Source organism: Sinohyriopsis cumingii, chromosome 4 (assembly GCF_028554795.1).
Source record: "Sinohyriopsis cumingii isolate HCF-2022 chromosome 4, ASM2855479v2, whole genome shotgun sequence".
NCBI lineage: Eukaryota > Metazoa > Mollusca > Bivalvia > Unionida > Unionidae > Sinohyriopsis > Sinohyriopsis cumingii.
The window spans coordinates 32,681,888-32,970,245 of NC_142964.1; the positions used below are offsets into that span (position 1 = coordinate 32,681,888).

General features: G+C 35.1%; 2 protein-coding genes and 2 pseudogenes across 5 annotated transcripts in view; 2 read left to right on the forward strand and 2 right to left on the reverse strand.

The window, feature by feature from the left end:
- Positions 1 to 33,045: 33,045 nt before the first annotated feature.
- On the forward strand, positions 33,046 to 196,826 carry LOC149800900 (uncharacterized). The gene is made up of 50 exons (XM_089956750.1): positions 33,046 to 33,276; positions 34,155 to 34,292; positions 37,424 to 37,527; positions 38,698 to 38,801; positions 42,328 to 42,476; positions 46,847 to 47,003; positions 48,783 to 48,930; positions 49,237 to 49,312; positions 54,305 to 54,498; positions 62,070 to 62,217; positions 65,371 to 65,514; positions 67,843 to 67,957; positions 72,079 to 72,156; positions 76,439 to 76,549; positions 78,990 to 79,177; positions 84,953 to 85,147; positions 85,467 to 85,712; positions 86,243 to 86,299; positions 91,180 to 91,248; positions 92,316 to 92,441; positions 94,274 to 94,993; positions 97,797 to 97,929; positions 101,620 to 101,817; positions 105,013 to 105,178; positions 111,262 to 111,329; positions 112,462 to 112,562; positions 115,107 to 115,253; positions 123,806 to 123,895; positions 127,989 to 128,095; positions 129,052 to 129,133; positions 131,280 to 131,426; positions 133,602 to 133,766; positions 134,311 to 134,409; positions 135,499 to 135,593; positions 142,976 to 143,123; positions 145,825 to 145,942; positions 147,146 to 147,238; positions 154,020 to 154,122; positions 155,517 to 155,745; positions 156,803 to 156,975; positions 158,155 to 158,257; positions 161,811 to 161,993; positions 163,652 to 163,828; positions 167,825 to 167,942; positions 173,160 to 173,323; positions 174,224 to 174,400; positions 175,329 to 175,429; positions 181,893 to 182,107; positions 185,563 to 185,801; positions 186,681 to 196,826. The coding sequence occupies exons 1-50, from the start codon at positions 33,046 to 33,048 to the stop codon at positions 187,050 to 187,052; spliced, it is 7,809 nt and encodes a 2,602-aa protein (XP_089812876.1). The 3' UTR covers positions 187,053 to 196,826.
- A 45,498-nt stretch (positions 196,827 to 242,324) lies between these two features.
- The window catches only part of LOC149800901 (uncharacterized), a 150,302-nt gene continuing 104,268 nt past the window's right edge, over positions 242,325 to 288,358 (reverse strand). Inside the window, exons 25-32 of one of the 3 annotated variants that reach the window (XM_089954963.1) lie at positions 287,321 to 287,503; positions 285,430 to 285,612; positions 284,355 to 284,528; positions 282,294 to 282,479; positions 280,363 to 280,545; positions 278,708 to 278,890; positions 268,446 to 268,493; positions 242,325 to 250,657 (exon numbers count right to left, since the gene is read on the reverse strand). In XM_089954963.1, coding sequence (XP_089811089.1) covers positions 250,227 to 250,657; positions 268,446 to 268,493; positions 278,708 to 278,890; positions 280,363 to 280,545; positions 282,294 to 282,479; positions 284,355 to 284,528; positions 285,430 to 285,612; positions 287,321 to 287,503 — 1,571 coding nt within the window. In that variant the 3' untranslated portion in view covers positions 242,325 to 250,226. The remainder of the gene's footprint in view (positions 250,658 to 268,445; positions 268,494 to 278,707; positions 278,891 to 280,362; positions 280,546 to 282,293; positions 282,480 to 284,354; positions 284,529 to 285,429; positions 285,613 to 287,320; positions 287,504 to 288,358) is intronic. The other 2 variants (XM_089954964.1, XM_089954965.1) reach the window with 2 other exon arrangements.
- Positions 261,295 to 263,657, forward strand: LOC149800902 (uncharacterized; annotated as a pseudogene). The gene is made up of 3 exons (XR_016420430.1): positions 261,295 to 261,559; positions 261,850 to 261,961; positions 262,373 to 263,657. The product of XR_016420430.1 is annotated as an uncharacterized LOC149800902 (transcript).
- LOC149800903 (uncharacterized) lies at positions 263,825 to 266,037 on the reverse strand (annotated as a pseudogene).

The window sequence follows — 288,358 nt, forward strand, 5'->3', positions numbered from 1 at the left end:
TAAGAATTGGAACATCACCCACCCCCTCCAAATCAGTAATCAGTCTTTATTATAAATTATTACATCTTTATTCAGGTTTTTTTATGAATCAGCATGATGACCATTCTTCTCATCAATCCTTTACCCCAAAAGGAAATAATGAAACCATCCACAATAAAAAGAGAAGAAAGTATGCCCAAGGCATAGCTTGTTTGTTAAGCTATAGAATTTGTTTTATTGACATCATTATAGGTGGAAGTATGAAGCTGCATGGATGTCCACTTCTGTCTCCAACAAAGAGGAACTACTTGGCACCAGGAAAATGTGAGTTTATTTGATTTTGTTTCATAAGCAAAGTATATCAAGGACAAAAATATTAATTTTGTATATAGTTTTTTTTTATTTCCTATGACTTTTCTGTATTTGGTTTGATTTCTCTGAAACTATAAAATTTAGTGTAACAAATCTTGATGGGTATGTTCATGTTGAGGGTATTATTCACTTCTAGCAAAATTATGTCACAATGAGTAACTTTCTGTTCTCCAATTATAGAATAAGCGTCTGAATTTAAATCAGTTTGTCTGTCAAAATGTTTTGTGTTCAGATATTAAACTTCATTACAAGGATGATTTTCTTTTTATTTAAAACTAGGTAATAGTGACTTTAACAATTTCCTGATTTTGGATCATGCATTATCAGGGACAGGCCCAACATTGGTAATTTAAAGTCATGTGACTGACATTTAAAGTCTGGAGATTTTATTAGACAGTGATTATTAGTTTTCAAGGTTAATTGATAATAATTTTAGTTTCAGAATTATAATTTCTATACTTTTTATATTTCATTTATTTTGATGTGTGGACTATGTGGTCTGGAATAAAGAAATCTTATCTAATAGTATACTGTGTATAGTCACTTATAAGTTTAATCTAACTGTAAACTGCACAGATGCAGATTGGCCATCCCAATATGCACCAACAGATCTGGTCTATGCAGTTTATTAGGAATAATCAGTAGAAAGAAGAAGCAATATAGACTCTGAGTCATTAGTGCATTGTGCATTGTGCAACAACAGATCAGGATCTGTGTTGTTTGCAATGGGACTTATAAGTGATCATGTTTGGTACATATATTTTAGTTGACAATGACCTTTAATGTGCTTTGGAATGATTTAGGTATCTTTTTTTATGATTTGTGAAAAATTGATGATAACATGGTATTGGTATGTTTTTATAAATGTGATTAGAATTTGTATGAATTCAGGTCTATTCTAGCAAATAATAAGGGGGATTTTCTAAAATAAAGGGGTATTCATAGACAGGTATGAAATCAAAATGTAAAGTTGTTTAATGCTTCACATGCTATGGAAGATCTAATTTGAATGTTTTGATGATTTGTCTTCTGTTTATAGATGTGAACTTATATTAGAGTTGTCATTAGATCCATCTTTGGATACACATAACAATTTGACAAAACATTTTGTGTCATTATATTGTGCAACTTTCTTTATCATATGTGCAGCAGTGACAACTTGTTTCCATTGGTTGTCTAACATGAATTTAGTTATTTATTCAATTAGCCAGTCAGGTATGGAACACTGCATATTTATCAGAAGGTGTGGCTGGAGGCAAGGGTGCAGTTTACTGAATTTTTGTTTTTTTGGGGGGGTTTCTAAAGTTGATCTTTTATTGTTTTGTTAGTTGGGAGGGTTTGAAATCAATTACATGCTTTAGTTTCAAGGATGTTTCATCTGCAGATGATTCGCCAACATGATTGATTTTGAATTTTTTGGGTACAGCCATTTTCATGTCACAGTGGTACTGGTGAAGTTGAGGACACTTTTTGAAAAAAATAAATACCTCCCAACAGTTTGGCTGGCAATAATGGCAAAATGAAATAGAACATGGTTTGGATAAAACAATATCAGGAATAGGTAGGTCTCAGTAAATAAAGTTCTATTTGAATTAGACAATAAGAATTGTGATGGAAATTGCTAAATATTGTTTTGATTGAATATCTTTCAGTGAGTGATAAACTTGGTGTTAGCATGAATACTCGGTTGTCCTTCAAAGTTGTGATTCTCCAAGAGGACTCCTTCCCCTGGGATACTCTGGCCATCTTGACTGATGGAAAAGATATTCAAAACAAGCACTGTCCACTTGCTGTCAGAAATGAATGGATGGCTTACAAGGGGCACCGATGGAATATGTATGGAGTCAATACCAATTATGTAAGTTGAATTTGAGTGTTTGATGTTGTTGTTGTTGTGGGGTTTAACGGCAGTTTTCAGCACACAATAGGCTATGCATAGCGGCCAGTATTAATGGTGGAGGAAGAATCCGGGAAAACCCAGGGAAGAACCACCGACCCAAGAGAAGCTACTGGCAAGCTTTCTCACATACCCACATTAGCCGAATCCTAGACTCGAACCCACAAAGACAGAGGTGAGATGGCAGTGATCTGTAATGGAGAGCACTTTAGACCACTCTGCCACTCAGGGCCCCTTGAGTGTTTGAATGATCTGTAGTCTTTATTACAGTGCAGAATCAAATGATATATTTACCTTTGGCCATGCAGGTCTATTAAAACCATGAAAGGTTGTTGTATTTGTTGTAGTTCTTGGAACTCTGTGCTTTTTTATAGGGCTTAATTAAAATATTCCCCTCCCTAAATCCATTACAGTTACTGTCAAAATCAGAGATACCTGTGTTAGTCCAAAACTCTGAAGACAGGTTAGTTTAAATTGTTGGTGAGTATATGCATCATGAAGACTCTGACTACCATCAATACAAATCGGTTATAGCCATATGTATTTTATATTCCAGTGACTGTGTTAAGCTTTACATTTAGGTCAGTTTCTTTGACACTGTACTCTGCAGAGTAAGGTATAATGATACATAGATGCATTATATTAGGAATACTGCTAACATAAGTAAAGATTAGGCCATTGTAACCCATATTTAATACTCAGTTACCCATCATAAGGTTTGTGTTTAGGTTGGTTTCTTGGACACCATCCCCTGAAGGATATTGTAACATGTTATATACTTAGGTGTCAACCCTTTGAGATGAAAACCTGTATGCCATACCAATAAAAACCTTACAAAGACCAAAGAAACCTTACACTAAAAAATGTATTCATATATTATATAAGATCAACAGTTTTAAAACAACAAATGCTATACACAAATTATTATGACACATATTTACATAATTATTTACATTTCTGAAACTTTATTTCATTTTTTTTACTAATAACTCTATCATCTTCCTGGTTTGGCTAAGCAAAGAAGCTTTTGATGGATGCTCCCTTCTTCATTTCAAAATGTATTTCATTTAGTTTTGTCCAGAAGTGTTCCTCCAGATCATGTATGCTCGACACCAACACTTTTTAATGTCTTTACTGCATATTTTAAAAAAAGCATGTGAAGATCATAACTTGGATACATCTACAATGCCAGGGAAGACTTTAATCCAGTCAGCCTGATACTTGCCATGACCTCAGTCAGTATCTTCAAGGTTGCGTTTCTTTGAGTTTGGCTCAGCCATTTGATGGATGGAATATTTCAACTAGATGAGAGAAATAAAAAAAATAATTAAAAATTTTAGATTTGACATGTGATAGAAGAAGATCTCCTGATTACTAATATGTTACAAATTTATATTTGTCCCCATAAACCCCAAGATGTTACGCCAGGAGCTATCCAAAAATTGATATCTAGAAATACATTTTTTTACAAAGTAGCAGTCTGGAAGTTTACACTTCGTAAGCTGTTGATCATTTCTATTAAAATTGTGTATCTGGTGTTTGAAAAGTTATGAATTTGCTATATGGTGTGCCGATTTTGGTCACAAACTTGACACAAATTGGCAGTGTTACATATTTTCGAGTCACTCGGTATCTATACATCCATCATTATGACAATGCATCTTCCTGTTTGCATTACCTATCTGACAAACTGAACTCAAAACTATAACAGCACTATAAAATGCCGATGCTAAAATCAGTAGAGTATTTATTTGTAGTTAGTATATTGTTAAAAATGTTAATAAATTGACTTTATCTTCACACAGAAAAGTTGGATGAATTATGGTTACACCAACATGATTGCCACACTATGTAAAGTATGAAAATTGATGCAAACTTCATGCATTTGGTAGCAGTAAGTAAAAATAATAATGTATAAAATAAGAAAACATACTTACTACACAGGTAGTTAGTCAATATTAGAAATCTGAGTGAGCGTCTAATCTCCGTGTGATAAATGACAAGATCTTCACACACTGGAGTTGGATCATGAATGAAACTCGTTTCATTATTAAAGGAAAAGTGGTTTTGAGTATGATTTGATTGGTTGTTTCATGCCACCATAGTCTCACTGAATTCTTGTGCTAAAAAAATTTTGCCAGGAGTCCTGAATTCACACAAAACAAAAAAAATAAATAAATTTAATTTAACATTTTTTACAAAAAAAACGTACAAAATGGTTGTATGGCCTTACACTAACGAAATGGAAAAAATCGTACAAATAATGGGTAAACCATACAAATTGACACCTATGTATATAGATGCACCTTGAAGAGTAGCTCCCCATTTAGACAAAACAAATCCTTGCAGTCTGGTCACATGATCATTAGTGATTTTTCTTGTATGATGTTCAGTTGGATATGAACTTTGGAGATCAGTGATAAAAATTATGGAACAGAATTAACAAACTTTGGGTTCAAATAATATTTATTTGCAGAATTGTTCACTGCATTATAAATTGAAACTCTATTCAGGTTGGAAAACAAATCTGTTTCACATTGTTTAATTTGCTCTTCTTTAAAAAGTATGACCAAATTAAGGAAAGAAATAAAAACTGTAAATTTTGTTTATAAAAAAATAAGATGTAACATGATATTAGATGTTTTAAAGAATGTCACAAGATTTCTTCCATTGTTTTGATGTGATATTTTACCTTCATGCTGGTTATAAGCAAAATTTTGATATAATAACAGTATGTCCTTTGGAGTCATTAAGACTTTGTTACATCTGTAATTTAAAAGTAAATGATGTCATGGATCAACATTAAATACTGAGTCGCTTATGCAAAATGTTTCTAACAAGGTATGTTAGCTTCTTTCTTTGCCTGGCATAATATTACATTTTTACAGCCCTTGGTGTGCGGTTCATCATCAGAGAACTAACATATTTTAGGGTACTGGTTCATTATGCCCTTGTTGAGACATTCATTGTCAGGGAACTGAGATATTTTAGGGTACTGGTTCTTTATGTCGAAGTATTTAAATATCTAAATATTAATTATTTTTATTATCGTTATTACAGTCATGAAGTTTTATTTAAACTTTTTCTGATTTTTATCCATTTGCTCCATTTTTATAATTCTCCAGAGTTTTTTATCGTATAAATATGAAACCAAAAATCCTATTACTTTTTTTCAGAATATTTCAGAGATGTTTCTTTCTTATGGATCAATTGTTGTTCTCCCATACCATTTGAAAGCCCAAGAGGAGCCACATCAAGAGATGTGTGATAAACTGGCAAACAGAATCCTTGCAGTTTTTACAAAGGCAAGTAGTAATATTGTCTTTATTAAATGTACAGAAAAATTAAAAACAGATCTGCTGTTATATATTGTGCCAGCAGATTTAGTTTGTTTTGTCTTGCATCACAACACATGGGAGCCTAATAGTAATCACCTTTTCTGTCCACTCTTTGTGTCTGCATGTCTATCAGTTTATTCACACTTCTTATAAACAGCATAGTTCTGTCCACTCTTTCTGTCTGCATGTCTATCAGTCTATTCACACTTCTTATAAACAGCATAGTTCTGTCCACTCTTTGTGTCTGTATGTCTATCAGCCTATTCACACTTCTTATAAACAGCATAGTTCTGTCCACTCTTTGTGTCTGTATGTCTATCAGTCTATTCACACTTCTTATAAACAGCATAGTTCTGTCCACTCTTTCTGTCTGCATGTCTATCAATCTATTCACACTTCTTATAAACAGCATAGTTCTGTCCACTCTTTGTGTCTGTATGTCTATCAGTCTATTCACACTTCTTATAAACAGCATAGTTCTGTCCACTCTTTGTGTCTGTATGTCTATCAGTCTATTCACACTTCTTATAAACAGCATAGTTCTGTCCACTCTTTCTGTCTGCATGTCTATCAGTCTATTCACACTTCTTATAAACAGCATAGTTCTGTCCACTCTTTCTGTCTGCATGTCTATCTGTCTATTCACACTTCTCATAAACAGCATAGTTCTGTCCACTCTTTGTGTCTGTATGTCTATCAGTCTATTCACACTTCTTATAACCAGCATAGTTCTGTCCACTCTTTGTGTCTGCATGTCTATCAGTCTATTCACACTTCTCATAAACAGCATAGTTCTGTCCACTCTTTCTGTCTGTATGTCTATCAGTCTATTTACACTTCTTATAAACAGCATAGTTCTGTCCACTCTTTGTGTCTGTATGTCTATCAGTCTATTCACACTTCTCATAAACAGCATAGTTCTGTCCACTCTTTCTGTCTGTATGTCTATCAGTCTATTCAGTCTATTCACACTTCTTATAAACAGCATAGTTCTGTCCACTCTTTCTGTCTGCATGTCTATCAGTCTATTCACACTTCTTATAAACAGCATAGTTCTGTCCACTCTTTGTGTCTGTATGTCTATCAGTCTATTCACACTTCTCATAAACAGCATAGTTCTGTCCACTCTTTCTGTCTGTATGTCTATCAGTCTATTCACACTTCTTATAAACAGCATAGTTCTGTCCACTCTTTGTGTCTGTATGTCTATCAGTCTATTCACACTTCTTATAAACAGCATAGTTCTGTCCACTCTTTGTATCTGTATGTCTATCAGTCTATTCACACTTCTTATAAACAGCATAGTTCTGTCCACTCTTTCTGTCTGCATGTCTATCAGTCTATTCACACTTCTTATAAACAGCATAGTTCTGTCCACTCTTTCTGTCTGCATGTATATCAGTCTATTCACACTTCTTATAAACAGCATAGTTCTGTCCACTCTTTGTGTCTGTATGTCTATCAGTCTATTCACACTTCTCATAAACAGCATAGTTCTGTCCACTCTTTGTGTCTGTATGTCTATCAGTCTATTCACACTTCTTATAACCAGCATAGTTCTGTCCACTCTTTGTGTCTGTATGTCTATCAGTCTATTCACACTTCTTATAAACAGCATAGTTCTGTCCACTCTTTGTGTCTGTATGTCTATCAGTCTATTCACACTTCTTATAAACAGCATAGTTCTGTCCACTCTTTGTGTCTGCATGTCTATCAGTCTATTCACACTTCTCATAAACAGCATAGTTCTGTCCACTCTTTCTGTCTGCATGTCTATCAGTCTATTCACACTTCTTATAAACAGCATAGTTCTGTCCACTCTTTGTATCTGTATGTCTATCAGTCTATTCACACTTCTTATAAACAGCATAGTTCTGTCCACTCTTTCTGTCTGCATGTCTATCAGTCTATTCACACTTCTTATAAACAGCATAGTTCTGTCCACTCTTTCAATCTGCATGTATATCAGTCTATTCACACTTCTTATAAACAGCATAGTTCTGTCCACTCTTTGTGTCTGTATGTCTATCAGTCTATTCACACTTCTCATAAACAGCATAGTTCTGTCCACTCTTTGTGTCTGTATGTCTATCAGTCTATTCACACTTCTTATAACCAGCATAGTTCTGTCCACTCTTTGTGTCTGTATGTCTATCAGTCTATTCACACTTCTTATAAACAGCATAGTTCTGTCCACTCTTTGTGTCTGTATGTCTATCAGTCTATTCACACTTCTTATAAACAGCATAGTTCTGTCCACTCTTTCTGTCTGCATGTCTATCAGTCTATTCACACTACTCATAAACAGCATAGTTCTGTCCACTCTTTCTGTCTGCATGTCTATCAGTCTATTCACACTTCTTATAACCAGCATAGTTCTGTCCACTCTTTGTGTCTGCATGTCTATCAATCTATTCACACTTCTCATAAACAGCATAGTTCTGTCCACTCTTTGTGTCTGTATGTCTATCAGTTTATTCACACTTCTTATAAACAGCATAGTTCTGTCCACTCTTTGTGTCTGCATGTCTATCACTCTATTCACACTTCTCATAAACAGCATAGTTCTGTCCACTCTTTGTGTCTGTATGTCTATCAGTCTATTCACACTTCTTATAAACAGCATAGTTCTGTCCACTCTTTGTGTCTGCATGTCTATCAGTCTATTCACACTTCTCATAAACAACATAGTTCTGCGACCCTTACTTGTAATTGCATGCCATTGGATAGACTGTTTGCTAATTTCATGTTGATGTGTTGTTTTGAAGGTTGTATCTTTTTTGATCTAATTTTAATGGAATTATTGCCAGTTTTCCATCAATATTAATTCTCCTTGCAGCATAACCTGGTGACTAGTGTTGTTCAGAAAGTATACAACTTAAACTCTCCCTTAAAAACTTTACCCTGGATAAATTGTGAACCTGCTTATAATGACAAGTCAGGCATGGATCCCATTAATTTATTTTAGAAAATATGAAAAGAATTTGCCCCATTGATTGCAAATGCAGTAAATCGCAATCAAAACTAGTAAAATAAAACATTGGTATATTGCTTGTTTTATAATCTTAGTTTCAGTTGTCTAAGATAAAGTGATGAATCATTTGCATCAGCAATGAGGCTTTCAGAAATGGAGGTCCTCGTCAGATTCCCTGATTGTGTATGAGATGAATATTATGCATGGAAAATTTACAATGTTCACAATAAAGCCATAGTCATGTTGAGACCCGACTCTGTGGCCAGAGTAAGTGTGCTTCCCAATGAGTGTTTGCTGGGCTTATATTAAATCCAGTGCTCTTTGACATTTTTGCTTGAGATATGTTAGTTTGTAGTCTAATAAGCTAGTTTCCTCCACAGCAGGGATAAGGAACCATCAAGATTTTATTCTCAATTCTGTGTAATAAATGAAAGTGCCTACAAACAGTTTTAGATTTAGAAAGTTATTTTTGCCTGTTTCAGAACTCCTTTTAAGCCTGTCTGTAGCAGACACTCAATATTTGGCATATTCATTTATCTGTGCCATCTTTCTATAATGAACAGCATGTCCATGGCTGAAGGCATTTAACTGAGTGAAGTGTATTATCAGAGTCAGCATCACATTCACACTTCACATATAGTTGGCATAAACTAAGTTTTGAAAAAAAACGTCTTGACTCTCCAGCTAAGCCCTGAAATGCTTTAGCTATCACAAAAGTTAGGAGCTTGGTTAAGTTTTAATTTTTAACATTGGATTCAGGGGTGAGAAACTGTCGCCATTTTCCCTAACTCTGAACAATTTCCTGTTCCTAGTTAATTTTTGAATTATTCCTGGACCTTATGAGACCAGGTCTCAGACTGTTGGTTGAAGTTTTGGTATTTTCCCATAACATAATACTGTTATTATAACATCTATGCTCCTAACCCATTTCAGATTCAAACAATGGGACAGAGATTTATGCTCATTTATTAGGCTTTTGATGTCAAAGCTGCACAGGTGGTACATTTGAACAAAGTAAAAATAAATGACTGCATTGCCACTACCTTTAGAGGCCATGTCCTTTGTAAGGCGACATGAACAAAAGAATGTTTCTTTAATTACATTGGTGAATTTTTAAAAGTAATTGAGATAACTGGAATTGACTGTTTTTCACTTACTTCTTGAAACCTGGCATCACCAGCCAATTGATGAGACTGAGCCCTTTGGACCACCCATCTGATGTTGATACCAATCATGTTTGCTGCATCTGAGTTGCAATAACTTGCCTCTCCTCTACTAAACGTACCAGAATCTTCTCCTCCAACAACAAGGAACTCAGCCTGTAACAGAAAGGTTGCCTTCACTCAGTCACCTCTTATGATATATAGGAGGACATATTAGGCCTTTAACCTAAGTTGTTTCATCAACTCCATGTTACTTAGAGTCATGACCATTGACAGTTAACTTCATATCTTCCTATGGGATTTGCTTGTAACTGGAATAGATAGAGAACCATTCAATATATTTTGATGCAATTTTGTATGAACATTGTCTCATAGATTTGCTTGTGCCTTATATGGGATTAATCATGTTTAGAAAAGTTATGTTTCCCCGATTGACCATGGTTTCCACAGCTTAGCCTTGTTGGATGCAGATTTCGTACACGACTTCAAACTGAAGAGTTCTTGAATCTATTTTATTTTCAACATTCCACAATGTTAATTACACAAATTATGGCTGTAGTTGCCCATCCTCCTGATTTTGGTTTCTGTGGCACAACTTTATTGACCTTTTGTTGCATTTCAGCCAAATTTGGCATGCATGTTTATATTGATGAGACTTTGAATGAGTTTAATTTCCAGTGTTCCACATTATAATTTAAGAGAGTTATGGGTCTTGATTGCCCACACCCCAAACTTTGATTTTTGAAGCAAAACATTATACAAAGAAAGGCATAATGACTTAGGCATCCAGATGTATTTCAAAGTCATTTCAGTACAATTATCTGTTGTGTGGTCAAAAAAATGAGTATTTTTCATCATGTGATAATTAAAATCTCACAGTTATGCTCTTTTAAAATGAACTTCATGAAACTCTTTGGACAATTTCAATCTTTTGCTCACCAGGGCTTGTAAAAGGTCAAAAGTGGTTGACTCACTTCATTAATTTGAAACGAGTATTCATGTAAGATCCTCTATTTAACCTACTAATTTTACATCCCAAAGACTAAGGCTTAATAGATTTATCTACACTTTTGTTGGTAGTGACCTAAATTGTTAAGCCAATACCATGAGCACTGGAGATATGATGCAGTTGTCAGCAAATATTTACACTTGGCTATTTGTTAAACAGGGTAGAATTGTGTTAGTCTTGAATGGATTCTGAACCCTTTTAAAGTAATCATTCAAGCAATGTGAAGTCCTCAGTCTGATGAAAATTAAGATATCCAACATAATGGAGATCAGATGGACATCAGTATGATGTTTTAAATTACAGCCTTCACATTTATGAAAGTGAAAAGTTTCAATCAGAACAGTGATTCTAATGATAACTAATATCCCTAACATGAAATGCAATGCTTATTCTGATAGGCTATTAAAAAGAACTGGAAATGCAATGCTTATTCTGATAGGCTATTAAAAAGAACTGGAAATGCAATGCTTATTCTGATAGGCTATTAAAAATAACTGGAAATGCAATGCTTGGTGTGATAGGCTACTAAAAATAATTGGAATGGGAATTCCAAAGGTTGGTAGAACATGAACCTTTATCAATGTCTGTCAGCCTAAATGAATCTTGATTTTAATCAGATTGCATGGTCATTAAACGTTTGTAATAGTTATGATATGTAGATCTCAGTTTTAATATAGTTATGGTATACCAGGTAGGAAATCTGTAAATTAAACTTTAGTACACTACATTCAGGCTGGAATAAAAATTAATAATAAAAAGGAATGCAGTTATCAAATTTATTCAAAATATTGAAACTAGCATACCGTATGTATTCGCTTATAAGCTGAGTCAAACTGCAAACATTGAAGATTCTGATCTTCCAAAGTATTGCTCAGGGTCTATGTTGTTTGTTCTTCTGATTTCTCTGAACAAACTGCACAGACCCTGATCTGCCGATGCATTATGTGATGGCAGACCTGGGTCTGTGCAGCTTGCAGTTTTGATATCTTATAAGCAAGTTCAGACAGTAGTTAGCAATGCAAGTTTATATTGAGCATGTACATGTATGTTATTCATGTCATGATGTTTTCATTAAAAAATTTTAATATGAATAAAAGTTTAGCAAAGATTCGTTTTCTTTCTGTCTTTTCAGAAATGTTATGCTGGCATATATTTTGATTTACAAGTAGCCATTGACACTGTACAGATTGCATGACATTTGAGTGTGAATGTTAAAGTTTAAAGAAAAATTAGCAGTTCAGGTATACATGGCCAATTACTGACTGGGGAAGTTGGTTCGTGTCCTTTTAGTTTTGTGGTATGTGTACATGATTCTTTTCTTGGGGTTGCAGATGACTGTGCATTCTACATTGTGTGCATTATAGTGCAAAACATGAAATCCTGTTAAGTTTTTCATTCTTACGAAAGAAATTTTCTGAGTAAGAAATAAGTCTAGTTGTCTCCCCCAGATGCATCTTATTCATTATGGGCAACATAATTAATGATGCACATAAAGAAGTTTTTCATGTCACTGCTCCAAGGTAATTTCTAAATATGGTCCAGAATCTGTAATTTCATGTATTTACCTGTAAAATACTTTTCACTGGTAGTTACTTTATTTCTCAGAAATGATAATAACTACACTGAAGGATTTGGAAAAGTGGTTATTTCTCATTAGAGTTTTGAAGTTGGCTGTCTTGAGAGATGTGCATATACATAGACTGTTTTACATCAGCTGTTCAGCAGCGTATGCCACCTTTGAAAAGGATTAAGTAAAGCAAACATACTAGATTGGTGACTTCACTTAGGAAACTTTAAATTGTACCTGAAAATTTCACAGGCTTTTAAACAAAAATTATGTAAGATCAGCGATCATTTGTGTTTATCTTGTATTAACATTCACTGAATTGCTTGGGTGTGTTGAAGCACTCACCCTTCAGACTTGGACTTTAAACCTTCCCCCTCAGGATTTTGCAAATGTTGAAATCGAAATAAAACATGTGTGATCTCAATATTGTGAAGAAGAAGTGTAGGGTTGGATTATTGACACTAACACCTATATTTTATTATGACTCTATGGTCAGAAAATAAGTAATAGAAAAGAGTGAGAAGCAACAAGCTTTGTAAAATTCAACAATTAATTTATTTCACTAGAATACAAAGCAAAGATATAAAAAGGAATTTACTGTATTGCAGATTAAATCCCAAATAATCATAGAATTACAGGAACAAGTCATAATAATTAGTCCTGAATAATATTTTGTCCAAATCCAAATGAAATCCAATGCTGAATGTGTTGATGTGCCTGTGGTGGCCTGTATCATGGTGTTGTACCAACAGTCTTTTGTTGAATCACAGTGATATAATTCCAGGTTGGAATTCACTATAAATTCCAGTGAATGTCTCTGTCCAAGAATACTATTTTTATGAGCACTCTGTATTTTCAGAGTAATAATAACATGAATTAAATAATTTCAAGAAATAAATTCCAGCACAAATGAATTACTGGTCACAACATAATACATTTGATTCTGCTAGATCTTAAAGCACAAATGAACAATCATTTCAGTAACAAAATTATTTTGTTTTCTACTTGACCTTAGGTCACAATTAGCATTTTCTAAAACAAACCATTACCTAATGGAAAATAACCTTCTAGAAAGTTCATAAGATAAAATCTTAGTTTTAATTAGAAATTTATTACTAAAATTATAACACAAAATGTGTAGTAAACAACAGTAGACCCAGCAGTTCATAGGGGATTTCCAATTCATAGGGGATTTCCAAAGTTCAAGACTTTTATTGAGATAAACATATTTACTTCAAAACCAAAATCAATGATTCAGGTGGAGAAGAAAATGAACTTGATTTTGGACAAGGTCAAGTACAACATACACTGTTACATTATTAATAGCTTATAAATATAATGAAATAAAAAAATAAAAATAAAATAACTAACAAATAATACAAATTAAATATACATAACAACTCGGTATCCCCAACTATTACATTTTAATACCTTATACTGTGCTGTGAGAATGTAATACTTTATACTTTTCTGCTATACCTTAATACTTCATACTTTTCTTTATTAGTTGAATACTTAATACTTTCTGTTTCAGTTTAATTTTTAATGTCTTCCAGTTACAGTTCATTACTTGATACTTTCCTGTTGCAGTTTATTATTTAATACTTTCCTGTTGCAGTTTATTATCTAATACTTTCCTGTTACAGTCTACCACCTGATACTTTCCTGTTGCAGTTTATTATTTAATACTTTCCTGTTGCAGTTTATTATTTAATACTTTCCTGTTACAGTCTAACACCTGATACTTTCCTGTTGCAGCTTATTATTTAATACTTTCCTGTTGCAGTTTATTATTTAATACTTTCCTGTTGCAGTTTGTTATTTAATACTTTCCTGTTACAGTCTAATACCTGATACTTTCCTGTTGCAGTTTATTATTTAATACTTTCCTGTTACAGTCTAATACTACTTTCTTGTTAGTTTAATGCTTAATACTTTTCAGGAATAACTTAATACTTATTACTATTTTAATACAGTTTATTCCTTAATATTTTCCTGTTACAGTATGATATTTAATTTAATTCTTAATACTTCCCTGTTTTAGTTTATTACATGATACTTTCCTGCAACAGTTTATAATTTTATACTTCCTTATTGCAATGTGATACCAGCTACTTTCTTGTTATTATTGTTTAATACTTAATCCATTCTTGTTATAGTTTAGTACTTAATACTTTTCTTTTATAGTTTAATACCTTTACTTAATGATCAAATACTTAAATATTTGCTGGTAATAGAAAACAATGAAATTAGAGGCATTCACACTTATTCCTATTATTTTTTAGCATCCAGAAACAATATTTATTCTTCTTGGAATAACTGATGAGGAGGCAACTGATTGGAGTGAAAAAATAACCAAGGTCAAAACACAGGTTGTCACTGCACTTCTCTTAAAAGGATTCACACGATTGAAGATGTATCTTAAAGCATCTCTCAGGTATGTGTTCTCTTCTGTTAGGTATGTGTCCACTTCAATCATGTATGCATCCTTTTCTATCAGGTATGAGTTCTTTTCTATCATGTATGTGTTCTCCTCTGTCAAGTATGTGTCCACTTCTATCATGTATGCCTCCTTTATTATCAGGTATGTGTTCTCTTCTGTCAGGTATGTGTCCACTTCTATCAGGTATGTGTTCTCTTCATTGAGGTATGTGTCTTCTTCTGTTAGGTACATGTCCTCTTCATCAGGTATATGTAATCTTCAATCAGGTATGTATCCTCTTCTATCATGTATGCATCCTTTTCTATCAGGTATGTGTCCACTTAATATCATGTATGTGTCCACACCTATCATGTATGTATCCTCTTCTATGAGGTATGTATCCTCTTTTATCAGGTATGTGTCCTCTTTTATCAGGTATGCGTCCTCTTCTGTTAGGTACATGTCATCTTCATCAGGTATATGTAATCTTAAATCAGGTATGTATCCTCTTCTATCATGTATGTGTCCACTTAATATCATGTATGTGTTCTCTTCTGTCAGGTATGTGTCCACTTCTATCAGGTATGCATCTTCTTCTATCTCATATATGTCCACTTCTATCAGGTATTTTTCCTCTAATATAAGGTATGTGTCCACTTAATATCATGTATGTATTCTCTTATGTCAGGTATGTGTCCACTTCTAACAGGTATGTATCTTCTATCAGGTATGTGTCCACTTCTATCAGGTATGTGTCCTCTTCTATAAAGTACATGTCCTCTTCTTCAGGTATATGTAATCTTCAGTCAGGTATGTGTCATTTTCTATCTGGTATATGTTATCTTCTATCAAGTATGTATCCTCTTCCTCATCTTGAAAATGTCTTGAAAATGTACTTAAAATACCTTAAATACATACTGGTTACTAAGTAAAGCTTCTTCTTCTAAAATAAAATATTTTTCACTCTTCATGATGTTAATGACATATCAAAAGACAATTATAAAATTATGATAATTATGATAATTATTAAGAAGTTTAGGTGGAATCTATGCCTAATTGGAATCTGTAATTGCAGTACATAGTTTTAAGATTTTTAGAATGAATTTCTGCATCTTTCCCATTGACTTGGAAATTATTTATCTAACCACACAAAATTCAGATTGTTGTCTGTTTACTTCAAAAGTAGTTCTCCAAACATACAGAATTCAGTTAGGCAGTCTAGTAGTCCTTGAAGAGGAAGAAAGCATCAGTCATGTTTGGGAAGGAGATTTTTGCCACTCTGCAAGCCACATATTACATGTGATACTGCTTGAACAGTCTTCAGAACGATCTTTCATTTCTGGGAGATCTCACCAACATAGACATAGCTCAGTTTTTATGTTGCATTATGTTTGACAGATCAGGCTCTGTGTTATTTGCATGCAACAATTTTATATGATATTGTTAACAACATAAACCCATTTCTGTAGGTGCATGATATAGATAATGGTCCACATGATATAGATAATAGTCCACATGATATAGATAATGGTCCACATGATATAGATAATGCACCACATGATATAGATAATGGTCCACACAATCCAAAATTACTTAAACTTATATTGGTTGTTGTGCATTTTCTCATATCTGTCACCAGGTAAGGGTCTTTCTCATATCTGTCACCAGGTAAGGGTCTTTCTCATATCTGTCACCAGGTAAGGGTCTTTCTCATATCTGTTACCAGGTAAGGGTCTTTAGAAATATTTACATAGAAATATATGTCACTAATAGACTATAAAACAAAATTCATTAAATTTGTATTGGTTCAAGATCACTGAGTTCCCCTATCAAAAGCACAAAGGAAAGGGTATGTAGATGAGTGTATTTTTTTCAATATGACAAAATTATTGAGATCACATCTGTTTTCTGTAACATGATAGATTTACAACATGTGTTTGATTTCCCAGTCTCTTTACTTCCTGTTGACTTTACTACCTTTCATCACAAGACTGTTCATGTGATTAATAAAATTGTACAAGAATTTCTGTTTTCATTCATTAATAAGAGATAGAAGTTAACAACTGTGTAATTTGATGCCCCACTTTCTCACAGAATTCATCTTGCTATAATAACATTATTATATATACTTTACTCACAAACAAGTCAATTAACTGCAAGTCCACTGCGCTAGCTAGGATTTAGCAGCACAAGGCATGACAAGAGAGCACTTTACCACTGTGTCAGCTAGCATGTACCAACACAAGACATGACATGAGAGCACTTTACCACTGTGGCATTTACCAACACAAGACATGAAAAAGAAGTGCTTGGTACTGTGTCGGCTAGCATTTACCAACACAAGACATGAAAAAGAAGTGCTTGGCACTGTGTCAGCTAGCATTTACCAACACAAGACATGAAAAAGAAGTGCTTGGCACTGTGTCAGCTAGCATTTAGCAGCATAAGACATGAAGGGAAGCATGTTACTACTCTACCATCTATCATTTAAATAACACAATAGCGGAGCACTTTACCATTGTATAAGGAAATATCTACACAAGACATTAAAGGGAGCACTTTGTCAATGTGCCATCTAGCATATATCATTACCTGACATGAACAAGGAGCACTATACCACTGTTCCAGCTAGCATTTTCCCCACACAAGACATGAAAAGGGAGTGCTTTACCACTGTGCCAGCTGGCATTTACCCACACAAAACATGAAAAGGGAGTGCTTTACCACTGTACCAGCTGGCATTCACCCACACAAGACATGAAAATGGAGTGCTTTATCACTGTGCCAGCTGGCATTTACCCACACAAAACATGAAAATGGAGTGCTTTACCACTGTGTCAGCTGGCATTTACCCAACAAAACATGAAAAGGGAGTGCTTCACCACTGTGCCAGCTAGCACTTAACAGCACAAGAAATGAAGATCGAACTTTCCACTTTAAACTTTACCACTGTGCCATAATAGCTCCTTAATCATAATTAGTCATGTTAAAAGTGTTTAAGTATTTCACTTTTGAAAAAAATGAGTTCTCAGTACGACAAAAAAATATTAGATTAGTTGGCTTTTTATTGTGTTAGATTCATTCAAATATCTGTTAAAAGATTAGGGCCATTACATAGAAATACAGAGGAAAATGTAGTTTGTCATCAATTGTTCATGAACAATAGGCAAAATGTAGTATGTCATCAATTATTCATAAACAATAGATAGGTAAAATGTATTGTCATCAAATGTTATTTAACAATAGGCAAAGGAGTTATTTGAAAGTTCAGAAAGTGGGCTGGTTAAAAATAATAGATTTGTTTTACTAGATATAGTGAGAAAAATATGTTTTGTCTGGTGAAATTTTCAAATACATGAAATTATTTATTTTTGTGGGTACATGTTTGTGCAAAATGACATTGGTGTTGGTACTTAACTTCATACAGTTTGGCATTCACAGTACTGCATCATACAGGTCAGCCAGTATAATTTTGGCATTCACAGTACAGCATCATACAGGCCAACCATCACAATTCTGGCATTCACAATACAGCATCATACAGGTCAACCAGTATAATTTTGGCATTCACAGTACTGCATCATACAGGCCAACCATCACAATTCTGGCATTCACAGTACAGCATCATACAGGTCAACCATCACAATTCTGGCATTCACAGTACAGCATCATACAGGCCAACCATCACAATTCTGGCATTCACAATAAAGCATCATACAGGTCAACCAGTATAATTTTGGCATTCACAGTACTGCATCATACAGGCCAACCATCACAGTTCTGGCATTCACAGTACAGCATCATACAGGCCAACCATCACAATTCTGGCATTCACAATACAGCATCATACAGGCCAACCATCACAATTCTGGCATTCACAGTACTGCATCATACAGGCCAACCATCACAATTCTGGCATTCACAGTACAGCATCATACAGGCCAACCATCACAATTCTGGCATTCACAATACAGCATCATACAGGCCAACCATCACAATTCTGGCATTCACAGTACTGCATCATACAGGCCAACCATCACAGTTCTGGCATTCACAGTACAGCATTATACAGGCCAACCATCACAATTCTGGCATTTACAGTACAGCATCATACAGGCCAACCATCACAATTCTGGCATTCACAGTACAGCATCATACAGGTCAGCCAGTATAATTTTGGCATTCACAGTACAGCATCATACAGGCCAACCATCACAATTCTGGCATTCACAATACAGCATCATACAGGTCAACCAGTATAATTTTGGCATTCACAGTACTGCATCATACAGGCCAACCATCACAATTCTGGCATTCACAGTACAGCATCATACAGGTCAACCATCACAATTCTGGCATTCACAGTACAGCATCATACAGGCCAACCATCACAATTCTGGCATTCACAATAAAGCATCATACAGGTCAACCAGTATAATTTTGGCATTCACAGTACTGCATCATACAGGCCAACCATCACAGTTCTGGCATTCACAGTACAGCATCATACAGGCCAACCATCACAATTCTGGCATTCACAATACAGCATCATACAGGCCAACCATCACAATTCTGGCATTCACAGTACTGCATCATACAGGCCAACCATCACAATTCTGGCATTCACAGTACAGCATCATACAGGCCAACCATCACAATTCTGGCATTCACAATACAGCATCATACAGGCCAACCATCACAATTCTGGCATTCACAGTACTGCATCATACAGGCCAACCATCACAGTTCTGGCATTCACAGTACAGCATTATACAGGTCAACCAGTATAATTTTGGCATTCACAGTACAGCATTATACAGGCCAACCATCACAATTCTGGCATTTACAGTACAGCATCATACAGGCCAACCATCACAATTCTGGCATTCACAGTACAGCATCATACAGGTCAACCAGTATAATTTTGGCATTCACAGTACAGCATCATACAGGCCAACCATCACAATTCTGGCATTCACAATACAGCATCATACAGGTCAACCAGCATAATTTTGGCATTCACAGTACTGCATCATACAGGCCAACCATCACAATTCTGGCATTCACAGTACTGCATCATACAGGCCAACCATCACAATTCTGGCATTCACAATACAGCATCATTCAGGTCAACCAGTATAATTTTGGCATTCACAGTACTGCATCATACAGGCCAACCATCACAATTCTGGCATTCACAATACAGCATCATACAGGCCAACCATCATAATTCTGGCATTCACAGTACTGCATCATACAGGCCAACCATCACAATTCTGGCATTCACAGTACAGCATCATACAGGCCAACCATCACAATTCTGGCATTTACAGTACAGCATCATACAGGCCAACCATCACAATTCTGGCATTCACAATACAGCATCATACAGGTCAACCAGTATAATTTTGGCATTCACAGTACAGCATCATACAGGCCAACCATCACAGTTCTTTCATTCACAATACAGCATCATACAGGTCAACCAGTATAATTCTGGCATTCACAGTACTGCATCATACAGGCCAACCATCACAATTCTGGCATTCACAGTACAGCATCATACAGGCCAACCATCACAATTCTGGCATTCACAATACAGCATCATTCAGGTCAACCAGCATAATTTTGGCATTCACAGTACTGCATCATACAGGCCAACCATCACAATTCTGGCATTCACAGTACTGCATCATACAGGCCAACCACCACAATTCTGGCATTCACAGTACAGCATCATACAGGCCAACCATCACAATTCTGGCATTCACAGTACAGCATCATACAGGCCAACCATCACAATTCTGGCATTCACAATACAGCATCATACAGGTCAACCAGTATAATTTTGGCATTCACAGTACTGCATCATACAGGCCAACCATCACAATTCTGGCATTCACAATACAGCATCATACAGGCCAACCATCACAATTCTGGCATTCACAGTACAGCATCATACAGGCCGACCATCACAATTCTGGCATTCACAGTACAGCATCATACAGGTCAACCAGTATAATTTTGGCATTCACAGTACAGCATCATACAGGCCAACCATCACAGTTCTTTCATTCACAATACAGCATCATACAGGTCAACCAGTATAATTCTGGCATTCACAGTACTGCATCATACAGGCCAACCATCACAGTTCTGGCATTCACAGTACAGCATCATACAGGTCAACCAGTATAATTTTGGCATTCACAGTACTGCATCATACAGGCCAACCATCACAATTCTGGCATTCACAGTACTGCATCATACAGGCCATCCATTACAGTTAGGCATAATTGTTATGATTTTATCCACTGAATTATATCTACATGTATGCTTTGTCTCAGTATGGATTAAACTTTTAGGTATATTGATCAGAATCAAATGAAATAAAGCAATAAACCTATTATTTTTTCTGGTTAAACCCATGGTATCCCACAAACATTATTTATGTGTCTTGAGTATTGCAAGCTCCTGTGTAGTGCTTCATATTCAGTAGAGTACACAAATTGTACATGTACTATCCTAGTGTTCTATTAAAGCTGCTGAATAGGATAATAATAATAATAATAATAATAATAATAATAATAATAATAATAATAATAATAATATAATATATTAATTAAGGAAATTGGCTAGTGAATGAGCTTATACTGTCAAAATTGATGTCAAGTGTTGAGCAAAGTGATCTTTTTTGATGATACTGTAAATCATGAATGTAAAATGACTGTGATAAAAGTTAGAATGATTCTCCTTTGTATTATATACTTTTTTCTTAACTTAATCATTTTTGTTTACCTAAGTATTATTTATTTAATTTGAATGATTTTTCATATCCTTTTATTATATAACAACAAAATGATGTTGCAGTTATATCACCATATGTCCAGTCCCACAAAGAGTTAATTCCTTAGTGCTTCATTGAGGTAAAATATAGTAATGTCATTATAATTTCTTCAAAGCTTTGCAGTAAATGCAGTTTGACTCCAGTAAACATTCTTACAGCTAAGAAGTTAAAAATCCTTGAACTTAGGTAATGTAATACTCTGTCACTATAATGTTCTTTTAATTTTTCTTTATGAGCATATCTTTATCTTGTAGACATAACTGGGCACTGGCAATGATGAATTTTCATGATCAGGAAGTTGTTGCAGCTGGCGAAAGGTTTTATCACATAGGAAAGAGAATGTTTGAGCCTCTACAAGACAGTCCAGATACCATGGTGACCCTCCTCTGTCCACAGGTATCATACGGTGGTCATTCATTATCATTGCCTCAATATAACATGTCCTTTTTTATAAGGTATTTATGTTCATGGCTTCCATAGCATTTTGGAATACAGTGGACCCTTCTTATCCAGTAGGGAAGGGGACATATAAGAAAGGTGGCCATCCTAGTATATTACAGGGATGATTAACTTGTTCAGCAGGGCACAGACCTCTGCTCAAGTGAGGTTATTTTTTTAGAGCATCTACATAGCAAGCTCTTTTCACAATAGAGAAACTTTGATAGTAGTTTGTTTTAGATAAAAAATGTAAACTAATATTAATGCTTAACTATTCAAAGTACATTGTAAGATGATTTTGAAAAGTGAACTATTGTTTGTATTACTGACAGGAGCTGGCAGGAATATATTTTCAATGTATCTACAACATAATTATCAAATCTACTGCTCCACAGTACTATCCTGTAACTTGACATTATGTTGTGTGTATGATCATCAAAGTGAAGCAACCCATCGTGATTAGCTTCCTGTTATCTCCCTTTGATAGGTAACAGTTTCTATACCCCCGTCCTGTCTGTAAAAGTCACCCTGCTCAAACTTTGTTATTACTTGGCTAAAGTAAATAATGGCATTGATAACCGTTGTCATTTTATTGCCTTTTTAACATAATAATTCAAATATATGGGACTACTTTGTGATAATGTGGTCCATTGGATTCATTGATTATACTGCCTTATAATAAAATACATGATACATGTAAGTCTACTACTGTATGGGATCTATGACCATAAAATTTTATGACAGGAATGACAGTGTAATGAAGGGGATTATAGTGAGTGAGTGTTGTATGTTAGTTTACTTTGTATTCATGTCTAATTTTCTGAAATGGTTCACTCAAAGATATTGGTTAAGAGAAGCTGACATATGGGTTTATTTGTATTGATAATATTAATTTCCTTACCAGACCTTCCATTGTAAAGCAGTTGTTATGGATTGGTTGTTTTTTCTTTCATTCCAGTGTATCCAAACAGGGAAGGATCAGGCAGTATCATCAGATGTGGTAACAGATATTCTGAAACAGAGTATTGAGTCATATTACAAACATTTCCATTCACTGTGCTTGCATTACCAGGAGGAACTCCAAATCAGTGGAAAAATGATGGATACAGTCAAATTTCCCCTGCTCCCTCTTGAGACACTCATAGGTGGAAAACACATTCCAGATGAAATTGTGTCGGCTTTCTCAGATACAGATGCCTACCAGACTGTTGACAAGTTCATGGAAATTATGAACTTATGGGTATGCTATTGAAGTTTATACTACAGTTTAATAATAGTGTTTAAACATTTGAACGTTTTCTACTTAAAATTTCATGCTTTTCACAAAAATATTCAGAAAATATTTGAATATTTTTTATCAAGCTCTTGGGAAATAACTAAAGTATTATTTGCACAACATTTTTGTAAAAAAAAATTCTTTCTTTAGTCTGCTGAGCAGTGCATTTTGTTTTACCATGTAATACATCACACTATCATTTAGCTAAAGGAATCAGAGGTTGATTTCAAGATTCTACAAATAACTGTCAGTCATATAATTTTAATTTTAAAAATTGTATAGAATCTTAGTCTGAAAGGACAGAATTTCGTTGAATCCTTTTTTCCAATAATCTGGATTAGCATGTATAGCTAAATTACATTTTGTGTAGAATTCTCTCACATTTTTCTTTGAAATTTACCATGCAATTTCTTTTCAAGAAAGACCTTGGAAGCTCCACATATATTGTTCCCAGTTTTTTGTAGAAAATGGGGCAATTAAAAAATTGCTCCTGTCCAGCTTTCCATTTGTCCATTATTTTGTTCACCCACCCCACTTGTGTTTCTGAATGATGACTACCTTAATTATCAGTGGATTTAAACCAACTTTGGTAATCAGCTTGTTATTTGTGAGACCTAGCCTGAATTTGATTGTCACCATTTTATGTTGTTATTGAATGGACTTATAAACCCTGATTGTCAGATCCACCCACTTTCATGATGAGACATTTGCAGGGTTTGATTATCAGCATTCTACACAGTTATTAATTGGAGTCTTAAGCCCATCTACTTTCATTTCCAATCAGTGACTCCTTTCTTAATTTTGCAGTTTAGCTATCTTTGGTGTGCAGGTTATATAGAAAAGACTGTGGCTGCGATTGATTGTCAGCCTTCAAATGTTTTTGTAGACCTTCCTTTTTAGATACCTCCACCTTTTTTCTTTATAAAAAGTTTAATTACTTGTGCATTTCAACCAAATTTGATATGTAACTTGATCTTGATGAGGTCTTGGTTGTATTAGATTTTACCATTATTTAGCAGAGTTTTTGCCCCTGATTCTCAGAATCACTTACCTCTGTTTCAGAACGATAACTCCCTTAATTTGGCATGCAGTTTGGTATTGATGGGACCTTGTCTGATTTATATTTATATTTATAGCACCTTATTTTTAGACCTATGAAAATCAATTTTTACATAATTCACTTAATTACATATGCACATTTACTGATATATTCAGTATGCAGGTCATATTTATTTGTCCATGTGTTCATGCATCTCTGCATCCATCGTTACTATTATCCTTGTTACCTGACCTCCATAAACACCAACTGAGGAGAGGGATAATATTTTTGGTATGATGTTAAAGAGGATAAATAAATGGCAACTAATGTTTTGAATACTGTATATATCCCCAAGGGAGAAGGGAGCGTGGGTCATAGGTTATATTTTTATAGCTACTGTAATATGAATTCTTTCCCGTAATGTGAACTCCACCTACTGTGATTAAAGGAGGGTAATTATGTTTGTCATGAAGATTCAGGAGGGTAATTACATTTGGCATGATGAATCTGATAGGTAATTACATTTGGCATGATGAATCTGGAGGGTAATTACATTTGGCATGTTGATTCAAGAGGATGCATAGATGACAACAGATGTTTCAAATCCTGAATGAAATCCCATAAAATCATGGTGGGTGTGGTAGGTTAAGTCAAGGAGGTATTTAGTATGGCTTCCATTTCCAGTCATCATGTGAACTCCACCTAACCTGATTAAAGGAGTGTAATTACATTTGGCATAATGATTCAGGGGGCTGCGTAGATGACAACAGATGTTTCAAAATCCTGAATGGAGTCCTATAAAATTGGGTGGTGGGTGAAGTCAGTCAGTTAGTTTTTTTTTTTTGCTTCCATTTCTAGTCATCATTATATTTTAACCAGATTTATTATGCAACTTGATAATTATAAAAGCTGTTAGGAGTTTGATTGTCAGCGTCCTGCATCATTGTTTAGTGGAATGCCCTGACTTTCAGACCACCCACTTTAATATCTTCACAAAAACATTTTTGTTTATTGTAATGGATTAGGCCCAGATTACACAGCTTGATTTTGATGTGGCCTTGGCTGACCTTGATTCTTAGCACTTTACATCATTATTTAGTGAAGTTATAGCCTCCAGTTATTGACATATTCTTTCACTTTTCATTGGTGCTAAACTTTTCAGAAAAGCATGATTGTCCACTGGGAAACCAAACTGAAAAAATCTGGTTGCCCAATAAAAGCATCTGGTTCACCATCCTCAGGAATTCCACAATTAAATTAAACTAATTTCTCAGTTTATTTGCAAAATGTGTATAAAATATGGGTTCAACACCCACCCAGGCCAGCCTGGGTTAGATGCTTAGGTGTGTCCTATTCAAAGGCACTTTGCTGTTATTTCTCTTTAGCCAGTAATGTGTTTACAGTACTGTCGAACTCAAACCAACTTCAGTTTTTCTATAATGCTTTTGGACCATAAAGAAATTGTAGCACTGATAAGAATAGATTTCAAAAGTTCTTAAGTAGACATCATTCTAGATGGGCATATTTTTTAAATGAAGTCTTTCTCTTTTTATCATATGGGTTAATATTATTTATTGTTTATAATTGCTTTTGATTCCAAATGTGTTTAGCTCTTTTTTCCTTTCATATGAACAATAAGCACAGACATGTGTGCTTCAAATGCTTAGTTTTCTTTTGTTAATTATTTACACTGTATTTTTTTGATGTGTGATATTGCTTCATGTCTTGGATTTTGCTGCATCAAAATGTGTTACCAGATCGATTCTTATATTTGTATTTACCTTTACTTTATTTCTGTTTTGCAAAAAAAAAGAAGAGTTAAAGTCTGAATTACCAGAGAATAGATATTTATTATTATAGTAAATTTGGATAGAATAATGAAAGAGTGATTGCCCTTAGAAGATATACAGCTCTCCCTCAATAACTCGTGCACATCGGGGTCCAGAAACATCGACCACACTATAAGTGAGGTGTGAATTATCGAGGGACCAATAAAAAAAAGCCAAAACCAATAAAGGAATCGAAGTAAAGGCAAAAGGGGGTGGGGTGGGTTGGTAGGTTATAGTGATGAATACTCAATTTATAATCATGCTGAGATTTACTGTGAATAAATATCTCTTCATAACAGTGTACTTTGTTTATTTTTTCCTCATAGAGCAACATTAATTTCAGGATAAATTACAGAGATCATCAAAAACATATTCCACATGGTTTCCATTCGCTTTACACGTGTACCACTTCACACATTGTGTACTACATCACTAATTTGTGTGTTGAATTGAATACATTCTAGTTTTATTGCTTGATCCAAATTTGATGTTTTTTTTAATACAAAAGATAGACACACTTTTTGAGAAATATTGTCGAACGAATGAACGAACGAACAATAGGTAGGTAGGTAGGCAGGTAGGTAGGTAGGTAGGTAGGGCAATGTTCATTTTTTAACTTTGAACATTAATAACAACTTGTGGTAGGCTAATTTGCATTTAAATTTCAACCATTTCAATTCCAAAAATATAATTTTGGAAGGTGTTATGAAATGGTAAATCTAGGATAATTCTTGCTGCCCTTTTTTTTGAAGTGTGTGGATTGTTTCAATATTGGTACCATTTGTATCCCCAAATTGTGCAGCAGTAGTCTAAAAGAGGAAGAATGATTGCAGGGCAGAATAATTTTTGATAGCTGACTGGTAGATAACTTTTTTATCCTCTGTGAAAGATAAATTCTGGAGCCTACAACAGAGCAAACATGTTTCACTTACTTGCACCAGTCTAAATTCTTATCAAGGTGAACTCCCAAAATTTTTCTATGTCAACATTTTCAAATCAATTATCTTCACTGTTCAGTATTCAGATTAAGTTTACCGATAATCTTTGCCTAGTTCCAAGCCACATTGCCTTGGTTTTTAGCAGATAAACATGTTATTGAGTGAGTACCAGTTTTCAACTGAATATAAATCTTCACGCTATTGTTTAATACTTTAGTTTTAGAATCAGGCTTGTGCAAATTAGTATCATCAGCATATAGATCAGTTTCTGAATGTTGTACATACAGCTGCAAGTCAACAATATGAATAATACAGGCCATAGAATATATCCCTGTGGGACTCATTTGTTGATGGACACATGAATAATACAGGTTCTAAAATAGCCCCCTGTGGAACTCATTTGTTGATGGACATATGAATAATAAAGGCCTTAAAATAGATCCCCATAGAACTCATTTGTTGATAGACATATCAATAAAACAGGCCCTTGAATATATCCCAGTGGAACTCATTTGTTGATGGATATATGAATAATACAGGCCCTACAATAGATCCCTGTGGAACTCCTTTGTTGATGTACATCAGTTCTGATTTAATGTTACCCATGGCAAGTAGCTGGCTTCTGTAAAATAGGTATGATGAGAGTGTTAAGTGAGAACATTTGTACTTTTCAAGTTTCCATGCAGGTATATTATGGTCAACTAGACCAAAGTAATCTTAAAATCAAGATATATAATTCCAATCAATACTCTATTGTCTATGGCAAGTAACCAGTCATCAATGAATTTTCTTAACACAGACTGACAGGAGTGTTTCTTTTTAAATCCTAATTGGGATAGGTGTATTAAATAGTACTTTAAAATGTAACTTTTGTGATGTTTGGATACATGTCTTTCAAACAGTTTGGATATGATTGGCAGAATATATATTGGTCTATAATTATCTGGATTTGAATTTGAACCCTTTTTGTAAACAGGCATAACCTTGGCAGCCTTCAGTTGAAATGGGAAGATTGCCTTAGCAATGCTTTGATTAATTATATAGGTAAGAGATGGAACATGATCAGCATATTTTTTAAAAGATGAATGCACCTATTTGATCCACTCCAGTTGATTTCTAAGGATTTAACATTTTTATTTCATTTACTATATCTACACATTACATAAATTGAATTGTGAACTGAACATTTTCAGGGATTTTATCATGTATATCATCAATTATTGTCTCATCAGAGTGTTATGGCCCCTCTTTGTTCAACCCACCTAATGATTGTGACTAACAGGGCTATATATTGATTGTTGGCATCAGCAAGTAGAGTCATTGTTCAGTGTCAGTTTAAGGAGATCCTCTCCAGAGAGCACTATTTAAGTCAAAGGTTTTAAAAGAGCATAAGCCAAACAGGAAGACCTTGAGGTATTTGGCATTTTATTTTCTATTTTAGGCAAATTTTCTAACATTCTCAGCTGATTGATTAAGAGAAAAATCTTTGTTGGGAAAGTGTCTAACTCATAACTCAAGGATTGCAGGTTCAGTTTTGGTACTGTATATACCTGCTTATAAGTCAATCCCAACTGCAAACTGTACAGACCCATATCTGCCTTTGCATAATGTGTTGGCAGATTTGGGTCTGTGTATTTTGTTAGGAGTAATCAGGAGAATAAACAACATATACCCTGGTCTGCAGGTGCATAATGCTAAGGCAAATCAGGATCTTTGTTGTTTGCTTTTTGACTTGACTTATATGTGAGTACATACAGTTGGTAGTTGGGAAAGGCACATGGCTGCTATTGCCTTGGCATGATAAAGACATTGATTAGATGAAAGTGCAAATGAAAAACCAATCCACCTAACTTGGAAGATTAAATGATAATGGTAAATTTATTAAAATATGTGAAAGTGTCCCTCTAAATTTTAAAACTGTGTTGCCAAATTTACAAATAAATTATATGAAAGCTTTGTGATTTCCAAGCAAATTGCATTCTGTCATCTAAGTTTCCAGAACTTAACTGTTCTAGGGCAAAGTGCTCTACTACCCACATGTGGAAGGCCGTCCAGGGATAAAAGATTTCCAGCAGCTTGAGACTGTGCTACACAAGCTGATGACTACACCAGCCCCAAAGAAGGCCCCAATTAGATGTCTGGGGACAGACATCTCTTACTGGACCAAAAAGGATCTGGAAGGAATTTTTACATCGGAGTCTGTAAGTCTATGATATTTATAAAGTATGTAATAATGTGTAACCTTCCTCAGGGATGTAAACATTTAGACTGTTGGATTCAAGGGTAAAGAGAAGTAACATACATAGGGGAATTGGCTGGTAATGACTGGTAAACTCTGAAACTGATAATTATACCAAATCAGCATTTTGTTAGCATTTTATTTTCACTTCATGCATTTGGAATCCATTTTGTTTGCATTCCATTAGATTTCATTCATGTTTGCATTTCAGCTATCACCAGTTGTTTTTATATTTGGTGTCAAAATTGCATTCTTAGTTTGCATTTATTGCTTCCATTCATTTTGTTTCATTGTGTTCATTTGGAATGAAATATAAATGCATTTATGGGGCATAAGTGGTTAAAGCATCTGCCTCAGATGTGGGAGGTCATGGTTTGAACCCCAGCTGGGTCATACCAAAGACTTATAAGAATTTTACTTGCAGCTACCTTGCTGGGCACTCAGCATTAAGAGGTTAACATTAGGACTGGTCATTCTGGTGTCAGGATAATGTGACTGGGTGTGGACATGATGCTACATGTCTGTGGCATGATGCCCCAGTGCTAGGCATCACTTTAAACAGCTGCACTGCAGACATCGTAGCAGTATGACTGGAAAATTGTTAAAGCTACGTTATAAATCTAAATCACACACTCTCACATACACAAATATTGTATATTACAAATAATCTAAATAAAATGTTTTGTAGCCATGCTCCAAGTACCTGTTAAACTTTAGTTGCCATGAGGTAGTTGCCCTGCAATTTTGATAATTTTAGTGTCCATTTCAAATTTTAGGTCAGAAAGCCATATTAATTTGATCACCTTTGACATTGTCGTATCATGAACACAGTACTGCAGGTTTTGCATATGTTTTGTCTTGTGTCCCCCAAATATTGACTACTGTGCACCCAATGGCTGCACTTATTTGTAAGGGTTAAAAAATGAGTCCACATACTTTTCTTTAGTGCACATCTGTGTTGGCTTTAGCAATTTTCAAAGTCTCTAAAGCTAATAGAAGCTTTTAGGTGCCAGTTTATTTTCATTTTTAAAACAGCATTTTTGCATTCAAAACATTCAAGGTTTGTAGTAGTTCACAGAGTTGCAGTGTAAAGTTACCAATAGCTGCAGGTGAAACATATTTTGGAGGTTGAATTTTTGAAAAATGGACTATATTTATGTGACAAAAAACTTGTAGAAAAACATAGTATGACATTTATTGAATGAATTTTTAATTTGAAAAAAGAAATATAATTAAGAAAATCTGGGAATTATTATAGTAAATACTGGAAGGTAATGAGTGAATGTTAAAGTTAGATAAGGGCATGGAAGATTCTGCCATTTTCAGGTGAACCAGATTTTCAAACATGTAAATGGGTTGCTAGAACACTTAATAAACTGTTATAAAGGCAATATAGGTGTCTTAGGAATAAGATGATGACAGAGTTTAAATTGGCAAAAGGTAAAAGCTGGAAGTGTCTCTCAGATTGTTACTACCAATTGTGTGTTAACGGATCAACCATTGAATTGAATCCTGGGATTTTCTTTTAAGTTAGAATATATTGTCTTTCCTTTTATCTCAAGATAATATTTTCCCCATAGCTAATGTAATAGATAGAATTTGTTCATTTTTCTTTCTATAAATCAAAGCAAGACTATTTTTCAAGCAAACTCTCATGCTTTTTCCCTGTTCTTCAGAAATTAAATGGTTGGTCACTGAGTAATATCTTCAGTTTTTGTGTGTCCTTTGGAAATTGTACGTGTCCCCCAATTTTATAGAACATGGGGATTCAATGTCCCCAGCCCTTGGGAGCCTAGGTGCAACACTGCTTAGACATTGAGAGCAGACATTAATTGAGTGGGGGGAAGCAATGAAGAGAGAAAGTAATGTTATGGCAAAATAAGGATTAATAATATTATGTTGTTATTTTGTAATAATATATCCAGATCTATCTGCCACAACTGTTAGCTGTCATCATCTTCTTCATCCTCATGCCAGCCAGTCAAGTTAACTACATGGAGTTACTCTAAACCATCTTGCAAAATACTGGCTTTAATTCATTGATACGGGGCTTTAGCTTTCAAAATATTTTCTTCTGTAGGTAGCTCATATATGTAAAGGCCTAGCCATTTCTGTATTTAAGGTACCATATATGCTCATTTATATGTCAAGTCCAACTGCAAGCAGTATATATCCAGGAATGGTTAGACATAATGTTCCAGCAGATCAGGGTCTATGTTAACTGCACAGAGCCAGATCAGTTGGTACAATTTATAACATGGCAGATATGGGTCAGTGCAGTTTGCAGTTGGACTCAACTGATAAGCAAGTATTTACTGTTGTTGAACTCAAAATAATTGTGTAGCAAACTAATTTTCCATATATATCTCCATGCCTAAATATTTCTACATCTGTACTATTAACAGAGGCTGATTTTGCATAGACTGTGTATGAGACTGGGCACTTTAAAGAGACTATACCAGTCTAGTCAGTGTAAAGATGGCAATTTTCCTTATGGTAATATAGGAACTTGTCTACGTTTTCTGTGACCTTTCCCGCTGTGTTTTGGATATTTGGACAGTTATGTAGGTGTGTGTTAAATCTTATGTCTGAAATGATACACACTTATTGATATCAGGCATGATGGTTTCAAGACCATGTTGCTTGTTTGCTAGCCATGCTTTTAATGGACAGCACCCTGTCACTACTCTTTGGTTCCAGTGAATTCCATATTTTCATTATGGAATGTGCTCTGACTTCATGCAGCAACATATCTGTCCAGATTTTGAAAACAGAGTGGGAAGGGTCAGAGGAAACATGCACTGTGCAGGAAACAGCAGCATCAGATAGAAAAGAGATTATGCTATGAAATAAGTTGCATGTGCCATAATGATGATGATGATGTTTGTCCATCGTTGTCAATGAAGACCATTCAATGTCATCGATTCACTGGGGGTAGGTCCGGAAATGGCTGATCAGACCGATCCAGGCTTGGAAGAGTCTGTTGAAGTGGGGACATGGATGTACAGGTTGCTGACTGGGAGTTGTTGAACTACTGTTCCTTCATTTGTGCAGATCACATTTCTCAGCTGCATCCTCCAGTCTTTTCTGCTCAAAGGCTGCTGCACCAGCATTGACTTGACTGCGCCAAGCAGATCTATTAGCAGCGACACTCTCCAGCTGTCGGTATCAATGCCTAAGTTTTTCAGCGAGGCCTTGAGGGCGTCCTTGTACCTCCTTTTTTGCACCACCGTGAGATCTCTTGCCTTGCTGTAGCTATGCATAGAAGACCTTCTTAGGTAGGTATTCTAACAGTTTACAGACAACATGGCCAGCCCATTGGAGTTGTGCCTTGCACAGCATGGTGTGGATGCTTGTCATGCTGGCCTGAGGGTGCACCTCTGTGTTCAGTATCTTGTCCTGCCATCTGATTTTCAGTAGTTTTCTCAGGGAGCTCATTTGGAAGTGGTTCAGTTTTTTAACATGGCAACTATACACAGTCAGTGTCTCGCAAGCATCGAGGAAGGTGGTAAGAACAACCATTGCAGAGACTTTGAGTTTGGTGGCAAGCTTGATGCCTCTCCTATCCCAGGCATTTGAGTGAAGTCTGACAAATGCTATGCTGGCACTGGCAATCCTGGTGTTGACCTCATTGTCTTCATGGACTGCTTGTGAAAGGGTGCTGCCGAGGTATGTGAACCTGTCTACATTTTTGAGCTTTGGTCATTGACAGAGATAGATGGCTCCAGGTAATCTTCTCCAGGAGCAGAACCTTGGTCTTGCTGGTAGAGATGGTGAGTCCGAAGCTGGTGCACACTGTGGAAAAATGGTCCATGCTCTGTTGCATGCCTGCCTCCATGCTGGAGATGAGGGCACAGTCATCTACAAACAGGAGATCATGAATGTTCTCAACTTGAACTTTGGTTTTGGCTTGGCGCCTCCTCAGGTTGAACGACTTCCCATCCAGACAGTATCAGAGACCTACTCCAACATTGCTGTCCTTGAAAGCATCCATCAACATTGCTGAGAACATGAGACTGAAGAGAGTGGGTCTAAATGCATTCTTGTTTCACACCATTCGTAACTGCAAAGGGTTTGGAATAGTTACCCTTGTCCTGGACTTTAGCTAGCATGCCATCATGAAAATGCCTCACCATTTCAATGAAGACTTCTGGGCATACAAATTTAGCCATGATCTTCCAAAGGCCTTCCTGGCTGACAGTGTCGAATGCCTTAGTCCTTTCTGAAGCCACACTGCCTTTCTGGCAGTATGCCATGATCAAGGTGTTACGTGAGTCTGTTCAGCAATAGCCTGGCGAGGACCTTGCCTGTGATGCAGAGTTTAGACATTCCTCTATGGTTGTCGTAGGATTGGCGATTGCCTTTGCATTTGTAAATGTGGATGATGGACGCATCTTTGAATTCCTGGGGTATGCATTTCTGCTTCCACATCCCACAGAACATCTCTGTTAGTCTTTCCACTAGCTTAGACCCACTGGACTTGTAGATCTCAGCTGGAATGGAGTCTGTTCCTAGAGCTTTCCCACTAGAAAGGAGCTCAATGGCCTTATGAGTTTCCAGCATGTGCCATAAGTTTCAGCATAAAACAAAATATATTTAATTGTAATTAGAAAGTGTTGATATTGTTTTCTAATTGCCAAATTATGATTCAGAATGACACAAGAGGGCAATTGGTTGACCATTTTTGTACCCCATTTCTGAATTTTTAGTTGTAAAAGTGACCATTTTGGTTGCAACTTTCAGCACTGCATGGTATTCTCATCAAATTCAGTTATATTTAAATATTATGATATACAGCATATCATGCAATTTTGTTATATAATGCAGGTGGATCATTATCTTCGAATTCTCGAGAAACATGGTGTTCTACTGAGGTTCCCACGTGATCCATGGAATGAACACACTGGAGACACCTGTTTCTACATTTTAACCAACAACCTACCAGACAAACCAACTATTAACCTGGTGAGTTCAGTCAATACAAAAATCCCATTGGTAGAGTCTGACATGTAGCATTTCTGTTCTATATATATAAATTGATATATATTTGGTTCATGATAATGAATGCTAATTATAGTGACATTGTGTACATATCAATATTGTTTCTATTTCAATATTGTTTCCATTTATGGTCCTGAGAAAAAAAGAATAGTGGTTATATCTTTATCCATGGATGTAAACATTGAGAGATTTTATTTATAATGAAAGTTACAAATTTAAACATATAAAACACTAGGTCACTAATAATCTCCATATAAACACACAAAGCACTAGCTCAGTAACAATCTCTACATAAACATATAAATACTATTTCAGTAACCATCTCTCCAGAAACATATAAAACACTAGCTCAGTAACCATCTCTGTTAACTATCTCTACATAGACATATAAATACAATCTCAGTAATCATCTCTACATAGACATAAAATACAATCTCAGTAATCATCTCTACATAGACATATAAATACAATCTCAGTAATCATCTCTACATAGACATATAAATACAATCTCAGTAATCATCTCTACATAGACATATAAATACAATCTCAGTAATCATCTCTACATAGACATATAAATACAATCTCAGTAATCATCTCTACATAGACATATAAATACAATCTCAGTAATCATCTCTACATAGACATAAATACAATCTCAGTAATCATCTCTACATAGACATATAAATACAATCTCAGTAATCATCTCTACATAGACATATAAATACAATCACAGTAATATCTCTACATAGACATATAAATACAATCTCAGTAATCATCTCTACATAGACATATAAATACAATCTCAGTAATCATCTCTACATAGACATATACATACAATCACAGTAATCATCTCTACATAGACATATAAATACAATCGCAGTAATCATCTCTACATAGACATATAAATACTATTTCAGTATCCATCTCTACATAAACAAATAAACAATGGCTCTGTAAGAATCTCCATGAACAGTCAATCGTTAAAGCACTTTAAGTTTTTACATGCATGTCTTATATGTCAGGCATGTTATGTTATGTCATTGTCTGTTCATGGATCCATCTGTCCATTAATATTTGTGTGTCTGGCCTATAATGTTTTGTTAGTTTGAGAGATTTTCTTGAAGCTTTGCCTTGATATATATCATGACTAAACAGTGTTGCATACCATTACCAGGCCACTTGTCTCAAGGCCAAGTTTATAATGAGAAAAAATATAATTTTATTAACCAATGAAAATATTTTAATTAATCTTTAGGCAGTTATATATAATATATAGACATTGTGTCATATATAATAGCCATGTCCTCTGCTTCAACATCAAGGTCATGACAAGGACAAATCTAATTCTGTGACTTGTGTCCTTTTCTGATGTATAAATTTCAAAGCACTCAGGATATTTTAATGGAGCTTTACATCATGTGTACATGGTATGTCACATGCCATATTTACCCCTCCAACATCTAGGTCAAGTTCAGGGCATGGAAGAATGTAATTCAGGTACTTGTATAATTCGTTGGAGTGTGACTTTTGATCCACAGAAGATATTTGAATAAAATTGGTACCAATAATACATCATGTATATACTGTGTGTCATATCTTAGCCACCCCCCACCCCCACAGGAAGACCAAAGTCATGATGGGAAAATTGTAATTATGTGCCGTTTGTTCTTGTCAAGATTATGACTTTTTAACCAGCGAAGATATTTCATAAAAGCTTTTTTAAAAAATCCTTTTATATATCTTGACTTTATATTGCCTTGCATATTCATAGCCATTACCCCCCTGCCTCAAGGTCAAGGTCACAAGAAGGGATAATGTAAGTCAATCATATTTTGATGAAATGTTATCCAGGTCTAGACCTTATCACACAATAGACAAGCCCATAGCTCAAAGGGCAAAGTTATTAGTAGGGAAAAGGTCGCAGGGCAAGCATATTTTTGTCATTCACAGTACTCTTTCACATACTGTCCCGTATGAAATTTTCCACATGGATTGGATATGGAATCCTTATGTACTTTTACAGAAATATCCATATGGACATTTTTATTCTATAGCTGAAGCACTCTTATGGATTTCAGTGTATCCATATGGAAATGTTATGGATTCTGTATGTTCTCCGTATGGAAAATCTCATGGAATATGCAAATTAGTCCATGAGATCTGTAGGTTGTCTGTATGGAATAAAATTAAAATTCCATATGGAATTTGGCAATAATCCATATGGAATTTGTGAATAATCCATATGGAATTTGGCAATATTCCATAGGGAATTTGTGAATAGTCCATATGGAATTGGCAAATATACCATATGGAATTTGTAAATGGTCCATATGGAATTTGTAAATAGTTCATATGGAATTTGGTAATAGTTCATCTCGTATGAAATTTTCTAGGCACAACTGAAGGCATGGGCCAAATGTGTCCCACTGGTAAAGTTTTATGGCCCGCACTTGCACAAAAAGTCAGTTCTGTAATTAAACTATATATATATATATATATATATATATATATATATATATATATATATATATATATATATATATATATATATATATATATATATATATATATATATATATATATATGGCCTGTGAACTTTACATTTGTGGTCCATGTGTCCTACATTGTTTTCGTTGACCACCCTGATGTAATTTTTCCAAGTCTGTGTGTATTGCGATTGCATTAGATGGTCATGTGATGAAAGACAACAGAGTTATGCTGATTGGAATGTGATGACCCTACTACTATATTGCATACGTAGAGTTAACAATCACAAAATCTATAAATAGTGATCTTGTACAGCTACTTCAGTGTTTATTTTCACTCCTTTGAGTTCTGATACAACATTTATTAGATGTTGCCAGTTTGGTTTTCATGCTGAGTGGTGCCTGCTGATTTTACTTTATTGAAATGAAAACGAATTTGGGGTTGGATTGTGGTCTTCCTGTGCAGTAGCTAGATTAATGATAAGGTGTCTAAAGTTATATAATAGATTAAAAAAATTCACAGTATGTTTTTTGCTTTGTTAGTTTACTAGTGTGAATATTCCATGGAAGAAAACTACTTATAACAGTTTGTAAATAATTCTTTTTCAGGAACAGTTTTGGCCAGCTGATGTACCTGAGGATGAAACACAAAAGGAACTGAACTTCACCCTAACTCCAGGAATACCAGAGTCTTTCTTCCCTAATCTCCTTAGGTAGTTTTGACTTAGTAAATTTCAGCAACTATGTTCTCAGTAGAACTTTTGACCATTCTCCTACCTATTATTAAATAGCAGGGTAGGTGGGATTGGAGGCACTTTTTCAAAATCTTTACCATCTATCCAACTTTAAATTGGGCCTGCCCTCATTAAACACTTAGTCAGTCTTTTATTGCATCATAAATGTTTAAAGTAAGTATCTTCTGGACCCCAATAAACATGGAATAACCCTAAATCAATCATCTTATACACTAAAAAGGTTTGCAAAATTTATCAAGAGTAACTCAACTATAATTCTATACATTTTTATATGTTTTATAATGAAGAGTATTTAAGTCTCAGACTTACAAAATTCCAACATCCATCCCACATAAGATTATGCAAAGATTCAAGTGCACCTGGTAAAATGATTTCTTAGCACTGGAATCACTATTTAATAAGCAGTATTTCATTAATTAATGTTAAGATTCTGGAAAGTGTAAATGATTAAGAGTTGTCATGGGGTCAGTTGCCATATATACTCACTTTTAAGTCAAGTCCAACTGCAAACAACATAGACCCTGATCTGCTACTGCATAATGTGCAGGCAGACCAGGGTCATGTTTGTTTATTCTAATGATAAATTCTAGCAAACTGCACAGACCTAGTCTGCCAGACCATTATGTGTTGGCAGATCTGGGTCTGTGCCGTTTGCATTTGGACTATATTTATTTACAGTAGCTCTTTTGTTTTTGTGCTTTCCTATGGAGGATATAAATTTGGTACAGAAACGTTTGAAAGAATGTTCTTATTAATTCCTGTTTATTAGTTTTGGATGTCTGATTTTGTTTTTCAATTTTGACTAAACTTTGACATATACAACAGAGAATGAGCTGGATCCACTATCTTAATGTCATCCATTAGGCATCTACTTTTAATTGGATGTTTTTTGATCTTTCAAGATCAGCCATTTTATGAAGTGATTTTCTTCTGTATCATGAATTTTTTAAAATACTGTTCTGACCTAGTCACAAATTACAATTTTTTCAAGACTATATTTTAATCTTCTACTTGAAATAAATTACTAATTTGCTGACTGTTTGATTACAAATAATTAACCAATGAAAGTTTTTAATGGGCAGGCTATAGGAATTATTTCATAGTTTATTTTTATTTGTTTCTTTTTAGGCACTGCATGAAGCTTGGGGGTATATCTGTGATGTGGAAGAAAGGGGTTATCATCAACAGAGGCCCAGTAATGGTACTTGTGGAACAACTGGCAGATTACAATGGTTTGTGATGATTTCATATCAGTGTCTCCACAAAGAAAATTGTATATACTTGTTTATAAGTTGAGTCCAAATGCAAACTGCACAGACCCAGATCTGCAGTTGGTTAATGTGCTATTAGTTCAGGGTCTGTGTTGATTGATCAACTATATACTTGCATATAAGTTGGATACAACTGCAAACTTAAATTTCAAATACATTCTGTATTTTTGAAGACTAACAAACAGCATAGATTTGACTTGCTGGAGTGTTATGCAATGACTGGTCTAGATCTATCCTGCTTGCAGTTCAGGATGTATTACGTATGAATAAATACAATGATCTTTTTTATTTTATCTAACCTTTTTTTAAATGTGCTAGTGAGTAAATTTATATGTGCTAGCAAGTAAAGTTATATCATAAAATTGTAATGGATATACATTTTTTGCACATGTAGTGAAGACACAGAATTCCTGAAAATTTTACTTATGATAAACACTATAATGCAACATTGAATATATCCATCCATCATATATTCATGACATTTATATCCATCCATCATATATACATGACATTTATATCCATCCATCATACATTCATGACATTTATATCCATCCATCATATATTCATGACATTTATATCCATCCATCATATATTCATGACAGTTTTGTATGGATAATGAGTCAATATCTCCCCCATGATCCTTAAATCCCAAGGTTATTTTTATTTTGGCATGTTCATAAATCTGTACAACTTTACCAAATTCTATAAATTACAATTTTCACTGTAATTAAATCTTGGTGAATCTTTCATTTTATTAAATTAGCAACCTCAAAGTTCAGTAAATTACTGATGCACAGGTAATGTTTTTATTGTGGTAGTTTTATCAATCCTAATGAAAGCAATAGTGTGTGCTTTGTCATTAGAGATGATTTGTTGTTATTTTATTCCAACATAAGGTACAGTAGAACTTGTCTTAAAAGTGGACTACAATGGCAGGTGGTCTCTCACAGCAATGGTCTTTCAAGATAGATTTTACTGTATTATCATTCTGCACATTAAATATATTGTTTCCATCCATCTGGAATGTTAAAATAACATTTTGAACAAAGCACTAAATAAAACATATCTTTAAATGAACATCTACAAGTCTGTTTGTTTACTTCTTTATAAACAAACAGACTTGTAGATGTTCATTTGTTTACTTCTTTATAGGGGCCCCGAGTGGCCGAGTGGTCTAATGTGCTCTACGTTACGGATCACTGCCACCTCACCTCTGTCTGCGTAGGTTCGAGTCTCAGATTCGGCCAATGTGGATATGTGAGAAAGCTTGCCAGTAGCTTCTCGAGGGTCGGTGGTTCTTTCTGGGGTTTTCCCGGGTTCTTCCTCCACCTTTAATACTGGCTGCCATGTATAGCCTATCATGTGCTGAAAAATGGCGTTAAACCCAACAACAACAAACAAACTTCTTTATATTTTATATATATAGTGTAACATGCTGGTTATATAATGGTGGCTACTTGTACCTGCTCCCAGTTGAAAGCTTATAAAACTATCCATGTGTATATAATACTTATTTATCTTCTTAGCATATATTGTTAGCAGATATTTTTATCTAGCATAAAACTATTTTAAAAAATTAGTTCACTTAATTTCCATAAGTTTTGATGCTAGCTACATTTATCTGATTTACAGTCTAGGTATTGGCAGCAGAAAATGATATGATATGCTTTTTTGCTTATATACTGCAGGTAAGTCAAGTCCAGTAGCAAACAACATAGACCCTGATATGCTGTCAATTAGTGCACTGGCAGATCTAGGTCTATGCAGTTTGTTAGGAGTAATCAGAAGAATAAACAACATAGACCCTGATCTCCAGGTTGCTTTATGTGACAGCTGATCAGGGTCCATGTTGTTTGCAATTGAACTTAACTTAGGAGGGAATATACATGGTATTTGTTATTGTTGAAGTGGCTTTATGAAAATACTAAAAACAAAAGGGATTACTTGCTATTTGTGATTTACATTAGTTACTGTGATAGACCTGTCTTGAAACATACACCAACAGGCATTGGTCAGTTAAAAGAGATTCACGAAAATTCAAAGGAATATAAACAGTGTAAACATTTGCAGTTATTGAATTTCAGATGAAAAACGTATTATCAAGGTTTGAGATAATCTATCAGGATTAGGAAATAATTAGAGAGGAAACCATTAATAATGGATGTAAGACTGTGGACTCTGTATGTTACTGTATCCTACACTGTATATTTATATTCATATTATCTGAAATGCAAAAGAAAAACTAATATATAAATTCATTCAGTACTTTCTGTCTTGTCAGAGCAAAACTTGGTCAGCAAAGATTAAAATCATTCAGTGAGTTTTTACATGAATCTCTTATGAAGTGGACACTCAACATGTAAGATCCTGGATTTAGTTTAAAGCATTAGTTCTTAAGCACAATCTGTTGAGGTAATGAAATTTTATCAACTTCAGAGAAAATGTCACCAACAGGAACATGGAGGAAGTACTTTAGTGATAATTAAGCCAATGTTCTGAGGTCAAAGGTGCTTTAGGTAGGTCAAACATTTTGTTGCAGTGACTATTTTGCACAGTTTATATTCTAATTTTAGTGGTCTTTTGCTATAAAATGGGTGTAAATTGTACTGTTTTTTTCCAAATAAGTTACATTTATGTTGGTACTTTAATTCAGGGATAGGGAATAGGCCTTATTAATTTTCAGTTCAGTTCATTTTAATTTGTCTCTAAAGATAATAGGGTTCAGTTGATTGTGTATACTTCTATGTTATTTGGTATTTAAGGAAATAGAGTACTGCTGATTATATATACCTCAACTTATTTGGAATTTAATTATGGAGGTTACAGTTTATTATGTGTACTTCCACTTTGCTAGACATGCTGCTTAAAAGGACAGAGATTTATATTTTGTACAGTTTATATTATTTTTATACTACTAATATATGCTGTGACGAAGAAGTATGTATGAATAGGATTCAGTCATGCATGGAGAATGTCTGATGGGCAAGATCTTTAAATTCATGAGAAGACGAAAAATTGAATTTAGAAGTTCTAACGTTACATTTAGGTTTGTATTTCAATGACAGTGTACAAAAAAGCATTTTTGTTTTCATTTGGTTTAAGATATATGATCAGTAGGATAAATTAATTAACTTCTGCAGAAAAATATTTATATATTTTGGTAGGCTGACTTCCAAGCTCATCATTTAATACCAAAACAGTTAATCTACTTGAATATATTCAGTACAAATTCAGTAACCTGTATGCATATTGTTATAATTTATATTTGTGCTAAAACATTACACTAGAATGTGTCAAGCTAAATTTTGTTGGTGATATTACTACTCAACTCTTTCTAACAATGCAAAAATGGACAAAAATGGACAAGGCAATAGCCAAATAGATTATATAATATACAATGTACATCTCTGAAAATTGTATCCCAAAAAGCTATCATGGCCACCAATAATGTGAATAGAGTTAGAAAAAGTTAATTCTGTCTTTACAGGTACACCAATCATTTATTTGTCTGCTCGTGTCCCTTGTAAAGTGAAGGATCTTGAAAACAATCCTACCTACATGTGTATTTGGTCAACATTGAAGATCTATGCTTCTGTTGTGGAGTACTTGATTCAGAAACACAAGCTCTGTGGATATGTAAGTGTTTCCATCTCTTTTGTCATCTAATGTTACCTTTTCTGTATTTTTATGACACTATGAATTCTTTTACAATATTACCATATTTGTTGGATTTGGTACATGACATGGAGTTCTTGAATATCTCTTATATTTACAGTTCCACAGCATTAATTACACAAATTATGGCTGTAATTTGCCCATCCTCCTGATTTTGGTTTCTGTGGCACAACTTTATCGACCTTTTGTTACATTTCAGCCAAAGTTGGCATCCAGGTTTATATTGATGAGACCTTGAATGAGTTTATTTTCCAGTGTTCCACATTATAAGTTAGAAGAGTTATGGCCCCTAATTGCCCATACATTGATTTTTGAAGCAAAACATTATACAAAAAAAGGCGCAATGACTAAGGCATTCAAAGTCATTTCACTACTTTTCTGCAGTGTGGTCAAATAAAATGAGTAGTTTTCATCATGTGATAATTAGAATTTCACAGTTGTGCTCATTTAAAATGGCTTGCAAAAGGCTGAAAGTGGTTGACTCACTTCTTTAATTTGAAATGAGCATTCATGTCAGATCCTCTATTTAACCTGCTAATTTTACATCCCAAAGACTAAGGCTTAAAAGATTTATTTACACTTTTGTTGGTAGTGACCTAAATTGTTAAGCCAATATCATGAGCACTGGAGATATGATGCACTTGTCAGCAAATATTTACACTTGGCCATTTTTAAAACAGGGTATCATTGTGCTAGTCTTGAATGGATTCCGTACCCTTTTAAACAAGTAATTAAAACATTGAGGTGTTCTCACTCTGATTAAAATCAAAATCTCCAACATAATGGGCATCTAATGGACATCAGTATAATGTTATGTTCTGTTGAACTTTCAATTCACCAATCAAATTACAGGTTTCACAATATGAAAGTGAAAATGTTCATTCAGAACATTTGATTCTAATGAAAGGGAATTCCAAAGGTTGGCAGAAAATGAACCAATGCCTGTCAGATCTAAGTGGATCTTGAATTTAATCAGATTGCATTGTCATTAAATTATTGTATCAGCAATGATAAGTAGATCTCAATTTTAATATAGTTATGGTATACCAGGTAGGAAACTTGTTAAATATAAACTTTAGTACACTACATCCATCATCCACTTTTCCCACCACTTAAGAAACTCAGCTTTGAAACAGTTATTAGTGGAAATGTTGAATGGCTGTAATAACTTTGTCATACCACCTGAGACGATGCCTAACAATGTCTTCTTAGTTTCAACCTTCACCTTAATCTTGGCACTAATGTGGGCACGCATACAATCCATGATGAGGATAGACCTTTTAGTGAGAAACAATCAACTGGCTGTGTGCAAAACATTTATTTAACCACATCCCCATTATATTATTGTTCATCCATCCTGTTGGATTTACTTCAATCTTTTTTCCACTAAGGAATTTCTACTTTTGCATTGTTTTTCTTTTAAAAACCAACACTGGTGGCAACTTTCCACCATCAGCAGAACATGACAAAACTACAGTGAAACTCGACTTCTCATGGCCTGTTGCCCTAAAAGAAACACTATTGGTTCCTTTAAGCTCAGCTGCTCTGTTCATTGGAATGTCAAATGTTAACGACACTTCCTCCAATGTTTATCACATTAGACATTTCCATTTTTTTTGTCTTAATCTTGTCTTGTGTGTAATCTTGGAAATAATTCAGTTTCTTCAGGAAGTCCATGGGTAGTTTCTGTGCCATAGTAGTGCATTGTCTTGAACAAAGCCACTTCTTGGCATGAATCTAAAGCACTGCCACTAAAACTTTCAATTCCTTAGTCAGTTGCGATTTCCTTGGCCTTGAGTCTTAGTTGAACAGAGTTCATTCCGTGACATGTGGCACATTGTGTCAATATATATTCTTCTAATTTAACCTCTGTATTTCTCCATTTTGCTTTTGCTTGCTTTGGCCTAATGCAGCCTTAGCTTTACACCAATCCCAGACGAATTTTTCACTTACACTATATTTCTTGTGAGCAGCCATATTTCCACCATTCTCTTCTGCCAATTTGACAACTTCCAGCATAAAAGCAGCTGTGCAAGACTTGTGTCACTTGACAGGAGGTATTGTGAGATAAATTTTATGATTCTTACATGATATTTATACAAATGACTAGGACTGAAAGGATTGATCAGAATATGCCTAGCTCATTAAAATATACCAATACTGTAGCAATCAAAACATTGCCTTCGGCTAACTTCATTATTTACATCCAGAGAAGAGAGAAGCCATCATTTCTTGTGGTTCTTAATCCACTTAATATTGTAAAACCAATACTGTAATTGATGTGGATTAATGATAAAGAACAAAGTGGTACCTGCATTATGGTACCTACTGGTAGTACCTGTAGCTAAAGCTAGGGTTTAAACAAATGCGTTAACTGGCATTGAGAGTTGTCATAAACCAAAGACCAATTTGTCAACTACCAATATAATGAAAGAGAGACAATGAAACAGTAGCTTGTTAAGAATGAATATGGGTAATGTATTGACATTATCTTTGTTAGGAACAAGAAATTTGATTTGCATCAAGTCAATTTACTATAGAGTATCGACCGTAAGTATGCTGTGTGGCCATTGAATTGTAAACATGTTACTGGTAATTATTTTCTTTTATTTCATGTTTGAGAAATCAGAAAATACAAGAACAGTTCATACAAAAAGTGATAAACTTATAAATTAAAAGCAATCATATTAGCTTATAACAATTTATTGACATGGTAGTTGAACAAGAATTGGTACAGCTATGTGACCTGTGTTTGATTATGCTGATCACAGAGAATTTCAGTGGCATACAGAGTAATCCATATATAAGTCAATGCAGTTTCAAAGCCATAATCCATATATGAGTTGATATGGAGTATGAGGTAAACCCCATAGTTTCAAGTAAATAAGTATCGACTGATAGGCTGGCAAATACAGTATATTGATCGTTTAAAGTCATATAATATGATATTATAATAACTGTACAGTTATTTATTGTGCTCAACGACCCTGTAAGTCATATATATCTTCATGTATATATTATCTTCATGTATATATATCTTCATGTATATATTATCTTCATGTATATATATCTTCATGTATATATTAAAATGTATCTCTTGTTGTGGACCATTAATTTAGACATTTGAAACACTGAAAGAATTTAATGCTGAGGCTTGTCACAATTATTTTAACATGAACCAGACATTATTCATCTTTTATGACAACCAGAATTTATCACACCTTGTAATGGTTGGAGAGATTTTAATGAAACTTTGCACAAATATATATCACATACCATACCCTGGTCCCCTTCTAAAAGGTCTAAAGTGCTCACCATTTACGGATCACTGCCATCTCACCTCTGTCTGCATGAGTTTGAGTCTCAGCCTCAACTAATGTTGGTATGTGAGAAAGCCTGCTAGTAGCTTCTCGTGGGTCGGTGGTTCTTCCCGGGGTTTTCCAGAGTTCTTCCTCCACCATTAATACTGGCTGCCATGTATAGCCTATCTTGTGCTGAAAAATGGTGTTAAACCCTACAACAACAACAACAAGGTCAAGTCAATGGTGGTGGCTTTAATATTAAATTGCCGTGTTAAAGGTTTTGCAGGTTGGGTGCAGAAATTAATTACACGGAACCAGGTGAGACACTGGGTTCTGCAAAATGCTTGTTGGTACTTATAGTCCTGTATAATCCCCTGACAGAAAAGATAATTTATGTTATGTATTTCATTTTTGTGGTTTGTAACAATTACAGAATCCTTGCATGTAAATATCCCACAAAAAATTTACCTTCAAAATATGTGTTACAAATTTCTGGCAATGTTTTTTAAAAAAAATGAAATAATCCACCATCAAATCATGCTTTGTTATATTATACTGCATTCTTCAAGAATTTTTTGCATGTGTATAGAATGTCCATTTGAGGGCTCCGATTATGGCTTGATGTTTTAGTTGTAGAGGAAACGAGAACTTGAAGAAAAACACCAGCCTGGATGGGTGACTACTTTTCCCTTGCACATGATGGAACTAATGTTTCGGATTGAAGATTAAATAATGCAAAATAGAATGCAAATAAGATTAGAAACTGAAGTGAGATACAGTTTGATACAATGTAAAATTTAGTTTGACTATAAATCATTCATGTCTTGTGTCAGAGAAATGTTTTTTCAAAAAATTCAAGGAGATAAATTTTATTCTGGTAGCAGCATTGTTTAACATTGTGTATTTTGGCATTCAACCAAATGTAAAAGGTTTATGTCTTGAAATATACTAAATAAGTGAAATGGTATAATAATTGAATAGGAATCAATTGAGCTGTTCATTAAATATTTTGTTTTTCACTTTATGCAGAAAACAGTGACTTGCTCAACCTGTGCTCCAACAGGAAACAGATATGTTATGTGGGGAACAAAAGGGGTTCATCACTTCATGGAACATGAGATCAAAAAGGGATTCAATTGCCCAGTTGACAAATTCAAATGTCTCCCAAAGTATTTAATTGGACCTGGTAAGTGCAAAAATTGATTTATTGCCCACATTTTTTGTTTTTGCAAACATGCAGGGGGACATATTATTCACATTTATGTCCATATGTCTGTCTGTCTGTCTGTTGGTAAGTTCATTATCTGTCAGACTTTGTTTTCTACTATGTAACTTTAATGCCTTTTGAGATAGCTTAATGAAACTTGATCAGATTGCATTATTACTAGATGGGGTGGTTGCATCCCATATTGAGGCTCCAGGTTTAAAGGTCAGGGTTGAAGCTCGGCATTTTTATGCCTCCAATAGCACAAGGGGCCATATTGTTTTGCTGCTGTCCATCGATCACTCCATGCATCTACAAGTCCATCTGAAATTCATTGGAGCAAGAAAGTCTAAAAGTTATTAAACTTAGAGCTATAAAGGTTTACTTTATTATGATCAAAAGTGGATGATCTGATTAGATTTTTTAGCTCTTTGAAGAAAAAAAAATTTGTAAAAAGTTTTGGTAAACCTTTTTGGGCTAGGACTTGTTGACTAATTGCAGGATTAAGCAAAAGCTATTTAAGGTAAACTAATTAAATTTAGTAGACATATTTGCATTAACTTGTAGATAACCTAATTAGATTTTCAGGCTATGACAGTTTTTTAAAATCTTATATTCATTTTTAAGCATGTTGGACTTGGACTTTTGTGATATAAAACTGAGCAGAAACTTCATTTCTATAGATATGTAGATGACCTGATCAAATTTTCATGCCATTTAAACAACTTTTCACATTTGTCTAAATTTTTGATAATTTTGGGACATGAAATGTGTCTAGTTAACTTTTTCCATTCTGCCCTTCAACTCTAATAGCGGCTTGAGATAAGGGAATGGTTTGGTGAAATTATTTATCTTTACTAGATGGCATGTTGGGCATTGTATTCAGAGAGACATCTTGCAAATTAAGGACAAAGATCAAAGTACTTGGCAGAAAGATGAAATATTGAAAGCATTCAGCAGTCTAAAAATCAAAACTGAAAATTAGTCTGTATCAAGTTTCTTGTTCTACCCTTCTGAGCTTGTTACAAGATGGGTTTGGACAAAATCTAAGATATTGTTCTTTGTTTTCTTTTATGTAAATAGGACTTACGTTATCTACCTAAATTATCACCATGCTTTCCAAGATAATTTTAGGACTGTCTGTCTTTGCATATGTGTATGCTTTGTCATGCAGCATCTCATATGCTTCATATTGAGGTAAAAGTGATGCAGAACATTGCCTTTTATGAGCAGATGTCCTTATTATTGAGGTATCTGCTAAGGTAGGTTTTGCTGTATGTGTATACCTTCCAGATTTTATAGAATTAAATTGTTACATTAAATTATTATTTGGAAACATTGTCTTGATTTTTTTTGGTCATAAACAGTCCATGGTGTCCCTAATTGTCTTTATTTGTTTTTGTCATAAACAGTCCATGGTGTCCCTAATTGTCTTGATTTATTTTTGTCATGAACAGTCCATGGTGTCCCAAATTGTCTTGATTTTTTTTGGTCATAAACAGTCCATGGTGTCCCTAATGCTTTGCTAAAATTAATATACTGTCAAAAGTGGACTAGTCTTATAAATTTGATACAAAGTGTTACTTTTAAAAATATTGGATTAATGGATTTAATTATAAATGATCTGTTGTCATGAAGACTGTATTACATTGATGATTGGAGGAAAACAGGTCACATCAATGAAGTCTAGATGGCTTTATTTTCATTTAAATTATCAATACAAATTATTTTATTTATTTGCCTTCCTTTCTTCCAACCTAGTTCTGTCCTTGCATGATATTGTACCTGCTCACAGAGATACCAAGGTCAAGGACAAGTACAGCTCTTTCAACAGATGTCTGTTGTGTCTGAACTGCTCAGTAGAGGGCGCTGAATGTCCCAAAAATCTTGTAAACAAGGATTCTGTTTGGTACGTTTTCTTGTGTTTCAAAATCTGTGTAAAATTATAAATCATGACTTCATAACTGAATTCTAGAATATAATCACCCTTTTAATATGCGTTACCTCATTCTTCTTGCAATGTGATAATAATGACAATGATTGTGATGATGATTATTGTAATAACAACAATGAAGCTAATCATAATAAAATTATATTGTTTTTGACAATGAAGACATAGAAAGATGAAGAGTAAATAAAATCAACAATGACAACAACAGTGATGATGATGATAATGTATTTAGATTTGATCATAACAATAGTTTTTTCATCACAGGACATGCAGCTGTGACAGACAGGGGTTGGACTGTGACTACTGTAGACTCTGCCATAGATGTATTTCATACCTAAAGGTGACTAATAAAAATGTCTCATTTGAAATAAGAAAGACTGTGTTGATATTTCATGGATCTATGTTTCATGTTATTATCTTTATGATAAATCACATTTTTTTTAATGTAATAACTAATTCCTCCATCAGATCTTTTAGAGTACAGCATGATGAAGTTGCTGGTCCAATCATGTTCAGTTCATGAATACTAATTGAAATTACCCAATCTTTATATTTTATTTTACGATAGTTCTTTTTAGTCTGCCTTGGCAAAAGTCAGATGAAGCAATCACTTTGGTGTCTGAATATATGTCTGTCCATACATTCATTCATAAACTTGATTTAACTCTGTGTTAAAGTTTTTTCCTTTGATTTTTTAAAAATAGTTTTTCTAGCCAAAAAAAAGGTGGGCTTTAATAACATAAAAAGGGTCTCTTGTGATTTTATATTTCTATGCAAATTGTCATAACCTGACTAATGTGAGAAATAAAATATTTGTATTCATTTTGTAGTTATTTTATAACACACATAATACTGTAAAACAATTATTCGTGTTCTGCATGAAACAGATTTTGGGTTTTTGATACTTTAAATCATGAGTAATACAAAAATCTATACATTTTTTCAAATCTGGCAAGAATATTAGGTGTGGGAGAATTCTATAAATATTTCTTGCAGATGGCTTATACAGTTTGAGTATCATGTTTACGTGCTTATTAGTGGAGTCCAAATGAAAACTGCAAAGACAAAGATCTGCCATAGCATTCCAGTGGTCTAGTGGTTAGAGCGTCAACCTCATATGCAAGAGGTCCTGGGTTTGAAAATCCTGGCTGAGCTATTCTAAGATCAAAGAAAATAAGATGGCACCAGGTGCTACCTTGCTTGACACTCAGCATTAAGAACTTGCTTGGACTGGACATCCCATGTAAAAGATAAAACTTGGCAAGGGAAGATTTAAAACACTCCTGTCACCTACAAGTCTTTCTACCTGTGGGAGAAATAGGGTGGTGGTAATATGACATCACAGGGGGAAGTCTTACAAGTTAAAGTCAACAGCCAGGGTGGAAGGGTTCCAAGATGAAATCAACATCCATTTGTTTGAGACCAGGGTGAACCATACAGTAACATGAATATTAGCTGTGGTCTGCAGCCTGGAGAGATGAATTGGCTCTGCCAGGTTGCAACTAGCCATGATATGCCAGGGATGACAGAATGAAAATGGATAGAGTTCTTACACTGGATTGGTTGCAGGCTGGGTTTCCAATAACTGTGCTCTCTGCTGGATGAAGGTGATCAGTATGCTACTGGTGCAACTACAATCAAAGTACGGGCAAGAGATAACATCATCATTAGAATGTCAGGACATTAAGATCAATGGCTCATCCTTAGACTCTGAGAGATGCACTGGAAGAATTTCTGAGAGAGATCTACAGATGAAGGACGCAGGATTTTCTTCAGTTGGCATGAGGACAAATAAAATCATGGAGTCAGAGTTATGTTACATAAGGATAACTATGTGTGAGCGCAGTCATTGTCGACCAGTGTTTAACAGGGAGATTACTATCTGCTTGAGGTCATCTCCTTTCAACATCACCAACATAGAGGTTATTCCCCAACATCTAAACATGATGATGAGGAAGTGGATGAGTTCAATGACCAGCTTCAAACTCTCATTGAGCAGATACCCAAGAAGGATATTCTAGTTATTCAAGGAGACAGGAATGCCAAGGTAGGAGAAGATGCAGAGGCAGACAGGCAAGATGTCTGTGGTCTATTCTTTAATGAACAGACCAATGAGAGAGACTCAAGCACCTGGACTTTGCCACCTACAGTGCTAATGAACACCCTTGGCCCCAACAAGCTATATAGAAAATATACTTGGCACAGTCCAGATGGAAAACATTACAACCAGAGTGACTATATCTTGGTGAGGAAGCACTTGTGTTGCATTAACATTGCAAGAACAGAAGCTGACATAGGAAGCAACAATGACTTGCTGATGACTTGGTGATGAAGCCAAGACATTTTAGGATAAGTTTGAACTTGAAAAACTTATGGATTCAAGCATGGCACAAGCATTTGAAGCATCAAAAGGTGGCAGATTTGCACCACTCACAATTCTGGGTGCTAAAGAAAAGAACCTAGATTCCTTGATCGCCACCTTCAGCACAGCAATAATAGGCACAGCCAACAAGATTCTTGGCAAGAATCATAGGGTAAAGAAGCCATGGGTCACAGCATATATCCTCAACTCTGTGATGTAAGGAGAACACAGGAGGAAACAATGAGACTTTGATGTAACAGAAAAATACACTGAGATTAATAACAGATTAAAAAGAGCTTAAAGCAAAGGAAAGCTGGTTAGGGGACCAATGTAATGAAGGCAAGAAAAACTTGAACCAAAATAACAATAAAAAGCCATACTGTCAACAACAGAGAAACAGGGGAGATCTACCATGATCTAGGACAAGGCTGGTAAGTGTCTCACAGAAGATGAAGAGATTCTTATCAGTTGGACAGAATACTGTTCAGAGCTCTACAACTAGGAGGCTTCTGGAAATCAAACTGTACTAAACTTCTCACTGACCACATAGAGGTTGACCACCTGATCCTTAGGGAAGAAATAGAGTCTGCAGTAAAGGCAATAAAGAAAGGGAAGGCTGCTGAGGTTGTTGTTGTTTTTGTTGTTGTTGTAGGGTTTAATGCCATTTTTCAGCACACGATAGGCTATACATGGCGGCCAGTATTAATGGTGGAGGAAGAACCCAGGGAAAACCCCAGAAAGAACCACTGACCCATGAGAAGCTACTGGCAAGCTTTCTCACATACCCACATTAGCCGAATCCAAGACTCAAACCCACGTAGACAGAGGTGAGATGGCAGTGATCCATAATGGAGAGTGCTTTAGACCACTCAGCCACTCTGGGCCCCTGGCTGCTGATGTAGACAATATACCAGGTTATGCTTCAGATCATCCATAACAGACCAAAACCCCAAGCAGAGCACACCATTAATGAAGAACAGGCAGATTTCATAGCAGGATTTAGCACTATAGAACAGATCTTCTGTCATAGAATCCTCTTTGAAAAATATGTGCAGTATTAACAGGACCTCTGTCATGTCTTCACTGACTTCAAGAAGGTCTTTGACAAGGTATAGCGTGCAGCCTTTTGGGCCAACATGCAGATATACAACATAAATGCCAAACTAATCAGCACCATAGAAAACCTGTATGACAAGGTGACTATCAATGGCAACATAAGAGATTGGTTCAGAACCACAGTTGGAGTCAGACAGGGTCCCTTTTCTCACCCACTCACTTCAACATCTAACTGGAAAAGATAATGTCCAATGCCTTGGAAGACAATGAGGGTATTGTCTGCATCTGAGGCAGAATAATCATCAACCAGCATTTCGCTGATGATATTGTTGGCTTAACAGGAGATGAACAAGAACTGGAAACCTTAGTGAACCATCTTAACCAAGCATGACTAAGTTATGGGATGGTGATCAGCACTGAAATAAACCAAGCCAATGACTAACAACTCAAGTGCCATCCAAAAAGAAATAAGAGTGAATGTACAGAAGCTGGGCACAGTTACAAGCTTCAAGTACCTTGATGCTATCGACTCTGATGAAGGTTCTAAACCACAGGTTCTTTCCAGGATTGCATAGACAACACAGACAACAATTGCTCAGGCTAGACTGCAGCCTATTTGGAGGGACACTAACATCATGTTTGGGTCCAAGGTCAAGCTTATTTGCTCTCTTATCATGTCAGTATTCCTGTTTCATGTAAGACATGGACCCTGACGGCAGAACAAGAGAGAAGAATTCATGCCTTAGAGATGAGATGTTGTCGAAAGATCCTGAAAATCTCATATTTAGACCCCATCTCTAATGAGGAGGTGCGTGTTAGAATCCAAAGTGCAATTGGACCATATGAAGATCTGTTCAGCACCATAAAGAGATGCAAACTAAGATGGTATGGTCATGTCTCATCACAATGAGAGAAAACAAAATGAAGATCTAGATCAATGCAGTTCTTTGGGGTAATCAGTAGAACAAACAGAAGAAACCTTGATTTGCCAGTGCATTGTGTTATGGTAGATCAGAGTCTGTGTTGTTTGCAATTGGACTCAATTTATAAGCAAGTATATCTGGTAACAAAATTGCCAATCAGCAAATGGTAAACTTGTATGGCATAAGTATGTTGTATATATTTGATTTGTGAAAACTTAATTTCCTGAAATATCATTATTTAGATGAACAAAATGATAATGCTATAGCAAACAGGTTAATGTATGGAGACTTTTTTCATCACATTTAATAAAACATATTAATCTTATCTCCACATTAATTAGTATTTTTCTTTACTTTAGTAATATGTTTGTTCTTCTTATTTTTCCATTGTATTGATCCAGGAAGTTTTAAAATTAATTCATTATTCAAGAAATATATTGATTTATTTGTATTACAAGGTGGGTTCATACTTATTCTCTTAGTCATAAAAAAATGTACAAAAATATATATCAGAGAATTTTTATATTAAATTCGCTTTATCTCGTAATAAATTTTGTCAGGTCATGTCATGATTTCATTCGGTCATTTATGAATGTTATTAGGTTACATCATAAATTGTATTAGGTCATGTCAGTTTCATTAGGTCAAGTCATAAATTTTGTTAGGTCATGTCATTAAATTTATTAAGTTACTTAAATTTCACTAGATCATGTCAAATTTCATTACATGATGCAATAAATGTTATATGTTTCTGTGACAAAGCAATTAGGAATGTCACACAGAGGTCTTATTAAATAACAAAGTTTGGCAGTAATGATTAATAATATTTATTAAAAAATTTCATTTAGGCTTGGCATCAATTAATCTTTTAGATGATATGAAATACATTAAAATGCTAGTTACTTACAGTTTAAAGGATGATTTCTGTGGTATATTAAATTTCATATCTAATGGAAACTTAGCTAATATTTTCTGTTTATGTACAAATCAGAAACTGGAGGCTACAGTGTGCCCCGTTTTCAAACAGGGACAAACTGTAAGGGACAATATCCGGACAGAAGGCAGTCTTGTTGGTGCTAGTGGCAGAGATACTCTGACCCTTGAGGAGCCAATGACCCCTGACCTCTTCAATCGACTGGATTTGATCTTCATCAGAGGATGCATCATCCATATTGAGGTCAAATTGTAAGTAGCTGTCTCAGAAGATACATTCATATATATATGAATTAAACTGACAACGGACGGTATGAGACTAGTATCTAATTAGCCTGAGCGCTTTCGACTCTTAATGAGTTTTTTTCAAAGGTAAATACAAAACAAACAAGACACACAAATAAAACACAAAAAATGTTGTGTTTGTTAAACTTTACATGATGTTTCTACAGGAATTAAACCTTTAATTTTTTTTTTGTTTAAACGAGTCTATTTCAACTTGTTGTGGATGCTGGAAAATATTTTTATTGACCTAGAAATAGATGAGCCATATCATCATCTGTTGTTGTATGTAAATTTATGTAAGCGCAAACTATATCCCAGATATTTCATTGTTATAGTAGTAATTATAGGCTATTAAGCAAATTTAGAGAATTATTTTAAAGAATATTTGTCGGCTGCAAAAGATAATTTTATTTGTGCATGGCTGTCTTTTTCTAGTCTTCTTGGTTTAGATTGCTTGGTTTCAATATTCTAAGGTGGCATATCCAGTAAGATTACTTTTCTTTCCTGGTTTCGGAATTCAAGTTGGGGTTGTGAGCAAATGCAATAAGTATTATATCACTGAAAGTGTGGCCAGGGGAAGAGAAGTGTTCTGTGACTGGGCTTCTGTACAGCTTCTTTGTCATCCAATCAGATCTATGAATGTTGGTCCTTTTGTGTAGTTTTTCAGTTTCTCCGACATACTGAAGGCTACAGATCATACATGTGATGAGATAAATTACATTCTCTGTTTTGCACGTTTTGTTTGGACCATGTATGTTTAGTTTTTCTCTAGATGCTGTGCTAGAAAATGTCCTGGTCTCTATTATGTGTTGACATGTTTTCCACCTTTTATCACCACAGGGGCCAGATTGACTAGGGTGGTCTTGATTAGTGATTGGCATTAGCTTCACTCAGACTAGGATGTTCTTGAGGTTTTTTGGTCTCCAATATGCTATTACAGGTTTGTTGGGGAGGATTAACTTTTGTATGTCTAACGATTCCAAGATGGGCCAGTGTTTCCTGATGATTTTACCTACTTTGGGGTTGTCTGGATGGTAGGTCAGGATAAATGGTATCCGGTCAGCCTTTTCTTCTAGTTGATTATTTTGTTTGTGTACCATTGATTTTTGGAGCCCCGAGTGGAGTGAGTGGTCTAAAGCACTCACCATCATGGATCACTGCCATCTCACCTCTGTCTTCATGGGTTAAAGTCTTGGGCTTGGCTAATGTGGGTATGTGAGAAAGCTTTCTGGTAGCTTTTCCTAGGTCGGTGGTTCTTTCTGGGGTTTTCATGGGTTCTTCCTCTACCATTTATACTGGCCGCCATGTATAGACTATCTTGTGCTGAAAAATGGCATTAAACCCTAGAACAACAACAACAACCATTGATTTTCCATTCATATTTTGTTTGTGCACCATTAATATTCCATTCATATTTGACTGCTTCAGTGGCCGTGTAGTTAGAGTATCTGCATCGGATGTGGGATGTTGTATGTTCAAATCCTGGTGCTTAGCATTAAGAGGTTAGTGTTAGGACTGGTTGGCCTGGTGTCAGGATAATATGACTGGGTGTGACATCATGCTGCATGTCTGCAGCATGATGCCCAAGTGTTAGGCATCACCATAAGCTGCCACAATGCAGACATCATAGCAATATGACTGCAAAATTAAAGCTATGTTAAAAATTAAAATCACACAAATACACTCCATTCATATTCTGTTTGTATACCATTCATGTACCTGTCATATTCTCATTGTGTACCACACATTTTCTATTGATTCTTCATTCCATATGCATTTTAGAAGGGGAAAATAAATGTTTCAGAGTCTGTAGTAGCATGAAGTTGTTCTGGGAGTAGGAAACACTGATGAGATTGTTATGGAACTTGAGTTTGAGCCTACAAGTTTTGTCATACATTCACAAGAGAATTTTCTTTTGAAAACCCAATTTTGATAAGTTGAGATTGTAAATTCAATCTCAAACTCAGTCTCAGAGTTTTACAAGTTGCAGATCAGATGAAAACTCACTGACCATAGATTGATGTCTATGAAATTTAACTCTTGCATATGAAAACAGTTTGAACTCTCGATCTTAAAGTTATAATATCTGTCTAGCCATACAAATTGAAAATCATAGTCATTCATCGGGAATTTTGAAAACAATTTGGTTAACATGATATCATGACTGATATTAATTTTAAAAAATTTCCCCTTAAATCTTGTTTTTATTTTGAAACTTTTGAAAATTCAAAATGGCCACCATTGCTTAACAGGCTCATGACAGCTACTCTGGATTTTGTGCCATTTTTTCATAACATATGTGATTGTTGACTATTTATCTACATTAGTCATTTCATCTTTCACTGGCTGTTCTGCTGGAATGTGTTTCTAGATTTATTTGTTTTGGAAAAAAGAACTTTTAGAAATTTTCTCAGTCATTTAGTCCCACTTATCATACAACTATCTTTTTTATGAACATGACTTGAGCACATTATGCTCTCAGGTTGATCTCTTTATGGACCCTCATTAATTGCATTGTACTATACTACACCAACCCACCCATAAACATGGTCGCATTTGTGACTGAATTCTTCATAGACCTGATGATAATATTCTACAGTCTTCATTGGTGTCCCATGAACTAGCATAAGATCACCTCTGAGTCATGTCCTATCTTGATGTATAAATCCCTAACCTACTATCTCAATTTGCTCTAAAGTGAAACCTCTGTATGATAAATAGAACGCAAATAATGGATGACATCCAAGCAACTCAAACATCTTCATTACCTCCTACAGCAATACAGCTTCACAAGTGCTTGCGTTTATTGCTTGATAAACATGCTACATGAACCATGTGCAGAGTATCAACTCAGAAGTATAGTAGTATTAAGTAGCATCTTCGCACTGCTGAATGAGAATGCCGTAAGACTGAGAGGATTTGGCTTTCCACCAGCCTCACTATTCATAAGCAGATCTATGAAGCTGCTAAGAAGAATGTTACAGCCTACTACGGTACGAAGATAACTGAAAGTTCCAGCTGCAAAGAGCTCTTTGAGATTATGGACAAGCTAATGTCAAGGAATAAATGCACACCATATCCTTTGACTTACTCTCGGTTTGACCTTCTGGACCTCTTTGAAAATTTCTTTCACGAAAAAGTTCAGTCCATTGGAGATAAGCTTCACAAAACAATTTAAATTGACTCATTGTCACCATACAGTTGTGATACAGAATATACATGGCAACCTTTAACAGCATTTGAACCTATTTGGTACATACATGAGACCCCAAAGTCATGTGAACTCTATCTGATTCTGACACCATTGCTACTTGACCGCTTCGGTGGCCTAGTGGTTAGAACATCCACCTTGGATGCGGGAGGTCATGGGATCGATCCCTGGCCAAGCCCTACCAAAGACTCACAAAAATGGTACTAACAGCTGCCTCTCTTGGCACTCAGCATTAAGAGGTTAGTGTTAGGACTGGTTGGCCTGGTGTCAGGATAATGTGACTGGGTGGTACGTTTTGCTACATGTCTATGGCATGATGGCCCAGTGCTAGACATCACTATAAACTGTCACACTGCAGACATCGTAGTGATATGACTGAAAAATTGTTAAAGTTAAGTAAAAAATTCAAATCACCCCCCCATTGCTACTTGAGTGCTTAGATTCAATATTGCCTTCACTAACTTATGAGCTCAATACTTCTCTCTCATTCATGAAATTCCCATCATTTTTTGAAGCTGCTATTGTTAAGCTTCAGTTGAAGAAACTGACACTTGACCCAAATTTTTTAAAGAACTACTGCCCTGTTTCTAACCTCTCATTCATTTGAAAAATGTTAGAAAGATGTGTTCAATCCCATCTTGTATCTCATCTGAATTCAAATTGTCTTTTTAGCAATGTATTGTGGAAAGATTACAGTCCTGACCCTCCTTGACTTGTCTGTGGCATTTGACACAATAAACCATTATATATTACTTCATTGTCTTCATCATGTATTTGGCATTCATGAAACAGCCTTGCTATGTTTCAAGTCCTGCTTAGTCAACAGGACACAAATTGTATTTGTAAATAGAAAACATTCCAGCCCAATTAATCAATGTTTTGCTGTTCCACAAAGTTCAGTTCTCAGCCCAGTTTTTTTCATTCTATACACTCAGCCACTCTCAAGTGTCATAGATTGACATCGTGTTTCTCACCAATTGTATGTGATGCTAACATTAAATTTACACTGTTGGTACTCTCATTACACTAACATGTAAAGAACTGATAGAAGCTGCACATCTGGAGCTGAGATGCATCAGCTCCATTCACAGTTTTCTTTTGGTTGATGCCACTAAAACACTGGTGTATTCCTTAGTACTTTCAAGACTTGACAAATGTAATTCACTTCTATTTGGTTTGTCTTAATATCTATTACAGAAACTTCAAAAAGTTAAAAACACTGCTGCTCAGATCATCCTTAGAGTACGAAGAACAGAGCACACCTCCTCTTCGCTCAGTAATCTTCATTGGCTACCTGTTTGATCCAAATTAAACAAAATCTGTTCAGTATGCTACATCTTGTGGACTGGATCCAGTTGCATAAAAATATCCGACCTCACTCATGTGTACACTCCATCATTTAAAATGAAGTCATATGGACTTTTGCTTACCAAGGCCCTGCTGCCTGGAACGACTTACCCATAGACCATAGACAAAAGGACACTATATCCTCATTCAAGATTGCTCTTAAAACTCACCTATGTCAACTACGAGAACACATTTAAAGACTTAATAATGTTTATTTTCTTAATTATTGTCAGCATTTATTTGTTTTGTAATTTCAGGGTATTTGTTTTTGTAATCTTGTCCTCGTATATGTTTTTATGTGTTATCTAATGTTTTAAAGTGCATAAAGCTTCTAAGTCCACATAATTATTATTATTATTATTATTATCATTATTATTATTATTATCATCATCATTATTATTATTATCATTATTATTATCATTATTATTATTATTATCATCATCATTATTATTATCATTATTATTATTATTATTATTATTATCATTATTATTATTATTATTATTATTATTATTATTATCTGACTAGTATGAATGTATGAATCACTTTATATAAAAAGCCCTTAAGCTTATGAAAATTAAGTCCACTTGTCACTGATTTTTACCTTTATTCAGGTAAACTGTCAGAATTAATTTTATTGATCTGAGCATGGCAGCAATTAAAAGGATGCACATAAAAGTTTTTTATTTTTATCTTTTTACAAATTTAAGGACTTAAAGCATTTGTTGTAGTTAAAATTCTTAAATGATTTGTTAAACTTGACAGTTTGATTGAAAATTTAAATTTTGCAAGTTATTTAGGAGAAGAAAAAAAAAACTGAGTTTGATTTTTAAATTCACTATATCTCAATATTGTTTTCTGACTTCTGTTTTACAAACAACAGTTACACCCACTTACAATGATCCTTGGATAATAAAAAATAATTTTCCCAGTACCCTGAAGTTTACATCATCTGGGTTGGATCAATGTGTCGGTCTATTGGCTGTTTTTTGTATTATCAGGAAATCAGTAATATGTCCATACATTTTTGTCTCTAATACTTTCACTTCGTTGTTATGGATGCTATTTTTGTAACAAAGCAATTTAACATCATCATTATGTTCACTACATTATAGTTGATAGGGCATGATATAAACAACATTTATAGATCCATATCCAGTAACTATATAAGAAGCATATTTGCATGACTGCCATAACAATTAGTCATGCACCATAGTCCGAGATCAAATGAAATAAACAAATAAATAACTAGGACAGATCTTATTGGAAATAAATATGCAACTAAATCACTTAAATTAACATTGAACCATGCACAAAGTTTTCAGTGAACAAATTTCAGTATTACTGAGATGATCTAAAAAAATTAAAAATTACTTTTTTGAATTTTTCATTCATCTCGTATCCAGGTCAACAGGTTACAGCACCCATCACTTTGCCTGCATGTATCAACCTCCATATTCTCTTGAATACACATACCTGAGAAAGGATGAAACCTAGTTGTGTAAATAAACATTCAAGTGTAGCAGTCATACATGGCAGCCCAGTAATTAACTCTCATCTAGGTACACGGTTGCTGTGGATTCCTCTGACAGACATCAAGGCACATAGAAATTAATATAAATGGTTATAAATATGCACCAGACACATCAGAAAGAACAATCCCAGGGTCCTAAAAAACAATAGCAGATAATGTTAAATTAATATATGGATTTCTGTCAGAAGGATTTGGACTAACTGTACATTAAGATGAGAGTTGATTCTTAGGTGACCATGTCTATCTGTTACAATTTGGTGCATGCACCAATCCCCATACCCTTTTGACTAAGCACACAGTCAAGGTGATAGGTTGTGTAACTGTGAGACCCAGGTTCAATTCTCAATTGGGGACAAATTAAAAATTCGCTAACCTGTATGATATTCTTTCTCCATTATTAATTTCACTTCATATTAGCATGCATCCTCCTGTAGGATAATAATAATAATAATAATAATAAAATAATAAGAATGAGGACTTTGTGTAGCACCTAATCTTTAGAAGCTCTAAACGCTTTACAACATTAGACAAGGGTCAAGAGATATAATTTTGTCTGGTGTATATATGTAAATTTTATATTAACTTCTGTATGTCTTGATTTTAGTCAGAGGAATCCAGAGTGACTGCATTTAGATGAGAGTTAATTAAGAGATAATTTATGAGCATTTCTGCAATGCCCTAATGCCCTAATGCCTATATCCATGATTGGGTTCTGTCCCTTTTTGGAGATGTATAATTTAGTCAAGTGGATATTGGGGTTGATATATGCTGGCAAGATGAAGGGTGCTGTAATCTGTTGACCTGGGTAAATTCTCACTAGGACATGAATTAAAAATTCTCTAAGGTACATGATGATATTCTTTCTCCATATATAACTTCATTTAATATTATCACACAACCTATTGTATGATCCAGGGATGGCACTTTTCACTGTGATGAGCCATAAATACAGAAGATGTTAGTTAGTGATTACCATTGATTGATGCTGTCAGGGTTTATATTTAAATATGAATGCATTGTGGAGAGCTCAGTTTTTTCAAGAACTTCTGCATATCAGCAAAAAAAAAACCAAAAAGCAAATACAACTAGTTGAATCAAATTTATTTATGCATTAAATCGAATCAGTATGAAATTAATTAAACCAAATTACTGTATACCTACCTCAGTGTGCATGTGTATTTGACTTTGTAGTGTTTGCAGGATAATTAGAACTGCAATATCACTAAGAATCCCAAACATCCTTGTTAATAGTTTTGTATACTAAAAAGATATGCAAAATTGTTTGACATCTAGAAACCATGCAGTGTAGAGTCAGTACATAGAAAAAAAGTGAAAAGTAAATATAAAACAGATTTGCTAAATTACATGTTTATAGCAGCAATGCTCATAAGTTTTCAAATTAGGCAAGACATATGTCAGAATTTGTAAAACCATGTCTTATTTGTACAGTGAGGAGATGGGTGAGCTGGTATGGTACACATCAGAGACGGGTAAAGTTAAAGTTGTGGATAAGGATGGGAAAATACTGCACCAGGAGAAGCATCAAACTAAAGCCATTGAGGGGGACATGATCTCTATTATACTCTGCCATAAGGGTGTAAGCATCTACATGTCAATCTGCTGTACTGCTTTGACTGTCTTTGGTCTTGCTCATCATTTTTTCTTTTCTCCATTTTATTCATCATCAAACCTGGTATATCAAATCCAAAACTTGGCAATGCTTTTAATGTTTATTACATTTTTATATATTCCTCATCTTTCCCTCCAAATGTTTTTCAGCATGTTTGTGTAGTACTCCCTCAATGTAATGCTGCCCATGAAAGTCATAAAGTATTCTTTATTATAGTTCAGACCACTTTATAGTAAAGTGCATTATGAATATTATTTTTATACTACATAACAGAATGGGATCCATGACCATGCCATGTGCTGTGTAGTCTCTTAACATCCTCCCTTTTAAGTGACAGTTAAAATTTGTTACATTGTCGATTACTGAAATAGATTGCAGGCTTGACAGTACACAAAAATTCACATCAGAATCAGAAATAAACAAAAATAGAAAACAAAATTCATACAAGTAAACTCACAATCATACAAATCTGTTGTTTAATAATGATAATTTCTGAAGTCAGTTAGACCATTGAATCATGTTTCAACAGTAGCCCCATCCCAGCAATATTCACTGTATCAATATGCATAAGAAAACTGTCATTAACAAAAATAAAAATCTCTTCGTTTTCGTATAATTTGGCAATATACACAATTGAAGCATTATATGTACAATTTAATATTGTAAAAAGTTGCTGTCCAAAAAATACATGTATTGTAAAATTTTGGAACTTCTTTTTTGGGTGTAGTAATACAGCCCTTTGTCACATTGAAATAGAATGGCAAAATAAATCAATGCAAATCAAAGGTTTTTGCCTTAAAAAATATATGAAAAGAAAATCGGTATTTTGGGGGGTCAATATAAGGAAATATTTTACTCTTGAAGTGGAAACATTTTGTATTGTCACTTGTGGGTTTGCCACTTTTTACAATACAATGTTTCAACTTAAGTCATGAAATATTTCCTTATATTTACAAATAAAAAATGTAGATACTCTATATATATCCAAAATTATATAAAAATCTTCTTTAAAAGAGGTGCTCCACAATGTAAAACTTGTTAGCCAAATTGAAACAGAAAGTAAGAGTGAAAAATATACCAAGCAATCTATTTCCCCATCATTGCTTAAAACAACCATTTGGTAAGCTTCATCTGTCAGTTCTTTTATTAAGTAGGGATGATTTTCATAATAATTTAACATTGCTGACAGAAAAACAGAAGTTGATGAGATCTGGGTGTAATGTACATTACAAAACATTATAGACTGATTTACTGATAATGCCAGAAGTTGATGAGATCTGGGTGTAATGTACATTACAAAACATTATAGACTGATTTACTGATAATGCTAGAAGTTGATGAGATCTGGGTATAATGTACATTACAAAACATTACAGACTGATTTACTGATAATGCCAGAAGTTGATGAGATCTGGGTGTAATGTACATTACAAAACATTATAGACTGACTTGCTGATAATGCCAGAAGTTGATGAGATCTGGGTGTAATGTACATTACAAAACATTATAGACTGACTTGCTGATAATGCCAGAAGTTAATGAGATCTGGGTGTAATGTACATTATAAAACATTATTTGATTGATTTACTGATCTTGCTAGAAGTTGATGAGATCTGGGTGAATGTACATTACAAAACATTATAGACTGATTTACTGATAATGCCAGAAGTTGATGAGATCTGGGTGTAATGTACATTACAAAACATTATAGACTGACCTACTGATAATGCCAGAAGTTGATGAGATCTGGGTGTAATGTACATTACAAAACATTATAGACTGACTTGCTGATAATGCCAGAAGTTAATGAGATCTGGGTGTAATGTACATTACAAAACATTATTTGACTGATTTACTGATAATGCCATTGACATTACTTTGAACTGTATTTTTTAGTTTTGAAAAACATAACTAGATTGATTTACTAATAATGCTAGTGATGTTTCATTGAAGTGTAACTTGGAGCAGACAAAGGCAATGTAATCAATTATGCACTGTTAACAAACAAATGATACAGGATCAAGAATGTTACTCTCATGTTTAAAGAACAAAACACATATTAGGCAGTGACTGTTTATTTTATATAATCATATATTTAAAAGTACAAAAATATGAATATGAAAATAATTTGTTTGACACAGCATTGTTTTATTTGCCCCCATGACAACTTTGATTGACCATAAATCTTGGTGAGGTGCTTTTGTTAAAGTGTTTTTTTTACAAGGAAAGTAGTCAAACAAGCATTTGAAAGCAATCACTTATTACACTTCAATGAAAAACAAGTATCTGAATTATCCTTCCATTAAAGCTGAAATAATTTATTGCCTGAGTTATTCACAGTAAGTTTAATAGGCATTGAGGTAAATAATAATAATAATAATAATAATAATAATAATATCAATGAAAGTAATTATAATCATTTATTTCAAGAGGATAACACTATTAGCTAAGAGCTGTTATCTTATGAGACCTTCTAACAAATGAACAAAAGTAGAAGCAGTCTAAAGGATGTAAGGTGATGAATCAAACAGTAATTATCCATCTATTGCATGTCTGTATTCTTATTTAAATTCTAGCAAAGTATGTGTGGCTTTAAAAGTTAATGGTTAAGACTTGTAGACCTTGGTACCATACTACTACAGTCATATTTAGAATAATCTGTGCACGGTTTTGGAATTTAAGATACTATGTGTTGTGACAGGAAACATTGTTGAAATTGCTAGAAGCACATCACACATATTCAGTTTGCCAGTGGATGATCAAAAATCAAAAATCACAGTCAATAACTAATTTTTATTAAGAACCAAGTTATATATGTAGTCATCTAGTTATATACATGGTCATCTAGTTATATACATAGTCATCTAGTTATATACGTAGTCATCTAGTTATCATTATCATTTTTGCCCATCAAAAGTGGTTCTTGTTGATCTCAGAGAGCTGAAATTTGTGAAGTTGGCATTGTAACCTTGTAGAATTTGTATAGTGGTTATACAAGTGCTTGCAAATTTGAAATAGGCTGAGAAGGACTTTGAATAATTATGGTACTTTAAAGGATCTCAGAATCTTTGAGTGATTAAATACTGGATATAATATAATTTTTTCTGTACTTCATTTCAGAATGATTACCACAAAGCAGAACTTGTACTGAGAGTAAATAATGGAACCATTTATGCTCGACCCACCCCAAGTTCAACCTGCACTTTGAGCCTGACCAATATCAACCCCATGATGTACCAAATCATACGCCATGGATTCCAGCTGGTGAGAACTGAGCTATAGCAACTATATACATGTACATACTTCGACATATGTGTGACTGTACAACAACATCAAGTCAGGAGATTTGAAAATTTTGATCAGTAGATTGGTTTTTAAACCAGTAGGATTTCTTATCAACATAAATTGTCGTTTTAACAGAGTTGAAAACAAAAATGTGTTCTTTATGCAATAATATTTATTCTTTTCATATTATAATAAAACAACAAGTTTTAAACATGAACCAGATTCTGCTGACTATTATAAGAATAATAATTAAAAAAAAAAGAAAGATATTGTCCGTCATAATGAAAAAGGAGTTGCATATCTTATTATTCATTGCAAAGATTTTTTATATAAAATCCACAAGCATTTTTATTATCCTTTACATGTTTACTGTCTTTCTTTGTGATTATTTAGTTTCACACTGTGTAGGCTGTCATTTGTTTTATGGTACACATTCCTGGTATCTGATCATGTCTGCATATGTCTGGTGATATTAGTTGATATCATTTCTTCCCCTTAAAATCCACCTTGTATGAAACACATAATGCAAACTCAGGACATTTGCTACCCACCTATACCAATTTAAACTTGGATTTCAAGGCATTGTTACATTTATTGTAATATTTTTTAGCCGATGGTTTTTGTAACCTTTGGGAGAAAACAGGTTTCAGTATTTTGACATGAATTGACTGAAACGATAGCTTTGGGAGAAAACAGGTTTCAGTATTTTGACATGAATTGATTGAAACGGTAGCTTTGGGAGGAAACAGTTTTCAGTATTTTGACATGAATTGACTGAAATAATAGCTTTGGGAGAAAACAGATTTCAGTATTTTGACATGAATTGACTGAAATAATAGCTTTGGGAGATAACACGTTTCAGTATTTTGATATGAATTGACTGAAATTCACCTAAAAAGCCCTTTTAAAACCTTTTGAAAAGCACAATAACAATTGAACAAGACAAAAATCCAAATGCTTATGTAGGTGGTTTTGCGGGAATCAATTTTTGGTCTCTCTTTGGTTTTGGTCTCGCCTCTGCCAAAGGTTGTTTGATTTTTAATCAGAGATTAACAAACTGTCATATACCACCTTTAATCATTTATTACTTATAACACTTCAAGAAATATACCATCTTTAATCATTTATTACTTATAACACTTCAAGAAATATACCATCTTTAATCATTTATTACTTATAACTATACCACCTTTAATCATTTATTACTTATAACTATACCACCTTTAATCATTTATTACTTATAACACTTCAAGAAATATACTACCTTTGACCTCAAAGTTAAAATTATGACAATAAGATGATCAATTTACAGTTTGTTGTATGTCAGCCAATTTGTAACAATTCTTATTCAGATTATCAGCATGTTGTTAGTTTTCAAAAGTGGTAGATGTCAAATAAAAAAGAGTATGTATGGTAGATGACCTTATAAATGGTATTTTTGTCCCACTACCAGTAGAATCACATGTTTGTTTGGATGTGCATAAATAGTTAATTATCTGAAATCAGGGGAACCTGTCAAGACGACTTTTAAGGGACAGGAAAGATTTGTTCTTCATGGAGTGGTGCCTTCTGGATGTTGATCTTATCTATGTTGTACATTTATATGTGATTTATTTTTACTGTTTAATTGTTCTGGACTTGCAAATCACAATCTAAGGGTATAAAAAGATTTTTTGTATGCTTGTAAACAATGCCCCCAAGTGAGCAGGTGCTAATTGGAAATTTTACTGTGGTTTTTGGTTTTTGAATACTGTAAACCAACCCCTAGGACTTAATATATTTGTCCATGCTTTAAAATTGTCATTTGTGTTAAGGACATTTCTGCATGGACTTTTGTTTGGAATGTTTTTCAAGTGTCCTTTATGGGTATATTTTCTTGACAGGGATATGTTCTTTTATGTAGGCAACCCCAGCATTCAGTATGAACCTTGTCACTGGCAGCATTACTGTAAAACATAAATTCCAACTTGTTTAAATTGCAACATGGCACACACACACACACACACACACACACACATGCATATACACACACACAGAGGTAGTTGTAAAAGAAAAGTAGAATATAACAATAAAGAAGAACAAAGAAAATGAAAACTCAGACTCTGACATATATTTTGAGATGGTTGTTTATGAAAGGATACCATTAGGAGAGGTTGGAACATACTTTCTATAAGTTTATTCAGTTTGTTTTTAAAATAAAATTAAATAGATACAAATTATATATATATATATATATATATATATATATATATATATATATATATATATATATATATATATATATATATATATATATATATATGACAGATTATGAAAAAGAAAGATGGTGTTACAGAGGATGAGAATACACAAATGCAGGAGGAGACTGTCAAAGGTCCAGATGGAGACACCTTCAAAAAATGTGTCCGCACTTCATCTTATGGTAATAAAAATCATTAATAATCCCTTTCTTTGTTGTTTCAATGTATAATGTTGTCTCTGGTGTATGATGAGTATGGTCATGGATTCCATTACACTGGGTAAATTCTGTTTTTTTAAATTGGTATCAAAAGTGAACCTTAATATCTGGTTATATTTTAATTTTCTCAACACCATATTTTCAAGATTTTTGATAATTTTCAATAGTACAAACTTGACCAGACACCAAGAATTATTTTTATTTTTAGAGCTATCAAAAATTTAACATTCAAGCTGGAATGCCAATAAAGAATATTTTACTTGTGTCTAACAGAGGTGTTTGAACTGATGACGATCAGACTGTGAAACCACTTTCATTACTCATATAATTGTATTGAATAAATATAGCTTTTGTCAATGGATGACCATCAGACAGTGAAACCATTTTGATTACTCATTTAATTGCATTGAATAAATAAATCTTTTGTCAACAAACAACAATCAAAACAGCATACACACTACATAACTCATGGTATGACTCAGCTTTGGATCAAACCCATGGCCTCCCACAATTGAGGCAAATGTTTTAACCACTAACAGCTGCCTCACTTGGCACTCAGCATTAAGAGGTTATTGTTAGGACTCGTTGGCCTGGTATTAGGATAATGTGACTGGGTGGGACATCATGCTACATGTCTGCTGCATGATTACCCAGTGCTAGACATCCTAATCACACAAACTGCCACACTGCAGACATCGTAGCAATATGACTGAAAAATTGTTAAAGCTACTTAAAAAATCCTAATCACACACACATACATGCAATTCATGATTATGCATTGAAATATAGCTGAAAACTTGATTTAAACAATTCACATTCTCAGTAAATTGAATTAACATGTGTGATGTAAAATTGTAAATATGTATACAACCTAATTTCTGGGTCTCTGCAGTTTTTAAGGAGTAATAAATGGAACAAACAACGTAGACCCAGATCTGCCAGTGCATTATATAATGACAGACCAGGGTCTGTGTGTTTTGCAGTGGGGCTTGACTTTTATAAGTGAGTATATGTGACAATGTGCCTCGTTAGAAGACTGCATGTTTAACACATTAACCCCTGAGCCAAACAGCTAGGCAGTCCCATGAAGCATACTTGCAGAGATCACCTAGAGCAGTGTTAGCCTTTCCAGTGCCTGTATCCCTGAGACTAGCTGACAGCAATTGGATTGCAGATTTTTATAGAGGGGGCTACTTGCAATAAAATTGTTATTATTTTATTTGTATTCATTTAATTCAGCTGAAATTTGGCATGGCAGTTCTCAATAATGGTATAAATTTCATGCTACACGCAGAAATAAAACTAGTGCATGAAGGTGAAAACAAATGATGTACTTTCCAATTTGCTTATCTTGCCGTGAATAATCCATAAAATCCATTATGGATTCACAAAGAATTATTAATGCCATCAACACATGAAATAATTATATTTTATGTACACAAAAATTCCACTTGTCTCTTGTAAACTCAACATCCTGTGAATACTGTACACAAATGGGCATATTTTACTTGCTCTTTACTTACCTTTCTTCCTAAGAACTCTCACTGAAATTTTTAAAACTAATAAAACACTTAACAAACCTTGAACTATGAACACTCATGTTAACAACGTATATTTCCCAAACATTTATTTAACGATTATTCAAATGAAAAAGAAGCTCCACGAAATCAAATGCATTTGCATCAGGGTCTAAATCCATTGCTGGTCCTTGGTATAGCCTCTTGTCAATGTGTGTTTTATCATTTACGATCATCGATCAGCTCTACTTTCATTTTCTTCTTCTTCTTCAACATTCTCATTTTCGTCACTACCGCTGTTATTTTCAGTAGCTTTTTCGATGTCACTATCTATCTCGTCTGATTAAAATCCAGAAAATTCTCCATCAGAATCCGTCAAGTAAAAGTCTGCTCCTAGAGGCTGATTCTCATCAATTTGCATCAATTTAAAATCGAAATATTTTCACTAAATCAACTGATATCGAAGTGAAAAAAAATTCCCGCTGTTCAGCAATGTGCGCTCTATCTATGTAAGCTAAAATTTGATTGGTTAAACTGCCTGCATTAGTAGGAATTGGCTTTAAATCAACCAATGGTTTGCGCCGAGTTAACTCGTCGTGCAGGAGAAAGGCCTTGCTAAATACTGCCTCGTAAACTTGGCGCTCGGGAGACAAGCTATGCAAACTCAGCCACTTTAGCGAGGCTCGCGGGAGATCAGGGGTGTAAAGTACGACGAGTATACTCGTCATCAGGGGTTAATGTGTTAATAATGCAGTGCAATTTTTTACTCACCAGAACAGTGTTACACTTAAGGACCATTTGATTGCTGCAGAAAGTCACATGTTTCATTAGGGTGCCTGACTTGTAATCCAAAGGTCAGACTTGTAATCCAAAGGTCAGACTTGTAATCCATAGGTCAGACTTGTAATCCATAGGTCAGACTTGTAATCCAAGGGTAATGTGTTCAAAACCTGTGTTGGGAGAACTGTATCAGATTCATTATGATTATGCTGAGATGGTTTATGGGATGTTTAATGCAAAAGAACCGTGTCATAGTTTATGATGTAATCAGTAAAATGCAAGAGCAATCATTAGAGGAAAATGTTTCCTCAAAAGATTTAAATTCACTTTCCAGCAGTTGACTATGGGGCCATGACATCTAAGTTCTCATGAGAGGAAATATGATGAACTAAGTTAAAGATGGCTGGACACGTTTAAATAGCGATGTTGATCTCCACAAGCTGTCAAGTAATTTGTGCCAAGGTGAACACAAATATAACTGGATTACCTTGAATGCCCTACTAAACTTTTGAGAGCAGCAAAGACTGCATCTAATTAAGGCTATATTCACAGTCCAGTGGATTTTTAAGACAGAAGTTTGATGTATTTTGTTACTTAATGTTAGTGTAGTTGCAATTATATGAGTGTCGATATGGGTTTGCATGTGTTTGGTGATGAAATTTTGCAATACTGAACTATTTATTTGTCTGTAACGGTTTTAAATGCTTTAAAGAAAACATGCATGCCATTATCATGCACACTGACTCCCTACCCTTGGGATTTCAAAAGACACTTTTTGATGAAAAAACCTGATCTGATATTTTTCCTTTCAACTATTCTTGCTTTTAACAGAGAACATAACATAATTGTACTCTTTCAGCCAATACATACTGTATATATTTGTTGATAAGTCAAATCAAACTGCAAACAGAGTAGGCCCTAGTCTGCCTTTGCATAATGTACTGGCAGATCAGGGTCTGTGTTGTTTGTCTCTTACTGATTACTTCTAACAAAACTGAAGAGACCAAAATCTACCAGTGCATTATGTGACAGAAAGTCTGGGTTTGTGCAGTTTGCAGTTGGACTCAGCTTATAAGCATATATCAATAGGTACAATCTGTAGGAACCAGTAATTTGTGTTGGGTTCATCCAGGAAAATGTGTTTATGAATACTGGTATCCAGGCATGATTAAAAAGCAAAATTTAATGTTGATACATAGAAATGGCCACATTCATAGACTTCATCAAACAATTCTGTGCATTTATTTATATGCAAGAGTTTTGTTTACAGTTTAGTAAATAAATTATGCGCTTTAAATCTACTCAGAATACTTTGAGAAATTTCTTTAATTATTAATTTAGAAATATAGAAAGCAGTGTATGCATTGCATTAATAATGGGAGGTTGAAGAATGCATGATCGGTTCACTTTCTTATGTCCATTCCTAAAATGCATCAAATTGAACATTTAGAAAGATCACATGTAATTTGAGCACTATTTAAGCTGTGTATTATAAACATTGAAAATATACGTAATGAATACAAAATTCACATGGAAGATAAATAATTACTTAATTGATACAATGTTTGCATTAATTTTTTGAGTCTTATTCCAGGTTGAAAAATCTCTTCTATTGCTGCATGGGAATATCTTGCAGCCCACTTGACACTATGGATACACCATTTCTGATGAAGTACTATGATCAAATATTGATATGTTCCTAAGTCTATCAAACTGTTCAGTATTTATTTTGTTGGGGGATTTTTTTGCTGTATTACTGATTTATTTTTCTGTTTTTTGTAATTTCAGCCCTTGAAGCATGGATGTTGATGTACAAACCTTTATTGGAGGAACTCCTTTTTACAACTGGTGGAGTTGATTACTCAGGTGAATTTATGTGAAACACAAGTTTAAAAATGTTTGATTGGTTTGCTTGTGGTAGCAGATAGGGATACACCTCTCCCTCGATACTCGCGCATAACGTAGTCCACAAATTAGACTGCACTGCAAACGAGTATGTGAGTTACCGAGGGGCCTATAAAAAACCATCCCTGCTGGACACTGAGCAATCCATGGGATGGAAGGGGGTGCGGGTAAATATATTATTTAATGTCTGGTAACTTGTTTTATAACTGTGTCGAGAATACTTATCAATAAAGTGCTTTCTAATGAAGTTGTTTGTTATTCTGTATAAATTACATTTATTTTCATGACGCCCAACATCTGAAAGATTGTTAACATTATTCCAACCGGTTTCAAGCAACATTCACATGTATGCAAGAACATTTCTGTATTATGTCATTGCTTTTTATTATTGTTGATTTGTCTGGTTTCCTACTTCAATCTGAAGTATGCCAGCTTTATAACAGTGCACAATAATCAGAGTATAACAGTGCACAATAATCACAGTATAACTCACTATAATAATGCAGGTAAGAACCTTAGTACACCACATTCCTTGATAAATTGTGCCCTGATAACTTGCAAAACTGCTTATAATGTGGGGTCAGGCATGGACACCATTTTTAATACTAGAAAATACAAAAAATATTAGCCCTATTTGTTGAACTTGAAGAAAATCATGATCAAAATTTCTAAATGAAACATCAATGTATCACTCATTTTATTGTCAAAAATGGTAGATTGGACCTGAAAAGTAAAATCAACATTATGAAATTACTGACTTTTAATAAGTCACATATTTTGTTACATCATCTTTCCAAACAACCTTCTTAGTACACCGTAAATAACGTTATTCAACAAAATTTTGAGCAATGAAAATGTCATGCCTGCTGAAGGCTTTACTTTAATAAATAAAATATCAATTAAATAATTGTTTATCAAGAAAAATTTGTGTTTGAGTTCTATTTGTTTTAGTTTGGTTTAAGTATTCAAACATAAAACGTGTCAATTGACCATAACAGCTGTGTCTGCGAGCATTTTGTTGATAACTTAATTAAGTGCCAAGTGTATTTTTGATATTTGACTTACAAAAGAATGTGTTGTGTGGTTGCACCGAATTAAAAGCTGACTTCCTTTGTATTGTCATTTTAATTGTATCTTTTGTATCATATAAAGGAGGTTGAATAAAAGAAAAGCTTAAAAGTATGCAAATCCTTTATGCATAAAATCTAGCAACCCCAATCGTAAATTGGTTGAACTCATTCAAAATGATCAATTTAACATAGTTATAAGTATTATGGTGTATGTAATATAATTAAACTACCTTAAATTAACCTACTCATTTATAAATATGATCAAAGATAGCACAGTCACCAAGCGAAATGAATACTTTGTTAAATAAACAGGTTCGTTTCACTGATAGGATCATTGTTGAGAAGCAAGTTTCAGAGAATTCCTGAATTGGCACTTTGAGATATCTTCAAGGATGAGGAGAAATATCACTAATATTTGCGATGAAATCATGACATAAATATTTTACAATTGAGGAATACAAAATTTAGTTATGGTTTCACTAAATAAATGTTGCTAGTTTTTGGAAAATGGAATCTTGTTTAGTGGTGTATCAACAGTTGGTATGATCCTTATTTCATAGATTCCTGCTATGAATTTCTTAGTCATTCATGAAGTAGGAAACCAGATTAATCAACATCAACAAAAAGCAATAATGTAATACACAAATGTTCTTACATGCATCTAAGTGTTGTTTGAAATCAGTTGGAATAATTTTAATGATCTTTCAGTGTTGGGCATCTTGTAAATAAATATAATTTATATAGAATAATAAACAACTTCATTAGAAAAAGCGCTTTATTGACAAGTATTCTTGACACGATAATAAAACGAGTTACCAGCCCTTAAACAGTACATTTACTCCTCCCCCTCCATCCCGTAGTATGCTCAATGTCCAGCAGGGATGGATCACTTATTTTTTGGAGGTCCCTTGGTAACTCACACCCTCGTTTATAGTGTGGTCTATGATTTTGGACCCAGTTATGCTCGAGTTATCAAGAGAGAGGTGTAATTGAATTGATATACAGATGATTAGCAGTGGATGTGGTAAACTTCTTGTTTGCTATTCTTTTTGGTCTTTAATTTGTTAACCAAAACAATAGTTTGAGCACAACTTAAAATCTTAGTCATTGCTTATTATGGCACAATGAAATGCTTGTGGTACTGACTGATATTCCCTTTCACTGATATGGCAGTGTGTGTGTGGATGTGAGATAGCAGTGGATGAAACTGTTAACACATTATCCCCTAGTGATGACTTAACGGGGCGGGAGGTAGTAGCCTACTGCTGAGCTCTGTAGCATCATGGTCATGCATGATACACTAAAGTGGGTGGTATTATAGAAAGGTAGACAGATGTAACTCTATAATGATACAAAATAATCTGGAATATCTAGTTGCACTACAAACTACAGATTAAAAAAACTGATTTTTTGGACCCGTCTTTTTTTAACTCAAATTTTGCCCATGGTCATAATCCAATTTTGTGTCTGGATTTTAGACTTTTTGGTCTCAGATCTAAGGCAAACCAGTATCAACTGCAAACAGACAGATGAGCCTTTGCAAAAAGTAGGATAAAATGGGCATTTGGAATAAAGTGTGATCTCCATACAAAAATAATGGTTCTGTTTAGCAAAAACAAAAAAAGAACTCCAACTTTTACCTTTATTGAAGGATGACCGGGGATTTGGTGTTTTTGAGTCTATTCAGAAATAGCTTTAAAAATATGTTTCCTACTCGATTTTCAGGCGAAATGACAAAAGCTCCATGGGTTAATGTGTTAATGTTCTTTTGGTGGTAAAGATTGTGGGTTTTCAGGGCAGTGTTCTTGAGGAGCAGTTATGGTGTGTTATGTTGGCAGCAGAGAGAGAGACAGAGAGAGAGAGTAATCTTTGTTGAGTTAGTTACATTGTAGTTGTGATGTTCCATTGTCAGCAAGCAGGACCAGTTTTGTAACATGCTGTTGGTTGAAAAATATGATGTTCAACATTTGTAATAAATATGAATGGTAACTATATTTAATGTCCATTGCATCTATATAATTAAAAATAAGAAACAACAAAGTCATGTATATGGAAATATTTATATATATATTATGAACACAAATTGTCATTATACAAATTTTCACACACAGCCACCATCTTTATTTTGATTGCTGGAGTCAAAAGAGAGGAGTCAGATTCATTCTTTATCTGTGTCAGCATATCAGTAAACTGAAAGCATCTTGTTCATATGGATAATGAAAAATAGATAGTTTATGATATATAATCTTCAGCTTCATCTACTTTTGTTGGTTATTGGTTTTATTTCATGATTTGTATTAAATCTGCATATAGGCTACAGTATTCATTAATGTTACATGGAAGTCGATTAATTACTTTTAAAGTTTCAGTAAAAAAGATAAATTGCAATACTATAAGCAGTGATTAAATCTTTATTTAAATAAAAACATTAGAATATTTTACCTACATATCAAGCATCACAATTTTTGTCACTGAAAAAGCTAAACTCCCTAAACTTGGCACCTTCAGATGTTTGAAAACCATTAAAATGTGCCTGTCACAGGTGCCCCCAAGACTGATATGGGCTACAAAGGATATATGTATTAGAATACATTATGGTAGGTATAGTGTTATTAAGGTTAACACCTGTGTCTGACCTTTATAAGGATAAGCACATGGATACAGGTGATAATCTAGTGAATAATCCTCATATCTACCCTAATCGTTATGGCTATATACATTGTTAAAAATGATGTAATGTTTTGTTAAAAAGTAACTTTTTGTATATGGGCAAATTTGGTATATTTTACACAGACAGACAGACAGACAGACACCCACACATATCTATTTGACACGTAGCCACATAGCTTATATGGATAAATCTGGTATATTTGACAGAGAATGCATCAGTAAATGCAGCATATTTGACACATATCTCAGTATATGGGTAAATGGCATATTTGACATATCTACATGTGGGGAAACTATGGCATATTTGACATGTATCTGTATGTGGGTGGGTGTATATATATATATATATATATATATATATATATATATATATATATATATATATCATACTTTAATCGGATCTATATTTGGGTAAATATAGTATATTTGGCATGTAGCTATATATGGATAAAGTAGGTTGTATTGTCACCTGTCTATACATTCTTTTTGTAATGTCATTCTAGGTGCTGTCACATTGAATCTTCCCAGAAAGATAGATCTACAGGTGTGTCAGTTCCCATCCTTTCATTACCTGAAAAAGGAGCTTATGGACCATTCTCTATGCTACACTCGGAGTAAGACCTATGACAGTTATTATGTAACAGCTATAAGCAGTATAGACCCAGATTGGCTATTGCACAATGTGCCATGCAATCAAAGTCCATCATAATTGTTTGAAATATTTAGTAAGACAAGCAGCATGGAACTCAGTTTGCTGATGCATGCTCACACATTATGTATTTACAGCATAGAACTCACTATACTGATGCATGTTGACATGTGTGTTTACAGCATAGAACTCAATATACTGATGCATGTTGACACATGTATTTACAGCATAGAACTCAATATACTGATGCATGTTGACGTGTATTTACAGCATAGAACTCAGTATACTGATGCATGTTGACATGTGTATTTACAGCATAGAACTCAATATACTGATGCATGTTGACACATGTATTTACAGCATAGAACTCAATACACTGATGCATGCTCACACATTATGTATTTACAGCATAGAACTCAATATACTGATGCATGTTGACACATGTATTTACAGCATAGAACTCAATACACTGATGCATGCTCACACATTATGTATTTACAGCATAGAACTCAATATACTGATGCATGTTGACATGTGTATTTACAGCATAGAACTCAATACACTGATGCATGTTGACAAATTATGTATTTACAGCATAGAACTCCCTATGCTGATGCATGTTGACACATTATTTATTTACAGCATAGAACTCAATACACTGATGCATGCTGACACATTATGTCTTTACAGCATATACTCTGTATGCTGATGCATGTTGACACATATATTTACAGCATAACATCAGTATTCTGATGCATGTTGACACATATATTTACAGCATAATCTCAATATCCTGATGCATGTTGACATGTATTTACAGCATAGAACTCACTATGCTGTTGCATGTTGACACATATATTTGCATCATATACTCATTATGCTGATGCATGTTGACACATGTATTCATAGCATAGAACTCACTATGCTGATTCATGTTCACACATTACACATTTACAGTAAGATATTGTCATGAGTGATAGTTACACTGTTCCCTCTTAGTACACATTTGCATTTAAAATTTTCCAAATCCAGCAAAATTTATTTTCAAAAGTAATATAAATTTCAGACTGTTTGCCTTAAAACAGTAATAAGCAATCTAAACAATATTCCATAATTAACCTAGATCAAATTACCATATACATCCTCAGTATAGTCCAGCTAATGGGATCAGATGCCAATTTTACTAATTTGTTTTTCAGTATGGGCTTAAAATGTTTGAGTGTTCAAACTTTAGTTGGAATACAATTTCATCAAATTAGGTCTCTATAATCAAGACTTAAGTCCAGACTAATGTTTCTATTGGTGAAACCAAGTCAGGCCATGGCCCAATTTTAGTATTTTATCTTAAAGACTGAAGATACCTGATTAGTCAAACTAAGTCAATATTTCAGTTGAGTCATTCAATTTCTTGATTCTGTACTAAAGTTTGAGTGCAGGACCCTATGTTATTAAGATAGTTTATGAGGATGTAGGCAAAAATAGAGAGTGGGAGTGTAGTTGTTGATTGGGGTTAATGATGTTGGGATCCTGTGGGCTGTGACAAAAGTGGCAGACCCCCTCCAACAGGGCTCTCAAAAAAGGTCTTTCCCAGCTGATTGTAATAAACCCTTTCAATCAGATCTGGATTCAAGACCGGACTAGGTAAGGCCCCAATTTAACCCATTTGTTTTAAAGTTTTAATTCTTAGATTGAGGATGCTTGGTTGGTCAACTGGTCAAAATCATGTCAACACTTACATTATGCAAAGGTCAGTACTACAGTGGTGTGAAAATCTCTCAAATTGTCACTTGTTTACAGACAAGTAAACTGTCCAGATTTACTTGTTTCAGAGTTTTGTGACAACTTGCATTACATTTGGATAATTCTCCATAATAAAGGATTTTTGTTGTGTTTTTATTTTCAGTATGTTGTGATGCCTAACTTGGGACATTTCATCATGAATATATGTGCTTTCATTGTCATGAAATTTTGCATGTGCATTCATTGTCATGAAACTTTGTGCATTCATTGTCTTGACACTTTGTATGTGCATTCATTGTCATGAAACTTTGCATGTGCATGCATCCTTTGGCAAATTTAACTTACAAATCAACAGCAGGTCACTGTAATCTTCATTTTGTGCTTCACCAACAATATATTGTTCTTTTTTATGTCCATGTTCATGATATGGTTGTTTAACCTATCACATGCAGAAAGTGCATTGTTTCACCAAAACGTGGGTCACTGTGACCAAAATTATTTGATCATTTGCAGGCAAAATCTGATATCTTTGATTATTCTGTAAGTTGCTTCAGTTGAGATCAGTGAGCTTCAGACACTGCTAATATATGTGACCTACATTTCATGTTTTCATGCATGCAGACATTGCCATCTTCAAATAACCACTTGGATATTTTGTATTTCAGCAAAAGTTAGTGAGATGCAGACTATACCTGCCACTGCTGCCATTCCTGACACATGGCATATTTATAGGATGATCCATTTTGTGGATGCCAAGGGCAGTCCTCATTCCAGTGCCAAGCTTCCAGATGGCAGCACTCCAGCCTTACGTTTAATGTGGGCATGGCATCTTCTTATGGCCACTAAAGACAGGGTATGTCATGAACTACCTACCATACACATACTGTATTGCTTATTTGCCATTCTTCTCAAAGTATTAGCTCACATGGCCGAATGTGAAGTGAGCTTATGGTATGACCCAGCATCCATCATCTGTCATCCCTCATCTATTAGCTGTCCTCTGTTATCCAACTATTCTTCAGTACTTATATGTGAACACTCTAGAGACCTCTTTTCTAATCAGTTTTTTGAACTGATTTTATTTGTAAACATCAACATGACCTGGGTTGAGTTCCATTATGTGCAACACCCGTACATAATAATGAGACTCTTGAGGTCAAATTTCTGATTATATTTGAATCAGATTTGGTATGTAGACTTGTATTATCAAGATGTCAGATGAGTTTGATTATGAGCAACATCCAAATGTGATAATGAAAAGGTCTTGCGTCTGATTGGTTGAGTTTATAAACATTTCAGAAACCATATTTCTGAGCAGATTTTAATCCCAGCTTGGTTCAGTGATGAGTGAGATCCACATATATTAACAAAGATCCAGGTTGATCAGATTCTGGGAATCAAACAGGCAACTTCTGGTTACAGGCTCAACACTGTATCCAATGAACCATCGACCACAGCTCCCTTGGATTGGGATCTCAATGGTTTCCAAGTTATAACTAATATAAAAATGTATAAGCAGATTTAGCCTCTAGAGAGCATGTTTAAAAACTCTCTAAGGGGATAAATGTATGATGCAAACATACTGTGGTTTTTTCAGTAAATGACCACTGGTAAATTTCTAGAAGCTTAATTTATGGAATCATTGCAATGGTTCCTTTTGTAACTGCTGTCACAATAATTCCAGAGGTCAAACACACAGGTGGGTTAGTTTATGCCATTGTAAATATCATGGTATGAGCAGCTGGTTAACCTACTTAGCTACCTGCCTATCTACCTATCTACCTACACACAAAACCAATATACCAACTTAATTAACAAAACATATGTAAACCTGTAGTTAAGTTGGTTGAAAGGTGCACGTGCACATGTGTTCAAAGTCAGGTTGTGTAAAGGGTAATATTTTCAGGACATGTTGGAAGGTAACCATAGTTGACCGATCGCAACAGACTGCAGTTAAACATTTTTAAGTATTAATATAAACTGAATTATTGTCAGGCTGCACTTAAAAAGTCTGCAGAACTCAACGGTGTTGAGTATTTATGTACAGCTGTATGTTTATCTGTTTATCCGTCCATCAACAAATATGGTTTCAACAAGATAATTTAACAGGGAATCATTAAATTTCAACCAGATTTGGTTTGCAGATTTATATTGATGAGATCTCAAATCAGTTCAATTCTTGATCATATTTGTGAGTCTTTAGAGGAGTTATGTCTCTTGACAGCCCTGCTTGTGGGTTTTGGTTTCCACAAAATTTTATATGCAACTTTGTATTGATAAGACATTGAACATATTTAGTTTACCATATTGTATGACTTATTTACAGTAGTTGTGGCCCCTAATAGCCCATTCTTCTAGCTTTGGTTTAAGAGGATTATTGGATTTCAAAATAAATTTGGTATATAGCTTTACTTTGCTGAGACCTCAGATGAGTTTGGTTTCTAGCATTCCGTAAAATCATGCACAAGTGTTATGGCCCCTGTTAACCCATTCTTTGAACTTTGGCTTTGGCAGCATAACTTAACTGAGCATTGTTTGTTTTGAACCATGGTTTGTAATGCAGCTTTATATTGATGTAACCTATGGGAGTTTGATTTTCAATTTTAAAAAAAATTATTTACAGAAATTATTGCCTGATTGCACATCCACCTGACTTGGGTTTCCACAGCGGTTATTTACCAAGGATTGTTAGACTTCAGCCAAATTTAACATGCAGCTTATCTTGAGAAGACTTGATATAAATTTGATTTCCAATATTCCACAATGTCATTTATAGGATTTACAGCCCAGATTCCTCATATTAGTAACTTCTGTTTTCTGCAGCATACCTTTACTATTGATTGTTTTAAAAAATTTATCATGTAGCTTGATTTAGAGTCCACCTTGAATGAGTTAGGTTTCCAGCATTCCAGTCTATCATTTACAGGAGTTATTGCTCTTGATTGCATACTTGTCTAATTGTGAGCCCTAAAGATAACATTGATACAAATTGTTTAGTTTTGATTAAAATTGACATTATATTGATGAAGAAATTAATTCTCAGCTGTCTGCTTTCAATGATTACAATTGCATACAGCTTCATTTTGATACAGTCTTAGATGTAATTGATTCTCAACTTTTTCCTTTGCATGAGTTTTGTTGTAAGGTTACGATATCATTAATGAGTGGTGTGATTACCCAATTTTGCAGCTTTGGTTTTCATACTTGGATCATTTATTATTTCAAGTCAATTTTGTGTACAGCTTAAGATTGTCAACCTTGTCTAGAGTACAAGCTCTGCCAGTGTCTACTGACAGTGTCCACTGACAATGTCTACTGACAATGGAACACATCCTTGGATCATTTAGTATTTCAAATCAATTTTATGTGCAGCTTATGATGTCAACCTTGTCTAGAGTACAACTTCTGCCAGTGTCCACTGACACTGTCTACTGACAGTGTCTAGTACAAGCTATGCCAGAGTCCACTGACAGTGTCTACTGCCAGTGTCTACTGACAGTGGAACACATACTTGGATCATTTAGGATTTCAGCATAAAATTGTGAACCTTGTCTAGAGTGCATGCATTGCAAGTGTTCAACTGACAGCAACACACATACTTGATGAATGTATTGACTTGCACCCAGTGTGTCAATGTGTTGTTGAACACTAATATATACATACATAGATAAATAATACAATTTTTGACCTCTTGCATGAGTTTGATTGCCATCAATTTGTAGAGTAATGGCCCATTATTGTTAGTTACACCCACTTTTGTCAGTTTAAAGTGCTGATGAAGAAAATGTAGCAAGTGGGCCCCTTTGCAAGGCACCCGTCTCCAATAGCTCATTTTTTCATGGTTTATCTTAACATACAGTGGATGTCATCCCGAACAGATATGAATATGTGTCACCCATTGTACACATTTTCCCACCCACATTGTTCTATCTACCTGTCTGTCTTCTTGTTGATCTTAGTCTCTTCATCAAATTCACTTCTCACATATGTATTACTGTACACAGCTTAAGGCTGTACCTAGTCCCTTGAAAGCGATTAAACCTTGAATCTACTCCAGAATTTAAAATTATTTAAAATGATCTAAAATATTAAATCATTTAAATTGATTTAAAATATAAAATTGAATTGCTGAAATAGACTTATCAACGCATAACTCACTAATCCAGTTACAAATATGGTATGCAGTACTGCATTGCTATAAAAGTGGATTGTTGTATTAGGTAAAGTCTCCTTGTATTGAAGTATTTTATACATAAAATTACTATTAATCAATGAAATTGGATCCTTGACCATTCATGCCTTATAAAGAGACTGTCTTATAATGAGGTGGACTATAGTAAGGGAGTACTTTACTCAGTTAATTGTGTAATGTTAACCCCTACTGTAAACAGCACAGTCATACTCATGTTTGCTTTTGCATGCATAATATTGCAAGTTAGGGTTAACACTGCTCCTTTGAAATCATTGAACAAACATTGATGATTTGGGTCTGCTGGTACCGTATATGCTCATTTCTCCAATAACATTACATTAGGAATATTAGCCTGCTACTTTGCAAATCCAGCCCTACTAAAAGTCGAAAATAGTCTTGTCCTGTCTACGTTTAGATAGACAAAGGGCAATAACTATTGCCCATTTCCTCCCCTTGATATCACATAGTGTCACCAATTGTTAGCTTTGCTGTTGTGCAGTGCTATAGCCTCTGATAATATAGCCTTTCTCTTCTTACCTAGAGGCATGTCCATCAAGCGTTTTGAATTTATTCAATGCATTTATTCACATCCTGCAGGTTAAATACATTATTTTACAATTTCTTCCAAAATTTGACTGATTTTGTTCCTTATTGGGACTTTGTCTGTAAGACCCCATCCCACCACTCTATCGTTGACGTCCACAAGGTCATTCTGTGCTGAGCATGAATTGGACTTTATCGCTCATGCCGTTCATTGCAGAGCTTCTTTAACATCTATAACTTAGTATCACCTGATATTTAAGATCATGTTATTAATTTTCACACTGTTTTGATAGTCTATTGGTTTACTGAAATAAAGACCATTAGGGCCTTAGAATAATTTCACGACACTTTCATGAATTAGAATTGTGGTAATTTCACACATTACTATTCACTTAATATTTATGATCATATTATTTATTCTTCACAATGGTTTTGATAGTCTTTTGGTTAATTAATATTAAGTCCATTAGGGCCTTACTTAATGTTATCTGTCCGATATGACAGTGTCTTCTAGTGTTTTAGTAATTTCAACACATTATTTCTGCATTAATTTGTCCTTTTCCTTTCTCTTGTGTTGTTTCAAGGCCATGTCGTTAGAGTGCGGGAGGACACCCATGACCCTTGCATTGCATGTACAAAAGGCAAGTCTCAATCAGCATGCAAACATTTCAGTGTTTGGTTGGAAAACACATGGACTGCAGTACTTAAGAAAGTGGCAAAGGGGGAAGAGAGATGGTTGAGGTCATAACAGGATGCCCCTGACATCCTTAGTCTCCACCCCAAATCAGCCTCCATGGCAAGCTTTGTGGGGGATACTGGGATACTCCCTCCCCCCACTAAAGTTCATCACATGGAACCAACATATAAAGATACATCAAGGGATGGACACCACCCTTTGCTGGATAAGGTGCATCATTTGGTACAGCAGATGAATATGCAACTCTATTAATCTGAGCAAATAATCTGTCTCTTCCCATCTTTTGCTCCTATGGATACTTTCGGGGAATATTCCCCCAATTTTAGGCGACCCAGATGGGTTAAGCGTTCCCACATGTCAGAGCATGGCCTTCGGGCTGGTAAGTTGGGGTGCATTTGATTAATGATAGATCAACTGAACCAAAATAATAATAATACTGCTGCACCAACATCAGCCATCCAGCCGACGCTGGCAGTCACCCTGACATTACCAGCAGTCCAGCTGTCCCAGCATGGAGACCTCTTGGCTGGAATGGTGCAACCACACAGTGTTTATGGGGATCTTAGTGATAGATCCATCCATCTAGCTGGGCAGCTGGCATCATATCATTATTTCACTGGTGATTTCGATGAGAAATCTGCCTGATCAGCCACAGCTTTGGAGCGACCAGCACATGTGCTGGCCAGACTGACGTGTATACAGCAAGTCCCCAGGTCGACTTCACACTGCTTACACCAGCCTGCAGTACTGGAAAGGCCGACAGTGCTGGAGATGCCGGCAGTACAAACAGTGCCGGCAATGCTGGCTTATCTCTCTATGGAGAGCTTGTATCTTGGATGGATACAACTGAGTGGATTTGTCAGTGCCACCTGGCATGTCTTATGTTGAGCTAGGAGCTCAGCTGGATGAGAATCCAGTGCACAGTGAGTGTCATGAGTCACCAACAAACCTGTCTTATGCTGACCCAACTATGGAGCAGACCAAATTCAGCTTTCAAGTTGCCATTGAGGAAATTTATTAAGTGTTGGCCACTTTGGAGTGCCCCCCCCCCCTTCCACCTCACAAGACTACAAAGTCATGGCATTGGTGGATGTTGGAGAGGAGCGGGAGATGCCATCTTTCTGGCTTCTTCCCCAATTGGCAAATATTAAGGAGATTAACAACCGGCTTTCAGTTAGAATTTGCAACCCCAACAGCTCAGAGGAGTTCTTTTAAGAAAGCCAGGTTCTGGTGAACTTCACTGGTATCAGACACACTCCAACGACTTCAATACGGACCTTCTGGTGTTTGAAAAGAATATGGCAGAGGTTCACATGTTGGGTCCATTGTGTTACAAAGTAGATAAGAATGTGTTCCATGCCATGTTGAAGCTGGTTCAGAACATAGTGGCTGTACCTTCCATGTTAGACTTGGCTTTATTGGCAATCTTTTGACTCGCCAAACAATCAGAGGATAGTCACACATGGGAGGTGACAGCTTGGATTGCTTGTGTCCTTAATTGAGCAGCTCACCATACTATGGCCAATGCCTTGAAGGCTTTGGCCAGTTTTGATCTTATCCACCGTGATGCATATCTGCGGTCGGCACCACTTAAACTGCACCATATGCATGCTTTGTGGACGACCCTGTTTGGGTCTCCATTGATATTTGGAGGATGAATTGAAGATATTCAGAGGCAGGCAGCTCAGGAGCTACCCCTCCAATTTGCAGCTCCCCTTGGCACAGGCATTTGGACCCCTCAGCCCATGTGAAGGGATGCTCAGTGGCCTAGAGAAAGGGGTCTCTTCCAGCATGACGTACCCCAGTACTGGTCTCAACCCAGTTCCAAGAGGAACCAATCTGCTCAATACAGGAGGCATTCATACAAATGCAGGAAGAAAGAGACTTTCTTTGCCTTCAAGCCTCTCAGCCACAGATATTGACATTCTTCCCCTACTGCCTGTAGACAGCCTACTAGTAGGTGGCTATCTCCTGCGCTTTCGAGATCACTAGATCTCCCTCTTTGCTTGAGAAGGGTGGGTGACCCAGTTAATTTCAGAGGGGCTTTGGGTTTTGTTTTGTCAAGCCCCTCCCCTCTCTGCCTCCTGGAAGTTGTGACAGATCAGGAGAGGGATTCCTTACTTAGCAGGCAATGAAGATTGTGCGAAAACCACAATCCCCTGGGTTTTACTCAAGGCTGTTCCTGATTAAAAAAAGTAATAGCAACTCAGGCCTATAATTGATTTGAGTCTTCTCAATCAATTTATCCTTCCTCCAAAGTTCAAGATGGAGACAGCAAGGTCAATCCTCCTCTCTGTCCAATGGGGCACGTATGCTGTCAGTCTTGACCTGACAAACACATACTTTCACATCCCCATTCACTCCATTTCATGCAAGTATCTTTGCTTTGCTTACCAAGACAGTCTACCAAATTACATTTCTTCCCTTTGGCCTCAATATCATCCCCTGGGCTTTCACTCAGATGGATTGTGTTGTCTTTGTTCCAGTTGACATCCTTAACAGCCACTGCAGCATACTTGGATGATACCCTTCAGAAGCACATTGTAAGTTCAACCCTGCTTCAGTTCAGGAATGATCTTTCTGTTGTGGCTTATCTAGGTTTTCTAATGAACTTGGAAAAGTCTGATCTTCATCCATCCCAGAATTGGTCCATCTGGATATGGAGTTTTTCACCATTGAGAATATTGTGCTTCTCCCTCATGTCTGCATCAACAAAATAATAGAACTGGTTGAGTCAGTTTCCAACAAACCTTGGATTTCAGTGTGGGAGTTCCTGCGTCTCCTCAGTTCCTTCAATGCAGTGGTGGACCTGATCCTGCTTGGGCGCCTTTTTATGAACCCCTTACCGATGTCACTGCTGACTCAGTGACGCCCCTTCTCAGATCCCCTTGATCAACCCATCTGGATCATGTGAGAGATTTGATCCTTTTTGCTTCTGTGGTGCACCCTGGGTTGGCTGTCCAGGGGAATCCTGCTGGAGAAGCCCCAAGCAGAAATAACAGTTTGCACTGATGCCAGTTTGTATGGTTGGCGTGCGCACCTGTTGCCAGACTTCACTACCATATGTGGCATGTGGGAGCCAGAAGAACAGCCTCTTCACATCAACATCCTAGAAATGAAGGCTGTCATCAAGGCCTTTCACTTCTGGGAAGATTGACTCTCAGGCAAAGTGGTCCTCATCATGTCCAACAATTTGGAAGTGGTGACTTACCTCCTGAAACAAGTGGGCACCAAATCACCCAACCTGTGTATCCTGGTGTGGCAGTTTCTTCACTGGTGTGACAATCTCCATATCAGTGTGCAAGTCAGACACATCCCCTGCAGGCTTAATGTCCTGGCTGACACCATATCCAGGATAGGCCAGGTCCTTCACATGGAATGGTCTCTCAACCCAGCGATCTTTGTCTGGATCTATACCCTCAGGGGACAACGGATGATCTATCTTTTTGCCTACCTTCGTCTCTCCTGTTCCAGACCCAGAAGCTTGGGCTGTTAATGCACTGTCAATCAGTTGAGTGGGGTTTTGGGCCTTTACCTACCATCCCACAGTCCTCATACCAAAAATAATTCAGATGTTATTGGGTCAGAATTGCAAGATTATTCTGATTGCCCCTCTCAGGTGGGATAAGTCCTGGGTCACCGATCTACTCAGTCTAGTGATAGATCTACCCAGGAAGATCCCTGCCAATCCAAATTTCCTCATGCAACCATGTTTGAGGGTGTTCCATCTCTGCCCTGCCCGTCTTCTTTTACACGCTTGGGTTTTGTCAGGTCAGACTTGCGAATCAAACAATTAAAACCATTGATTGCAGAGAGAATCTCAAGAGCAAGACTGCCCTCCACTCTGAAGGCTTACAAGGGGAAGTGGCATGTGTTTAGGGAGTCGTGCCAAGCCCATCACATCATCCCATTGTGTGCCTCGGTCCCTCAGTTGGCTAACTTTTTTCTCTGGCTCTTTGAGGAGAAACAGTTGGCTCTGATCACTATCAAAGGCTATCAGTCTTTGATCTTGGACACATTCTGTCATCATGGCAGATGTGACATTGGGCATGGTAAAGATCTCTCAGATCTGTGAGCTAATTTTGATCTCCATTGACCAAAATCCATAACATTATTTCAAAAATGGAATTTGTCCTGGGTTCTAACTTGGCTCAACTCAAGCAAGTTTGAATGTCTTGCTTATGCTTCACTAATATTTCTATCATACAAGATCTGTTTCCAGATAGCTTTAGCTGCAGGGTCAGTGAGCTACATGCCCTTTCAGTTGACCTGAACTATCTTCAGTTCAGATCAGATAGTTTGGCAGTCCTCCTTACACAATCAGGTTTTGTTGCCAAGAATTGGTTGCCATCTGTAAGAAACCAATGAGTGTTGAGAGCAGCAGCCATGCAAGATCCTGTCCATGCCCTCAAGCACAACTTGAGATCCATAGAGACAAGTTGTGGCTCGTGCAAATGTATTTTCCTCCTGGTCAAGGCCAGAATGCAACACATCACCCTTTAAGCCCTTGCTTTTTGGCTGAAGTGAGTTATATGCTTAGCTTACTCTGAGATCTCTCAAGATCAGAGTTGCCTCATGATTATTACAGCTCATGAGATAAGAGCCATTTTTGAGAGCCTCACATTAAAATGCAACATTACAATCCAAGACATTATAGAAGATGTTGGCTGGCATGCAGAGTCAACCTTCTTGAGTTTTTGCCTCAGAGATGTAGCATCGCAGAGACAAACATTCAGTCTGGTAGGGCTGGTGGCAACAGCACAGATGGCCATCAGACCCAATTTGATCAATCAACACAGCATGTTAGCTTCGCTGGATTTGCCAGTGAAAATTTTGGTTGGTGCGATCTCAACTCCATCTTCTCCGCCATATATATGCGTCCCAGATGAATGGATCTCAGGCTGTGTTGCTTGGGTCATTAGGAGAACAGGTTGTTTTTCGTATAGGGAATCCAACCACTCTTCTCCAGAAGGATACCCAAGGTAGAGGCTGGATGCTCAACATCCCCTCCTTATGACATAATGTTTGTGTGTGCGTGATCTGGATTTGTAACGTAGCTTTAAAACAATTTCAGTCATATTGCCATATGTATGCAGTGTGGCAGTTTATAGTGATGTCTAACACTTGGGAATCATGCCACAGACATTTAATATAATGCCCCACCCAGTCACATTATCCTGATAACAGGTTGACCAGTCCTAACACTAACCTCTTAATGCTAAGCACCTAGCGAGGCAGCTGTTAGTATCATCTTCATAAGTCCTTGGTATGACTCGGGGTGGGTGGGGTTTCAAACCCATGACATCCTGCATCTTAGGTGGACACTCTAACCACTTGGCCACCAGAGCGGTTCCCTAATGTAATGTGATTGGAGAATGTATTCAAATGAGAAAGAAAATTTTTAAGTAAATTATGTTTCTCTGAGAATACTTACCCATTCACATTACTTATAAACCCTCCGAACCACTCTGCCATGCGAGCATCTGCGTTAACGTCTAGTTCAGCTAAAAAACTGGCAACACCTGATGGTATCAAGTGGATGTAATGGGCAAGAGTTACTGCCCTTTGTTTATCTAAAAATAGACAGGATAAAACAATTTTCATCTTTTAATAGGGCTGGATTTGCGAGGTAGCAGGCTAATATTCCTAACATAATATGTTGGGGTAAGTATTCTCAGAGAAACATAATTTACTTAAAAAATTTGCTTTATAAGATGAGTCCAACTGCAAACTGCGCAGATCCAGATCTGCCAGCACATTATGCACTGGCTGATCTGGGTCTGTGCAGTTTGGTAGGAGTAATCAGTAGAACAAACAACATAGACCCTGACCTGCAGGCACATTATGCAATGGCAGATCATGATCTTTGTAGTTTGCAGTTTGACTTAATTTATAATTGATTACATAAGATACATTATGTGATGACAGATGTGATCTTGGCTGAGACAAGAAAGTACAGTATTTCATGTGGATCAACCAACTTTAATCTAAATGGCTGGATTTGTGCCTGGGAATTCATTATTTTTTATTACCAATTATCATGTGAAAACAGTCAAATCCCATTCTATAATCACAGAAGTAAGTACTGACAAAACCATAACAAAATTAAATCCACAGTAACAATGGGTAATTGAAATAAAATGTCTGTACAATTAAAACCTAATCAATGGGCCAATTATCACAAAATATTCTGCTTGAGTGCACTCAAAACTCAAATATTGCTTCTCCAGTTAAACAGTTTTTGGTGAACTTTCATGAAAACAAACTTCAGTTTTCTCTCTTTATAATATACTACTTAGAGTCCATAACTGATGATCACATTATTTACTGAACCACTATATAATGTGAAAGCTTGTGAAATAACCTATAGATACAGAAAGTGGAAATTTGATAGATATTTTTTGTTACAGTAAAACATGTAATTTTACTTCATGTGAGAATTTTGCAGACTTATGTAAGAACTTGGTTAGATTCTGCCAGATTTAAAAAAAATCAGGTGACCAGTTTCTTTTTAATGATAAATCTTGTACTGTGAACCCATTAAATGCAGGCTAATGGATTCAAAGAAGGCTGCACATTAATCTTTTGCAGGATATCTTTATTTATTTCCTGTAGATAACTATTTGGTAACCATGAGGAGTTCTGTGAGTTTGAGTGTAAACTTAAATTGAGGAGTTTTGTGAATAGATTGCCTGGCAATTTTTGTACCCCCCCCCCCATGTGGAATATGGATGAATTAAATGTTTTGGTTAATGATATTTGAGGAAATCTGTTAGAAATTGTAACATTGTAAGTGTTTTGGTACAACATAGGATCAAAGATGTTAATTGTTGTCATTTTTGGGTTGTACCCAGGTTAAGGAGAATCTGCTTGGCTGATCCCAGCATAAGATTGCATTCTGGGTTGAACACAGGTTAAGTAGAACTGTGTTAGGCTGATGTTTGGATGAAGGATGTAGTCTGATTTTAAATTACATGTATCCTAACAGCCAATTTCTTTATCATAAGACTTACAAATCCACAGTGTGACTTAATTTTATTCCAATATTTGAAACTTGCATAGTCGAGGCTGATCCCAGGAATCTCCAGAAAAAGTGGGGATGGTATCATCCTCCAATTTAAAGCAGTAAAAACATTTTTTATTAAATCAGCATGACATTATTGTTAGAATAGAATGATTATCTTGTTGGGGATGAAGACTAAAATAAATTTGATAGTTTCTTTCGAAACAAAATCTTAAAACGAGGGCCCTTCTACTCCAAACCAGATTCTCATATTCAGTACTAATACTTATGCCATGCCTGTTAAAAAAAACACAACAGACATTATGTACAGTTATTCATATTGCAGTAATATGTTTTCTGAAATATTTAATACAGTGTATTGAATTTGCAATAGGTTTCTCAGTATTCTTTTGTTTACAGATTGTGTTGCCAAAGGTCACCTCTAATCTCCTGCCTGATATTCCACAAACTGAAGAAGCCATATCAAAGGTAGGGTTATTACAGTTGTTTACAACATGATTTGAATATTTTAAATATTGCTGATTTATTTCCAAGTCTAAAAGGATAGCTACATATTTGTTGCATTTTCTTGAATTTTAATATGTAGTTAAAAGTAAATAAATAAGATAAACTTATATTGTATTAATGTCAGATCTGTTTATAGATGGGGGAATTAACTGTTCACATATAAATAAAGAAAGTAGAAATGTTGCATGGCCAGGGTCCTAAACAGTGAATGCATGGCCAGGGTCCTAAACAGTGAATGCATGGCCATATGTATTGATTGGATCCCAGAGTGCATGTGGAGCCAGCTTGGGAATAACCCAAGATCAATGATGAACAAATAGAAAGCAAACCATTATTCAAAGATTTAAAGTTATTTACAGCTGACGCAGCAATTATTATGCTTGATTTCATTGCTACTGACCTTAAAATTCATTTTATATCCTCCAATATATCTCTCATTTTTGGTTGGTTGGTTAGTCTCTCAGTTCTTCTTGCATTCCAAACTATTTTCTATACTGCAGGTTGTAATTAGTCCACATCTTGCAGTCTTTTGCTTTGGAAACTCTGATTGGTCTTTATGATCCCCATGAATGTATCCCATCTTTTCATGTATTGTAGGATGTGATTGGCCTTCAGGATACCTATGAATGTGTCCCAGTTTTTCTTGTACTGCACGATGCAATTGGTTTATAGGATTTCCATGAATGTATCACAAGCTCTTTCTGTATTGTACAGTGATGGGTCCACAAGATACACATGAATGTATCCCACCTTTGTTGTATTGCAGGCTGTGATTGTCTACAGGATTCCCATGAATGTGTCTCAGCTTTTATTATGTTGCAGGCTGTGATTGGTCCACATAATCTTACAAGAATGTGTCCTATACTGTTATTGCATTGCATTCTGTAATTGGTGTGAATATATCTCAAAATCTTCTTGTATTGCAGGCCACTATATGTCTGCAAGATCCACGTGAATGTATCCCATACTTCTTTTGTATTGATTTGTTTAAATGATCCACATAAACCTATTCCATACTTGTGTTGCAGGTTGTGATTGGTCTACAGGATCTAATTAGGCTGCAGATGTGGAAGATGCATATGGAGTTGAATGACAACAAGGATTTTCAGAAGAACACAACCTTTGAACCATCCTTGTTTGAGGAAGAATCATTGGTAAATTTTCTACCTTTTCCTATCAAGAACAACATGAAGAAGTAAAACTTTTGTAAAGGTTATAATAAAAGTTATAATATTCGTTTGAAAATTGCTTAAATGTAGTGTAACTTCCTAATTAAACACAGAGTATATTCATTAGTATCCACCTAAATGGCCCCTAATTAGTGGTAAATTAAAGTGTTCATAAGAGTATTTCTTATGGTTATGCTAAAATCACAGTATGTTCACAACAACATACATACATGTGATGTAATGAAAGACTGAAATGACATCATATTATTCTTGTAATATGTTCACAACAACATACATGTGATGTAATGAAAGACTGAAATGACATCATTTTGTTCGTGCAATATGTTCACAACAACATACATACATGTGATGTAATGAAAGACTGAAATGACATCATTTTGTTCATGCAATATGTTCACAACAAAATACATACACGTGATGTAATGAAAGACTGAAATGACATCATTTTGTTCGTGCATTATGTTCACAACAACATACATACATGTGATGTAATGAAAGACTGAAATGACATTATTTTGTTCTTGCAATATGTTCACAACAAAATACATACATGTGATGTAATGAAAGACTGAAATGACATCATTTTGTTCTTAAATAGGCATGTGTTCATCCAAAACCTCAAATTTGGTAGATTTCTATATCTTTGAAGTCCTCAAAAACTACCACTGTATTTGTGAATGTTTGAGTTTTTTTTGCAGAAGGCACTTCATGTAACCATCTGATACATATGCAGATTTCATGTGTTCTTGCTGGTGCTTATCTCTGACAAACAGAAAAATGAAGAAAAACTGTTCTTAACTCACCTGTTACAAAATCTGTTTCCAAGTGGAAATGAGCTGACTTCACAATATAGCAAAAGTACCATGTCTTCTTTTAATACATTCCCTGATCACATTAACATTAGGCTGATGCTGTGCTACCTCTTGAATTCAACAATTACAGGAAGACTAGAAAATGCATCTTTTCTGTCTGTTTTGTTTTTCTGATCTGGTACAACATGCTATGGTTAGTACATGTTGTTCTATGTTTTGCATGCACACTGCTCACGTTTTTCACTTATTTAGTAACAAGTGTTATTTATTTGTGCAGGTGAAGAAATATTTTCGATTATTTCCCAAAATGTTTTCATGCTTCTTGTCATTCAGCTGTTGTACTATCTCTCTAATAAAATAATTAATTGTTGGCATCAATCATCAGTACATAAATAATTTTATTTGTTAACAACATAAATCTACCTTTCCCCAAACCCATTGAATATATAAAACAACTCTGGTTATCATCTTTCTGGAGAATTTTCATTCTTTAGGATGGCAAATATCTGGCTATTACTACTGTACAAAGTGTTCACATAGCATTTTGTGAAGAAAATGTTAAAAAATACATAAATTATATTTTTCTTGTATAATTCTGGCAAGCTCAATATAATATAAGCCAAATGAAAATAGGTGTCCAAGGTAATCATCCATACTTAATATGATTATGTACATGCTTAATTTAAACATACAGCAGAACAAAAAACAAGTTTTATTGATACTATCATTTGACTAGTATGCATAAAAGTGCCACATTGGAGGAGAAAATTGCCGGCTTTATTGAAAGAAATCCTGGATACATATTTATGATTATTCTTTTATAATTTGTATGTATATCCTTCACACTTAAGCATGCCATTAAAACAGTAATATTTCTTTGAAATGTGCATTTTTGTTCAAATTTATGATGCCCCCAAAATTGTATTTAAAAAATGTCACATCTTTTATTATTCAGTATGTACATATTCTTTTGATTTATTGTAGCACCTGAGGTCGGCCCTTAAAGCCAGATTAGATAGCTCAGCACTACATGAGGTTCAGAGCAAGTTCTTTGAGACCACAATACTGTACTTGTGTGAGGGCCACAGTGCATGTATGAAGGTTGAGGAAGGACTTACTGAGGTACTCCCAGAAATCTATGGACCCTACTCCCACTATCTCACATCAATTGATTTCCCAGCCAACAATATTGTGGAGCTGAAGCCAGAGATATTCCATGTCCTCCCCAATCTGACTTCATTGGATGCAAGCAATAATTACCTTGAGAAATTGCCAAGCACTATAGGTCTGTGCAGAAACCTTCACAACTTGACTCTTGCAGATAACAATTTGTCGGATCTCCCTGATGAATTAGCAGACTGTCAGAAATTGACAAGAATTGAAATCAGTAGCAATGTCATGGATGTCATCCCACCAGTTATTACTAAGCTCCGTAATTTAGAGCGATTATTTTGTTCCCATATGATGCTCACTTCCTTGCCTGAGAACATTGGCAGTCTTGAGAAGCTTGAAAAATTGTACATCAATGGCAACTGCTTTACATCCCTGCCAAAAAGCTTTGCCAAGCTGAAGAATTTACAGGATCTTGGACTTAGCGGTGTACCATGGGTATCAATGTCCTCCAAAAAGGTGTTGTCTTTTGAGAATTTTTCAGGTTTCTTGGACAGTCGTAGAATCAAAAGATGGCTGGAGGCACATTATGAGGTTTGTACTTATCAACTAAGATTTTTTTTATTTTTTAAATTTTGTACCCCTCTTCACCATCAAGATTAAAATGAATAATAACACTTGTGCAACTTGCTTCTTTTAATTTATATTTATTTACTAATTGTTTTATGAAAAATGAATGCAGTAACAAGTTGGAAATGGGATAGTTTTACATATATTTCTTTAAGATATTTTTTAAAACCATAATTTATGGAAATATGTGTAAATTACATTGTACATTTATCTTGAAAATCAACCTGTAGAAAATGCAGTGAACTTGACTGTTGCTGCAGAAATGAAATAATGAAAGAAATCCAGATGTATTTAAATTGTAAATGCAGTAAATGTGTTAATATTTTCTACCTTTTGGTTATAAGGTAGCTCAACAAAACACCACCTGCCATCAAATTTAGTACATTTTAATTGTAATGGGTAACTCCTTCCAATGGCTTGAGATCAAGAAGCAGACTTTTAATGTGGTACTAAATTACATAAGAGCAAATAAGTGATTTGTTTAATCACTACCTATGTCATCACACTAGGGCAAGTTGAATCACAACATATTGTGTATTGAATCACAACATATATACTGTCTTAAGTTAAAAGCCTTTACTAACCCCAATCCCCACCAAACAATACCGACATTTGTATTTTTTATTTTCAGTTTTTGGCTTTGCTATCAGTGTTTGTTGTCATCCACCTTCATTATTCACTGACATTATGGATATATTATTGTCAGTTAGAAGAGAACTTGCAGTAAACTTGAGCTTATTGCTGAATCCTCAATATTTCTTGTTTGATTTTTATGTATGTTACATGATGATTTTAGAAAATAAATCCTGTTTATACCAATTCATAAATGGATAATCATGACAAAACTGAATTTACTGTCCTATGTATTTGTTTCCCTTGACACATCATAGTGAAACATTTGTAACATGTTTATAAACACTGAAGGGACTACAGAAATGTCCTTTATGGACAGTCATCTTTATAGGTAAAAAGACTGAGAGAATTAACAAAAGTCATGCATAAACAGTGCCATTTATGGGAAGGTATCATTAATATTGAGGTTTCTGCTGAGGCAAGTTTATCATATTCAAGTTAAATGTCCATAATTTACTGACATACATGAAATCATTTTTGTCTTATCTGTATTAATTGCTTAAGAGACAGGTGTATCACTTTCCAGCAGAGATAGAGGTGTTATCATCAGCACTTGGATTTCATGTGAAAATGTTTGAAAGTAATTTACTACAAAACACCCACATTTGAGGTCAATTATAAGGAAAATCTTGAAAATATAAATTTGTTTTAGGACATCATGTGTAGATTAGAAATCCATTTGTCTTGTAAAATTTAAAATTTAAATTCCCAAAATTTACCATTGAAATTAATGAGGCGTTAGATTGTTCACAATTACAAATCATTTGAATTCTCTTGGTGGTTAGCTGTGATGTACTACATCATTATAGAACTAGCTGACTGGGTTTGAACATAGAATGTATTAATTGCAAAGTTATTTCAAGTAAAAATGATGGATTTTGTCAGTATATAGTTTTTGAAAAAGAAGAAAAGAAAAAGGGCTACTCTTTTCCTTTTTAAACTTTTGAGTTGAAGAAAGATAGAAATGAGAATCATTGGATTACACTGTGTCATAGTGGGAAGTATTATGAAAAACTTTCAGAGTGGGCTCTGCTGTTTAATCAAATTTTTGTTAAGTGATTACAAGCAATTACAAATAACAAATTCTTCTAAACATTGAAAACAGATTAAGACATTTAGTTAATTATCTGGAAAAATAATTGATAGAGAGAGAGAGAGAAGAAGAATATTAAAAATAAGTCGTTATCAATCATAGTGTACATAAATTTACTCAATAGATTTAATATATGCAAATAAGTGCGTCAGATATCAGAAACTGGTGAAATATGACCTTACATTGAAAGTGGGTAGGATCTGCCATGTGCCATTTCAAAGAACTGCAGTTATTGTCACTAAAAATCAGATTGAATCTATTTATTTTCTCACTGTGGCCTATATAATAGAAAGGCTAGTGAATATATCAAGAGCGTGTGTTCGCATTTGAACGCACATTATTGTGTAATCCCCCCCCCAATAATTGTCGTCATTCCTTTTTCTCTTGATGACCATATTGACCTTTATTGGAATTATTTATTTCAGTTTCTTAAAATTCTTCATGTTTATTTCTTAACCTATTGTAAATTCCCATTATAATCTCTACATTAGCAAGTTTTTTGTTCTTTTGTTTAGTCGCATCCGCATACATATCATGGGCAGGTAATACTAAAGCCAACTTTTGTGAGGATCATACTTTTCAATGCAGTTATTTATAAAGAATGCAGTAGACATTAATGATATTAAATAATATGGGTTTTCAGGTGTGGAGGATATAAAACTAAGTTTAAAAAAATCTGCCATAGTTGACCTGTTTTTAGCATGATGTCATTGGATCATAAAATCCGCTCATGACACTGTGACATATTGAGGAGTAATGTCACATAGCAGTATGATGGAATGAAGCAAAGTCCTTAACATTGTGGAATAAATAGAATCTTAAATTGACATGAAATTGAAAAATACATGATAACACTCACTCCAAGAAACATGTGGCATGTAATAGCAATCAACTCATTAATAAATGCCATCAAAGGAACACTTGTTTAAAGTCAGATCTATACTCGTTCATGGTTTGTAGGAGAGATAAAGTGTTTTGTGGAACTCTTGTTACATATTAGATAATGGTCTTCATTTTGTTTCGATTCTAATTTTTGTACAGGATCAGACGATGCTGTTCCAATATTTTGATGCAGATTCAAATGGCACGCTAGATAATGAGGAAGTTGGCAAGCTCAACGCAGCCATTTTCAATCTTTTCCCCAGATTTGGATACATGGGAGTGGAACCACCAGGTATATATAGTACTTGGAAAAAACAAGTTAAAAGCATTCTTTACTTTCTTCATTTTATATCAGCTGTTAGTATACCATACTATCAAACAGACCAGGCTGCATTAGCTGTCATTGTGTTCTGTTGGCAAAACACTTTACTTAAGTCACCTTACCTGTGTTGATGTGCTGTTAAACACCAGGCAGTCAATCAACCAGTCTGTCAATCGTTTGATGTCAGTTGTACAGGTTGTGTCAAATGCTTTTGATAGCTTAGATATTAGCTTGATATGGGCTTTGAATTGTAGAAATTAAACTCCGTACTTGTGTTTCAGATTGAGTTCTACTATCAGTCAGTTAAAAATGAGCTTTCAAAAGTATTATCAGTTCAGATTGGTTGAAACGGAATCTCAAAGTCAAACTCAGCTGAAGAGTTTTATGATTTCCAGGTCTGGAGGAAATGACTAATGTTTGTTTGGTTAACTCCTACTCTGTCTTCCATTCTTGTATTTTTTAAACATTTTGGAAGATGAAAATTCAAAATCTGGCTCCCAAACTTTTGACATTGAATCAATGCAATAAAGATAGAATCATAGGACATTAAATTTCTTAATTTGAGAACCTGTCCTAAACTGTCAAATTTAATAAACTTTGATGCACTGCAAGCATTTTCTTTGTTACTTTGCACTAAAGAGAGAAAAGTAGTTGTTTGAAGTAAGCTACCCTCTGTGTATAAAGTATTATTATTATTATTGTCTGAAATTTCTGGTATTGAACTTGAGCGTTGGTTTCCTGCTTAGAAAAGTGGAAAGATGCTGAGCAAGAAGATTTCCCAATTCATTGATTTAGTCAAGTCATAATAAATTTTTTTTAAAAAAAAAGAACATATTTCTTACAAGAAATCCTTAATTTCTAAAACTGAATCAGTACTTGGGTAAGTACATGTGGCACTATGGCAGACTTTCCTTGAATCTTGCCACATTAGTAGTGAATTCTCCCATGATAAGACACTTTGATGATAAGCCCATTTTTTATCTTTTATTTAATGAAGGCAAATATCTATATGGGATAGATTTGTCCAATGATAAGCTGTTCCCACTTTTCGTCACATCTGAAAGGCATGCCCCAGCTGGTTTGTCATGGGATAAATATTCTAATAAAGCTGGAATGGGTTATTCCATGCAAAATTATTGTTTTTAAAATAATCACCAGAATAAAGCAACCTCCATACTGGGCAGGATTGATCTTGAATGCAAGATGGATAAAAGGTCTGCTGTACTCATTTTTATATGCTTGCAATAAGGCAGAGTGTGCTATGTTATAATGTCCATCTGTGCAATACCAAGTTGTCCACCATCTGTAGTTACCAAAATCTTTGTGGATGGCTTGTACTTGGGGTAAGGTCACTCAAACTGAAAGAAGAAAAATGGTTTCTGCATAGTAACAGCTACCAATCTATGTGGATGGCTTGTACTTGAGGTAAGGAAGGCCACAGTCAATTTTGGGGTCAAAAGCATAAAGGTCAATGCCACTGTGACTTAAAGATAAAAAATAGTTTCCATGTATTTACTTAGGTTATCCATCATCTACAGTTACCAAACATTGTCCGTGGCTTGAACTCTGCACAATAACATAATTTCTACATTCCTTACCTCAGCCAGTCTTACTGGATATATTGCACTTGGGGCATGGAAGAAACCTGTTGATTTAAGGGTTAAAGGGTCAAAGGTCAAGGTCACTGTGAATGAAGGCAGGAAGAAAGATGGTTTCCACACAATAATGTTAGTTTTACATAACATACCTGGACCAAACTTTGTTTATAGCTTAAACTTATTATATTTATGGTAAGGATGAAACCTATTTATTTTGGGGTCAAGGACACTGTGACCAAAGGCAGAAAAAAAGTTTCTTCACAAGTATTTCAGTAATCTGCATAGAAAACTATTAAAAGATTGGGTGGACATATAATATGAACACTGGTAAGGCAATCACATGAAGAAGTGTGTACAGATCTAGAAATTGGCTAATTATACCAAATCAGCATTTTGTTTTGCATTTCATGTGCATTCTGTTGGCATTTCATTCATGTTTGCATTTTACTTATTATCTATCTCATCATTATGTCTCATAAATGATGATTAATTTAACCACAATACTTGATGTCATAAATATAGCTACAGAGTATTTGTCAGCAAATTTTATTTTATTTTACAAGTCTTATTTGTTTACTGAATCAGAGCTGAAAAGGGTCAGGTGGGTTGCATCATAACACAGAAATAATAGCTGGAACTCTAGTTTATGTGTAATTAGGGAGTGGAAAACTAAAAGATAGGTCATTTCTAAATATAATTGATACTGACTAATATTAAAAAAAAGATTGTATGCCAAAACCACATGGCTATTTTTTAACATTTTCTTCACAAAATGCTATGTGAACATTTTGTACAGTAGTAATAGCCAGATATTTGCCATCCTAAAGAATGAAAATTCTCCAGAAAGATGATAACCAGAGTTGTTTTGTATATTCAGTAGGTTTGGGGAAAGGTAGATTTATGTCGTTAACAAATCAATAAAATTATTTATATACTGATGATTGATCCCTTTTATTTAAGCTGATTTTGTTTTTTCCTATTTAACTCATAAATTAACATATGGATCATTGTTGCTTTATCTTATTTACACCTGATTTCAATCAGTCTAAGTATACATTTTTAATGCATTTTGTTCCATGTACATGAATGTTTTTCAACAAAGGATCTTGTAGAAAATTACAGTGTGTATAATGATGATGCTGTTATTTCTCACCCAGATGAAGCTGCTTTGCTAACCTTTCTTTTCTCGTATCAGTCTTGTTGTCTCAGCCCGTTTGTCTCCATCAAGGAGTCCACATGCTGGACAGAGCATTTGTAGGAAATACTTTTTGAGAGAAAACTCTCTCACACACACACACACACTATTCTTTCTAACACAGTCAGTAAATAAATCTGCCAATAATGACCTTTTCATTTTGCTCAGTGATTGATGTGAGTTGCTTTAACAAATTGTTACATATATCTGACCACGTGACCCCCCTTTCGATTTTGCAATTCCAGTTTTTCCATTACTGCACATTTGTTAGTTTTAATAGAAATGCTTAGAGAGAGATTTCTCAGTTTTGGGCTTTTTACACTGATGTCAAGTTATTTTGTTGTAGCCAGATTTTGAGTTATAATTTTCTTCAGATCAGTTAGATTTCAAAAGGATTAATTTTTTTTTTCTCTGGAAATACTTTGAGGAGTGCTCACACAGAAAGTTTGGAAAGACATTGCTTACAAATTTAATTTGGATTTCCAACACCAGAGTGCCATTATTTGTATTTCTACAAGGAACTGTAGATAAGCACAGTACTGACTACAGCATACGTCATCGTCATCCATCTTGGATTTTCCATCAGGATTTGAACTTGAAATTATTAGAACAGTTATTACTAGGACTTTTGCAATTTAATTCATGGATTATTCTTGGATTATTTTTGGATTTGATTCTTGAAGCCATAAGTTCTTTTCCTTTTTTCATTTTTACAGAATTTTTCCAGGGAAATACATTATTGTTAAATTTTTAAAAGCTTTTTGTTTTCACTCTTTCTGTGTTACTTTTTATTTAAGCCTAAACAAGTAACAAAATGATTTAAGCAATGGCATTACTAATGACCAACCCACAACTTTTGTATTTCAGATGATGACACACCAAGTGGATTCCCTGAGGAGATCTTGTCCTGCACAAATCTGGAATACCTGAACATGTACTACCAGGGTCTGGTGTCAGTACCTGCAGAGACACAAAAATTGACCAAGCTAAAATGCCTGAATATTGGACACAATCCATATCTCTTGAGCATTCCAGCCGAACTGGGCAAGATTCAGACCCTTCAGAGTATGAATTGATGTTACTTTGTCTGTCTCTCTATCTCTCTGTGTGGCTTTTCTGTCAGGTGATATATTTATCTCCACTCTTTGTCTCCCCAATTTCTCTTTCCTCACCTCTCCCATCCTATCCTGAGTTGCTACTAATTACTATAAAATTAAATATTTTTGTGGGTATAAAGTTGTTTGTTTGCAAAAAGCAACATTTTTTTGTCAGGTGCTACATTTGCAGACTGGGAAGTGATTCTACTGCTTGTACGAAAGGATCTTTTTAATTTGATCTTTAAAATGCAACTTCCACCAATCAGTGAAATTTGGTATCCTTTGAAAAAAGGATGAATTCACATTATTAGCTTGCTTGTAGGAAAATTCGGGAGTGTTCATGCAATTGTAGTCATTGTTGGCATAGGCACAAACAGTGTACTTTTTGTGTTTAGATTAGTATCTCAGACACTATCATTTTACAGACTGAAGAGTACTACATCAGCATTCAAAAGTTGATCACTGTGGCCTACATTTCACATTTCGGTGATTATATATATTTATTTTGTGTGTAAATCAGTGTCTATAACACCGTTCTTTAAAATATATACGTGCATGTATCCTAAGGAGTACTACTCTACAATAAACATAAAAGGTCAGTAACCAACTTTTCACTTCCAGTGCTCATTTATATGTTTTAAGTTAGTTTTTGGATCTGTGTTGTTTATACAGTCCATATCAACAATAATACCTGGTTTATAAATAAATTTATGTGTCAGAGAACTTTGCAATTTTTTGACAGTTTAATTTATTCTTTGAAATGGATCAGTTCAGAATTCTGGATTTAAATGTTTAGTTTTTGCTAGGTTTAAATATTTACTTACCGTGCCACTACTTTTTTTTTACTTGAGCCACCTTATGGCAATCCTCATTATTGTTGATCTTAAAACTTAGGATATGATGTAATGTTACAAGATTCAGGTTTCTTCTGGAGTCAGTCTGAATTTTCCTGAGAATGGAAAATGTCCTTTCAATGTCTTCTTTGGAATATAGCATTGTGAACATAACTCTACTGAGTCCACCAAGAAGTTTTACTGTGTCCTACCTGTGGGTTAATTAGAATGCTGACTGCTTGCTAGAAGTTCTCAAGATTAGCGCTATCTGAGTTGAATTTGTTAAGTTCCTTTTAAAATTGACTTTATAGAAACAGCAGAATATACATTCATGACATTTTGAACTTGATTCAATTCACTGATATTCTTGTTTCCATCCATTATTAAAAATTTTGTGTGATATTTTGGTTGTTTATATTTTGGTGTTTTAGCATTGGATCATTCATGCTGAGATCTTGACAAACATTAAATACAGATACAAACTGATCTGTTTAATGTGACCCAAGCCTTATATTAATGCCAAATCTGTCCATAATCCATTAACATCTCTTGTCCTTTCTGGATTAATACTGATCATATATAATCCAATGATTAATTTTGGGTTCTTGTTTGTCAAGTTAGTAATTAAAGTGCCATGCTCAGTCACATTATCACAGTAAGTCTTTAATGTAAATAAACTACAATGGAAGCGTGGTGTGAATCCCCTCCCAGCCCCCAAATGTCTGATCTGGAATTTTTCAATAATAACACTGATTATGTGTGAGATTTCAGAGAGCGATGGAAGCAACAGTATAACACTGTTTGTTGCAGAAGGAAAACCCTCCATGTCAGGAGTTTCATGTGTATGGCTACTTTAGAAGATTGTTGGATATATATATATATATATATATATATATATATATATATATATATATATATATTGTTACACATATCTGATTTAATTCATATTTATCTTAATTGTTTGTCAGTTTAAAAATTTTTATTCTAATATATATGCTATTATAATGTAAATTTATTCACTGGAGATGATATTTTTCCAGAAAATTAGTTGACCTGAATCATTCTTTTGTAAACACCAGGTGTTGATCTAAATCCCGACCTTGTTTCAGAATTTGTAGCAACCTTTGTAAACAAGTTCTATTTTATTTTAAAATGATTGGTTTTCATCAGGGTTATTTTTGGTGTACATGACATAAACACAATCACGTGATGCCCTCTTTCAGTTTTGCAATTCCGGTTTTTCCATTACTGTGCATCTGTTAGGTTTAATAGAGATGCTTAGATAGAGTTTTCTGAGTTTTGGGCTTTTTACACTGATGTCAAGTTATTTTGCTGTAGCCAGATTTTGAGTTATAATTTTCTTCAGATCAGTTGGATTTCAAAAGGATTAATTCTTTTTCTCTGGAAATATTTTGAAATTTAATTTGGATTTCCAACACCGGATTTCCAATATTTGCATTTCTACAAGGATATATATATATATATATATATATATATATATATATATATATATATATATATATATATATATATATATATATATATATATATATATATATATATATATATATATATACATACATACACACACACACACACACATGGGTATCATCAGGAACATGACAGAAAATCAGGATTTTGGAGAAAAAGAAATATAAATATGGAGTTAATTAATTGGGGGGAGGGGACTTTGGACTTGTGCTGACAGACAATTCGTTTATGCCTCATGCATAAAGATACACAGGACATCAGTGTTTCATTCCCTGACTGTTTCATTATCCTTGTAATTCATTAGAGTTAATATTCTTATCGATTCATTGGTTCAACTTAAATTTACAATATATTTTATAAATAAAATTGAGATATCAACAATTTAATGGATCAGTTTTATTGGGTCACAATGGACATCACTTCCCTATACATAACAAATCATGCATTGTTACATCAGTAGCTAGAATTTTGGCTACAGATAAGACAAATATTGTCTCTCATATCAAAGCATATTGTTCTTTTTAAAACTAATATTACACTACAGTAACTTTACCTTCGATTAGACCCATTCTTTAAATATTGGTGGCACTGCCTGGAAACCAAAGCAGCCACATCTCATGCCAATGCCCTTGTGTTATGTGTGTCCTGGAATGGAAACTTTATGAACTCAACACCCCATAACTTTAGAATTCTGTTTTTTAAGGTTAATATACAATATCTTGAATTTCTGCGACATCTGACAGAAAACCATGACATTTACTGTGGAATATTCTAAGGAAAGAATCGCAGTATCGTTTTATAGATTACTCTGCATGTTTCTGTTGTTGTTTAATCCTCAGGACTGGAACTTGATGAATGCCCTCTACTGAAGACTCCTCCAAAGGAGATCAGAGACAAAGGGTTTGCCTCTACATATGCCTACCTCCAACGTTTGCTCAGTGGTTCCACATCATGCAAGAGGACGAAACTGATGCTGGTTGGTTTAGGAGGGGCAGGAAAAACAAGGTAATAACAGGTCTTTGTGTTTAGTTTCTGTCCAAGATGTTATATCCATTAGTCATATATATTGAATTGACAGATACCTACGTTTTGAAACATCCCTTAAAATATCATGTGCCTAATATTGTTATGAGCTATCACTTGAAACATAGTAGTTATTTCCCCCCTCTCTCACTTTAGGACAATATCCAATATTTTGGTAGACACATTTGTATTAATTGGCAGAGGACCTGATTAGATTCTCTGGTCACTGTTGCATTTGTTTTCCTTTTTTTATTTACAGAATTTTAAATTTTGGGGCATAAGACAATTTCAGATATAAAATGTTTGAGCATGATTAAGCGAAACTCACTTGACATGTACAGATAAAATTTGGTGGGCATTTGTGTTGTTGTGTATACAATCAGACTTGATTTTCAGACAATTATAGCAATATTTCCAATTTTGTACACAAGTAAAACATTTGGGAAATAGACTTTTTTAATACAAAAACTTTGTTTGCATGATTATGCAAGTATGACATGAGGTATAGTCTGAATATACCTCCCTGTTTTTTTTGTAGCCCCTACCGATTTAAAAGATGAAAAGCACAAATGAGATAATAGATGCACAGAACTTAGTTAATTTATTGATTTATAATTTCAAACCTGATTATGACCAGGTGGGACCCAAATACCATTGTCATCTTAGCATTACATTCCTAACTGAAGTTGTCAGTATAAAAGACAACCTGTTCACCAGTCATTTCCAGTTCCTGGACAAGTCCATTTTCAGCAAAGGGGGTATGCGCAACTACACACATATGTACATAGAAGGAAAATACTATGATCTGCTTCAGTTATTTACAATGTCGAATCAAGCAAAGGAAAAGAATGTCAGTTACAAATTTGCCTTTCACATGGATTTGACAAGCGGTGTAATTTCTATGTTCATGTGTACAAAGAAAGGATATAACTCTAAACTCTCAACATTACCATAATTTACGGACTTATCGGGCAGTTACCAAATAGGATGAACTATGTCACAATGTTGTCTGAAGAAATCAACTTGCCCATAGTGTATGCAACCTGGTGCCGTGTTAGTATGGAAAGTCTGTTAAGCATGAAAGTTGTGGAGAATGCCAGTGTTAGGGCCACTCTAGTCACATTCAGGTTAGAAATTATAAATCATTGAATGAATTGACCAAGTTCTGTGCACTGGTTATCACATTAAAGATTTCTGTTATTGAAATTGGCACAGGGGTACAAGCAAATGGGGAGGTATAGTTAGACTTTAGACAAATGAATGTGGTAAATATACCTATATTTGTATGCATATATATCCTGATTACTGTATGTACTTGATTATAATTTGGGTCCAACTGCAAACAGAGATCTCGATCTGATGTCACATAATGCACTGGCAGATCAATATCTATGTTCTGTTGGTTACTTCTAACAAACTACACAGATCCAGATATGATGGTGCATTATGTGATATCAGATCAAGGTCTTTATCCATTTTGCAGTTAGATCTAACTTGTATACAAGTGAACACAGGATATTACAACAAATGTTAAACATTTTAAAAAATATTTGTAAGATTAGACACATTTTGAGAAATAATTGTTTTAGCATAATTTTGCAATAACTACTTGAGATAGATCATTTCACTTGGTATTCTTATTTGTTAGCATTTTGTAGATTGCCTAACTAGATTTTTCTGCCATTATTATAGCAATATTTTAATTTTGTTAAAAAGTTAATTTTTAGGGTCACAACTTGAGTGTTTTGATCTTATGAGATGAAGACTAAAATTAGAGACTTTCAGATTCGTGTCAAAAGTCCATTTTGCTCACTTGATTTTTTAAAAATTTCCTTTTGTCATGCACCAGTGTCACAGAATAACAACAATGGTCAGCGTGGGGTGGGGGGAAATGTGTTTGGTTTAAAAAAACAAATCCCTTATAGCAGTAAAATTGCACTTTTTAATAAAAAATGTATGTTGCCTCTAAGACTTACTGTAATTTTACATAATAAGACCATAATTGATAAGTACACATGCACTCAAATTAAGCCACAGTTTGTTTCTTTAAGGCAGCTTCATCAGATGATCCATTACATTGAAAACTCTGAAAATGTGGGTAATCTGAACAATGCATCTTATATCTACATGTTGATACATTCAGACTGTTTTTTTTTTGCCATTACAAGCCATGGTAATAAATTTGTAAAAATTACAGGGAAGGAGGTTGTGTAATGACATTGAAATTATTTCCAGGTTTTATGAGCATTTGTATGCAAAAAAGATAATTACTGGATGAAGTCTGTAAAATAATACTTGAGCATGAATGTTATACTGTATGATATATGCCATAAAGAGATTTACTTATAATATTCAATAAAGTGAATAGTTGACAGTGCTAATGTTATGTTGTTTTTTTGTTTGGTGGGAGGGGTTGGATTGCATGTATTAAACTCATGCCGGAGATTAGATCTGAGGTACAGTTTGAAAATCATACAAAATTGCATGACATTAGCTGGTATAGGGTTAGACCATTGAAAATTTCATACTTGTGACAGGAATAGAACATCCAACTAGTTACAAATTTTAGTCTGGGCCCAGAGTGGCTGAGTGGTCTAAAGCACTCACCATTACAGATCACTCCCATCTCACCTCTTTCTGCATGGGTTCAAGACTTGGATTTGGCCAGTGTGGGTATGTGAGAAAGCTTGCCAGAAGCTTCTGGTTTTTCCTCCACCATTTATAATCGCTGCTATATATAGCCTATCTTGTGCCGGCTGAAAAATGGCATTAAATCCTACAACAACAACAACAAATTTTAGTCAATAGTACATGTATTCTCTTCATTCTGTAATAAAACAGCAACTTTTGAATAGCAGTCACATTGTAATGGAAATTATTACATTTGAATGAATGCCAGTCAGTGTATTGTCAGTTAAATGAAAAAGAAATAGTTGCATATTGTTGTTCATTGCAAAGTTTTAAAAAATAAAATCGACAAGCATTAATAATTTCCATCACAAGATACTGACTGGTGATCTCGATGACACTTACTGTGATTATTAAGTTTAACAGACTCAGTAGTTTTCTGGTCCAGATTTCCCTCGAATCATTTTGTGTTTTTCCAAGAATGGAGAATGTACTCAAAGTGGCAATGATGAAACTGGCACTAAGCCTGCAAAGAAGTTTGTTTTCCTGTGGGTGGGTTATTACAGCTGCTAATTGCTTTCCTCTAACCTAACTTCATTCCAAGGAGGAAGTTCCTGAGTTTCACTTAAAAGTATTCCAGAATCTCATATTTCTTAATGGTTTCTTAGCATTGGGGAAAAAATGCATGTTACAGTATTTTACATGATTTGAACAAAACAGGTATTCCTGAGTCTCATATTTCAGAGCCAGCAAAAGATATATGAGCTTCCACTGAGAACATCTTGAACAATGCAATAATAATTAAAGAATACAAAAACAACAAATACTAACTCAAGTTCTCTGCCAAAGTCATATCTTGGTTGGTCTCTCCCTTTTATCTCACTTCCACCAATGGTTGGTCTTTTTTAACTGAAAGACTCAAAAACATCATGGACCAGCTTGGATTCCTTTATTACTTATAAACACCTCATAAAATACTCTGCATTTGGCCACATTTTTTCCAGATTACAACAGTAGGGTAATCAATTAACAGCTTGTTGTGTACACATGTTAGTCTTCTTAAGCTTAACTCAACCACATATCATTGCACTAGTATAACATTACCAGTCCCAAAGTGGACTGGTTCTCACTGGTTTCTGTAATATGTGGATATAAATCATAGATATTCTGTTTTCTAAATTTAATTTTGAAAAATCATTTATTCCTCAAAAGTGGTAGATGTTAGTTCTGAAATGCTATGCAGATGGCCTTTAAACCAGTATTTTTGTCCTTCCATTGGAAGAATCACATATATGAAACATTGTTGCCTTTAAAAATCCTAAACTCAAGAATCAGCACATTGTTGATATAAATCTCCCTGTGCATGGAATTACATGTAGTTAAGATTACCCATTGCTGGTACTCAGTGACTGCTGCAATTAGTTTTGGATAAAAGATAAATTTAGTCCTGATTCAAAAAATAATAGTCACCTGGTTATCAAGTGAAAACTAGCTTGTTCTAGGGTTTAACACCATTTTTTGTTGTTGTTGTTGTTGTAGGGTTTAACGCCATTTTTCAGCACACAATAGGCTATACATGGCGGCCAGTATAACTGGTGGAGGAAGAACCCTGGAAAATCCAGGGAAGAACCACCGACCCATGAGAAGCTACTGGCAGGCTTTCCCACGTACCCATGCTAGCTGAGCCTTGGACTCAAACCCACACAGACAGAGGTGAGATGGCAGTGATCCAGAACGGTGAGCACTTTAGACCACTCGGCCACTCAGGGCCCCGTGAAAACTAGTACAGTAATCCATATTCATCTGAAGTAGTCATTCAGATGAGCATAGAGAGATGTGACTGATGTCTTTCAAACTTACAGGTTCACCTTTTAAATTGGTTTTTGAGCAAACACCATTTGCTGAATATTATTATTATTATTATTATTATTACTGAGATTGTTTTATTTGAACTATTTCACAGCCATAACATATTTATGTATGCTGTAGATCTTCTGTTTTGCACCATGACAAAATAATAATTTCACTACTGATTGGCAGCTTACATGTGACTATAAAACAGAGGGCTGTCTCATTGGTTTGCCAGCTTGTATAAATTAAGCTCTGAAACAGCTGTTTGTACTTTAAAAACAATACCTGGATTAGCCACCTCTATGAGATTATTAGACTGTTCTGGTGGCCTAGTGGTTAGAGCATTTGCCTTGGATGTGGGAGGTCATGGGTTCAATCCCCAGCCAAGTCATACCAATGACTTACAAACAAATGGTACTAACAGCTGCCTTGCTTGGCGCTCAGCATTAAGAGGTTAGTGTTAGGACTGGTTGGCCTGGTGTCAGGATAATGTGACTGGGTGGGACATCATGCTGCATGATGCCCCAGTACTAGACATCACTAAAAACTGCCATACTGCATACATCATAGCAATATGACTGAAAAATTGTTAAAGCTGTATTAAAAATCCAAATCACACACACAAATCCATGAGATTAAAAGACAGCTTCTGTGAATGCCTGCAGTGAATAGGAAATTTAAAACATGCCATAAATAGCTATTCTTTGTGACCCATGAACCAAATATTCACCTGCCTTTACAGACAACTTTTAAATATTGAATGACACCTGATCTTCATGATAAGGAATGTAACTAATATCTCTTCTCAAAATCAAACTTTTTTCTTCAGAGGTAACTTTAATTCACTGTGAAATATAATAATATATTGAACTGTACCTCTCATGTCGGCAGAAAAAAAGGTGGTCCCATTTCTGCTGTGGTAGCATGATTATGGGTACTTTTCCTACCATCCAGCAAACAGATTGCATCAACTCTCTACCCTAATGACAAACATTGCCTCAATTTTGAATTTGACATCATAGATTCACATGATTTCTTTCTTCTAAACAATGCCTTCCACATGAAGCAAAATTTTTATTTGCATAGACTGAGCAGTCACTGTAGATATGTGCAGGACACTTGTATAAGAAATTTTTGTTGGGGGAATTAGAATGGCCTTGCGAAAAGTTCATCGCTGGTTAAACATAACTATTTTACAGGTTTGACTCAACCAGTATACCTTAACAACATATATATTATCACTTTGACATTTTTCGGTGAGAAAACCACCTTTATTATGGTATACTATGAAAATGTAAGGTCACATTTAAATGTATTTGTTTTGTTTCTTAAAACATGTAATTGTTTAAAAAATGTATGTATTTGGTAAATTTGCATATATATATATATATATATATATATATATATATATATATATATATATATATATATATCTGTATATCTGTTTGTATATATATAATTTATTATAAGTATGTATCTGTGTAGTTTTGTTAAAGTGAATTATTTTATTATTCCAATGAATTAATGTATTTTGTTATGTAAATGCAGACTGACTAGAAATAAAACTTGGTTTGTTGTTTATTCAGCTTGGTGCGGTCACTCCTCAGCAAAGATGGCAAGGCCCAGCTAACACTTGGAGAAGAGATCACAGATGGTAATTTATATTTATTACAGAATTCTTCCTAAAAGTACTATTTTTATCTACTTGGATTTAATCTTATCTTCAGTACATTTTACAAGTTACTCTTGCATAATCCAGCAACTCTTTCCCTGTCAGAAGTTGATGGTTTATCTTTATGTCCAGGTAGCTCTGATGATCATTTCTTTCCTTCACCTTTCAAGAAGTTTTCTTCTGAATAAATTTGCATCAAAGGCTAATCTATTTGTTTATCAAGAGTATCTTAATGTTTTTCAAAACCCACTCTTGTTGACCAAACACAGCATAAAGACTGACATTAGCAAGTCAGTACAGTAGTCCTTCACTTGACCACTACACCTCTTGTAACATAATTCAGGTAAGTATCCATTTAAATTGTTTGAATTTTTTTATGATAGTTTATTCAATTATTTCACTTAATTTTATTTCTTGGCTATATGTGTATCCGATATAAATATTCCACATCATTAAATAACCAGTTTTTTGTGTTTGTATGCTTTATTATGACACATTCTTCTTGTAACATCACTCAGTTTAATGTTCTCTCACTTACAGTGCAGGCCATTTTTCTGGTTTCCAATTAATGACATAAAGGGGTACAGTGTATTCATTATTTCTTGTTACATTAAAAGGCTAGAAGGGAAAATAGTTACTGATTTAGTTGAGTTACCCTCTTCAAATAACGAACGATGATATTAATGGTGATAATTTCCTTGCTAGCACTGTATTCATCATTTCTTGTTGTTAACAAGGGTTTCAGGCATGAATAGTTTTTTTTAATCTAATTTGCCCTTTGACATTTAGAATGATGATGTTGATGAATTCCTGTTCTGCTCTATATTCACTATTTCATGTTATAATAAAAGACTTCAAAGGAGAATAATTGTTGATCTAATTGATTTACCTTGATTCCTATCCTAGCATTGCACATTTTATAAAACATTACTATGATGACATCATTTGCATTATAATTTTATTAGTGTTGTATTAGGTAATTGTTCAGCACTGTTGCAAAAATATTTATAGAACTTTGAGGGCATTTGCATCACCTGTACATTTACATGTGTTAGTGTTTAAATATTTTGAACAAGTCATTCTTCTAAAATGAAGAAAATATTTTACTGTGCAGGTATTGATATCAGTACATGGACTGTGAACAAAGATGGTGACCAGCTCACTTTCAATGTGTGGGACTTTGCTGGACAGACAATATACTACAATACACATCAGGTACATACACTCTGACTCTGTTTTCAAAACTCTGTAATTACTGAGCTTCCAAAGTCTTTTGACTTTCTGAAAGAGTAGTTATCATGCAAAACAATTAAAACATGTGTTAGTTTGAATTTTTTTATAATGAAGCAAGATCAATGTTATCATCTTAGGATTAAACTTTATCATTTTGATGTATTTAAAAAAAAGGCACCATAATTGACCTATCAGTAATACTTTCCTGCAGATTGGTTTATCAATTACTCCTTATAATATGTGTCCTGATTAAAATGATAGAAATGTGTCTTTTCTGACAATTGCATATTATATACAAAGGAAAATAACTCTTGATTATAACTTAGCTATTAGTCAGTCAACACCACATGAAAAACATCCCATAAACCCATGCCAATATCAATATAAATTTTAGCCATCCATCCAGGAAATCTTGATTTATATTGTGTATTAATCACTACTCAACAGGTGGTATACATTATTTTTGAATCTTTTCCCCATTATTTTAATTTTGTAACTTTCTTGGACTTTGTCTCTTTAGATTGTTCGGTACAACATGCTATTGTTTATGTATAGTGTGATATATGTTTTGCATGCACTGCCTGTTGTTAGTGCAGTTAGTAATCATTGTTGTTTTAGTAACTTCTTAACACACTGTATTTCTAAGTTATGCACTTCTTGTACTATTGTGTAGTTTGAGAGAAACATATAAATGAAGCTGAATAAATTCATGAACTTCAAGGCCAGGAAAGACATGCATGAGTCATGTCTTGTGTGTACAAAATGTACTTTGTCTTTACCTTGAAATGTTTGTGCCATGTCAGAGGATGTATGGGCTGTTTTGTAGAAGTCAGCCAAAGGCAAAGGAAAGAGTGGAAAATCTGGCAAGATCAACATGGACATATTAAGTATTCATCTGAACACAGTATTCTTTTGTGAGCTTTGTAGGAGACAATTACAAAATTATAATTCTGTGCAGTTTTCGCTCTTGTATCCTACTCTTACTTTGACAGGTAATTCTGACACATTGGGTAAGTGTGATCACAAAATAATCATCCCAGTGGTCATATGTCCCACCCCCATGGACATGCATGGCCTTCAGGCATGTAATTCTGGGCATATGATGGTTTTGATGGTTCCATTGGATCCATCCAATTCTAGGGTATCACTGTTTGGAATCATCATGGCTGTCCAGCTAATCCTGACATCTCACTTGGAAATCTTACTAATAGATCCATCCATCCATCTAGACATGCCAAAGGCTTCATCTCTTTATAACTACAAGTATCTTAATGATAGATTTGTCAATCTTGCCATACCTACTGTGACGGATTTTAGTGACAGATCCATCTGTCCTGCCTTGTTGGCAGCTTCATCTCTCTACAACTGTGAGGATCTTAGTGTTAGATCTGCCCATCTCACCAGTCCTACAGCTATACCTACTTACTATGAAGGGCATTTTAGTGATAGATTTATACATCCAGCCATGCCTATGGCACAGCTGATACTAATCAGCCATCCATGCCATTATGACAAATTCATCTGGCAGAGCTGGCTTACCTTATATTCACATTTATCTGTGTGGAAATTAACATGACATATAGAGACAACAACATTCCATCCTCTAAGGCATACTGGTACAGTCAAATCTGGATGGTTTGTCTGAATATGGAGGCAGAACCTGAACAGAATACTACACGCAGTGAGTGTGACAATATGCCTGAACATCATTTTCATTCAGATCCAGCCATGGGGTTGACTGAGCTCAGTTTCAAGGCTGCTGTCAGAATGATATACCTACTGTTGTTGGTTTCAGAATGCCTTCCACCCTGTACCATATGCATGTTTTTAAGTTCAGGGCTTCAACAGATATTGATGAGGAGAAAACAAATTCCTCCCTTTGGCTAATTTCCCAGTCATTGAAGATCAGAGAAATTAATGATTGTCTGTCTTTATGAGTATGTGAAAATGGGAATGCCAAGGCTTTCTTTTCTGAAAGCCATGTACCAGCGACATTTTAATCATACCAGGTCAGTGTGGATTGAGTGATAAATTGTGGTGCCTTGAAGATGGAGTTTTGTTATCCTGATTGTATCTTTGCAGTCTTTGCTTGATTAATGTTAAAGCAGAAAGAAAGTGATGCATGTCTAGTTCTCATGAGATTGGAATAATAGGGATGCATGACTTGTTTTGATGATGGTGGAATAAAAGGGTTGCATGACATGTTTTGATGATGGTGGAATAAAAGGGCTGTATGACTTGTTTCCAAGATGGTGGAGTAAAAGGGATGCATGACTTGTTGTCATGATGGTAGATTCAAAAGGATCCATTGGCTAGTTTTCTTGACAGTGGAATAAAATGGATGAATGGCTAGTTTACAGGATGATAGAATGAAAAGGATGCAGGAAGGGATGAATGTTATCATACAGATTATTGCTGTTTCATTATTTTATTCATCATTTTATATGCAATTTCACTACTAAGAGCAGTAAAAAAAATTGGGTTCATAACTTTATAAATCAATAATTTCAAATGCTTTCTTTTCAGTTTTTTCTGTCCAATCGAGCTGTGTACCTTTTGCTGTGGAATGTACGACTTGGATATGAGCATGCAGGACTTGACTTTTGGCTGAACTCCATCTCTGTCCATGCACCACAAGCCCCAATATTTGTTGTGGGCTCACACTCTGATCAGGTTAGTATAAGTGTTTCTTCTTATGTATCTGGGACAAAACTGAATCGATATATTTTTTGGTGCCATTCATTCTGAAAGGATTAGAATTAGAATGAAACTCCAAGACCCATATTCTTGGAACATTTTCAGCAAGAAAATCTTAGTTAAGCTGAAAACCTTAAAATCAGATTTACATTTAGACTTTTCATAGGTTACATAAATTTAGCATGCTAGTAGAAGAGTCAATATAGCTTGCCAGTAGAAGAGTTATTTAGCATGCTAGTAAACTGGGTTAATTTTGCATACTAGTGGAAGAGTCAGTTTAGCATGCTTGTAGAGGGGTAAATTTAGCATCCTGATAGAGGGGTCAGTTTATCATACTATTAGAAGAGTCAATCTAGCATGCCAGTAGAAGAGTTATTTAGCATGCTTGTAGAAGAGTAAATTTAGCATATTGGTAGAAGAGTTAATTAGCATGCTTGTAGAAGAGTAAATTTAGCATGTTGGAAGAAGAGTTAATTAGCATGCTAGTAGAAGACTCAAACTTAAGAAGATCCCAGAAGTTTTGCTTCTAACTTTAATCTAATTTAAAGTAACTTAATGTTAGACTTATGACTTTGATCTCAAGCTGGTATTTCATGCTTAATCTTTTTGGGAGAATGTGGGGTCAACAATCCAGTCCAGCTCCTTCTAATGCAATTAGAAGCTACATTTAATCAAAGTTATGTCTGATTTTTGTTGAGCTAGCAATGATGGGGGCTCAGCATAGTAATTTTATGCATGTATGCATGCCCATCAGTCCATCCATATGTCTGTCCAAACCCAAAATTAACTTCAGTGTTTAGATTGTATTTGGTTAGTTTTTTAAGTATGGTGGGCTTCATAGTCATCTTACTTGCTGTCTGGATACATCATTGTGTGTATGATTTTAATTTTACCAACAGCTGAGGGGAAGGCTAGACATGCAGGCATAGACCAGCTTCTCATCATTACTGTAATGTGTAACTATTTTACCATCTTTTAAGAGCCCCTTAAGAACCACAGCAATAAATTCTTGGCAAAAATTGTTTGCTTCTTAATAATCTTACCAGTCAATTCATTGTTGCTGAATGGTAGGTGTATAATGTACTTTTTATTGTAGTAGTGCACAAGGTATTTACCGTATTTGCCAGCCTATAAGACGATACTTTTTGACCAGAAAATCTTAGCTTTGTCTTATACTTCAAATTGACTTATATATGGGTTTATACTCCAAATTGACTTATATATGGGTTAAGTCCTCCAAATTGCTTTATTATATTTTTCGTATGGAAAATAATTCTCCAAGAGTATGAAAAATAATGTGCAAAAAATATTTCATTTTGGGGAAGAGATCGTGTATGAACAAATATAGGATCCAGCAGTGAGTATTTTAAACAATTACATGATCATCAGTATTAAAAATTAACATAGATCAGATGTAATTGCGCTAAAGCAGCATGCAACAGTAATAATAATAATAATAATAATAATGCTTTATTTATAGAGGGTGACTCATTAGTCAAGGACTATTCTCCCTTGAGGCCCTCTTAAGGAGAGTATAACAATGCACATTATATGAAGATGGCAATAATTACTGTTTATTTTAACATGTTTAGTATTAAAATACTAAATTCCATTATCTGTTAGAAACACATACATGCTCATGATATCTTTTCTTAAATATTCTAATATTTTCAGCAGATTTTACATGTAGTGGAAGCTTATTCCACAGAACTGTACCAGAGTATTGAAAACTCTTTTTAAATTGCTCTGTTCTTGGTTTTGGTATTAGAATGTTTCCATGTGATATTTATCTCAACTGGTATTGTGCTGAAAAAGGCCTGAATAAGTCTTGAAGATACAGTGGAACCCCGCTATAACGCGCCCCGCCATAACGCGAATTCGGATATAACGCGGTCGTAGCATGGCTCCCGAAATTTCGTATATTCATTCACACATGAAAAAAAAAATTTGGAGAAAAGTAAAAAAAACAAAACAAGAAATTAACTTCATTTTGGGCATGAGATTAGTTGTGACTTTTAAAATAATATGATTGTGGCATGGTTCCTGAAATTTAAATTCATTTACGTGTATTTTTATCGGACTGTGAAAATATTTGTTTAACGTACGAGAAATAGTGTGTAAAACGTTTATTATAATTTGGTGGAAGAATTCGCGTATGACTTTTAATAATAAACGATCGGAACTTAACAATTTATCCAGGTTCTTTAAGTGATTTTGGAGAAGTGATCGTGTATGAATTCTAAAATAATACGATATATATAACGTACGAGAAATAGTGTGTACAACGCTTGGCTTCTGAAATTTATCAATTTGAACAGGTTGTGGTGAAGCTCCATATTCTACTCTAGAAGAGAAAACTGGTTTCATTAGGTTTTTGAATTGTTAAGCCGAAGTAAACATTATCGGAAGTGTTACTTATTACGGATCCATGAGTAAAGCCAGTAAATCGTCTTTGTGATTGTCTTCCATGAAATCTGTATACAGTCGTTGCTCAAACAATAGCCGACATGGGCTTCTTATTTAACTGCAATCACAGCCAAGCAGCAGACAAAGCTGTGGTTGATACAAGAGTCGCACAATTTAATAAACATCAAAGGACGAAAGCCGCCAACATGTGTGCTGTGCTTGGCGGTGTGATCAAACAACAAACAGTTGAAAGTAAATAATATCCAATACAGACACCGTATGTAGACCCGGGAATAGCTGCATGCAATGACCGTACGATATCAGACGGCAAGTAAATGGTTTCAATATTTTGTTCATCCTATATTTTACACGACGAATTCAGACTATTACAAAATTATTGAATATTTTAAATCTGTACGATTTTCAATGAAATTACATCCATTATGGATGAACTGCATGCCACGACGGCACGGTAGCATACGGTGTTGATACACTTTTCATGATATAGCGATAGTCTGGTATTATCGGTCAATCTGTATTATCGTTCAAACAAATAAAAATTAGTAAATGTTTTTAATGCACAGTAATAACCTATAAATATATTAGCCATCGATTATTTTGAATATATCTTAATTAATGCATTCCAGTTAATATTCATCTGATGATAAGCCGACTTTTGATCATTGCACATGTATACACGTATATGTTCTCGGAAAAAAAGTTAAATATTGTAAAACCCCGCATTAACGCGACCCCGCTTTTAACGCGATCCGATTTTATGGACCCCGATCATCGCGTTGTAGCGGGGTTCCACTGTACTCTGGTGCAGTTCCATGTAGACATTTATATAAAAGAACTGCCTTGTGAAAATCCATCCTGTCATATATTATGAACCATTTGAGTTCTGTAAATAATGCTTTTGAGGGATGATCAACAGATGCATCTAAAATTACACGTGCTGCTCGTTTCTGAAGTTTATAAATCCTGTCAAGCTCAGATTTGGCACAGTTTCCCCATACATTAGAACAATAATCCATTGTTGGAAGAACATATGACTTGTAGTATAGATTGTGAGTTTCCATAGGTAAATATTTCTTGATTCTGCTGAGAAGGGCATTTTTGGATGACAGTGTTTTACAAAGCTTATCAATATGGTCATTCCATAATAAATTACTATCTACAGACACACCTACAAGCCTTTCATGTTTGACATTTTCTAATGGATGATTATTTATTGCAAGAGACAGTTTTGGGTTCCCTGACTTGTGTAGCTTTTGTGATGTCCCCAAAATCATACATTTTGTTTTACCTTCATTAATTACCATCCTATTTTGTTGTGCCCAGTTTTGGACTCTGATAAGGTCTGAGTTTAATTTCATTTGGATAACTTCAGTATCAGAACTAGATGTATACAAAGTTGCATCATCTGCAAACAAATCTGTATTTGTGGATTCATTATTTAATGGTAGATCATTGATATAGATAAGTAAGAGAAGAGGGCCCAAAACTGAGCCTTGAGGGACTCCTGAATGAATAGTGCGAGTTTGAGAGCTAATATTGCCAATGCTTACTTGTTGAGACCTTTGGTTTAGGTATGATCTAAACCAGTTTAAAGAAGGATTGTCAAATCTGTAACAGTTCAACTTTTGCAGCAGAATTTCATGATCAACAAGATCAAAGGCTTTCTTGAAGTCAAGGAAAACAATCCCAGTCATATGTCCATTATCCATTTCCTTCAGCCAAAGATCAATTAATTTGGTAAGTTCTGTTTGGCACGAGTGGTACTTTCTAAATCCTGATTGAGCTTTATGAAATAGAGAGTATGTTTCGAAAAATTTATAGACCTGAATGGCTACATGCTTTTCAAATAGTTTTGACAATACAGGTAGAATTGATATTGGTCTGTAATTTCCTGGATCCTCCTTTTCTCCTTTCTTAAAGATAGGTGTAACCTTTGCACATTTCAATGTTTCTGGAAAATTACCACTCATTATTCTTAAATTTATGATATGCGTTAGTGACTTTGTTATTACTGGTGCAGCAATTTTAAGAATTCGTGGACCAATACCATCCAATCCAGAGGATTTATTAATATTAACCTTAATTAGCATATCAAAAACATCACTTTCACTAACATTAGCTATTGAAAAATAATTTTCATCAGGAATTTTAGCTTTTATAAATAATAGAAATGCATCAAGTTCAATTGGGATATTAGTCTGGTTCTGAATACTCTTACTGGAGATGCTTATGAAGAAATTGTTGAACATTTCCACAATGTCTTGTACAGATGTTGCTATATCATCATTTTGCTTAAGTCTAGGGGGAAGGCAACTGTTCTTGTGTGGGTTCAGCTCTTTTAGATGCTTCCACAATGTTTTGGTACTCTTACTTTCATTAATAGCCTGTTTATAGTAGTTCTCTTTTGCCTTATCTATCAGGTACTTAGTTTTATTTCTCCACTTTCTATAGCTTTTCATGTCTTTTTTCTTGTGGAAATTATCTCTTAGGTGCCTAGCCTCATTGATCTCAGGGGTAATCCACTTGGGTGTAATTTGGTGTTTAACCCTTTTTGTTTTAATTGGGGCATACTTGTCTAAGGCTGCATTGAACATCTGATACCATTTGTCCAAGGCAGTGTTGACATCAGCTATAGTGCAGACTGATTGGAAAGGTTTGCAAACTAAATCATTTAAGAACATTTCCTCATCAAACTGTTTGAAGTCCCTGTATTGAATTTCAATGTGTTGGCCATTTTTAGATGATTTCGGAACATGTCTAGTTATACAGACTGGGTAGTGGTCACTCAGTGCATACACTGGTACCTTAATTTCACTTACGTTTTCAGGTTTATTAGTATAGACATGATCAATGATAGTAGCACTTTTATCCGTTACTCTAGTTGGGGTGTTAATTAATTGAGTAAAGTTGTAAGTTTCAAAGCTATTTATCCATGTTAATGGTGGAGTTTTCATATAGTCAATGTTAAAATCACCTAATATGACAATTTCTAAATCTTCCTTAAGTAATGCTTTTTGAATTTGAACCTCAAATCTATCAATCCAATCAGCTGTGGAACTAGGTGGCCTGTAAACCGAACATAAGAGTATTGGCTTTGATTGGGCAAGGGTTACTTCGATCCAGATGCTCTCTACCCCAATAGTCTCTAGATCAACACGTCTGTTATAACTTTATGTATGTTGATTAAATTTAATTACATATATGTGTGTTAGAATTTTCAAGTTAGAAGATGAATAACCATGACAAAGAAATATGCCATCACAATTTTTTTCTTGCACCTAATAATCAAATAATCCATATGCCCCATTGAGAGACAGACAGATGTCTTCACAATTGTAAATCTGTATTGTTCACTTACCTGATGACTGATTTTACTTGTGTACAGGTACAGTACCATATTCCATTATCAATTAATACCACTAGATAAGCTATTCTTTCTATAACAAAAATCTGTTTCCATTGTTACAAGAATCACATGGCTTTGTAGTGGTATTTACATGCTAATTAAATATGCTATGGCTGTATTCAGTCATTCCAAGATAACACCTGTTTGAGGTCAAGATTGTGCAGACCAGATCAGATTAGCAAGGCTACTAATAGCGAAATGAGGCTACCCATGGGTATTATGAATACCGCTCCATATAGTTAAAGGAACTGCCAGGTGGTTACTACTGTAAATTTCTGAGCTAGTGACATTTTTGAACTTGCTCACAGAACTGACAGCAATTTAAAGTACGTCTAGCATAAGCAAAGCTCAAAAACAATTGCCACCTAAGTACAGGAAGAGTACATGCACTTTAACAAAATCTTAATTGTTGGGATTGGAGATGCCATTATACTTGCAAAGAACATTAGACAGCATGCAAAATGGTCATTCTTGGGATTTAACCTAATGGAGACTGTATGGATATAACTATTGTGATTATTTAAACCCTGAAAGAGTATGGTATGTATTTTCATTGTTTACATTTATGGTTTCATTTATTCATGTTTTCTCTCTTTGACAAAAGCTTCAGCAACACAAGGGCAACAAGTTAAAAAAAGAACCAGAAAATCCACAAAGAGCTGAACTCTCTCTCTCTGTCTCTCTCTGTCTCTGTCTCTCTCTCTCTCTCTCATATATTGGACCATATTTGATTTTCATCATGAGGTGCAAACAGAAAAATGCAATGGATAACATATGCATCCATCTCTCTGTATCTCTCTTCCCCTCCCCCAACCCCCCAAAAGCCCGAAAATGCATTTTAGTATAATGTTTCAATTTTCCTATTGCTGGTAATCTGAAATAGCATACAGTGACGCTTTTAATATTTATGAAACCAGAAGTTATTATAATTTAATTCCACACAGCATCACAAGTTTTATCATATCTGTAACTCAGTAAATTTCTGGGTCAGCGTCATTATATGTAGCTAAAAGTACATTATACGTTTAAAATACTTCTTGTGAAATAAATTAGGTACTTTTAGTGATCCTGACTGGAAAGTTTACTGACTTACAGGTAGGATAAAGCTCGCAATGCTGTGTTGAACGAAGTGAAAAACTGATTCGACTTTTGCTCTGCATTGACTTATAGGCCAACAAATATGGTATGGGTTAATAATGACCCCATCATCACAAGGGCCTGATGTCACCAACAGAACTTGAGTCTAGACTTGCATTTTTGTTTAGAAACCAGTCTGATTGGCTGAAATTCAAATGCCACTTAGAGCATTTATAGGTGTGCTATAATCAGTGATTTTACTGTTAAAAACTGTTAAAGGTGTCAAATGCACCAAGACTGTCTTTTTATGCTGGTATAAGTTGTAATGCACTTTATGGAAATAGTTACACTGGATTGAAATTACTGGAATTGTTTAGTACAAATGACCTTACTGATACAAACCAAATCACACCTGTTTGGTATGTTATAATAGACTGACACCAACAAGCTGACTCAATAAACATTTCATTTTCAGTTTAGGCTTTAATGCTACTTTCAGTTGAATACAAGTAACAACCTTCACTCCAGGAAATATTGCAGAAAAAATATTAAATATTTTCTTAGGAACTACAGTAGGATAGAATAACAGTTAATTGGTTCAATTAGTATTGTGGTACCTTTAAATGTAATGTTTTCAAGAGCAGAACCAGCAATAGCACTTTGAGATATTTAAATACAAGTCATTTATCTCATTCTATCATAGTTTGTTGCGAAAAAGTTGAAATATAATTCTCTCTGGTACTCTACAGCAGAGCGTTATGACATTACAATGTCATTTTCTTACAAATTATTGTAGATATTAAGGCAGCAAACTCAGATGTTCAGCCAGTCAGATTGCTTATTACAATGGCAGACCTAAGAGTTACAATTAATGTCTGAAGAACATGATTTAGATTATTATATTGCCTCGAATATACAGATGCCTTGCATTATTACTTCATTTCTTTTTGTAAATGCTTTTAGCAGGATCTGAGTTTTGTGCTGTTAGTGATGAGAATAAATAATTTTAGGGACCACTCCGATAGCGTAAGTGGTTAGAGCATCTGTCTCGGATGCGGGAGATTGCAAGTTCAAACAGTGGCCAAGTCATGCCAAAGACTTATATAAATGGTATTTGCAGCTGCCTCACTTGGCACTCAGCATTAACCAGTTAGTGTTAGGACTGGTCGGCCTGGTGTTGGGATAATGTGACTGGGTGGGACATCATGTTCCATGTCTTCAGCATTATGCCCCAGTGCTAGACACCTATATAAACTGTTATATTGCAGACATTGTGGCGATATGAATGAAAAATTGTTAAAGCTATATTAAAAATCCAAATGAGACACACACACGTCTAGATCCATTAGTTTTGCTACACAATGGAAACTGTTAAAACTTATTCTCAGATTGAAAACTTTTTCAAATGTTTAGATTTTAGTGATGAACATAAGCAGTATCCATGTAATTTTATAACCAGGTTTATGTTTACTTTTGTAATTTTATTAATAATTTTGAATGTACTTTTTATAAATAGGTTTGGTGTTGTTTTTATAATTAAGTTTGGGTGTTGTATTTATAAATAAGTTTGCTTGCACATTTTATAAATATGTTTGGGTGTACTTTTGTAATTTTGCAGGTGGCATCACTTGAATTGCCAGTTGAAGAATTGAAAGAGAGGTATCGTCAAATAGCTGGCTTCCATTTTATCAGCTCCTGGACAGGAATGGTAAATATTGTTTGTCCAAAAGAGAAAAGATATGTTGTAGTTCACATTTGCTGTCACAGTTAAAATCTACCAGATGTACAATGGCTTAGTTATATCAGATGTTAAAATCTACCAGATGTACAATTGCTTAGTTATATCAGATGTTAAAATCTACCAGATGTACAATTGCTTTGTTATATCAGATGTTAAAATCTACCAGATGTACAGATACTCACAGCTATATTAGATGTTAAAATCTACCATATTTATGATCTGATTTTGATTAAACTTGGCATATAAGTTTATATGATCAAGATCTCAGAAAAATTTGAAAATGAGTCTGATTCATTCATATTAATAAGTGATCTTATGTCTGATCGAGTGAACTTATTTCCACTCAGGAAGTCATCTGAGTTTGCCCAGATTTGAAATATAGGCACATATTGTCAGGATCTCATAGTTTTAATAACGAGCAAAATCCACATATAAGAATAGGGTGATCTTGTGCTGAGCTTGTTACGACTCTGGAGACATTGTTTTGTTTTCATCAAGCATGAAATATTTATTGGTTACTGCATTTGTATGGGAAAATATGAACAAGTTTTCGGAATGAATACTGCACGACAAAATGAGTTCATATTTTCCCATGCAAATGCAGTAACCTTTTTATTATATGCCCATTTTTTTTAATTCTACCTAAGGTTTAATTATATAAACAAAATACACTAAAAGAAACGACGTAAATGAATGAATGCCGTATTCCAAACTAAATACACAAGCGCAGATTTGACATTAAAAAATGACATCATTATTAATGCACACATAGCTCTGCCCAGATAAATTTGAACTTAGTCGCACGGTCAACATAACTTTCGAAAGAAAATGGCGTGTCTAGTTAAAATTGAAATTTGCAGTCATTGTGAATGAATGTGCATTGCAACAACTTTTCCATTTGATATGGAGTGAATATATTTTGGTATTTTGTTTCGATTCAACGAAAGTTTGTGATTTTGGACTGGATTCATCTGTGCAAATTACACATGAAATACATCGGATTAAAGTGGCGCGGGAGAAGCATATTTACGTCTGCAAATGTGTTTCTGTTTCTGTCACTGAATGTTTGAAATCATAATGTGGGAAAAATATGAAGTCTTTCAATTGCAATTTTCAAAAAGACGCTATGGAATTTAATGTGCATTTCATTTAGATTGCACTAAGGAGGATGCAATTGCACTTATCATCGAAATTACAGCACACTTTCGAAATATGTAATCCAGATTGAAAACCTATGGCTCATGTAATTCGGATTTGCAGAATTAAGAAAAAACATTTTGAGGAAATTCAGGATGTAAAACTAAGTATATTTTATTTTGCCATTCTTATCACCAGCTAAAGAAAACAGTTATATGCCTTGTTATTTGTAAGGACCTAATCCGTCATTTATATAAGGTAGCTAGCCTAAATCCGTAACATTGTATCAATGCAAAATGTCAAGACAGCTGGGGGTTTTTGCAGTCCATGAAACATGTTTTAGTTCATTCAGAAACAAATTTAAATTACCACAACGTAAAGAGCCTCTTACGCGAGTGTACATGATTTGTTTACAAATCAAAAGTACTGGCGTCTGAGTCCATTGTTATTTACAAAAGAAAGTAGTTCCTTTATTCACGTGAATGCTATATATGTATTGTTGCGCGCATTCAGTATCAGGGAATATTGAACGATTCTGTAAATGTAAAGTTAACAGTGAAAAAATGAGCATATAATAAAAGCTTTTATCAGATAAGATCTTGGACAAGTTTAAGAATGAACAAGATCCACATACATGTATATTAATGTGGTAATCTTGCATCTGATTGGATGAGCTTCTCACCGCTCTGGAGGCAATATTTCTGATTGTATTTTTATCAGGCTTGCAATATAAGGTAATATCCTCAAGATGTTAGCCAAGTTCCCTAATTAGGGAAATACATGAATAATAATGATTTGTAGAGAATGCATTTCTGCTCTGATTTTGATTAAACTTGGTAAGTAGACTTATATTATCAAAATGAGATTTGCACATCTTAATGAAGCAGTCTTGTATCAGATTGGTACATCCTGTTGCCACAATGAGGCCATTTACTTATCTGATTTTGATGAAACTTGAAAACTTGTTGTTGTTGTTGTTGTTTTGGGGCTTAACGCCATTTTTCAGCACACGATAGGCTATACATGGCGGCCAGTATTAATGGTGGAGGAAGAACCCGGGAAAACCCCGGAAAGAACCACCGACCCACGAGAAGCTACTGGCAAGCTTTCTCACATACCCACATTGGCTGAATCCTAGACTCGAACCGCCGCAGACAGAGGTGAGATGGCAGTGATCCATAACGGAGAGCGCTTTAGACCACTCGGCCACTCGGGGCCCCAACTTGAAAACTAAGCATTATTTTGATAGCTGAATTTTTCAAAGCAGGATTATATTTTATGTTTTATATATGTTTATATTTTCATTGATAGGTTCCATAATAAATGAGATCTGGGCATATTAATGAGGTGATCTTGCATCTGATTGTCTGAGCTTATTTAATTCTCTTTATTTTATTTTTCTCATCCAATTTTGATGAAACTTTGTAAATGTGTTTACATCTTCAAGACCTTTGATGAGTTGATTGTGAACAATATCTACAATGATTTTTTCTGCCTTTATCTTTGCAAGGCATGTCTATCAGACTTTATAAAAATAGGTAAAATCAACATGATATCAATTTACGGTTGAGTGGTAGTTTACACAGGGTTGTAATTTTACAATACTACAATGCTGCATAACACTGCCAAGTGAAGTGATCAGCTGTTTTGTAAACCAGATGAGCATTATCATACTCACTTGGGCCTCTTGTTAAATCATGCTCTTCATAGATGAGCAAATAAACATTACTTGCCTGTTGAAATGTGTATTTAGTCAATATTGTGTGTAAACAAATAGTCCTAACTTATCACGAGGCAAACATCAGTAAACTAACACATATATTGGTTCTCCTAGCATGTACCTAAAGGTTTTGGTCAATTGGCATCTTGCACTGCTAGTGATGTGATGTGATTGTGATGTGATTTTGATTTTTAACGTAGCTGTAACAATTTTTCAGTCATAACGCTACGATGTCCGCAGTGTGGCAGTTTATAGTGATGTCTAGCACTGGGGCATCATGCCGCAGACATGTAGCATGATGTCCCACCCAGTCACATTATCCTGACACCAGGCCGACCAGTCCTAACACTAACCTCTTAATGCTGAATGCCAAGCGAGGCAGCTGTTAGTACCATTTTTGTAAGTCTTTGGTATGACTCAGCCGGGGATCGAACCCACAACCTCCCGCATCTGAGGCAGACGCTCTAACCACTAGGCCACTGCTAGTGAAACAAAATTTTGCATACATTTTCTCTTGTGTGAACTCACTGTCTTGATTGTAAGATTTTGTGACTTTGTACCACCATCTAACAGATCTTTGTATAGTGCTATATTATGCCATCCATACTGAACACTCTCCATATAAACCCATCTTCACTAGCCAAGGCTCTGATATGTTAACCCTATCTACACTTTGGCAGATCAAGCAGATATTTTAGTGCTTTGTCCTAGTGCCATCTATTAGATTTCACGAGTTGCCTCCCTTAGTACTTAATGCCAACTAACCAATAGCATGTAACAGTGCTGCATTGTACATCAGTCTAAAATGGTGGAGGCAATTGACTTGAAAAGGATACTTTGTAAGTTTAACATCAAAAGTATGGGTATGTAACAGAGACAAGCCATTACAAGTACATGTATATTTGAGTGAAATGTATTTGTACAAACATGATCTGGCAGTGGAGAATTGCTTATTTATTAGTTCATTTTGGTTGTGTGCTTCCCTTGTCTGTATCATGTAGTAACATTGTTAAAATTTGAACAATGTAATTTTGATTGGATGCAGTGGCTTACCACAGCATCCAATGAAATTCACAACACGAAGCAAAGAAATATCTGCTTAGTCCACCAAGGTGTAGATAGGGTTAACATATCGGAACCTTGGCTAGCGAAGATGACATAAACCAGGTTTTGCAGTGACTATAATTAGCTTAATTGTTTCAGGGAATCAAAGAGTTACAGCAGCAACTGGTGGAAGTAGCCCTACTTCAGCAGTACATGGGAGAACAGATCCCTGAAGTTTGGCTCAAGTTTGAGAACTTCATCATCAGGTTTTAACTTTATACACACTGATACAAAATACATATAATTCTGTGGAACTTCAGAAAACCAATCAATATAATTATATTTATCGTAGACCAATATATTATATATAGTAAAAATGAGAATCAAGATTTTGGACCTGTCAAAACATTTTATAGATAGCTAAATGTGGTTTTCTTTGGGGTTGGGGGAAAGGTAGCAAAATCAGTTTTGTCAGGTCCATTCTTCTTTTACAGATCTTGCCATGTATAGAATCAGTCAGATTTGTAGAATATATTAAATGTAGCAAAATAGAGAATAAGGATTTTGACCTGAAAAACATTGTACTGGCAGCAAAACCAGTATTTTCAGGGGTAGTCAAATTTGTCAGTGGCAATCAGGCAATAAAATAGTTTTGTCAGAGGCAGTACTATTGATTGTCAGTACTAATTGACTATTGACTATTGATTGTCAGTACTAATAAGAATCATCCAATGTTTCTTGGGGTGGTAACATTTATAAAATATTCTTCACATATTACAGCAGAAATAAAAAAACCATTAAGATCAAGATAATTGAATTAAGTAATAACTGTCATGCTTGTATTTTATGATGTGGAATTTACCCTTGTAAAGTTACTTCAAATTTAATGTTAGGAAGTGTTGTGTTAATTTATTATTGAGGAGCTGAAACAAGTTTTCATATTATAATACAACTTATGAGTCTAAAAGTTTTTAACTTTGAACTTTCATATCAACTAAAATTGTAAAAATAGTTTCTAAACCTAATGTTTGCATCCACTGTGGGTTTCAATAATATATTTTGATAGATAGTGATGAAGGTGAAAGTAAAGTGAGTTCCATTAATCCAAGGTTGTTATAATTATATGTAGTGGGCAGAGTTAAAAGAATCTGGCATCTTATTGTATTCAGCTTCTAGAAACGTCAGGTTTTAGAATCTTATGAGAGATTTGTTTATATTTTAGTCGAAGAAGCACTGAGAACTTGATAGAATTCAAGGAGATAGAGAAGCTTGCAGGACTTTCTGGAATATTTGACAAGGGGGAGGTAATGAAAAAAGGAGAGAGAGAGAAACAGATAGAATAAAGGAGAGTGAATAAATACAGCAAAAGGAGAGAGACAATAAATACAACATTGACAAAATTTTATGGCCACTGGTGGAAAAAAATAATTATCAGGCGTTTTCTCAAGATTGAAAAAACATTCCTTAAATATGGAGATATTTTAATGAAAAGAGACTGTCATATATTATATCTTTCTCAATTACTAGAACTGTCAAAAGACACTTTTCTTTGTGATTCACAGCTTCCTAAAGCACATGGTACCATGCAACAGAGTCTTATTTTTAACTTGAAATTCTTTTCTGCTGCTAATTATTTACTAAATAACCACCCCTGTTCAAATAAGCACCCCACCCAATTTTTGACATTTGAAAGGGGCATTTAGCATAATGTTTTACTGAAAATTGTTTTTTATGATTCAAATATTCAAATATGCAAAATTGGTTTTATTCTTAGATTTCTTCAGGTTTTCCCCCTTTCAATTTGAGAAAGAAACCTTGGTCAATGATAGAAAGTGTCAATCCAGTGATTCAAAGACTTTTAACACCTTTGAAGTTGTGTGTACTGTTAACACTGTTCCAACCATGTAGATATCAGTGCATGAGTTTTCATCTTCATCTTCATGTTCTCTTTAAAAAAATAGCAATTATCATGTTGGTTCATTATCTCTCATCTTAAAAGAAATAGCAATTATCATGTTGGTTCATTATCTCTTATCTTAAAAGAAATAGCAATTATCATGTTGGTTCATTATCTCTTATCTTAAAAGAAATAGCAATTATCATGTTGGTTCATTATCTCTTATCTTAAAAGAAATAGCAATTATCATGTTGGTTCATTATCTCTTATCTTAAAAGAAATAGCAGTTATCATGTTGGTTCATTATCTCTCTTAAAAGAAATAGCAATTATCATGTTGGTTCATTATCTATCATCTTAAAAGAAATAGCAATTATTGTGTTGGTCCATTATCTCTCATCTGAAAAGAAATAGCAATTATCATGTTGGTTCATTATCTCTTATCTTAAAAGAAATAACAATTATCGTGTTGGTCCATTATCTCTTATCTTAAAAGAAATAGCAATTATCATGATGGTTCATTATCTCTCGTCTTAAAAGAAATAGCAATTATCATGTTGGTTCATTATCTCTCATCTTAAAAGATATAGCAATTATTGTGTTGGTCCATTATCTCTCATCTGAAAAGAAATAGCAATTATCGTGTTGGTTCATTATCTTTTATCTTAAAAGAAATAGCAATTATCATGTTGGTTCATTATCTTTTATCTTAAAAGAAATAGCAATTATCGTGTTGGTTCATTATCTCTTATCTTAAAAGAAATAGCAATTATCATGTTGGTTCATTATCTCTCATCTTAAAAGAAATAGCAATTATCATTTTGGTTCATTATCTCTCATCTTAAAAGATATAGCAATTATTGTGTTGGTCCATTATCTCTCATCTGAAAAGAAATAGCAATTATCATGTAGGTCCATTATATCTTCTTGGATTAAAATTACTAGTTTAAGCATTAAACATTGGTAGACATGTGAATACAGAAAATTGGATAATAATAAAAGTGTGGTCTGCCTCATTATGACTATCCCTTCATTATATGTGTGACTTAAGTTCCCAATCCATATGTGCCTGTAGATTTTTGCAGACCTTTCAAGTTCCCAATCCATATGTGCCTGTAAACTTTTGCAGACCTTTCAATTCTACTAGAGATTTTTTTCTTGCATGTTTTTTTATGTACACTAACTGTCGAACAAAAAAAATAAGCAGTGTTTGAAACCTAATTTTCATTTTTTCATTAGCAACATTATAAAGAAATGGCTTTCCATGATCTTTGATTCTGAAACTAATATCAAACATTGCTTGTTCATAAACATCATTAAATTTAGGACAAAGTTGATGACTTAAATAAATTCAAGGTGGAAGCTTTTCTGATTTTTGTTATCTTTATAATTACTTCTAGTTTATTGTTAAAGTGGAGGGGGTGCATAACATTTTTAAAAAGAACAATTTACCTCAATTATTTGCCCACAAAATGAATGTTCTAAGCACCCAGGGTGCATTTTAGATAAAAATACAGTAAATTTGTCATTGAAGCACCATTTCTTGCTTTCCAGATTTTTCGTGCCGTTCAGTTTCTCCATGACCTTGGAACCATCCAGTACTTCACAAATGAATATCTCAAGTCCAGAGTGGTGATCAACCCACAGTGGATTGTAGACATCATGGCATGTGTTGTATCTGTCAAGGACTCTCCTATCAAGGTATAATTTACATATTGCTAGACATCTGAACTCTGTCCAGATACATTTAAAACCCTTTTTTATTTTGAAATTTCTGTATTTGTGCTTGAATGATTATCATTTATGGCAAAACTAGTTTAAGAATGTATTTTACATAGAATTAAAAAATGTCCCAAGTTATTCAATGTAATTCCTCCACTTAATAATTATTAATTGGATAAATTTCCCAAGGTTGCACTTCATCAAAACGAGTGCACATAGTTGAGATCATAATATTCCGAACACATGTATGTATGAGAGAGTTAGCTCCCTTTGTGTTTGGTACTCTCCAAAGAGTATTTTTCCAGATATAATCATGCTGAATAAATCAAATTTTAAATTTTTAGACTAATTTATTCCATGAAGTTAAATAGTACTGAGACTCTGACATGCATAGTGATGAGTTCCAAGATGTTCTAGGCAGGTGTTAGCGGCTTCTTCTTTCTCATGTAGGATGCCCAGATCAACTCATAGTTACTTAGTAAAGAATGTTTTTCTGAACTTTTATCAAGAAAAAGGGCTCTGTTCTTGTTAAGGCACATGAAGATAGTAACACTGAATAAAGCAATTTAAATAATAACAAAACCAAAGGTATTTTGAAAAAGTTGAATTAGCGTATAGAATTTTGGAAGTTTCAGTTTTTCTAGTTGAGTTTGAACTGGATAATTTATGATCATTTTTGATGAAAATCAGAAAATGGATGATGAAGTTAGTTTTGTGAAATATATAGTTATCAGTATTATATGGCCAAAACAATCTATGGTATTTATTGGAGCAACTACTAGAAGGTTAGAATACTTTCAGCATAGTTGCAGTAATACAATAAATCACCCATACCCTCTCATAGGATAGGAAATTGGCATTTTGAAAATGGAACAGTTAACATACAGACTGATGAGTCATGAAGTTTTTTTGTTGTCAAGATGATTTATGGGAAGAGATGGAAATCTTTCCAGTATTTGTCTGATTTGAATATTGTTGCTCATTTCTTTAACTAACATTACAAAAGTACATAACTAGCTTCAAACTGTGATAAAGTATATATATATGCTGTAATGGCTGCCCATCCAAGGTTCATGGTTTCTGTATTCAAGTTTACTCCTCCTTGAGGTCACCTGGTGCCAACATCCATGTTTTTGAGAGTATGTGATGTTATTCACTGCTTGAAATTATTGAACAGTTGCCAGCAACTTTAAGGAAGTTCATTAGTAACAGATGAACACTTACTGTATAACTCCAGAAGATGTGATCAAGTCATCATTATGTCATGGTTGAATCATATCACTCCTTATATCTCGGCAACACAGAAGAAAAGATTTGTTTTCACAATAAACAGTATATACTCACTTATGAATTGAGTCCAACTTCAAACTGCACAGATCCAGATATTCTGTCACATCATGTGCTATCAGATCCAGATATGCTGTCACATCATGTGCTATCAGATCCAGATATGCTGTCACATCATGTGCTATCAGATCCAGATATGCTGTCACATTGTGTGCTATCAGATCCAGATATGCTGTCACATAATGTGCTATCAGATCTGGGTATATGCAGTTTGTAGGAGTAATCAGTAGAATAAACAAAATAGACCACGAACTGCTAGCACATTATGCAATGGCTGTTCAGAGTCTAGCTTGTTTGCAGTTTGTCTTGACTTATAAGCAGATATGTAGGGTACAGTATAGTTATCTTATGGTAGAAAGGATATTAGGAATAGCATAATTATACAGATAAGATTATTACAAGTACATAAAACATGCCGAAATTATGACCTGCTGTAAATCAGCTCCACCATCTTTCTGTTTTGGATTCAGCTTACAGCCTCTGAAAACATCACTAGCAACTTAGCTACTCTCATCTTAGTGTATTTAAAAGTGAGGAGAATGTATGGTCTTCAACTGGCAGATCTTTTGTACATATGTTGATACTTTTTGTGAGGATATTAGCCAACAGGCACATCTTAAATGTCATCATCGTTGACTTATGGCACACCTTTGGCAAAACCTTGTGAAATAAAACACACAGCAATCTATGAATTTCTTGGCAATTTTATAAAGTTTTGGCTCCAAGTAATGCAAAACTGCAGAATGTGATAAAAGTTAAATACTCTGAAGCGTCACAAGTGGTCATCCATACATTATGTTTTGGTAGGAGGGTCGCTTGAAGCATGAGGACATTAGCAAGATCTGGAAGGATTACCCCAAAGAACTTAATAGCTGGCTTCTCAGGATGACAGAAGAGTATGATCTCACCTTTCCACTGGAGAGTGAAAAGGTCAACCTTGTTCCATGCCTGCTTCCTGAGAAACAGCCAAAGGTACTTTACGTTTATATTCCTTTTGATATGTCTCTCTGTCTCATATCTTTGTCTTTATGTTACTTTGATGCCTGCCCATCTGTTTGCTTCTCTGCACAATGATAGGGGTCAATGTTATCATGTATATCCTGGAAGATGAGAATGTCATCCTAGTTTCCTGCATGCTCCAGAGAATACACAGCGGTACTTGGCATATGTCTGTCAGTATTTATGTATGTATTTCTGAGTCTTTCTTTTGAGAATGACAAGTTTAATCTTACTCCATACATACATGTACAATCAACTAAGATAACACTTGTGGTATTGTGATATTGTGCACTTAGTCAGAAGGCAGTCTCCACATATTATGCTTGGAATCTTAAGTTCTGTAGAAGATATGCATCAGTTTCCTAGATACTCTGCTTGATACTTCTTCTGAGACATACCTGAGATGGAGAATATTGTAAAGTTATGTACACACTTTAATTAATTATTTATTATCCGAAAGGAATAATATGGTTGATTATTACTAGGTAGACTTTCATTCTTTTTCATGATGTTGTAGATTGACTGGCCTGAGCTGGATAAGAACAGTGAGGAGAAAGAGAACAAGATGATCTACAAATTTGACTACCTTCCAGCTGGGCTGTTCAATCGTGGACAGGTAACTTGAAATAGGACTTGGGGTGGTCTCATGAAATGGTCTTGAGATAAAGAGAATGGAAAACTCAGTGGAAACTGGAGGCCTTGGATAGGGGAGTGCTTTCCCCTGCACATAATGACAGATATGCTCAGGAAGTGTATTACCATGTTATCAGGCTCTTATGGTTACTTTGTTTCAGACGAGTAACATTTTTGTGATTTTGGATTTGCTTTTATTTAGGTCAAGTTTTAAGAATTAAAACTATCTTTTATTTATAAATCTTTCAGAAATAATCTTTTAAATGAAAAGCCACAGTAATATAAATAAATGTCAAACTAACCTTTTTGAAAATATGAAGGAAATAATTTTATCATAAAATTTTAAACAATATATTCAGAATTTATCTTGGCCTTCATTATAAGGACAACAGTAAGTTTTCCTTGACATAATAAGTTGACTGAAGCAATGGTAAAGGGAAGTAACTCAGCAGTGGGTACTAATTGGGAGCTTTCTATTGCAGTTCCAAATATGGATTGGAATTAGTCATTTTAAGAACTGTTTGGGGCTAATTTGTATAAAATATAATTTGTTCTAAAATAATGCTTGATATGTTTTGTTAAATTCAAATTCAAACATTAGCCAGAACACTGTGGACTGTCAACTGAGGTTCAGAATCTGATTCATTTTCGGCAAATATAATTATTCAGCAAACCATACAATCTTGAAATCAATAACCATCAGTTGTACTTGTCTTGTCATGGCTTTTGGGATTGAACCTGAAAGTCCAGAAGTACAAAAACAGAGCTTTACAACAAAATTTCAGGCTATTAACTTTCATGTTTTGAATTTTTTAATTATATTCCTGCTTTGATTTCTGTACTTCTATTTATCACATTACCCAGCTGATGGGCCTTCAGTTAGAACCTCAGATCCATTGTATCAAATACCCTTGAGAAATGTACCTTGACTTGGCTGAGCTCCTCAGGTTAATTGTTCTTTCACAGTTATTATTCTTTTATAAAATAAAACATTAGAGCATCAAATTTATTTTTTGCAAAGGTAGAATCAAATACACCTTTCAAATATTAATACAGATCTGTATTGTTGCAGGTTAGACTTCATCAGTTTTCAGACAGTGTCCTGATTTGGAAGAGAGGTTCTTATTTGAAGAAGAATGGTCACATTGCTCTGATTCAGCAGTTCAGGTATGACAGACTATTCAGCAATTTTTTAATTTTGTTGTTGTTGGCAGTTTGGAAAGTTTTGGAGTTAGGCATTGGAGACAAACCATTTATTAGCGTGATTAAGGATGTAGTATCAGTATGGAGCCATTTGGATTTAACTTACTGATAAAAAGTCTTCTACACCCCATGGCATTGCTCTAAATCACATGAGTGCAAATTACACTCATGAATACATGGTGAGCCTGTTGCAGTTTTAACTCATGGTAAACCTCAAGTGAGGTTACTAAAGAGGTTACTAAAGAGATGATACAGTAAGGCCAGTACTGCACTGGCAAACTGATTAATTAATGTACACTGGAAAACATGTAAATAGTTACTTGATTTTCACTGCCTGTAGGTCATGTACCTGTTTATGGTCACTGGTTTCTTGGTTCATTATCTGTGCAAGAAGTTGTTGGTGGTTTTCCATTTCCACTAGCACCATTTTGAACTCACCCATGCTAATTGTTTCATCCTTGCTAGCCATTGAGTAGAATTTAAATGGCTCCAACAATTCCGATTGGTGTGCCTATAATAGTTGCCATGGTTGTGATTCCTACCACATGAAGGCCAGTGGTGATTGCCATGGCCATTCTGCAAATAGCATCTCTAACCATATATGTGTGCTAGTATTGCATAAGTAGCGCATTTCTCTTGGTGATATAATCTCAGCTGTTCTGCTGCATTTATTTTTCTACATTGGCAACATTGCAGATCCATCATAGCTCTTCTATTAATGATATGATCGTGTAGTATAATTGCTCAACAGGCAGACCCTATCTAGAATGAGTATGTCGAGGTGCAACACACACACACACACACACACACACACACACATGCAATTCTAACCAGTTATTCTTTTTTACTGGTACAAATATTGTACTGGTACAAATGTTGTACAATTATAACAAATCTCAGCCTGAGGAATATATAAATCTCCATCAATTGCTTGTTCTGGGGTCATAACATTATATTCATACAGAAACAAACTAATTACATGGTGCCTGAAATAATTGTTCTCATCTTTGTCCACATGCTGTTATCTGAACAACTTGTTCTTTTTTTGGTTGAGTTAATGTTGATGCAACATAATCAATGTGGAATGCAACCAGAATGGATTTGTTGCTTAACTCCACTTTGTGGCTGATTGTTTTCATGCCTGACTTTCCATTCCATGACTGAGCATTATCTCATGCTAATGCAATGATTCCATGCTGGCTTTGAGTTGGTAATGGAGCATTAGATTCGTCCCAACTGCTGGTTTCTATTTATCCCCCAGCAAGATTATATATGTGTACATGAGGGATGGTTAACATTGTTATCTTGCAGATATGCATCAACAAGTGGAACAAAATCACTATGAATGTTTGTATCACTGGTCAGACAATCCAACACTCCATTGCCAAATTCCACAACCACATTACCAAAGTCAGAATATGTCACTTATATGTGATAGTAAATCTAATCTTAAACACTAAAGACAGTTAATAACACTACAGTCACATTTATCCCATTGCCCATATTAATCTTACACATTTATCCCATTGCCCATATTAATCTTACACATTTATCCCATTGCCCATATTATCTTACATATTATCCCATTGCCCATATTAATCTTATGCATTTATCCCATTGCCCATATTAATCTTACACATTTATCCCATTGCCCATATTATCTTACATACTATCCAATTGCCCATATTAATCTTACATGGGCCTGAAACTGGATACATTTTAAATGAGCTGTAATCGGAACATGACTTAAATGTAGAATTTCTTCAGTCTTATATTTTAGATTCAAGAGTATCTCTGTCCAATTCTTGTTCTAATAAATTAACAGTAATAGACCTGCATATGGTAGTCGATGCATACACAATAAAGAAATAATATCTGGATCTGTCAACATCCTTAAAGTCTTAAAGTCTAAAATCACCACTGGAATGAAACAATTCAATATTTACATCTGTTACAGTAAAACCTGTCTTGAAAGATCACTGCTATGTGAGACCACCTGTCTTAAGCGACCACATTCTCAATGCACAAATTTATTGATTGTTTAGCATTGTGACCTGTTATGAGAGACCACCTGTCTTGAGAGACCATAACATTTTGGCAGATGAAGTGGTCTTTCAAGACAGGTTCTACTGTATAATAAATATTTCAGACTGCACATCATCAATAATCCTTATGTGTTCAATTTAGCTTTGTTAGCCACGACCTTGATATCACCGAGTTTGATATTGCTGTATTGTTTTGTTGCAACATCATCGATGGGTTCTTGTGTTTGCTGAATTTGGTTTCTATTCATGATAAAGTCTTCACTTATTACATGGCCATACTTTTTACTTTTGGATTTCATTTTTGTGTTGACATAACCTTTTTGATAAATTCCACCTACACAACTGTCTCCTTTTCCCCTGATTTCATTGTTTTCAGCCAGGTTTTTTGCATCAACAACTTGCAGCTTCACAACAACATCTTGAATGTCCACATTAGATGTTTTAAGTTTTCCAGTTTGATCTTGGAAAATCACAAGCTTGCCTGGGTTGATGTCAACAAGAACCCACTTGCATGCTCAGTCAGATCTGCTTTGGTGGCAAACTTGCTCAGATCCGCATAAGCACTGTGTCTGGATGAGTAGCGTCCATAAATATTAATAGGCACTTTATATGCTATCAAGGGCACTTTCTACTTGAGAAAGTAAAATCAGCACACTCTTGCGGTTACTTGGTGAACCCTCAAGTGCACACAATGCTTCAGTAACAAGACGTCCAACTGAGTTTGTAATGGTAGAGTGAGTCAAATACTATTGCGGTAGATGACTTTGTGTACATCTGTTTAAATAATCAATGACTTCAGATGGTGGTGCAAGCCCATATGAGTCAAAATACAAAAGCTAACTGAGTGTTATCGCAAAATCAACCCAGTGAGTCTCAGGTACTGTTGTCTAATCCAGGTAAACAATGCCAGTTTCCCTTGTGCCTTGGATCATTAATGCAAGTTCATTCCACATAAAGACACCATAGAAATGCTTGACTGACTTTGCGATAGGAAGTAAATCAAGACTCCTTAATGGACACATGACTTTTTGTGAGTTGTACCAGGTATTTGAAGACCTTGGCCTGCAAGAATTCTGTGAGTTGTCCCAGGCAGTTGAAGGCCTTTTCTTCTTTTTATTCATCTAAGAAATGTTATGTGGCCTCCAATTGCCTTTTTCAGAGCCATCCCATATTCTATTCTGACTGACACTAACTTAGCTGGTTTTGCAACTGGAGGAGCCTTAGCCACCAGCAATGCTGTAATGGCTGTTAGGGATGGAAATATTTCACCATTTTTTTTTTACATTTTTTGTCACCTTTGATTTGGATATCTTTAATGTCAACTAGGTGTTCTTTTGTTTTGCCATCTGAACATGGTTAAGTTGTGCTTGGGTCAACCATAAGGAGTCATTGGCAAATAATTATGTTGGAGAAAGCCTAATTGTGACATCACAGGTTCAATTACTGGTTTGAGAAAATGTTATTAGTTTTTATCTGGTGTTGCTAAAATTGCTAAAACCTGCTTTCTTTTAAATATGTAATGAGTGTGTGACAACGGTGATATACCATTAGAACTCGTAAACAAAAACAAACTTTATCTGCAGTTATTGACGGGATTATCATGGCATCCATAATATTAATTTTGACCATAAAAAACTTTGCCATCAGTGAAACAAGCAGACTGTTAAATTGCAACATTGTCTTTAGGTAAAAATGTGTTTGTATGTTTGGCAAATATCTCTACATACCCTGAATATCTGACTGAAAGGAATCACACAGGAAAATGATAATGAGTGTCCTTGAAGTTATCTTTGATACATTATGAATGCAGTGTTGTGATTTAATTTTTTACTGACACAAATGTGCCATTGCCACCAGATCTGTCAACAAAACAAGTGGGCTGTGGGTCCATAAAAGAAGCAGTCTTTTTATTGGGGTATTTGCACTTGTAATTCTATACAGTATTTTTGATTGGGGTATTTGCACTTGTAATTCTATACAGTCATTTTGATTGGGGTATTTAGTCACATACAAATATACTGAAAATCTTTTTGATTTTACCTATTATCCAAGGTGCTTCAATGTCAAATGTGGGATTACATAAAATTTTGTCCATTGTTGATACATTATTGGTTTTGGTTAATAAGCCTTTTGATGGCTTTGTCACTATTGTTCACATCCATAATCCACTTCTCATTTAATGCATCTACAAGCATCAAGCATTGAATCATCTAGACATTGTTGGGTAACTTCATTGATAAATTTACTGACTTGCTCAGGCATTGCTTCTGTTGATGGAAGTCTAATCACCTTTTGTTTGTTGAGTCAATAATCATCATAGTTGATTGTGAATCTATTGAACTGCTTGCAGTTGCAGATTTTTCAACCAGTCTACAGCAATGTTTTTGATGCTATCACTGACTCACATTGCAACTTCTTTAGCAGTTTTATCCAGTGTACAAAGAAAAGGTGGTGTGCATGTGAACAATTCCTGACAATGTCTGGTGCAATATGGTATCTGGACCCTTTTGTTCTTGCATGTAAGATTTGTTTGCCCTCAGGAATTTCATTGATGTTTTCAGGCCAACTGAGAATTGTTCTTATTGAACACTGTTCAGTTTCAACCTCATATGATGTAGATTTAATCAAGATCGCACATCTAATAGTAGGTTCATGTATGTAAAGGAAAATTGACCAGTCTTTGCCAGTCTGTAACAATATTCTTCACTAAATCTGCTCATTGATTGATCAATTCCATGTTGTACATGCCAGCAAGAAGTCAACTTTTTGCCAGGTTATGCCATCATCCATCAAAAATTAAAGTTATTCATGGGAGGACAGCTGAATGGTCATGACTGGATATTAGGCAAACTGTAATACACATGCAGTGATGCTAGTGCCATCTCAAGTGTGCATAATTCCCCAGCAGTTATTTGTGTAGAGAAAGTCACATAGAATTATGTTGCTGTTGATGAGATTGTAATCATCAAGATGAGATGCTTGGGTTGTATTTACAATAACTTGCTGCAATGCAGCATTGATTTCATGGAGAATTGCCTCAGAAATCATCCTTGGTGTACAACATTTGTTTTGTTATATGCATCAAGCAATGTCTTAAGCAAGTTCATGCATCAAAAAAAGAAATGTTCCTGGATCCATGATGTTGTTGGTGAGCAATCACTGACAAATCAATGCGGCCTTGATGACTTCTAGTGCCTTGTTGCCCACATGAACATGCCATGAGTGTTTCCAGCTGATCCATGAGTTCATTTACCTGTTTATCGGTCCACATGTATTCATTCAGACCCAGATGCAGTTGGTGAAGTAACCAAAATCATGGAACCATTGTATGCCCCTTGTTTATGTTGATGTTTTTGTGCATGACCGCTGAGACCTTTTCCATGTTTGGTTGGTTCCTCCCCTGGTTATGAATAATATTCTTGTTGAGGTTGCCCTGTAAAACCAGTCGCATAGATTTTTTGCAAGACCTCTTTGTATGCATGCATAAAATTATTCTAGTTTGGTTTGATCTTTTCCTGGTAAATTCAGTTGGTAAATATCCATTGCTTCATGTCAAGCAGTGACAAACTCAGCATGGTGCAATGATACACATCGATATAATGTTCCTTTGACCGGATCTGATTTACTGTATGTGTGAATATTGTGTCACTCATGCAAGCATTCCACATACATGTTGAGTTCTTTGGCCTTTTTGGTGTTTTCATCACTTTGTGTTCCAACCACAACCAAATACATGTTAGGACACATTCCCATAGATTTTTTGATTGTCTTTCCTGAGCACTCATCCTATAATTTACCAACTATTTTGTTGGTGTTACTAAACAGTGAATGATCTTTTGGATACTTGCTTTTGTCAGACTTGTATACTAACTTAGTTCAGCGATGTCCTTGTATACATTATCATTTGTGATATGCATCTTTATCCATGCACACATGCAGGATCTTGATGCTTTCACCATATTATGGTTTGATCTTGTCATAGGAAATTTCATACCTGATAAATTTAGAGAAGTCCAACTTTTCACTTATTTTCCTCATAAGAGTGGCCTTGTATAAGTTGTTGCACTTCCAAGATATTTCCTAAGTCATTTAATTTATCAAGATGCTTGAGATATATATTTGAAAAATCATTTATTTTTTGGGCCTCTCTGACAAACCTGTATGATGCATTTAAATGAAACAGTGGATTAATCTCTTCTGTAGCATTATTAATGCTCCATTGCACTGGTATTATAATCACGGAATTGGATATACTCATAATTCTTTCAAACTACTATATGAATCAATTTGTTAATTGTTTGCTGTTTATATAATATACTGCACTGATTGTTTAATGAAATATTCTCACACTATGTGTGACACAGTCGCTATAGTTACACAGAGAAAACACAGATACACAAATATTATCAGAGTAATATTTTATACATAATATAGTGGTGATCAGTAATCATATTTCTGCAGTAATATTTTTGCCATGTAGTGTAGTATAATTATAATAAATAAAACAGGCCTGACAGTGGCGTCACGGTATTAACTTTGTTTGTGGCCTACTGCAGGTTTCAATTGCAATAGGCCCCCTGCATTTTCATGATTGTAATTTGCACTTGTGTGATTCAGGGTAATGGGTATAGAAGGCTTTGACAAATATTAATAACTGAAATCCAAAAGCCCCATAATGATACCAAGGACAGAACACATAAGAGAGACAAAAATAATATAATAGGATATTTTTGGATTTATATGTAGGTAATCTGATTGGAATTTTGGTCCATTAGATAAACTTTTCAATCTTTTTAACCATTTCAACAATTTATTTTTGGCTGGATGAGGAAAGTAAAACTTGCTAAACAAATGAAATTTGGTAGGAATGTTTATTTTCAAATGGAGACAAGCTGATCAGATTTTTAAGTCGTTAATTGCAAAGTTTTTGAACTTGTTGGACCTGTTAAACAAATACTTCATTAGGTCAGCAAATGAAGTTTGATATACATTTTTTTAAAGAGTAATTGTTAATGCAGTTGGGGCATATGTGTTTATAAACACAAAACTAATTTTCAAACAAGATTGTGAATAAATTATGAATCCTAGTAAGTTACTGAGTTCTTAACAAAAATGCAAAACTATTAAAAAATCATTTTACCATCAAAATTCAGCAGAAGCAACACAATATGTTATTCTTGCCTTAATTTATAACATAATTCTGTCTAACCATTCACCCTCTGTACTCCCATCTATCTGCTGTATAGTGATATAGGGTTAGACAGGCAGATAAATATTTTTATTCCTACATATTTATTTCAGGGACTCTGAGCTGATCGTTACTGTCAGAGGACCACGGCCGGAGAACATCCTTTTCATGGTTCATGAAGTTTTTGATGGCCTTATTTCTGAATCATTCAGAGGTGTGACCTATGACTTCATGATGCCTTGTTTGGACTGTGCCAAACATGTAAGAATAGCTTGTTAATAAATGATAAGCCCATATTTGTCTGTTTACAGCCTAAAAGGTTTTAATGCAGGATATGAATACAATTAAGTGATAAATACAAATATGTATTAAGCAATGCTTCATTGCCTTACTGTAAAAGATGTTGTAAAGGGCAAGATGTAACTTGTGATTTTATACATGCATGTTTCTCAGATTATAGTTGTTACTACACATCTGGCAAACCTATTTTGAGAAAGTATTTTGTGAACATTTGCTGATGATTGAATAAACATGTTTAATTTTGCTACAGTAGAATATCAGAACATTTTGTTAATAGTCAATTGGATGAAGTGCTTGTAAAATGCATATGAAGCATTCACAATTTTAACAAAGGCCTTTTAAATGCTTAAAGGGGAAATCCATGAAATTTGCACTCATTATTATTTAATAGCTATATTCTTAATAAATACAGAAAATACAAATGAAGTTCAAAGAAAGTTGTGGTTATGGAAATAATTAAGTTCAAATTTTTGATAATCCAGTTCTACTGTGTGTTTGGTGCCATGCAGTTTTAAAATGTATGAATAATGTGAAAGCATCAGGATGGTTTATTATTACATAAATGCTTAATTTTACGTGCTTGATCTGGCATTCAATACATCTGTTTGATACATATTTCCATATCACACACCCATATTCGTACTACTTAGGTGCCTTCATTGATGTCCACCCATAGATATTTTTTGATGCAGTTGATAGAACTTTTGTAAATCCCATTTTGTTTTGAATTTATTCATACAGTAAAGCTTCAAATATTTTAAAGTGTAAAAAAGGGGGTATGTAATAAACACAAAACCACATTCCTCTTTTTTACTGACTCAGGGGCAATAAATTGTTTGGCATCACTTTTGAAAATGTCTCAGTCTGACAGCCTTGAAATATCCCTATTACATATCAAGCTTGTTCTTTGCACTGACTCAGAATGAAACATGTATGCAGTTTTTTTGTTGTTTTATGTCAGGAGTTTAGTTTATATTCACACAGTGTTAAAAATGCCAGTAATGTTATTCAAGAGAAATATCTTCATAAAATCAAAGAAGTACACTAAGCCGCAAGATATGGTTACTTTTAATTCAGGTGGGTTTTTCCCATTGAGGATTTTGAAAGTTTGTGACAATTTACAACCTGAGTGAAAGTTAAAAGACACTGTTTTGATTGCTGAACTATCATATGACAACAGAAAATCATCTGGACCTACAATTTCATAAATGACTGAGTAGTAGTAAATAAATATTTTGTGATGTTCAGCATGGAAGGACTGTAATCATGAGTTTCAACTATGTAGTACATGTAGTTATTGTAAGCAAACAAACCTTGTGACATATCAAACAATCTCCAACAGCTGTCAACACTAACAGCGCTATTATGTGACTTTAAATTATTTATTTCATTTCATAGAAATACCCCAAATTTACATATTGCTTTGGGGGCCCCAGGTGGCAGAGTGGTCCAAGGCACTTGCCTTTACAAATTACTGACAAATGACCTCTGTCCATGTGGGTTGACTCTTAGGCTCATCCAGTGTGGGTAAGTGAGAAAGCTTGCCAGTAGGGTTGGTGTTTTACCTAGGGTTTTCCTGTATTCTTCCATCACCAATTACATACTGACTGCAATGTATAGCCAATCATTATGTTGAAAAATTTCATTAAAGCCATAAAATATTAAAATAATAAAATAAACTAGAGACAAACAGTCATACATATAATTATATTGTTATAAAGGATATACAATATATCAATGTAAATTATACAATTTTATATAGTGCATTAGCATTAAGTCCATTAGGATACAGAGTATCTAACTTATGAATCCAATAAGTTTCTTTTATGAGTCTATTCATGTCACCATGCACAATATCTATTGGCATGAAAGAAAAATCAAGTAGAGAGTGATTAAAAAAGACGTCATCCGTTACTTTCAAAACATTTTGTGCCTGAAGAAGCATACATTAAATGCGAAACTAGTTGCACAGAATTTTTGGCGTTTGTGTTGTTTTTTTATCACAATTATTAAAGCCATAAAAGAATTCTGGGATGGAGGTTATATAAAATATGTCTCATGTTTGTCATATTTAGTAAGTAAAATGCAACTTGTGCACTCAAAAATTTGAGAACAAAAATTCTCTAGCTTTATGTTTGTATTTTCCCTCAAATTAAGGCTTGTGTTAATGTAAAATCATAAATGTGTCATTGTAGATTCAGTTGTAAAAACTGATTTGTCCACTGATTTGCATTTGAACTTAAGTAGTGTCAAGATCGTGATCACGGTATCAATTACATGCAAGATGTTGCATTCATGCATTGTTTGCCTCAGATTTAACAATGTTTATCAGCTATGCTTTTGTCAATGTACAGAGTAAAGAAAGCAGGACAATATGAAATATTAATATTATTTAAATATTATATAAATTTATGTATTTGATAGTATTGCTGCACAACAAATATTCTCCATATGATAGTCAATCATATGTGATGGTACAGTTATGTAACAGTTTCATGTCATAATTTGGATTATATTTGCATTATTATATTTTTCTTTTTCCGAATATTAGTATCATTTTTACACAAATTTAATTCATTCACTAAATTAGCTAAAATTGTATCCTCACTTTATGATTTACTGTATATAAATGTCACATTTGATTCCATACTTATTTTTTCAGAATGTCAAGGAACCACACATGTTTGCTGCATCAACAATCAGGAGGGCTCTGGAGCTGAAGGCCCCGTTCCTTCAGTGTACCAAGTACTTCCACAATGTCTCTTGTGTGGATCTACTCAGTAAGTCACATTGTGTCTGTAATAAAAAAACTCATGCCACATGCATGCACACGCACATATACATGTGTATATATCTTTAATATCTAGCAAGATGCTGGCAGGAGTCATCTGATGGTCAAAATACCAACTGACTCTTTAATTTTATAGACAGTATCAAAATCGTCATCTCTCAAATGGTCACTAACCCGTACAAAATTTCCCAGGCAGACTTAAATCAGATTTCAAACGGGTTTTTGAAGCGCTTTCTGCTTAAACCATAATTGCTCATATTAAGGGAACTTAAGGAATTTCAAGCGGAATTCAGGTGGATGCAGGGTGGAATTTTAGGCAAAATTTGCAAATTATTTGTTCTAATATTCTGCTTAAAGAACAAGAATCTGTTTAGGATTTCCACCTGAAATAAAAATCTGCCTGAAATCCTGTACAAAATTTCCAGGCAGACTTTAGGCAGATTTCAGACGGGTTTCTTAAGCATTTTCTGCCTAACGATAAACTTAAAGACGCATAGAAGAATTTCAAGCAGACTTTAGGTGGATTTCTGGTAGAATTTTAGGTGAAATATGCAGATTAGTTGTCCTAAGATTATGCTTAAACAAAAAAAAGATCCATCTAGGATTTGCGCCTAAAATAAAATTCTACCTGAAAAAGCACTCGCCTGAAATTTCCACCTGAAATGAAAATCTGCCCAAGATTTCTGTCTAAAAAAAAGTCTGCCTAAAATGTCTAAATAAATATCCAATAAAATATCTGCTTCAGATTTCAATTAAACTGCCTAGTGATTCTTAGACATTATTGGGAATCAATGATAAATATTCACAATAATTTTTAAAATGAATAATAAATTTTATTTTGACAGACTTAAAATATGATTTAGGTTTTCCTTGTCCTCATTTTCTTTCTTGCATACAAAACCTAATCCGTGATGGCATCATTTAAGTCTTTTTCATTTCACTGAAAATTTGGTTAGATTTCACAAATATTTTGACCAAAACTTTCACCAAAATTCTGGTGAGGTTTGACAAATATTTTTGCCAAAACATTCCCTTAAGTTTTGGCGAGATCTCTAACATTTCATTGAAAGTTTTGTGAGAGTTTACTAAAACTTTGCTGAGATTTCACTAAAATTTTGATTATTAAATTTTAGTCAGTTAATTTCATTTAGCTTAATGCAGAATTATTATGCTCTCATTTTTTCTTTTCCAGCATGCATGCCCCCTGATTCACACAGTGACTTTGACCTCCACATTGCCCATGCAGTCCGAGGCTTGAAGGCCTTGAGAAAGGACCTGACAGCTGGTAAGAAATCTGGCTTAGTATTCTGGCCCAGTATTCTGTCCTGGTATTTTATGTGATTCAGGCATAACTTTATGGTTTTGAATTTGAGACATTTTGTCATTTTACTTTCAGAGTAAGAATCTAATCTTGAAATTTGTTGTCTAGGTTTGGAGTTTTGAGGTGGGTTTCGATTTTATGTGTCATTTGTTTTGAGAAACCTTTTGCTTTCTGGTTAATGTTTATTTTTAATTATGTTGATATTCCCATGCCCCTTATCTACCATTATCCCTTAGTCAAGGATTGGTAAGGTCAGGTCAGACCCAATTTATTGTTTGTGTGTTCATCTGCCTTATGTTTGCCATCTTTTAAGTGTAGAAACTTAAAACCAGAGATTGAAATCAAAATTAGATAATGACTGATATCACCTGTGTACTGATTTAATGTTCCTATTGATGTGTGGGTAAGTTGTGACCAGTTTGAATATAACCTTAATATTAAGAAATGTTCCTATTCGTAGACCACAGCAAAATGAGGTCTTCATTCACATTTACTTACTTGTAGATTCTCAACTTCTGTAATTAATGATTTTTAGATTGATAATTGCTGTCTAAGACTTGTATATAATGATTTTTTATGAGTAGTTAAAATTGTACATGATGATTTTATCATGAGTACTTGGACTTGTACATAATGAGTCATGAGTACTTTGTCAGACTTGTACATAATGAGTCATGAGTACTTTGTCAGACTTGTACATAATGATTTTGTCATGAGTATTTAGATTTTGTCCATACTGATTTCGTCATCTGGCCATGAGTACTTTACACATGGAAAATAAATCTATTAAAAAATTTGGCTTTTTTTTAGTACACTTCAGAATCTTTAGAAAGGAGATTTATCCATTATATTTGCTACTCTCATTATCATTTAAAATAATTACTGGTTTTAAAATGTTAAATTTTGAATCATGATACAAGCATTCTATACTTTTATACAGATATGCATGATTCTTTTTCATATTTCATCTAACTCCTCACTTCTGTGTGCTCTTTAGCTGCACATTTTCATCAAGCTATTCCAGTAAAATATACTTGGGATGCAGGGAAGGCACATTTTTGTGTCATAATTACCCACAGATTCAGTTTTAGCATTTTCATGTATAAATGTTTTGAATAATCAGAGTAGCCTGGCAAATTTAAAAAAAATGCCTTCCCTGGATAATGTGTGTTTAAATGGAACAGTGCTCAGGGAAAATTGTTGAAAATCTGCTAACTATTTTTGTTTTGTGCAAATACGACCATGCCTGTATCAGCTGTAGCAATGGTATGTGTCACTAAAAACTTTATGATGGCAGTTAATTTTCATTTTTAAATAAGACTTTTTGGCAATCAAACATTCAGGGTTGGTAGTACTTTGCCCAATTGCAGTGCAAATTCACTTTTGGCCATGAATGTAATGTATTTACCAGGTTGAATTAATGCCAAAGGGGACTAAATTTCTAGGATGAAAACCATGGGGAAATAAACAGTTGGGCACTTGTTCACTGAATTATTAGTTTGAAAGAAACATAATTCAGAAAACATAGGAATTATTATAATAATTGCTGGTGGATAAGGAGTGTACTAAAGTTAATTTAAAAGAGGATCCAGAACAGAAAACTCTTTAGTGCAAATTCTTTTCAAGTGATCCAGATGCTGTAGAAACAGATAAGATGTCTCTTTTATTTTATCACTGTTTGTGTATTAAGAACTATCTAGTATTTTCTTTTGTCTCCTTGAAATTTTGTGTGTTTCCCAGATTGGAAAGACAAGCGGACACTATGTCCTTTCATTTGCATTTCAGTTTTCATTTCATTTGCAAACAGTTTTCTTTTCATTTGCATTCCATTTCTATTTAACTGTCAATTTGACCTACCAATGTGCCATTGTGAAATCTTACTTTGGCTAACCCTGCTGAATAGATGGTTGTATTGACATGGGGTTTTCATGTCTCGTTTCATATTGTTTATCTTCGTCATTCTGTCTTTTGCATTTGTTCCATCTGTTGGCACTCATCATTTCATTTACATTTCATTTGCATTTCATTTGCATTTCATTTACATTTCATTTGCATTTCATTTACATTTCATTTGCATTTCATTTACATTTCATTTGCATTTCATTTACATTTTTTTGCATTTATTCATAATTCAGTCTTCATTCCACTTTGATTTCAAAGGTAGAATGACCTTGTTTAGGGTTTGTAAACATGGAGGTGCTGGGAGTTGGAAAACCCTGAGAAAATCTTTGATCTTGGAAGGGTGACCATATACCCTAGCACACGTAACCCATGACAGTAGAAGTGGAAAGATAGCATGTTGCCATTATACTGTGCAGATGTTTCTAGAAGAAGCAAGTCTGACAGCTTAAAAACCTTCAACATTTTAAATTTATGCAGTTGAAAAGCTATTTTTTTTACACATTGACATAAATGTTATTGTTTAAAGAACTGAATTAATTCATGAATTTAAAGTCACAATGAAATACAAACAAAACTTATATTTAAAGCAACCCCTTCCCCATACAGTAGTAAAGTATCGCTTAACACCAGTGGTGTTTATGGGACTGAGAAGCATATATCATAATAAATTTATGAAAGATGAGGATCAGTCTAAATTGAATTGATTACAAATTAGTTTGCATGCATGATTTAAAGAACTTGTATGCACAGTATGAATATAATGACTTTGGTGCTGTAGTAATAGATGCAAAATACAGTTATTTCACTTAGCATATATTTTAAATACTTATAATCCTCAATAAAACTTTATGATGTCCAATGAAATTTGGAAACGTGCAAGAAATGTAATGGCAATAAAGTTCCCGCAAATGAACTATCAATCACATTTTGAGCCTTAATTAATCACTCATGACCTTGAATAATAATTGTTACCTTTCATTCCATGAAATCATCCAACATTATGTATGGGCCATGAAAGCATTATATTATCTACTGTTAGACACTGTCCTATCCTGAATTGTTATATTAATGTGGAAGCAATTACTGTATTTGACTTCAGCATTAGACATTTCATGATATTCACTATTCCGTTAAGCAAATGGAACATGGGCAGTATTTTACTACAAAATATGTCTTGTGCATATGACTTAAATTGCTGAAAAAAACCTCATCAGCAGATGAATCATTTTTTCTCAAAGAAAATATTGATTACATCCATCTGGAGGGACAGTCATATGTGGAGATATTCTACCTTATTTGAATTGGGTTATGGATAGATGTTTTTTATGTTTAGTGACACCTTACCTGTAAGTAGATCTCAACTGTCCTTCCTTTCATTTAATTGTGCACTGACTTGAATCATGACAACTGAATCCAGGGGTTTCAACTTGTCCATACCTTGGATCATGACAACTAAATCCAGGGGTTTCAACTTGTCCATACCTTGGATCATGACAACTAAATCCAGGGGTTTCAACTTGTCCATACCTTGGATCATGACAACTGAATCCAGGGGTTTCAACTTGTCCATACCTTGGATCATGACAACTGAATCCAGGGGTTTCACCTTGTCCATACCTTGGATCATGACAACTAAATCCAGGGGTTTCAACTTGTCCATACCTTGAATCATGACAACTGAATCCAGGGGTTTCAACTTGTCCATACCTTTGATCATGACAACTGAATCCAGGGGTTTCAACTTGTCCATACCTTGGATCATGACAACTAAATCCAGGGGTTTCAACTTGTCCATACCTTTGATTGAGACCACGGCCTCTGGCTGCTGTGCTGTTTGAAAACAAAAAGTACTTCTGCCTTTAGATCATGCTTAAAGAGCAGCAAGTCCTTTGCCGAGATCTGATCAACAAAATAGACGATTCCTAAGGATCAGGCAGGCATACGATGCTTGGATGCTTTACTTCAAGTTTCCTGGTCTCTGTCTACTGTGTTTTCAAAATGGTGATTGTTGAGAATTAAAACTCAGTTTTGACATAATTATTTATATATGAACAAGATGTAAATTTTGTTTTGAAAAAGCTTCATTTGCTGTCATTGGCTTTGTTTTTGTGCCTAATATATCATTGTCAAGAGATTCATTTTTTAATGTGCTCTTTAAGAACACTGGAAAGCATAATTACAGTCCTAATTTAAGCTGTGTAATTAAGCCTGTTTGCATATATATATGTGTGTGTGTGTGTGTGTGTGTGTGTGTGTGTGTATGTATGTGTGTGTGTGTGTGTGTGTGTATATATATATATATATATATATATATATATATATATATATATATATATATATATATATATATATATATATATATATATATATACAAACTTGCCAGAGGATGTCTGTATCTTTGATTCAGTCCTCCATATTTATGTTAAGATTGAGCAGTGATTAACATATTAATTAACTGAATTACTGCTTTAGCAATTAAGCCTGTTTACTTAAAAATGCATGGAAGTGAATGTTGGTATAATCTTTTAAGAGAAATATACATTATTGCTGAATACAGCATGACCCCTCTACAACATGGTGGTTGGGGTCAATAGAACCCAACCAAATTATGGACCGAACTGTGTTATAACCAACCAAGTCAATTAGCTGAAGAAAATGATGTCATGTATCAAAACAATTGCCAAGGCGAAGGTAATAAAAGTAGGCTGAAAGATACGTGCTTTTGATTAAATCAGACTAGTCTGAAATACATCTGTATATTGTACAACTTACATTTGTGTAGTACAATCCATAATCCATTTAGTACTGTACTTGTACACGAAAAATCTATGAATTCAAGTGTAGATCACGCTATAAAATTAATGTATCAATTCGCATTAGGAAACACAAATAATATGAAGTATGGTAGTCCTCATTTGATCTTTATCTGATTGACACTAAACAATTCACAGCAATATTTTTATCGACCGCTCCGGTGACCTAGTGGTTAGAGCATCTGCCTCGAATGCAGGAGGTCATGGGTTTGATCCCCAGCCAAGTCATACCAAAGACTTACAAAAATGGTACTAACAGCTGCCTCACTTGGCGCTCAGCATTAAGAGGTTAGTGTTAGGACTGGTCGGCCTGGTGTCAGGATAATATGTCTGGGTGGGACATCATGCTACATGTCTGTGGCATGATACCCCAGTGCTAGACATCACTATAAACTGTCACACTGCAGACATCGTAGCAATATGACTGAAAAATTGTTAAAGCTATGTTAAAATTCCAAATAACACACACACACAATAATGTTACCATTATCATATGGCTATAGTTGTTTACATGCTAAAAGTACATGTACTTAAATTGGCCTAGAGTTTTGTCAGCTAGAGACAGCTATCATCTTGCCAAGGCTATCCAGTGAATGAGGCTATTCATAGGAAAATGAAAACACGAACAAATTAAAAAGTTTAACAAATATCTTGGTGAGATACCCTTCTTCAATTAACTTGACAGCCAGATATCAGGTTTCAAAAGATTGGAAATTTAATTTGCATTTATGCTGGCATTGTGAGTGATCATAAGCATGAACTGTTTTTCTGTGAAAAGGAAACTTCTGAAAATGCAACAATCCATCAGATTCAATTGCTTTTATTTATGTTTGGTGCTGACCTCCTTTGATGAAAGGTTCTTTGTTTTTGTTGATGATTGTAGTCTGCTTTCTTTGATGAAGGGTTGGGGCATATTGTGTTATTGAAATTACGATTAAAGGACAGCTTCAGAAGACCAAATAGATGCGTTTCTTATTGTGGTTGCAATATCAAAAAATTGTAGAACATTGGTTGAGACTGATTTTTTTTCTTCATTAGCGTAGTATTTATACAGAAAGATTGGTGTTTCAAATGTAATCACCTTTCTTTTAAGTTTCAGCAAAACTATTTTTTCTGGCTACATTTAAACCAAAAGGAATTAGCCACCATTTGGTCGGTTGTAGCAGTTGTTGTTCCTGCATCCAAGGTTGGTTGATTGTAGCTAGTCTCAGTGGGATGACTTCTGGAGTGTATCATGGCATATAGTACTCAGGCCAGATGTTAGAAGAAGCAGATTATGATATAACAATGCACTGTTAACTTAAGATGGTTTGTAAGTATGAACAAAGAATTTGTTCATATAACAATAGATACATTCCAGGCATGTTATATCAAGTTTGCAGCTTCCTTTCATGGTGCCTCTGAATTTCTCCACTCCAAACCCAACATACAAGTTTAAACAAGCAGCAGTGTTGCAAAAAAATTGCTGGATGGTTATTTTGTTGCCAATAAGGGAAAAAAAAGATCACAATTTCTTACATTGGTGAAACCTAGCACAATCTCAGACTAAACGTTTTCCACGTTATTTTTCGTACTATTAAGAATAATTTTTTTTTTCATGTATGAGAACAATACACGTATATGAAATTTCAGGAGCCATGCCATGATCATCTTACATTAGAATTCATATGCAGTCTCTTCCCCAAAATCATAATAAACCTTTTACATGTTATTTTTCATAAGTTTAAGAAAGAATTTCTTTTTCCTTGTACAAGAAAAATACATGTATATAACATTTTTGGGAGCCATGCAATGATCATGTTTTATCAGGATTAATACTTTAACAAAGCCTGCTATAGCGGTAGCAGGTTCACACTGTATTTTATAATGTTTGTTTTGTGTGGTTTTTTTCAAATGACGAATCCATAAAATTAAATATCAACAAATGTTTATTTTTTTAAAACCAAATCATATAATTTGATACCCTCAAATTGAAGTGAGTCACAGTAACTATAAAGATACTTATGCCTTTGTGCGTCTATCTTTCATAGATATATTCCTGTCTTACTGTGACAAGGATGTTGGGAAGGACAGAAGCTCCATGATTCATCCAGTCATGCTGTACGATGATCTGAAAGCTCGTGGATATAAATGGTATTTACTTGTCTTTTTTATCACTCCAACATATTCTATATATATATATATATATATATATATATATATATATATATATATATATATATATATATATATATATATATATATATATATATATTATCACAGTAATTAGATCTTGATCGCTAGATCATGTCGACTTGTCAGCATAAGAAAATTCAGTCATGACAAGTCATGAAGCATCAAGTCATGATCCTGATTTTCTGATGCTGTGAGACATGATCTAGCAATCAAAATTGAATTTGTCTGATAATGATGTTTTTGTTAAAATCGGTTTTTAGATAATTTCATAAAAATTCATATACTTAACTGAAAAATAAAAGAATTTGTTTAACATTTCAACCCTTTTGATACAAACTTTGTCCTAAAACATAAACTGAATTACTTTTTGATCAGTTAACATGCACATAAATGTTTTATGAATGAAGAGCATGAAACAACAGTAACTCATTTTCACTGCTATCACTGTCAGGACAGTGCACTACTTCAAATGATGTATGTTATTCAAGTGATCAGTATTTGAAATTTAAGGGTGGTGCATAAGACAATATAGAAGACTTGAAGACAGTAACACAATGTATTTTGATTGATGCCAGGTAGTTTTGTGCCCAGTGTTTGAATTTTTAAGAGTGCTACAAAAGACAATATTGAAGACTTGAAGACAGTAACACACAATGTATTTTGATTGATGCCAGGTAGTTTAAATAATGTGCCCAGAGTTTGAATTTTTAAGAGTGCTACAAAAGACAATATTGAAGACTTGAAGACAGTAACACAATGTATTTTGATTGATGCCAGGTAGTTTTGTGCCCAGTGTTTGAATTTTTAAGAGTGCTACAAAAGACAATATTGAAGACTTGAAGACAGTAACACACAATGTATTTTGATTGATGCCAGGTAGTTTAAATAATGTGCCCAGAGTTTGAATTTTTAAGAGTGCTACAAAAGACAATATTGAAGACTTGAAGACAGTAACACACAATGTATTTTGTTTGATGCCAGGTAGTTTTGTGCCCAGTGTTTGAATTTTTAAGAGTGCTACAAAAGACAATATTGAAGACTTGAAGACAGTAACACAATGTATTTTGATTGATGCCAGGTAGTTTTGTGCCCAGTGTTTGAATTTTTAAGGTTGGTACAAAAGACAATATAAAAGACTTGAAGATGGTAACACATAATGTATTTTGATGGATGCCAGGTAGTTTAGTGCCCAGTGTTTGAATTTTGGAGGTTGGTGCATAAGATAATATTGAAGACTTTAAGATGGGACTAAGCAGTGTATTTTGTCTGATGCCAGGTATTTGAGTTATGGCAGTTTTACTGTAACTCCCTAATTTTCCACTGAATACATTTAATTATGTTTTTCTTTTCAGCTACTTTCCCCCATCTGGTCTGAGCAAGTCCATGGATGACATGGCTCGTGCATTGTTTGATGCCTCAGTCTTTGTGGCATTCATGTCAGCCAACTACAGCAATGATGAGGCTTGTTGCAGCATCTTCAAATATGCCAGGCTTGTCTTGAAAAAGCCCATGGTTGTTGTTGCAATCGGTGATGGATATGATTGGAAGCAGAGTCAGCTTGGAATACTCCTGACAGATGAGGTCCTCCCCAGTTTGTTCTTTAGATTTTATTTCATAACATTACTTTAATCAGTATTGTTCATCTGTCTGTCTGCCTGAGTGAATAGTTCCTACTTTCCGAGCCATGGTTGCTTAGAGGTTAGCAAGCCAGATCTATGACTGATAGAGTACGGGTTACTTAGAGGTTAGCAAGCCAGACCTATGACTGATAGAGTATGGGTTACTTAGAGGTTAGCAAGCCAGACCTATGACTGATAGAGTATGGATTGCTTAGTGGTTAGCAAGCCAGACCTATGATTGATAGAGTACGGGTTGCTTAGAGGTTAGCAAGCCAGACCTATGACTGAGAGAGTATGGGTTGGAATCCTATCATCAGATCAGTCTAGGCTGTTAATTTTGGTGTGTCCTAACTCCAATTGTCACAGCATTAAATAAACTAGTTGTGTATCTGTACTGTAAAACACCCAAACAAATCAATCTATTAAATAAAACATGATTTTTTGTTTAATGCTATGTCTCACCAGCTATTCTCATGCATAATAAAAGATTTTAAAAATCTAGCATACTCACTAGATCATGAAAAGTGCGTCACTTTGACCAGATAGTGTTGATTAGTACTCATCAAGTTGGATTTACCTGTCCAGCTTCATAATGGTCACCATACTTGTAACAGTGACAGACAAATGTTGCAACATACTTCTCAGGATAACAGTATACAGTTTCTTAATGTTAGATAGGAGAGTGTCAGAGAAATGAAGTTAAATGCAAAATCATGTTGACAATGTCTCTGTTCACACAAAAACCAGAAAAGTATCATCTGAAGATTGATGGCATTATTTTGCCTGTATTTCACAGACAAGACAAAACAAAATTTGTACAAAAATGATACCACATTCAATTTCCATGACAGGTTCCCAAAGTATTTTGTGATTTAGACAAGAAGGGTATTAGGTTTTATTACAGTGATCTGATATGCTTTATGAAGAACCTCCTCATATCTGGATATTAAACAGTTTTCAAATATTTTTCATTCACACTTATTGATTCAGTGGTGTTATGTTTTAAATTTCTTTTTCAGGTATATATCAACATGACAAATGACAAACTGCCCCATTACCAAAGCAAGTTTGATGAACTTCTGGCTGCCATACATGAAAAGACAAACCAGAAGAAGGACCTCACCCAGACAGCACCCTGTTTCTTCAGCTACACCTGGGTCAACTCAAAGACAGCAGTTGATCTTGGAACAAGGTCACAATCAATGCCTGTTTTTGAAACTATTGAATAAAACAGTTTTATTGAATTATAAAAACAATGAAAGCCTATAACTCAGCTCAGTTAGGCTAGTAAGGCTTGTCTTACCATATTATTGTAGGGAATAAAAATAGATGTATTCTTTATCCCCTGAGAGACATGGTGCTAAGCATGCTGGACACCCATTTAGTGGGTTGTGTATTTGAATCCTTTACATAGCTGCTCAGGCTAGCTGCTGTAATCTGTCTCTGGGCACATCACTTTATTTTAATTGTCTCAGCACCTAATATTTTTTCATATCCTGATGTGTCATTAAGCTCATGTTAATCAGTCAGTCGTTACTCAATGTTATTTGCTGACTTCATTCACTAGCAATGTGTAATTTTTTTTTTAAACATGTTTATATACCTATTGAGAATTTGTAAATATTTACCTTTATCTTTTATCTTTAGTACAAAATATAAGTTTATTTAAAATGTTTTACCTTCCTAAATTTTGTTTTGCAATTCTTTATCTTTACATTTTTAGAGCTTAACTGCACATAGATACAGTTCCTGTGCTGATATCCCATTAAATGCTATACATATCTTATTTTCATCGTATTATTCAACTTGTCATAGTTGTAAAAATAAACTTATTCTGTAATATGCCACTCCCTCAATAACTCAAGCCTGGATGACAAGCAAAGCTGCTTATAACTCATGGTCAGGCATGGCTCCATTCAGTCATTTTTGCTTTACAATACTTCCAGATTGGCACTTTTTTGTTAAATATGATGAAATTTGCGATCAAAATTGGTAAAAAAAATCCCCTTGATATATAACTCATTTTATCATTAAACATGGTGATTAGGACTCAGAAATTTCAGTCATCCTGTCTGCGTTTCTTCATGGCATAGGTGTACAAGGCAAATAATTTTGACATTTGGGATTTTAAAAAAAATATATATTTTTCTCATTTGTTGAAAATATTTGTTGATATAATTTGGATAAAAACACAATAATATAAATATTTAAAAAAAATGAAATTGTGAATAACAAATTAATTAAAGTGATTGAGATAGATCATTTTCAAATAAGATTTATATTTTTATATTTAATCAAATTTTTGTTATTATTTATAATGTGACTAAAATAACAAGACTTATTTTCAGTCAAAAACTATTTTTTCTTATAGATACATACCTAGTGCAATAGGATGGGGCGATCCTCGAGAACTGAAGATGTACCTGGAAACAAATGGAATCAGGTGTTGGATTGATGTGGAGAGAGTTGGACAGGTAAGATCGTCCAGACAATGGAAATGACAAACATATATACTCACTTATAGAGTCCAAATGTAAACTACACAGACCCAGATCTCTCATTGCTTATTGCACCAGCAGATATGGGTCTGTTTGCCATATACATTAGTCTCTCATTATAATACATTTTATAGGAGTCATAAAAGTGGACTGTTGTATAGGTGAGGTTACCTCATATTGAGGTATTTTATACATAATATTACTAATAGGATCTATGACCATAATTGCCTTACAAAAGGGACTTCCTTATGGTGAGTACTGTGCAAACATTTACTGGAGTACAATGAGGAAGAGTCTGAGGATTAAAAGCCTTTTGAGTACTACTCCATGGAATGGATATTATTATATTTTGAGTACTACTGCATGAAATGGAAAACATTTTATTTTGAGTACTACTCCATGCAATGGATAACATTATATTTTGAGTACTACTCCATGAAATGGTTAACATTATGATTGAGTGCTGTTATCAGTTACTAAGTAAATAACTACACAATGACTACAAAAGGGTATTTTGTTAACACTTAAACGCTTGTATTTGTACGGATACAGGGTACATAAAAATAAATTGCATATGACAAGAAAGGTTAAGCTAGCTTGATTATATAAGAATGGGATTCAAGTTGTCATTTTTGTCATACACTGAATGTTGGACTTAGGGGTATTGATTTTTTTCCTCCTGAAAATGGACATCATGTAAAGTCTATATGTTATAATTTATGTACATTTCATTCAGTGCAAAATTTTATTAACATATTTGATTATGTATATTATATACACCTAAACAAAGCATGGAACCAGATCTGTTGTCACATAATGTACTGGTAGATAGGCCCAAATCTGTTGTCACTTAATGTACTGGCAGATAGACCCAAATCTGTTGTCACATAATGTACGGGCAGATAGACCCAAATCTGTTGTCACTTAATGTACTGGTAGATAGGCCCAAATCTGTTGTCACTTAATGTACTGGCAGATAGACCCAAATCTGTTGTCACATAATGTACGGGCAGATAGACCCAAATCTGTTGTCACTTAATGTACTGGTAGATAGGCCCAAATCTGTTGTCACTTAATGTACTGGCAGATAGACCCAAATCTGTTGTCACATAATGTACGGGCAGATAGACCCAAATCTGTTGTCACTTAATGTACTGGTAGATAGACCCAAATCTGTTGTCACATAATGTACGGGCAGATAGACCCAAATCTGTTGTCACTTAATGTACTGGCAGATAGACCCAAATCTGTTGTCACATAATGTACGGGCAGATAGACCCAAATCTGTTGTCACTTAATGTACTGGTAGATAGGCCCAAATCTGTTGTCACTTAATGTACTGGCAGATAGACCCAAATCTGTTGTCACATAATGTACGGGCAGATAGACCCAAATCTGTTGTCACTTAATGTACTGGTAGATAGGCCCAAATCTGTTGTCACTTAATGTACTGGCAGATAGACCCAAATCTGTTGTCACATAATGTACGGGCAGATAGACCCAAATCTGTTGTCACTTAATGTACTGGTAGATAGGCCCAAATCTGTTGTCACTTAATGTACTGGCAGATAGACCCAAATCTGTTGTCACATAATGTACGGGCAGATAGACCCAAATCTGTTGTCACTTAATGTACTGGTAGATAGACCCAAATCTGTTGTCACATAATGTACGGGCAGATAGACCCAAATCTGTTGTCACTTAATGTACTGGCAGATAGACCCAAATCTGTGGTCACATAATGTACTGGCAGATAGACCCAAATCTTTTATCACGTAATATACTGGTAGATAGACCCAAATCTGTTGTCACTTAATGTAATGGCAGATAGACCCAAATCTCTTGTCACATAATGTACTGGCAGATAGACCCAAATCTGTTGTCACATAATGTACGGGCAGATAGACCCAAATCTGTTGTCACTTAATGTACTGGCAGATAGACCCAAATCTGTGGTCACATAATGTACTGGCAGATAGACCCAAATCTGTTGTCACATAATGTACGGGCAGATAGACCCAAATCTGTTGTCACTTAATGTACTGGCAGATAGACCCAAATCTGTGGTCACATAATGTACTGGCAGATAGACCCAAATCTTTTATCACGTAATATACTGGTAGATAGACCCAAATCTGTTGTCACTTAATGTAATGGCAGATAGACCCAAATCTCTTGTCACATAATGTACTGGCAGATAGACCCAAATCTGTTGTCACATAATGTACGGGCAGATAGACCCAAATCTGTTGTCACTTAATGTACTGGCAGATAGACCCAAATCTGTGGTCACATAATGTACTGGCAGATAGACCCAAATCTGTTGTCACATAATGTACGGGCAGATAGACCCAAATCTGTTGTCACTTAATGTACTGGCAGATAGACCCAAATCTGTGGTCACATAATGTACTGGCAGATAGACCCAAATCTGTTGTCACATAATGTACGGGCAGATAGACCCAAATCTGTTGTCACATAATGTACGGGCAGATAGACCCAAATCTGTTGTCACTTAATGTACTGGCAGATAGACCCAAATCTGTTGTCACATAATGTACTGGCAGATAGACCCAAATCTTTTATCACGTAATATACTGGCAGATAGACTGAGATCTGTTGTCACATAATGTGCTAGCAGATAAGGATGTACACTAATTTTTCTGCATACATTTTCAGTAAAATAGTGAAAAGTTTGTGGTTGAATGCCTGTATATAACAATATTTAAGCATCCATTTAATTAATCTTTAATTTCCACATTATACAAACTTATAATTGAACAAATTACCAATGTGTAAATATGTACATTTTTTTTAGTAATTGTTGTGAGCTTTTTTAAAAAAATATATGTGCTGGCATCCAGGTGCAGTATTTATTAAAGAAAACTTCAACTGGTTCATTTACCACATATGTTTGGTTAGAAGTCAGGTCAAACTGCAAACAAAATAGACCATGATCTGCCATAGCATCATGCATAAGCAGATCAGGGTCTTTATTGTTTGTTCTACTTGTTGTTTCTAACATGCTGTTTAAACCCTTACCTGCCAGTGCATTATGTGGTGACAGATCTGGGTCTGTGCATTTTGAAGTTGGACTCCACTTCTAAGAGAGGATATACAGTATCTATTTGTAAGTGCAATGTCATCAATTAATATCAAACCCTCATTCAAAATTGTCTATCTTGGTATGCATTTAGAGCATAAATATAATTGTCATTTAAGTTATAGTTTTGAACAAAAAATAACTTTTTCAAGTTAGTTAACATAATTTTCTAAATTTGTATGTTCACTAACATTTTCTGAGTTACAGAATATAAAGGGGTAATTGTATGGTATTGTATAAATGGGTAATTGTATGGTATTCTATAAATGGGTAATTGTATTGTATTACCTTAAATGTGCAATGGGTGAGTGTATGATATTATCTTAAATGTGCAAAGTGGTAATTGTAACGGTATTACATTAAATGTGTAAAGGGGTAATTTTATGGTATTATTTTGTGTACTGATGGAGATGTTTCCTTAAACAGAAAGGATTATTTGAAGATATAGCTGGTGGCTTGCTGAATGCCAGGGTTGCTGTGGTGTGTATTTCGGATGAATATGCAGACTCCAGCACTTGTTGCAATGAATTCCGCTATGCATCCAAAGTACTTGATCTTCCCATAATCCTGGCTGTGACAGGTTCAGGTTCAAAATGGAGAGCGTCTGAGGTACTGTAATAGTTATGTCTGTATTTACTAGGCATTTAATTACACATTTAACATCTTTAGATGCTAAATAATGATGTTTGTTTCATTTTAGGATTACGTGTACAAAAATAAAAATGATATTCTATATTAATGAAAAAGGTATACTCGTACACATACATTATATTTACAGATTCTTTTGAGATTATTTCGTAAATCACAATTCCATTTATCATTGAGTTCAAGTTGTTTTACTTATGCATTGATTCATGACTGTCATGTGCAGTTCTTTGTATTTGCATTTTTGGAGATTTGCTTTTAAACAGTATCATGTATCCTATATTGTACTGATGTGGCATTACCCCTACAGCTACTACTGTCCCCAATTAATATAGTCTTTCTCATCATTTTCATCTTGATTGATAATTGTTTAATGATATTAATTGTATATTGTGTAATGATTGCCCAGATTAATAAAATACCTGCTTAAATTATGTCATGTTCATTTTAATTCTGTATATACTTTTTCACTATAGAACACATGCTTGAAAGTGAGTTTTCTCAATTGAATCTGAAAGTAATGTTTTTCATTGTCAATGTTATCATATATCTGAAATTACAAGCATAGACTGAAATAAATATATTTATGTCATCATCTAATGCAAGTCCTTTCATTTTTTGAAAACTGATGTTTTTTTTGTGTGTGTGTGTCTGTGTGTGGAGTTTCTTCAAATTTTAAGTTTTTGAGTAAATTCTCCAACACATTCCTTTTTAAATTATGTCCTATGCATTAAACTACTTAAATGCATTTCCAAAATATTCTTTTAAAGTTTTATGTAAAATTTAAAAAAAAATTTTAAAGCTTATTTTTTACATGACTTGCATCTTATCAATTTACGCACATATATGTTCCAGTAATTACTAGTATTGATGATTACATTGTAAAACATATGTTGTTGGATTGCTTTCTAAATGCATTTGCATGGTTCATTCATAACATCATTGGTTACAAGAGAATGACCGTGTCAAAACTGCAATGAGAAAGATATGATAGAATGGCACACTTAAAATGTGTATATTTTGGTAGCCATAGTTTGTTCTGGAAGATTTAATGGCTTGAGGGAAATCATGTAATGATGTTGTTTAAAGAATGAACAAATTCTTTTACTGACTTATGGATAAACTCTCAGTCATGGTGCAAATTAGGCAGGCCAGCCTCCAAATAGGTGTGTAGTAAAGTGTTAAGATCACTTTTGGCTGACAACAATATAAAATGTAACATGAAATAAGTCGGTATTATCCAAATTCATCAATGCTGATTTAAAATATCATGTTTGTACGCAGAACTCTCTTGAAGTGATCTCCTCATATTGACAGAGAATTGAGGAGTTTATTTGAATGGTTCCTGATGATAATATTCCATGATAGAACCCTTTTCATGTTAATCATGAAGTCATTCCAATACTCTTTGCAGTTTGTAAATTTAAACACGTTACCTTTGTTTAATTCATTATTATTCAGGTGATTAGGCTTACATTGGTGTCCTTGTTACCCTTGATTAAAATGTTTGGATTTGTGTGGTTATTTACTTTATCATGTACTGTAAGTAAAGCATTCCAATGTGGACAGGTTTTTTTTAAGTGTAATTTATGTAAGCTTTAAAGGTACCTTTTCTTTCCCAGATTGGAGTGTTATCACTCAACTACCCAATAGTGAATTTCCAGGAGAAAAGTGATACAGCCCATGACCGGCTGCTACAGCTGGTGAAAGAACAACTCTCATCTCACATGGAACAGGAAGCCAGCCTCAAGGAAAAGAAAAACAAGATCAATGAAGAACAGAAAAATCTTTCTTTCCAGGTATGTTATCAGTATTGCATAATCTGTCAGTATTGCATAATCTATCAGTATTGCATAATCTGTCAGTATTGCATAATATATGAGTATTGCACAATCTGTCAGTATTGCATAATCTGTCAGTATTGCATAATATATCAGTATTGCATAATCGGTCAGTATTGCATAATCTGTCAGTATTGCATAATATATCAGTATTTCATAATCTGTCAGTATTGCATAATATCATATAACACCCAGCAATATGAACTTGTATTTTTATTAAAAAGTAGAACTTATCTGCAGTTGTGCTAATTGGAGTATCTGAAATGAGAGACAATTTTATGAGAATTTTTAACATGTTTTTCACATAATATCTATCTTTTGTGAGATTTTTGGAGCAAAGATAAAAATTATTAAACAGGTTTAATAGATGTTATATAACAATGGGTACAGATTTAAGCTGGTATTGAAAACAAGTTAGACAAAAACCATTTAATTAATGTATTCATATGGATCAGGCAGGATTTCTTTGATTTGTTTGATACTGTGACATTTTGTATTCTTATGACTGAGACAAGATGCTTTTAACTTGTATGATTATGTTGTCTAACATGATGGCTTTGTATTGCACATGACTAATATATATACATTGGAACCTCCCATAATGGTAAGCCGTCTTGAGCAAACACATTTCATATTTAGCCTTCATGCCATCTTTATTGTCAAGCCATATTAGTGAGAAGCAAGCCTTAGCATTTACTCTTTCACCAGAGTAATCAGCATAATTGTCAACAGCAAAAGTTTTCTTCAAAGGTTTCAACAGTGCTTATATTTGTGTTTTTAACATGCAGGCCCTGGTTATCTTGCATTTATCTCTCCTTTACAGCCATCTCTCTTACTCTGCCAAAATCATATTTTTTTCTTCATGTCCATAGATAACTGATGAGAGATTGCAATGTAATAAGAAATTAGTAATTGATGTCTCAGGTTATGGAGCCTCAAACGTTGGTGGCAAGACATAATAATTTTGAAAGTTTTTTATTTAATGTTCTAATTTTAATTGCTGTTACATAGGAATATGTTTTATCCTTATGAGTAAGACTGCATTTCCTTTATGACCAATCGAAGCAAAACATACTGGTAACTTAGGATAGTTTTCAGGTTTCATACCAGCTGTTTTAAAGTGAAAGTTACCAGACCCTACAACACAAGAAAAAAGGTACTTAGGGAATCAGTACTTCTAGTACTTTGATTCATCTATAATGCATGTCCAAGTGTTAACAGTCCAGGCCAGTGCCAACATAACCAGGATCTTCACTGTTTATTCTAGTTGCTAAAGATTTCAAGCAAACAATGTAGGCCTAGGCCCTGGACCTGTATTTACAGATTTCTTGAACTTTAGTGAACATTTAGGCTCTGTTGTTTATGAGGGAATGAAATTACATGGTAATATTTCATTGCTACATTATATTGTCAGATATATGCACTCTGCTTCATTAATGTTTCACAAATTTTATGCTAGCTAGAAAACAAATATTTGAGTTCAAGTAGGTGCTCAAACTAACAAGTTTTATGCGTATGGAGTCTGGCCTGGAGATCTTAGAACTCAGAGCCTCACTTTGAGCTTGAGTTTCCACTATCAGCCAATCACAAATGAGCTTTCAAAAATAATGTAAAATTGGTCATAACACATCTCAGACTCAATACTTCAGCTCAGAAAAAATACTGTAAAGCTTCAGACAATATCATTCTCATCATACTGTGCCAAATAAAATAAACTTACCTGTTGGCTTAAAGAGATAGATGAAGGCTCTTAAACAGCTGGGAATTATATTTCTCAATTTTAAGGCAACATTGTCCTTGATAGACCATACAATCTTTCTGCAAAGACTGCAGTGTTACATGTTTGATCACACATTAATAAAATAGTTCTGTTGATACCCATGGATCAAAGTGGGTCTTTATTGGCAGTATGCAGCTTGTTGTTCAGTCAGGAGTCTCAGCAGGTCTTTATGTGTAATATTCCAAGTAATTCACTGTCAAGTCAGAAGTCTCAGCAGGTCTTGATGTGTTAAATGCATTCCAAGTAATTCACTGTTAAGTCAGAAGTCTCAGCAGGTCTTGATGTGTAATATGCATTCCAAGTGATTCACTGTTAAGTCAGAAGTCTCAGCAGGTCTTTATGTGTAATATTCCAAGTGATTCACTGTCAAGTCAGAAGTCTCAGCAGGTCTTTATGTGTAATATGCATTCAAGTAATTCACTGTTAAGTCAGAAGTCTCAGCAGGTCTTTATGTGTAATATGCATTCCAAGTGATTCACTGTTAAGTCAGAAGTCTCAGCAGGTCTTTATGTGTAATATGCATTCCAAGTAATTCACTGTCAAGCCAGAAGTCTCAGCAGGTCTTTATGTGTAATATGCATTCCAAGTAATTCACTGTCAAGTCAGAAGTCTCAGCAGGTCTTTATGTGTAATATGCATTCCAAGTAATTCACTGCTAAGTCAGAAGTCTCAGCAGGTCTTTATGTGTAATATGCATTCCAAGTAATTCACTGCTAAGTCAGAAGTCTCAGCAGGTCTTTATGTGTAATATGCATTCCAAGTAATTCACTGTTAAGTCAGAAGTCTCAGCAGGTCTTTATGTGTAATATGCATTCCAAGTAATTCACTGTCAAGTCAGAAGTCTCAGCAGGTCTTTACGTGTAAAATGCATTCAAAGTAATTCACTGTTAAGTCAGAAGTCTCAGCAGGTCTTTATGTGTAATATGCATTCCAAGTAATTCACTGCTAAGTCAGAAGTCTCAGCAGGTCTTTATGTGTAGTATGCATTCAAAGTAATTCACTGTTAAGTCAGAAGTCTCAGTAGGTATTTATGTGTGATATGCATTCAAAGTAATTCACTGTTAAGAAAGAAGTCTCAGAAAGTCTTTATGTGTAATATGCAACCGGCTGTTCTTTCTGAAGTCTCAGCAGGTCTTGATGTTCAATATGCATTCCAAGTAACTCACTGTTCAATCAGGAGTATTACAAGGAACCATGATTTCATAAATACTGATTTGTTTGCAGATAATGTAATTCTTTACTTATCTTGATATTAAAGTTTTACTGGAGAAAGTTTATACTGAACTTGGTAATCCCACACTTTCTCTTACAGTTAATGGGCGATGCACTCAGTATGTTGAATGTGAGAAGCTTTGAGGTCTATATATGACAGTAACTTACATTGGAATCATCAGGTGTACTACTCATTTAAAGGACTGTTCTCTAAATTTGCATTACGAAATACAATTTAAAAATATGTCCCAAAAGAAACCCATTTATATTACAGTTTTTCCTTCTAATCATGGATTCATCATTATTGGATGAATGTACAGCATCTCAGTTAGAGAATTTATAGACTTCAAATTGGCAACCCATGTCATTTTTTATACATCTGACGAGTCTTTTGATATCGTATTTACTGAACTTTAATGGCACATATATTAACCAAGGATTGATCTTCATAAAGCAGTCCTTGTACATAAGTACATGAATTAAATGGTGCCACAATATCTACAAGATAATGTTAAGTTTATGTCATCACAGAATCAGTTGAGATCTGTTGAAAGTAGCAAACTTTATCAGTGTCAACCCAAAATTGAAATATTCAACATCTTTTTATAAATAGATTATTATCATTATTATTATTATGATTATTATTATTATTATTATTATTATTTCCAGGCCCAGATCTGTCAGTGCATTTTATAAATACAGATTTGGGCCTGTGCTGGTTGCAGTTTGTTGTGCATTATATATAGGAAGAAACATTATTGTTGTTGTTGTTCAAGGGTTTGATGCCATTTTTCAAGACAGGATAGGCTATACATGGCGGCCAGTATAACTGGTGGAGGAAAAACCCTGGAAAACCCAGGGAACCACCGACCCATGAGAAGCTAAAGAAACATTATTATTATTATTATTATTATTATTATTATTATTATAAAATTAAGAACAAAATGCATTTCTGTTCACAGGAATTGTATGAGCTGGCCCAAAGGAAGTTACTGAGGCAGATTTCCCTGTATGCAGAAAGTCAGGATATTGCACCATATCCACAACTTTTTGTTATCGATTTCCTAGAAGAAAATGAAAGTACTTAAATTACTCTTTGACTATATAAATATTCTACAGTATTTAAGAAATTACGATTAGAATATATAAATATTACATATGTACTTGAGAAATTACTCTTATAGTCTATAAATTACTTGTGGACTGTTACCACTCTATGGTCTTGAACTAAATAACAGAATAGAGTGAAAACAATCAAGTTTTGTAAAATTCAACAAATAATTTATTTCCCAAGAAAACAAAGTAAACATTTAAAAAGAACTTACAGCATCATGAATTAAATCCCAAATAGTCCAAAAATATCTAGCCTGGAATAGTGCTGATGTGCTAACAGTCTTGATTTATCGCAATGATATCGTCCAAAATATCCTTGAATAAATGTACAGTAATACCAAAATAGTGATTTAATTATAAAGTGATGAGCTCTTTATAATTCCAATGAATATTTAAAATAAATGAATTAAATCCTCTGAATTAACTGAAATCCACTAAGACTGATGTTAAGATATGGAACGAGTAAATTCTAATGTAAATAACTTGTTATACCTCTCCATCTCTCCTATGTTGCAATAATCATTTTCTGAAAATACTCTGTCATCTTAATAGAATTTTCCATCATATTGGGAAAGGGCAGGTAGACTATGTTTTTTCTGATGGGAATATACCAGTGTCCTGAATTTGAACTCAAGTAAACATGTTTACCTATGTGTAGTAATAATTTTAATGTATACTCTACAGTCATAGAGAAAAATATGCTATTTACAAAATAACAAGCCATTAGTAAGGTAGGCCCAACTCCTACCCTCAGTTATGGACAAAGGTTGGTTACACAATACTAATTAAATATGCATAGACTATCATTATAGACAAAAACCAACACACAATACAAATTAAATATACATAGACTATAATAATGCACAAAATCCAATACACAGGACAAATTAAATATACATAGACTATATTAATGCACAAAATCTAATACACAATACAAATTAAATATACATAGACTATAATAATAGACAAAAACCAACACAATAAAAACTAGATATACACAGACTATAATAATGCACAAAATTCAATACACAATACAAATTAAATACACATAGAAGATAATAATAGACAAAAACCAACACACAATACAAATTAAATATACATAGACTATAATAATACATAAAATCCAATACACAATACAAATTAAATATACATAGACTATAATGATGGACAAAAACCAAACATACAATACAAATTAAATATACATAGACTATAATAATAGACAAAAACCAACACGCAATACCAATTAAATATATATAGAATATAATAATGGACAAAAACCAACATACAATACAAATTAAATATACATAGACTATAATAATGGACAAAAACCAACACACAATACAAATTAAATATACATAGATTATAATAATGGACAAAAACCAACACACAATACAAATTAAATATACATAGACTATAATAATAGACAAAAACCAACACACAATACAAATTAAATATACATAGACTATAATAATGGACAAAAACCAACACACAATACAAATTAAATATACATAGATTATAATAATGGACAAGAACCAACACACAATACAAATTAAATATGCATAGACTATAATAATGGACAAAAACCAAACATACAATACAAATTAAATATAGATAGACAATAATAATAGACAAAAATATATACAATACAAATTAATTATACATAGAATATATTAATGGACTAAAACCAAACATACAATACAAATTAAATATACATAACAAGACTATGTAAACAATATTACTCTTTGACTATATGGTTAACCCTTAATGTGGTCGACTCCATAAGCATAAACAAACCAAACTCATTCTTGGTACATGGAATGTACACACACTCGTGGACAAAGAAGATACACACAGGTCTCAGAGAAGAACAGCTCTCATAGCCAGGGACCTGTGCCGATACAGGATTGACATTGCCGCTCTTAGCGAGATGTCTTTAGCTGATGTTGGATCTGTCTGCGAACCCGAGGGTGGCTACACCTTATTCTGGAAGGGGAAAACAGAAGATGAACAAAGAATCCATGGAGTCAGTTTTGCGATTTGTCCTGCACTTTTGTGTCAATTCTCAGTGGTTCCTACGCATGTGAACAATAATAATAATAATAATAATAATGACCTTATTTAAAGAGGGTAACACTATTAGCTAAGAATTAATCTACCTTGAGGCCCTCAAACGAACGCTTGATGCAACTTTGCATCCTCTTCTCTAAGTCGCGGTCTATCACCATCATCATTTTTTATGCCCCTACGTTGACCAGCAGCAAAGAAGACATTTGGTCTTCTACAAATGTCTTGATGCCCTCGTAAAAGCTACCCCAGCTTGTGACAAACTTGTCATACTTGGTGATTTTAATGCCTGAGTGGGCTACGACTATAAAAGCTGGAATGGAGTATTGGGACAGCATGGAACTGAAAAAATGAACATGAATGGACTGATTCTACTGTTGATGTGTGCAGAGAATAATCTGACTATCTCAAACACACTCTTCCATCAGAAAAACAAGTATAAAGTGACTTGGATGCATCCTAGATCCAAACAATGGAATCTGATCGACTATATCATCATCCGTAACAGAGATGTCTGCGATGTTCGGATCACAACAGCCTTGAGGGGAGCCAAGTGCTGGATTGACTACCAATTAGTCAGGGCTATCCTTGATCTCAACATTGTCCTGCCACAGCGCAAAAAGACGAAAACTTAACCTAATCAAGTTTAACACTACAAGGCTGAACCATCCACAGGTGAGAGAGCACTATCAAGCACACTGACCCCTGACTGGTGACCCAACCTCAAAGTGGAACCAGCTCAAGGACATGTTAAGTGAGTCTGTGAAGGTCATCATAAGACCCAAAAGAAAAGTACACCAAGACTGGCTTGACAAAGATAATGAAGTGATAAGCATCCTCCTTCAACAAAAGCGAGAATGGCAGAACGATGTTGACTCAGTCTGAAAACATGATTGCTTCAAACACCTGCAGATCAAAGCCCAGACAGAACTCCACATTATGCAAAATAGCTGGTGGGACTGCAAAGCAGATGAAGTCCAGCATTACACAGACACTAACAACTCAAAAGAGTTTTACAGGTTCCTGAAAGATGTCTATGGACCATGAAGAGCCTGCAGCACCCTGCTAATCTCTTCTGAATGGACCACTGCTCAAGGACAAAGGGAGTATCACTGAAAGGTGGAAGGAACACTTCTCCAACCTACTGATCATGCCCTCCAGTGTAGACTCTGCAGCGTTAGACGCAATTGTCCTGAAGCCAACTGTCTTGGACCTGGGCTTGCCCCTGTCATGGAAGAAGTCGAGCAAGCCATCAAAATGATCAGCTCTGGCAAGGCACCAGGCATGCATGGAATTCCTTTTGAACACTTCAGAGCAGCTGGCCCTAACGTACTTGAGGCACTGCATATCATCCTGATCAGCATTTGGGAGAAGAAATCCATGCCACAGGAGTTCAAAGACACAATGATTGTCACCTTATATAAAAACAAAGGGAACAAAGCTGACTGTGGCAACTGCACAACTCCCTCAATAACTCATGCCCTGATAACCTGCTTATAATGTGGGATCAGGTGTGAATCCCATATTTTAAACCAGAAGATACCCCAAAAATTGATCCCTATTTGTTGAACTTGAAGAAAATCGCGATCAAAATTAGTAATGGAAACTTTGATATATTGCTTGTTTTATTGTCAAAAACGGTAGATAGGACCTGGAAATTTTAAACAACATTATGAAATATCAAATTGAAAAATAGGTCATAAAATCATTTACATTGTCTTTCCAAATGACTTTCCAGGTACCCTGCAGTTAACAATATGTAAGAAAATTTTGATCAATGAAAATGTCACTTACGCTGAATGGAGGCAGTACTTTAATAAATAAATACAAATTACATAATTTTTTTATCAATTGAAATTTGTGTTCTAGTTCTGCCTTTTAGTTCCTTTTAAGTGTAATCGTCATAAATGCAATGTGTCCTCTTGTAATTAAGCATAAAATGCGTCAATCTACCATAACAGCTATATCCGCGAGCATTTCTCTGCGAACCTAATTAAATGCCGACTGTGTTTTGATAACTGACTTGCAGAAATATTTGTTGTATTGTTGCACTGAATTAAAAGCTGGCTTCCTTTGTATTATCATGTTAATTATGTCTTTTGAATCAAATAAAGGAGGTGGAATAAAAGAAAAAGACAGGGTGTGTAAATATAAGGACAGGGTATGTGTACACAGTATGGACTAATGTATACCATTTCATGATGAAGAGAACAGGGTATGTGCATATGATATTGACTAATATAATTACCATTTCATGACTTTGATGACAGGGCATGTGCCTATGATATTGACTAATATATACCATTTCATGACTTTGATGACAGGGTATGTACCTATGATATTGACTAATATAATTACCATTTCACGACTTTGATGACAGGGCATGTGCCTATGATATTGACTTAAATATATACCATTTCATGACTTTGATGACAGGGCATGTACCTATGATACTGACTAATATAATTACCATTTCATGACTTTCATGACAGGGCATGTGCCTATGATATTGACTAATATAATTTCCATTTCATGACTTTGATGACAGGGCATGTGCCTATGATATTGACTAATATATACCATTTCATGATTTTGATGACAGGGCATGTGCCTATGATATTGACTAATATAATTACCATTTCATGACTTTGATGACAGGGCATGTGCCTATGATATTGACTAATATATACCATTTCATGACTTTGATGACAGGGTATGTGCCTATGATATTGACTTAAATGTATACCATTTCATGACTTTGATGACAGAGTATGTGCCTATGATATTGACTAATATATACCATTTCATGACTTTGATGACAGGGCATGTACCTATGAAATTGACTATACTGAGCAATCTTGGGATCCTGGATGATTTTGTAATGTGATGGACCTTAACACTACTGTCAAAATTAGAGATCAGCATTTGGTGCTAATGCATTCTCAGTTAGTCTGGGTCTCTGCCTTTCAGCGTTGTATGGATTTTATACAAGATCAATTGTGGTATAACCTTGCATCATAGGCTTTCCTTTGGAAAATACTTTACATCCCTAAATTGCTTGCTTCAGAATTTTATTTATTAACACCACTCAGAAATATTTCCTTCAATTCATTTTTCCAGAGTTGGATGAAACTGAAGAAAATGAAGAGTCTGGTAAAAAATCTGACACTCCTAAACTTCATAGAATGTCATCTCAAGTTCTTATCTCTAGAAAGTCCTCACAGTCCAGGGCTTGGGTCAGAGTCAAGAAATTCTGCGTTCATATCCTTTGTGAAGATGAAGAGGTAAGTCATTTTTTCATTTATTGCTTAAATTTGTCTTGTGTAAGTGCTGTGTAAATTGCCTTTCTTTGTTGTCAGTTTTGTTGTTATGACTATGTATTTAGTATATTTTAAAACTAAATTGTTCTATCCCATTGTATGCTGGTTAGAGAAGTTGCACAGTATTTACAAAAGTAAATGGAGCTTATGTCCATGACTTAGTCACAGAATAAATTGCTGAATTATTAGTGATTTAAAATACAGATACCATATATACTCACTTATAAGTTGATTCAAACTCAGCCAGGAAAGGGTGCCCCGAGTGGCCGAGTGGTCTAAAGTGCTCTTCGTTACGGATCACTGCCATCTCACCTCTGTCTGCATGGGTTCGAGTCTCAGGTTCGGTCAATGTGGGTATGTGAGAAAGCTTGCCAGTAGCTTCTCGCAGGTCAGTGGTTCTTTCCAGGGTTTTCCCGGATTCTTCCTCCACCATTAATACTGGCTGCCTTGTATAGCCTATCATGTGCTGAAAAATGGCATTAAACCCCACAACAACAACAACAGACAGCAGAGATCCAGATCTTCCATAGCATAATATGTCTGCAGATCAGGGTCTTTCTTGTTTGTTCTACAGATTACTCACAACAAACTGCACAGATTCAGATCTGCAGGTGTATTATGCAATGGAACATCTGGGTTTGTGCAGTTTACAGTGGGACTCGTATAAGCAAGTATATATGGTGATTACTTGAGAATCCTGATTACAGTGACAAATATAGCACTGACCATTAGGTCGTTATTTGTTCCACCAGGTCGAATCTTTCAAAATAAGTAAAAATGAACAAAACATTATTCTTTATTTAGTATATTGCCAGCACTATTATTTTTTAATTTTTTTTTCTTCAAATGTATTCCCAATGACAGGGCTGGCACAGCTGTTCAGAACCTGTCCTATTGCCAGATAACTTTGGCACAAACTATTTGGAGAAGTTTTCACCGTATTTGTCCCGCATGTCAACAGTTGTCATGTACAACAAACAGCTGGTACTGAACTGCATGAAGCAGGAGCAAGGGGAGGAGTTCTTCAAATGGTTGGAAGAGGTAGAAAACTATTGCTTCAAAACTGAATTTTCTTGTTGGAAAATGTGCAAACATATAAATTCAAAAGTTTGAATCTCCATTGAGCTGTATCTAAATAGATTAGATTTTTCTTTGGTTTATTGATATTGGTTTCTGCAGATTTGAGCAACAAATAAGGATTCTATAGTTGAAAACGTATAAAAAGAAATGTACAGAAAAAAAAACCTTAGTTTCTTGGATAATGAGAGGATTTTAAAGTTGGGATTTATCAGAGTCAAAACTGAATAATTAATGTAGGATTTCTGCAATAGGTACAACTTGGGTATGTTTTAGGATTATTTGTTAGTATTACTTTTGTTTTTAATATGACAAAAATGTCTTTGACAAAAATTGCTTTTGGTGGCTTCTGCCAACTTCTGAGAGAGTATCCATTCATATTAGAGCATAAAATGACATCCAGACAAATAAAACATTGAACATTGTGACAAATTGTGCATAAAAAATGAGTCCTTCACTACTAATATGTATCTAATACTGATATAATGAAAGTACATTCATGAAATGGGATTTAGTGCAATTGATGTTTGTTTTCTATTTCTGCATTTTGATCCAAACAAAAGATTCTTAATGTAAACATCCTTTGAGGTTAATGTGCTTGTGGGTAAACTCTATAGACAATTGACATTATGTAATAGTTCATATTTCATTATAGTCAGGGCATGTTCACATATTATTTACAATGGAGTGGCATCTTTAGAAACAAGACTATTTTTATAAAGTAGTTTCAGCAGCCATCACTCTGTCTATCCTTAATTTGCAAGAAACAAAAATGAAATGTGTTTACCTTTGCCCCAGTGACTGTGTTTTGCCATTGCGGTTAATGAGTTGTTACTTTGATGTTTTACTTCATTGTAAATTAAAGTCCGTAATTTCATACTGTCTTTTCCAGACTCCTCAAGCTGCCAATTCCAACTACCAGGAAATCTACTGTGAGTTCAGACAGATGGTAATTAATGCTGACACTGATAAAAAAATGGGAGGACTTGCAAGGTATTACATTATATGATTTAGTATACAGCATTTCTCATGTAATATCATCAGCTAAGGGGACTCCCCCAGTAAATATTGAGAACAGTGATGCTGACCTTATCACTCTATTAAACTGCCTGAATTTAATATTTGCTAAGGTGGGGAGGGACCTCTTATTGAACATTGCCATATGACACTAAGGATTAAGAAAGGTGACTGAAGAAATCCATTCAACTGCTGTTCCATTTAACTGAGGGAGATTCCATTAAAATATACATGGGACCCAGGGAAGGCACTTTTAAAGTGGGGTACTCACCCATAGATGCAATTTGGAAATTTCCTATAATTTTAATAGGAACTCTGTGAAATCAAAGTACCCTGGCATATACTTTTTTAAAAACTGCCTTCCCTGGTACCATGTATGTTTAAATGGAACAGTCCTGACTTGTTGTTATGAAACATATAATTCACAACTCCATTATCACAGATCCTGAAAACAAAACATCTCATCTGATCATTAACTTCTGTTAACGGTAATCAACAGAAAGTTAGTTCATCCTGTTTATTCAAGACCGAGCCAGAGGATTAAATTCTTTGAGCATTTTAGTACAATTCATTTAGATTTTGTCAAGGCGTTTGACAAGGTCTCACACCAACAGCTTCTACAGCTTCTACCAAAACTTCATTATAGGGAATAACATCCTATCCTGGATTGGGGACATTCTGTCATGCCAAACAAAAGAAATCATGCTTGATAGCAATACATACAGATTCTGTACATCAGTGAAATTGTGTCCAGTTTTAGGTGCCTCTTTGCTGCCAACTGTGTCTTGTAATAGAAAATTAATTCAAACAAGGATTTATGTCTATCCAGAAAAATCTTATCAGCCTCCAGCTTTGGGGAAAGCACATGGCAGATGACATTTAATTTCATTTATGTGCAAGGTACTTGCCATCATTAGCCACAGGTTTTAGTAAGAAAGTACAACCAACTGATCCATCACTAACTACTAATTCCTCAAATATTTTCATTACAGTCTTATTATAGACAGACTAGATAATGCAAAGAATCTTGGAGTCTCCCTCCATTAAAACTTGCCAGGGAATTTACATGTAGGGACTGTAACCTGTTATGAGTCTATGCTCTTAAAATAAGTAACAGAAAAGAATGAAGACAATAAACTTTGTAAAAATTTAACAAATAATTTGTTTTCCTAGGATACAAAGTGAAAAATGAGAACAAAGAGCTTATGGTATTGTGAATTAAATCCAAAAATAATCTAAGAATTAAAGAGACAAGTCCTAGTAATGAAAAGTCCAGAATAAAACTCAGTTCAAGTCCTGGTGAGATCCAGAATTGAAGGCGATGACGTGTCTCTTACAGCATACAGAGTACTGATGTGCCAACAGTCTCTTGTTGAATCACAGAATAATTATTCTAGGTTAAGTTAATTCAGTATAAACTCCAATGAATTTCTTTATCCAAGAATTTTGTCAGAGTACTTTTGTATTTTCAGAGAAAATAATGACTTGAATTCAATAATGTGCTGAAAATAAAATTCAGCCCAAACTGGTCACAACATAATACAACTTAAAGTACTAGATTTTAAAGCATAACTAGTAAAATCCTCACAGTCACAAGATAATGTAGTTCTCTGCTTGACCTCAGGTCAAATTAGTATGTTCTAAAAACAACCATTGCCTAATGGAAAATAATCTTCTAGAATGATATAATGAGCCTTGTTTACTTACAGCACAATAGCCTATAAAATTCACATGGGAATCTCCAAAAAGCCTAACCCTGATCAGCCTATTTACTACTTCTTGTTTACCTGAATAATACTTTGGTTTATAAGCTCATACAAATAGAGAATAATGAAGCTATTATTAGTTGTTTACATAAATGAAATAAATTTTAAAAAATCAATCAGGTCAAGCAGAAGCGAACTCAATTTTGGACAAGGTCAAGTCCAGTAAACACTGTTACATTACAATAGCATATAATGAAATAAAATAATTTAAAAATAACAGATAAACAATTAAATCAAATATGCATCACAAACGAAAAAGGCAAGCCATAAAAACATATCTTGGAATTTATGTCTAGGTACTGTAACCAAAAATGCCATCTAAAAAATGTGTATTGGGTAGGTACTGTAACCAAAAAGGCCAATTTCACCCTTGCTTTCTTAAATCAAAACATCCATGTGTATTCACTAGAGTCCCATATTCACAGTTTACAAGACCCATATCTGTCTAATCTTAGAATATGCCTCTGAAATGTAGGACCCTTACACACAGTGCAGTATTAAGGCTATAGAGAGAAAAAAGAGAAGGGCAGCCGTGTTCATTGCCAAACACTTCCACTTATGCAGAGATTGACATGGAAAGAGCTGCACACCTGTCAGACCAGACGTAATGAAGTAATACACCTCTGCACTACCCCAGTCCCTTGTACAAATCAGTCCCCAAGTAGTGTTTGGCAAAGACCTTTGTCAACACTTTTATATAGATTCTTTGCCAGTTGTTAAATCCACTTTTATGTTTACTGAATCAGCCTTTTATTTTTATAAAATGAGCAGCCCATGCATCTTACATGTTGTAACATTTTTCTCAGTGATTATACTCATTTACAAGGGAGGCACTCAGTGTGATTCTACTCATTTACAAGGGAGGCACTCAGTGTGATTATTTTCACTTATAAAGAGACAATCAGTGTGATTATACTCATTTATAAGGAGGCATCCAGTGTGATTCTACTCATTTACAAGGGAGGCACTCAGTGTGATTATACTAATTTACTAAGAGGCACTCATGTGATTATACTAATTTATTAAGAGGCACTCAGTGTGATTATACTCATGTACAAAGGAGGCACTCAGTATGATTATGTTCATTTACAATAAAGACACTCAGTGTGAATATACTCATTTATAAGGATGCACTAATTGTGATTATACTCATTTACAAGGATGCACTCATTGTGATTATACTCATTTATAAGGATGCACTCATTGTGATTATACTCATTTACAAGGATGCACTCATTGTGAATATACTCATTTATAAGGATGCATTCATTGTGAATATACTCATTTATAAGGATGCACTCATTGTGCTTATACTCATTTACAAGAGAGGCACTCATTGTGATTATACTCATTTACAAGGATGCACTCATTGTGAATATGCTCATTTATAAGGATGCATTCATTGTGAATATACTCATTTATAAGGATGCATTCATTGTGAATATACTCATTTATAAGGATGCACTCATTGTGATTATACTCATTTATAAGGATGCACTCATTGTGATTATACTCATTTACAAGGATGCACTCATTGTGAATATACTCATTTATAAGGATGCATTCATTGTGAATATACTCATCTATAAGGATGCACTCATTGTGCTTATACTCATTTACAAGAGAGGCACTCATTGTGATTATACTCATTTACAAGGATGCACTCATTGTGAATATGCTCATTTATAAGGATGCATTCATTGTGAATATACTCATTTATAAGGATGCATTCATTGTGAATATACTCATTTATAAGGATGCATTCATTGTGCTTATACTCATTTATAAGGATGCACTCATTGTGAATATACTCATTTATAAGGATGCATTCATTGTGCTTATACTCATTTACAAGAGAGGCACTCATTGTGAATATACTCATTTATAAGGATGCACTCATTGTGAATATACTCATTTATAAGGATGCATTCATTGTGAATATACTCATTTATAAGGATGCACTCATTGTGATTATACTCATTTACAAGAGAGGCACTCAGTGTGATTATACTCATTTACAAGGATGCACTCATTGTGAATATACTCATTTATAAGGATGCATTCATTGTGAATATACTCATATATAAGGATGCACTCATTGTGAATATACTCATTTATAAGGATGCACTCATTGTGAATATACTCATTTATAAGGATGCACACATTGTGAATATATTTGTTTATAATGGACTCGATCAGTGTGTTATACTCATTCAGAAGGGAGGCACTCAGTAAAATAAGTCAGTTTGCCAACCTGAATAAACATTCATGCTTGAAATTTTTATTGGAGTGTACACAGCAGATTTAAAAGATGGTGAGAATCTGCTTGATGTAAATGAACTTTTTCTGCATTGTGCATAATTTAGCTTCAGTGTAATATCCATCATGAGTTTGTCATGGATACTGAGTATTTCAATTCAGTGCTAAGTCTTCAGCATTTTCGTTTTTGGTTTTTAGTTGCTAGAGCTGGAAGTCATACAAAATTTAGATTAAATTTCTGCTATTTATAAAATAGACTTGTCATTTTTTTTAAAGTTATGCCTTTTTGATTGTTTGAATCAAAATCTCAAGTTTCAGTACAAGCTCAGCAGTTGCATCATAAACTGGACACAATATTTAAATAACCACTTACACTAATATGATATATGTGGACTTTTCAACAAAAATTGTAATTTGATGATTGTCACATATTGGTTTCATTGCTTAAACTTGCTCTAGTCCAGTTATTTAATATTGTCATGAAGTAAAGCAATAATACACCTGCAAGATCCCAACGTTTCATGTGAAAAGCAAAATTTTATTTTACTCCCAAATACCACAACATGTTAATATTTCTAAAAACATGATTTTCTGTAAATTTTATTTTTGTAGAAATGGAGAAAAAGACCTTACTCCAAAACCCTCTAAGACTTTGCAAACAGGAAACACATAGCTTCATATTTAATGCTGTCGCCCCTGAGTAGTTTATACAGTTGATTGTCATAGAGGCAATTATTAGGTAAAGTAACAGATAAACAGCCACTTTCCATAGATTACGTCATTGACCCACAATTGCTAAGATGATTGTGTGTTTTGTATTCATTCGCACTCCACTGTCGGAGAGACCACTGGGATAATTTGGTAAGGTTTATTAGTTAAACAACCCAATATGTTTGGACTTTGGTGAGTCTGGACTATTTGCTGTTACTGATGAATTTTGGTTCATTCTGTCAGTGGATTCAGTGGTAACTAAATTGGCAGAATAAGGTTGTACACAGGTCACAGCTAGGCTTTGAAACTCCTGACAGAATGTTATGAATCAGACTTGAGTACAATTTCTTTAGCAGAAACTGAAGATTCTGAGCAAAGACAGGGCTGTCACACATAAGTTGGCATGCTGGGAAAACTGTGTGGACTTCACTCAATCATTTCAGTTTGAAGATCTTTCACACATGGCAAACATCACATTGAGGTTTATCATTCAGGACTAATGTATATCAAAATCATTAACTTAGCAATACTGCAGATATATCAGGACATGTGCGTTAAGAGCATTTTTCAATGCTGAGAAAAATTTGACATGATCTTTGGGGGAGTTTGAACAACAGTACATTCCAGTCTCTAATTAGAGCAGAGGTAAACAGATGAGAACAGTAATGACACCTGCAACACTTTTAAACCTCCATTGAACTACTGAAAGAGCAGTGGAGTCAGGAAGTACATGTTAATACTTTATTCCAGTCTGATTAAAAACAGAAACTGAATATATTGTTTTATTTAATGTCTCACTGTGTATGTGTGTATCTGTGTCTGTGTGTGTGTGTAAATGTTAAGTCTACCAGCTGTTTGTTTGGAAGTGCATTAAATTCTTTTAAAAAAATATGTTTTTTCTCTTTTATTAAGATTTTGTTTTTCAATCATTTTCACTAGACCTGTATAAGTAGGGAACATATTCTCTGTTGCATAACATTGCTTATTTGAGTTATTCACACTGATCCCTCAATCAACTTGGTACACCGAAACACATTTTTTGATTACAAAATCCCCCTCATGATTGTCTGGCAGGTTGGTAGGTATGCAGTTGCCTTTTTGGATGATAACAGATTTTATTATATAGTCAGTACACTTCACAAGGGTCCCCGAGTGGCTGAGTGGACTAAAGCGCTCTCCATTACGGATCACTGCCATCTCACCTCTGTCTGTGTGGATTTAAGGCTTAGACTAAGGATTCAGCCAATGTGGGTATGTGAGAAAGTTTGCCAGTAGCTTCTCGTGGGTCGGTGGTTCTTCCCGGGGTTTTCCCAGGTTCTTCGTCCACCATTAATACTGGCTGCCATGCATAGCCTATCATGTGCTGAACAATGGCATTAAACCCCACAACAACAACAACAACAACACATTACATGCAACATGTGCAGTTTAATAGATTTTACATATGTCAGCATGTTAACATATTACTTTATTTGGTTCAGAGTATTCACATTACTGATTGGCTGATATTAAATCATTACCCATTTGAGATCTATATAGAACCTAATTTAAGTAATATTCATCACAGCATCTGTCCTCATTGAAATACAATATATCTCCCACATAGGATACTCTGTGTATTTGAAAAAGTGTTTGTTCTGTGTAGAGTTTAACTTAACATTATCTGGCTGTCAAATTAATTTTGTAATATCTACCTTTAACAGGTGTCATTTGCCCAATGGAAAGACGATTTGGTTGTGTGACAAGCATCGTAACAGGGGCAGAATCACAGTTTTGAGCAGTGAGGTTGTGACAGCCCATCATAAGTCAGATGATGGAGGTACTACAAACCATATGATAGTGGGATTGAAGGCTGTAGACTCTCAGAAGTTTGTCCAGAAATTTCAGTCCTCAGAGAAGGCCCTTAAAAAAGTTCCAGGTAAAATGGGTGAAACATTTTAATTTCATCTTTAAATTCGTTTTGAAATAGTATGAAATGCACTGTAAAACTTCATGTTTGAGGGTACTGGTATACTGCAGATTTTGATGCCAGGAGTCCTAAACAATAAAGCTTTATGTGTGTGTCATCTACATCTAGGTGTTTCCTCACATCAGAGTGTCTCTCAGGTGATGTTTTAGTTCTCGTTGCTATTAGGCTTTTACTGCATGATACGATTTCCTTTATTTAAAGCTTATGCCTGGCAGCTTTCTTTTCTCCATGAATATAAATGTCTCACATTGTTCCAGACAAACAAAAAGGTAAGGATGACTTTCATTGTACAACTACAGCAGTATTGTAAATTATTTTATTACATACCCATCATTATACAGCTCATGATGAAGGCTGTTTTTTCTGAGGCTGACTTGAAAGCTATATGCTCCTGATACAGATTTTTGATTCCTTGCTGTCAAGGATGACATTACCTAATAATGCCTGTCTAACACTCCATGCTATATTTAGACACAATGTACAATGTATGTAGATGGATGGAATCAAAATGGAACAACAACAACATAAAAATGTGTGTTTTAGCTCAACTCGTAAAAGGCCAAAAGATTTGTATGGGATGGACTGTTGTCTGTCTTTTGTCAGTTAGGACAAGTTTGTTATCACTACTTCTAAACTATTTGGAGGATTGCCATGATACATAGCACACTCATTCACCCCGTGGTCTAACTGGTCCTAAATGTTGTTGTTGTTGTTGTTTTGGGGTTTGACACCATTTCTCATAGGCTATACATGGTGACCAGTGTAATTGCTGGAGGAAAACCCCAAGAAAACCCTAGGAAGAACCATTGACCCATGGGAAGCTACTGGCAAGCCTTCTCAAATACCCACATTGGCCAAGCCAGAGACCTGAAACCATGCAGACAGAGGTGAGATGGCAATGATCAATAAATGTGAGTGGTTTAGACTATTCTGCTAGCCAGGGCCATGGTCCTAAATAAAAATGATCCTGCTCCAATATAACTGCCACAGTGGCTGTCATTAAAATCTTATCCACTACTCCTCCTGAATGGATGGACATATCCAATTGGGGTTTTCACTAAAGATCTCTCATAATGTCAAGTTTATCTTAAATGAAACTGGAGCCAGTCTGATGCCTATTATGGTCACAACAGTGGCCATCTTGAAAACCTTGTAATCTCTACTTCTCCTGAAAAGAAAGACATTGACATGTGATTTTTTTACCAGAACACTTCTAATAATGCAGGATTGGTTCCGTATGAAAATGGTTCTGATCTGATGGTCAGTATGATTGCCATTTGGAGAATCAGTTATTGCTACTACTCCTGATTGAAAAGTAATAAATGCCATGGAGTTTTCACCAATAGACATCCTGTGATACCTTGTTGATCTTAAATGAAAATGGTGCTGATCTGGTACCCACCACCATGGCCAGCTTGAAAAAAGATTACTACTCCACCCAAATGGATGGTTGTATCAACATGGGGGTTTTAATAAAAGAAACTTATGATTTATTGTTGGTCCTAAATGAAAATGGTGACATTCAGATATTCATCATGCATAGCACAGTTGCCATTTTGAAAATCTTGTTTTCACTATTTTACCTGAATGGATGACCATATCAGCATTGGGTTTGCACTATAAGACTTCTTTTGAAGCATAGTTGGTAGTAAATAGACATCTCGAAAATCCTGTTATCAGAACTTCACCTAGATGGCTGGTCATATTGACAAAATGCTTTCATCAAATGACTTTTTGTAATATTTAGTTGATATTAAATAGAAATGGTGCCAGTTGGATATAAAATGTGGCTACCATGGTTATCAGTACTCCCCCAAAAACAGAAAACCATACCAACATTGGGTTTCCACCAGAAGAATTTTTATGACAACTTGTGGTTTCTAAATGAAAATAGTGCCAGACTGACATCCAATATCTTGTTATCACTGAAGAATATCAGAAATGGTTTTAACACGCAACAGTTAAAAGGAAGAAATTGTCCTATCTTGAGTTCCTAGAATTCTTTTCAGCCAATAGAGCATCAATCCCCTTAAGGGACTCTTGATTTTTATATTATATAATAAACATATCATGGGAACAGTATTGTGATCTGAGCGTTTGTATCATCTCTTGTTTGATGGCAAAAGGATATCAGATCATGGTCTACCCTTCGGGTTCTGCAATATCAAACTCAACAAAATGTACCTAGCTCAAGTTACTGTACTGGTAATCTGTATTTATTTTCAGGTAGGTTCTTACAGCTCTGCCAAGTTCTATTTCCATTAACAACATTGTAAAAGGTGTTTTAGGATGTACAATGAATTTTATTGGACATTGAACGATTCAATTCAACCTGATTTTTAAAAAATAAAGTCAGGTTGTTTGCTTCAGTATGTTTAAAATTCAATTTGGGGATGAGTGTCAAAATTATTTTTGAAAACCCCATTAAAAAAGAACCATTGGGATAAAAAAAATACAGATTGAATGTTAGGTATGCTAGTAACTTTCATGGCAATGAATTCCAAGTATTAGTAAAATCCAATCAGCCTGAGATTTTCGTTCGCCTCCTAGCACAGTGAAGATATCACACTGTAGTGATATTAACAGTTCCTTAAAGTTTTGTGTGTATGACACATCAACACAGGCAACTTTGTAACTTCATAACCTAATAAATGTAAAAGACAGAAAAATAATGGCATGATTATCAATAATCTACATATTGGGTAAAATGCTTGACAAGTTTTCAAAAAACATTTTTTGATGTAAATTTGATACAGTGTCAGTTGATGAAGTGTCATGCACCACTTTTTTAAAGAGCTTTGTGCATTTCCATTTTGGAAAAAGACAAATATATTAAAGAAAGACTATTTATCATTGTCTCTTCTGTTTGAACTCTACAATTTTTAAATGTTTTTTTTCAATGACTAAGTTAGTTTGCTTCCATAAATGTGTTCTATATATGATCATCTGTCATAATCATTTTGTTGAGGAAAGAGAATAATATTTGCATGTACTGACCCCCTCCTGATAATGGGGTTGGCAATGGGTAACCTAAGAACACAATTCTAATATTCACCTGTTTGTTATCTTAATGATTACTTTATATTTCTTAAATCTTTAACCACTTGATGCTAACAATCCACACCCAGAAGAAATCTGATGCAGACTTTTGGATTTTATGCTAATAGTCAAGGTGCAGATCTAAAGTTTGAAAATCTTTAATGCAGCTGTTTGAGAAATAAGAAAAATTAGCCAACCTTATGGTTGCATCCTCTCTACAGGTTTTGTTATTGCCCACGAGATGGTGCACTGCATAATGTTCTTGTGTAAAAATTTACACTTGGCATGCAGGAATTTAGACATGGTACTGATGGCAAGAATAAAGGTTCCTAAGAGTAAAATCTGACATGTTTTTATGATTACAGAAATTGTGGAAAATGTCAAGTCACCTCCTGAGAAGAAAGAAAGCAAGTCACGCAAGATGAACAAGAATGACAGCCAAAAGAAGGTGATACAAATTCCATCCTTAAAGATGTCCTCTAGTGGCCTTCATAAGATGGTCATCCAGGAGGGATCAGAAGGAAATGAAGTACCAGATGAATCCTACATGGATAAGCCAAGCCTTGTTAACAAGGAGAAAGTCAGCAGGAAAACACTTGTTGAGGTAATCCTATTTTCTGTCCGTGTCCGTGTATGTGAATTGATCAGTGTTAGGCATATAGATATACTACAAAATTTGGAGGAGTGTGCACTTAGGATTAGAACCTGTGTTCTGATATATAAAATTGCCAGTGTTTGTGAGACTGTTGGATGGAATTCTCATCAAGCATGGGATTATTATGGGAGAATTATTGGTATTCTTATAAATCTGATGCACTTTTGCCAGTTTTCAGCTACAGTTATCTGCATGTTCAGCCATTGTAGCTATTTGTGTAAACTGGTTTTATGCACTGCTTTAGTCACTTTTTTTTTAACAGTTGGCAATACCACTATTTTTTTTACCTGTTATGACTAAAACAGCCATGTTTCTTTAGTTTTTACCCACCATGTCAGTGTTGGGGCTTATATAATAACGTTATCCTTTTTCATCATTCCATTTGTCTATTAATCAATCAATCTGACTGTTAATCCATTAATCCATTCATCTGTCCATAACATCCTTGGTTCAGTTGTGTGTTTAGGTCAGATTTCTGTTCTTTATCTGGTCCGTGTTTACATTTATTGTCTTTTGTGCACTCTATTCTTTGTGTACATATTGTGTACTTTTATGCCTTTACACTGATGCTGCTGTCCTTTTATTATGCTGGTTTGTAAACCTCCCCGAAATGGTGGAAGGACATTTTTTGTGGCCCTGTCTGTCTATTCATCTATTCTGACAAGGTTTCTGTTTAGGTAGGTTATGAAGCACTATCATATCTATATAACATGAGCACATTTCAAGTTTACAATCTATTTGTACAAGTTTAATTGTCAGAAATTTGACTCCAGTGGAATGTTTCTAATATATAAATTTATTTTAAATGAAATTTCTATATGTGTCTAGGCAAAAAATCCAGCTTTGACAAAATCAAAGGCAAGGGATGATGAGATTGTCCAGAAAGAGAATTCTGAAGAAACAAAGAAGGAGACAGTAAGAACTGGTACATCCTCAGAATCAGCGTCAAAACCATCAGCAACAGGAACTACGACAGAGGATGGGATGAAAGAGGAGATATTACTCTCATCAAAGTCAAGTACTCCAACAGATACAACAAAGATATCAGGGACAGGAATAAGTGAGAAAATCACTCCACCGAGCAGCAGGACGCCAGTAAATCAGCAATTTAGTTCCACAACTGTTGGACAAATTACACGACAGCAACTTCAGCTGAGAAAGTCTGAAAGGCAGAAAAGTAAGGCATGTGTTTTATCGTGAGTTATCAATATACAGTGTAATACTTTTAATTCGACTGCTGATTATCCATTAATGCTTTAATCCATTTCCATAATTGGGCAAAATTTATTGTTAAAAAAGAATTTACAATTAAATTCATTGCCAGACAATCATATTTATCCAACATTTTCAATGGTAACGGTATGCATGGTAGCTGCAGTGGATTAACTAGGCTAGACTGTACTGTATAGTGGATTAACTAGGTTAGACTGTACTGTATAGTGGATTAACTAGGCTACACTGTACTGTATAGTGGATTAACTAGACTAGACTGTACTGTATAGTGGATTAACTAGGCTAGACTATACTGTATAGTGGATTAACTAGGCTAGACTGTACTGTATAGTGGATTAACTAGGCTAGAATGTACTGTATAGTGGATTAACTAGGCTAGACTGTACTGTATAGTTGATTAACTAAGCTAGACTGTACTGTAGTGGATTAACTAGGCTAGACTGTACTGTATAGTGGATTAACTAGGCTAGACTGTACTGTATAGTTGATTAACTAGGCTAGACTGTACTGTATAGTGGATTAACTAGGCTAGACTGTACTGGATATATTGGGTTCATCAGCACATTTGTTGGGAGTTTGTTGCTTAAAGGTAATGGAAAACACTTTTTGATCACACAAATGATATTTACTTCATATGGATGCATCTATCTTTTGTTTGTATTTTTTTAGGTATAAAAATGGATTAGATACAACACAATAAATATATTTTTAACTGCATTATTGCAATATTCTGAAACAGTCTATTTTCTCTAATATCTCTTGATGATTTCTTCCTTATAAATAAGTAAGTATGTATTGTAGAATAGCTTGTAGAGCTAGTTTTCTTAGAATTACAGAATAAGACTCATGTGATGCATATGTCCACTAAACCTATCAGTTGAAGATATTCAAAGGACATGACAAATTTGTTCTTTATATACAGGTGTCTTGTATATGAAGGAAACTTTCCTATATAGTTAATTTTCTCCATATGAATTTCTTTTTATTTTTGAAGATACCATTCTTATTGGTCTAAGAGACATCTTTAAAAAACTAAATCTAGTCCTTAGTGGCTAATTTACACTTTCATTTTGTGATAATTTCCTTTACATTCAGTGTCCAAAACAAAATGTCTCTGTCCACATTATACAAGAGACAGCTTTAATAAACAAAATCTGGTCCCTAGTGGCTAATTTACACTTGTCCAAAACAAAATGTCTCTGTCCATATTATACAAGAGACATCTTTAATAAACTAAATCTAGTCCTTAGTGGCTAATTTACACTTTCATTTTGTGATAATTTCCTTTACATTCAGTGTCCAAAACAAAATGTCTCTGTCCATATTATACAAGAGACATCTTTAATAAACTAAATCTGGTCCCTAGTTGCTAATTTGCACTTGTCCAAAACAAAATGTCTCTGTCCATATTATACAAGAGACATCTTTAATAAACTAAATCTGGTCCCTAGTGGCTAATTTACACTTTCATTTTGTGATAATTTCCTTTGCATTCAGTGTCCAAAACAAAATGTCTCTGTCCACATTATACAAGAGACATCTTTAATAAACTAAATCTGGTCCCTAGTCGCTAATTTACACTTTCATTTTGTGATAATTTCCTTTACATTCAGTGTCCAAAACAAAATGTCTCCGTCCACATTATGTAAGTTTCCTTCATATGCAGAACAAATATATTCTGGATTTTTATTGGGAATTCCTGAAAGTGTTCTCTATGGAGAGGTATTTTGTAACCAAGTGATATGTACTGCATATAAGGGTTTAAACAAGATGAAGTTTGTTAAACAAGTGGAATAATAGTATTTTGACATGAGCCGCTTGAAGTGAGTTAATAAATTTCACGTTTGAAAATCATCACAAATCTGATTCCATTTTTAAACTGTTAAAAGTTTTGTAATGCACCATAACATTGTTATATGGAATTGCTAAATGTTTAGATACATTATATCAAAACAACTTATTACATGATTTGGTGATGCTAATACAGTAATAACTTTTCTTGAAAGACCACCCCTTCTGGCAACAAAAAGTGGTATTTCTCTTGAAATTCTTAACACTATACATGTATAATAAATTCATCCATGCATTCAGAATCTGATCTCTCAAGATAGTTTGATTCCCAGGAGAGTTGTAACACTATACATATATAATAAATGCACCCATGTATTCAGAATCCAGTCTCTCAGGACAGTTGGTCTCTTAGAAGAGGCCATACAACTATACATATACAGTAATTTCATCCATGCATTCAAAATCTAGTATTAGGACAGTTTGTTTCACAGGAGACTCAAGACAAGTCAAATTCTTAATTACACCCAGGTTACAACATCATATGAGTTAAAACACTATACATGTTTAATATTGCTTTTACCAAAATGTGATAATTGAATGAGTTTACAGATCTTTTAATATGGTTATTTTCCTTGCATTTAAATTTTTGCTGCATGCATAATAGATTGTCATGTTTTAGATTTTTTTAAAAGATGTAGTTTTCTTTATAAGACTCATTTTGTAATGCACATAGACATTGTAAATGCACAAATCTTTGGTACACTGATGCATAAAACACTCTTGTAAACTTTTTCATGACAAATAAGTAAGATTTTGTTAAGCATCTAGATTGTCAAAATGCTTGAAGATTCAGGGTATTTGTCTTGTCAACCATTTGCTGCAAGACTACTTGATATGTGAGAGGAGATTAAATAAAAAAAGAAATTAAACAAAAATGTAGCTATGTATCTATTGAAATAGATATTTCTTTTGAATCATTATTTTATTCCATTTTGATAAATATATAAAAAATTAATTTTGTTTACACTTTCTTACCTTCTGTGTACCCTGTCATCTGGCTCTGAATGTTATTCCCAGCTAAGTGTTACTGTTGATGACTCATATCTATTTTTTCTAAAGATACATGGGTCTGTTCTTTAGGGAGAAAAGGGATTCCTGTTAAAATCTTTATTCCATTAAATATTCAAGCATGGAAATCACCCAACTTTGACAAGTACCAATGTAATTGAAACTTGTCAGATTTAAACAAGTCTCTTTCTTGTATGATAAGCTGGTTTAGCATAGCATAATTAAATAAACCAAGGTAAGATGTCATTTCCTGATACTCAGTTTACATTTTTTGTGTTACATTTTTTAATCCAGGTTAATATTTGCATATTAATCAGGTTCTTCTACTTTTCTATATTTTAATATTGCACTTGTTTTGTCAATCTTTTATTTATTTATTTGACAGTTTATTTTTATATTCAAATAACTTTGTATCATATAAATAATTTGTCCTTTAAAAGTTATATGTAATTTAATTTACTCATAGTGGAACCCATAGGCTAAAAACTGCTTACATTGTTAGCACATACAAAATTTCTGTGGAAGAAATGGAAGAAAACTTCCAGGTCCACATTCTGTCATATTTTACCTTAATATTTATTTTTTAAAACAGATAACTTTATTTTTGGAATTACTTGTTTTGGAGGGTTTGTGGTTATCAATCAGAATTCATGTGACAGTCTGAATCTTAATTTAAATCAAAATATATTTTTTCAAGCGTCATCTAGTTATAAAAGGCTCTTTACCCAAAACTTTTTTAGTGTGGTTGCCTCCCTCATCAGTATTTTATTTCCCTCTTCACTCTTTATACAGTGGTTTTGTTTTGTTGTTTAAGTATTTATGATATTAGTTTAATACATGTATGTAAAGTCATCTCTATGTATCGAATGGCATAAATTTCATTAATGAAAGTGATACCATACAATTTATTTGCATCCTGTAACTTCAGTTACCAGTTTTTCATGTATGCTTGTAAAATGTGTTAATTTAATAATTTGGTAGTTGATGCTTGCAGTAGAGGGTTTTTCTTATGATATTATCTTAACCCTTTACCTCATAGAGCATAGTGACAAAGTGCAGCTCGCTATACATAGAAAACAGGTTACCTAGTCGACCGCATACGCATAGCTTGCCTGTGAACTATTAAGCAATGTAGTGTATGTTACGTTTAATAGCAATTTTAACCATTTTAAATTTTTGGTACACATCTATTACATGTGGAACAATTTAAGAGTAAAGTCCGATTGTTATAGCTGTGTAATTATTTATCACGGAAGAATTTGTTATGTGCTTTAAAATCTGGAGAGAATTCGTTCACCATCATGTCAGTGAGGCCGTGTGACCAACCGTAGAGCTGCCATTTCTCATACTCGAAATTTACAAGTTTTTCATCTGTGTCTACATCACTAAGTCACCTAAATTTGATAATTTATAAAAACTAATTGCAGCCTATATCAATATCAGAGCCTATACCTAGGTTATTGAATCTTTCATAGTTGTGATTCTAATCATGAAAACTTCGTAAGTACTGAATGAAATCCGCGACCGCCATTTTGGAGAGTGGAGATTACGACCCAGTTACTTTAAATAGCAGATATCGACCAGTACATAAACAGTGACCACGTGATCTGACGTAATTGTCATTCACAGAAATGAATGTAGTATCTAATAAGGGGTTTTCCCCGAAGGTGGCGCTACGAAAACTGGCTTAAAATGGCCGTTGTTTACAGCAGACGTAAAAAGGCGCTTCTATGGGACTTTTGTAGAAGCGTCAAAAGTCGCTTCGATGCGACTTTTGTAGAGGCGTCCAAAGACGGTTGTATGAGGTAAAGGGTTAATTCAATAAAATATGTGTGCTGTCTGTGATAATGGAATCAGCTTCTAATTTAGAACAATTTTTACAATAACATTCTTTTAGTGCCACAACATTTATTATGATATATGGTAACCAGTATCTTGTATTCATTCAGTTTTATGCAAGCAGTTTTTCTCTTTTATACAATTTTTATCCGGTATATCCATATTGTGTAAAAACTATTTTTACATTAGATATTTCATATTTTTAATGACATTTTCAACATTTTATACTTTTAAAAAATTCCTTTTCTATTGTTATAGAATTGTTTTTAGTATTTAAATGAGTTTGACATAATTTTTCTGATATTTCTTGTTTTTTTAACACATACTTAACTGCTGTTCCAATATGTTAAAACTTGGTTAAGTGATTATGGGTAAGATGTACACCACAAAATAAAATATGATTGGTCTGAAAGACAGAGAGACATTGTGGGGTAAAAATTATTTAAAATATGATTGGTCTGAAAGACAGAGAGACATTGTGGGGTAAAAATTATTTATAAGGTAGCAGTGTTTTTAGATTTCTTGGCTGCCACAGTTGAAGTATAATTTTGTATCAAATTCATCCATTTTTAAAGAACATAGGATCTGTAAAGGTTACGATATACCCTTATATTAAAATACCAATGGAACTGTTCTTGATACCCAATATGGTTTGATTTTGTACTATTTTGCCATTAGCATGAAATGAACCAAGCAAAATTAGTCCTCTCATTTTTTTTTAGGAACTTATGAATTTACATTTAAAATTGCTACCTGAAGGAGTGAAAGCATGTCAATAGAGTTTGGCTTCTGCAGTTTATGACACTTATTCTGTTTGCTGTCAATCACATACCTTCAATAAAGGTTGTGGATGGTGCAATATTTTGGATAAGGGTGAGGCAGAAAGATGTTTAAGTCAAAAGTCATATGTCAAGGACATCATGGCTAGAAGAATAAAATGAACTTTGTGTAATAACTTTATTCAAGACTACATACCTATACCAAAATTTGCAGAGGACTTGCATGTAAAGTAAGGAAAAGTTCTATTAGCTGGAGTCAAAACGTCAAAGGTCAAGGTTACTGTGCCTTAAAGAAAAATGGGTTTGCAGATAAACTTTAAGTTAAGTATGATTCTTATCAAACAGTGGTTGTACAAAGTAACTAAGAAGGTATTCGTTTGTCTAATTCATTATAATGGGAGATGCAAGTGTTATGTCATTATAGTAAGAAAATTTGTCCTGATTTACTATGAATTTTGTTTTCATATTGATTTAATCCAGATTTACTCATCATAAATAGCAGCCTCAGAAAATGTGCACCTTGCAAGTTGACAATACTGAACAATCACGCCACAACAGACAACAATCCTGCCCAAGCTTTGCAGGTTTTAATTGTGTACTAAAAATGATATTTTCTAAAAGGCAACATAAAGGCCCAGTGGAAAATCATTATTTTGTATGGACCATCATAATGAGGTTGATGGCAATAATTGAAAGGAGATATTGATAATATTGGCTTCTTTTGACTTTATACAGTAAATATTAACCTTCTTGCATTATAACATTTGTACACTATTTTTAGAAATTGTGTATGTGTAAATGAATATACTCAGGCTGAAAAGTGCACAACATGAGATACAATAAAGAAAATGAAGAAAATTCAATGTGGCAAATACCATTGTTTGTTGAATGTATGAATATATGACACAGATATGTTTTGTTTAAAAGAAAGTTTCATCAGATTTACCGTTATGGGATGAAGAATTTGTATTAAAAATGCATGAGGGAATAAAGCAAACATTTAATAAACAGGTAGAGCTGCATTTTATCTCCATATATATTAAATGTTTAATGTAATATTAAAAAAAGAATTTAAAATATTGTAATGCTAATCAGATAGCAAAATTGATCACAATTTATATTTTGTTTGATCCAGCTTTCGCTCTGACTCACATTTTTCTGACTTTCTTTTTTCGACTGATTGAGTTCTTGTCTGTGCAACAAGGTTAATATTTCTCTCTTATGTAGATATTATTCGTAAATTCAAATCATGTGCAAGCAAAACTGTGAATTAACACAAATAACTCTCAGCTGTAAGGTCTTGCACATTAGGGGTGAAATAGTAAATAACTAAAAATTGATACAAAGTCTCCCCCCCCCCCCAAACAAAATATAACTGGCAAAATATCCCAATCTAAATGAGAAAATAATGTTATTTATTCCTGGTAATATACATGAAAAAAATAAGAGATAATCTAACAGAAAAACTAGAAGTGACTCAGTAGGAATGTATGTCCCTACCACAGCCCTTGCTTGAATGGTGCAAATAGGGAATGAGAAAATAATGGGCAGAGTATAGGTATATATGAATTTACATGTAAAATTATATCTAAAATGGATAAAAATTAAAGAATTTAAAACTTAAAAAAGATTATTAAAGCATGGTCAAATGTCAGGGCAGTTTGAAAAAAGCTCACATAATGGCTGTAAATACGTGAAATATCAAATATAATATATACATTTAACACCAATCAAGGCATAATGTAGGATAAATAAATCAGACCCTGGTGACAGAATGATGTACACATGATAATCTCATGTGCTTAAAATCTGCCTTGTTTCAACATAATCCATGACAAGATGTGTGAGTAGTTACACAAAAGAATTTTCAGACATGTACAGGCTGGATAGGCATTGCCAATGATATATACCACAGCCGATTTCATGATTGAAGCATACAAGTTGATCAATAAAATTGCGGAATATTCAGAACATAAACTAGCTATAAATAAATAGCTGAATCTACCGTCACATTGCTCTGGATCAAAAGTATTCATTTGTAAAATACAGTATAACATACAAAATATCAGTACACTTAAGTAAATATGCTTGTGTGATTATAAACTAAATGTGAGAAGCTGAAAAAAGAAAAATCAAATTTGTATTTTTGTTTGCAAATAGAAATGCATAAAAAGTCCAAATCTCTTGAACATGAAATTAAATTCTGCACTTGAAATAAAATTTATTAATTCAAAATTGTATTGAGCTGCATTTTCAAGACAAGATCAGAAAGTAAAATTGTTATAGATTAATATTTGTGAAATTAATATCACAGCAACCTACTTTAAAAACGATAAGTATTATAAGAGAGGAAAATATATATGTCCAGGTTATTTAATGAGTAAATTAGATGAAACTTTGTCTAATAAAAATGTCATTCTGATTCAGTCATTTGAAGCATGGAATACATGAAGGAAAATTTTAGCAGTTATGAAATGCTGTTTATTTTTACAGTAAATTTGTTTTGTCATCTTGTTGTGAAAATTATTTGCTGACCAGATTATTTGTCTGCTATTTCTAAATCTCTTTGGATCATTGTATTGCAAACTAATAAACAGATGTTGTTGCTACTGTACTTGCAACTAGGCAAAGATTTTTGTCCATCTTTTTAAACTGGTCTGTCTTTAATGAGGGTAAAGGTTGTAGGTTTGCCTTGATACTGGAAAAGTCACAATTATATACACACTTTCAATTATTGCTTTTCTTTGGTAAGTTTTTCCATTTTATTAATGTTACTATAGAGACATATACGATTTACTATCAAATTAAAATTGACTGACAACTTTGTTGCTGCTTAAAATGTACTTGAGCTACATAGTCTAAAATATTTCCCAATAATGGTTCACCATTTAGGCTTCTCATTTTGAGTTTTAAATGTTTTACTTTCGACTGTTATATTTTTCATATGACATGGCAAATTAAAGTTGAAGCAAATGATGTGCTCTAATTATTTATACAAAAAGTTTAGTTTCTGCTAAAGTAAATGAAAGAAGAAAAATAGCATATGTAAATTGTGAGATTACATGGATAATTTTTACTTATATAAACTGTTATGTCTGTTCAGGTTCATTGATCAGAGATAACTATTTGGTCACCTATGCCTTTCACTGGAGACTAAAAGGAAATGTGTTTGTCAATGAACAAAAAGAATATTGAACATTTATGTATCTCACACAGTGTTCTTGATATTCTTACCTTCCTAAATCATGATCTGCATATATATTTTTCCAGTTTTTTCACTTACTGTCTTCATACTGCTGTTGGTATATGTTTGCTGCGATTTTGCCTGAAAAGAAAAACATTTTCATATAATATACAGAAAAAGTCACCAGAAGAGATTATCACAATCTTCAACATAACAAGTTTGGACAGGAAATAAGCAATCTTCTGTATGATTATTTCACAGAATAGAACATTTATTTTTACACGTGGGTAAATACTAAGCACAGAGAGATTGATCAAATATAGAGATACCAGAATGAGTTCAGTACAAAAAATTTTGTCATATAAAAAAATCTTGTGTCCTTTTTGAAATACTGGAAAAGATGATTAACAGGGACAATTTTCATATGAAACAAGGATATACTTAAAAGTGTATAAATCATGCAACAAAGATACAGAATTCAGTAACACTCAAATTAAACAACACACACACACACACACTTCAGTCAGATAGAAATTTTGAGGTGGCAGATACTGGGAAATGTGAATGACATTATTCCTTGTATAAAAATGTGTATCATTAATTTATTACTTGCTGGAGAACAAAAGACAAATTGCAAGAAATTAATAGTAGAGAAAATGTCAGTTTTTGGTAATTTCAGCTTGTTTGGTTAAGTGAGACTCTACCATAGTCATCAGTCACAATCTATTAGTAATATTTAAATATGTTGTGGTAAGGTCAGTCATTTACAAAAAAGGTTGAAGAGGATTTGCTATTTATGTTTGGTACTACAAGGTTATACTTGCTGCCTTTTGTGTTAAAATGTTGATGGTCTGATACTCAAAAGAAATTACTCCTTTATTTAAATATGCTGAACCACTGTTGCTTAGAGTTGTAAACATGGTTTAGATGCAAGCATTTAATTATGTTTTCCACATTTACTGTTGTAGCATTCGACAGAACAGATCAATAAGTTGCAGATCTTGGTTACAATTTTGTTATAAGTTGATTGGTTTTATGGTGAGTGAGCTGATGTTCATTCTTCCAGTTGGATGAACATGCGCAGAACAAAAATAATCAAAGTGACAATTAATTTTTCAAGTTATCTTTCAGACAATAATCTTGTGATGTTCATTCTTCCAGTTGGATGAACATGCACAGAACAAAAATAATCAAAGTGACAATTAATTTTTCAAGTTATCTTTCAGACAATAATCTTGTGTGTTAAGAAACTTTAACCTATTATTAGATACTATTAGCTATTGTCTATTCAAATTCCACAAGTAGACCAAAAGGTTTACTGATTTTTGTAACTTCTTGTCATGATCATTGCAGTCAGTAATTTCATGTTTTATATTTTAAGTTTGCATATTGAATCAAAATATATAAAAAATCTGTCTTAACAAGCTGAAGTAACTACCTAATTGAAGTTCCTCTTCCAGTGTTTGAGAAGTGAAATTAAGTCCTTGATACAAATGAGCACACTAATTACATCAGCATGCAAAAGTAATGCACATCTTATTGATGGTTATGATCATATTATTTATGTAACAGTAGAAGATGAGAGGTTTGAACATGCTACCTGAGATAAACATTAACAATCTGTGGCCTATTTAGAAAGTAAAATTGAAACCAATCAATTGATTTTACTCACATAGCAGATAATTTCTTGCACTAAATGATTTCTGTAAAATTATATTAATTATACAGTGTATAAGTCCTTAGAAGTCTGTGTTTTATGTAGTCTGTAAAAATAGGCATGTTTGAGATGAATATAAATTCCTAAAATGCGACTGACATTCAGGCATAGTATTTTTTGGGCTTAGCTTGTTTCCAAAATGGATTTAGATTGCCCTCTCTAGGATTTTAGACATGATTTTCATAAACTTACTGGCTGGTAGTTTTCCACTTAAGATCTACAGGTTTTCTTAAACTGGAGTTTTACACTGTATGTCTTTAATTCATCTGGCACAGTGTTGCATAAAAAAATGAAGAATGATCCATTACATGAACAATAGAAGTTCTAAGGACACAGGGTGATTCCTTAAGAATCTGCAGGTACGCTATCTTGATCTGTTGCTAGGATTTAGATAGTCTAACTCCTGATAAATAAGCTCTTTAACTTGATGCTTTGTCAATAAACTCTTCACTGGCTGGTTGTAGTTCAAAATGACTTAATGTTGCATTCTTCTGTACCAATTCTTAAGTTTAAATTAATTAAATAAATTACAGCTGATGAAACATTCCATTTGTTTTATATACAAACACTGATGTGACAATGGTGAAAAAGTTAAATGAAAAAGATGTTGATACCAATTGCATCATAGCACATTTTGCCACTATAATTCAGAATTACAGTGCTTCCCCCTTCAATTTTGGGAATATATCTTAGAGTTTTAAAATGTTGCTACAATTTCAGGAGAATAGTTTAATTTTCTTTTAGTTTGCTTGATAAGTATTGAGATCATGTTCTCTTAATGTCCATTTGTTCCATCTTCATTCTATACAGATACAATAAATGGTCCCTATATCTAGTGTTTTCTAATATTGCAGGAGACATCAAAGGTTCTGTCTTTTGTTTCAGTCTCAACTGCTAGAAAGGAACAATGCTATCGAAAACTGAGTGATATTTTTTTTGTATCAGACAAAGATTAAAAAAAAATTTCTTCAAATTTATCTTTATGAAATGAAAGCAAGTGCAGTGAAATTCTGTGGAAAATGGATCAGGGAAATATGTAAACCTTTAATAAACAAGTCTAGTTGAATTTTTATATCCAAATATGTTACATATCAGCTATAAGATTTAAAAGCAATTAAAAGTATTGTAATGTTAACCAAGCAACAAAGTTCATCACAATATATATTTTGTCTGATCATTCTTTCACTCTCACTGACATTTTTCTGACTTTCTTTAATTCTACTGATTTAGTTCATGTCTGTGTCATACGATTAATCATTCATTCTGATGTAGACATTATTCCCAAATTTGAAGCAGTTGCAGGCAGAAATATGTTAATTTACAAAAAGAGAAAGAAAAAACATCTCTAAGGTCTTGCACATTTAGGTCAAGGTAGTAAATAGCTCAAAATTGATGTAAAGTCCCCTCCAAACAAATTATGACCAGTATTGTGACTATATGGTCTTAAAGTAAGTAATATGAAAGAGTGAGAAGCAAAAAGCTTTGTAAAATTCAATAAATAATTTATTTCCCTAGAATACAAACTATAAATTTGAAACAAGAAACTTACAGTATTGCAAATAAAATCCCAAATGATCATTGAATTATACACATCAGTCCTAATAATTAAAGCTCTGAATAAACTTTAGTGCAAATATGTATTAAATCCAACATTGGACGTGTTGATTTGCCTGTGTTCGTCTGTGTAGTAGTGATGTGCCAACTTTCTTTTGTCGGATCACAATAATACCAGGAATATATTCTTATTTGAAATTTCACTATAAATTCAGGTCTCTTTTTCCAGTAATGTTATTTTGATGAGCACTTTATTTGCAGTGAATAAATAATTTGAATAAATAAAATTCCAGAAAAATGAACTAAACACAACAATAATACAATTGATTCTGTTCAGGTCTTAAAGCAGAAATGAATAATTTATAGATAAACTATATTATATAGCCTTCTACTTGACCTCAGACCACATTTAACATTTTCTAATAGAAATAATTATCTAATGAAAATTATCCTCCTAGAAGGTTTAATGTTTACAAGATTGTTACAATAAGAATATAAAATGTGGTAAAACAATGTTCTTGAGTCAGACAAAATTAATAAACCTAATAGTTAAACCATATTACTAGGGAAACTATTTAGCTAAGTAATAGCTGTTGACATAATGAACAAAAATCAATGTTTCAGGTGAAGTTGAACACCAACAATTTTTTTCCATAGCATATAAAAAAGTAGAAGAAAAATAAATAGAAACTAATATACATAACACCTCTCCTCATAAAGAAAGAGTCATGCATGTGAGAAAAAATTACATAAGATGAAATTTTATAAATGACAAAGTATGATGAAACAATATATTTCTATACATGTGAATGTACATCTGCTATTCATTCGATTGTCTTTTCCCTTGATGTACCCACCTGAAACGTCAACCTCCACCTTAATAACCTGTGATTGTTGTTTTTCATCTTGCCAATCAATGTGAGGTGGTTGTGATCACTAAACACTATAATCGGAGAAGGAGCTGAACTAATATACACTTCAGTATTGCAATGCCAATATCAAAGCTAAACATTTCTTCGCGATTGAGATATAATTTATCTGGTGCTAATTAAATTTGTTAGAAAAATAGTATACTGGTTGATCTACACCATTTTGCTTTCAATCAATACTGCACCAACTATGACATCTCTTGCATCAACATACATTTTGAATGATTGAAATGTGGAGCTGAAAGAACTGGTGTACTCTTAAGTATGCCTTTTAACTTATGAAAAGCTTCTGACATTTTTCACACCAATGAAACTGTTTTCTTACTCAGCAAATTTGTCATGGGTCAGAAGTTATGAAACAATAGGAGCAAATTTCCAATATGCTCCACCCATGCCCAATAATCGCATCAGTTGCTTTTTAATTGAGTTAATTGAGAGTCTTGACCTTAGCCTCTATATGTTTAACATTTCCCATGATATGTCTAGAAATGTAATAGAAGAACAACACATTTCACGTTTGGACAAATTAATTGTCAAATTTGCATCAGTGAGTCTGTCAAAGAATTTTCGAATTGTCTCTAAGTGCCCTATCTAGGGCCGTTGTAGAAGAGGACATAATTGATGTAATCATCACAATTATGTAAACCAGATGTAATAAGGTTCATTAAATATTGAAAAGTACAAGACTAACCCTTAATCCAAAACGCATCACTTTATTTTTCATAAAGTCTATCCTGAGTCACGAATGCCGAAATTACCTTTGCCATTTCCGTCAGTGGAGTTTGCAAGAATCCTTTCAAAATGTCAATGCTATCAATGCAGTCATCGCTTCTTGGGATTGGAAATGAATCTATTTTGCACACACTATTCACTTTTCTGTGCACATGCCGAAAATACTATCTTGTTTCGGCAGAAGAATACTGTGTGAACTCCAGTCAATTTTACTCGGTGATAAAAATGTTCTCCAACAAATGCTGATTTTTTCAAACATTCCTGTTTGAGAGAGTTCATCCTGTACGAATGCTGTTTCACAGGTGTGGAATCTTGAATTTCAACGTTATTGTAGATTTTATTTGTTCGTATAGAAACATCCGGGAACAGGTGCTCATATTCAAATAATAGCTCTTTTTGTTCATTCTTTTCTTGTTGTTGCACATGTGAAAGTTTCTGGTCAAGATGATTCATAATTTCTGAATTCCGAGGATTGGTTTCATCAAAGTCACTACAGTCCGATTACATTCCATCACTTAAATCCTCGCTGAGTGGAACAGGTGCAACGAAATTGTATGATTAACCTGGCTATCTCTATCAACATACTCATTTAACATATTTATATGGCAAAGTTTTGTTTTCGCCTCACAGGAGTGTTGATGATATAATTTACATTACTTTATGTTTACTGTGTAAGGACCATATTTATTTATCTTGAAGAGGATTTTGCGGTATGGGCAAGAGAGCCATAATTCTATCACTAGCCTGAAAATCGTTTCCTTTGTATTTTTGTCATACCTTTAATTTCATTTTTGACTGAGTAGTATTAGTTCTTGCAACCTCACAAACCTTTGATAACTTGTATTCAAAATTAGATGCGTTGTCGAAAATATTAATTTCTGTATTTTCATTTGAAGGAAGTTTCTCTTTTACCAACATAAATGTTCCATGGATAGTGTGTCCAAAATTAGTTCAAAGGGACTCAATCTTAAAGATTCACGATCGGATTCCCTAACAGGAAAAAACCGTAAAAGAACAACTTCGTCCCAGTCTTTTCTTGTATCAATATAATATGACAGAATCGTAGTTTTCAACATTTTATGATATCTTTGCACAGCCCTTGGGATTCAGGGTGATAGGCAAAAGACTTGAATGCCTAATTCATGCATAACGTGCTGGAACATTCCAGACGTAAAATCGACCCTTGACCAGATTGGACAGATTTGGGAAGGCCAAATTGAGCACAAAACGTGATCAGAGTTTTTACTATTGCTTCAGTTTCAATTTTCTTCCAAGGAATTGCCTCTGGGAATCATATGGATGTACACATTATTGTAAACAAGTACTGGTTGCCTGACATAGTCTTGAGTAAGGGACCGACACAATCTGCCATTATTCTGCTAAATGATGCGTCAAATGCAGGAATAGGTTGCAGATGTGCCTTAGATATCTTCTGATTGGGTGTTAATACCATTTGACAAGTGTGAACATTTTTACAGTATTTACAAACATCATTTTTAATTTTGGCCAATAAAAGTGATTCAAGATCTTGTAATAAGTCCTATTGATTCTTAAATGACCAGCCGAAGAGGTTTCATTGGCTAAACTAAAAATATATAGTCTATACAACGTTGGTACTATAATTTGATAGTTCACTGACCACTCGTCACTAGCAAGTACTTCAGGTGGTCTCCATTTTCTCATAAGAACCCCATTAAAATATACAGGTACGTCTGTGTCTTCAGTTTCACCAATAGCCCTCTGAAACAAACGGGTCTCAGAATATTTTCCTGTTCGATGACAAATGATTTTCTTCTGTCATCCAGATTAGAATCAAGATAATGAGTAGTTTAACGAGGACCACTGTGATTAAGACCTTTTGATTGATCCATACCAGGAGCAAAACTTTGATCTCATGAAACGTCTGACCAATACATGTGTCCGCGAAAGGAATGCTTTTCTGAGCAACACCGTTGTCAAGAGCTTTCTTTGCCATAGCTCTAGTAACGGCACAAGCTGGATATTAATCAGGAAATTCTTTTCCAATATGAGCGACTTTCTGATCCATACAAGGCTTGTCAGTTTCAAGTGGTTTAATCACAAACTTCTCTGTAGCTAGGTCATTACCTAGTAATAAATTAATGCCCTCGATAGATAAAGACGAAATGGTTCCGACTGTCACGGGTCCTGACACTTCGTTTGATGATAAATTTACACAATTGAGAGGAACATTAATAAAGCCACACTCTAATCTCTGAATAAGAATACTCTCATTAGAAGACCTCTCAGAAATAGGCAAAATACCTGATAAGAAAAGGCTGAGAATTTCCTATGTCCTTTAAAATTATGATAGGGATAGGATTGGCTGAATAATCCATGGGAGTTATAAAACCCTTCGACATGAATGGTTCATAATTTTTCATAATAAAACCGGAAAGTTTGACCCACTAAATGTATTGCTTTCAATAGATGTATGTGACCTTAACCTCTTAGGAATAAGAGCATTTGGAATAGATCTGGGTTTTTTTCTGTTGCTCAGTTTGCAATTGAAGCAATCAGAAATAACGTGTCCTTTCTTCTTTCAATAGGTACACGTAGGAAGAGACAATGGTTTCTGATCAATCTTAGAAACTTGATTTCTGAAAGTTTTGCCAGATTGAAATTTGGAAGTGCTTGTATTAGACGGAATAGTTTATTTTTTCTTCCGTGAAGATTGCTGACTGGAAGACTTACTGACAAAATTAACTTTATGAGCTAAGGAATACTTGACAGCAGTACGACACTTAACGGCACTATAGACGCAATTCTTGAACTCTTCAGCGAATATGAGTTGTCTCAGACTTTTCGTGATCTTGATCAACCTTCTTGGCTAAGCACTATCTATCAAATAATTGCCCTTTTGCTCTTGTAAATTCGACATGGGTTTGTCCAGCTTCTTTTTTATAGTACATAAACTTTTGTCGATAAGCCTCAGGTAACAAGTTATAACCCTTTAATATACATTCCTTAAACAGATCATAACCAGCACTTTGCTATACTGTCAAGGAAGTGTAGATGTCACGAGCCTTGCCAAAAAAGTGTACTTTGCAGTAACACCCACCCACCCTCCACACACACTCTACATTGACGTTCTCGAGAATTGCTTCGATTTAATTTCCATCAGTGAGATAATGTGCGCTGCTAAACAACGCTATGATTCCGTTGTTAACAGAGGTGACTTTGTCGTTGGCATCGTATGCAACATCGTTTTTTCGTATAAGTTTTCCTTGGAATTCTAAGAATTCATAGCAAGAAAGAAAATACCGAGAAGTGTCATTAATCTGAAATTATGTTGTCCCTTGCGCATCTGAATCCCTAGCTTTGTACGAGTAATATTAGTAAATTTGGTTTCTTCATTCTCGCAACACAAACGCGCTCATGTCGAACGCGGGATCGGATACATCTTTGAATTAAGCCACTGTTTATACACTATGATTTCGTTATTACCTTTTGCAACACAATCGTGATCCGCTTTCCATTGCAATTATTGAATCAGACAGATGCTGTTCTTTGATGATATTACTATTAGAGTCAGGCATTATTGCTGTTGGTGGTAAACTAATGAGTAAATTCGATTTGAATCGATTTAACCGTTTGCAATCCCAGATTTTCTAACCGAGCCTCATCAACATTTTTGCAACTCGTTTTGCGATAGGTGCAGCGATCGAGGCCAAGTACTGCGAATACCTTTTTGGTGTACCTGTAAATAATCCCCCGATAACATAACCGAGGCCATTTCCGTAACATGTCATGTAAATTGATTTTCTCGCGTTAACAAGACGCACGGATATTACATGTATGCGTGAGATTGCCATTTTATTTAAATATCAGATGGATTTATGATGTACAGTTGCAAAGGCAAGGTCTCCCTGCACAGGTCTAAAGTGTGCCTTCCAGATCCACAAGGGTGAAACGAACGTTTGTTAACCGAGGATTATTGTATGTAAGATACACAGGCGTGTGAGTAATCGACAACAAATCACTAGGTGCCTCATTCAGGGTAAATCCAAACAATATATAACCCTGCGATGCTTGCATTGTCGAGGCTGATGCATCAGAACTGTCGCTGGTGACGTTAGAAGTCAAATTAACCAGAAACGTAGTGGTTATCCTGAAAATGTCTGGTGAGAAATCTCAACTTGTACCCTCGCAAATTGCACGCAAAATTCGTTGGTTTGGGGAAATTCCATTTACATCCCATCCAATAACTCTTCTCAACGACGACTTTGCAATATCAACAACACACTCCTGAAATTTAATTGAGAAGCCACAGCTGATTGTGACCTCGAGTGTGCGCATGTAAATGTTAGGGTTTGTTTGATTATTTATCTGAACCTCAGTCCGATCTCATTTGTGTAGTCATCTCGTATCCGCCCGTGGAAAATTCAAAAGACTTCCATGTACCGTCCTCTGCCTTAAATGTTCGCGATCGGTGTGCAGATTGTTTTTTCTGCGTGTATAGAAGGTGATTTGTGGTGATACGTATCGATGTTAGTGTATAGATACGCGCCTTTCGTTTTGTTCCGGTGTGGGTGCATATGTTTGGGTTTGGGGTGATACACATCTTTGTTGTTCCTGTGTGGCTGCAGGTTTTATTGCCAGCTTGTTACGTGTTGTAGGTATTTCTTTAATCATATCTATTTTTTCTTTTTGAAATTGTTAAATGCAGTTTGTCTTTGCGACATAAGCGACAATCCATTATAAAATAGAAAGCTTGACCTTTAGTGATCTATGTAATCCATGACGATTATACAAAGGAAAAATTCACAAGGTTCACATATCCATATTAATCACACCGCATGTTTCATGCTCAATAATAATAAATAAACAACGCGATACAAACTGAAAAAAAATCTTTTCCTAGGGTCAAAAATAAACTGCACTTATATTTATTAAAAGTTAGGATCTGAAAATGGAAAAAAATCTGCCCGTTAATTCGACCAAGTGATGTAAGAGAAAATTTATAAAAACAATTACAAGGATGAAATTTTAAACAGGACAATTCTAGTAGTCTGATACTACTCTAAGGAAAAGGAACCAGTCGAAGCAAAAAGGTATATATACAGTGGTAAAGTTATAAATTAAATAACCAGTACACGTATATTCATTGTAAACTACGTATCTTCATATAAGTTGCCGAATGCAAAACGTTTTGAAGCTGAGTAGGTATCACGGAATTGTGTATATTTATTGTTTATAAATATATGGAATATAATGCACTCGGGTTTCGTTCCTGTGTACAGCGTTACCTGAGGGTGGTTAATCTACATCGAGCATTATTTCGATATAGTGTTCGGTTTACTCCATGTTGCACAAGCAAAGTGCTTACGATGAGAAAATCGATTTACCTTGAGCGCGCTGGCCGTACATTGCAACATAGCCAGCGTACATATTGGCTTATGGCACATACCAACTTCACATTACGGAAAGTCTTGCCAGTAAGCGGTCTACTTTACGGCGCAATATTTCCAGCTGTAGAGGAATGTGAATTGTATTTTCCTATCTTTATTTTAAGATAGAATTGTTTTGTTCTAATATTTATTATGCAGTTTTGACAGTACTGAAACGTGTAAAGCAATGCTAATTTTTATTATAGTCTATTTTTAAGTCCACCAGTATATAATAGTAATTAAGTGGGCCACTATACGTACAATGGAAATTAGCATTACGGAGACCCCTGGGCGAATATACGTACAATGGAAATTTAACATGGCGAAAAATCGTGGGTTAATATACGTACAAGGGGAATTAACATGGGAAAAAATTGTGGGCCGATATACGTACAAGAGGAATTTAACATGGGGAATAGAGTTTGGGGGTTGTTTAGGGACAAAAGGGAATTGAATATGGGATTTTTTTTTTTTTTAAAAATTTTTTTAAAAAGGGGTAGGCAATGGAAAGGCTATCTCTTTTCGAGAAATATGGCTGGCCTTGAAAAGGGCCTTTGGGTTTATGTTAATGTATTCATTAACATAAAGGGTACCGCATTGGTCTTCTTCTTGTCCTTAGGCTACGTCTCACTGTTGGTCCGTAAATCAGCACTCTTTTCAGGCATCCTTGTCTTTCAACGTAGATCCTACGTATCCACAGGCTGGTGTTTGTCCTGTGGACAACGGTCCACTTGGATCGGACATACATGAGCATGTCCGTCCGGAACATCATGGAAGACACAAGCGTAGAAGATTGCACATCGGTCCACATCTTGAAGCGACGAGAACAAGTGAATCAATGCAGTGAACTGCGCATATTAATAGGTACAGGAAGGATTGAAACGGATTGAATTCATTCACCAGTCCGAACACGCGTTACAAAATTCAGTCAGCTCGCATCCAATCCGAAGAGAGCAGTCTGTGACGTCACGTGGTCTATATACATTCGTTAGCGCTTGTGTGCAGTCAATCTATGCGACAGTGATTCAACATGACGGAAACTCAGAAAACGATCCATTGGGGTGCACCAGCAGGGGAGACTGCCCAAGGGAACCCGGACTTACTTTCAGAAGAGGTACATTGGGATTTTGTGGATTTTCTTACCTCGCAAGAATTTGTTCCGGAACCTTCGTTACCTTCTTCATTACCGCAAGTGGAGAATTTTAGACAGAGACAGAAAGAAGAATTGGAGAAATTTATGCAACGACAAAAGGAAGCGGAACAAGCTTTTCTCCTACAGCAACAGCAACAGCAACAAGAAGAGGTAAGAAAAAAACAACAGCAACAACAGCAAGAAGAAGTAGCAGCAAAGAAACAAGAGGGTGAAAATCAAACGGCTACGGTACTGTTGGACATTTTAGCGGAGTTAAGAAGTCTGAAACAAATGTATCAGACTTCTTTATCACGACCGAAGAGAATACGACCTTCCCGAGCTAAACACGCCAACCCTGTGACTAAGCCTACCGTACCACCCTTAGTGATTTCAACCCAATCATCAGAAGTAGGCCTTGGCCGTGGCAAAGGCTTAAGGCAGTTAAAGTTGATTGGTTAAACTCACCCCTACACCAAAATAAAAAGGCCCTTTTCAGGGCCACCCACATTTCTCGAAAAAGAAATACAATTTCAATTTGTCAATAACTCAAAAATAAACCCCCACCCATTTTACCCTTATAGTACGTGTCTGTGTATGAGTGCGTGAGTGTAGCTTCTTATTTTAAAATCAAAACTCAGACACTTACCTTATATCATTCATGTATTCTTTTATCCATTTTTTTACAATCCAATTCACAATTCACCACAGAACACTTTAATTAAAAGTTCATTGACTTCTTCTTTCTCCTTGTTTAGTCTCTCTGTTTTTTGAATTTCTTCACCGTTTTTTCCTCATTTTCTTCCCTTCTTCTTTTCTTCTCCTGTTTCTTTGCTTCTTTTAAATAGAATTGTCTTCTTTCTTCCTCTTCTTCCTCTGAAGAATCCCTCTCTTCTTCCGAAGAATCCCTCTCTTCTTCTGAAGAATCCTTCTTTTCTTCTGACTCCTCTTGTTTCTTTTTTGGGCAATCTGGAGACCAATGTCCTTTTTCTTTACAATAATAACAGGTATCTTGACTTTTGTCTCTTTTAGTCCCTGTTTTTGTTCTTTTTTGACGGTCTGGACACTCTGAAGACCAATGCCCTTTCTTCTGACAGATATAGCAAGTATCTTGACTTTTATCTCGAAAGGAAGGAGAGTAGTCCGTAGGCTGGTCTGAAGAGAATTTTCTAATGACCCCTCGCAAAGCTCTGACGAAACGTTCCATCTGGTTAGTCTCTTCCATCGTTGTGCTCGGCTTGAGAGTGAAATGAATAGTGAAAGGACAAGACACACACCCTTTTTATATACGCTGGTTTGCCAAGACTATAAATTAGTCTATGGTGTTTAAACTTGAGTCATTTGACGTTTTGCACTCAAGATGAAACGATCCCATTCATTCGAGAAGAAAGAAGAAGAAGAAAGTAAGAGGCAGAAACGTGATCTATCGCCTCGTACCAGGGCTGAAATCTTGGCACAAATTCATGCCAGTGATTTTGAAGAGGACATGAGTGAACCAGAATTTGAAACCTCTAAACCAAGTTCGTCACCCTTAGTCAACCCTGAAAAATACTATTCCATTCGAGAGACAGAAAAGCGCACCTCTAGAAAATTTAGAACCACGGCTTACACCTACACGGTGAAGTTTAAAGATTTCAAGGCCGACGTACTCTTGGAGAAAGCAGAATGGTTCATCACCGAGATGTGGGATTCTTTGCTCACCGCACTCAAGCGACAATGTCAACCCAAAGAAGACGATCGCTTGACACTATCCATAGATCACGACGGTTTGAAATCCCCTGTTTGGATCGAGTTTAGCAGACCTGCAGAACTAACCCCTTCCAAAATCATGGACAAGATTCAACACGTACAACAATCTAATGACCAGTTTGACATCACCGATGGTAAAGCCACACTGAAAATGGCCCACGTCTCTCTTCCTCAATGGACAGGACGCAAAAAGATGTTATTGGTGAACGAGCTTCGCAGCATTAAGCGTAGTCTTGTCCAAATTCACAATCTTCATGACCAGATGTGTTTAGCCCGTGCCATCGTGGTGGGACGAACCTATGCCAACAAGAACGACACGACAGAATGGAAAAGAACCTGGAACACTATTCAACGATCCGATCGAGCCAAACAACGAAACGAAGCAGAACTCCTGTTGCAACAAGCTGGCCTGTCCAAAGACACACCCTGTGGCATTCCTGAAATGCAAAAATTGCAAGATGCCCTAGCTCCACGCTACACCTTGAAAGTGCACCTTCAAGAAATGCGCGGGCCTCTGTTGTTTCGAGGCCAAGATTTTAAGGACGGAAAATACATTCATGTTTATTATCACGATGACCATTTCGATACCATTACCACTATCACCGGATTCCTGGGATACAGATATTACTGTGAGAAATGTGATTATGGTTATAATAATCGAGAGCAACACAAGCATTGTGGATCGAAATGCCCAGGATGTTTGGCCTCTCCACCCTGCCTGAGCGAAGAACCAGTGCCTTGTTCGACTTGTCTGCGCACGTTTGTCAGCCCTACCTGTTACCAACAACATTTGAAAACACAAGGTTCACAGAAGAAATGTGCTTGTCAACTCCTGAGATTGTGCCCTACCTGTGGACAAGGCATACGTACCAACAATGCCAAGGCACACGTATGTCGAGGAAAGAAAAAATGTCACATTTGTCACCACATCGTGGACTTGGAACACGAATGTTACGTGCAAAAATACCAACCCCCACCAGAGAAAGAGGACGGTCACAAGAAGAAAGGCAATTTCATCTTTTTCGATTTCGAATGCATGCAAGAGACCGGCATTCACATTCCTAATTTCTGCGTGGCTCATCGAGCGTGCGAGAAGTGTATTCAAGAACCTATCTTCAGTCATTGCCCTCACTGCAGCAAGATTCCTGGAGGACGTGAAAAAATCTTTCGGGGACCGAACACGTTAGCCGATTTTGCCCGATGGGTCTTAGACCCCATCGACAAGACGTGGAGCCAAGAGGACATCGAACGTTACGGAGATTGTCATCGTCATGCCACGGTGATGGCTCACAATTTCTCCGGATACGATGGACAGTTTCTTTTGAGGTACTATACGGAACATGGCACCGAACGTCCTAAAGTGATTTTGAACGGAGCCAAAATCATTTTCATGCAAGTGGGACAAGTGCAGTTTAAAGATTCGATGAGTTACTTGGCCATGCCTTTGAGTCGAATGCCTAAAACGTTTGGAATGACAGAAATGGCTAAAGGGTACTTTCCACAATTTTTCAATACGGAAGCCAATCAACATGCCGTTCTACCCCATTTGCCTGAGGCTCACTATTACGATCCCGACAACATGCGTACCGAACAACGAGAAGCTTTCTACGCTTGGTACCAGGCTCATGCCTCTGACCCCTTCGACTTTCAGGAAGAAATGTTAAAGTATTGTCGTTCCGACGTGGACATTTTACGGCGTTGCTGTGGAAAATTTCGAGAACTGTTCATGGAACACGGAGGGGTCGATCCTTTGAAAGAAGCTTGCACCATTGCCAAAGCGTGTTCCTTAGTGTACCGCCAACGATTCATGCCTGAAAACACCGTGGCTGTCATCAGTCCTCAAACGACCCACTATGTCAAGCGTCAATACTCGGTCAAAGCCCTACGTTGGTTACATTACTTGTGCGACAAGGAAGACAAATGGATTCAGCATGCCCGCAACGGAGGAGGCGAAAAGACCATCGGAACGTATTCGGTCGATGGCTGGGACTTAGAAAACCCCAAGATCGTGTACGAGTTTAACGGTTGCTTATTTCACGGATGTCCCGTCTGCTACCCTGACCGTGACACTAAAAATCAGTTTTTGCAACGAACCATGGAAGACTTGTACCAGGACACTTGTCAGCGACGCCTAAAGTTAGAACAGCAAGGATACCAAGTGGTGGAAATGTGGGAACACGAGTACGATCACCGTTTGAAAACCGATCCCGAGTTTAAACGCCTCGTGGAAAGTTACCAGTTCATGGACCCGCTGAACCCGAGGGATAGTTTGTACGGAGGAAGGACCAATGCCACCTGTTTGCTGTACCAAGCCGACGAAGAGAAAGGAGAAGAAATCAAATACTTGGACGTGTGTTCGCTGTATCCCTACGTGTGCAAATATTGTCGCTTTCCTGTAGGGCACCCGCAATTGTTGACGGAACACATCGACCTGAAAAACATTCGACAATACGAAGGCTTGATCAAGTGTAAAGTTTTGCCTCCCACGAACCTATACCATCCCGTCTTACCTCACCATTGTCAAGGCAAACTGATGTTTCCTTTGTGCCGTACTTGTGCCGAAACGTGCAACCAGGACCAACCTTGCCATCACAGCCAGGAAGAACGTGCCTTGACGGGAACCTGGGTCAGCGTGGAATTGTTCAAAGCTCTGGACATGGGATACCAACTGTTAGAAGTGTACGAAATTTGCCACTTTCCCAAGACACAACAGTACCACCAGGGTGACCCTACTCAGAAAGGCATTTTCGCCGACTACGTGGATGCCTTTTTGAAACTGAAACAAGAAGCCAGCGGCTATCCTTCCTGGTGTCACACTCCCGAAGACCAAATACAATTCAAAGAGAAATACTATGCACAAGAAGGCATCTCTTTAGACCACATCGAAAAAAAACCAAGGCAGGCGATCGTTTGCCAAAGTGATGTTAAATTGCTTGTGGGGTAAAATGGCACAACGACCGTGTTTACCCAAGACGGAATATTTGACAGAACCTTCCCGCTACTTCCAGATGATTCACGACAAAACCAAATACATGAAACACGTGGACGTCGTTCGAGAGGATTTGATCTTGGTCAATTACGAAGAAGATCTGGACTTTGTACAAGACGACCCTTTTGGAAATGTCATCATTGCGGCTTACGTGACAGCTCATGCTCGCTTAAAATTGTACGAAGCTTTAGAACTGTTAGAAGAACGCGTCCTGTACTTTGACACGGACAGTTGCATTTACATCCATCACCCGATTCAACAGCACCCTGACATCGAAGGAGACCGTTTAGGAGCCTGGATAGACGAGCATCCCGACGACAAGATTCTAAGTTTCGTCAGTGGTGGTCCCAAAAATTACGGCTACGAATACGGGGACAAACAAGGAGAAGTGCACACGACGTGCAAAGTGAAAGGACTGACTCTGAATCATCGTACCAGTCGAGTGGTCAACTTTGGGGTATTGAAAGAAGCCTTGCAATCGGGAGAGGATGGAAACTTTAAAGTGACCACCTATCAACCGAACAAGATTGTACGTTTACCCACTCACCACATCGTCAGTCGACCCTTGGAAAAAGTCTATCAAATTGTATACCAGAAGCGAGTGCGACTTCCCAATCACTTCACCTTACCGTACGGTCACGTCGGTATTGGTCTGTATATAAAAAGGAACCCTAGGCAAGATCGATAGTTCATTGTTCATTGAAGTAACTTACCATGTCGTTGACGAAGAAGAAACCAGATTGGTTAGGAGTCAAATGTTGGACATCACCGAGACCAGGGTTTTGAGGCTTGGACACAAGAGGTGGCCCAGTATGCACGAGAGTTATTCAAGGAAAAACGTTACTTTTCAACCTGTGTTAGTGACGGTGCCAGAAGAACCCGTCATCCAGGACAGGACTGTCGTGGACAGGCCTGAAAGACCCTTTCGGGAGGACACTTGTGTGACCTTACCCTAGTATAGAACTGGTTAGAACTTTACCCAAAACATGTTCTACAGACACTTGTGTTTATTCCACGTTCATGGTTATCATGTGCCTTTTATTCTTGTACTTAAGCCTTTGGCTTTTATGTATTTTTGTCTTTCGTATTCATGTTTGAAAAAAACATTCAATAAAGGTGTTCTGAAAAAGTATATAAACTCTTGTCTTGTTTGTTTTTCGTGTCACAAGTGACATTTCTCACACCATGGCTACCTCTGCTGTCTCTGCTCCCTCTTCCTCTACTGTCAAAGTCATCGACGAACACTTAGATCGTGCCAGTTGGGAGGCTTTGTATCTTCGCCATCCCTTTAACATGCTCATTGCTGGACCTAGCGGTTCAGGCAAAACCGAATTCGTCAAACGTTTGATCGAACATAAACATCATTTGATCGATCGACCCCCTCAACGAATCGTGTGGTGTTACAAAGAGTGGCAATCGGCGTACAGCCTCTTGCGAGAAAGTCAAGGCGATTCCATCGTGTTTGTGGAAGGCATTCCTAAAGAAGACGATGGCATCGTCTCTGACTCCCGTCTAACCCATTTGGTCATTTTCGACGACATGTTAGGAGAAGACGAAGAAGAAATTAAACTGTGGTTCACGCGCAAAGGGCATCACCGTAATGCCAGTGTCGTTTACATCACCCAAAATTTGTTTCAACAAAGTAAAGCCCATCGCACCATCAGTCTCAATGCGCATTACGTGGTCTTGTTTAAAAGCCCTCGAGATAAATCGCAAGTGCAAGTCTTAGCCAAACAGTTAGGAACGCCTTGGCTGACTCAGGCGTACGACGATGCCACTCAAACTCCACACGCCTATTTACTCGTCGATTTGAAACCTACGACTCCGAGGATTTGCGATTTCGTACCCACTTGTTTCACCACTGGTGCCAAGACGGAGGGCCTGTCCTGTACATGTCTCCGTCCTCGACTTCATTTCACTCCCCATAAAAAAATCTATAAAAACCTCAGACCCTTTTTCGTCTGTCTCACTCTCAGTGCGAACATGACGTCCCTTCAGTCGCATCTTCCCGTCAAATTGATTCGTGCCTTGTATGGCATCAGTCGAGAAAAAGATCCACAAACACGAGCTCATGTCTTAGAAGCTAGTCTCAAAGAAGTCTTACGATGGTTCACGGTGACGGCACGTCAATTACTCCAAGGAATCATTCAGAGTCCTCATCAAACCAAACGCTTTTTCGATCGAAACAAAGTCGCTTTGGTCCAACTGGCCGATCCCCGCATCGACACTCAAACCAAAAAACAAATCATTTTGAAACCTGGAGGCAGCGGTACTCTAGGAGGGGTCATCATTCACTCACTCTTAAGATGGGATCCTAATGCCCCCAAAGTTATACCCAAGACAAAAGTCCAACGAAGCCCCAAGAAGAAAAAGACCAGGTCCCCAAGGAGAACTTCTCCAGTGGCAGGACCCTCCTCTGACCAGACACCACCACCACCCCGGAAAAAGAAAAGAAGCCCCCAGAAAAAGAAAATTCAACAGAAAACTAGTCGCAAGAGAGGCACTTCGGCCAGGACGCAACCTTACACTCGCAAACCACGACCTGCCACGGCGGTGACTGCGTCTCCGGCAGCTTCACGTTTGTCCACTTCTCCGTTAATGACACCCAGAACTGAAGAGTACTTGGAGACGTTGATCACACCAAGAACTTCTCCGTTGATGACCCCCAAAAGAACTTCCCCAGTGGCAGGACCTTCCAATTTAGTGGCAGTGGCTGCTGCTCACAAAGTACCTTCTCCCAAAATCAAAGTTCAAGAAAGATCGGGCATGTTACAAAGTTTACTGGATTTGTCCAAGCAAGAACTGGCTCGATTTAGTCCGTTACGTACCCCTGCACGACGTGTCATGCCTGTCCTCAAACTAATACGACGTAAAGACAATCAGTGGCGACGCGTTCCAGTATGAAAAAGGCCTGTGACGAAGTCGGGTATCAGTGTTTTTTGGTGCTCCTGAAGACTCAAAGATGTCACCCTCCAGAAAACCAGAAGGAAAGAAAAGGAAAGGACTGCCACCACGTTTAGCCAAACATGGGGACATGTTATCTGTCCTGTCCAAAGCTTCTCCACCCCTACGAAAAAAACTCATTCAAACAGCCTCCAAAGAGGTCATCGATACCGTGTGCGAATGTTGTTTGAACGTTTTGAAAGGCACGATCCCTTTGTCCAAACACCAGAAACAATGCTTAGGCAAACATCGTCACGTTCTTCGCCAAATGGTTCAAAAGAAAATTCCCATTCGTCAAAAAAAGAAGATGTTAGTGCAACGTGGAGGTATTTTACCTCTCTTGTTAGGCCCCATACTGAAAGGAGTCTTGGGAACCATGTTGGGAGGACTGGTGGGAGCAAGATAAAAAGGCCTCGGAAGTTCCAAGATCTCAGAATCGACCGCTGACAACCCCATGGAAGGACGAAAACTAGCTTTAGTGCCTTACAAACGATGGATGGAATACCATCGGTGGCAAGAACAACACACCCCGCATTTACCTCCCAATCCCCATTTGAGCGAGATGTCCCAGTTACAACACGAACTGCAGTCCTTGATGGATCGCCAAGATTTGTCCGAAACAGAAAAATCGCAAAAGTACGGTCAACTCTTGCAACGACTGCAACTCTTTCACCAGAAAGCTTTAGACGAAACAGCTCTACCCACTCTGAAAGATTTTAAGACCTTGATGAAAAGTCCAGAACCATCACCAGTACCAGTACCAGTACCAGTGACCAAGACAGAAAAAGGAAAAGAAGAAGAAGAAGAAGGGTTTCAAACTCCACCAGAAAAAGTACGCAAGTTAACAACACCACCTACCTCCAGAATTGGATGGATTAAAAAGATGATGACCACCCCTTCTTCATCACAAGAGAAAAAGAAAGTGAAGACAGAAGTGAAGACAGAAGTGAAACAAGAACCGATATCCCCCGCTCAGACATCCTCCTCCTCTTCAACACCTATTGCCGGTCGCACACGCACAGCATTGCAATCCAAGAAAATACCCCAAGAGAAAAAGAGTAGCATCCTCCAAGAGTGGGTGCCTTATTAACACACCAACCAACACAAAAAAATGGAAAAAGTCTTAGCCAGCATTTACTACGATCCCTCCCATCCTGCAGGTTACGCAGGAGTTCAAAAATTGTATCGTGCTGCCAAAACTCGACTGAAAAGTCTCCGTTTACCTCAAGTGCAACGATGGTTACAAGAACAAGCTACCTACACTTTACACAAACCCATTCGACGCAAGTTTGCCAGAAGTCGCACCCGAGTGGAAGGCATCGATCATCAATGGCAAGCCGATTTAGCCGATGTCTCTCATTTGGCCAGCTACAATCGTGGCTACAAATATTTGTTTTGTGTCATCGACGTCTTTTCCAAATTTGCTTGGGTCGTACCCTTGACTTCAAAATCGAGCAGCGAGTTAGTGCGAGCCCTGCAACGAGTGCTGAAACAAAGCGGTCGTCACCCTCTTCGATGGCAAACGGACAAAGGCACCGAATTTCTGAACCAAGCTTTCCAAAAAGAATTAAAGAAACGTGACATTCATTTTTTACCACCGAGAATCCCGAAACCAAAGCCAGCATCGGGGAACGTTTTCAACGCACTTTGAAAGAACGCATGTGGAAATATTTTACGCATCACCACACTCTGAAGTACATCGACATCTTACCACACCTGGTGCAAGCGTACAACCAATCTTACCATCGAAGCATTGGACGTGCCCCGCAAGACGTGACTCCCGACAACGAAGTGTTGGTGTTTGAGCGCCTGTTTGGTACGTCCCCGACGAGGGCTGTCCCCAAGAAAAGTGGAGAGTTGGCCGTAGGAGATTGGGTGCGCATTGGCAAAACCAAACGCACTTTTGACAAAGGTTACTTACCTAACTGGACGACCGAATTGTTTCGCGTCACTGGACGAGTGCATGGCCGTCATCCTGCCGTCTATAAATTGGAAGACATGAACGGAGAAGTGCTCAAAGGAACGTTTTATTTGCCTGAGTTACAACGTGTCACCAAAAAAGAAGACGACGTGTACGACATCGAAAGCATTCTCGAACGCAGAACCCGTAAAGTGGGCAAACGACGTGTCAAAGAAGTCAAAGTACGTTGGAAAGGATATCCACCCAGTTTTGATTCTTGGATCGACGCTTCGCAAGTCATCGACTATAAAAAGAAGTGATCATCATGCCTTTTCACACAGACGCAGCTACGTCGACCACTCCTCCTTCCCCTAGTTCTTCTGTGCAAGATTTACAAAAACAACCCTTGTGGGTGTGGTGTGGAGAACGTGTGCCTAAAACGCAAATCGTCTTTTTCTGCCAAATCTTCGTGGTGTATTGTGTCATCGGGGCAGCCATCGCCAATTTGAGTTTGCAACAAGGAGACAAACAATTGTGGACCATTTTATTGAGCAGTTGCATCGGTTACCTGCTTCCTAATCCCTCCGTGAAATTCACCTCGAACGGGAACCACGGGAACCTTGTGTCCAGTGCCAGTGCCAGTCACCACTCCAACCACAACCAGAACCCCATTTTGGGCGGAGACACGCCTCTGACGTCCAGTAACCCCTCGGACAGCCACAGAACTCTGGAATTATGAGTCACCAAAACCAATTTTACTTAACCTTACCCAGTGACAGTTCCATGGAGGTGTTTCCCAAGAACACGTTGTGCTGTTACACGGCCAAATTACCTCAAACCATCCCCTTAGATCACGAAGCCCATTGGGAAGTGGCTTTAGTAGAAATGATTCACCCGACCCAAGTCCTCAATGTCCTTCCCAATCAAAATTTTTTTGATGTGGAAGTTCATGACGAACAATTGCAACAGTGGATGGATAGCAATGTCAAATATGACAAGAAAACCCGTACACAAAAGTACACCACCTATCACTTGTTCATTTCCCCAGGCTATTATTTTAGTGGTCAACATTTGGTCAGCACCATAGCCTCCAGGTTTAATGCCGTGTTTCTGAAAGCTTTGGAGCATGTTAACAAAAGTGTCACCATGGAGTACCACAAAACAGCTCGTCGCTTCTTAATGAAATTTGAACGGAGTAAAATCCTGTCCATTTTATTTTGTCCTGAATTGTATGACATGTTGGGCGGAGACATGAACCTGAGAATGAGCATGATGAAGAAAAGCGAATTACCCATCGTTTACGACAACGAGTCTTTTAGCAAGTTATTTCGTGCCCCGGTAGAACTGAACCAAGGACTGAATTTGATGTTTGTGTACTCCGATGTGGTGGAGTATAACGTGGTGGGACACACCTCCGTACCGTTACTGCGTGTCATTCCTTTCAAAGTGGATTCTGCCACGAACACTGACGAGGAAGGTGGAAACACTTACCACGTCCACCGCGAATTTGTGCATCCTCACTATTTGCCTGTCAGTAAGTCGTATTTGGACACGGTCAACATTACTATAAAAGGAGATTTGGGACAAAATATTCCATTCACCAAAGGAAAAGGCACGGTGAAACTCCATTTTCGAAAACGGTTTTCTCACGATTCGTAAGTCATGTATCCAGTGTACCGAGGGGTTGCTCGACAGCGAGGACACGGCTTAGGAGATATGTTAAAATCGGCCTTTCGTTCGGTGGCCCCGGTGTTGAAACCGATGGTGACACGCGGATTGCACGCCTTGAAAGATGCGGCACTGATGCAAGGCAAAGAATTTCTCCAAAATGTCATCATCGACAAACAAAACCCTAAAGAAGCCTTCATGAGGGCAGGCAAAAATGTCTTGCTGCAAACGGGCAAAGACATTTTAGGCCAACGAGAAACACCTATAAATGCCCTGCACGCTACCGAGTCAGGCATTCAGCAAGGACAAGGCAGAAAGAGACGACGAAGAAAACACCCTTTCACCAGACTTCAAGCGAGAAAGGCCAAGAAAAGAAGAACCGTTCGAGACTTAGACGTTTTCGATTATTGAGAAAAGAGACAAAAAAATGATGCACCGAGAATCTTGCGCTTGTTCCAAGACGGAACTGGATCTGTTTGCCATGCCCCCCACGATGATGACGATGCAAGAATCCCAGTGGGTGGAATTTCACCCCGTCTCCTCACTGACCGATTCCGCTCCCATCGAGTTTGAAATCAAAGGACAGCCCGAAGATTACATCGATCTGAATAGCAGTTACTTGTACCTGAAAGTCAAAATTCTAGATAAGACTGGAGGTGCTATAGACGATGAAGCAGTAGCTCCCGTCAACAATTTCATGCATTCCTTGTTTAGTTGAGTGGACTTGTACTTGAATAACAAACTGGTCAGTAGCAGCATGGATACTTACCCTTATCGTGCCTACCTGGAAAATCTCTTGACGTACGGAATAGATGCCAAGAACACTAATCTCAATGCCTGTGTGGTATGGGAAGCTGACGATCCTACCAAGTTTGAAATATTGGAAACTGATGAAAAGAAAGACAACAATGATGGATTTGTAGAACGAAGAAAGAGAATCACGGGAGCCGACACAAGTTTAGAACTGATGGATCGTTTGCATTTGGACATGTGGTTGCAAGAAAAGTATTTGCTGAACGGGGTGGATGTCCGCCTGAGACTGAATCGTAGCAGTGCCGCTTTCCATTTGATGGCTGATAGTGACGGTTACAAAACCAAAATCCTAGAAGCCAGACTCTACCTACGCCGTGTGGAAGTGTTACCTAAAGTGGGAAACGACATCAGTCAGACGTTGAGCAGAACGACCGCCAAGTATCCCATACGACGCGTGGAAGTGAAAACCTTCACCATTCCCAAGGGACAGCGATCCATGATCGAAGATCATCTGTTCCAAGGACAGTTACCCAAACGTTTGATCGTTGGTATCGTCGAGAATACAGCCTTCAACGGAGCTGCCGAAAAAAATCCTTTCTACTTTCAACACTTTGGCGTGTCCAAAATCGAAGTCAGTCGCTATGGCAAGATCTTGTGTACCCGACCTTTCGAACCTGACTTTACCAAGAAGAATTACTTGAGATCGTACTTGTCCCTGTACGAAGCCACCGGACAGTTAGGAACCAATACCAGTCACGGTATTACATACGAGGATTATGCAGGAGGCTACGCTTTGTGGGCTTTCGATTTCACTCCAGACCAAGGCAGCGACGAGGGACATTTCCACCCTATAAAATCCGGCCAGATTCGTGTGGAAATTCAGTTTAAAGACCAAGACCCTGATGAAACGGTGAACGTCATCCTGTATGCAGAATTCGATAATACCATAGAAATCAACAGTTTGAGAGAAGTCATCCTAGATTACTAGAAACCATGGAAGACTGTTATCCCTCTTTACCTAGTGGAGAAACTTTAAAGATGGAATGTGAGGAGACTGTGGAAAAAATGTTGTGTTTTGAAAAAAAATTGTTTAATGTTATGATGTTGGATTATTGTTAAAAATGTTAGAGTTGTTGTTTAGTGTTAAGTGATTTTTGAATAAAAAATAATGTGTTTTGAAAAAAATTGTTTGATGTTATCATGTTGGATTATTGTTAAAAATGTTAGAGTTGTTGTTTAGTGTTAATTGATTTTTGAATAAAAAATGTTGTGTTTTGAAAAAAAATGCCTTTGTGGTTTGTTTAGCTATAAGAATGTTGGATTGATGCTCTTTCATTTCTTACTATCCCTCGCATGACACTCACTGAACGTTGCGGCTCGAAAACAGTGTGGGGGATGTTTTCCTTCACGTCCGCGCTTTGACTTTAAGAACCGGGGTTGTTTCCAGTCTAACCATCCATTGTCGACTCATCCTCCTAAGAAGATGTGTTCCAAACTAGCTAAACTCAACGAAACCTACGTGAATTTGCATAGGGTCAGACACAGTCTGATACCGAAGCCAGAAGAAATAGAGAATGTGAGAATGTTAAAAATCACTGAAGACCTGATAGAAGAGCTCTTCAGAGAAGAAATGAACAGGGAGAAAGAAGAATGGACGGAGAAGTACAGACTTCAGAGACAGCAGCAACAGCGGCAACAACAACAACAGCAGCAGCAACCTGAAGCTGACAGAGGCTTTGTCGATTGTCGTATCGACACCAAAGAGTTCTTCTTCTCTTTTCGAAGAAGCAGACCTATCGCCAGAAAGTCTATCCTCAGAGGACATCGCATTCTTAGAAACTAAAAAAGAATGCCATAGCAAACAAAAAACAGCCCTTTTCAGGGCTACCCAATACTCTAGAAAAGAAATAACAATCCATTTGCTAATGTGTGTAGGTAGAGAGTAGTGTGAAAATAAACACTAACTCTTTTTTTAAAAAAATGTGAGGGTATGTGTTTGTGTGTTTGTTTTTGTAAGTGGTTAAGTAAGTTGGTATGGATAGTAGATTAAAATGATGTCTTTTTTTGGTGTTTGAGGTGTAAATTTGGGGTTAGATTGGATTGCTTTGGGTATGTGGATAGTCTATTGAAGTGATTTATAAAAAAATTTTAAAATAGTGATGGGTAGCATAAAAAGTGAGTGAGTGTTTCTTTTAGGTCCGCGCGTTGTTGTTTTTTGGTCATGATGTAGGTAAGATCAATTTTATGTTTTTAGGGGGATGTTTTCCATCACGTCCGCGCTTTCACTATAAATTGAAACTCGCTGGGCAGTCTAGCTACCCTTGTTGATTGTTCAACACAAGAATGAATAGCAGAATAAGCAAACTTCTTGAACTCCAGATACATCTGGAATTTGTCAGGCGCCTGTTAAATGAACTGGCGGCGGAGGCTATAGTAGAAGAGGAAAGAATGAAGAACGAAGAGGAGGAGAGAAGACAGAGGGAAGAGGAGGAAAAGAACTAGAAGAGAGGATGTCGTACAATATTCCCGAGACAGAGGATTGGGGTGTTGAAGCGAATCATCCTCCCTCTGCGCTCCCCAGAAGAAAGGTGAAAGGAGACTGGGGAAGAAGATGCGTGTGTGGCGCAAGGCCAGGAAGGTGCAACCATTAGATAGGTGCATCTGGAGTTAAAAAAAACCAGCCCTTTTAAGGGCTACCCAATACTCTAGAAAAGAAATAACTATCGATTTGCCAATGTGTGTGTGTGTGTGTGTGTGTGTGTGTGTGTGTGTGTGTAGGTAGAGTAGTGTGATTATAAACACTAACTCTTTTTTCATAGTGCGAGGGTATGTGTTTGTGTGTTTGTGTTTGTAACTGCTCACGTACGATTGTGTGGATAGTAGATTATGGATTTTGTTTATTGTTTCTAAGCGTATGTGGAGAGTATAGTTTGGGTTTTGTAACCGCTCACGTAAGATTGTGTGGATAGTAGATTATGGATTTTGTTTATTGTTTCTAAGCGTATGTGGAGAGTATAGTTTGGGTTTTGTAACCGCTCACGTACGATTGTGTGGATAGTAGATTATGGATTTTGTTTATTGTTTCTTAGCGAATGTGGAGAGTTTAGTTAGGGTTTTATTATATGAAATGAAAAAGTAGGGGGATGTTTTCCTTCACGTCCGCGCTTTTCGTATAAGAACCCATAGTATTCGTCGTTCAAACCATTCTGCAAAGAATAAAAAAAGAAGATGGCTTCTAACCAAATGGACAAAATGGAAAAATTGCAAAACGTCCTCGACAATTTAGGAATGATAGAGCAAATGTTGGTTAACCTAAACGAGGATCACTATTCTTATAGTCCCCATCGAGTGAAGATGGAGATAAACAATTTACGAAAAATGAAGGTAATCATCAGTGATCTGCTGAAAGAAATAAAGGAGGAGAAGGAGGATGAAGAGGAAAGGATAAGGATGAGAGCATGGAATGAAAAAAATGAAAAAGAAGAAGAAAATGAAAAGAGGAAGAAAGAAGAGGAGGAAGAGAAGAAGAAAGAAGAGCAGGAGAAAAAAAAGAAAGAAAAGAAGAGAAAGAGTGTTGGAGATAAAATAAGAACTTGGTGGAGAAAAAGAAGAAACTAGAAGCAGAAGAAGAAGAAGAAGAAAACCCAAAGGCCCTTTTCAGGGCCAGCCATATTTCTCGAAAAGAGATAGCCTTTCCATTGCCTACCCCTTTTTAAAAAAAATTTTAAAAAAAAAAAAAATCCCATATTCAATTCCCCTTTGTCCCTAAACAACCCCCAAACTCTATTCCCCATGTTAAATTCCCCTTGTACGTATATCGGCCCACAATTTTTTCCCATGTTAATTCCCCTTGTACGTATATTAACCCACGATTTTTCGCCATGTTAAATTTCCATTGTACGTATATTCGCCCAGGGGTCTCCGTAATGCTAATTTCCACTTAACTACTTATAACTGAACAGAAGAATTGCTAATTCAGGGTCTGTAAGAACCACATTATTATGACAAGCTTATAGGCAGTCCCGATGATATGATTTTTATCAAATGATCAACTCCACTTACGCGCATGCGTCACGTAGGTCATTGCATGATATACATGACCGTGCCACTGATAGTAAACGGATTTAGATCTATTTTCAGATGAAAAGGGTGAAGTGCTTGAAGCAGTGAAGGAGTGGCGGAGTGATAGAGCTATAGTGAATCCACACAAACATCGATATTTAGGACGATTCTAACTCCTGAATGAAATAGATAATGCTCATCCAATTCCTTTGCAAGACTATTTCATAAAACCTGCCTTTTTCCTTTTGTAAAATTTCCCATTGATGGACACAACACTTTCAAGTATATTATGAAAATTTCATAAAATTAGATAAATGTCGAAGTTATAAATAGCTGAAATTGTTTGTCATATAGCACATTATTTCTGTTCGCACAACTCATTTGGGCAAGCTCACGTCAGGTCATCCAATTTTGTAACAATTCACACCTATCTAGCGGTAGAATTAGCTAGTAAACCATTGGAATTCACACCTGTCTCGCATTCAAATTGGTTAGTGGCCCATTGGAACTCGCACCTAACTTCCAATTGAAATGGGTAATGAACCATTTGAAATCACATCTTGACGGAGGTGTATTGGTTAAGTTAACCCTTCGAATCTCGTTTATACAATAGTTGAGTGACTAGCATGGATAATGTCAGTAAAGCAAAGTGATGGATAATATAAAGAAGTTAAAGTGATGGCATGGAAGAGTCTAATCCAACGATAATATAAGAAAGTGATGATACGGAATGGTCTAACCCAAGGATAGTGTCGTAAAACTTGAAGTGATGATATGACATCACTGGCGGTATTTTCTGTGTAATAACTGCTATATAGATATATTATATCATATTGCTGATCGACAGCCGGTGGTCAGTATGTGCTGGTGGTTTTCGTGAAAGACGAAAGAAACACTGGTTAAAATTTATACTGCGACACTAATTTGTGAGACAATAAATAAAAATATTGCCTCAGAAAAGCGGACAATTTAATCAAGCACAATTTCATTACGGACAATCTTATCAAGTTATAGTTCATTATCTGAAAATTAAATGGAATACAATTATATATTAGTGGCCTCTAATCATGTGAGCATGTTAAAGCCTAGCTGTTCCTACTAATGAATGAGCAGCCAATACCGTTTTTATCAATGTATTTGTTGAAGACTGTAAACATTTGTACAACACGAAGTCAAAAGTTATATGTAATTACAGAACGGATTGACATATGAAGTTTGCCTATGTACATGAAAGTTTGGTGGCGAAAGATCTTAAGATATAAGATTTAGAAAGAAAACAAGGCTTTCCATTTACAGATGATGAAGTCATTAATATTGTTACAGACCATAATATTGTTTTTTATTATTATTCTTTCTCTTTCTTCTGTCTCTCAACCTTCATAGATCCAGAGAAAGAGATGGAGATTTAGATCCAATGAGGTAAAACGGACAGGTCCGCTGACCAAACAAGCGAAAGAGAGGCGTTTAAACCTTTATAAAAGTCATAAATAAGTCAAAATAAAAACATTAAAAGCTATTAGTGCCATATAGCGAAATTATTTGCAGCCTAAACCTCGGCTCGACAGACTAGAGAGGTGTGCTCAGTTCTTGGTACTTTAAGGATGATCCGAGCAGACTTGGTTTATCTCTAAATATATATATATATATATATATATATATATATATATATATATATATATATATATATATATATATATATATATATATATATATATATATATCTTACAAATCACACGTCAAATGTCTTTACAAAAAACACTGAATCGAGAAAAGTGTCATATCGGTAATGGAAATTATAGATAATAGATAGGAAAGAAAACCTGACAAACAACAGTACAAAACTGGTTAGATACCAGCTGATTTGACCCCAGTTTGGCACAATTATTTATCAGTTTTATTTACATATGGTGTGTGTGTGTAAGCTACCATCCTCCCTTCTGTATGTGTGTGTGTGTGTTTGTGTGTGTGTGTGTGTAATCGATCATCCTCTCCTTGTTGCTAATAACTTATTGAGAAAATGTCAATTCTCAGGAATTTGAAACACCTGATACACTAATAAAACTGAAATTAAGATAATGTATTAAGCCAATGTGTATCTTTATTGGCTTATTTACATGAAATTAAAAACTCCATTCGTCACAGACAACCATCCAAGCCGAGATAAAAAGTCATGTACTCCTTAAATTGAGTAATAATTTCTGGCAGTTCTTTCCAAATGTCAGATACCTGATGATCTAAACTATTTACTGTGTACATTTTTTTATGGTTTTGTCTGATGATTTATCCTGTAATGTATTCTAATGTAATATCGGTTGCGAGAAACGTTATGGGTTGGCAAAAATTTATCGTCAGTACACGTGAAAATAAATTTCAATGCATGACGTATTATGTTGCATTTTTTATGCTTTCCTATCTCACGGTTTATGGACAGAAATGACCCACCAATGCTACGAACATTTGACAGTTACTTAACCTAAGAATAATCTGCTATAATCATTTGAAATAATAGCATATCATATATCCACCTTGGAATAGGTTTACACTGCAGATTACATAAAAAGTTGCTTCACACTGTACCTGCGTGTCTGAGTTAGACCTACACTATTGGATATAAATGTGACAATATCAATTTTGAAAATATGCTATATATTTCCATCTCCTTAAACGCCACGTCAGAAATTGAAGGCAAAATATTCCAATATGGTTCAACATACCTGGCTGTGAAGATCCTAATATATTTATAGAGGTACCAATGTCTGACGATGGATTTTAGAAGCTGAAGTGTTGAGCTGCTGCAGAGTTAGAAGCGCCTACATCTGACGATGAGTGTGTGAGGTTGAATTGTTGTGTTGTGTTGCCGAACAATTACAATAGTCAAATCTCACAGTCCCTATAAACTTGGAACACTCGGTACAACCTGCATTCTTTCCTCTTTGTACACCTCGACCATCTTTTCCCTTGGCTTTATTGAAAAGTGTTGCAAGTAATTATTTTGTATACGCTGTATATATGCATTAGCTTTAGAATATGTGCCTTAGTTTGTCTTTGTGAATGTTTGAAAAGTAGAATGAATGAACATAATTGGAACACTGTGAGTTAAGCACTTAACACTGAAGGTCACGTTTTGATACACCAATGCAATTATATATATATATATATATATATATATATATATATATATATATATATATATATATATATATATATATATATATATATATATATATATATATATATATATATTCGCACGCGTGTATGTGTCATAGTTGTCATTCCTTTCCAAAATAAACAAAGTTGCTGTTTTATGCACATGTTTGCGCTTGCATCAAAAAATTAAATCGTAAATATTTACTTGTTTTCTTGATTTGACGAGAGCAGAAAAATAAACAAAATAATAAACTTGTGGCATCAATTTTATATCATGATATATATATATATATATATATATATATATATATATATATATATATATATATATATATATATATATATATATATATATATATATATATATATCAGTACCATTTTCGATCTGAACATACAATATTCTGACACTGACTTGCTCAAAATAGACTCATTCAAACGTAAGTCGTGTTTTACGATATCAAAAATAATTCTGAAGTGGAATGAGTCGATCTGACAAAACTAGGATTGCTCTTTTACTCAAAAGCAAAACGTTGCTGTCATTGACAAAATACTATCCATTTCACTGTTTAATATGGGGAAGCATGTGCATATCTCAGTCTCAAGATGGTAAATACTTTGGAATGAAGACTCGGGCTAAGCTAATATTGATCCAGAAATCATCCGCATCGAATCTTACACACCTCTGATAACTGGTGTTTATTCTTTCCCGCAGTATCGTACACATTATTGTTTAATCCAAAATTAATATTTGTCCTTATGCAGACTACACAAATATTGGCTCCACCGAAAACTGTGTTTCACCCAGCATGTACATTGCAATGCTGCAGCAGTATTACATTTAAACACAACAATATCATCACCGACTCCATCGGACAATTGGCACTTATGTCTTACCATTTTAAAGCTACACAACACGGCTATGTTTCATATTTTGTAATGGTGGTGTGGTAAGATGATGTAATGTCAAATAATAAGGCTTAGTCAGTGGCTAATACTTGGATATGGTTGTTTTACATGTACCTTGAAATTGAAAGGTAGACCGAGAATTGTGCAAGAAACTATTATTAGCCTCTTACTTGCTGTCTTCATGGAGCTTGTTGGAGGATAGCTTGGGGGAGGGGGCAAGAGCAGAACAATTCCTATTGGTTGGCATTGGCAGCAAAATTCAAAGAGCCAATCAAATTAGATAATTTTACGTAACACTGCATGTACCTATAGAGTACAAAGCGAAGAGTTACTTCTCTGGCTTTTCAAAGGTACAGCCAATGAATGTAGAGTTAAATTTGTCTGGCTTTTCAAAGGTACAGACAATGGATTTAGAGTCTCGGCATCCAACGGTTCTTATGGATTTGTGCTTGATTTGAATTTGGTGGTTTTTCATATCGTTTAAACATACATTTTGCTCATCTACCTGATTTTGCTCCTAGTCGGGTGGATTTCATATTTATGTTGTGATTTTTCCCGTTAGTAGTTCACACTTGGACAACGTTAACAACATGGCTGACAAGAATCGAGAGGCCACCGTAAATGTCGAGTCAACCCTCTTGCTCACCATCAGCTTTGACGTGACATTACCGGAGAATTTTTCTCTGCCAAACTTAGACCGGAATTTTGTAGTCTCTGCATTCATTTCAGCCCAGGATTAACGAAATCTCGTCAATTTGTTCGTTCAGGGAATGATAATGATAATCAACCAGTTCTCGGAACAGACAATTTTACCTATTCGCAACTGGAGGTGCCTTCAACACATCCTAATGTTTCGACAGTGACCCAATTGTCCAGGAAGGTGGTAAGGGTTGCAAAATACTCTTGCTACATTATCTGAAAGCGTTTCGCTCCTTGATTGACACTAGGAATATTAACACGAGGGAAGTACGGACCAGTCCGACACGCTATTCTTCAGGGCATGCAGAATCATTGACCCCGGATGTTCCCTTCATAGATAACAATGCAGCGCTATGGGAAGACAACTTCCATTCCTTCAGTGACGGTCGCAAAATGTGAGGCGGAATCCTTGTCGTTCGTTTAGACAGTGCATCAGAATCTTCGCCAGCAAATTTAAGCACTAAGCTTGTACAGGAGAAATCCCAGAACAAATCGTGGAACTACCGACATTAACAACTGGGAGTAATAAAATTGATCATTTTAGTAAAAAGTGCTCTTTCTCCATGTTCCTTGGAAGCTTACACGCGCAGTTGGAAACACTGCATCGATTGTTTTCAATCACTTTAAAACTCCACAGCACTATCCTTTTTTCAAGCACCAATTTGGCACTTTTCATTTCATGTCTTTTTGAAAAACATTATGCGGTATCTATTGAACAATATCCCTGATCCAATCAATTCATTTCTTACTCATAAACTTCTGCACACACTTCAAAAACATTTGCCGCAGAGTACCATTGATAAATGTTTTCAACAAAAACCCGTTTTAGTCCTGCCTAGATTCACTCACAGTGCCTTCCGTGTGGCTCTATTTAAGCCCATGTTTCTCCGTGCAATTCATGTAATCTTGTGGTTAAGAGAATTTGCACATTACCATAGCACTTCCTACTGTCTTGTTCTGTTTTTAAATTTTTCTTCTTTCAAATCTTGTGGGAGAACCGACCGATACAGCCGTCCACATAATATGGACATTGCACTTCATATGGGTTGACTGGAGAACACTTCAGTTTATACGGATACATGCAAGATGTGGCCATCTTACAACACATCATTCTCCCACTGGCGTTCTGTGACATGGATATACAAACATTTTTGAACACTGCGCATAGCTCGGCAGTCTCTTGGGTGCACAGACTGATACAGCCGTCCACATCATATGGTACTGCACTTCATATAGGTTTATCGGAGAAAATATGCAATTCTTTACAGACGCTACCCCAGCTGTGTGCCATGCCAGGCGTTGTTGCATGTGCTTACTCTTTGCCCGTACTTTCAGATGATGTTTTGATTTATGTCGTCACATAGTGTCTCACCAGGCTCAAGCTGCAGTACTTCACAATTAAGTTGTACCTTCCAGGGATTAGATTCCATTACCTATAGGCTGGATATAGTAACCTTTTCCAGGAGTCCGACAGGCTGCAGTGTATACTCCGTGCAGTTGTCGGCAATGTAAAGTGTGGAAATATTTTCACCAGATGTGGATTTGTCGCTGTAGTTCATGTGTTTGATGGCATTTTTGGATTCTTGCGATGTGGTGAATTCACAGTTCGATCGTTTCAGAGCATTTCTTCAGGCAACTACCTGAGGATTCGAGATGTGACATTTTCAGTGGACAAATCTATGTTTATACTGACCTTGCCATCTTCAAAATGGACTAATTTCGTGCTGGTATCAAAATTTAATTCTTTCGGAACTCGCGGTTGTGTCCCGTTTCCTGTATGGAGTCAGTGGCGGCAAGGTGCTTTGGCTGGAGGTCAGAGAACACATTTTTCTGTATTTGTGGATTCCATGGGCCGTCTGTTTGGTAGAGAACTTTTTCTGTCGTAATTTAAGCTCATGCTGGCACGCATGAGCTATGATGAAGCAAACCTTTTCTGGTCATTCGCTTTGTATTGGAGCAGCCACAACTGCAGCTGTAGTTGGTAATGAGGACCATCTAATTAAGACTTTTGGACGATGGTCTTCCTCATGTTATACGCGCTACATCAGAGTTCACCCTAACCGACTTCTTTCTGCTCAGGAACAGTTGTGTACATAATTTAGGATCATGTGCTTTTGACACCAGTCCCTCCAAATGAATTTTCACATTCCAAACTGGCATCCTCTTGGGGGATTTCATTTGATATATTTTAATATCAAATTCAATTTGGCATTTTCCCCCAATCAGATACTAATAAGCTTTACTAAAAACGTAAAGGGCATGCCTGTTTAATACATTTTTTTCTTCATGCTGGGATCAGCCTAGCTGTATTCCACGAATCTGGGATCAATACATCAAGCAGTCTTATGCAGGGATCAGCCTAGCATAGATTTAGTTAAGATGGGATCAGCCCAGAATATATTAGCATACTGGAATCAGCCTAGCACATAGTTTACTTAAGCTGGGATCAGCCCAGAATACACTTGAATGCTGAGATCAGCCTAGCACAGATTTTACTTGAGCTGGAATCAGCCTATCACAGTCTATGGAAGTTGGGATCAGCCCAGATTACACATTAATGCTGGAATCAGCCTTGCACCAATTATACTTGAGCTGGGATCAGTCCAGAATACACTATAATGTTGGGATCAGCCTAGCATAGACTTACTTGAAGATGGCATCAGCCCAGAATACAATCAAATGCTGGGATCAGCCTAGAACATATTTTACTTGAGCTGGGATCAGCCAAGCACCAATTCTACTTGAGCTGGGATCAGCCGAGAATACGCTGTAATGCTGGGATCAGCCTAGCACCGATTGAGAATCAGTCTTTTAAACTGAGCTAGGATCAGCCTAGCACCAGTTCTACTTGAACTGGGATCAGCCCAGAATACACTGTAATGCTGGGATCAGCCCAGCACCGATTGAGATTCAATATTTTACGTTCAGATTCTAGCCTATGAGTAGTCCCGACAGAAAGAGCAAAATATTTTTAAATATTTTAATTAAGTATTGACGTTATTTTAGTTATGAGTTTGATGCAGAATATTGGTAATAATGAAGAGTGGTATGTTTGAGAGAGAGAGAGAGAGAGAGAGAGAGAGAGAATGCATATACTCATGTATCATATATTTCTTACAATGCATGCATTAAATCTTTTCTCATAAATTAAGTATTGTTTTGTTGTGCATAAATTGCATCGTGGAATAGCTTTGCACTGCATCTTGCTTAAAAAAGATCAATTACGTTGCATCAGCACATCTGATTTGGACTCGCACTGTTGTGTCCTTGGGCGAGAAACTGTACCCTGCTTGACTCGATATAATCTTAATTTATTGCAGTGCTGTAAAATAATAAACCAAATCGACATGATTTACAAACCCATTATGCATCCACCCCCAAACAAAAAGCAAACAAACAAAACCAAATTGTTTCCAAAAATGAAGTTAGATATAAAACCGATGAGAAAATATGTGGCCGGCGCTTGGGACCTAATATCTTTTTCCACATGTCATGCAGCATGGGGGTTGCAGACGACAATGATACTAAATATTCTTTTCTTAATTTATTTTGTTCACAGAAAATTATCTTACAGAAATAATAATACTGGTGTAAACACCCACTCAATACAGATCTAGAAAGTAAAGGAAACAAACGTGACCTTATTGGTAACAGAATGAAAACAATGGTATACATTACTAAATTACTGATATCGTATTGTTCTTTAGCATTGAGAGTCTTTTCATTGTCACATTGGAAAAGGCACATCCCAAAAGAGCTTTTGGATAGTGTGTTGCAATAAATATATGTAGATTTATCTTTAAGCCCGAAGAGATACAATCTGTGGCAACATACCGTTTTCTGAAGCTCCTCTTGAAAATGTAGATGGGCCGGTTGTCTCTATCAGTAGATGTGCGAGGTTGACACGCTGTGTTGCTGTACATTGGCAATATTTACATCTCGCATCCTCTGTGAACCTTCAGCATTAAAATTTCCTCTCCGTACACGTTGGCCATGCTTGTCCTTCGCTAAATTCAGATGCGGACAATCCTCAAATACATTATGTTTTAAACAAACAAACAAACAAACAAGCGAACGAAATAAACTTGTTATACAAACACAGAAATCTTCAAAATTTCAAGTTTGAATGCATGCTATATTTTTCTCTGCTTAACTCCGTCTCAAAAACTAAAAACGAACTAATCAAGTATGAGGCATTGTACCTGGCTGCAAAGGTCCTGACCTAGAAGTAGAGGCTCCTATATCTGACGATGGATATGTGTTGATATATGTTGCTGCACATTTACAATAGTCATATCTCACATCCCCTCTAAACTCGAAACAATCTGTACAACCTGCGCATTTTCTTCTTTGTACACCTCGGTCATTTTTTTCCTTGGCTTTATTAAAAGAATGCAAATAATTATTTATATACTTTGAATATAAATTGACAGTAATGCATTTGCTTTAGAACATGTGTTATTTTTCTGTGTTACTGTTTGGAATGTTAAAGGAATGGAGTCATTTTTTTAGAGCACTAATTGAATTATTTAATACTAAGTAAAAATTCACTGGTACATAAATTTGGCTAACATTATAGAAACTTTTCTTTCCATTTTAGTTGTTGAATCTATGTGAAAATTTATATTCCATGTACCCAGTTTCTGATTGTTTGCTTGGTGAAAGTTTGTCGAATAAGTTGTTATTTTATTATCTTGTCATACCTTTCACCTTGAGCCTTTTATACACACAGATCGTCGACATTGCTGACTGGGTGCTCGGAGCAATTTAAATTTAAACTGTCCGTCCTTCTCCGGTGTTAGAAATAATATCGTAGGAGGCACGTGACAAAAATGGCGGCATCGACATGACTATGAAATAGACATATATGACATCTTTAATAGCAAGGAATTATTATTAAGAGTTCTATGGTAACATTTTAGGAGAGAGTTTCTAGCCTGTGTATTTGGTATTTTCACATTTGTATGCTTGTGTGCTTTCATGTATTTACAATAGCAGTGAAGCAAATATTGGACCAGATATCTTACATGAGGAAGGTTGGTTCCTTGAAAACGGGTAAGTATTTCGTTCATAAAAATGTATGACATCTGTAATCTCTGTATTAAGTTGGGTCAAGGTATCACTTGTTAATAGTATTACTTTACAATGGCGACGCAAAGGCAGATGATAAAGGAGTATCGTACCATTGGCATGGAAGACTTAGGTTACGACGGGGACCGCCTCGCAGCGTTCATTGAAGAACGAATTAAAGAATGGAAGGCAGAGAAAGAATCAGAACAACAATCGTTCGAGAAAGAAAAGGAAGCGGAGAGGTAAGCCAACAAGAGATGTCCAGGATAGAAGCTGCTGTGAGCAAAAAAGAATCCCAGAATGAGCTGGTCAGCATAGGAGCTTCTGCGAAGGAAACAGAGCTCGCTCACACTCTCGAGATGGGAAGATTGCGAGTAGAGGCTAAAACAGCAGATAGATATTACACCAGTTCGAGTCCTGGAGGAAATGGATGACGGAATGCTGACCACTGTGTTGTCCAGATAAACATGATGCGATTTAACGAAAAGGAAGAATCTGTTGACGATTTTCTCGTTCAATTCGAGAAACTCGCGTGCGTACACAAGATTCCTGAACAACATTGGACAATCAACGTTTCATCCTTTCTGCAAGGTGCAGCTAGAGAAGTTTATCAGAATTTAGCAGTAGACCATGCAGACAATTACAACACCCTGAAGAATGCCCTTCTGTGCCATTATCGGCTGACAGCCGAAACATACCGGAAATGTTTTCGAGAGTAGGCGAAAAACCAATGGAGACAATCAGATTCACACCCGAGTTAACGGGTTATCTGAGAAGTTGATAAAAATGGCAGCGGTCGACCGGTCGTATGAAGGTGTACGTGACACGATATTCAAGAAGCACGTCCTAAGTACATACAGGCGAGAGCTGACTGTTTTTCTAGCTGAGAGAGAGAGCATAAGACTCCAGAAGAGTTTGCCAGATTTGCGGGAAAAAATGAACAAGTCTCTTTGGGTACTGACAAACCCCGCCCTACTGAATCGCGCGTGCTGTTGAGGGAGAGCCAGCCGTACGTAAACGTCATGGCGACGGGAAGGTCGGAAGTGAAACTCCGGGTAAGGATTGCACTCACCGACCCAGACGGGCTTCAACCATGGAAAAGGGCTTTGCATGACGGCGAGAGCCCCAAACGTGGTACAACTGCAAGCGCCCAGTGTATTTTGCAGGGACTTTCTCAACGGCAGGCCGACCGAGTAAATGCTGTTGTCAGGGAGAATCGTGGGACCAAGGCGATCTGTAAGCCAGTAAACCTCGCATCCGCCACCTTCAAATAGAAAGACGCCACTATCTTGTACGACCCTGTGTGTAGTTATTCCGCCCTTGTCAACGAGAAATACGTGAAGCCAGAGAACTGTACAGGGGAGGTAATATAGGTCCAGTACGCCCACAGCACGCTTGGCTCATTACCAGTTGCGGTCATTGACCTCAATTCGCCAATTTAAAAGAAAAGATCGAAGCCACGTGCTTCTCTCGGTTGTCACATGACTTCATATTGCCATGTCGTTATGTGTAAACGCAACTTAACTCAGCAACCTGTACACCTGTACCGGTGAGTACTGTGGACAGCAGGTCAAAGAGTCATCAGGCGAAGCCGACGCCAGTGAAAGTTACTTCGTCACCTGTTGTTAACGTACTTCCATCCGAGTTGAAAAAACTTTAGCAAGAAGACGCAACTCTGGCACAGTTGCATAAACACGCTACAGAAACAACGATGGAAAGAACTCCAAATGGCGAGGAGAGATTTATATACAAGAAGGGGATCTTGTACTATCATATCAGGAAAGGACGAGAACAATTTAAGCAAGTGGTCGTGCCCAAAGCGATCGAGGAAAAGTATGGAAGCTCGCGCATGAAAGTCTCATGGGGGGGGGGGGGGACACACGGAGATTGCCAAGATTAATGACCGTCTTGTCAAAGGATTCTACTGGCCAGGGGTCCAGGGAAACGTTAAGCGGTTTTTTTTCTCCTCCTGTGACAAGTGTCAGAGAATGGCATCAAAAACAGATCACAGACCCGTTCCCTTGGGAAATACACATCTTATCGATGAACAATTCCGCCGTGTCGTCACGGATTTAATCTTACCTATGAATAGCGCCTGCACAAGGAAATCGTTATATTTTAACGTCGTTGATTACACTACACGCTATCCGGAGGCTTTCGCGTGCGCAATATCGATTTTTAAACCGTCGTGGAAGCTTTGCTTGGGATTTGGTCACGAATCGGAGTTTCCGACGAGATCGGGACCAATCATGGAACGCAATTCACGAGTCACGTGATGCAGGGGGTTAAACGATTGATGTCATTTAAGCATCTCATTACCACTCCCTATCACCCACAGCGCAACGGACAGGTTGAGCAGTTTAACGGGAATCTGAAGAATACCCTTAAGAAGCTGTGTGAAGGTCGTCCTAATAAATGGAATTTGTATGTTTCTGCCATGCTATTTGCATATCGGAAAGTGCCACAAGCGAGTATGGTGTCTTCCCCATTTGAACTGCAGTACAAGAGGAACGAACGAGGACCCATCGCCGTACTGAGCCAGTTGTGGACTGCCGACTACGCTGTTGAAGAGGTACGTGCTACCAATCAGGACGTCACTGTCTTACGTAAGAAACGGAAATAAGTTTTACGTTAGCAAAGGAAAATCTGAAGCAGGCGAAGTCTCGTCATGCGAGATACTACAACACACTAAACCACGCCCGCACTATGTAGGAGACAAGGTGTTGTTGCTGTTGCTCCAAGAATACAACAAGCTACAAGTTTCGTGGAGAGGACCGTACGTTGTAACTGAGAAGGTCTGCGGTCGAACGGACCTGATTGGGCTACCGACTAAGGAGAACCAATCTCCTTATGAAATATAGAAAACGAGAAACCACAAACGATTCATTGTTGCCACTAGCGTCACCGAGGACACCGATGGCGATACGGAAAACGCAAACACCGTTCCGAATAGTCCATTGAAGAAGGCTGAGACACCCTCAGACGTGAAGTGTGCCGCTATGCTGACTAGAGAACAGCGAGAGGAGGTGGGGATATTGCTGACTGGGTATTCGGATGTACCTACGGAGCTGCCAGGGAGAACGTAACTCGTCGAGTTCAGTTTAAAGCTAGTAGACGACCTGTCAGCTAAACGGAAACCTTTCCCTTTGCCCCACGAAAAGCTGCAAGTGGTAAGGGAAGAAATCGACGAATTGATTGCTCTGGAAGTAATCGAACCGACCAAATCCCCCTACAGTTCCCCATTTGTCCTAGTACAGAAGAAGGATGGCACCCATCGCTTTTACGTTAACTATAGGAAATGGGTCCCGAACAAATTTATCTGGACGGATACGTGTGAGCATTCGTTCCAAGCTTTAAAAGAATGTCATCCGACGTTGTACTCCGTCTACCAGATCTGTCCAAAGAATTCGTGTTACTCACCGACGCGTTTAATACGGGTCTTGGAGCAGTTTTACTGCAGGAACACGAGTGAATAGTTTTCCCAGTCGCATACGGCAGTCGGAACCTGTCCACGTCCGAGAAGAACTTCTCAGAAACGGAGAGGAAATGCCTTGGAATCGTGTTCGGTATATCATGGTTCAAGCGATATTTGTACGGGCGGAAGTTTTATTGGAGACCGACCATCAGCCATTTGCGTATCTCGCACAAGCTAAGTTATCGAATGGACACATGATGGGATGGTGGCTGTTCTTACATCAGTACCAAATGCAGATCAGATACGTTAAGGGCAACGAGAACGTCGGCGTGGATTTCATGAGTAGGAGTACTAGAAACTGATAAGTAAAATCAGTACAATTATTGGATATCGTGCTGTATATTCGTGTCCGTAGTTAGTGTGTAGCCTCGTGATGATTTCGCTCTATTCCTATAGCGTGTAAATATACAAATTCGCGCATTGAAGCAAAATTTCAGTGAATTAAATCCCGATTTTATTCTCAAGCGTGGGGTATCACATTGTGGGGAAAATTCGCTATGCTTCGCGGCTCATGTTTACACGTATTTTCTTATAGTTACTTCGTAGTGGGAGCATATTGATACCTTAATACGTATTACGTAAGTTTTCGACCATAGACCCGAATTATGGACAAAGAAACTGCCTGTCGGTTGTGTAACTGTTACGTAACGGCCTGTTCAAAAGTAATTCTACATCCGAGTTAAGGAGCCTTTGCTTGCTTTTCACTCACTCAGCGATGTCAGGACCGGGAATTCAGAGCTACAGGTAAGTGAGAAATTACCCCAGGGAAGTTTTCAAAGAGACCTGTCCGTAGCCAATCGGAACCGAAGGATTCATATTTAGGGCGGAGTTTCCACGCAATCTAGATGTTATTTTGGCCACATTCATTTTGGAAAATTAGTACAAGTATGAATCTCGTAAGGAGAAAATCGCAACGAAGTTGAGAGCCGTTAGATGTACTCCGAGAGCACAAGTTGTGCACTAGTAAAAGAGCGGGAAGGAATTCTTGTGACATTCTAGTTGAAGCTTCTGAGATAACATTTCTACTGAATTTGCCTTACTCTCCTAACAAGGATTGTAAGAGGGATGCATTAGTATGTACCTTTAAATTTATTAGAAATGGAATCTTCAATGTTGAGCGAATTATTAACATCCAAGATTAACGTATGTAGAGTGTTGATTGTGTAATTTATCAAGTTGCATAGTAATGCATGCCTGAATTTATTAGTGAATTGAGTTAGAACTTGTACTTGCTTTGTTAGTATTTGAATCATTTTGGACTTGAACACATATAATTAGACATTTGTATATTTTATGTGTCGTTTATAATTCGTAGGGTAGGAAATGCTTGTTGTTGATGATGACAGTTTACTATATCGAGAAGGTAATAATTAGGGATGTGTATGCATGAACCGGAAGTCGTTGATAATATTGTTATTGTTATAGCACAATTATTGTAGAAACAAGCGTGTATGGAATGTTTAGATGTGAGTGTGTGAGTTGACCTGATCATTTGTTCGCCATTATTCTGACGAAAGGTCTGTTCGAGTGTGGTTGATTCTTCTGAGATTAGAGCAAGGAGATCAGATTATACGTCCTTTCTAATTTCACAGGAAGATTTCCAGGTGGGAGCAAGAGGCGATACCGAGAATTGAAAAGATGGAAGACACGTTGAGACTACGCGGGAGTTATATTGTGACACAAGCAGTTGGGTTGAGGCATAGTACTGGAAAGACGTGTGGAAGAAAGTTTCGGAAGTGCAAGGAGAGCACGGAGTTCATGGTACCAGAAGTACCAGAGGAGAAAAACGAGAGGCGGACAGATGAGAAACAGACTCAACACCGAAGGGAAACACACTCTTTTAAGACTGTAATTTCATATGAGGATAATAATTGGCAACATAATAAGTCACTGTTTGCATTTGTCAAAATAATTACAATTGAGGAATTGTTAATGAAATAGTTGAATAATCTGGTATTTCATTAAATTGTTATGCATTTCACCTTGAGTCTTTTATACACCTAGACCGTTGGCATTGCTGACTGGATTCTTGGAGCTATTTAAATTTAAATTGTCCGTTCTTCTCCGATGTTAGAAATAATACCATAGGAGGCACGTGACATGAGGTTTAACGAAATTTTTCAGCACAAGATAGGCTGTTCAAGGCCGCCAGTATAAATGGTGGAAGAAGAATCTGGAAAAACCCCGGTAAGGAAACACGACCCACGGGAATCTACTGTTAAGGATTCTTACACTCCCACATTGGTGGTGATTGGGAATCGAACCCATGTAGATAGAGGTGAGGTGACATTGATCCGTAACGGTGCCCGCTTTCGACCACTTGGCCACTCGTGGCCCCAGTCTACTTAATATAATGTCTTAATAAAACTTAATTTCATAAATAATCTATGCAACAATTTTATGCCAAACGTGGCTCTCTAATTGTTATAGTTTCGTGATCATCACGGGGAAATGAAATGCGTATGAAGTACAAATATACCCCGAGATAAACATAGGTTACTGCAACAAAAAGAAAATGAAATTACAAGATGAACAAAATAAATAAGACAAGATACCTTCCTGTCAATATCCTAACATAGATTTTGAAACGGTCGTGACGGGCAGCATCAACCGTATCAGGATGCCAGATTGCATTGTTTTCGGTAGCTTTTCAAACAAGTACAACTGTATGTTTAGTACCAAAGATAACTGGTCTCACGTTATGGCAGAATCCAAAGATATGTGATAGTGGAATTGCAAAGTTGACCTTCGATCTCGATGAATGCTTCAGCGGGCAAGAAATATCTGCTTGTATCCTGAACCTGCAGTTCAATTCTTCCACGTGCATCAAAAGAATAATACTGATAATCATGCACAGATTCATCTTTGAGGGCTGGCACACTCATGTCAAATGTGGGATCAGATATGCAATTGAACATCTGATTGTATTTATTGTTATTTAAAACAACATTGAGTCAGACCTCGTACTACTATCAGACTTGCTGTGATATTTTTTCTCTCTCAACAGCTTATTGTTTTGTCAGTGGCACGCCAGCAAATTTTTTAAACAGTTCATTTGCAGCTTGATGTATTGTTTTACTGACTTTTGCTGGCATCACTAAGGTGCTGGGCTGTGGTTGGACCGCTGACGGTCTGCATATTACTCATGCTAATCTTAGTTTGATAGCTGAGGATGCTTTACCAGAAATATCACCACTGGTGCTAATAGCCTTGTCATGAAAAACATCAATCGCTTTCATTTATAGTTGCTTTGCAATCAGGATAGCTTTTTGGGCAATCATTCAGAATAGACTGTGAACAACATTGCTGAGTCCATCTCGATAGATAATTTAATATGTTGGCACCCATGAATTTATCACCCTGACCATTACACGTCCACGTTGAGCATTTTGTATGATATTATTTTCTTGTCACTGATCTAATTGCATACCAAGTCAATGAAGTGATCGTCTCAGCCACTGTAGTACTCACCAGTAATTTCATCGACAAGTGCCTGATAAACATTAATGTCCATGATACCACCTGTGAATAATCTCTGACAAATAGCAGCTGCTTCATTGATGATTTCTGGGAAATTATTGCCGACTCGTCTTCCACTAATTAGAATTTCTAGTCTATCAACATCAGCAAGGACGTTATTGAGGCAAATGTTATCAAGGTCACAATCTCAAGCAATCAGACCACTTCCAGTTCTTTGGCTTTCACTTACTTGTTCTTAAGGTTGTTTTCCTGCTTTCTTATATTGATTTTTTAAAGTTGCAACTTCATTTCCTCTTCTTTTACTTGTTCAATATATTCATCTACTGTCTGGTTAAAAATGTTAATATCCTCAGATTTGACCTGCAGAGTATCAGTAGCAGCGTGATATATATCCCTAACTCAATTGGCAAATTTTAGAGTTTTAACATATTCAGGTTTTACATACCTATCTTTATCGTGTTATCTATATGCGGCAATCTTAAACAACTGGTCCTATTTCCTAACAGTGGCAATACCTTCTGGGGTAAATTTATCTACAATGTTAGTTCTAACTTTTGTCAGCAGCAATGGTTGATCTTCAGGTTGTGGTTGAGGAGGTTGTGAGGTGGCGTGGGTGGTCAAGTCACTCAAGGCCGACTAACAACATCAATAGGCATTGTCTCAAGAGCTTTTCATGCTGCCTCAGTTGCTGTAACAATTAACTGTTCAATACCTTCTGTAAATTCCACTTGAGACTCCTGATAAGCTTGTAATTGTTGTTGGATAGAATCACGAATGGGGAGAAATTTCTTAATTGCCTCTAGTTGTTGTTGAGCTAGTTTAGCTGTACGAGATTCCATATATTTGATTTAACAATGATTTAATTACGTCACTGACAACTGCTACTATTTTACCCCCAACACCAGCAGGGGTGGGTGTGGTGTGGTGAGGACCAACAGGGATGTCTAGGGTCATTAACGATGACATCCATGGAAATGTTACACACAAGGTCAAGGGAGGGATAAAGTGATTGCTAATTGAAACGTTAGAGGCCTCGGTTTATCTTTCTGACCTTACATGCCATTTTTGCTAGACATGTTGATTTCATAAATGGAAGTTTTATGGAACCTTCCTCATAGTTTCTGTACACAGCTCCCCCTGCTTCTTGTTATGAAAAACAAATAGTTGAAGTGACTGAAAGACAGCTATATAGCAACAACTCAAACAAAACCAGGAGAGGGGAACCTCCCCACCCCCCAAAAATGTCAAATAACACAGTAATAACACCAACATTAGGTCACAGTAGGTAGTAAATAAAGCCAGGGATAGCGGCAAACATCACCTGCTCAGATAAGGAAAGATGAAAAACAAAGGGGAGAAAAAACTCTCAATCAATTATGCCAAATTAGGGACAAAAATTTATCAAATAAACTTCAAAAGTCCTTTAACCAAATGGTCAGTCAGGTAAGGGGTAGTATGGCAACTGAGACCCACGAACAAGGAATCACCAGGGTCAATAAGAGTGGCAATAAAGAGTAGGCACTAATTGAAGTCTAAGATAACACAGGGAAAGAAAAAGGCACACCAAAAGAGCATCAAGAACAGGAAGAAAAGTGACTGCATTAAAGAAAAGCAAGAAAAGAACACCACAGCAGGACAAGGAACAGAGCAGCAGCAGCAGATATAGTGAAGATCAGGAGCAGGAGAAATGATACATTATCTGTAACCCAAATTATATAATTAAAATTTTTATCTGCATAATACTGATACTAGTATAAATAAATAAATGTTCTATAAATAAAATAATTATAATATATTGTAAATTAATTTTATGATAATTGTTTTTCAGGTATATTATTAAAATAGTCTTATGATATTAGTTTTATCACTTTTTCATTATTTTAAGTTTATTTTATAAATTATAATAATATTGAATTATTCATAAGAATTGTAAAAGTGGATGTAATTAAAATTTCACTCTTTAATTAACATAGTTTAAAGAACATAACACATTTTGCATTTATTAATTAACTGCTGAGAGATAAATTGAAAGAAAAATAAAAAATCTGAAATCTGAAATGTAAAACATTCTTCAATATTTTATCAAGTTCATATATACATGTATGTATGTATGTATGTATGTATGTATGTATGTATGTATGTATGTGTGTGATTACACTGTCTGTTGAATATATGAATATATCATACAAAGATGCTTTTTTAAGTTTCAATAAATTTGCCATATGGGATGAAAGCGAGTGCAGTGAGATTTTGTAGAAAATGCATGAGGAAAGGTAACAATATTTTAATCAAAGAGTCAAGCTGCATTTTATTTCCAAATACCGGTACATTAAATGTTTACTGTGAGAATGAAAAACAATTACAAATATTATAATGGTAATCAAGTAACAAAACTCAGCACAATATACGTTTTTTTCTGATCCATCTGTTACTCACATTTACAAATTTCTCTTCTATATATTTTTTTAAAGCATTTTACATATCATAATCAGCATGTGACTTATTATTTTATAGAATATTCACTAACACTTGGTAATTTAAAGCCGACTTTTTCTATTGCTACTGATTCAGTTCATATCTGGGCAACAAGATTCTGTCTAAGGTAGATATTATTCCAAAATTAAAAGAAGTAGGAGGCAAAATGTTTGAATCTAAAAAAGATACCACTAACCTGTAAGATCTTACACATTTGGGATGAAATCATAAATGACTAAAACAATTGATACAAAGTCGTTCAAAAACAAAATATGACTGGTTAAGTATCTACGTCTAAGTGAAAAAAGGATGTTAACCCAGTTAATATACATAAAAGAAATAAAACATTATAAAAAAAACAGAAGTGATTCCATAGGAATGTATTTCCTTACCACCACCACCACCCTTGCTTAAATGGTGCTAGAGTATGTGTGTGTGTGATTTGGATTTATAACGTAGCTTTAACAATTTTCAGTCATATCGCTACAATGTCTGCAGTGTCAGTTTATAGTGATGTCTAGCACTGAAGCATCGATCATGCCGCAGACGTGTAGCATGATGTCCCACCCATTCACATTATCCTGACACCAGGCCAACCAGTCTTAACACTAACCTCTTAATGCTGAGTGCCAAGTGAGGCATAAATGGTGCTAGTAGAGAAAGAGAGAATAAGTCTTGCAGTGTAGGTATATATGCATTTTACATTTAAAATAAAATTTAAAATGGACAAAAATTTAAAAAGGGCATTGCTGAAATGTTATTGGAGTATCAAAAGTATCAGGGAAATTTGTCAAAAATTGATTTACTGGCTGTGCATACAAGAATTATCTATTATTATATGCTCATTTTTTTCTCTGTTAACTTTACATTGTCAGAATTGTCCAGTATTTTACGATATTGAACACCTTCATATTCCATTTACATGCATAAAGGAACTACTTTCTATTGTAAACAAACAATGGATGCACTCACCAGCACTTTTGATTTGTAAACAAATCATGTACACTCGCATAGTAGGCGTTTTACATTGTGGTTGTTTAAATTTGCTTCTGAATGAAGTAAAGCAATTGTTTTGTGGATTGCCACATACCAGTTGCTTTGGCACATTCTGCATTAACTTTCTGATACAATGTTTTGGATTTAGGCTAGCTATTCAATAGATGCAAGAAAGGGTCCTTACAAATAACATACAAGTGTGAACACATAAACTGTCTTCTTTAGCTGGTGATAAGAATAGCAAAGAATACACTTACAGTTTTACATCCTGAATTTCCTCAAAATGTGCTTTCTTAGTCTGCAAATCCGATTTACATTAGCCATGTCATAGGTTCTCAATCTTGATTACACATTTCAAAATTGTACTGTAATTACGAATATAAGTGCAATTACATCCTCCTTACTGCACTCAAAATGAAATAAGCATTAAATTCAATAGCGTCTTTTCGATAATTGCAACTTAAAGATTTCATATTTTTCCAACATTATGATTTCAAACATTCAGTGACAGAAACAGAAACACATGTGCAGATGTCAACACGCTTCTCCCTCACTTCTTCATTCCAATGTATTTCATGTGGAATTGTCACATATAAATCCAGTCCATAATCATGAAATTTCGTAGACTTGAAAAAAATACAAAAATCTATTAATTCCAGATCAAATGGAAAAGTTGTTGCAATGCGCATTCATTCACAATATGACTCTAAATTTCAAATTTAACTAGATGTGCTATTTTTATTCGAAGTTATGTCGAGCACGTGATTAAGTTCAAATTTATCTGGGCAGAGTTATGTGCGCATTAATAATGTTGTTATTGTTTAATGATGAATCTGTGCTTGTGTATTTAGTTTGGAATATGGCATACATTGAGTTAATTTGTTTCTTGTTGTGTATTTTGTTAATATAATTAAGCATTAGATAGAAATTACAAAAATTAGCATATAATAAAAAGGTTACTGCATTTGTATGGGAAAATATTAACTCATTTTGTCGGAAGGATGAATATACTGCACTCGCAAGGTCATGCAGTATCTATATCCGAAAAAACTCGTTCATATCTTTCCATACAAATGCAGCAACCTATAAATATTGAATATACAATGAACACCATCAATGGCACAACCTATGAAAAATATATAACAGATGACCCTGTGTAAAATATATCATATGCTTCAAAATAATGCATGAAAAGATGCGGGAAGTAGTTGTAATTATAAAAGAATTTTGGGATGTGTGTACAGGATGGACAGACTACTCCAATGATATGTGCAGCTGCCACATTCGGGTTTGAGCCATTCAAATTGGGAAGACAAATTATGGAATATTCCTAACATAAACTATCTACATATAAATCTGCACATAAGGATTCATTTGTAAAATGCAAAGAAACAGAAACCAATAATTTTAGATAAATGTGTTCTTGTTATTAAAAACTAAAGGAGAAAAGCTGAAAAAGGAAAATCATTTATATTTGTATGCGAATAAAAATACCATATGTACTCGCATATAAGCTGAATAATTTAGGAAAAAATAAAAACTTGGAAGAAGGGGGGGTTGGCTTATCTGCAGGCCAATGTGTAAACTTGATAGTTTTTAGGTCTTTTTGTTCACTACTGTAATGGCTGTGAATCTTGGGACATGAAACAATAATTTTTTCCATGTCCTAAGACATAGGCATGTAAAAAAAGTAACTTTCGGTGACCTGACAATTACTAAACTGTTATAAAGTACTATGATTGATTTTGTTATGATTTTGCATGTGCATATTTTCTGATTTCTCCAACACGAAGTTAAATAAAGGTAAATACAGACTTCATAATTCACTGTCCAGTTGAGTTTACCAGGGAGACCATGCTGAACAATAATGTACAGTACATACACAGTGCAAAGCACAATCTTGGGATTTAAATTAATTGTGGAAGATTGTATTGTTGTGGTTTATCTTTTTGTTTTGGTTTATTTATTATTTTTTTATTATTGTAAAGGTAAAAATAATCATTAATTTATGCGAATAATGTTCAAACTTAACATTCTATTTAGTGAAGAAGCGAATGCTTTATATTAAAATAATTATCTTGTCGCAACAATAATTCACAGGTGATACAAAAGAACATGAGGACTTTTCTTGTTTAGAAGAAATTAAAATTGAAGACATAATGTAATAATCAGGAGTTCTCTAAAAAAGTAAGAAGATATTATGAAATCGGGAGGTAGGCGTGGAGTAACCATAAAAATCAGGAGTTACTTTTTCCTCCCGGCATGAAAGTTGACAGGTATGATGCAAAGTCACTTACATCAAAGGAAACTAACACTCAGCTTTTAAAGTATTAGCATAATTTTCGAAGCATTATTTCCGAAACTTTATAAGCAAACAGAAAATTAAATAAATTACATTTCAAACAAGTTTATACCATTTCTTTTAATGATCATGGATGCCAACCTTGAGCTAAGTATACATGTAATTTTTTAAATACAAGATTGTCTAAATAAATGCGTTTAGAACTTACTAAGTGCATCTTGAGATGCCTTGGAGATGTAAGTTGGCTTATATGCGGGTCATGCACTTTTTAGTGTTTATACCTGTTCAGTTTAGGGGTCAGCTTATACGCGAATGGGCTTATATGCGAGTATATATGGTACATTAAAAATCAAATCTTTTGAACATAAAATTTTTAAGAAGTTCAGCACTAGAAATATACTTATCATATAAAATTCATTAATTCAAAATTATTTCAAGTTGCATATCCATAACAAAATAATAAGAAGGTAAAATGTATATACATTAATAATTGTGAAATTAATATCACACACAATCTAGTTTATAAAGATAAGTATTAAAAGCAAGAAAACTCAATATATCTGGGACATTTGTAACAGAACATAAATCAAAGTAACATTTTAGCAGTTACAAAATCCTGCTGCTCATTTTCACAGTAAATGTCTTTTTTGTTGTCCTTTACTTGTGAAAAATTTATGCAATCCAGATTATTCAGTTTTCCTTGCATTGACAAATATGACTAGGAGTTGTTCCAGGTGTACTTTCAACTCTACAAAGATTTTGTCCATCTTTTTAAATTAGTCTATTTTTCATAAGCAGAAAGTTGCTGCCTTGGCTCAGTCACGCCAGATGTACTTGTAAAGTAAATTGAATACATAGATCTGATTTATAAGTTTTTCCATTTTATTATTAATGGTACTATAGAGACACATACAAAATTTTCCAGCAAATTACTAGCAACTAACAACTTTTTGCTGGTAAAGATGTACTTGGGCTAAATCATCTCAAGTATTTCTTTACAGTTCACAATTTAGGCTTTTCATTTTTAGTTTTCAAAATATATATATATATCGATGTGTGTGTGTGTGTGTGCATTTCTAAATATCAATCTTCTTTGCCATTCTTTCAAATTAGAAAAGAATTAAGTAGGTGAACATACAAACTGTATTTTTGAATTATCACTTTCATAAAGTACAGTTTGATTCATACTTCTATGAATGAGTATATATTTTATTGTGGCAACAATCAAACTTGTAAGCAATTGAGTCATACTTAAAAATCATTACTAGGAAAATCTCAAGTCAAATGCATGATGTCAATGAATGGTTATCTGACGTTCAACATAATAACTTTGAACAGGATACAAGACAAGATCTACACGAATATTTTCCTGAATAGAATATTTACTATTTTGTGTCAATAAATACTAGCCAATCAGATAAATCAAAAGTACATCTGCCTGAATGGGTTAAGAATAAAATATTTTGTATAATATGAAAAAATAAAGATTTTTGATCTTTTTGAAATACTCTATAAAAGTACCAGCAGGGGCCATCAAAATATAATTTGCTTATACAATAAGGATCTACTTAAAAGTTACATAATTCAATAACATCCCAGAAAACCCACACATTTCAATTAGATATAAAGAAATCTGAAGTGGAATCTACTTGGATGAAATGTGGATGACAATGTTCCTTGGATAAGAATATGTATCATAAATTAATTATTTGCTGGAAAACAAGGGACACACTGCATGAAATCAGTACTAGAGAAAATTAATTTATTCAGTAATTTCAGCATGTATGGTTATGAGAGTTTTTACTGTAAATATTAGTATGAATTTATTAGTAACATTTGAGTATGCTATGGCTAGTCATGTATTGTATTATAACAAACGGTGAAGAGGATATACTATCTATTGACAGAACAGATCTATGCATAGTGAATCATAGTGCACATTCTTGTTATAATTTAAATGGTTCAATTTTTAGCGATCTGGAGTTTGTTTTTCCAATACTGCTGAGTTGAATAAACACACAGAAAAAGAATAAGCCTAATGACACTGCATGAAACAATCAGAATTCAGATAACTTGTTCAAGTTATCATTCCAAAATTAACCTTGCGTGCAAAGAAACTTGAACCCAGGATTATTATTATGTGTGTGCATATTATTATTATTATTATTAAATAACCGTCTAGTTTTCTTTATTCAAGTTCATGTTCCAGCATATGAGATATGAATTAGGATCTTTATGCGAATGAGTATTGTACTATTATCAGCATACAAAAGTAATTTATTGATGCTTATAACTGTAAACATATCATTAATGTAGTAAAGGAAGAAAAGTGGTCTGAACACACTACCTGAAACAAAAATTACCTATCTGGGACCAGTTGTACAAGTATAATTGAAACCAGTCAATTGATATAACTCATGTAGCAGATAATGTCTTCTATATTCTATAACTTCAAATTTTCCAGCTTGAAAACGATTGGATCACTTGAAGTTACTTGCATACTTTTAAAAGTTAGGAAAGTAATCTTTTTCAAAACTTGCTTTGTATTTTGAAGTTCTCCCTAACGTACCTAATTGGAATCTAGGTATTGATAACATATCAGTTGTGAGGGAACATAATATAATGATCCATACTGTTGATATGTTATCTCATTAGTTTCCTTCTCATCTATTGATACAATGTATATTATTGTATCATTCAATTAAATTTAGTACAATTCAACTCCTTTTCTGGCTTTATTTCTACAGTTCTCTTACGCTTTTCCACGACATATTTTTATATTTTAGTAAGATGATGCATAAACTGTTATCCCTTTCCAGTAAATCCTTGACTTGTCTGTTGCAAACCATTGTCTTTTTATGTTTGTGTTCTTTATTGATGTCTATAAAAGCATCCTGTTGTCATCTTGTTTACTTGCTTGTGTAATGTGTACATAAATTGTTTAGTGTACCAATCTTGTAATTCAAAGTAATTGATTTTGTTCCTGTACTATTTAATTGGTTTCTGATAACTGATTCATATATCTGTGTAACAAACTGTCCCAGGATCATATTAAAGATACCTTAAATGTGTTTGTTCATTCTTTAAAGGCATAGAACATCCAAAGAATACATTTTGAGTGATAAATTGTCTTTTGGAATTATTAACAAACAAGACATCCATTCACAACCGAACCTTATATTTGACAATTTGTAATGTTTCTTTAATAGACTGGAACGCATGAATAATGTTTAGGTCCAAATTTGCCATTTGTACTGCTTATCTTGCTACTTCATCTAATGAGCCATTATACGCTGTTTTAAACTGAAATTCTTCTCCATATATTATATCTATATTTTGTCATTATACTGTAGCTTGATCTTGTAATGTTTACAAAACCTTCAAGTAAAACTAGGAAATGTACCATATACAACTATGTATTTATATCCACATCAAATTTATAAATTAATCCTTCCTCATATTGCAATGTTTATATATATATATATATATATATATATATATATATATATATATATATATATATATATATAACTATCATGGCTGCTGCTGTGTATTTCAGTATTATCATTATTAGATATAATCTGTAAGTCTGCATCTTTTGTAATGCAATGGCCAATATCTTTTGATATTTGAAATCAATAAATTAACACCTTTTGCTACCTCTGTATTATTCTTCAATCCAATATGCTATTATTTTTTTAAACTAGCAAAGAAACTCATGCATTACCATTTGACATAGGGATTTTGCTTTAATATTAAACCTGTTAATAACACCCAAAATGGGTCCAATTCAATGCAATGTTCTTTTGAACCATTATTCGTGATGTGTACAAAATAAAATTGTGTGTTCATTTTGCTGCTTTCAACATTTTACTCAAGTCTCAGCTAGTGTGCTAACCACGTATTTTGGTTCTGTTGTACTAGAGCAAGTCAATTTCTTTTAGAGTGAATAATTAATTTACATCAATGAGAATGTGGAAATGTCACCAGTGCAATTCAAGTTAACCAACAGTGATAATTCCTTAATTTACTTATGTGTCAGAAAGAACAATATATCTATTCCTGAGACAAACTAAAGTTTTGTATTATGTAATTGCACTATTTAGGTATAAAAACTAAACCAACATGGTATGGAGTTTTGTTTTAAAAATATCATGTGTGCTATAAAAAGGTAGTACTTTAATCCAGAACCCTTACTTTAAAATGGAATCATCCATGAACTCCCTCTCCACCCTCATGTACATGAATAACACTTTATACAAATAAAATGAAGCTAAACCATCTGTTTCAGCATTAAATAGACTGTCAGCATGTGATGAAAAGTCAGGGGAAAATATTAAAGCCGGATTCAGTATTTAATCAAGCTCTCAACAAGTAAAAGGAAGGTGAACATAAAATTATAATTGCAACACTATGTTACTTGTAAATATTCCTCCCATATCAATTTCAAGATAAAGAGTCTGGTGTCGAGGCCAATTTAAATTCATAAACTGCAATGAAAGTATGTTTTTGACAAGAGATTTCACATAATTCTCAATCTTTTCGCGGCGTCCCATCAGCATGATCTCAGCATCTCTCTCTAATCGATGAGTCAACATTTTAATTATAATACTTCCATTTTCGAATCTTATATCTTTAAATTCAGCTGTGAATACGTCAAGAACATCTTTTCTGATCTGCGTTATTTTATTTTGGATGCTATCGTTAAATCGTTGCTCCAAATCTGTTTGAGATACTCCATCAGGTTGCTCCAAATGAGATCGTACACCAATTCTAAGGGTGTGGTTCTGGGTCAAGCTGGGGAGGACTCTTTTGGTGGATACATCAACTGAGGATCACAAAAATATATTAGTTTGAGGACAGAAGTCTAACTTTCTCATTATCACTAACTATATTTGTTTGGACACAAGTATATGAAGTTATGATATCTATCTATTAAGACATAGACACACATAATGATATATCAGCAGTTAGAGCATACAACTCTAATTATGAGTTTTTGTCGCATGATTGTAAGTTGGGAACGACTGTATTAAGAATATCGTGCAAGGGTGACAGCTTTTTGAATAGTGCTACAGCTGATGATAGTTAAGTACATGGTTACATGTACATATATTAGAATAAGGATGGTAAAAGAATAACTTTTCCTAAAGTCAGAAAGGCATGTTTAATTCCCTGACCAATCAGATTTCTCGATCCACCTTTGTTGCCCATGTAGTCTAACACATAAAGTTCCTATACAAGTTAAATCAAGCAAAGACTGTTGCAACACAACAGTAAGAAGTATTAATAACATGCAGAATTTAAATAGAGACGTTTTATTGCTTACCCATAACATTTCAACAATATAGAGAGACATCTAAATTTAGATTTTTTGTCAACTGCTCTAAAAGCCAATACTTTAAAATTATATTTAAAAAAATTGAAACAAAATAAGAGCAAATAAGGTCAATACATTATAAATACGTAAATTTTATCATTTGCCAATAAATTAGCAAACATACTATGAAGCAGCCTAATTTATGATATCGGCCATTTATTTGAAACGCTGTGGTGCCACTGGCTTTTTCAATGTACTAGTCTCAACTATGTCATTTAAATAGGTAATTAATACTTGTTTAAAATGACACTATGCAGTACTGTCATTTCCCTTACCCTATTATCATTAATGCATTTTAAAATACAAGTATGCTCAAAGGCACGAAAATTGGCTTATTATAAAATATTTAAACTTAATGTAAAATAATGGTTAAAGCACAATCAATCAAACATTCAGTCAGATAAAGCATCTTTGACACACACACACACACACACACACAGTCACACAAAAGCAAAAAGCACAAACATACGATTTTTAAGAGTATCACCACCAACTCGCACATGAAGGCTGAAAATAAAAGTACTCCATGGCGACACTTTCAAACAAACATTTAATATTTCATTAATTGATACAGGTATAACTAATACAATGAAAAACCCGGTGAATGCTAGAAAAACTGATTTAGTGATATTTCTTTATTAGTATAATGTCCGCCATCTTGAATTTCTTAACATGTATTGCCCACTCAACTGTGCATGCCTTGCAACAAGTATGAAACATTGTGGGTGGCAAGAGTACAGGCAAGAGCTGTGGATAGCATACTGCACATGTGATCGAAAGGATCCAAAGAACTTGACTCAAATTGTCTCAGAACAAAATAGCCTACTTGTGTTGCTGTGCCATAAAACATCCAACCAAGGCAAACAAAATGTATTTCTGTCATACAGAATGTCTCAATCATCAATATATAAACAAGGCTTTCAAAATCTGTGTCAGAATCATAAACATCATGCACAATGATTAATAAGGCAGGATTGATGCAGATTAACTTCCGCGACTCAAATGAGTTCACATCATCTATTTTCCTCCAAACATTATTAGTCATTCACACTGATGTCTTGTAATTACCAGCAATAGTATCATAATACATATTTTGGATCTTCCCAACTGATATGGGTCCAAGCCTTTTATCCCACATGACTTTGTCCTCACATCCCACATGCATGCATGTGAGCCCATGAACGAAATTGCAAAACAAATTTACCATGAAGCACCGATGCCAGAGTACTGACATATGGGGTAGAAGAGTTCAACTTAGATCATTAACCAAGTAAATCGCTATTATCATACATCATACAAGTGATAATTATAGTTTCAAATCCTGAAACCATATGAGTGAAGTTCTCAGTAAACTGGCAAACATTTACTCGATTTCAACTTCCTGTAAATCAGCGTGATTAATGCTCCAGTTCCATATATGTGACGGTGGTTTTCATTTCTGCCAACACAGTCTCGAACTTTGTTATACTATATATTTTATCCTCGATAGCCACCGAATCGAGTTTACTAAATATATTGAGACTGCTATGTATTGCAGCTATAAGTTCTGAACAGACATGTATTCATGAATGCAGCCATATTTTACCAGTGTGCCAGTCTTACCAGTTACTATTGATATTATTAATAATGTGATCATGAAGTATAATTGCTTGACAATCTTGTCTTCTTCAGGTGAAACATGCACACGCAGTGACCCTTTTTTACTGTTACAACTGTGATGCAATCATGGAAAATATCTAATTGGAGTAATTGATAAGTCTCTGACAATTGTGTGTTCTTGGGCTTGGCATTAGGTTCATGTAAAACCCTACTGTTTATGCCATTGAATAATATCACAAATGATCATACTTGTCTTTGCCCAAAAACTGAAACACGGACAGGAGTGTCCTTGCTAAATAACAATTGATGTTTCTCTCCTTGTTTGAGTCAATGTTGACTTAACATACTATATTTGTCAGCCTATAAGACAATACTTTTTTACTAGAAAATCTAAGCTTCATCTTATACTCTGAATTGACTTATATATGGATTATGTCATCCTTTATCATATTTTTTACATGGATAATAATTCTCCAAGAGTAAGAAAAATAATGCACAAAAAATATTTCATTTCATGGAAGAGATCATGTATGAACATATATAGAATCCCATAGTGAGTACTTTAAACAATTACATGATTGTCAGTACTAAAAACTTACATAGATCAGATGTAATTGCACTAAAGCAGTATGCACCAGTAATGTACGTTGTTTGTAATATACATTGTTTAAATTTAATTATATATATGTGCATTAGAATTTACAAGATTTAAGATGAAGAACCATGACAAAGACATTCCATCACAATTTTCTTTTTGCACCTAATGATCAAATAATCCATATACCCCACTGAGAAAGACAGACAGACAGACGGAGATGTCTTCACATTTGAAAATCTGTATTGTTCACTTACCTGATGACTGATTTTACTTGTGTACAAGTGCAGTACCATATTACATTATCAATTAATACCACTAGGTAAGCAATTCCTTCTAATTATTGTTTCCACTTCCATTATTAAAAGAATCACATGGCATTGTAGTGGTATTTACATGTTCATTAAATATCCTATGGCTGCATTCAGTTATTCTAAGGTAACACCTATTTGAGGTCAAGATTCTGCAGACCAGATCAGATTAGTGAGGCTACTAATAGGGAAATGAGGCTACCCATGGGTATTATGAATACTGTACCATACAGCTAAAGGAAATGCCAAGTGGTTACTATTGTAAATTTTTCAGCCAGTGACATTTTTGAACTTGCTGACAGAACCGACAGCAATTTAAAGTACATCTAGCATGAACAAAGATAAAAAACAATTGCCATCTAAGTACAGGAAGAGTACATGCACTTTAAACAAAACTTTAATTATTGGGAATGGAGAGGTCATTATGCTTGCAAAGAAAATTAGACAGCATGCAAAATGGTCATTCGTGAGATTTAACCTAATGGAGACAATATGGATATAACTATTGTGAATATTTAAACCCTGAAGGAGTAAGGTATGTATTTTCATAGTTTACATTTACTGTTTCATTTATTAATGTTTTCTCTCTTTGACAAAAGCTTCAGCAACATGGGGGCAATAAGTTTAAAAAAAGAACAAAAATTCCATGAAGAGCTGAACTTTCTCTCATATATCGGACCATATTTGATTCTGATCACAAGGTGCAAAAAGAAAAATGCGATAGAATACATATGCATCCTTCTTTCTGTATTTCTCTTCCCCTCCCCCACCCCCCACCCCCAAAAATGCATTTTAGTATTAATGATGCAATTTCCCTATTGCTGGTTATCTTAAATAGCATACAATGACACTTTTAATATTTATGAAACTGGAAGTTATTATAATTTAATTCCATACAGCATCGCATGTTTTGTCTCATCTGTAACTCAATAAATTTTCAGGTCAGTGTCATTATATGCAGCTAAAAGTAAATAATACATTTAAAATGCTTCTCATTTTAACAAATTAGGTACTTTTAGCTAAATTTCATGATCCTGACTGGAAAGGTTACTGAGTTACAGGTAGGATAAAATTCGCGATGCTGTGTGGATCGAAGTGAAAAACACAATCCAAGGTGTTGATCTGGCCTTGTCTTACACTCAGCATCGACTTATATAAGGATGAAGGATGAAGAATTTGCCAAATTTGCTGATTTGACTTATACTCCGCATCGACTTACAGGCCAGCAAATATGGTAATCAATGGGGAATGCAACCAGGTGGATTTGAAGGTGAACTCCATTTCATCGTTGTAGTCCCAGTCCCAGAGTATGTTAATACTTGGATGTGAATTCTGTTACTGAGTGTTTACGCATGCTAATGCAATGATTCCAACTGGCCTTGATCTGTTATTGGTACATCAGATTGGTCCAAATGTCGATTTCTATCTGACCCTTAACCAGACTATATGCCTGTGTATTTGATGGTGTGTTAACACCGTTTTCGCACAGATATGCATCAACAGGTAGACCAAATAACAAATTATGTTGGTATCACTGGTCAGACAATCCAAATCCCCTTCAATAATTCTGCAACATAATCATCTCATCAAGAATCCATCATTTATTGTAATGGTAAATTTAATCTTAAACACAAACACTGAAGACAGTTAAGGATGCGTCTGGATAGATGCTTAATCCTTTGAACTGTATTTTATATCTGTATAATAATTGTACTGATATCTGCATATTTAAAAGGTGTTTTAATACTATATTCATATCCTATGGTACGTATTATACATGGCTTTCAAAGCGGAATATACACTCATCAATATGATGTATACACCCCACCCGTGATGAAATACTCTTCAAATGAATATGTACGATGCAGACTTGTGCCCATTTAAGATGTGAGATATATTATTTCACCGCAACCTCGAATGCATCAATGTAATTCTTGATAAACGTAATCTTCATACCCAAATCTCTGATTTGTTGGATATTTTTCATTCCAGCCAGGTGTTTTGTGACAGTGCCTTGCACTTTCATAACAACGAATATACATGTTAGACGTTTCAAGTTTTCAGTTTGTCCATGGTAAATCACAAGCTGGCCCATGTCGACATCAATGTTAACCTGGCCAGTAAAGTCATTCGAAATCCACTGTGGTAGCAAACATGATCAGATCCACATCAATAGGCAATTCCTATACTATTAGGTGTAGTTCCTAAGTGATACTGTAAAATCAATAAGCATATGCGGGGTTGGTGAACGTTCAAGTTCCTTCAGTGCTTTAAGAACAAGATGTCTGTCTGATCCAGCCAGGTTAACGATTACCAAGCGAGTTTGGAAATATGACATCGTGTTTGGTAGTCTGTGCTTTGTAAGCACAATGAATGATGGTTAAGTTTAGTTTTCATAATAACATATAAATATAACTCTGTATGACACATCTTCATATTGTATGTGATGCCGCATAAAAAACATAGCTACATAATGGTAGAGCCATGAGCACTGGAACTTGTTTTTTGATGTGGAGCAATGAAATCCATGTTGATTAAACCCTGCAGGTTTAAAAATATTGCTGGCAGTGATGTCACTGCTGCATTAAGAAAGCCACCCTGGTGACAACATGGAGTAAAAATCTTTGTGAAAAGCACATCCCTAGATAAAATCATTGTGGGTCTGGAACACGGTTAGATAAACAACTTGATTCCAAGCAAAAAAAACCCCTGAAGAAGCACTATAAATCATGTCAATGTTGCATGTTGCCAACATGATCTTGCTTATAAGGTATCAAACGACATCTGTGCGTGTCAAGGTGGCGATATAGACATTATCCATGACTTGAACGATATTAATGATACACTCGGAAAAAGAATTGCCAGAAGGACCATCAAAGGATGTATGAAGGCTAAGATTGTCATTGGAGGTAAGGCCACAATATAATGAAACGAGCCGCAATTCTACTAAAGTCCTCACAGTTATTGGAAAGGTGCCATTGAAAAGTTAGCAAGTGCCACAAAGGTCATCCACAGGGTTGGTCAAGCATGGCTGGCTAAACAAGCACTGTAGCAAATATACATACCCGCACCACAAAAGATTTACATTAGATGGTTTGATGTAAGCACACCAAACGATGTTCACCAGGCAGATATTTTGTTTCTCTCACCTGATTGTTTGGAGATGTACATACAGGTAAGCATGAACCATTGTAGATGTTGCCAGCAGATAAAACAAAGCGAGACCATTGATGTCTGAAGATTCAGAAAGTGTCACAGATGCACTTAAATGTATTTACCAACATGGACCACTAACAAAGACATCCACAAGCAAAAGTACATCTATCATCCAACAACAGTTCACGATAGTTGCCAAGGGTTTTACAACCAAATACGGACCAGACATTGCTTGCATGTGCGTTGTTGTTTGTTGAAATACCTTAGAGAGACAACAACAAATGTAAAACCTGTCCCATCAGCTCATGTATTCTTAGGGATACACTAGTTTGTGGGTGAGTAAATCTTTTTCTATTGTCAGCATCAATGTGCTGTCAAGTAATCTTCAATAATCATTGTAAAGGTTGCTCGTGCAATGGCATGGTGGTAAATACTAGTAAAACTAAAATATTACTTATCTCAACACGGCAAAGAAAGACAAATCTTGATAGTGATGAACTATGTCTGACATGGAAGGATACAAATCTGCAAATAGTCTGTCATGATAGGCTACTTGGTGTTCTGGTAGATAATAACCTATCATGGACTGAACATATCAAACATACCAGTAAAAAAGTCAATTCAAGTTTATGGCTTCTCAGTAGGATAAGACATTTTCTCCCTGAAAGGCACAGGAAACTATTTTATAACAGTTACATACAACCCTATTTGGACTACTGTAGTACAGTATGGGGGTAATTCAAATGATAAAAACATAGCAAAGCTGACACATCTTCAAAAAAGAGCATTTGGGCTAATATCAATCCAGAAAGAAAGCAAGGAAAGTTTAGCTGGTAGGTTAAAAATATTACCTATTAAAGACCGAATCTGTTTGAGAAAAGCCAAATTAATGTACAGGATATCTCAGAATAGTGCTCCTGAATATTTACAATCACTATTCCAGTATAGGCTACCTGGTAATACTCCCCACCTGCGATCCATGTCAACCAAACAGTGTAAAATTCCCAAACCAAATAAGGAGTTATTTAAAAAAAGTTTCCAATACTCTGGAACTCTGCTCTGGAATAGTATTCCAGCTGAGATTAGAAATGCCCACCCTATTTCCTTCTTCCAAACCCAATATATCCAGTGGCTTCAGAGATGCAGCTTAAATAAATGAATTCCTTTGTATGAGGGCCTCAAGGTAGATTAGTTTTTAGCTAATTGTGTTACCCTCTTTAAATAAGGTCATTATTATTATTATTATTATTATTATTATTATTATTACTCCATTACATCTGACTACAGTGCAGCACAATCTGCATAAAATTTGTTCCACAACATGGAATATGTTTGTTAGAACCCCAGGACTGTTCACTGGAATGCTAAGCATTCAAAGTCCATGTATATTACAAACAGGACTTTCATGGTTCAATGTAATGCTGTAAATGTTAAAATGTTTTGCTGGTTTATAAAATAATAGTATGTTGCTGGTTTTCACTCAATCCGCATGAGTAAAAATGATCGTTCTGGAGGTGTTAGGTACTAAATACCTGCAAGTAGCATCTGCATGAACCTTTTCTATTCCCATACTTAATATACCAGTGTACTATTCCTAGAAAATCTTTTGTCTACACATAAAGATGCATCGACTCTGGAAAATGCAATAAAAACAAATCAATATTTTATGCTTGCTCGAGTGGATTGTCAAATCAGCTGAAGATATTGTTCCAAACAAATGCCTGACCAGCGTTGTCATGATTAAGCCATTCAAATGCAAACATGTCAACTCCTGACGAGGAAAAAGTGTAATCCAAGTGGACAAAAAGAGGAATCCAAGCAGAAAAAGAGGAATCCACATATAACATGTTAAAAATTCAATAAACAATGATTTATTTGCCCCTCTCGTCTTTTAACTTCCTTTACTGCTTCCAGTTTTCATATGTAGCACTTTTAGGTTTAGAAAGCAACAGATTTTCATGTTGCATTTTTAAACACTTTGTACCAGCTGAGACCATGAATGTTTTGCACACCAGTAGAGCACAAAGTACTGGGTTACTGAGCCTGGATCTGAATTCACTTTTATGTTTGTTAACAATACTGAACAACCTATCATAGTCAGCATTAGAATGGTAAAGAACCAATATTCCTTTCATAACCTGACAAAGAAGAGGAAATTTATATCTTCCAGTGATTGTGTCTTTTAGCTGGGAAATAAGGTGCCACTGCACATCAACTCTATCTGCATTAAGTACATTGTCAGGTAGAATCCCAACTTTATACTTCAGGAATTCTCCTTCCAGATGATCCAAGGTAGACAAGGATGGTAATAGAAAGGGATATCTCATGACAAAGAATCTAACACTTTTGAAGCTTTTTGACTGTCTCTCATTTACATTAGCAACTGAAGCATTTTAAAGCACTTCATCTCCATAGGGGAATTTCTGGAGCATGTAATCATAGGCTGTAGCTTAATAATCTCCAACATTATCATAAAACACCTTCACAGCTAGAGTAGAATTGTGTTCTATGAATTCTCTTGCTTCTGCACCGATAGCAAGATTATCTTTCTATTAAGAACTCGGTAAATAACACCTCTGCATTTATAACATTCATGTCCGCACTTTAGTTCTGCTGCAGATAAGAAGTTACCTTAGTAATGGAGTTCATAAGACGATGTGTTTCTTTGTTTTCAAGTGTTTCTCCACATAAAATTTACCAACATGCCCAATATTAAAATCGTTTCCACACAGACTGCAATGAGCATAATGCTGCCCTAGAATAAAGGGACTCATATCGTTGCTTAAAACTGACCTGTCATACATGTACTATATATGTGAAATTATTTGTAAGGAGATTTTTTGCTCCCATACACTCATCGACTAAAATAAATTATACTTTTTAGCGCCAAATACCTATAGACTGGTTCTGTACTAAATATAAATCAGAAAAAAGAATCTGTGAGTAAAGATTAAAAATTAGAAAACCAGTATGTTCTCTCCTCACTAAGCCATATAGTAGCTATAAATATTATACAAGATCGAAAGTTTGAAAGTAGAACCAGCATGTTTCTGGGTAATAGGACAGTTGCTATAAATAGAACATAATACTGTTAGGAAAGTGCATGGACAAGCGTACTCTTATATTGTAGTTATGTAGAAGCCATCTTTTCTTAAATACGGTCTGTGGGATTAATGGAATGTTAATAAAAATGAGAAAACAAACAATTGATTTTTTTGGAAGGTGGATATACCAAAGAAGTGTAATCTATATACGTTTACGTGTAAGGCGTAATTTAGTGAAAAAAAGCGTAATGATTATGAAAAAAGCGTAATGGTTGACATGTATACAAATGTACTGTTGTCAGTAACTTGTACAGGAAATCTAATGCAATGAAACTTAAGTTCACCCAGGTGTTGTTGGTAACTTGGAGGATGGTCTTTATTATCACTTGCATCATGTGTGACAAGAGCGTTCATTCAAAACATCGACTGTCATATTTTCACATGGATTACTGATCTCTGCAGAAGACACACTAGTATTAGAATGTAACTAGATCCCTGTAATGGGAAAATATGCGATTGAACTTCCAAGCATTTCTCCACAGTCCATCCTGATCATGTACTGGTACCATAGCGAGGTTTTGTAAATAACAGGCATGCAGTCTGAATAATCTGTAACAAATACATGTGTAAACTTATGTAAAGTTTGTCCAAAGTCAATGTTGGCCCAGATGAACTCAAGTGATCCATCACTGAGTACTGTATTATAGCAAGCTTGCATTTGTAGCACGAAATCCAATAATTATAAACGTTTTGGATTATTTGTGTATCTAAGCAATGGATTTTGTTTCTCTGAACATAGAAAGAGTTTAATAAAATCTCTCCGATTGGTAAGCGATTGTGGATGCCATTCCTATAGTAATACTCAATGTATTTCTTAAATTTGAGTCTCACTGTATTTTCTGTAACTGGTGATGTAACTATCTTTGTCGTTAGGTTCACTCAATGGCGACAGTGATTTGGAGTTTTCTTGCAAAATATAAAAATATGACTTTTCTTGTTTGTGTTATACACTTGAGCAAGTATACATCATTGTGCTTTCAATAGAATCCCTACCTCAATGAAATAACCAAAAACCTCCAGATATGTATTTGAAAAATGATAAATCTTTTGAGCCTCTTTGACAAATCTGTATGGCACATTTAAGCGAAACAGTGACTGAGTCTTTTCTGTGATGTTAGGAACACTTCATTCTTCGGGCTATATGATTCCTGCTTTAGCTTTTGATTCTAAGTAAAATGGACCAGCCATCTAACCCATACAAAATCAAACAAATAAGTGACAGCTCATAGCAAGTTGAAACCTTTTTAATAGCAATACATAGTTATCATATGACGTCATAACATATGGGCACCGTAAGGTCATCCGCCATTTTGTGGGTCAATGAGTTTCATGCGCGTGACTGTTTATCACCTGAATAAAATTTGCAATCGCACAATGGTTAATACATGCTGGGTTAAAGGTTGTTCAAACCGTGCAGACGATTCCGTGAAACGTGGCTTTTACACTATACCTGTTGTCAGGAAATTTGAAGGAGAGCAAACGAAAACATTAAGTGAAGAGCGATGACGGACATGGTTGGCCAACATCAACAGAAAGGACCTGCCGTCGAAGCATTCAAAAATCTGCTCAGACCACTTTATTCAAGGTACTTTCATTGAATGTTGCATAGATTACTATCATTATTATTAGTAGTAGTATACCGTATATTTCTTACAGTGAATAACACAGAAACATAGAAATTTGTGGCTGGTTTCGCTTTGTTTTAAATCTTAAAGTGCATGTGAACTACAGTTCTTACCATTGTTTTTCTAAGAAAATTTATGTTGATATTTCAAATATGCATTCACGATTCTAACTAGATCTTATCAATGCCATATATTATGTATCGAGTCACTTTGAATTATTTACTTTGTTTTGTTTTATTTTCTTTTTCAGGAAAACCTGCAGACTTGTATAGTCGAGCACATCCAGATTGGGCTCCCACCCTTAAACTTGGTGACTTATCTGGACCTATGAAATCCAGGAAGAAAATGAAAACAGTGGAAAGGTACAAACTGATCAGTCATTAGCATGTCAAAGTAGTTTCCCTTATATATTGTATCATTTCCTCAGTTTGACAAATGTTACTCAGTTTAATACAGATAATTATATTCAAAACCAAATAAGAAAATTATCATGATAGAGTCTATCCTGTAATTTCATATTTATTTAATAAGGTTTTACTTTTCTAATAGTAATTACGTTGTTAATATTAAAGATACCATATTATTCCATTTATAAAACAAACTAACATGTGCTTTTCCTACGAAATGTGTTAAAAAAAGTTGATATGTTGTATAATCAGTGGTGTGGTGCTAGATAGAGAAGGGAACGCCATTCCCCCAGCACTACACACCTGGTTTTACTCTCATATATTCTATTTGACAGAGCTTCCTGCTAAAATATTTTTGAATTATAGGTACATCCGAATGCAACACAGACAGAAGACCAGAGAAGACCATGATATAGCTAAAGTGTTGCTAGATTTGCAGCATTTTCCTGAAACATCTTTTGCCAAGGAAGGTGATGAATCTGCTGGTCACAGGGGCAGCTCTGTTTGTTCTTTTACAATCAATGGAAAGATGGAACCAGATCAAGAACTAACACCAGAGACTAACTCCATTAGCCAGAGTGTAGTTGACAGTGAAATTCAACACCTGATTACTGAAAATACACTGCTTAAAGATAAATTAAGCAGCTACAAAATGAATCAGGAATCATTTTGTGATAATGATGAGAAAGTTAAGTATTACACTGGAATGCCGAGCTACATGACCCTAATGACCCTGATTGAATTTGTTGCTCCATACATTCAAACCAGTAGAGGACTAGAAGTTGGGAAGTTTGAAAAATCATAATGACACTAATGAGACTTAAGATCAACCTCCCCTTGCAAGATATTGCATACAGATTTCAGATATCAACATCAACCGTGTCAAGGACATTTTTAAATGTTATTCATGTTTTGTATATTAGATTAAAGCCTCTTTTGTTTTGGTCCGAGAGGGAGGAGCTTCAGCTTACCATGCCCATGGAATTTAGGCAAGATTTTGGTGGAAAAGTGGCCGTCATTATAGACTGTTTTGAAATATTTATACAGAGACCTAAAAGCCTAATGGCACGAGCTCAGACTTGGTCATCATACAAGCACAACAACACCATAAAATTTCTTATTGGCATTACACCTCAGGGATCTATTTCTTTTCTTTCCAGAGCATGGGGAGGTAGGGCAAGTGACAAATACATAACTGAAAACTGTGGATTTTTATCAAATTTATTGCCTGGAGATATTGTGTTAGCAGACAGGGGATTTAATATTTCAGACAGTATTGGAATGTACTGTGCTAAAGTAATTACCCCTAGTTTTACTAAGGGGAAATCACAATTGTCTCCTATTGATGTAGAAAATAGTAGAAAAATTGCACACTTGCGAATTCATGTGGAACGTGTAATCGGTCTAGTGCGAAATAAGTATACCATGCTTCAGGGAAAGCTCCCAATTGATTTCCTCATGAATGAGAAAGGAGAAATTCCAGTTGTTGACAAAATTGCTAGTGTTGCATGTTGTCTTATAAATATGTGCGAGTCTGTTGTTCCATTTGACTAGTAAGGATTTGTGAAATAATCATAGATTTATTACATATATATGAGATTTAGTCTTTATTTTTGTACATCTCATAACTTTGCACACAAAATATTCTTACATAATTGTGTCACTATTAAATATTTGTCAATTACAAATCATTATCTTGTGTTCTTAATTCTAAACTTTTTGACTTGTGTTCCTTACTTTAGTTCTACTGGTTATTGATGAGAAGATGCTATGAATAGTCTGTCCATCTGTTACCATTAGTCGGTGAATGCCACTCATTCTAAACAAGCTGGGGGATAGTCAATATGGTTGCCACTGTAGCCGTCATGAAAATCTTGTTATTACTACTCTGCATAGATGGTCATAACAAGGTGTGCTATAGAATAAGCAAGATATACAGAATACAGACAGAATAAAAAAAACACATTTGCACAGGGGAATGATTTATTCACTTTTAATTAATAGATAAGTATGCATGAAGATAAAAAGTACAACAACCACAATACGTTTGAATCCTGTTTTTTTTTACATGCAAATGTCCTGAGAATAGCCTTCTAACACCTTTTAGGCCTTTTTGCTTTACTGCCATATACTGGACAACATTCTGGACAATAGTATGATCCTTTTGGTGCTTTAGACATATTAATGCACTTAAAGTGAAGCCATATCAGTCTGCAGTTTTCATTGTCACAACCAACAACATTATCAAATGTTTCATCATAGGGTACTTGACATAAACAAATGAGGTCAGTGTTATTTCCTGGCACAGTCTGTCTATCATTGTTGGTGAGAGAGGGTTGCAACACAGATGCATGCAGCTTCCTTTCCATTTGTGCAACAGGTTCAGTGTTTGCGGACTGTGGTCTGGTGAATAATTTCCCTGTCAGTTCAGGCAGAATAACATGAACGAAGAATGATGCTGACTTTGACTTTATGAGACCACATTCATCAACTATGAGATTGTCATGGAGAGGCCCTATTTTTCTCCTGTATGCATTCACTGCATCTTTTTCATGCTGGCATCCCCACCTTGTTGCCTTATTAGAAAACTTCACTGGGTAGCATATGTCTCGTATGGTGGAAATCGATGGCTTATCAATGGAAGATGTGCACACGGCTTTCGTTCTTGATGCTATTATTCTTCCCGTTCTTAACTGGTGCCAATCTTTACACTCAGCTTGTCCACGAGTCAGCCTCTCTGCATGTTTTGCCTGTTCTGCAGTAACATTAATGGCACTGAACAGATTTTCACAATAGTTTACAAGCTCATGTTTAGACATTAGAGTACATTTGTCATCTCTGAGTTCACAGAGAGGCTTGGGAAGATCATTTGATATTATTCTTGGAATAAAGTGTTTCGCATACTTAGGCATGATTGAAAGCACCACAGGTTTGGTTTTTGTTAAAAATAACTTTGTTGTGAAGTCATCGAATTCAGCATCTGTTGGTGCAGGAACATGTGGGAGAGTTGGCTTTTGTTTCTTTTCCTTGTTTTGGGTGGTTCCACAGATGGCATTTTCCAGGTTCCTTTTCTTAATTTCAGCTGACGTGAAATCAATTTGGGAAATTTCCGCATAGTCGACCTTGTCAATGCTTGATGGTAGTAACCAGTAGGCCTTTTCTTGAGTAACTGTCTTTGCATTTTCTATGTGCACAGCTGTCTCAATGTAAAAAAGAAGTGCACCAATATGACTGCATGCCTCCCCAAGGCCAGCCATACAATTACAATGGGCTGCCTCAACAATTCCTGTTTTTACTGCAATTATCCATGGCTTTAATGCTGTGTCATTCATATGCTGTGAGTGTCGTACCTAAAAATGCAAAGAGACTTCCAGTTAGTTCTTCGCTTATTTTGAGCATTTTTAAATGGAATATGTGCATATGTAAACTTTTGCAACATATGCATACGAAAGCGAATATACGTTTGTTTACGGTCTCCCCTCCATCCCTGTTTTTCCTTGCCAACCCTAGCACCGCCACTCTACCATGGTTTATAAAAATACCATTAAATTTATCAGATATACAAGGATGACAACAATATTGTGTCAGTGGTATAATGTAATTTAATACTTCACAAATTAACCCCATAAAATATATACCGGTATAACTCTTAACCACTTTTGTAATGCTCTATATGAAATGGTATGAAGTAACAAATGTAATGAACTCACCCTGGCAGTAACCAACACCTTGTTGCTCACTTCAATGGCAAGGACGTCTTTGACCCAACCATTGACAAACTGGTTGTAAGCTTCAAGTGATTTGTAAGCTTTCAAATCATCTAACGTGTAAGCACTTTTCGTGTTTACTAAATAATTTAAAATGTCAATATAAGTTATCTCCGGTATGCACTGGACGTTAGTCGTCATTTTTCTTTTGTCCATTTCATACGGATCAATTCCACCGATTAAGCTGAACTTTAACTCGTATCTTTCCAGCACTAGTTTTTCCAGTCCATCTTTGTACTTCATCTTGACTGACTTTGAAGCCATTTGTACTTCTGAATTGATTCCTTGAAAATTAAATCAGGTTTCGTCATCATGCTTGGCAGCAAGTATTCAACACAATGAGCTTGACCCACAAAATGGCGACCGGAAACTGCTTCCGGTCACAGGTGAACGTAGTGGGAACTATGTATAGTTAAGGTTTAGGTAAGTGTGAGTCACTAATCATAGTAATGAGTGAAAAATGCAATTTAGCTATGACAAACACAAACTGTTCAAATATTGATGAGTTGCTCCATTGACAATGATTATAAATTGTTAAATGCAATTTATCTTTGATTGCAAGATATGCAACAATTCATAATAGAATAGAAAGCTTGGCCTTTAGTAATATATGTAACCCATGATGATTTCAACCTGTCTAGACCATAGTTTTAATATACCTCCCTGTTTGTTTGTATCTCAAATGAGATCAAAGATGCGCACAGGACTTAGTTCATTTGTTGATTGATAATTTCAAACCGAATTATGCCTAGGGGGGCCTGAACACTGTTATCGCCTGCGCATTTCATTCCAAATGAAAGTTTTCAGTGTCAAAGATGACCTTGCTCGCTAGTCATTCCAGTTCCTGGACAAGTCCATTTCCAGGGAAGGGGTGTATGTATGACTACACGTATATGAATATGGAATTAAAACACTACCTATTCTGCTCCCGATATTTACAGTGTTGAATCAAGGAAAGGAAAAGAATGACAACTTCAAATTTGCCTTTCGCGTAGATTTAAGAAGCGGTGTAATTTCTATGTTCATGTGTGCAAAGGGATAAATATTAACTCTCAACATTATGGTAATTTACGGAATTGTCCAGCATTTACCAAATAGGATGAACTACACCACTCTGTTGACTAGGAATATAGACTCGCCCACAGTGTACACAATATGGTGCTATGTTAGTATGAAAAGACCCTTAAGCATGAAAGGCGCAGAGGATGCCAGTGTTAGGGCCACTCCGGTCAAAATGTGCGTTTTTTTCATCACATCAAAGATTTCCATTAATGAAGTTGGTAGGGAGGTACACACAAACAGGGAGGTATATATATTCAAATTATAATATAGCAGAAAACATAGCATGATAAATTATGAGGGGGGAGGAATTCAAACTGTATAACTAAGGTACAAATATGTACAGCAATGACACCAAATGTATCAAGCTCTGCAATAATAATTTTAAAAATGGGATTGCGGTGAATTATACAAAATTGTAGATAAAGGCTTTTCATAAGATTTAAGTTGGCTGCACAAACTGATATAAGTTATACAAGTTAGGATCTGAAATGGTTAAAATCTGTCCATTAATTTGACTAAGTGATGTAAAAGATAAATAGTAAAATTAAAACCATAAAATTAAACAGGGCAATTCTAGTCATCTGATACAATTATAAGCAAAAGGAATGAGGTGAAACAGAAAAAAGTCTCTCTCTCTCTCTCTCTCTCTCTCTCTCTCTCTCTATATATATATATATATACACACATATAATAGCTAAGTGATGAATTTCATGACAAAAGAAGATTAAAATGCATGATTAATACATGTATATTCACTGCAAAGTATGTTCATATAAGTTGCCAAAGGCAAAAAGTTTTGAAGCTGAGTAGAATTACAAGTATATTAACGTGATATGGACAATGCTACATCACTACCAGCAAACATCAATAATTAGGTTGAAACTGACTCATGAAACAAACGAAGAATAGCTCCACCTATTCATTTGCATAATTATTTATTAAAACCTGCTTTTTTCATTTTGAAAAATTTCCCATTGATTGACACAATACTTATCAGTATATTAGGAAAATTTCGTGAAAAATGCATAAACAAATATCAAAGTTATAAGGAGCTGAATCTTTATATGTTATATAACAAATTAGTTTTGGTTGCACAACTCGTTTAGGGAAGTTCATACCTGGCCATTAAGATTTTTAACAATTCACAACTATCTCGCAATCAAATTGGTTAGGTGACCACTGCAACTAAAACTTATATCGCAGTCAAATAGGTCAGTGGACCACTGTATCCCACATCTATTTGGTAATCAAACTGTTTAGTGGACCATTGGAACTCACAAATTGATGGCAATCATATTGTTAGTGGACCATTTGATTCTCTGTTTTACAATAGCTGATTGTCAATCAAGGATAAAGTCAGAGAGGTTAAGTGATGATACTGAAGGGTCTAATCCAACGATAATGTCGGAAAACTTGAAATGATGATGTAACATCCTTGCTAGTTTTGTCTCTGTAATAAATTATATATAGACACTTTCTGTGATATTGCTGATTGCCAGAAGGGGAGCACAGGCCAGCATGTGCAGGTTATTTTTGTAAGGGACAAAATATAATCAGGTTAAAATGACCATTTCATATTGCAACATTAATTTATGAGACAATAAGCTTACCCTGTGTCCCATATAAGAGGATATCCTTCTGAATTGAAATTTCATTATCTGAAATTAAAATGGAACACAATTATATATTGAATGCCTCTAATCATGTGAACATGTTAAAATATAGCTATTCCTAATAATGTCTGAGCAGCCAATGCCGTCGATATCAAATGCAGTTTTGAAGGTTCTAAACATTTGTACAAGAAGAAGTCATAAGTAATGCGTAATAACAGTATGCATTGATGCACGAACATTGCCTATGCAAATTGGGTTTCGAAAGACTTTAATTGACATAAGATGTGCAAAGAAAAGCATGGCTTTCCAACTTTCATTTTAATGAACAATGTATACAAGTTGTATAGGAAGGATACAGAATACATACTATATGCCCATACTTTGTTATACCAGATGCAATTGCAAATACTCACATTTCAAATGAGTTAAGATTGACTACAAAAAGCTGTTATTAACAAAGGGAGTTAACTGTCCACTAAAAAATAAAATTCTGCACCCATTCCTAATCTTGTTAAAAAATTGTTAATTGGCTTCCTTGTACTAGCTTATCTAATCATTCATATTGATTAAATAAATAAAAAAGATACTTAAAGTTCAAAAGTTATGTTCTCATAATAAAGAAAGTACAATCATAAATATGACACGTGTTCTCAACAGTGAAAGTGAGGCCATTTGTATCGACCAATCCCTGGTGAGGATGTTGAACCAAGTGCATGACTGGCCAATTGAAATTATGAACAAACAGAAGCTAATTAAACATTAAAAGTCATTTATAGCTGATCAAAGTCAATATCACTGTAACAGACCATATGAATTGTTTTTATCTTTACTCTCTCTCTTTCACTATATATATATATATATATATATATATATATATATATATATATGTACACACACACACACATACAGTAGTTAAGTGATGAATTTCATGACAAAAAAGGATTAACATGTACGACTAATACATGTATATTCACTGCAAAGTTTATTCATATAAATTGCCAAAGGCAAAACATTTTGAAGCTGAGAAGAATTTACAAGTAAATTAACATGATATCGCCAACGTTACGTCACTACCAGCAAACATCAATAATCAGATTGAAACTGACTCATGAGACAAATGAAGAGTAGCTCTGCCTATTCATTGCACAATTATTTATTAAAACCTGCTTTTCTCATTTTGAAAAATTTCCCATTGATTGACACAATACTTATCAGTATATTAGGAAAATTTCATGAAAAATGCATAGACAAATATCAAAGTTATAAGGAGCTGAATCTTTATATGTTATATAGCAAATTAGTTTTGGTTGCACAACGCGTTTAGGGAAGTTCATACCTTGCCATTAAGATCTTTAACAATTCACAACTATCTCGCAATTAAATTGGTTAGGTGACCACTGGAACTAAAACTTATATCACAGTCAAATAGGTCAGTGGACCACTGTATCCCACATCTATTTGGTAATCAAACTGTTTAGTGGACCACTGGAACTCACAAATTGATGGCAGTCATATTGTTAGTGGACATTTGATTCTCTGTTTTACAATAGTTGATTGTCAATCAAGGATAAAGTCAGAAAGGTTAAATGATCGATGATATCAAAGGGTCTAATCCAATGATAATGTTGGAAAACGTGAAATGATAATATAACATCCTTGCTAGTTTTGTCTCTGTAACAAATTATATATAGACACTTTCTGTGATATTGCTGATTGCCAGAAGGGGAGTGCAAGCATGTTCAGGTGATTTTCATAAGGGACAAACAAAAGATAATCTGGTTAAAGTGACCATTTCATATTGCGACATTAATTTATGAGACAATAAACTTACCCAGTGTCTCAGATAACCGATTATGCTTCCGAATTGAAATTTCATTATCTGAAATTAAAATGGAACACAATTATATATTGAAAGCCTCTAATCATGTGAACATGTTAAAATCTAGCTATTCCTAATAATGTCTGAGCAGCCAATGCCGTCTATATCAAATGCAGTTTTGAAGGTTATAAACATTTGTACAACATGAAGTCATAAGTAATGCATAATAACAGTATGCATTGATGCATGAACATTGCCTATGCAAACTGGGTTTTGAAAGACATTAATTGACATAATATGTGCAAAGAAAAAACGAGGCTTTCCAAGTTTAATTTTAACGAACAATGTATACAAGTTGTATAGGAAGGATACAGAATACATACTATACTTATATACTTTGTTATATCACATGCAAATGCAAATACATTTCAAATGAGTTAAGATTGACTACAAAAAGCTGTTACTAACAAAGGGAGTTAATTGTCCACTACAAAAAAAAAATTCTGCACCCATTCCTAATCTTGTTAAAAACTGTTAATTGGCCTCCTTGTACTAGCTTATCTTTTCATTCATATTGATTAAATAAATAAAAAAAGATACTTTAAGTTCAAAAGTTAACGCTCTCATAATAAAGAAAGTACAATCATAAATATGACACGTGTTCTCAACAGTGAAAGTGAGGCCATTTGTATCAACCAATCCCTGGTGAGGATGTCGAATTGAGTGCATGATTGGCCAATTGAAATTACAAACAAACAGGAGCTAATTAAACATTAAAAGTCATTTATAGCTGATCGAAGTCATTATCATTGTAACAGACCATATGAATTGTTTTTATCTTTACTCTCTCTCTCTCTCTACCATCATTAATAAGGGATCTGGATCCACTGGGTGCAATTGATAGGTCAACTGATCAAACAAGAAGGAGACAGGCATTTTAATATTTAAACATTTTAGAAATAACAAATAATTCAAAATATCAATATGTCAGTGTCAGATAGCAAAATAATATAGTCTGAAACTTGGCTCGACAGACTTTTTCAACTTAATATTTTTGACATCATGGAACACTGTAGAAAAATCCCATTTATAGTGTACACATCATTTTTATGACAGATTTTAATACTGGGTTTAAGTTAAAGTTTAACAATTTGAGCCAACTCAACTTTTCTTTAATTTAAAGTATTTTGTTTTTTCTTTACTTAGAGAGAGAGAGAGAGAGAGAGAGAGAGAGAGAGAGAGAGAGAGAGAGAGATTGAAGCGTGTAACATGTTTAATGTATTAAGAAAATGAAAATTAAAAAGTGGATTTATATTTTCTTGCCATTTTCCTGTTTTATTAGACAAATGAGCGAAAGCAGGAAGCAAATATGACAGTGTAGTGCACCAAGTCAGTGAATCTGTCCACATGCTTTAGAGATTTTCGCGTCCCTTTTAGACGATAAGCACAAAGAAATGTTACTGTCATCAAAATGTTATCAATATATGTTTCTATGATAGTAATGCAATCTCGATCACTAGATCACGTAGAGGTGCCACCATCAGAAAATCCGGATCAATAAGAGACGTGAAGCATTGAGTCGTGACCCAAATTTTCTGATAACAAGCTGTAATCTAGCAGTCGTGATCAAATTACTACGATAATGATATTTTTATTATATTCCTATCAGTGCTCAGATAATTTTATAAAACCACTATACTTCAATGAACAACAAAAAGGAACCATTCAACATTTTAATCTTTATAATATGAACATTCTTTTAAATCATTATTTGAATTACTTACTGATTAGCTGATACACAGGAATGTTGCAGTTTATGAATGAAGAGAGTGACACAATAGTCATTACTGTTCACTATATTCGCAGTTAATAACACAAATAATTAGAAGCTTGGAGGAGCAGACTTTCATGTCAAGTGAGGTACAGTTGTTGTTCAAGCTTGTTCGATTGTAACCAGGAAACTTTGAGGAAAATGTAATTCTAGCTTTGTTTGAGAGGATAGTGACATGAAAATTGCCCTAACATGATTGGTTCTTAATTTTTGAGGTCCATGAAATGCTGCAGCTTGTTAGTGGGGAAAGATTTTTTAAACCGTACAACATGGTCCAAAGGTTGGTCAGTGTTTTTAAATGATACAAATTACTTGAGGGCTGTCGAGGAGGATAAAGATATTAGCTGAATGTTTTCTTTATTGTCTTGAATTTTAATTGGAAAACACCGTTTGCTTCCTTGGCTCTTTTGTATTGCTTCAACTCTCAGATCTTTATAATAGCACTGCTTGTCAAATATTTGGCTAGCTCCTTGCACTTCGGATCCAATGTTATGCCATCTAAATGGCTCACTGTAGATTTTTTGCAGAACCTTGTTTGGCAGCTGGATGGAAGCTGGTAAGGATTATTGTAAGATGGTTTGAAATAAATTATCTGTATGGATCGTGTTTGAGATAGCAGAATTTTGTGTTGAATAAATAGCAAACGGTATATTAAATCTCCACAGTGAATTTGATTGAATGATGGAAATGACTGGCTCGCATTACAAATTCGTTTTGCTTTTTCCTCCCATGTTGTCATGTAATTTCCACATGAATCATACCCAGTGTTAATGGTGATAGATTAGCTAAACCAAAGTTGGTTTTCTAATCGCTCCATCAATTTCAGGGAACCAATTTAGTCCTCATTGCTGTTGCGTTTATCTGGAGGTAGTTCTTTCCAATTAACTAAATACATATTGAGTTTAAGGACTAAAACCAGGAGGCTAACCAGGAATTCTGTTGGCAGCATCTTCATAGTTATTCTGTTTCCCAGGTTTTGTTACAAACCATTATTTCCTCATCCTGTAGAGCATTAGTATAGAGGATATTACATCTAGTGAAATAAGCATTGTGTTGGGTGGTAAGGGTTCACTGGTTTTATTTTTCAAGATATTGTTCACTGTGTCCTGAAAGGAGGAAGCTAATGCAAGGACATGAGGCCTCATAATGTAGTAGGGTATATTTTCCAAATATTTCCAGTTGGGTGACCATTACCAGAAATAGGCCAAAGCAAGTTTCCCAGTTTGTGCATTTTAAGTAGAATATAGAATCATCATGACTTATCATCAGCAAAACTAAAAATTTTAAGAAATGACACATTTCACATCATTGTAGTATAATACATTAAGATATTTCTGAAATAATTTTCATTAGAGCCATTGATCTATATTTGTGGTCTTCAGGTGGTCCTTCAGGATACCAATTTTACTTTTCAGTTACGTGATAATTTAACTTTTGTGGAGCAAAGTTAAACAAAAACAGACAATTACCTTATATACTCATGTATAAGTCGAATAATTTAGGGAAACATAAAGGCCTGGAAGATGGGGGGTTGGGTTGGCTTATCCGTGGGCCAATGTCTAAACTTGACAGTTTTTAGGTATTTTTGTTGACTACTGTAATGGCTGTAAATCTTGGGACATGAAAAAAATAATTTCTTCCACATCCTAAGACAAGACATGTAAAAAAAAAGACTTTCGGTGACCGGACAAGTATTAAACTGTTATAAAGTACTATGCTTGGTTTTGTTATTATTTTGCATGTGCATATTTTCTGATTTCTCCAGCACAAAATCAAATAAAGGTAAATACAGACTTCATAATTCGCGGGCAAGTTGAGTTTACTCGGGAAACCATGCTGAACTATAATGTACAGTACTTACACAGTGCAAAGCATACACAGCATCACTTAAATCCTTATTTATTCCCAAACATATTAGATGCAGATTTTGCATATTCATTGTTTCGACCAAATTGCATTCTTCCAGATAAAATTTCAGCTAGTCCTTAATAAGCTCACAACTTACTCATTTCAATGATATAAGCGATCTTACAAATTGAAGTAATATTTTTAAAAAGGTACACACTAATTGTACAAGGCACATAACCAGCACAATTTACATGTTCATGAAGAGTGGTAATAATAAAGGCTAAAATTCTCATATAGATCAACTAAGATCAACATAAATCAATTTTAGTTTTGCGTTTTGGCTGAACAAACATCGTAACTTTCCACACAATGGAAAGCTTGATGTTTTGGCGACTCCTATGTTGGTAGTCTGCTAATTTGTCTTTCGTTTTGCAACAGCAGTACAGGCCAGTTAATCATTAAAACCCTGAAACTGGCTTGTGTTAAGAGGGAATTATTACTGGCAACTATACAAGTACATTAATGAATAATTGCCTTTTATTCCATAATATTAGCATGATTACCATAGTTTTGTAAAACGGGGTGTAAGGCATACCTATGAACTTTTCAAAAGCCAAGTAGGGACACTGAATAAAAAAAAAGAAATTGGGACCTAAAATCAGGAGGTTTTTCGTGGCATTTTTAAAGCCATTTTTCCACTAAATATTGATAGATCTTCCTGGTCCAATATGTGTAAAATCTGCAAAAAGATTTGTCATTTCTCCCTGTGAAGCACCCTCTTTTCCCCAAGACGTGCCCTATTTTCTTACAGTATTCTGGTCAGCTGTGGCCAAACTGCACAATAGCTAAAGATTAGTCTTAAATAAACAAACAAAAAAGCCACCATGACTAATTAAAAGTTAATCCTTATCGATGCAACTATCAAAGAAACCACATTCTACACTATTGTGTATTATGCAAGCACCAGCAACTGATTGGCAAATAAAGGATTCCCAATTTTGTTGAACTTAAGGTACCTAAATAGGCAGACTCATGGTACTGTACATGTGTCAGCTATTTTCCCCTCGTATATCCGACCTTATTCCCTTGTCAACTCGTAAAGCATTAAGTATTGTTTACTATAAAACATGTATTCTGAATTAGTTTTTTGAGGACAAATTTGCTGCGTGGTATGTAATTTCATTCCTTCTTTTAATTTAATGATGGTAATTAACATTGATATATATGGTATAAAAATGCCAGGTGTTCACTCGTGTAAGTCTCTTTTGTGGGAATTCCACTATGGCATATGGAGTTACAGCATTCATAGTGATTATTCTTGGGACTGAAATTAAGTGTGGATGATTGTTTTATATTTTTATATTGTTGTAGAGGTAACAAAAATAATTATTTTATGTGAATAATGTTTAAACTTAACATTCTATTTAGTGAAGAAGCAAATTCTTTCTAGTAAAGTAACTATTTCGTCACAGCAATAATTCACAGGTGATACAACAGAATATGTAGGACTTTTCTTGTTTAGAAGAAATGAAAATCGAAGACAATGTAATAATTGGAAGTTCTCTGCAAAAATCGGAATATATTATGAAATCGGGAGGTAGGTATGGAGCGATACCAAAAATCGGGATTCTTTTTTTCTCCTCCCGGCATGAAAGTTGACAGGTATGGTGTAAGGTCGCTTATATCAAAGCAAACTACAACTCAGCTTTTAACAGTATTAGCATAATTTTTGAAGCATTATTTCTGAAACTTCATTATTATATGGAGATATCATTAAAGTTTAGCACAATGGTGCCCATGATTTGCCTCCAAGGGATGTACTTAATTCAGCGCGTAATCAAACCTACAATGTACATGTGGTGGCGCCATTATGTAAATACATTCAGTAGCCTAATTGCAAGCATTGAATCAAACCATATTGTTGTTCGTTGTGTTGTCATACTGGGATTACATTTTAATGAATTAGTTATTTACAATTTCAAAGCAAAGTAAAAACGTAATTTCTGGTGCACTATATAAAATGTCCAATGTAATAATGTATAAACAAACAATAATCAAGTCAAAAGGGAGAGGTAGTGTTACAGCAACTCGTGATTGCTAAATTCTTGTCATCATTCAGTCTAATTATACACAAATCTAAACAAGGCAGAAACAATAAGAAAACAGAAAATTAAATTATTTTTCAAACAAGTTTATACCATTTCTTTTAATAATAATGCAAACCATCCTTGAGATAAGTATACGCATAATTTTTTAAAATATAAGTTTGTCTAAATAAATACATTTAGAACTCACCTCGTGCATCTTGAGATGTCTCAGAGTTGTGGGTCGGCTTATACACGGGTCAAACACTTTTTAGTTTATATACCTGTTCAGTTTGGGGGTCAGCTTATATGCAAACGGGCTTATATGCAAGTATATATGGTAAATAAAATCATGAAAAGGACATTCAGTCTACTATCTGAAAATTTCAAATTTTCTACATATAAAAAGTCTGATCAAGGACATCTACTCTCTTTGTGTTTTACTATGGCATGTTGGATCTCAGATAATGTGATTTGTTCTATACGACAACAATGGGCCTTGAATGCTGAAAGAACATACTCCTTATTCGAAATTGTTTGAACACTATTGAATAAGGCTTCAAAATGATTTTTCCACATGTTGCATATGTTATTTTGACCAAGGTTCCCATCAATTTATATTTGGAGCCTCTTGGTAGTTGTTGTAGTATTTTGCTTACCTTGCTATTAGAATTCACGTTGATCTAAACTTTCAAATTTATCTGCAAGCATGTCTGCTCCTTGTTTTTATTCTTCCATCTTACATTATCTAAAAGCATATTTAAACTGAGCTCCAGATTCGCACACTTTGTTACTGAGAGGTCCATGTCATGGTTTACCTTTATCAGGCCACAGACAGTAAGCATTTCATGCAAAGTTGTGCAGTTCTTTGACAGAGTCATTACAGCTCAATATATATATATATATATATCAGTTACAGATAGGAGCCCCGAGTGGCCGAGTGGTCTAAAGCGCTCTCTGTTATGGATCACTGCCATCTCACCTCTGTCTGCGTGGGTTCGAGTTGCGGATTCAGCCAATGTGGGTTTGTGAGAAAGCTTGCCAGTAGCTTCTCGAGGGTCGGTGGTTCTTTCCGGGGATTTCCGGGGTTCTTCCTCCACCACTAATACTGGCCACCATGTATAGCCTATCGTGTGCTGAAAAATGGTGTTAAACCCTACAACAACAACAAGTCAGTTACAGATAATAAAGCTAAAAAAGTCTTTACAAAGTCACTGGATCAAATTGGAAAAAGATTGAGTTGGTCAGGTCAACAATAGATATGAAAGAAAAACTGACAAACAACAGTGCAAACTGACTGGATTGATACTAGCTTATTGCAGACACTTTTGCACTGTTTGTCAATTTTCTTTTCACACACACACCAACACAAACAGATGTACGCACCCACACATTTATATCAAAGATAAACTGACAAACAGTTCAAATTGTGTGAAATAATAAGCTTGTATCACACCAGTCAGTGTGTGTCTCCAGGTTGTTAATAACTGGTTAGGAAAGTCAGCGCATTATATATCAAACCCCATTAAACTATGAGTACTGAAATTAAGAAAATGTATTAAGCCAAGGTCTTCTGATTATTGATATGGAAATAAAAACTCCAGTCTTCAAGACTGTGATCCAAACCCAGACAATGCTACCTTTCAAAGTGCATGTACTCCTACATTGCTTAATTATTCCTTATTAAAGTGCGTGTACTCCTAAAAGTGCTTCATAACTTCTGATAGTTCGTTCCAACTGCCAAAAATCCTGATCTTAACTATTTACTGTATGCAATTTAATGTTTTTGTTTGATGATTTAGACTGTATTGTATTCGACTGTTGTATCTGATACTAGAAAAGTCTTTGATTGGGTACTATTTCTCCTCAGTACATGTGATGTGAAAATAATTTTTAATGCATTATGTAATATGCTTTCTTCTATGGCAGATGTGGCAGTTGGAGTATAGTGAAAACTATGATTACAATGTTTGAACGAATATTTAGACAATTTATCTGGGATGAATTGGGATTTGGACACTGTTCGGGAAGGCACTCTTTTAAAGAGCTGATTCAAAATTTGACCAGAGGTTGTTATGAAACCAATTGGGAAGCAAAGGGGTCATTACTGTATGCACAATATACAAGATTAGTATCACATTTCCACTTTAAGTCATCCAATTGGCAAAACAGTCAGTTCATCAGAATCTTATTAATTCAGCTCTGAAAGTGATATTAAATGTTTGCTGCATATGTTTGTTGCATTTATTCTGAATATTTTAGTAGAAATGTAATTCATTCATTATTTATGTTTTCCTACCAATACTGTCCATGTTGTAGACTTTTTTTATTCTTTAGATGTATGTATATATAAAAAATGACTATGATTTTTCTGTTGAATGATATCACATATTTTCCCAGCCTTGTTATGAAAAAGATATCACAATGCATAAAGTAAAACTTGTTAATGAGCTAATATTAATCATATATATCACTGGTAGTCTCCAACTCTTGCAAAGTTGCAAAGTGAATGAATTCATTTACAATTAGTTTGAGGTTAAGAAAGACTTTTCGTAGACTGACAGTCTAATCTATACAATCGTCACATTGAGAGAATAAACGAGAGACAGAGAGAGAACTTAAACATTAAAAATCTTCGATGATGCTCACAGTTATTTTTATTACAAGCACTACTTACCTTTATTTATGAAATCAAAGTCGGACCAATTGTTTTTAAAGCCTGTGTTTGACGATGTATCTGTGAGGTTGATGTGTTCTGTTGCTGTACAGCTGCAATAGTCACATCTGTCAGCTCCAGTAAAGAAGTGGCACTCATTACAATGAGTGCAGCGTCCTCTTCCTACCCCACGACTGTCAATACCTTTATTACACATGTAGGAAAAAATAAAATTTAAATATATTGGAAAGGAAAAAGGGACTAGAGGTCATACTAAATACTTTAGAATATATTTGGTAAAAGCGATGAATCATAGACACAAGTAAAATAAACAATATTAATTCTGATAGCCATATCAGAACAGTGCAAAGCTCCAAACTCTGTGACTAAGCTGTTTCATTAAATTAATTATTTACTCTTGATAAAAATGTATTTTGATACTGTAGCAGATGCATGCTGGTATATGTTCCTTTAAGCAAATTGCCAACATCAGAAATGATGTGATTTCCATGCATGCCTTTTTGAAGCAAAGTGAATTGCATGCCTGCAGTTTAAAGCAGTGGTGTAATCTGCATTTTAAAAAGAACCTACATTATTGTAAGCCAAATATCTAACGGAAAGGAAAAAGTGTTGGTATTCTCTGTAACTTCACAAAATATTTACGAATAATGCTGAAAACAGGAAAAGATTTGTTTCGAAACAATTTTACTCCATATTTATATCATGTGAGATATTTCTGTTAATTTCAAAGTCCGATGTTATCAACAACAAAACTAAAAACTATAGTGAACCCCACAGCATAAATGAAGTGGCTCATGGTTTATGGACAAAAATGATCAACCTAAGCTATAAACATTTAAGTAATACCACTTCATTAAAAGGTCTTCTGCAATAATCATATGATATAATATTATATGATATTCCCATCACATAATAGCTGTACATTGCCAATTTCATAAAAAGATTTATCATGTTGTATTGGCACATCTGAATGACACACACTATCAGATCAGATGAACCGTTTTGGCTATCTTGTATCTTTCAGCAAATGACTTTATTCTGCTTCCCTTGGCACAATATAACCTTCACAGTGCCGTAAAGCAATACACATATTAATCAAACCAATTTAGGCCCTCCAAACAAAGTACATTAAATTGATCATTTGTCGTTTTGAATCTAGATATTCCTCACTATGGTGACAACGCTGACATAGCAGACAACGTTGAAACTGAGAGTTAAGGTGTATATGTTTTTCTTTCACTTCACATAATTTTACAGAAAAATATTACTGATATGGAAACTAGTCCATGTGTGGATGCATATACTGAATGTCACACAAATAGAAATGAGTTCATGTTTCTCTTATAAATATAATAGGGCCCAGTCTTTGACAGTAGACGTTTGTGACCGACTTGTATTAATGAACAACTGTTATAGTTAAATCTCACATCCTCTCTGAATACCAAGCTCTAGGTATAATCAGCATATCTTGAACATCTTGCCCTTAGCAATTTTGAAATGTAGAAAAACTACTGTAAAATCTTTCATGAAAAAAGCATGTGGCTATATAGATATACAAATGACACTATCAATGTTGAATATATGCTAAATTTTTCTGTGCTTAAATGCCATTTGACAAATTAAAGGCAAACAAAATCCAATGTGAAAGCACATACCTGGTTGACAAGTTCCTGGCAAATACCTGGAAGTGTCAATGGTTGATGATGGACGTGTGAGGTTTAAGTGTTGTGTTGCAGCACAGTTACAATAGTCACATCTCACATCCCCTCTAAACTCTAAACATTCTGTACAACCTGCACACTTTCCTCTTTTTACACCTCGGCCATCTTTTCCCTTGGCTTTATTCAAAAGAATGCAAATAATTATTTATATACTTGGCAGGTAAAATTTGTGGTGATTCATTAACTTTAGAATACATAATTTTGCTTTTCTTTGCGATCATTTGAAATGTAAATGGAATGAAACATTATGTTGTGAACACAGAGCAAAACATGTAACATTAGTCATCAGTTCAATGGAACACACATTTGGCTCACATTATAAAAAATATTCTTTTCAATTCAATTGTTCATTGTATGTGCCCGTTTATGTTGTCCACATATGATCTTAGCAACTCTGGTTCTTGTGGCTTCCTTGGTGTAAATTCAGAACATCAGTGTTTTCATCTCGCTCAAGATCTTTATTCTCTCACTCCAAAAATCTCTGAATACTATAACCGATATGTGTGAAAAGAGAGAGAGTGAGCAATAGTAATATCATTGGGATTTTTTAAATGAAATCATATCAAGTATATTTTTCAGTTACAAAGTGTAGATAAAGAGATGACTATGGACATTGTCTATGTTATATTCTTATTTATTAATTACTATTACCTGGAAATTCATCACATCACTGGTCTAGAAAGTATAGACACAACAGTCATTGTTTAAAGCATAACTATTTGCATGCTCATATGATAAATCACATTTGTCACACTGATAGAACTGGTATATGAAAGTGTCTTGCATACAATTTTCTACACACACACACACACACATATACACAAATATATATATAATAATAATAATAATAATAATGAGGACTTAGTATAGCACCTAATCTTTAGAAGCTCTAAGTGCTTTACAACATTAGACAACACCTATAAGATTAAAAAAATATAATAATATTATTACAAAAACAAACACCATGAAATTAGAAAAACATTGAAAAATAAAAAACATGCTGAGAATATTTCAGGTAGGAAACATTATTAGGTCTTTAAGTTTGTTCTTGCAGTCGAAATAAGTGAGTTTTGAGACCACTCTTGAATGTGATCACTGTGTCTTTGTGTCTAAGTTCAGTGGGCAATTCATTTCACGTTGCTGGGCCCTGGTATGCAAAAGAACACTGTCCATATGACTTTGTTTTCATAGTGTGAATAATGAGTATACAATTGTCAGAAGAGGAGCGTAAGTGTCTTGCTAAATGCAATTCAATGTGCCAGTTTATGTTGTCCACATACACATGCACACACATATATATGCATATATGTGTGTATGTGCCATAGTTTTTGTTACTTTGTAAAATAAAAGTTGCCTTAGTATGCACATATGTGCTCTCACAGGAAAAACTGAATGCTAAATACCCCTTTTATTATTGTAACATCAATTTTTCTCTGACTTCTATCAGTATCCTTTGAAACTTGAACCTACAATATTCTGGTCATGTGGCTTGCTCAAAATAGACTCGATTAAACATAACCAAAAGGCATGTGCCTGACAGTGTACTATATGATATCACAGATTGTTTCAAAGTGGAATGAGCTTGTCTGACATATATAGAAATGCTTGTTTACTCAAAGAAAAATGTTGCTGTCACTGGCAAAATTGCTAGTCACATCCACTGTTGTTTATTTTGATTAACCATGTGCATGGTTTATACTCGAGCTGCTAAACCATATTGAATGAAGACTTGGTCCTGGCTAATACTGATCAGGAAATTGCCTACTTCTATTTGTACAAGTACGATTGGTCTATGCTCTGATATTACATGACACACATTAGTTTCGAGTCATACCACGTCAGAGGTACACTCCGTGAAAACATACCGTTCCCTGAAGCTCCTCTTGAAAATGTAGAAGGGTCAGTTTTCTCTGTTGGTAAATGTGTAAGGTTGACATGTTGTGTTGCTGCACAATTGCAATAATCACATCTTGCATCCCCTGTGAACCCTAAGCATTCGGAACAACCGTTACAATTTCCTCTCCATATACCTTGGCTGTCCTTGCCTTTGGCTAAATTCAGACATAAAAATTTTGTTCTCTAAATGTTGTGTTTAAAAGAAATAATGAAAAATAACTTGTTGTTAAACAGACAATTTTCTGCAAGATGTCAAGTTTGAATATATGCTATATTTTTTTCTGCTTAAACTCTATTTCACTAATTAAAAGTGAACTAATAAAATATGAGGCAACATAGCTGACTGCAATGATCCTGATGGAGATATAGAAGCACGTACCACCTCTGACGACATCTGTGTGAGGTTGAAGTGTTGTGCTGCTGCACATTTACAACAGTCATATCTGACATCCCCTCTAAACTCAGAACACTCAGTACAACTTGCATATTTTCCTCTTTGTATACATTGGTCATCTTTCCCCATGGCTTTATTCAAAAGAATGCCAATAATAATTTTATACTTTGAAGATAAATTAACGGTACAATGAAGGTAATGCATTTATTTTAGAATAGATGTCTATTTTCATTGTAACATATATCTGATTTAATCATGTTTATTTTTAATTAATTGTTTGTCAGTTTTAAATTTTTTATTCTATAATAATGTAATTTTTTTCACTACATATGATACCTTTTTAGAAAATTGTTTGACCACAACTGTTAGTTTATAAACACCAGGTGTTGATCTAAATTCTGACCTGGATTCAAAACTAGTAAACAAAGTTATTTTTTATTTTAAAATGATTGGTTGTTGTCAAGGTCACAATGGGACTACGTGGGTTAAGAAGTAAACACTTTTTTTATTTTATTCTGACAACTTGGGGGAATTTTGAAACTGCATCTTTCGATACCAAATAATGTTTATTTTGAGAGAGATTTCTCAGTTTCGGGCTTTTCATACTGATGTCAAGTTAATTTGTTGTAGCCAGATTTGAGCTATAATAATTCTTCAGATCAGTTTGATTTCAAAAGGATTAATTCTTTATTCTTTGGAAATATTTTGAGGAGTGCTCACACAGAAATTCTGGAAAGACATTGCTTACAAATTTAATTTGGATTTCCAACATCGGAGTGCCATTATTTGTATTTCTACAAGGAACTGTAGATAAGCACAGTACTGACTACAGCATATGTCATCATCATCCATCTTCGATTTTACATCATGATTCGAATTTGAAATCATCAGAACGTTTATTACTAAGACTTTTGCAATTTCATTTGTGGATTATTCTTAGATTATTTTTGGATTTGACTGTGGACACAGTAGCAATATGAATGAACAATTGTTAAAGCTACATTAAAATTTCAAATCATACACACACGTTATGTTGTATCAACGAATCTCATTTCAACCGACACCATTGGATGAGCCATGTTGTGTCTTTGGGCAGGAAACTTTGCCCTGCTTGGTAATATGTAATCTTAATGTGTTGCAGTACTGTATATCATAAACCCAATCAATCTGATTCAAACCCCTCCACCACCATCACCATACTACCACTCTCCCCAATTAAAGCATAAAAATCAAATCATTTCCAAAAGGTAAGTTAGATATGAAGCTGATGTGAACACATGTGGCCTGCACTATGGACCTAATGTATTTCCATATGTCATACTATAAGATGACAATGAAACCAGTAATTAGGGTTTATGTTTGTTTGTTTCACCGAAAATGAACTTATGGAAATAATAATATCGCTGTAAACACTAATTCATACGCAACTACAAATACTGAATGTTCAAGAAATAAAGGTTACATTTTTGGCAATAATTCCAACAATTACTAAATTGTTGATGTCTTTTTGTTCACTAGCAATGAGGTTCTTTTGAAACAAGCTGCTGCATAAGTGTGTTACAATAAATATGTGTGGATTTGCCTTAAAGTCATTTCTGTTTATAGCACTAAACAGATGCAGTCTGTGGCAACATACCATTCTGTGAAGCTCCTCTTGAGTCTGTTGTGTCTGATGATAGATGTTTGAGGTTGACATGCTGTGCTGGTGCACAGTTGCAATTTTCACATCTTACACCCCCTCTGAATTGTAAGCATTTGGTACATGCTTTACAATGTCCTCTCCAAATACCTTGGCCATCCATGCTCTTGCCTAAATTCAGATATATAATTGTTCTTCAAATATTTACAAAACAAAAGAATGTGTTTTCAGACATAAATCTGAAACATTTCAAGCTGGAGTATATGCTATATTTTTCTCTGCTTATAACTATGTTGTCTCTTTGGGTGATAAATTTTACCCTTCTTGGGATGATATAATTGTTAAGTATTACAGTGCCATAAACCTAATCAATCTAATTCAGGACCCCCATGTCCAATTACACACCCCACCCCAAATAAACCCACGCAAGAAAAAACAAAATAAAAAAAAATAAAAAATTAGTTAGATATGAAGCTGATGCGAATATACGTGGCTGGTGCTAGGGATATTTCAGATATTATACGACATGGGAGTAGCACCCAACAAAGAAAACAGTAATTAAAGTTGGTGTCTATTTGTTTCACTGAAAATGAACACAAGGAAATATAAAAACTGCTGTAATCACTAACAGATCCTGAAAGTCCAAGAAATGAAGGTCACTTTTTGTTAACAAAATTAATAAATTTTAACAATTACTTATTTGTTATGTTTTGTTGTACTCTGGCAATGACAGTCGTTTGATTGTCACATTGGAAAAGGTACATCTGCTGCATAGAGTACAACAATAAATGTATGGATTTACCTTCAAGCCAGTTCTGTTCATAGCACTAAAGAGATACAACTATGTAAACATAGCCCTTGGCTAAATTCAGATGTACAAATTTCTTTGTTCAAATGTTTTATTGTTCTAAAATTAATAACAAGAAGAACAAAAATAAAACAAAACAAAACATATTGTTGTACTACAGACATGAATCTGAAAATGTCAAGTTTGAATATGTGCTATATTTTTCTCTGCTTAAATTCCATTTCACAAATTAAAAACAACCTAATCAAATAAAAGGCAATATACCTAGTTGCAAAGCCCCTGATGAAGATGTAGAAACAACTACATCTGACGAAGGACGTGTGAGGTTTAAGTGTTGTGTTGCGGCACAGTTACAATAGTCACATCTCACATCCCCTCCAAACTCTAAACATTCTGTACAACCTGCACACTTTCCTCTTTTTACACCTCGGCCATCTTTTCCCTTGGCTTCATTCAAAAGAATGCAAATAATTATTTATATACTTGGCAGGTAAAATTTGTGGTAATTAATTAACTTTAGAATACGTAATTTGGCTTTCTTTGCGACCATTTGAAATGTAAAAGGAATGAAACAATATGTTAGGAACACAGAGTAGAACATGTAACACTAAGCATCAGGTCAATGGAACACACATTTGGCTCACATTATAAAAAATGTTTATTTTTCAATTCAAGTGTTCATTATATGTGCCAGTTTATGTTGTCCACATACGATCTTAGCAACTCTGATTCTTCTGGCTTCCTTGGTGTTAGTTCAGAACATCAGTATTTTCATCTCATTAAAATTCTTTATTCTCTCACTCCACAAATCTCTGAATACCATAACCGATACATGTGAAAAGAGAGAGAGAGACAGTATTAGTAATATCATTGGGATTTCTTGATGAAATCATGTAAAGTATATTTTTCATCTACAAAGTGTAGATAAAGAGATGACTATGGACATTGTCTATGTTATATTCTTATTTATTAATTACTATTACCTGGAAATTCATCGCATCACCGGTCTAGAAAGTGTATATATATATATGCATATGCAATTCAATGTGCCAGTTTATGTTGTCCACATACACACACAAACATATATTCATATGTGTGTGTATGTGCCATAGTTTTCGTTACTTTGTAAAATAAAAGTTGCCTTAGTATGCACATATATGCTCTCACAGGAAAAACTGAATGCTAAATACCCCTTTTATTATTATATCATGTGAGATATTTCCATTAATTTCAAAGTCCGATGTTATCAACAACAAAACTAAAAACTATAGTGAACCCCATAGCATAAATGAAGTGGCTCATGGTTTATGGACAAAAATGATCAACCAAGGCTATAAACATTCAAGTAATACCACTTCAACAAAAGTCTTCTGCAATAATCATATGATATAATATTTATATGATATTCCCATCATAGAATAGCTGTACATTGCCAATTTCATAAAAAGATTTATCATGTTGTATCGGCACATCTGAATGACACACACACTATCAGATGAACCCTTTTGGCTATCTTGTATCTTTCAGCAAATAACTTTATTCTGCTTCCCTTGGCACAATATAACCTTCACAGTGCCGTAAAGCAATACACATAATCAAGCCAATTTAAGCCCTCCAAACATAGTACATTAAATTGATCATTTGTCATTTTGAATCTAGATATTCCTCATTATGGTGACAACACTGACATAGCAGACAATGCTGAAACTGAGAGTTAAGGTGCATATGTTTTTCTTTCACTTCACATAATTTTACAGAAAAATATTACTGATATGGAAACTAGTCCATGTGTGGATACATATACTGAATGTCACACAAATAGAAATGAGTTCATGTTCCTCTTATAAATGTAATAGGGCCCAGTCTTTGACAGTAGACGTTTGTGACCGACTTGTATTAATGAACAACTGTTATAGTTATATCTGACATTCTCTCTGAATACTAAGCTCTAGGTATAATCAGCATATCTTGAACATCTTGCCGGTAACAATTTTCAAATGTAGAAAAACTACTGTAAAATCTTTCATGAAAAAAGCATGTGGCTATATAGATATACAAATGACACTATCAATGTTGAATATATGTTAAATTTTTCTGTGCTTAAATGCCATTTGACAAATTAAAGGCAAACAAAATCCAATGTGAAAGCGCATACCTGGTTGAGAAGTTCCTGGTAAATACCTGGAAGTGTCAATGGTTGATGATGGACGTGTGAGGTTTAAGTGTTGTGTTGCGGCACAGTTACAATAGTCACATCTCACATCCCCTCTAAATTCGAAACAATCTGTACAACCTGCACACTTTCCTCTTTTTACACCTCGGCCATCTTTTCCTTTAGCTTTTTTCAAAAGAATGCAAATAATTATTTATATACTTGGCAGGTAAAATTTGTGGTAATTCATTAACTTTAGAATACGTAATTTGGCTTTTCTTTGCGATCATTTGAAATGTAAAAGGAATGAAACATTATGTTAGAAATACAGAGCAGAACATGTAACCCTAGTCATCAGTTCAATGGAACACACATTTGGCTCACATTATAAAAAATATTCTTTTCAATTCAATTGTTCATTGTATGTGCCAGTTTATGTTGTCCACATATGATCTAAACAACTCTGGTTCTTGTGGCTTCCTTGGTGTAAGTTCAGAACATCAGTGTTTTCATCTCGCTAAAATTCTTTATTCTCTCACTCCACAAATCTCTGAATACTATAACCGATATGTGTGAAAAGAGAGAGAGATAGTACCAGTAATGTCATTGGGACTTTTTTTTAATGAAATCATATAAAGTATATTTTTCATCTACAAAGTGTAGATAAAGAGATGATGATGGACATTGTCTTTGTTATATTCTTATTTATTAATTACTATTACCTGAAAATTCATCACATCACTGGTCTAGAAAGTATAGACACAACAGTCATTGTTTAAAGCATAACTACCTGCATGCTCATACAATAAATTACATTTGACACACTGATAGAACTGGTATATCAAAGTGTCTTGCATACAATTTTCTACACCCACACACACAAATATATATATAATAATAATAATAATAATAATGAGGACTTAGTATAGCACCTAATCTTTAGAAGCTCTAAGCGCTTTACAACATTAGACAACACCTATAAGACAAAAAACATAATATTATTATTACAAAAACAAACACCATGAAATTAGAAAAACATTG

Bases quoted from the DNA above. Each gene is read 5' to 3' on its own strand.
- LOC149800900 (XM_089956750.1), top strand. From the start codon at position 33,046: ATGGCTCCAGGTAATCTTCTCCAGGAGCAGAACCTTGGTCTTGCTGGT. The intron at 54,499-62,069 runs GTAAGTAGCTGT...TTATTTGTACAG, and splicing joins ATCCATATTGAGGTCAAATT to TGAGGAGATGGGTGAGCTGG. The intron at 85,713-86,242 runs GTAGGTGGCTAT...TCTTTGTTCCAG, and splicing joins TGCCTGTAGACAGCCTACTA to TTGACATCCTTAACAGCCAC.